General features: G+C 43.6%; 3 protein-coding genes and 1 pseudogene across 4 annotated transcripts; 1 reads left to right on the forward strand and 3 right to left on the reverse strand.

The window, feature by feature from the left end:
- Positions 1 to 56,508: 56,508 nt before the first annotated feature.
- On the forward strand, positions 56,509 to 58,386 carry LOC147629890 ((R)-mandelonitrile beta-glucosyltransferase-like). The gene is made up of 2 exons (XM_086810880.1): positions 56,509 to 57,153; positions 57,261 to 58,386. The coding sequence occupies exons 1-2, from the start codon at positions 56,637 to 56,639 to the stop codon at positions 58,247 to 58,249; spliced, it is 1,506 nt and encodes a 501-aa protein (XP_086667006.1). The 5' UTR covers positions 56,509 to 56,636; the 3' UTR covers positions 58,250 to 58,386.
- Positions 58,387 to 86,015: 27,629 nt separating this feature from the next.
- On the reverse strand, positions 86,016 to 204,806 carry LOC147629891 (protein CNGC15b-like). Its single transcript, XM_086811402.1, has 7 exons — positions 204,603 to 204,806; positions 163,309 to 163,855; positions 119,008 to 119,226; positions 118,115 to 118,425; positions 87,926 to 88,037; positions 87,602 to 87,838; positions 86,016 to 87,244 (listed from the first exon to the last, which is right to left on the reverse strand). The coding sequence occupies exons 1-7, from the start codon at positions 204,629 to 204,631 to the stop codon at positions 86,525 to 86,527; spliced, it is 2,175 nt and encodes a 724-aa protein (XP_086667528.1). The 5' UTR covers positions 204,632 to 204,806; the 3' UTR covers positions 86,016 to 86,524.
- On the reverse strand, positions 186,056 to 189,410 carry LOC147629892 (uncharacterized; annotated as a pseudogene). Its single transcript, XR_015267760.1, has 5 exons — positions 187,569 to 189,410; positions 187,084 to 187,429; positions 186,817 to 186,978; positions 186,361 to 186,718; positions 186,056 to 186,272 (listed from the first exon to the last, which is right to left on the reverse strand). The product of XR_015267760.1 is annotated as an uncharacterized LOC147629892 (transcript).
- A 48,318-nt stretch (positions 204,807 to 253,124) lies between the features above and the next one.
- Positions 253,125 to 264,542, reverse strand: LOC147629893 (uncharacterized). Its single transcript, XM_086811403.1, has 2 exons — positions 264,243 to 264,542; positions 253,125 to 253,862 (listed from the first exon to the last, which is right to left on the reverse strand). The coding sequence occupies exons 1-2, from the start codon at positions 264,438 to 264,440 to the stop codon at positions 253,434 to 253,436; spliced, it is 627 nt and encodes a 208-aa protein (XP_086667529.1). The 5' UTR covers positions 264,441 to 264,542; the 3' UTR covers positions 253,125 to 253,433.
- Between the last annotated feature and the right edge of the window lie 23,816 nt (positions 264,543 to 288,358).

The following is a 288,358-nucleotide window of genomic DNA, read 5'->3' on the forward strand; positions in this document are numbered from 1 at the left end:
ATAAGAATCTTGGACAAATTGCTCAGACTTCATCTGGACTATGCATATTCTATTAAGCCAACTAAACTTGCAGATGAGTGCATAGAAAAATACGAAGCCTTGCTCTCTCAAATGGGTTTCCATGGTGGGGAAGTGCATCTTAAAAAAGATCCTGTTCTTTCTGGAGGTACAGGTGATGTTCTGCAAGATGTTTCAATGGGAGGAGCAAAAGCGAGAAGATTTTTGAGCAACCATGACACCAAACAAGTCAACGCAATGTAGAACTGTTGGAAACAGCTATGTGTCATCACCACAAATGTCAAAAGTAGACCAGATGTAGCCAACAAACGTATGGAAATTTGGAAAAAACTCGACAATTTTTTCAAAGTCCTTAGACAACAAGTTGGTTCAAATACTTATGTAGATGATTTCAAAAAAGCAATAAAGCTTTTCATCAAAGCTATCACAGATGCCTGGGGAGAAAAAGACATAACTTATTACTTGGTGAGTATTCAGATTTATCAAAACAGTTAAAAATTGGTGAGTGTTCAGAATTATTACTTGGTGAGTGTTATTTCTTAAATGTACTAACAAAAATTGTCTTTGTAGCATATTCTTTACTTGCATGGACCATATTTTGCTACAGAAGGACCCCTTGCAACATGGAATACACAAGGAATGGAAAAGTCTCATTATCAAGCGAGAACTTCCTTTTTTAGATGTACCAGAAGAGGAGGAGGTGGTCAAAGAAGAAGCAATGCACTTAAAGAATTATTCAATTGGTTCTACAGGAGACAATTACAAAGGATGAGATCAAAGTCCCAGCAATCTGAAACTACACCAACACCTCAAGACAGAGACTAATGATTACTAACACATTTGTACCTCTAACAAAATATTTGCTGAAATATAATCGGTCCTTGCAAAATATTGTGTACATTAGTTTTTGATTCTCTTGGGACTACTTGGCATGTCACCTCTGTATCTCAAAAATTTTCTCCTTCTATAATGTTATATGTACATTATGTGTGCATATGCTAGGAGGCTAACCCACATTAGACTTGTGAGCATGGGAGCATGGGAACAAGGTCTAGTGGAGCATGGGTTAGGACTAACCTTAAGGGTTAAGGTTAGGGTCAGGCATCCAAGGGTCACACATGAGGAATGGAAAGTCAAGAGTCACTTGAGGGCCCTCCTATATAATAGGGGCATGGGGCACACTCAAGGGGGCTTGGAAGCTTGGAGGCTTGGAGGCTTATGCTATGGTCTCTTGTGTAGAGGTCCATATCTACTCACCTACCATTTCACACTATAGCTATATGCTATTGGATTGTGTTATACCTCTTGATGGTATGGGACATCAAGGTAGAGGTATGATGTATTTCATTTATGATTCATGTGTGCATCCCTTGGCCTCGGGGGTGGTTGGGTGGTTGAGTTTATGCCTGATTTATGCATGTTTATGCATAACAATTATCTAGAGAGATCTTAGGGTTTTAACAGTGGTATCAGAGCAATCTCTATTTAATTGTTGTTGATTTTTTTTTAGTAAATTTTAATATTTACTAATAAAATGTTATTTTTTTGTTGATTTGTGTTGATGAATTTCACGTGGATCATCGATTTGGTGATTGGAACGTGTGTAACTACAATTCAATGGATGAATCGACGTTGCGGGGAAATTCCGTGAGTTAATGCTATTTTTTCCTATTTTTTATGGTTAAATCGAGCATTAATGGAATTTTTTACAAAAATACAATAGAGTTTATGGTGGATATTTTTGTAGAATGGATTCCTTGAATTTCTAGAATTTTTAGAAATTTTTTCCTAATTTTTTAGGAATTTTTTGAGCATTTTTTAGATTTAAAATGTATTTTTATACATTTTTTGCAGGTTTTTTTCGCGGGAATGCGATCAAATTTCTGTCAATTTTCTACTGAAATTCAGTAGGGGACAACGTGTTGATGCATAAATTGCTCTCCCGTGTGCGTGGAATCCTCTTCGCCTCTCAAATCTGATATTTCCTTCATTTTTCCATGAAATTTCTCTTAAAAAGGAATTTTTTTTAAAATTAAACATTAATCATAATTAATGCTAATTATGATTAAGAGTTTAATTAAAAATCTTAATTAAGATTAAGTTAATCTCCCTGTGGTTAACAGAGGAGAGATTGGAGGAGGAAGATGGATTTGGAGAGGAAAGGGAGGAGAGAGGGGAGAAGAGAGAGTCCCTCTCTCTCTCACTCTCATTCGCGCAGGCGTCGGGAGGGGGGGGGGCTACGCAGCAGCCGCCGCCGCCGGCGAAAAATGCCCCCCCCATGAAAAAATCAAAAGCTTAATAGCTTAATTAAGCTTATTTTTTTTATTTTTTTTAAAAATAAGTTTTTAATTAAAAAAAGGCTTTTTGATAATATTTCAAAAAAAAAGCTTAGAAAAAGCCTGAAAAATTTCAGAAAAATTGGAATTTGAGGTTAAAAAATCTCTAAAAAATTCCTGGAAAATTCTTATTGAAAAATTTTGGCTTTTCATCTTCCGGAAAACCTTTGGCTTTCCGTTTTCCCGAAACCTTTTGGCTTTCCGAATTCCGGAAAAACTTTTGACCTTCCGTATTCCGGAAACCTTTGACCTTTCACATTCCGATTTTTTTTTGTCTTTTCATTTTCCCAAAACTTTTGGCTTTCCGTATTCCGGGAAAACCATTGGAATTCTGAAATTTTTTGACCGTTCGTATTCTAAATGCGTTCGGGGTAATTTAAAAATTCCAAAAAATTCCTGAAAATTAGTGGAAAATTAGACAAAGGTTATTTTAAATTTCGGGAAAATGTGGGGTTGGTGTTTGGCATGTGGTGTGTCCATTCGGGCGCTCATGACCATTCAAATTCCTTTAAAAATATATTTTTTGAACCAAAAAATTAGAAAAATCCATTAAAATTGAAAATTTTCATTGGATTTGAGAATTGTCGGGCGGAGTTGAAAATTTCGTGAACGATGGGATTCTCAAGGAAAATTAGGAATAATCTAGATATTATATTTAGAAATCCTAAAAATTGGTATTTTTTAAAATATCAATGATATTTTGGCAAATTTAATTGCTAAAATGTTTCTGGAAAAATAAAGGTTTGGAATGCCATGAGATAGGTTTCGTGGAATTCAAAATTATTATATTTTGAGGCCCTAGAAAACTAGAAAAAATTAGAAAAAAATCATGATAAATTCTTTTTCTCGAGAATTTAATATTTTCGAGGGTTATTTAATGTTGAAGTACGTTTTCTCGTGCTGACATTAGATAGATGCGGATTATTCGCATATTTTTAATACGATTATATCTCGTATTAATGGATATTTATGTTTGGATTAATTCTAAACGATGTATTTATGATTTTTTACCATGATTTAGCCATTCTTTTTGGACATGTTCCTTAATTTCTTTTGATGGCTATAATTTACGTTCAAAGTGTGTTTCACCTTTGACACTTTTCCATGATAATTTATTTTGCACTTTTTTAAGTGTGGTTTGTGCTTAATTTCCTAAGCCTCTATCATGGGTTAGTTGATCGGTCTATTTTGGTGGATTTTTATTGGATATTTTTCAAGTTTTATATGGACTCATCAGGTTCTGCCTAGATCACTTATGTCTAGGGTTTTCTTATTGAGTGCTACACACATGTGGTTCACTTTCTTACTTTGGAGTTTTATTTGAACAACACAATGTTCATATACTCCGGATTGATGAGTTGGCCACCAATTTTAATGCTTCTTTTGGCATGATTAATGTCCATTAGATGATATGCATTGATTTTTATGATCAACTATGGTTTTTATGGATTTAAGGAGCTTCTATGCTTTTATCCATGATGTTATAAGGATCCTTTGATCTTTTTGATAATTACATGTGCTTTGAAGGTAGCATTTGCCTTTGTTTTTTGCACATAATTTTGGAGTATATTTCTTGTACTCTTGTACATATTTCAACTCGGATACCTAGTTGCTTATATATCTAGGTGAGTTATTTTTCTACCCTAACTTTATTGTGTTTTGGGTAGTTATCATTAGAAAGGCGCCAATAATTCAATTTCTTTTCTAATGATGTACTCAGAAGGATTTATTCCTTGATGTAGTCTCAAGTATATAGAGACAGGTTTAGTATGTGAAAGTCTGGATAAGGCCATCTTATTCCTTTTACACAGGATTTTATTCATATTTTCCTAGACGGCATACTAGGGAGTTTCAAATTGTTAAGGTATGTATGGGTGGTATCATGGTGGTATGGGACGCTAGTGATCCCTCACATATATTATCTTATGGGATAATTTGGGCTCAAGATTGTTGCTTTGCTTACATCACTTAGCATGTTGACCTCAACATTCAAAGACAATCTTATTTTCTAAATTCACTAGAAGTTATAGTGTGGCGACACAGTCCTCTTCATCTGTCTGAGGTTTGTGTGGATTTGCTTTTGTTTTCTTGATGAATTTCTCAGACTCCATATTTTGTTGACATGTTTTGTTTGTGTCTCCAGATGTCTTATGAGGGATCTTCATGAATCAATGGCTGTGCAAGTGACCATTCTTGATCCCCTTGTTACACAGTGCCTTTTCAATAGGCAAGGGGATCTTGCAAGTTTTCTTAAAAACTTTGATATGCTTACCTGCAATTACATTGTATACCCTTATGTTGAAGTGTAAGACTCATACTCAATTATCTTTTGCCTATAATAGACATTACAATATTCATAACTAATTGCAGTATTCATATTATCACAGAGGCCATTGGAGTCTTATTATCTTCAATCTATTGGATAGAGATGTGATCTTTATGAACTCTTTGGCATCCATTCATGGGAGAAGTAAAATGTAAGAATCAACTTTTCCATGGTTTATGTTCCAGAACAATTTCTTGTATGTTTTCAATTATCTGGTTGACCCTCAATATTTTATGCTTGCAGTGCTGCCAAACTTATCTTGAGTTTTCTAGGTTCTACCTATGTAGACTACAAACTTGAAGATTTTAAGTACTACAATCAGGAAGTTCCTTTGCAGAAAGACTCAACATCTTGTGGATGGATGGTGCTTGCTAATGCTTGGAGATATCTTGAGTCAAGATTTAGAATGACAACACTTACTGTAAGTTCATGAATGAAAACCATTGATTGATTTAGTGAATACATTTAGTGACCTATTTTCTTACTTTCTTATTTTCTTTTGTCTTAGTTGCATGAGTATCCAGATTCTTGGGTAAGTTGGGTAAGGGAGAAGGCAGTGTCCATGGTTTTGAGCAGATCCATCAATCCATGTGATCCTGATTCTCCCTTTCCACCTTATAAAGGAGCCAAGGATACAACTTCAAAGAAAAGGAAAAGGGAGAAGAAGGAAAGCAATGTCAAGGATGACTCATCCAAAAAGGAAAAGACCTCTGCCAAAGAGAAGAAGAAGAGAAAGAAGAGCCCTACTAAGAGCAGATCTTCCAAGGGAAAAAAGAGTCATTCTAAAGAGAAGACCCATTCTAAAGGAAAGATCCCTCAGGCTACAGAGAAGAGCCCTACCCCTCCTGCTAAAGAGAAGAGCCCTAGCCCTCTTGCTAAAGAGAAGACCCCTAGCCCTCTTGCCAAAGAGATGAGCTCTTCACCAGCTCAAGGGAAGACTCCTATCAAAGAGAAGATCCCTAGTCCTCCTGCCAAAGAGAAGAGCTCTTCTCCAGCTCAAGAGAAGACACCTATCAAAGAGAAGACCCCTGTCAAAGAGAGGAGTGCTACTAAAGGTCTTCCGTTTCACTCACCAGTGAAATTTAAAATTCAGAAGCGTCGTTTATCCAACAAAGGTAGTAAGAGGGCAAATGTTGGCTCTCCATTAAATTTCTTTTTCATGTTCCCCAAGAAGACTGCCAAGTCTCCAAGGCCAACCTCCAAAGAACCTTCTCCAAAACCAGACCCCACTGCCAAATCTCCCTCGCCAACACCTGAAGGTCTCAGAGAGGAGCCCAACTTACCACCATTAGAGGAATTCACTCTAAAGTCTTCCTCTCCAACACCTCAAGAGCTGAAAACTCCAGAACTTGAACCTCAATCAGCAAAATTTGATCGAAGCAAACAGAAGAGAGAAAGATTCTCTAAAGATGCAGGGTTGCCAAAAGGAAAGTTGATTTTGTTGAGTGATTCCACATATTGGCTTTTGTTTTGTTCATTTTGTCCATATGAACACACCCTTTTTGGGACAATATTCTGTACTTAAATTCAGTATCAATAATTTGATATTCAACTGTTAAACCTTGTTTTGTGTTGCAAACAATATGTTAACCCCTTTTTGAAGAAGTCAAGACGAAATCTAGCAGAATATATTGATTACATTATTGGAGAAATCCTTTTCAACTATACAAACTTGCCCTTGCAAGTGGCTCAAATACAACTTTTTTTGGGGGGAGACATGTGATGCATGAGGTTACACTCTCCATCCTTGTACTGACAACAATATCATCTACTTTGAATCTATATTCAGGTGATATTTCGTCCAGAAACTCAAGCGACTCTCTAACATGTTGTAGTCGCCAGTTTGATGTTACTATGAGTTTCCTGGGATCTATGAATGGATGGACTACGATGTTAAATTCAAACTCTGGACAATTCTCTTCAGAATCCAAAGGGACCCAACTACCAAGCTTGCTTTTCCATCTCCTATAGTCATAGCCCAAAACTAGGGATTAGCGACACGGTTGGTATGAGATAGACAAAGAATTTGGGCTTACTCTACAACTGATATTGTCCCCCATATGAAAAGTTTCCTTGGTACTCCATCCTTCTCCAAGTACAGTGTCCAGATCAGTCAGAGATAGTCTTCTATTAAGCCACATCGTTCTTGTCCTCTCCAATTCCATTGTTTTGAAACATGCCACAAAGACATGTATAGGCAAGAACCATTGAATTTTTATCCTTCTTGAAATCCTTCCAGGAGACATAGCTTTAAGAATATCATCTTTGATTTTGGATTTGAAGCTTGTTATGGTATTTGGATCAGGAACTTCCCATTCTAGTGACATTAATGTGGGAATAGGTATGTCATATAATTCTCCATGAACACCTTCTCTTGACGGAACTCTGTATTCTGCAAAATACACAAATAAATCCACTGATTTGTAAAATGAAGGTGGTTTGTCTGCGTACATGACATCTGCAATCCCCTTGTAAATTGCTTTGAATGTGCCACTTAAGCTCTCAACAAGTTGCCACTCCACAGCTATTGACGGAAAGATAACTGAAATTAAACAAACAACAAATATATCAGAAAGAGAAATATTGTGTTGTATCAAATAGATAAAGTTTTGTTGAATTACAGTAAGAATGGAGAATTGGATGTTCATCCAAGTTCAACACCATGTCTTTGGCCATGTAGACATGTTGAACTTTTGCAAGCCAGCCATTGTCGGTCACTTTGAATGCAAGAACACGACCTTTCCAATGGGATTTCACTTCATTTCGCTTGGTTCTTTTCACCCTGTGGGCACCTTTGCAAGAGGGAAGCATTGTTACCCAATCATTCACACGAAAAGACGTGGGTTTTCAAACACCATCTTCTCTCGTGTTATGAAAATCACAAGAAGTTATATTATGAGAAGGACGACGTGAGGACGCCATAGAAGCTCACAGATGAGAGAAAAATAGCGAATCTTTTGAATAGTGAATCTTTTGAAAGTGCAAATAAGGAGAATAAACCATATGCCAAAATGAAGGGAAGGTGGAAAGTAGACGTTTGAAAAAATTTGGTGTTTTGTCATTAATAGCGTTGTTTTCAAGGCCTGAAAAGAGGATTTTGTATCTTCATGCTTGATTTTTTGAAATAAAAAATGGAACAAGATGTCACTATTTTGGACCCAAACTTTAATGTTAGCCATCGTAAACGTCTAAATTTAGCCGTTTTAGCCGTTCGCCACTAAAATAGAACCGTTAAGAAGACATTTAGAGGAGACAAGAATGCCATACTTTTGTATACGTGTCAATTCACAATTGGACAATTTCTTAATCCTTAGATTAACAAACAGCCCTTTTCTAGCCGTTTTTGGCCCTAATGGAAAAAGTGAGTCTTCTTTTTGGCTGGTTTCCTTCACCCGTGTCTGCTCCTTGCACCCATGTCTGCTCCTTGCACTTGGCTTTAGTGCTCTCTTGGAAGAGGCGACGACGACGAAGGATAGGAAAGCTAAGTTTGAAAATGGTTTTTTGGAGAAGGCGGTTTATTTTAGGTAAAGATAGGTGGTCGCGTGTATTTTCGCGTGTATAATAAAACAGCCGCGTTTATACACGCGATTTTAAGGATGTAGACGCGCGCTGATACACGCGATTTAAAACAGTGAGACGCATTACACGCAATTAACACAAGATACAGCCGTGTTTATACACGTGATTTTAAGGATATAGACGCGCTGTTACATGCGATTAACACAAGATATAGAAACTTTTTATACTTTCATTAAAAACTGATTATGATTATGTGTTTGCTCTTTTGTACATAGGATGTCATCAACCTCCTCAAGCAGTTCTGGTGAGGATGAGACAATGCGTCATCATAATCGCGATGTGTGGTTGGGACAAAGGATCAAGTGCATGTGTAATCGATGTCAAGGATGCATTGTACGAGCGCGCCGAATTACCTTGAATCACATCTCCATGTATGGAGAATGGAATCAAACAGGTTTAGAGGTGAGTAGATGTAAATTGATAGTATTCAAATGACTCATGGTATCCAAATTAAATTAATGGAGTTGTAATATATATACTCTAATTGAAGCAGGATGTAGTACCACACCCTAACATGGTGCCCTACACGTGGCGAGAGCACGCAAAGCGTCGACGAGATGATGCCGGAGCTTCGGGATCTATTGTGAGAGATGACTGGGAAAGGGATGACAATAGCCCTGCACCCCACGAAGTTGTGGAAGAGGAAGTGTTTGATGATATGGTGCGGTATCTTTTTAGGGATGATCCCAAAGGTATGGACGACGATGATATGGAACAAGAGCATCTTTACAAGGCGTCATCGACACCGATTTTTGAAGGGTGCACATTCTCTATTTTACGTGCTTCACTTGAACTACTCAATATACAAACAGTTTATGGATGGAGCAATGCAAGTCTTGACGCATTATTGAAGTAAGCATTCTAACTTGCAAATTTGAATTAGTGGTTTAGGGTTTAGGGTTTAGGGTTTAGGGCTAATTGATGATATTGGATGCAGGCTATTATCAAACAAAGGGGAATAGACTACCCACCTCAAGAGACATAGCAAGGCGCTATGTGACATCTCTTGGAGGATTAGATTATGATCGCATACATGCATGCATCAATGATTGCATTCTCTTTCGTGGGATGCATAAGGAGGCTCGACATTGTCCCACTTGTGGTGAAGCAAGGTATAGAACAGATGTGAAGAGTTTTGATATACCTCATAAAGTCTTGCGACACTTTCCTATAATTCCTCGCATCAAACACATGTTCAAGTGCAAATCCATAGCAGAGCTCATGTCATGGCATTCCTCACATCGATCGGATGATGGCATGTGGAGAATTCCCGTAGACACTCCTGCTTGGAAGCATATTGAAGATGAGTGGCCCAACTCATCTATAGTAGATATGCTCATCTATAGTAGATATGAAAAAACCATCCAAATGACAAACAATGCAAATTTGGTCCCCAAAGATATCTGCAAAAAATCGAGAACAACACAAACGGCCCCCAAAACGCACCCAAAATGAAAATCTAACCACAAAATAGTAGTACAAAATATTGAACACTTCACGGTCCTTGTTCTTCTCCCAAAAGGGATCCTTGATCCGATTCAAGAAGACAGGAGACTCAGGGTAAAAGGTAGGAAGCAATAAAGGGACGAGGAGCATATGCTCTAATACAAAATGTTGGAAATAGGTTGCAAGAATGCATACACACACACATAGTGGAGAAGCTCAAGAGAGCACATAATGAGATGATAGATAGAAAATAGATATGTGCTGTACAAAGATGATAAGTATACCCTAAGATAGGTGTATACTAGTATGGGGGAAAAAACCTCCTAAAGAGTGTAGGATCCCACTGCCCCCTCCGCACACCGGCGGATTCCTGGTAGGGTAGCGGAAGCAGCTCCCTCATGCGCGGGGCAGGGTTTCCCACTCAGGGCCCCACCCTCGAATGTCTGGGCACGAGACTAAGCTGGTGGTCATTCCGAAAACCAAAACTGGGAAAATTTCCCATGCTTGAAAAATGGGGACGATTCCACCATTTTGAATTTCTTAACGAATTTTTCTAACGAGGTCAAGATACTCAACTAACCTTCATCTGAATAAACCAGATAGAAGGGAAACTAAATTACAGACTTAACTTGAAGGGATCAATGCTTTTCACCTAATTGAATCAGGCACAGCCGTTGATCTATTCATTAGAGAAGTCTTCAGGCTTTTATTTAACTACTCGAGTTCTAAACGTATTCCTATTAATCAATTTTATTATTAAAACTCTACTGATTCCAGCCTATCTGGCCCATGGGTTAGCCACCGCCCAACCACTGGAATTGGTAGAACCAGACAAGTACTCACCCACCCATAATTGAATGCCTTTCTTAACTTTTGCTTTAGAATACAGATACGCACACACTCTTCTTTAAACTTTAACTTTTAAAACGATCCATTGACAAACAATTATTGATTTTACAGATGTCATAACTCAAAATTTCCATTCAATCCTTGTTTCTCACAAAATAGTATCACTCTAGACTCTCTGCCGCCGTTGAGACCAATAGGTCAGCAAAACGAGATCCAGTAAATAGATTACAATAATTTTCTCGTCTCATCATACATATATATATCTTCCATGACATATGCATGGGTGTTCTAAAGCACCCCGAGCTCGTGCATCACCTGGTCAGAACCCTCCAAGATCCTCCTTAGGTGTCCTGGCACTTCACTCAGGGACCACTTCGTCTCGGCCCTCGCCCATCGTACCCGAAAGCACATCATTTTTCACCATACCCAGGCTGGTCAAGACCTAGGTAAGTTTTTACCGCGTGAGCCGTCCTTTGAACACTCCCTGCCAGTTGCACTACAAGGGATCGGGCTCATACCCGCGCTCCTAGAGCTGCGAAAAATGACTTGTGGAAAAAGAGTAACGGGCCCGTGTATCATCGCGGCCAGAGACATGCGTGTAAAAATGCATGTATAGAAGCAATCAGATGCGCTGATACGAGGGCGTATATACGCGTTTTGTCAGTTTAGTTGCGCTTACTGATACGGGGGCATATACACACGTTTTGTCAATTTAGCTGTGCTTATACACGCGTATTTCACAGAGTATCCGTGTATATACACGCGATTTTTACAGAGTTGACGCGTCTGTACACGCGAACAGAGAGCAAAAAAAAATAAGTCCAGAGAGTGCTATTTGGTACCTGAATGCTGTTCCAGCATTCCAGCACCCAACAGCACTCTCTCGATTTTCTTTTGGGTGCACTGCACCATCCACGAGGAAGATTTAGTGCATTGTCATTACACGATTCAAGAACGACATGAATGCATACATTGTCAATACACGATTCAAGACAGACATGAATGTAATACTATCAATTCATGATTCAATATTACTATCAAAATTTTATGTGTACACATATATACAAGGGAGTCCATTTGTCGAAGTAGCCCATGGCTTCAGTTACAAAAATATATATACAACCACATCCTCAATATGGAATGTGATACTATAAGTCTGAGTACTACTCAGACCCAGATGATACCCGTTGCTCCCTCCATGATCAGATGAGCTCACATCGGTATACATGTCCGATGAGTAGTGCTCACGTCCAGCAGGAGCAGTGGCGGCGGGTGGATCATCAGTGGTAGGATCATCAGCAGGTGCAGCAGCAGCTTGTGCCTGTTCAAGTAATATATAGTATATAAGTATATATATATGCAATTCAATAAACCAAAATCATTCGTTTAGAGTTTTCAAGTACCTGTCGACCGTATGGTCTCATGGCCATCTCAAATTGCACGTCTGTAATACATCCCTCAGCTCTGAAGAGGGCCCACGTGTCACGTCTGCTATGTCAGCGAGGATACCCAGTATCGTGGGCTGTGGGCTTCCTCCCCACCATAACCCGTCGCTCTATCATAATCAATAAAATTTGTAAGATTAAAACAATCATAGAATCAATGAATTAAGTAAACAATCAAATAAAGTGGCAAGATACTTACGAACTCTGCCTCCCATGACTCGACGCTGCCAGATCCGAAATGCGAAGATCCAATGGTCTCCATCTGGATCCGTCGTGCCTCCACATGCTGCCTACAGGTTTCTCGGCAGGATAGCCACCCGCAGCTACATTTAGCCCATCATCGTACGTGAGTTTCTTAAGGTGAGATCTTTTATTACTTAAGATCTCCCTTATTCCCATCCTTCCCCATACATCCGAGAATGTCGCATGTGGGGGATTGGGGTACCGACTATGTACAGCATCTATCACCTCCCCAACTAATCGGCTATTTTGATCTTTAAATCTAATAAAACAATTTCTATACAAGTTTGAAACTACCCACGCATGTACTCCATTACCTCTTTCCCCCTCGCATCCATCACTACCCCGCCCCTATCCGTCACATCATAGCAGATCACTCCCTCCACCTCTCTCACCTCCTCCTCATCCTCACTGTCTCCTCTAACTCCTCCCTCTATCTCCTCTCTCACCGCGTGCCCTGCTGCCTCCCCCACCAAAGCACCAGCCGCATCCTCCACTCCCACTCTTCCTACTGCGGTGTTTGCTCTCCTCTGTACTCGGGTGGAGTCACAACTGGGGGATTGTCTACGTGACTGTGGCTGTGAGGGAGTACGTGATGGTGGCTGTGAGCCCTGACGTGGTGACGGTGCATGGGAGGGTGTGCATGAGTGTGTCTGGGATGGGGTATGTCTCCTCGGTGGACGTGGAAGAGGAGAAGGTGCATGCCGTCTCGCCGGACTCGCAGGCATAGACGGCAGTGGAGTGACATGGAACTCGGGGGCGGGGTATAGATACCAGGCAATCCAAGAGGGGGATGGGCATACATGTACTCTGTAAGCTCAACTGGACTAGGATGGCGCCCAAAATGATTTAGCATCTCCATCATCCAAGTGCCGTACGCAAATGGATCGGATGAAGAACCTGGATCCATGAAGAATCTGTAAAAATAAAAGTATATACATGATTTTATCAAAGCACAAATGCAAGCTAGCACATATGATTTTGTGAAGGTAAGCCATATGCAGATGGGATCATCTCTCTCTTGAGTTGGATCGCAAGCATGGGTGAAACACAGTCGCGTGTAAAAACCCGTCCAAAAATGCGTGTATATGCGCATGAACAGTCTGTGCAAACAGGGTACACGCAGACATACACGCGTTCCTACACGCGGCCTGTGCAAAATTTTTTTCGAAAACGACCGACCACCGACTAATCTTTCTTATTAAAAAAGCCCAGACTGTCACAATCGTTCACAAAAGTACTGAAGCAGGCATGACCAGAGAAGGACGGAGACAATCGCATAAGGAAAAGAGACAATCGCATAAACAAATAGAAGGAAAGAGACAGGATAAAGGACAAACTGACTCACCTATGAAAAAGTGAGTCTTCTTTTTGGCTGGTTTCCTTCACCCGTGTCTGCTCCTTGCACCCATGTCTACTCCTTGCACACTTGGCTTTAGTGCTCTGTTGGAAGAGGCGACGACGAAGGAGAGGAAAGCTGAGTTTGAAAATGGTTTTTTGGAGAAGGCGGCGGGTTATTTTAGGTAAAGACAGGTGGTCGCGTGTATAATAAAACAGCCGCGTTTATACACGCGATTTTGAGGATGTAGACGCGCTGATACACGCGATTTAAAATAGTGAGATGCGCTTTTACACGCAATTAACACAAGATACAGCCGCGTTTATACACGTGATTTTAAGGATATAGATGCGCTGTTACACGCGATTAACACAAGATATAGAAACTTTTTATACTTTCATTAAAAACTGATTATGATTATGTGTTTGCTCTTTTGTACATAGGATGTCATCAACCTCCTCAAGTAGTTCTGGTGACGATGAGACAATGCGTCATCGTAATCGCGATGTGTAGTTGGGACAAAGGATCAAGTGTATGTGTAATCGATGTCAAGGATGCATTGTACGAGCGCGTCGAATTACCTTGAATCACATCTCCATGTATGGAGAATGGAATCGAACAGGTTTAGAGGTGAGTAGATGTAAATTGATAGTATTCAAATGACTCATGGTATCCAAATTAAATTAAGGAAGATGCATACAAAAGTGCTTTTTTAGAATGCAGTCGGCCATTATGAGTTTTTTGTGATGCGTTTCAGTCTCACTAATTCTCCGGCCACATTTAATTGCATAATGAATTGCATCTTTCTTAAATATCAAAACTTTGTGTTCTCTTTGACAATATTCTTATGTTCAGTGATAGTATTACCAAGCATAAGAAACATCTAGAGATAGTATTTAATCTTTTGAAAGGAGAATCAAATTTATCTCAATGTAGAGAACAGATCCTTCTTCCATACAAAGATTGAATACTCATAGTTTCTATAAATGGTATTCAAGTAGACCCTAAGATGATTGAGACCATAGTAACTTGGCCTAGACATAAAGACATTAATGAGCTTCGATCATTTCTTGGTTTATGCAGTTACTATAGAAGGCCTTTAAAACATTTTCCATATCTTGCACATCATTTGACTTTTCTTCTTAAGAAAGTTAACAAGTATGAATGGAATTGGAAATAAGAAAAATATTTTAATTCTTTGAAGAAGAACTCATCACTAATGCACCAGTATTAGAACTCCTTGGTTTTGCTAGACTTTCTTTGTGGTGATTATTGATGCTAGTGGTCTAGGCATAGAAACTGTTTTAATTCAAGAGATAGACATCCCATAGCTTGTGGGGGCAGAAAAATTTCTGAAACTAAGTATAGCACATATGATAAAGAATTAATTGTTGTGGTACATGCATTAAAGGTTTTGAAACATTTTCTAATGTGTTCCAAAATTATCATTAATACTGATCTTAGCATAGTATTAGACATTTACTTTCTCAAACTCTTATATCTAATTGGCACATTAAATGGGATAATTTTATTCAAAGTTTTTAGCCTGCTATTCTCTACTAGCATGGAAAAGAGAATGTGGTTACTAATGAACTTAGTCATAGGCCCAATATTCATAATATTATAGTTCTGGAGGAAAACTTATCTTTTGGCTCCATGAGATACTCTTATGCCCAAGACCCAGACACTTGGACCAAAATGCAAGATACTAGTTGGACTCCACACTCATAATATTCTTATCACGCCGGATGTCTCTTTTTCTAGAAGAGATTATGTATACCATGACCTTTAGACAATCTATCATTGAAGAGTTACACCAACTCCCTTATGCTAGACATAGAGGAGTATCCTTTACAAACCATACTCTGAGATTGTGCATAGCATGACCTTTTAGACAGTATATCATGGAAGAGTTACACTAGCCCCCTTATGCTAGACATAGAGGAGTATCCTTTACTTTACAAACCATAGTCTGAGACTTTTTATTAGCCTATATACTAGAACTACCTTCTCATTGGAGAATTCACAAATTATTTTTATATTACTTTGCTAAGGCCATTAATTAGAGGACCAATCCATACTCATCCTATACATCAAGAGACTCCACTACTTGGGGGGTACACTATTAAGAAACCCTATGTATCACAAGCATTCTCAAGGAGTATTTACAAAACCCCTTACCTTTGAGTTTTTCATAAATGACACCTTTTTCTTTATGAACTTACGGGATTTTTTTTTGAAATTGATTAAAAACCCCTTTTGTAAATTTATTTATGTAAATTTACCTTAAATTTTAAATTAAAAAACCCCTTCATTTGAACTCACATGATATTCTTACATATTTGAACCCCCCGATCTCCTCTACTAGCTGACGATGAAGAATAATTAGAGCCAAACAAAATTGTAGATCATGATCACACCATACACGTACTAGAAACACATAGAATTCACAAATTCTTTTCATATTAGTTTTTCTAAGGCCATTAATCTGAGGACCAATCCCTACTCATCCTATACATCAAGAGGCTCCACTATAGTTGATGATGAAGAATAATTAGAGCCAGATAAAATTGTAGATCATGAGCACACCACTAGATGTACAAGAAATACATACACTCAATATCTTTTAGCTTTTAAAAACCATCCATACAAAGATGCTAGGTGGATGCCAAAGCAGTTTTTCTACAATTGTCCCAACATTATATCCACTAAAATGACCAGACATGCAGCTGAGGATAGTTGCCAAACTGAGCATCCCCCCAACAATGGCTCTAAGCCTAGTTAAGTTTGTTATATGAGTAACCAGTAGTCATAGCACCACCACTACAAAATATGTAGCTAAAGATAATAGTTTAACAAAAACAACTTGGACTGGCTTCTCAAAATCCATCTAATAGGAAATGAAGGATAAATGAAGGCTACCAAATTGTTTGTTAATGTACACATGTACCCAAGGAGAGAGTAACATTGGTGTTTCATTTTCTGTCAAGGACATACCACCAGTGACTGTCCAATTTAAAGAGCTCGTTACAATGGTAGTTGTAGCTTTTGTGGGCCCTATGGTCCCAAAGCTTGAGATTGCCAAACATGCCTATAGGCTATTGCCAACACAACGAGACCAAAACTAGAATTGTCGACATCACAACAAATGCTAGCCCTGGTCTTGTAGCAAATCAAGCAATGGTTGAGAATTCAATGCAACAATTCCTATCAAAGGGCATGCACCATACACCCAATGTGCCATTACCTCCACCAATCTTCGGACCGCAACCACCTCCACCAAGGGTGACACCTCTTAATCAAGTAAGCCGAGGAGCCTACTAATTACCAAGAATAAGACGTGGATGTCGAACCCACCCCACACCTCTTTGAGGACCCCATGGAGATTCATCCCAACTATTATGTAGTGGGGATATGTAGTGGGGATGGGAGAGGGGAAGTTAAGCCAGTTTACCAACTTCTATGATGGAAAGGGTGACATTAATGCAACAAGAAGGATAATTCCTCTTCAATGTTACCACTGCAAGGTCCCCATCGAGTTTTGGAATGCCCCATAAAGTATCCTCAACTTAACCAAGATATGCCCTCAAGCATGCCACTTGTAACCATTGTCGCATCATAGATCATTGGATTAAGGACTACAACCACCTCCACCAATCTTGGAACCACAACCACCTACACCAAGTGGGATGACACCTCTTAATTAAGTAAGTTTCGAGGAGCCTACTAATTACCAAGAATATGAGGTGGATGTTGAACCCACCCCACACCTCTTTGAGGATCCCATGGAGATTCATCTCGACATTATGTAGTGGGGATGGGAGAGGGGGAGTTAAGCCAGTTTACCAACTTCCATGATGGGAAGGGTTTGGGGCATTAATGCAACAAGAAGGCAAATTCCTCTTCAATGTTACCACTTTCAAGCTCCCCATCAAGTTTTGGAATTCCCTATAAAGTATCCTCAACTTGACCAAGCTATGCCCTCAAACATGCCACTTGTAGCTATTGTCACATAGATCATTGGATTAAGGACTACCCCAACAAGATTGTGGTGACAAGTCCATGAAAAGATGCAAGGGAGAAGAGAGCTTGAGCTCTTGCAAGCACATACACACTCACACAAACCCTACAAGAGAACACACAAGGTGAGAGGCTGAAAATTCTTCTTCTTCTTCACACAACAAAAGAGGTCTACAAAGAAGATAATGTGACTAACACACATAATAGAGTATATACAAATGGTCCATAATGTGAACACGCTAAGTGGAGTGGTTAGGTGAGGACTAGTCGATGTAGTCTAGATGTAGAATCTCTGGTGAAGATGCGTTGGTGCCAGCTACCAAACCTGCGAGTGATGTAAATGTCGAACGGTCATGGAGGCACCTCGTGAGTGTCAGATCATGTTAAGCTTGACATCTCAAAACTCCCCCTCAAGCTCAACTCTAGCTCATGAACTCCAAGCATATCTCAAAATCTATGAAGCTACTTAGCTCCCAATGCCTTAATGAAGATATCAAGGACTTGATCCTATGTGCTGATGTAGGCCAAGTCGATATCGCCTGCCAAGACTCTCTCCTTGATAAAGTGGTAATGCACCTCAATGTGTTTTGTTCGTGCATGGAAAATTGGGTTCCTGGCCAACTATATACTGCTAAGATTGTCACACAATATATAACAACCTTTCTCTCCACATGCAACCCCAAATTAGAGTAGCTTGCGTAACCAAGCTACCTCACATGTTGCCACCGTAGCTCCTCTGTACTCTACCTCTGTACTTGACAAGGCAGTTGTGGGATGCTTCTTGCTGCTCCATGTCACAACAGCACTCCCCAATGAAAACATAAATCCACTGGTAGATCTCATGTTTGAGATGCCACCTTCCGAATCTGCATCTGTGTACCCATATAACTCCAATGCTACACCTGCTACATAAAACAAATTCAACAAAGAATCATGATTTCTTAAAACCAAGTGAAAAGTTGTAGTTAATACTTCTTTTGGAGAGGCATATTCTAATAATTTGTTGGTAAAAAGGAAATGAGAGAAGTTATCTTTTTTCACATCATCCTTGGTACAAATAATCCTTCTCTCAGTGTGGCTTTTTAAAATCTGTGGACACAAAGTCAAAAATTACATGTCTTGCAAATTTCAGATGGGAAAACCATGCACACGACTCTTTGAAGTAAAATGTTTCAATCTATTTCTACCCAAGCTATAGCTAGAAGAGGGGGAGAGACATGAGGTAAAAGAACTTGGTGTGCCAAATGAAGAGTTGGGTTTCTTTCTAGAACAATATGAAGGGGATTCACTATTAATACAAGGGCTAAGAAGCGCATTTATGAGCTTTATCCCTTTAAATTGACCATAACTATTGAGAATGGTTCCTGGTTCTATTTCCTTGAGTTCAATTAGTACATCCAGCATTAGCTATCTAAATTGAAGAAAAGCAATATGGTTTGGTTGCCATCATCCTTATTGCAAGAACTCGAACCCAATCATTGAATGTGAGGAGCTGCAAGATGGATCCAAGAGGGAACATCTCAAGATTGATAGATGATAGAATCTTGTTCTGAGCCTCTTCATCCTATATTCATGCCAAGACATGCTGGCAAGCTTTTGAGGGGTATTTTCCATTGGAATCTCAACACCCCTTAGAAGTGGTAGGATTTAAAATTAAAAGAAAGTTATCAGAGTTTGAGATTAAGTATGAGATAGGGACTACCTTCAACCAACATACATAGAAAAATTACTATGAGCCCTGATCTCACCCCAAAAGTAAAGCCACCTACTATGAAACAAACCTATCAGCTCATTGAGCATAATGATAGTGAGGAGAGCTAGACTTAGAACTAAGGTCAATAATATCAAGCTAGAGGTTCCATATATCTCCCATTTTAAAGAGATATATACTGCAGTTATAGTGTGTGTTCTCAATCATCTACATCAGCAGTCAGAAAAAATACAAGAACCTTATCCAACTTGACCAGTAAAAATAATAGATTTGTATACAATAATTATGTTAAAAGTAAGTGGATCCAGTGACTCCATTAATTGGAAAGTTTCTTGGTGTAGGGGATAAACCCAAAAATATTTTGAGAGAATAGATCTTGTTACCTGCATCCATCCAAATAGATAAACAAAGAGTTAGCCCATGTGTGTCTTGCAGGTGTCATAGAACCTATCACGTGTTATAGATGTCACCCAAGAAAGCCTATGGTTTATGCAGTAATGGGATCAACTCCCTTGATATGTCTATGATATAGTATCATCCCAAAGTAAAGGGATAAATCAAAAATTGAAAGATAATTGACTACCTAGTGATTTCTATAAAGAGATCCAATATTGTTTCCTATTATATGAAAGACAACTAGCTTCTCACATTAATCCCAAAGAACCAACAGATATATCCTATCATAGCAGTAGAAGCTAAACAAATTGAGTTTATATGTTACAACTTATCAAGGTATAAGTACTCGGGTATCTCCAAAGATAATCCCTAGAAATACCATAACAATCCACATATGGTTCAGAGAATTGGTAGTTGTGTTAATACCGCATTAGGAGATCTTTTGCATAAATTTAGAAAGCAACCTAGATGTACAAAAAAATAATTGTCACTACATAGTAGTGACAATTATGAAAAAATAATTGTCACTACATAGTGTTATGAAAGGCATTATAATGGTGGCATCCAGGTGACCCTATTTCGACTGAATAAGAGAAGCTATAGATATTCTCATATGCACATGACATTCCCTCCTCTAATTAAACCGAGGGTTAAGTTCTAATTTTGGGAATTACATTGGCAAATTCTTTGGCCTATATCAAATGTAGTTGAGTCCTAAACAGTACAATTTCTAGAGTCAATGTTATGTGAGTTATGATATATCTGTTTATTGAATCAACATTAAGTACCACCAGCCATGCATGACCGGGTGTAAAAAAATGATATTATTTACATATAAGCCTATTAAAAACATGTACTGGGCATCGTAGATTAAAGGAAAACACAACCTTATCTTATTGGTTTTCTGTCAATCCTTGTGAATGAGAGATTGGGCAATAATTAGCTAAGGATAGATATCCATATTATTCACGGAAAACAGTTTCATGGGTGTACACCTTGCATGTTCATGGAAAACAGTTTCATGGGTTTACACCTTACAATTTCACGGAAAATAGTTTCACGGGTTTAGACCCTGTACTTTCACACACGGATAATTGTTTCACGGGTTTACATCTTGCACTTTCACGGTTTTAGCCCATCTCACGGTTTTAGCATGTCTCATGGAAAGACTGTTTCATGGCTTTAACCTATTTCACCAAAAATAGTTTCATGGGTTTCACACCCTGCACTTTCATGGTTTTAGCCCATCTCACAGAAAGACTATTTCACGACTTTAACCTATTTCACCAAAAACAGTTTCATGGGTTTCACACCCTGCACTTTCATGGTTTTAGCCCATCTCACAGAAAGACTATTTCACGACTTTAACCTATTTCACGAAAAATAGTCTCACGGTTTTCACATGCTGCACTTTCATGGTTTTAGCCCATCTCATGGGTTTCGTACCTTGTCATGTCTCATGGTACATAAACCTGCACTCTCACGATGTGCACCTTCTCGCCTATAAATTCGTACCTCCTTATTTGCTCGCACCACTAACACACTTCTCATCAAATATAACCTTACACACACTTCAAAGAAGAAGAAGAAGAAGAAGAAGAAAAAAAAACAACAAGGCATGTCACATGCTCTCACCAGTCACATCAGATTGACCTTCTTCTCAGTCTTACAGATGTCGACCCCAGCTAGCTTTGACCCGGAAGCTGAGGGAACTCCGGCCGTAACACAAGCCAATGCAACTAGATTACCAATTAGTAGAAAGAAAAGACCCACACGGGGCCCAAAATTGAGCTATTTGGGTCAATATGCACAGGCGTTCCATGGCTCCATCATAAGCAAGGAAGTCCAGACGGCTTATGGAAAGATAGCTCTGTAGTACCATAGCCCAGAGTGCTTGTAGATCTTGGTGGATGCAGAGAATTTAACAATAGCAGAAGCAACACACAGAGATGTAATCTTAAAAATCTTAAAAGCTATCGAGGAGCAGGAAGTGAGTTATCAAACACTCGAAAGTAATAATCTTGTTCTTAGCCAAACCTTGGTACAAAGAATTAAGGAAAATACAGACTTGAAAGCACAACTGGAGCAAGCAAAAGAACATATTCAAAGAGAAGTGGCACACAACAAGGAACAAGCAAGCATCTAGCTCAACAGCTCTAGAGGAGCTCCAAAACACATTCCAGGATAAGGAATAAGAACTACGGAGTAACTTGAAATCAATATCTGCAGCCCTTAAGGATGCTGATAAAAGAGTGCTCCAACTTCAACAAGAAAGAGAACAACTAAATAAAGCAAGTACAGAAAAAGTATGGGCATTAAATGAGACCATCAACATCAAAACCTTGGAGATGCAGAAGTTGAGGGACACACACAAAGAGGAAATGTTGCAGATTACTCAACAGCTCCAAGCTAGTTAAGCCTTAGCCTTTGAAAGACTTTAAAGATTGCAAAGGCTCAAAAAATGGAAGTTGTGGCCAGACGAGCACAGGAGGTAGCAACAAGACACTTTTAAGAATTGGATGCCGCAAGAATGGTGCAGAAAACCAGCATATCAGATCTTCTCACCACCAAGGATTCTTGAATAAGACAGGAATTGGAGCGCCAACTGGCAATCCAAGAACGCAGCCAAAGACAAGAGCCTACCAACGAGTTGTGAGACTACTTCTTGAGGGAGCCTCGAAAATAGGTTCGTTGCCTCGGGTCCCTCCCCAAACTTTGACTCTCTTTTTCTCTACACTAATACTCTCTTTACTACAATATGGAATCAATATGTCTGATGATTTGAGCCTAGGAGAATTAACACTTATTAAACAAAATAGAGAGCGTGATGCTGAACCTACTATAATCATGGGGATTTTCCAGGGGGACCTAGTACTGGTTGATCCAAAGTATATTTTCTTCTATCCATTACACCCCATTGTGCTCAACCTTCGTAGTTGGTGTTCGGTGTTACAAAACTCACACATCCTAGACAACAATGTCGACAAATTAGACCTGTTTGTTCCATATGATATTCTTGATACACCGACCAATTACAAGGTTGTAGCTCACAGTTACTAGTGGATCATAAATCATGGGTGGTTAGAAGTATATAATAGTCAGCAACATTTAAATCTCTGTGAGTCTACACTATATCATCCTTTGCATTCTTAAACTATATCAGAATATCCATAAACATCTAGAAGCCATGCTGACTATAGTACTTTATAATTTTGATAAAATACATATTGATAATTTTGATAAAATACATATTGAATATCCTAACATATCTCTAGAGGATATCATTGAGCTAGAAGAATTTATGAAGCTCAACAAACCCAAGCACCCACCCCCTAGTTTCGGAGAGGGTCAAGAGGAAGCATCAAGTTCATCACCTAATCCAACTTACAATGTATTTTCAAATGTCGCAAGTAAATTACTTAATCCATACCCAAGTACTCCTCCAACTTACAAATCTCAGGCTGATTATATATTTTCTAGACTTCTTGCTCAACCCTTAGATTTTCCCACTAACACTCTCGCCCTCGAGGAGTTGCTGGCACCCAACCCGTCTCCACCACAACCAACTCAAGAGGTTAGTCACACTCTACCCCAAGATACTCTTGAGCCATTTACTGATAATAGTATTCTTGAGTCTTTGTCTGCTACAAAATATGAGGGATTAATGCAGGATATTGTCTACTCAAGCTAAAGTTAATGTTCAATTTGTTAATGCAAATGACAAATTTTGAACCTACTCGGCGGATCCTACCAAAGGCATATTATGATGTTACTCCAATGAAGCAGCCTTATGTACCATGGGCCTCTCTGAGCACCAAAGCTAGAATTAGAAGAGTTATTGCCCTTAGTTGGAGAGGGCACATTATGGTCAAATGTGGCATGACATACAAAGCTGGAAAAATCGTACTTGGGAGATCTACTTGAAATCAAAATTGTTACATTCATGATTCTGCTTCCGCAGGTGGAAAAAGGCAAATCCAGTCCATACACGAGGGGGATATATAGCCATTGTCATAGATGAGGCCAACCCCAACTGGAAGATTTTGGTATACAGCCAGCATCATGGAGGAAGGAGTATTTGACTATTCCACAATATAGTCATCAATATATGTGTGCGCTACCCTTTGTATATGCCCGTGAAAAGAAGGTGGACACCATTGGAATTCCAAGAGGCAAAGCAACGTGATTCACATGTCTGCTACAACTTTCCTTTATTCTTGCCAGCAACATTTATAGATATAGGATAGCAAAGGAAGCAATTTCTGACTTGGATACATGCATGGCGCCACATCTCGGACCGTGCCATTATCGCCAGTGTCTGATTTTTGAAATTGATCGTGGTCCTCATAGATCAACCTAAAGAAAGATATGATGGATATGATACTGATCAGCTACAATCCGACATGCATTAAGGCCCTAGTGATAGAGGCATGATGTTATATTATCATCTCCTAAGGTGTTTACCCGCATACATGCATGTAACATTCGAAGATATGGTTAACATCATCGGGTTCTGGAGATCACACTCTACATTCAGAAGAACCGTGATCATGTCTGAACTTCTATCGTCTCACGAGTTTGGAGACCAGGTCTTTAGACCTCGGCAGATTTTGAGGACAGAACCTAAATCAAGTAGGGGGGATGTTAATACCATTTTGGATTAACAAATATGCTCCTCCATTTGAGAACATTAATAAGTGTCATGCAAAGGCACTATAAAAGTTATACATTATGAGATATTGGCCACCCAAGGCCTTAGTTAGTAAGTTTTGGACGCCCAAGTGTGAATAAGAGCCAATTGTATATAAGGCATTTTCTCATAATGAATTGACACAATCCCCCTTTGTGCTATGAGAGTTCTTGCTTTTTTCTTGAGAGAGAGAGAGAGTGAGAGAGAGTACTAAAGCACATGTGCCTTCTCTATACTTCTATGCTTGTATGTGTGGAGAAGTGAGAGAGAGTGGTTGCCTTGTGTGGTGGTGTAAGCGACTCTACGGTGACAGCATGGAGGTGGAGCTTGGAGGATTGGAGCTTCTCAAGTGAGCTTGGAGACCTCAAGGGACACGAGCTCAAAGCATTGCTAAGTTCCCTACTACGACAGTTGTGTTCTATTGCTTCTTCCAAAGGTGAATGCATAGAGTTCCATCTTGGAGGTGTGGTAGCCCATAACAAAAGAGTTAAAAAGAGATAGATAGATAGAGAGAGTGAGTTAGAGAAAGTTAATGAGAGTGAGCTAGAGAGGAGAGTTAGAGAGAGAGTGTTAGAGTGAGTTAGAGGAAGGTAAAGAGAGTTAGATAAGAGAGTGTTAGAGAGAGTTAAAGAGAGAAAGAGAGTTGGAGAGTAACATTGTGGGTGCTAGAGAGAGATAATGAAAGAGAGTGTGTTAGAGAGTATGAGAGAGAGTTAAGAGAGAGAGAGAGAGAGAGAGAGAGAGAGAGAGAGAGAGAGAGACTGAGGTAGAGAGAGTTACAAAGAGTGAGAGAGACATTAAGTGAGAGTGAGGTAGAGAGAGATATGAAGAGTTAAAGGGAGAGAGCGCTAGAGAGAGTTAGCATTAGAAAGAGCGTTAGAGAGTGAGTTTGAGAAAGGTAAAGAGAGTAGGTTAGAGAAAATGAGCGAGTGTTAGAGAGAAAAAGGATGAGAAAGAGAGAGAGTTAAAGAAAGGTAAAGAGAGTATGTTAGAGAGAAAAGTGAGGTTAGAGAGAACTAGAGAGAGTTGGGCAGTTCGGGTGAAATAAAAAGAGTTAGAGAGAGTAAGAGAGATTGAAATAGTTACGGAGAGACAAAAGAGAGATTGAGAGAGTTAAGGAGAGACAAAGATTGAGAATTAAAAATATATAATTAGAGAGAGAAAGTTAGAGATAAAGAGTAAATGTTAAACCGAGAGAGAGAGAGAGAGTTAGCCAGGTCAAGAGAAATAGAGATAGTTAGAGAGGGTAAGAGAGATTAAGAGAGTTATAGAGAGAGAGAGATGTAAGCGGAGAGAGAGAGTGTGTGTGTTATAGAGAGTTAGAGAGTGAGTTGGCTAGTTTGAGAGAAATAGAGTGAGGTAGAGAAAGTGTCACAAAGAGTGAGAGTGATGTAGAGAGAGAGCTACAAAGACTTAAAGAAGAGAGAGAGAATTAGAGAGTGATAAAGAGAGTAGGTTATAGAGAGAAAGAGTGAGAAAGAGAGAGAACTAGAGAGAGTTAGAGAGTGAGCTTGAGAATAGGTTAGAGATAATGAGTGAGTGTTAGAGAGAGAAAGAGTTAGAGGAAGTTAAAGAGAGTAGGTTAGAGAGAAAGAGTGAGTGTTAGAGAGAGAAACAGAGTGAAAGAGAGAGATTTAGAGAGAACTACAGAGAGTTGGGTAGTTCGAGGGAAATAGAGAGAGTTAGAGAGCACTAGAGAGAGAGAGAGAGAGAGAGAGAGAGAGAGAGAGAGAGAGAGAGAGAGAGAGAGTCAGGCAGTTCGAGTGAAATAGGGAGAGTTAGAAAGAGTGAGAGACATTGAGATAGTTTTTGAGAGACAATGATTTAGAGATATTTAGAAAGAGAGAGTTAGAGAGAGAAAGTTAGAGATAAAGAGTGGGTGTTAAAGTGAGTGAGAGAGAGAATGTGTGTGTGTGTTAGAGAGAGAGAGAGTTAGCCAAGTCGAGAGAAATAGAGATAGTTAGAAAGAGTAAGAGAGATTGAGAGAGTTAGAAAGAGAGAGAGAGAGAGAGAGAGAGAGAGAGAGAGAGAGAGATAGTTAGAGAGAGTTAGAGGAAGAGTGTGTGTTACAAAGAGTTAGAGAGTGAGTTAGCCATTCTAAAGAGAGACAAAGAGTGAGTGAGAGTGAGATAGAGAGAGAATTACATAAGAGTTCAAAATAGAGTTAGAATGATCACTTCGGAATGGTTATCCCCAAGAGAATATGCCCCTTATTTTACTTTAAAAAAATTTAAGAATATATTACCAGTCTTGTTGTAATATTACATCCATATATTCACACAATAATTTCATGCAATAAACATTCTCACATAAGAAAAATAACCTTTCTTCCTTCTCTTTATTTAGTCAAAAATTCCCTATAGCTAAATGCATCAAACGATCCTTTCTTAATCAAAAAATTCTAGGATTTGGTTCCACTTACACGCTCGCCGGGGGGGGGGGGGGGGGTCACTCATAAATGTGTAAGCGCAGCATGTGGGTTCAACAGAAGGGATTTTTAAAATCCCATTTTTACACATTTTTTACATACAGAAGGGTGCCATTTAAAGGGGGTATTCACAGGTAGAATAGAAAAAGGGTAGGTTTTATTCATGAAAAATTCACAGATAAGGGATTTTTAAAATAGGCATTGAACGCACGTGATACAGAGGGTTTACTTATAGTGAGCCCCCCCGAGCTTACACGATGAGGTGGAGGCCCAATAACCACGGTTGTGGGGAGGTGAGCCAGTCCTTCGCTTCCTAGGGAATGATTTAAGGGCTATCATCACTTGAGGTCCCATTGTCACCTCACCACATGATCATCCATTCTTGGATGACCCGTCTTGCCTCACTTCACACATCCACCACCCACGAGCCATCCTCTAAGGACAGAAACCAGAAACTTTCTTGTTTAGGCATGGATCTCCTCTTAAGGGTGATGCATCTTAGGTGGGAACCCTCTTGCTTCTAAGGAAAATACTCACCCACTAGGCTATGCATATTTTTGATATAGGAAACGAGAATCAAATTCTCCACTTTATCTGGTTTGGAAAATAAAATAAATTTGAAAAAAGAGCTTTAAGAAAAGCTATCCTACATGGATAGAGAGAGAGAAACCTATATGAGGGGGAGGGAGAGAGGAAGTGAGACGAAGAGAGAGAGAGAGAGAGAGAGAGAGAGAGAGGGAGCGAGAGAGCAGGTGAGGGAGAGGGAGCGAGCATGAGAGAGCTAGAGAGGGAGAGGAAGTGAGAGTTAGAGAGCTAGAGAGAGAGAGGGGGCACATTCATGAATGCCCATGAGTTCTATCTAGACTTCCATGAGGGGTTGGCGAGAGATTGAGTGAACGGGGAAGCTAGAAAGGAAGAGGGAGCACGTGACAAGTTGGTGAGAGATTGAGTGAACAAGGAAGTTGCAAAGGAAGAGGGAGCATGTGAGGAGTTGGCGAGAGAGAATGAGTGAACAAGAGGAGAGCTAGAGAGGGAACGATTGTGAGAGAGAGTGAAGAGGGGTCGCAAGAGGGGGGAAAGCCATAGAGAAGGGGGCTGAGTCTCCTATTGAGAGGAGAGGGGGTGGTTTAATAGGGGCAGGAGGGGGCCAAGGCAAGGAAAAAAATTGGGGCTAATCTTCGCCCATTGGCTATTTTTTAGGGTTTTTTCATAAAACATTCACCTAGCATTTTAAAACATTCGCCTAAATTTTGGCCATTTTGAAGGGTTTTAGAAAATATTCACCCAATTTCGGACATTTTAGGGATTTTTTGAAAACATTCTCCCCATTTTCTATAATTTTAGATTTATATAGGAGGAATAATCACCAACCCACCTACACTCATATATTCATGGAGGCATCTTCTTTTTTAACCTGGGCTGAGGTGTGTGTGAGGAGGGAGTTCATGGAGAAGTCAAGGGGAGGGGGGGAGGTCCAAGTGAGGGAGGGAGGGTAGTGGGGAAGGAGATGATAGAGAGAGAGAGAGTATAACTTGGGGGGATGGTTGATAGGGTATTGATCGGCTCCTCCCCGTTTTATTATATATATATATGTATATGTATGTATGTATGTATGTATGTATGACATTCAACACCTTCACATATCCTAGATGTTTGGGTGATGGTGCATCATAGGCTTCATATAGGATTCAATCTTTTAACTCTTTAATGTTTAGTGTGTACATCCTTAGTTGATAGAATAAGCATCCATTCATCGAATGCTATTTTTTTTAATTCACTTTCATGAGCAAGGGTTACGTGGCATAGACATTGTAACCATGAAGGACTTCCTACTCAATACATATACAATTACATTATCTTTGACCTGTCTATATTTGATTTCAAAATCAAATTCTTATAAGACCTCAATCCAACACCTTTACCTCATGTTAAGATCTAGATGGGTAAAAATCCACTTTAATCTCTTATGGTCCATGGTGGTAAGCATGAACTTTCTACCTAGTAGGTAGAAAGTTCTACCTAGTAGGTAGTGTCACTATAGCTTAAGGGCATGAATTAGAGCTAAAAGTTCTAGATTATGAGTAGCATAGTTTGTCTCAGAATCCTTGAGTTTCCTCAAAGTGTAAGCTACCGGTTTCCCTTCATCCTGAATCGAATAGACAAACTGAAGTAACAAATAGCACAATACTTTATTTGCTTACATCATATGTCTCATCTTAGCATGCATATAATAATTGTCCTCACACTAATACTAAGAAAGCACCATTTGAGATAGTCTATGTTAAGGCTATGCCTACTCCTACAACTAGACTTTATCATTCTATAGAGGCTGCATATTCTTTTGTTAAAGTCTTTAACCAAATTCATGAGTTAGTAAAATTGAACATTTAAAAAGCTCAAGTGAAATACCTGAAGTACGCAAACCATAAATGCACACATATCTGTCCACGGAACCCTTTAATCTTCTTGAAGAAATAGTTAAATACTCACAAAACACATCAAAAATTTAAAACAAAGACTTGAATTTAATTGAAAAATCAAATCACATAGCATAATATAAGACAAGAGAGAAATAATAACATCACCATCAAGACAAGATTGGGTGCAATCTCCCCCCCCCATGCCGTGTAGCTCCACTTCCACGACATGAGTATTTAGAGAATTTTATTTCATAAAAATAGCCCAAGGAGCTAAGAATAGGTGAGCGTACAAATTGGGCTTCCTTTTTCCACTTTTGGGGTATTGCTTTACACATTTTTAACCATCTAAAGTCTTCTAAGGTTTATACATATAAAAACCTTTGCCTAAATAAAATTGCTAGTGGGCCTTGTTACATAAAATGACTATGTGAACATTTACACCTATACATTAATCTTGTGCCCACTTTCACATTTCAGTGAGCTGAATCCTGCACAAATTAAATTAAACATATTTTGTACAATTATTAATTTATCACAAATACGATAAAATATATACCTATAAACAATTCTCCGGTTTGAGGATGCAATTATCCTCAATTGCATAAGAAAAATACCAAGAGAACAACATTGTTGATGTCATAACTTACAAGGTAAACTCAGAGGTCAGAACATGGCTCAGAGGCACAAAGGCATGGCTCAGGGATTCTCATGGACATGGAATACCAATCAAGAAAACTCGTGTGACACCAAAATTGGTGATCGTTGTGAGGTGAAAAAAAGAAAGAAATACCTGCCTCTATAGCTCCTCCACCTCCCAAACTTGGAAAAACTACCACGAACGGGGCACCACCAGCCACCGGCTGGAACACTCTCTCAACATTCGCCACCCACCCACACCATAAGACAGCTCAGAACCATGAAGGACAGATGATCATTCAGCAAAAAACATATACAACATCAACCATGTACAAATTCAGCAAAATACACCAAGACCAGGACTCTGGCCAGGATTTACTGCCAAGGGAATACACCCTTGCGTCTGACGACCAAGCCTCTGTCTCCCGATCTGTAATCTCCAGAGGGCGCCCACACCAGCAACCCTTCTTCAGTTTCTCTGTAGCCTGGCTACTCTCTGTCTCCAGCTGCAACCTGCCAATTGTCGTAGGCGAGCCCCACTGTCTCCAGCCCACACATCAGCACCACTTCTGCATCCAACACACACAAAAACCCAAGGCTCCCTCTCTGGTCAGCATCCACACACTGCCTGCAATCACCGCCCACACAAGACCAGCTACTCTCACCAGAAGGCGCCCACACCAGCTAACCTTCACTCAGCAGCTCCCACTCTCTGTATGTCGTGACCAGCAGTCTCACCAACCCCAGAGCCTCGCACAATCCTCAACACCACAACCCACTGCTCACCGGCAGCATACCAGATACCTAGCCCAAGCCACATCTCATGTACCCTTCCTCACAGCAGCCCTCTCTGCTGCTCCAATCAAAATGCCCATATTATCACGATCACCCAAGAGACCTGCAGTCTCTTCCTCTGTTCACCCGGCTGTATTCCAGCCCTTAAACTGTCCACCTTGCCATCTTTTACGTGCCCACCCAGTCGCCTCTGCTGTACTGTCCATCAACTAGGCGGCCTTCTCTGCAGCTCTCAAACCTGCCAACCTTGTATCAATAAGGCGGCCACTCGTCCTCTATCACTCCAGCGCTTCTCTACAGCAAGCACCTTTTACACTAGTTGGCTGCGCCAACCAAAGCAGCCTTTCTCTTTGTCTTCTGCAGTTTACTCTTTACTGCATCCGGCTCCCCTTTATTTCACGCGGTGCCACCTCGGCTCCTACACATCTCCAGCCCTCTACGCCTGTGGCACTTCACACACAAGGCAGCCGTTCGGTTCCACTCCAGCCTCGCCCACTGCCCATAGGCTTACCAGCCTTCACGACATTAGAGCTGCCCCAGCAGCCCTCTGACAGCACTTCCAGCTCTCCCTCCAGCAAACGCCCCAGTGGGTCCCCTCGTCTGCGCCTCTGGTTGCATACACTCCTCTCTACTGCACCCGGCTCTTCACTGTCAGCAAGGCGACGACCCCCCTGGCGTTGCAGCCCACTCGCAAGGCGACTCTCCCTTCTGCCTTCTGTTGAACACACTTCGCCTGAGAGCCTCTCTTACAACAAGGCGACGACCTCTTCTACCTTCTCTTCGGCGACTTTTTCCACCATCTTCTCGAAGTGTTGCTGGCCGCCAACCCAAGCTCTACGTGGCCTTCTAAATTGGCCATAGTTATATATTTTTTATTTTATTTTCCAAAAAGCCTTAAACCATAAGGTAATGGCCACACACCATCCTAAAAGGGCCTCCTTCTCCTTGCACTTCGGGCCATCACACCGCGCCATAATTTTCCAAAACAAGAGCTGCCTGCATTCTCGTCAGCTGCATCATTAACTTGCTAAACACGATGATCAAATTCCCAGTCGGTGCTCTGCTTAGTAACCATCTGCACACCACACAGTTGCCATAAAACTCCAGATCTCCAGCATTTTCTCTGGAAAAAACACGTGCATATACCAGCTCACAACAAAATCACTCGGCCTGTACACTTGCCAGGGCATTCAGAGCAAAGTTTATTCACACACCACACGCACCATATGTACATTGATCCAAAATACCTTTCAGATTTTCACCTGACATACTTTGGGAGATGTGTAGGAGCCGAGGTGGCGCCGCGTGAAATAAAGGGGAGCCGGATGCAGTAAAGAGTAAACTGCAGAAGACAAAGAGAAAGGCTGCTTTGGTTGGCGCAGCCAACTAGTGTAAAAGGTGCTTGCTGTAGAGAAGCGCTGGAGTGATAGAGGACGAGTGGCCGCCTTATTGATACAAGGTTGGCAGGTTTGAGAGCTGCAGAGAAGGCCGCCTAGTTGATGGACAGTACAGCAGAGGCGACTGGGTGGGCACGTAAAAGATGGCAAGGTGGACAGTTTAAGGGCTGGAATACAGCCGGGTGAACAGAGGAAGAGACTGCAGGTCTCTTGGGTGATCGTGATAATATGGGCATTTTGATTGGAGCAGCAGAGAGGGCTGCTGTGAGGAAGGGTACATGAGATGTGGCTTGGGCTAGGTATCTGGTATGCTGCGGTGAGCAGTGGGTTGTGGTGTTGAGGATTGTGCGAGGCTCTGGGGTTGGTGAGACTGCTGGTCACGACATACAGAGAGTGGGAGCTGCTGAGTGAAGGTTAGCTGGTGTGGGCGCCTTCTGGTGAGGAGTAGCTGGTCTTGTGTGGGTGGTGATTGCAGGCAGTGCGTGGATGCTGACCAGAGAGGGAGCCTTGGGTTTTTGTGTGTGTTGGATGCAGAAGTGGTGCTGATGTGTGGGCTGGAGACAGTGGGGCTCGCCTACGACAATTGGCAGGTTGCAGCTGGAGACAGAGAGTAGCCAGGCTACAGAGAAACTGAAGAAGGGTTGCTGGTGTGGGCGCCCTCTGGAGATTACAGATCGGGAGACAGAGGCTTGGTCGTCAGACGCAAGGGTGTATTCCCTTGGCAGTAAATCCTGGCCAGAGTCCTGGTCTTGGTGTATTTTGCTGAATTTGTACATGGTTGATGTTGTATATGTTTTTTGCTGAATGATCATCTGTCCTTCATGGTTCTGAGCTGTCTTATGGTGTGGGTGGGTGGCGAATGTTGAGAGAGTGTTCCAGCCGGTGGCTGGTGGTGCCCCGTTCGTGGTAGTTTTTCCAAGTTTGGGAGGTGGAGGAGCTATAGAGGCAGGTATTTCTTTCTTTTTTTCACCTCACAATCGTCACACTGATTATCAAATCAAGATAACATATACAAAAATTTTACTATAAAAGAAAAATGATCATCTTCACACGACCTCTCAATCCACCAGCCATACGACACCTCAATCGGTACCCTCGCACATCTCATGCAATGCGACACCTCAATCGGTATCCTCTCACTTCTCGTTGCTATACTCAGACAGTATCCACGTCGTCCAGAGATATAGACAACCCATAAATAATCAAATAACAACCATACACATGTTTGCCAAGCGCGTAAGTACCCAGGGAATCCCTCCATATACGAACCAACTGAAACAAATAGTGAAGGCAGCCACACACATGTTTGCTAGGTGTAAGTACCCAAGGAATCACCCCTCCATACGAACCAACTGAAACAAACAATGAGGGCACAAAAGCATGCCATATACGGGCGTCCCCAATATACGGTAGCATAAACGCATGAGAGGATGGCTTTACAATTGGTGTGGAAGACTAGATCTACACTAAATGCTTATGCAATGAACCAATCAAATAAATGTATGTAAGATGAGTCTATGTGTCCCATACCACATAGGCGTGTTGTACATACACACATTATAGGATGGTAGAAAGATAGAAGACATAAATGCATCTGGAGTAAGTATATGAAACCAATCTGATGTCCCATACTACCAGATTAATTTCATACATTACTTCCTTCAGAATAAAAGTTTGAGACGGAGTGGCCAGCTCTCTCTGAAACTTAAATTCCAATGTAATTTTTCTCTATCTAGAAATTTCATTTAAGTTATTGAACTTGAACTAATCCTAATGTGGAATGTAAGGTTCATTAATTAAGTTATTTGGTAGGAAAGAGATTATAGAAATACTTATGAAAAAGTTGTATAAAAGAAAGTGAATATATGTATATATATATATACATACCTCTATCGTTGGTGTCAGTGAAATTATCTATCAAAAGAATTTTGACACTCAAGGATACCTGAGATTATAAACCAAAAGTAGATGAAACAAGTCTGGATGATGAAAGGCTAGTTTACCTTTAAAGTTGAAATAAACTCAAATAATAAACACAAAACTCAAGCATAGAGAGTCGTACCTTTTTATATATTCGACTGTAATGATACTTTACATTGAGAAAAATGAGAAGAATACGAATGGATTAAAATATAATTATTATTACATACGTAACTACGGTTATATTTAATTATGACTTTATAAGAAATAAATTTTTGAAGTTTTAAGCATGATCACTATTGTAAGAATAGGGATGAGAAACTTACTTGGAATGTGTTTGAGTCACCGTTTGAAAGATAAAACTTATTTTGAAGAATTATTTACTAAGCTATGAAGGATAGGAACGTTCTTGCAAGTGTTGAACAACCTTGCTACAAAATACATCATTAAAAGGTCACAAATACTGCAAGTATATATGATATTTTAATTATGAAACTTTCTTGTGATGAGTGATGGAGCCATTCTAAAAAAAAGAAATGCTATATGGTACCAAACAATTTAAATGTAGTTCCAGGATTCATACATCTCGAATTAATTAGTGTCAATTCTAAACACATAAAGCAATTAATGAATGGGTTGAATATGTACTCACATGATGTTGGGGAATGGTAAAATGTTAGATAAACAAATATAGATATATCTGATGAAATTAATAATCACAAATAAGAAAAATTACCTCAAGGTGTGATGAGTTGAGAATAAACAATAAAAGTGGTGTTCAAATATCACAAAAATATGAAAACTCTTAAACTTTCGCACATTGTTGCGGCAGTTATCTTGGAAATATTGTAATCTTTGCATCACAAAAATAATCAGACTAGAACAAAGAATTTAGGGTCTCTTCGAAGCCTTGAAGGGAAGTCTTGGAGAAAGATTTTGGTCTCTATGATCTAAGCTCTTACTCCCAAAAGTTAAAGCTTTTTAGGGTTTTCTTGTTCTTTTTGCCTTAAAGTCACATGGTAGAAGTTTTTGCTAATCATTTCTCTAATCTCTTGGTTTATAAAAGGTTGATCTCTTGGTTTATAAAAGGTTTTAATTCGTGCTTTGGCAAAGGAAATAAGGGCATACCTATACATAAGCTCTCAAAATCCTTGCATACAATTTATGTTCAATGTTTTAGGCCATTTAAAGTTTTTGCTAATCATTTAAATTTAAAGTTTTTCTCTCAATTTTCTATTAGAGGCTGGGAAATAATAGAAGATAAGGTTATATATATATATATATATTAACAAAGCTTTATTTAAAGCTTAGATTAAAGCTTTTAACCACAGAGAATAGTGTGAACGGTCGACGGAAGGAGCAATTTAACAACGCTCCCGCCCTCCTGAAATTGCCTTGTTGTAGTCCGCCACCATTGTGGCAAGAAAAAGGTGGATATATATATATATATACGTCAAAGCTTTCATTTTAAATCATTTTAATAAACCTCTAAGGGCTTCAAATGTCTCAAAGGGCTGGGAAAAAAATAAAAGTTGTGCCGAGAGAAATATGGAAAAAAAAAATAAAGAAAATATACTCCCCACCATGGACTTTTGCGCGTGCTGCGGCCGGTTGGAGAAGAGAGGCATAAATAGGAGATATATATATATATATATATATAAAATTCGCGAAATTAGATTTAAGCTTTAATTAAAGCTTAACATAAGATCCTCCAGAAAACGGCCAACAGCGTCGAAAGACATCAGATTGTTGAGCTCCCCATCTGGCACTACTTCTAAAGCATGCCATTGTTAATCAAAATAACTGGAAGAGAGATTAACATCGCAATTAGTAGGAGCTCTTCTTTGTTTTGATTTCTCAGCAGCTCTACCGAATCGTTTTTAGTTTAAATATAGGATATGCAGCTCTTCTCTGGATTCGCAGCGTCGGCCGGAAGTTGGTAGAGGAGGAAATTAGATATATCTATATATATATATATATATATATATATATATATATTTTCGAGCTTGCCCACAAGCTTGGGTAAAAGAAAAATAAAATCCCAAAAAGTAATTTTGAAAAACAAATCCTCCTAACAATTCTCATTAGTCCATGATAAGTTGCAACAGTTTAACAATCTAGCTATGGCTCTCCAATGCGTATTCGATCCCTACTGACAGGTTATGAACAAGACTAGTGTTGAGAAAGGTAGTTTTGTGGTTTTGGAAAACCCACTAATGGTTTTCCACCTAGTTTCACCTTTTGGGTAATAGATTGATGGAGATTGGTTATCCAATGGTTAAAAACAACTCTTCCTTCAACCATTCATAAACATAATTCCAAAAATGTATTTTTTTTTCAATTTAAATTTAAAAAAAAACCAAAGTCACCTGTGTTTTTGTCTCTTTCACCTCTTTGTCTACAAGTTTTTGACCGCCTTCAAGAAGATTAAATTAAACCAAAGCTCTGATACCACTGTCATGAGACTCTTTAATCTTCTTGAAGAAATAATTAATACTTATAAAATACATCAAAAATTTAAAACAAAGACTTGAATTTAATTGAAAAATCAAATCACATAGCATAACAGAAGACAAGAGAGAAAGAATAACATCACCATCAAGACAAGATTGGGTGCAATCTCCCCCCCCCCATGCCGTGTAGCTCCACTTCCACGACATGAGTACTTAGAGAATTTTATTTCATAAAAATAGCCCAAGGAGCTAAGAATAGATAAGCGTACAAATTGGGCTTCCTTTTCCCATTTTTGGGATATTTACACATTTTTAACCATATGAAGTCTCCTAAGGTTTATACATATAAAAACCTTTGCCCAGATAAAATTGCTAGTGGGCCTTGTTACATAAAATGACTATGTGCACATTTACGCCTATACATTAATCTTGTGTCCACTTTCACATTTCATTGAGCTGAATCCTGCACAAATTAAATTAAACATATTCTTTATAATTATTAATTTCTCACAAATACGATAAAATATATACATGTAACAATTTCTGTAACGCCTCCGCTACGGCTGCGTCTTCCTCAAGCCGCCATAGCCTAGGCGTGGAGAAGAAGAGAGGGTGGAAGTCGGCTCACCTCCCAACCATATAATGACGAGTTAGGGTTTCTCGTTGGGTTTTATACCAAAACCCTGGCCTGTGTCCACACCTCCTAGCCCGGCCGCCCATCTTACTTAAGAGCCGTGCTAACTTAGATGTGTACACACATCGACCAAACCCTAACGCCCATTAACCCCTGAACCCCGCTAGCACTAATAATACTCTCGAGACTCCGAAAGCTATTAACTTATGCTAGGGTTCAACTTCCGTAGGACCATAGTCCTGACATTACTCCCCCCTTCGAAAAGAGTTTTCGTCCTCGAAAACAAAAGTGGGGAAACGTTTCCTCATCACACTAATGTTTTCCCAAGTGGAGCCTTCCTCTGGACGGTCCTTCCACTTGATAAGAGCTTGTTTCCGAACTTGGTGGCGAGTACGTAACATGTGATAATCCAATACTCTTTCTGGTTCATGAGGTAGTATTGGGGGTTCCACATATTCTACCAAGAAAGAATCATCCACCGGCCGTTCATGACCCATAAGGTGTTTCCTCAAACGGCTTACGTGAAAGATGGGATGAACCTTGGAATGTGCTGGTAACTCAAGTTTATAGGCTACTGGGCCCACCTTCTTGAGTATCTTAAACGGTCCACAAAATCGGGGCGACAATTTTGGTACGGGACCCGTTTTTAAACTGGTGGAGTTTTCTGGTACCTTCAGAAACACCCAATCACCTTCTTGAAAGTGAAGTGGCCTACGTTTCTGGTCCGCAAACTTCTTGTAACGATCTTGCGCTTGACGAACATTTAATCGTGCAAGGCGCAACATATCCATATGGTCTTGGATAAAATCCTTAACCTGACTGATTTTCTCATTCGCCAGTCCCACCGACACTGGTGAACGTGGCTGAAAACCATACATCAACATGAAAGGGCTAAAGCCTGTCGAGACATGCTTTGCACTATTGTAAGCAAACTCAAGAATAGGCAAATAAGACTCCCAATCAGATTGTTTTTTGCTGACATATGCCCGAAGCATATCTTCCAGCACTTGATTAACCCGTTCAGTCTGACCATCTGTCTGCGGATGATCAGTTGTACTAAGGTTCAACATAGTACCCAATTTACTAAATACTGCTCGCCAAAAATGGCTGTTAAACTTGCGATCGCGATCACTGACAATATTGGATGGTAAGCCATAAAGTCGGTAAACATTCTCCACGAAAAGGCGTCCCAATTCTGGAGTTGTAACTGTTTTCTTAGTAGGCACAAACTGACAAAGCTTGGTTAATCGATCCACGATTACCCAAATGGCATCATGTCCACGATTCGTTGTGGGCAAGCCCGTTATAAAATCCATAGAGATACTTTCCCACTTTCCGTCAGGAATCTCTAATGGATGCAGTAACCCGCCAGCTTTAAGACGTTCTGCTTTGTTCACTTGACACTTCTGACACTGCAGAACATAGTCAGTAACATCCTTGTGAAGTCCAGGCCAATAGAAATACTTTCTTACGAGAGCATACGTTTTGCGAATGCCCGCATGACCTGCACTTGGACTATCACGACACTCAAAAAGAATTTGGCGCCTAGTGTCTAAGTCCAATGGAACACAAACTCTCCCCTTGTGGAGTAAGTATCCATCATCGATGGAAAAGTTTTTCCATCGCTGTAGTTCATCTTGTGATAAAGAAGAACCATGTGTGGAAGAACTGGAAACACTACCGTTTGAGTGAGAGGGACCCCTCATTTGAACATGATTCCACACCTTTAAGTATGTTGAATCCTGCTTGCATTTGCCTCGTAAAGATTCTAACAGTTCGCTTTTCAACTCTGTGAATAGCAGCGAATTAATCACCGGCATACGACTCAAAGCATCAGCTACAATATTGTAACGTCCTTTGCGATAGTGTAGCTTGCAATCATACTCTTGAAGGATCTCAGCCCATCTGGCCTTTCGACCCTGCAAATTTGTTTGGTTCATAAACCACTTTATGCTTTCGTGATCAAAAACAAGCTCGAATTGCGCACCATATAAGTAATGTCGCCATTTTCGTAAGGCATATATGATGGCAAAGAGCTCACGCTCGTAAGCTGAGTAGTTTTGTTGAGCACGATTGAGCTTCTTGCTCTCATAGGCAACAGGATGACCATCTTGAATGAGAACCGCACCCACTGCCTTAGCACTGGCATCAGTTTCAATCACAAATGGTTTTTGAGGATCCACAATTGCCAAGATGGGAGCTGTAGCCAAAGCAACTTTAAGCTTATCAAAGCTACGTTGTTGCTCCTCACGCCATTGAAAGGTAATTGCCGCACCTTTCAATTGATCAGTCATGGGAGCGGCAATCTTTGCATAACCGTTCACATATTTGCGATAAAATCCTGCCATTCCCAAGAAGATTTGAAGTTCTTCCTTACTTCGAGGTGTTGGCCATCGCATAATAGCATCAACCTTACTAGCATCCATAGCAATTCCGTCTGCAGAAATTACATGACCTAGGTATTGTATGCTATCCTTGAGAAATTCGCACTTACTTTCTTTCGCGTAAAGTGCATTCTCGCGTAGTAACTGAAAAACTTTTCGTAAGTGTTCCAAATGCTCTTCTAAAGTCGAACTATAGACCAAAATGTCATCAAGAAAGACAATGACAAATTTGCCTAAGTACGGCCTTAGTACGCTATCCATAAGCGTCATAAACGTTGCCGGGGCATTAGTAAGCCCAAACAGCATAACCAAAAACTCATAGTGTCCAAATCGAGTCCGGAACGCAGTCTTGGTTATATCATCAGCGTTAATACGCACTTGATGGTATCCTGAACGTAAATCAATTTTAGAAAAATACTTCGCACCTTTGAGTTGATCAAACAACTCATCTATCTTAGGTAGCGGGTATTTGTTCTTAATGGTTACCGCATTCAAGGAGCGATAATCCACACACATGCGCATGGATCCATCCTTTTTCTTCACCAAAAGAATGGGCGATGTCCATGGTGAAGCACTATGGCGAATGAAGCCCTTACTAAGGTAATCAGCAAGCTGACGTTCCACCTCAGCTGCTTCAGTCGCACTAAGCCTGTACGACGGCTTACTAATTGGTTTGGTGCCTGGAACGACATCAATGCGATGAGGCAAAGCTCGTTCGGGTGGCAAACCCTCTGGTAAATCATTAGGAAAAATATCTTTAAATTCTTGTAACAGTTGTTGCAAAAACAAAGCATTAACTGGTTGCTTAAGATTATTTAAAGAGATTTTAGAAGAAGGTAAAGAGAAAGAAGGCATCGCTGAGGAAGATTCATTTGAAGAAGAAACATCATGCACATCAAACCCACTAGTTTGAGACACACAATAACAAAAATAGACTTCTTCTATTTGATTACTATGCTCCAAAAAAGAGAGTTCGGCATTACATATGAGTGGTGTTGGGGGCACATCACGTTCCCCAATAAGTAAAACATGCTTACCATTGGCCTCAAACGTAAACGTATTATGTTCATAACTCCTTTTGAGTGATGACCCTAACCCATACAACCACTCCCGTCCTAAGATGACATCCGCACGAGACATATTCATCACTTGGAAGTCAAGAACCATAGTGTGTTCTTGCACAAACATAGGCACTTGCTGTACTAGAGTATCCCACACATCGTGATCATCCCCCTGAATGGTGGACACCACATAACGATGAGAACTCTTTGTCTCCGGCAACTTTAATTTCTTAACTAATGCATAGTTCAAGAAATTGTGCGTGGCACCATCATCAATGAGAATACGTACTCGATGACCATAAATGGAGCCATGCATACGGACCAAATCATGTGGTCCAACTGTCTCTTGCCACATAGATGCAGTGAGATTACACTCATGCATCTCGGCAGTGTGCGAAACCTCTACCGCAGAATACTTAGGATCAGCATCCAAGGGAAGTGTTTGCACCATGTGTACAGCCTTCTCCTTGACCTTTTCCTTATCCTTATTCTTGCGAGGCAACTGTGGACAATTTTTCTTCTCATGATCACTACCTAAGCAATGATAACATAGTTTCTCCTTCTTGGCCCGTTCAAAGTCTTGTGGAGACAACGGACCACTTGACCCTTTAGACTTCTTTGTGTTTTCAGTAGAATTGCTGGCAAGTTTACGCTTATTAGCATTAAATTGCGAGCCATTGAATTTGGCCGGTCTATCCATGCCCTTCTTATCCATGGTGTCATCAAAGATAAGGGCACTTTGGATAGCCGCTTCCAAAGTTTTAGGATATTGGGTTTTAACCTTTGCCTGATATTCTTTATCAAGGCCTCTAACAAACCCACGAACCTTTTGAAAGTTGTCCAAACCGTCTAGCTTGAGAATGACTTCACGGTATTTGGACACATACTGATTAAGTGTAAGACCTTCCATCTTGCACTTGTCCCAGGCTGTCCAACTCCGATCTTTCTCGTTTTGCAGTAAGAACTCCTTTTTAAAAGCTGCCGCAAACTCCTCCCAAGTCTTAGGGCGAGTTTCAATAGGTAGACTCATCCACCACTTGTAGGCTTTACCTTCAAGTGTGAGACTCGTCTCAGTGACCATAACAGCAGCGGGAGTGCGGCGTAAGCGATGCAAGTCCGTCTACTTGTGTAAAAATGTATGGACCGCATCCTTGTTACGATCGCGCTCCTCTCCCTTAAACAAAGGCGGCTTCACGTTTTTCAACATAGCCCCTTCCTGTGTTGCAGATGGTGCAATAGATTCTACTGTAGGATTTGGAACAAGAGGAGGCATAACTATCGGAATAGGCCCTCCACTTGCCGCCGATCCACTTGCAAAACGTGCCATAAATTCAGTAAAAAGCGTGCTCATGTTTGTGAGATTGGTATTGACATTTGTTATAGTGCGCTCAAGTGCAACTACCCTTGAAGTGAGACGCCCAAACTCTACCGTGTCTACCAAACCATAATCATCTATTGGACTCGCACCCCCTTCGGCATCGGTCATGTTGTCATCCCGATCAGGCGCAACGGCCTGTCGCGAATCACCCACACCACCACCCAAAGGGTGTGCCTCACTAACATCATGCATATCATTCTCAAAATCGAAGTGAACATGAGACGGTTCCGCTGAGGCCATGGTATGCACGTGCTTACAAATAGAGAACGGATTACCTTCAAAAGCGAACTCCAATTGAAGCGTCGTAGAAGAATTCCTCTTGCATGCACGGAAATCGAGAAGAAATCACCACTCGAGTCGTCAATCAACACATGCATGCAAAAAAGTGTGTTGCATGTAGCATGTCGTTAAAGATCCGTCCACCAAAAACTTCCAAACTTGGAGCATAGAAAACTCCTCTCACAAATTGAAAGAAGGAAAGTTGAAGGTGAAAACGTCACTTTCCTTGTAGTTTGTGTTACTTGCCTTGTAGTTTGTGTCCTCCCTTGAAAGAATAAGTAGAGCTCTTTTGAAGAGAAGAACAACACAAGTGAAAAGGTGAAGTGGCTAGCACACTTGCCTTGGAGCTTGAGGTGGTGGGTTCAAAACCCCACTCCTTGGATGGTGAAGCCTCCCCCTTGTGCCACTCAAGTAAGGGAGAATTCTCGCGCGCTCGCCAATGGCGCGCCAACGATCGCTCACCGATCGCCTTCGAGGACTGCCGGTCTGCCTTGGTCACCGCCTTAGTCGCCCGCTGTGGTGGCCGTACGGACGACGGGTAGGCGGCGGCGGCGCTCGCTGTGGACTGTTCACGCAGGCGCGGTAGGTTACGGCTGCCCTCGTGTAGGTCACCGTACGGGCGGCGGCTGCGCTCGTTTCTTTTGCTGCGGCGTTGAGCTCTTTCTCGTGCAGGTCACGTCGGCCCCGCTGGCTCTGATACCAGTGTAACGCCTCCGCTACGGCTGCGTCTTCCTCAAGCCGCCATAGCCTAGGCGTGGAGAAGAAGAGAGGGTGGAAGTCGGTTCACCTCCCAACCATATAATGACGAGTTAGGGTTTCTCGTTGGGTTTTATACCAAAACCCTAGCACGCCTCCGCTACGGCTGCGTCTTCCTCAAGCCGCCATAGCCTAGGCGTGGAGAAGAAGAGAGGGTGGAAGTCGGTTCACCTCCCAACCATATAATGACGAGTTAGGGTTTCTCGTTGGGTTTTATACCAAAACCCTGGCCTGTGTCCACACCTCCTAGCCCGGCCGCCCATCTTACTTAAGAGCCGTGCTAACTTAGATGTGTACACACATCGACCAAACCGTAACGCCCATTAACCCCTGAACCCCGCTAGCACTAATAATACTCTCGAGACTCCGAAAGCTATTAACTTATGCTAGGGTTCAACTTCCGTAGGACCATAGTCCTGACAATTTCATTTTCAATGAAGGTGATAATTTTCTTCTTCATATTGAGAAAAGGAGACCTAAATTTGTAGAGACCAATCTTATAGTAAAGTTAGCTCCTAGATTATATGGACCTTTCAAGATAATAGCAAAGATCAACAAAGATCAACGATAACTCATATACGTTGGAGCTACCTTCTGATTGGCATATTCATAACTCTTTTTATATTAGTCTTTTGAGACCTTTTGGAGGACCTCTACCATCTCATCCTACATTAGAACAACCTCATGAGTGAGTGAGAGAGAGAGAGAGAGAGAGAGAGTGGAGAGGGTCAGAGGAGGGGGAGAAGCTATAGAGAAGGGGGGTGAGTCCCTTGCTCTACCGAGAGGAGAGGAGGTGGTTTCATAGGGGCAAAAAGGGGGCTGGGGTGTGTGTGAGAAAGAAGGAGGGAGTTCACAGAGAAGTCAAGGGGAGAGGGAGTTCACAGAGGAGTCAAGGGGAGAGGGAGCCAGTAGCACCACTGATATCTCTCTCTCATCTCTTTCCACACTCCCCTCCCTCCCTCACTTGGATCTTACTCCCACCTCCCTTGCCTCTTCTTTTTTAACATGGTATCAAAGTGAGGTTTAGCTAAGCCTAGATTGGGTGTGTTTATTTTTAGAATGTTGAATTATGTTATGGTTTGTGTATAGACAAAAAATTATGGCACACTCATTATCTTAGGGAGAGCAATTTATGTGAGATTAAGCCCTTTTTATGGTTTATTGGAAACTTGGAGGTCTCTTGAAGCTGTCATTATCAAGTTCATGGAGAGTACACCAAAAGGAGCTATTGCAAAGAAAGGACTCAACAAAGGCATTGTTGCAATTGCATTGTCCTGATATGGTTGAAAGTTTCATTTCAAATGTTTGGTTAAAAATGATGTTTTGGTGCTCATCTTGGTTGGGCACATGGCTCAAGGTGGTTGAGCATATATTTGGGTGCTTTCATGTGAAAGAGAGCACATTTTGGTGTTCATTAGAAGCTTGGACAACAAGTTTGAAAAGAGAGTGGACTCTCTCTATCCAGTAGTAGTGAAGGCCATGGCCATAGTGGTCTTAAGAGCCTTAGATTAAGCCAAGAATAAACTGTGAAGCCTCAAGGAAGGGTACAGTTTGGAAATTGCAAAGCAAGCTCAATGATGGAGCTTCATTAAGAGGGTGCAACCAAGAATCTTGATCTTGAAGTTGACTAGTGTGGCAAGAGCCATATTAACAAGGGTATATGATGGAGCTTCATTAAGAGGGTGCAACCAAGAATCTTGGTGTTGAAGTTGACTAGTGTGGAAAGAGCCATATTAACAAGGGTATGCATGAAGCTGAGGTATCAAGAGGGTAAAGAAGACACAGTGGGATAGACGGGCAAGGGCAACATACACTCAACGAAGATGGGCTCAAAGCTAGCTCAAGGAATGACTAATATCTGGACGGGTAGGTGGTGCCAAAAAAAAAAAAGCACAAAACAGAATAATTAAAACGACCAAACAGAGGCGACAAGAGGCAACTCGATTGCTGCAGTAGATCTAGAAACAAGTGGTGTAAATGGTGGTGTTGACTACGAGTGGAGTAAGTACTAGCTCAAAACATAACCGGGATACTATCAAAGCAGCTGACAGCGGACATATCACAAATACGAAAGGAAACTCCCGGTGGCGTTGAAAGAAAGAGAAGAGATAGAGATGGCTGTTTTTTCCTTTTTTTAGCACGTCGTGCTGCTGCTCAGATATCCCAAGGTGGGTGGTCATGTTGTAATAACTTGGAGGGTTCCTCTCATCTTCACCCAAAGCCCTTTCTCACATGCTTTAAAAGTATCATTGAAAACCAAGTCACACAACAAAAAAAAAAAAGTATTGTTAAATATATGGCCTTGAAAAAATTGCAAATATCTACTTTAAAAAAGCCGTGGATTTTTTTTTACCACATTGGATGGGTCTTTCACCCTTGCATTATGTATAAAAAGGATTGTATTTTCTCACCCAAAATTATGAGGGTACTCTGTCTGAGCCCCGGATGCTCAAAATGGATGTAATGTGGTGTGCATTGAGTTGTGCACGCATGGGTGTCACACTTTGTAGGTTAGTTCCTTCGCTCAGGTACATGGGTATCCAAAAAGCACTTGGGTGGACACACACTTGTTGAACACTCAAATTTGCATTGAGGAGAAGTGTTGAGATTAGCAATGCCAAATTGTTGGGGGTGAGAGGTGAGTTGGTCAAATTGGTTGGAGAGATGGTTAGTTCACACATCTAATTTTACATTAAAGAAGGGTGTTGAAATTGTTGGGGGTGAGAGGTGAGTTGGTCAAATTGGTTGGAGAGATGGTTAGTTCACACATCTAATTTTACATTAAAGAGGGGTGTTGAAATGTGCAATGTAAAATTACTGAGTTATTTGGTTGAGTGTGTGAATGCACCCTAGAGATGCAAGATATTGTGGAAAGATAAGAATGCCACATAAGATATTGTGGGAATGGTGAGAACCACATAGAAGAATGTGGAAAAGGAGTTACCACATGGCATGATGATATGTAAAGGAGATTGGGTCAATGGCTATCTATATTAGAAGCATTTCATTGTACTAGTAGTGAGACCTATCTCCGACAGGCTGAGCTAAGCACACTATTAAAAAAGATAACTTTGTAAGGCGACAACCCATCCCCCATTCTCTGGACATGAGAGGTTTGGATACCATAGAGTAGGCCCTAAATTTGAAGACAGTCATGGACATCTCTCTCTCTCTCTCTCTCTCTCTCATGTTTATACACGCACACAAAATCTCTTTGCATATACATACACACATACATGCATACTTTAGGAACTGGCACACATATATAACATATATACATATACACATACATCTACAATGTCTATCCATATATATTTACGTACACACACATATATGCCTACATACAGATACACATATTTATATTTTTTTTAAATATATATGTTCATATACATATATACATTATATATACACATTCATACCTATACATCCATATGTACCTATGCATAGAAGCAATCAAGTATACATACATGTATATGCATTTTTAACTTATCTTTATGTAAATGCATATATTTGTACATATATGTGTGCATGGTACTCACATAGACTACCTATACATATGTAAATGCATATATTTGTACATATATGTGTGCATGGTACTCACATAGACTACCTATACATATGAACAACATCTATCTATATCACATAGACCACCTATACATATGAACAACATCTATCTATATCACATAGACCACCTATACATATGAACAACATCTATCTATCTCTAGATATACATAAGTAAAAATATAGCATACATGTACCTATACACACACACACACTTACTTATTTACACTCACACACCTATATCCGTACCTAGTGGCTGACCTATCCCTAACGGGAAAGAGTATTCTTGCATGCATAAAAACAAAAGGCTCATCATAGGAAGTTAGTAGAGATAAGCCTTATATTTGAAGTCCATTTTGGGCCTCATGGTGCTCAACTAGCCAACCTATATATATACACACCATACTTGCCATATATATATCCATGTAGAAGCTCCTAAGGCACTTACATTTCTTTGAATATGCTTACAGACAACAAAGTGGAATATTCTTGAATGTCCAGTGCCTATGCACCAAAAATCTAACTCATTAGGCTTTCCATAGTCTACAAACATTCCATGTATATGAAGTTGATCTATAATCTTAGCTCCTAAATTCCAAGGAGCCCAAAACTATCGTTGTAAGTGTCTTGACCATACAAACCTAGCAATAATCTAGGTTCCAAAAAATAAAGGTATTCCTTGTTGCAAAAAAAAATCAATAATAATTTGTATCGACATAAAACACAAAAGCTAGTTTTCATACTGTAATACACATGTGCTCTCTAATAGTTTGATTATTAGAGATGTTTTTGCTTGTCCTTCCCAAAATGGCGGGTCTACAATTGAACCATGAAAATTAAATAGATTATGGTAAACAATGATGACTATATTATAGCGAACGTCAAGAAGGATACCTTCAATATCTTGTCCATCACCATAAATAAATGTAAATGATCTCATTTCCACATCCATGCTAAGCAATATACCTGTGATATCAAATCAAGATTTTGAGGTCAGTCTCTCTCTCTATCTCTCTCTCTCTCTCTCTCTCTCTCTCTCTCTCTCTCTCTCTCTCTCTCTCTCTCTCTCTATGGAACGTTCAGTATTTCAAAAGTAAAGGAAGAAAAATAAACAAAGCCACTCTTAATGGAAGCAAATCAAAAGCTAAACATTTTTTTATCCAAATGTTAAAAAAAACAAACATGAACTCTCCGAGCCCCTACAGCCATATCAACAATTTGAACCATCCCTTGAACAATAGATTGGTCACTCCATATTGTGGATCTGTATGGTGGCTTTACCTCATGTTAGCCATTTAATCCACACAATGTAAGTAGATTTGTATATATCAATTCAATATTACCAGCAAGGGTAGTGCTAGTGTGAGATAAATTGAAGGAAATTTACCATCCAACTCCTATTAAACTTCATGTCTTCACATCACAATAAAATAGTTATCATGATTCTAAAAGAAATATCAATCAACTTAAAAGCATGCACACTTATAAAAAGACAACATAAGATAGCACATGCCACATCTCTACTGCAAGCATTCTTCTTTTTTAAATGCTTACTTGATTAATACAGAGATATCTAAGAATGTAGTCTCTGCCATTTCTAGGCTACAATATCAATAGCTCACTCTCAACCTTTTGGCCATAGATTACATTTACATTCTTTTACATACCATTTGCAATACCTCTTTGTAGACAATATTGGCTGTATAGACTTTGTTTGAACCTTCTATGCTGCTTTCATGTTCCATAGTATCCTTTACACACACTTTCACTACATTAGATGATCTAACACGTGACATAGCAACATACGACTATCCATGTGTGAATACTTATGTGGCCAAATAAAGCCCCAACACACTCAATGTTTGTCCTTGGGACTTATTTGTTGACATACCAAAAGCAAGCCTCACAAGAGATACTGTCTCCTTCTCATGTCAAAAGGTAATTCAAGTATAGTTGGTATAAATGTTATCCTGGGAATAAAGACCCTATCTCCAATTTTCACATCCTTTGAGTGAAATTTCTTGAATATCAGCTTGGTACCATTGTAAAGATCCCACCTAGGGCCTAAATTGTAGAGCAACATGATAGGAGCATTCATCTTTAGAAGAAAATGGTGAGGTGGATACCCACCACCTAAATTCAAACTATTCAAAAAGCGGTGAGGTGGATATCCATCACCTAAATTCAAACTATTCAATTACTCAATTGGATACATTATTCTATCATTCTCAAATGAAACAATTGTGTCTGCACTGAGGTATTCTCTTTCAAGATCGGGTAATGCTCTCAAGGCTAGTTCATTGATCTCATCAACCTCTAGATTTTGTGGTGCAAGAATAGTACGGTCTTTGAAGAAGCATGCATAGTCCTCCACTCTTTGAACATCTTTGTATGCGCATTCAAGGAGTTTCCATGGATCAACATTCGTGGTGGAATTACCACTCTACCTTATTTGTTTGGATGCTCTAAAGAGCCATTTCAAATTTGTAAAGTCCATTTGACAAATTCTAGTTCTGTACAATCAAATGCACTCTGTCTGATCCGCACGTTTTGGGGGTGAGCTTTAAAACATTCACATATGTCCAAATATATGACGGGCATAATGTTGCATCGACAATATCCTCATGCGATCCCTTTGCCACAATTGGTAAGATTTGCCTGAAGTCACCAAAGAGCATAAATTTCCCACCAAACATAATATCACTTTGCATAATGTCTTTTAATGTCCTATCCAATGCTTCATAGGCATACCGATACATCATTGGAGCGTCATACCAAATGATCAACCTTGCAAGCTTCAACACCTCAGCCAATGGGCTATTACCTTTGATACCACATGTGTTAGAAGCATTGAGAACCAATGGGATTTTGAAACTTGAGTGTGTTGTACAACCATTTGAAAGTAACAATGCAGCAATCCCGGATGATGCACATGCCAAAGCAACTTGATTCTCTCCTGGACCATGCAATCGAGATAGAAAGGCATTATAAAGTTATGTTTTTCCTGATCCACTTGGTCTATCAAGAAAAAAACACCACCATTGTTCAAAGCAACAGCCTCAAGGGGATAGTATCAAATGCTCTTAATTGACAACTATTTAGACTCCTTTCCATGGATAAAAACAAATAAACCTATTGAATTGAATCAAACATCATCTCTTCCATCAGCAAACCATTGTTGAGAGTAGCAACACTTGATCTATTAGGAATAGGCAACCCTTCAAAATCATGTAGCCATTTTTCATACTGTTGTAAGAGCTCTTACATGTGCAACAGAGCTTGGTTCTTTGCTATAGAAAGACAAACACCAACATCAGCACACCCTCTCTACAAGCCATTAAAAAAATCATCTAAAAGTTCAGTGCAGAATTTTCTCCAAAGCTATCCAGGGGATATAGGCTCACAAAAAACCAATATAGTAACAAATAGTTGACGTAGTTGGAATCCTATTTTCTGCAATGCAGCTTCTTGAAGACACATACACCACTCTTCATTGCTCTCTATCATTCCTCTAGCTTCACATGTAGCCTTAAAACAGGGATAAGATTGTCCACTTATAGCTTGTACATCCTCAAAAGATTTATAGCCTTTACACACTGTGAGTAACATGCGTAGGTAGTATTGCTCACCTACACTCGGGCTAACATTATATATACGGCCAATCAAATTTTCCCTTCTTCTTTTAGTCCATGATCAAAGTGCTGAATTCCAAACCCACTTGCAAGGGAAATCAACATATAGCAAGCTATTTGTATCTATATGCAACTCATTGGCTCTGAACCATTCGGTGAGAGTAGTTCTTTCGTTTCTGTCACAACTAATTACATCACGCAAAATTATCATGGCCATTAAATATCACGTTATTTTACATCGGAAGATGAACATGAAACATTTGTATATCAGGCTTTTCACCATAAGCGCCAGCATGCCTCAGATGACGCAGACACGTATCGTGCATCCAAATATTGACTAATCTCATCAATAATCCCATGTGTATCTTGCGACTCTATAGTAGCTCTATCATGTCCTTTATATACATACTTATACAAATACTTCACTACTGTAATAGTAGAGCATACTTCTATGTTATTATGCGCTTTGTATGTCATAGAGAGAAAAGGATTATATGGAACAATCCATTGACTATCCACCCTATGATTCTTTACTTGGATGAAACTACCATCGTCTCGCCGCATGTATGTTGGATACCCATTATTATCAACAATAGTAGTCTCAAAAAACTTTCGAGGATATCTATGTTTACAACTCCCATCATTAACCATGCAAGGACACCGCATATTTAGTTCCCCACATGCTCCATGAATATTACAATGACTAATTATGTTGTGCAACTCAGGAAACATCAACTTATCTGGAAGTTCAACACATACTAGCATATCATAGTGAGCAATCTCAGTCGGTTTACATCCACTTTCCAATATCAATAATATATGTGCATGCGGCAAACCTCTTTTTTGAAATTCAATAACAGAAAGAAATCCTACCACCCTTTCAAATAATGCTTTTTTCACCAATAAGTGCATCATATCTTGTTATATGCACATTATGTGTGCATATACTAGGAGGCTAACCCACATTAGGCTTGTGAGCATGGGAGCATGGGAACAAGATATAGTGGAGCATAGGTTAGGACTAACCTTAAGGGTTAAGGTTAGGGTCAGGCATCCAAGGGTCACACATGGGAAATGGAGAGTCAAGAGTCACTTGAGTCCCTGCTATATAATAGGGGAATGGGGCACACTCAAGGGAGGCTTGGAGGCTTGGGGGCTTGGAGGCTTAGGCTATGGTCTCTTGTGTAGAGGTCCATATCTACTCACCTACTATTTCACACTATAGCTACATGCTATTGGATTGGAGTTATACCTCTTGATGGTATGGGACATCAAGGTACAGGTATGATGTATTTCATTTATAATTCATGTGTGCATCTCTTGGGCTCCTCGGGGGTGGTTGGGTGGTTGAGTTTATGTCCGATTTATGCATGTTTATGCATAACAATTATCTAGAGAGATCTTAGGGTTTTAACAGTGGTATCAGAGCAATCTCTAGTTAATTGTTGTTGATTTTTCTTTCTTATTGTAATTTTTAACTTTTTTTAAAAGTAAATTTAATATTTACTAAAAAAAATGTTATTTTGTTGATTTGTGGTGATGATTTGCACGTGGATCATCGATATGGCGATTGGGATGCATGTTACTACTATTCAATGGACGAATCGATGTTGCGAGGGAATTCCGTGAGTTTAATGCTATTTTTTTCTATTTTTATGGTTTAAAATAAGCATTAATGATACAAAAATACCACATATTTTACTGTGGATATTTTTGGTAGAACGGATTCCCTAAATTTTTAGGAATTTATTCCTGATTTTTTAGAAAACTTTTGAGCATTTTTATGGTTAAAAATGTATTTTTTATACATTTTTGAGGGTTTTTCCGCGAGTGTTACTTCGACGCTTATTCCAACGACGACTTTTTCAATGCATATTTTGACGTCTTTTTTCACACATATTTCGACGCCTATTTCGATGCACATATCGACGACGCAACTAGGCGTGGAAACTAAGTGTCGAAAAACAATGATTCTCTTGTAGTGCATGCATCACATATTAACTCCAAACTCACAAATAGATAGAGACAAAAGCGTAACAATAAAACTAACCTCAAGTTGAGGAGAGAATGGTATTTGAAACCACCAACTTTGATGCTATCATCCTTGTGCTTGCCTCTACACAATCACACACAAACACCAAAACAATTAACACTTATGGTCTCTCTATTTTTCTCACCTTGTCCTAGCTACGTTTCACACCAAATGCATAGAAAAAAAAAAGGCAAGAGTAACTATATGTAGACATCAATCAATAATCTTAAAGATTATTACATTCTCTTTACCAATTTCCTTAATAGAATGCACTTCAGTATTTTCCTAAAAATGAAGTACTTTCCTTGGAGCTCCTACATCTGCTACCCACAATGTAAAAACCATCTACTAATCCCAATGCCTCTTTGATGAAGAGGAGCTTGAGATTGTCATCTAGTCTATAGGGGTTTTAAGACTATATAAATATAGCATGAATTGGGATCATCCCATCCATCAAATCCAAGAACTTCCCATTTTGGGCTAGGTTAGTATCTAAAAAAACCCAATTGTGGCATCACCTCAAATAAGATTGTACCTGACAATTTATTATTGTCATAGATCAACTTTAAAATGTCTAATGCCATGTTTTGCATGAAAAATAATCAAACTACACATTAATAACAATCATGAAAAGAATGAGACAGACAAACATAATATTTTATTAAAAAAACCAAACCATTCAAATACCAAAAGCGACCTAGCACCAATGGACATAGAAGAAGAACACAACCATATTTATTTTCAAATAAAATTTTGCTTTGGGATACATTTAATAACTTGATCAAATACTTGTCATACTTGATCTCTATCACCAGAATTATAGTCTATTTCATAAAGATCAATCAAGCCTAGGCTTTCTTTAATATTCATTAGCGTAATATTTTCATCTAACTTTTGTAAATCTAAACATATAATAATTTTAAAAACATCGTTCCATCCGACATTATGAACCTCCCATGGTCCAAACCAGTTTGGACCATGAAAATAGAGATGCTAAAATTCTTTAGCCAACTTCACCCTTTCCTCAAAGGAAAGAGTACTCATGTGCTCAAAAAAATGCAAGTCACCTCCTCCATCTCTGTCAAACATACATGCATACATATAAGTAAGTTGATGTATGACTACTATGTGCAAGTGTATGAAGAATCATAATTGTAACTACTATATGCATGCATATGGGTGTAAGAATCATGATTATAACTGCTATATGCGTGTGCATGGGTGTAAACAACATAATTGTAACTACTATGTGTGTGTACATGTGTGTTTCAATTTGTACATTTGGGTGCTTTCCCTTTAGTGTGTGTACATGTGTGTTTGAATAAATACATTTAAGTCCTTATATTTTTATCGATGGATACGTGTGTGTGTGTGTGTGTGTGTGTGTGAGAGAGAGAGAGAGAGAGAGAGAATAGTTCTTCATTATTTACAACATGTGTGCTTGTCCTTTTTTATGGTGGGTGTTGGTGTGTGTGTGTGTGTGTGTGTGTGTGTGTGTGTGTGTGTGTGTGAGAGAGAGAGAGAGAGAGAGAGAGAGAGAGAGAGAGGCAACAAATCTGAAGTCATTATATTTACAACATCATAATTCATCAAATAAGATGGTAAACTGTGTCTCACTCCCCCTAGGTGTAAGTGTAACTTGGTTTCTTATAAACCTATCATAAAATAGTAAATGTGCCTCACTCCCCCTAGGTGTAAGTGCAACTTGGATTCTTATAAACCAACTATACAAAACATATGGGATAATGTATACTACAAACTTAACGCACATACAACATACATGAAATTAAAGTCACAACCCCACATAACCTTTAATCGCACTTTAAGCAACAATCATCCAAGGGCACACACACACACACATACACCTCGATGGGTGTATGTGTGTGTGTGTGTGTGTGTGTGTGTGTGTGTGTGTGTGTGTGTGTGTGTGAGAGAGAGAGAGAGAGAGAGAGAGAGAGAGAACACTTCTTCATTATTTACAACATCATAATTCATCGAATAAGATAGTAAAATATTTCTCACTCCCTCTAGGTGTAAGTGCAACTTGGATTCTTATAAATTTTACTATAAGATAGTAAAATGTGTCTCACTACAACATATGGCATAATGTATACTACAAAGTTTATAACCCACATACAAATCACAACTCCACATAACCTTTTATAGCACTTTAAAGGCAACAAAAATGCAAGGGAACACACACACACACACACACACACACACACGCATGCGCGAGTTGCCTACTACAATCATTTGAAGATTACATGATTTAGAAATAAATACAAAATACTTAAGTGATATTGAAGATCACCACCAAACAATAATATACAATGAAAAGTTCTACATTTTAAAATCATAAATAAATCAAGAAGAAAGCACTCACATGTTTAGCTCATTACCATCTTATCTAAGCTAAGTTCCTTTGCAATGACACATCCTTTTTTTCCTTGCAATGCACACCTGCCTAATATCTCATTGGTTCTACTAAGTCTTGGATTGAGATATATCACTACAACATATGGCATAATGTACACTACAAAGTTAACCCACATACAAATTACAACCCCAAATAACCTTTTATCATACTTTAAAGGCAACAAACATGCAAGGGCACACACACACATACACATGCCGCCTACTACAATCATTTGAAGATTACATGATTTTGAAATAAATAAATAATACTTAAGTGATATTGAAGATCACCACACGAAACAATATTATACAATGAAAAAGTTCTACATTTTAAAATCATAAATAAATCAAGAAGAAAGCACTTACATGTTTAGCTCATTACCATCTTATCTAAGCTAAGTTCCTTTGCAATGACACATCCTTTTATTCCTTGCAATGCACACTTGCCTAATATCTCATTGATTCTAGTAAGCCTTGGATTGATATATCAACACGTTTTATCCTTAGCAGAAAGAAACAACTTGAAACAACTACTTTTTTATAAGCCTTTTGGCTTATACATTCTACCTTTTTCCATGTCTTGAAGAAATTATGATCCCAAACCAAAAGACTCTCTCTCTCTTACACACACACACACACCCGCATAAAAGAAATCAATCTTTATCTTACACACACCCACGCAAATGAAATCTCTCTCTCTCTCTCTCTCTCTCTCTCTCTCTCACACACACACACACACACACACACACACACACCAAAAAAACTTATTGTTAAATATGGCCTTGAAAGAATTACAAATATCGACTTTAAAAAAGCCGTGGATTTTTTTAAACCACATTGGATGGGTCCTCTACCCTTGCATTATGCATAAAAAGGATTGTATTTTCTTACCCAAAATTATGAGGGTACTCTGCTCGAGCCCCGGATACTGGAAATGGATGTAATGTGGTGTGCATTGAGTTGTGCACGCATGGGCGTGACACTTTGTAGGTTGGTTCCCTCACTTAGGTACATGGGTGTCCAAAAAGCACTTGGGTGGCTCTGCTCGAGCAAAATGGTGCTTGAAACAGACTTGAGATGTCTAGGTTAGTTAGATACATGTACACACACTTGTTGAACACTCCAATTTGTATTGAGAAGAAGTGTTGAGGTTGGCAACACCAAATTGTTGGGGGTGAGAGGCGAGTTGGTCAAATTGGTTGGAGAGATGGTTAGTTCACACATCTAATTTTACATTGAAGAGGGGTGTTGAAAAATGTGTAATGTAAAATTAATGAGTTATTTGGTTGAGTGTTTGAATGCACCCTAGAGGTGCAAGATATTGTGGAAAGATAAGAATGCCACATAAGATATTGTCAGAATGGTGAGAACCACCGTAAAAGAATGTGGAAAAGGAGTTACCACATGGCATGATAATGTATAAAGGAGATCGGGTCAATGGCTATGTATATCAGAAGCCTTTCATTGTATAGTTGATAGACATATTGCAAATACAAGGTGTTGAGTGTGCCTATCTTGTCTTTTGCAATTAACATTATAGAGTTTCTTGATTACTATGAGCCTCCTTAAGCATATGGTTAATATGTGATTAGCACTAGGCTCAACAAGATTCTCTCTTTTTTAATAGTCCTCCTCCTCTTTTTTCTCTCCCAAATCTTATGAGTCTCCTTAAGCATATGGCTAATATGTGATTAGCACTAGACTTAGCAAGCTTCTCACTTTTTTAAGAGGCATCCCTCCCTCTTTTTTCTCTCCCAAAATCTTTTTCTCAAGAGGTACCACGTGGTAGCTCACAGCTGGAGGGAGAGCTGCCATGTGGCAATAGAGAGTGAAAAATGAAGAAGTAATATAGATAATAAAAGCTGAGAGAGACGCAATGGACTTTATTTACGTAAGGAGTCCCTGTATTTTGAAGGCGATTACTGTGTGGGGCAATGCTCGAGCCTAGAAGAAAAGCTATCCTGCTCTATCATTGATATATCTTCAAAGGCCGTAAAGTTTTAGCCTTCTTGGTCATTGGCGGGAGGAAGAGACAGAGAAAGAGAGAGAGTGTGAGAGTCATGGACCAAGAAAAGAAACCTCACGTAGTGATGTTTCCCTTCCCAATACAAGGCCACATCGTGCCCATGATGCATCTAGCTTCCAAGCTTCTTCATCATGGCTTCATGATCACCTTTGTCCACACAGAGTTCAACTTCTCTAACATCTTCCAATTAGACGCCTCTGGAAATTCCTCATCAGCCTCGGCCTTTCATCCCCTCCTCCGCTTCATCACCATCCCAGATGGGCTTCCTCCTTCCCATGGCCGCCAGGAGGAAGACCCTATGTTGTTCACTTCTTGTATAGACTCCCTCACACCCTCGTTTGAGCTTCTTATGGCGGAGATCGTATCCAGCACCCCTCCTCTCTACCCAGTCTCCTGCATCATCTCCGATGCTGTGTGCTCCTGGATGCAGGACGTTGCCAACAAGTTTGCCATTCCAAGGGTGGCTCTGTGGACCATACCAGTTCACGCCATTTTGATATACTACCATCAAACGCTCCTCCTTGCAAAGGACATCATTCCCTTCGGCAAAGGTAGACTGCAAATCTCGCATTTTGCAAACGCTTAATTATATACTTGACAGACTACGTCGTAAGATTGACGAAGTCTATAGCCGGGTTAATTTTTGCGTTTCTCGTAGGGAAGGAGGACGGCGGCGCTGCTGAGCGGCTAATCGATTGCGTCCCGGGCGTTACCCCATTTCGAGCTTCAGATTTGATTTCCTTTCTACAACTCAATTTAGAAGACATGTCGAAGCCTTTTGCTGATTGGATTCTCAAGCGAGCGCACCGCCGCTCCAACGAAGCGCTGTGGAACCTGGGCAACAACATCTATGAGCTGGAGAAAGATGCAGCAGACGCCTTCCACGCAGAGGTGGGGTCGTTTCTGCCAATAGGTCCGCTCTGCTTGCCTGATGGCCGTTTATTGGAACAAAATATGCCGGCTCTGCCCAAAAGCTTGTGGGCGGAGAACCGTACCGACTGTCTGAAGTGGCTGAACGCGCAGGACCCTTACTCGGTGGTGTACATTTCTCTGGGCAGTTTTGTGACGCTGTCTGAGGAGCAGCTGGAGGAGATAGCCCTGGGCATCGAGGCCAGCGGGCACCCCTTTCTGTGGGCGGTGAGGGAACGTGAACGGAAATCCGACAAACTGGCGGCCTTTGAAGAGCGCGTCATGATCAGGAGTAATGAGGAACTCGAGCTGGGTCGAAGAAAAGGGATGGTGGTGAGGTGGGCGCCGCAGTGGGAGGTCGTCTCGCATGCTGCCGTGGGGTCTTTCCTCACACACTGCGGTTGGAACTCTTTGATGGAGGGTTTGAGCGCGGGAGTGCCAATCCTAGCCATAGCGGGCGGCCTCGCGGAGCAGAGAATCAACCAGCACTATGTCGTCCACGTTTGGAAGGTGGGTGTGGAGTTGAAGGCAGGCAGGGCAGATGGCCTCGTTGAAAGGCACATCGTGGAGAGGGCTACTAGAGATTTGATGTGTAGCAACCCTCAAGCCTCAGCCTTGAGAGATGCTGTTGCCGAGGTTCAAAGCATGGCCATGCGTGCCCTTGAGCAAAATGGTGACTCGTGCACCAATCTACAAACCTTCGTGAAAGACATCGCACACAGAGCGCAAAGTATCTAAGGCTAATTTCCCACGGCCAAGCATTTAGTACATCTAATTTGCTGTCCTTAGTGTGAGGAGCCAATAGGAAAACCACATAGTACTAACTTCTATGTATGTTGTCAAGTTTTTCAACCTTATTAATAAAAACAACTACATCAATCTCTCTTTCTCTCTAGGATCCCAATCACGAAGGATCTCTCCTTTGCTCGTCACCATCTACGATTTCAACTATTGGTTTATATATATCGTATCTAAAACTAATTGCAACTCTAAGTGGTTTCTCTCTCTCTCTCTCTCTCTCTCTCTCTCTCTCAACTTGATGACCATATGACGCTTGACCCATCATGTGCACACATTTGCAATGGACTGGTCAGAACAATATTAAAACGCGTGAATATGGTTGTAGTAGCTTTGTAGTTGCAAACTTGTAAGGTAAGTTGGGTGCGTGATTCTATCCTATCTGCAATAGCAAGATTACTAGGCATACAAGCAGTAAATTCACTCTATACATCAATCTCACAAACAAACCCACACATGAGGCATATATGTCTACTATACCACCACAATCCTCATCACTAACTAGAGTTCCATAGCCTTCATTATTGGCCTTTGCCGCCGTGCCTTGTAGAGCTTTGCCATGGCCATGGGTTCTCCACACGGATCCCACAAAGGAAAACACACTTTTTCCTCATATAAGAATTTCTCATGGTTTTTAGAATGGCAAATTTATCATCACTCGTAGTTGTTTGGGAGTTATGAATTTTTGTAGGCATTAGTTATCATAGCTCAGCACGATGTAGTTCATGTTTTGAAAGGGTTCGGAGTTGAAGACATGCATGGAAGATGCACTCGTTGAAAGGCACATCGTGAAGTGGGTTATTATAGATTTGATGTGTAGCAACCCTCCCTCACTCCAAACCTCAGCCTTGAGAAATGCTACTATATTGAGGTTCAAAGCATGGCCATACACACCCCTTGAGCATGCTCTTGAGAAAATTGGTGAATCATATACCAATCTATAAACCTTTGGGAGGACATCACACACATGGTGCAAAGTATCTTAGCGTAATTTTTTGTGATCAAGCATTTTTTTCATCTAATATTGTCCTTAATATTTATGAAAAATGGACATTCATTAATCAGTGTGAGGTGCTAATAGTAAAACCTCATGGCGTTAAGTATATTATTAAGTATTTCAACCTTGTTACTAAAGGGTTTTCTAATTGTCATCTCATAATTACTTGGAGATTGCATGCATGGTCAACCAACTGCATTCTCTTAGGACACGATGGCATGTGCACACATTTGCAATAGAGACCATGACAATGTTAAAACATAATCATTAGGCTTACACTTTGAAGGTAAGTTGGGTGATTCATTCTTAACCATTGTATACACCAATATCACAAATAAACTCCACACATAAGGCCTATATGTCCACCACACCATAAGCCTTGCCAACTAGAGCTCTATAGCCTTCAATATTGGCTATTGTCATGCCTTGAAGAGCTCCCCCTTGGCCTCGAGTTGACTATGGAAGAGAGAAGTATGTTATGAATTTAAATTTTTGAAACAAGCTTATTTTAGAAAACATTCAAGAGTGTACTAAAGTAGGTAAGACTACTGCCAAGTATAGGTGAATTAAAGACACTCTAGGTACGTGGTGGATGTCATATTAAAGACATTATCCTCTAAATATAGGTAAAAGGGACATGCTCTAAATATAGGTAAAAGGGAGACATTTAATATAGATATTTGTCTTTACTATTAAATTAGTTAAATCACTTTGATTAAGAAGAGTTAATCCAATCCTTACATGGTCATTTTTGGGCCGAATGAAGCCTAACCCCATCTAATCCCATGAGTTAGCCACCTCAACCACGTAGGTAGAGAAGTTTAGTGTCATTTTTGTTTTATGTTTGGGGGTTTGTGCTCGAGTACAAGGGAGACTAATCCAGTCGGCACGGTTTACAAGGTTACATGCATATTGAAAACATACACATTGATGTGTAATATGTGAAGGTCGAGAAGTAGGTGTTAATAATTTCTCGACTTTCACATATTGTAGCTAATCACTTTTTCCCATGATCATCAACATCATGAATATAATCACTTCTAATAAAATAAAATGTGTATTACCATTATGCAATTCCCTTAGGTCTCTAGGACCAATTACTATAGGTCCTACAAAATGAGTTAGTTACCTTGGACTCTCTTTTCACACGGCTAGTGTTACTGGTCTCTCTCGAGGATTGCCTTGTCTAGTTTCTGATTTGAAGTGGAAAAATCAATGAGGAACAAGGACTAGTTTCATACGATTAAAATGACCATTCAAAGAGCATCTCACTCTATCCACCATTGTTAGGTGTGGCTCAAACCATCGACGACCGACCATTCAAAGAGCATCTCACTCTATCCACCATTGTTAGGTGTGGCTCAAACCATCGACGACCGACCATTCAAAGAGCGGCTCACTTTATCAAACATTTTTAGGTGAAGCTCACACCATCAATCCATATTTTCTAAACAAGAGTACAATTTTTTTTCAACTTCCAAACAACATTTCCACATTCACATCATCATTGACAGATTGTGTTGCCAATATAGAAATTTCCTTCGTCTTCCTAAAATCAAAAACTTGATCTCAATTTTCAACTTCATTGATGATGCCAAAATCTTTAGGGGAAACTTAGTTTTTGAGTTCTTTAGATGATTTTATTAGCTAAGGCATTAACTAGATTAACTAACTGAATTTGATTCCCTTGGTAATGTATTAAAACCTAAGAGAAGCACCAACCTGATTTTTAAGTGGTCGAAAGTTGGCCAAGACTTGTTGAGACTTGAAACTATCATGGGGTCTAATTATTCCATTGATTGCGATGTGAATGTGAATCTCTATTTAATCACACAAGAGGAACCACAGACCACTTCATTATTGCATTCAAAGAAATACTCCTTGATGTTAGATTCACAAGGAAGGGTGCCAGAGTTGTTCCAACTTAGGAAGAAGATAATAAATACTCGATATAAACAAGTTTGAAAATGCTAGACCCTATTATTTTTTATGTAAGAAATGCGCCTAAATCCAGTCCTTCATACCAAATTGGTCATATGGTAGGTGCAATGACCCACCACCCCTCAATTCCTATTGGTAGCCAAGGAATCCTATTATCTTTGATTTACCATTGCTAGGTTCAGTTATTGGGACGACTCAACACCGCCGGATGACAGAGATCAAGAGCCTGAGGTGCCTCTAGAGATTGAGTGGAGTGCACACGAGTTTGATGCATACCAGAGAGTCCTTCAAGAGAGACAGCTCAATGCATGCGAGTGTGTGGGTAGTGCTGGTCCTAGTGTCACCTCAGGTGATGGTGTTGGCAGTAGTGCTGCTTCTCATGAGAAGCGTGTCCTTACAGCAAAGGAACTTACATACGCAGAGTGGCAGGCACGTACCATTGCTGATTACAGATTTTGGGTTTACAGACAGATGTCTTGCAGTAGCATGACGTAGAGAGAGGGAGAGGGCTATAGCAGCTTATGAGACTCGTGAGCTCCGGAGTACACTAGCACTAACTCATGATCCTGCCTTTAAGGCAGACCTCCCCGCAAATATTCGACAACCCCTACAGCCAGCAGAGCCTCCTCGACGTGCACAGTAGCCTCGACGTGCACGCCGACCACCAGTCATCACAGATGACGATATTGATTGGGTTCCCGTGATAGTGACTAAACCCGGACTAGCTGGATTAGCTCACTTACATTGTACTTAGATCACTTACATTGTACTTAGATTTATTGGCAGTGACTAAACCTCAGACTAGCTAGGGTAGCTCATATTCATTATGCCTTGATCTTTTGAGTTGGTAGCTAAACCCAAAGTAGCTGGGTTAGCTCACATTCTGATGTACTTATTTGATGTTTATATCATTATGAGTTTTTTCATTATTGAGGATCATTACATTTTAGTTGATGTTCATGGTTTTTTTTATTTTTTAACACTTTGGCTATCATATTGTTTAATGAAAATCCCCATGCCATCATACCCAAACATGCTCCGATGGGGACCAAACTTTGCAAGCATGTGGGGGGGTATGGGGAAGAGCAAGATTTTCCATGGCCTCTTAAGCACCAAGAGACTTGAAAAATCCACACTGGGTGCTAATTACTAACCCAAACATGCTCCGATGGGGACCAAACTTTGCAAGCATGTGGGGGGGACCCACCCCCACAGGCTTGAAAAGTTTGGTCACCATTCGGAGTATATTTGGGTTAGTAATTAGCACCCAGTGTGGATTTTTCAAGTCTCTTGGTGCTTAAGAGGCCATGGAAAATATTGCTCTTCCCCATACCATCGTACCTAAACATGCTCCGATGGGGACCAAACTTTGTAAGCATGCAAGGGGGGGACCCACCCCCACATGCTTTGCAAAGTTTGGTCCCTACCATCGGAGCATGTTTGGGTTATTATTTAGCGTCTAGTGTAGATTTTTCAAGTCTCTTCGTGCTTAAGAGGCCATGGAAAATCGGGGTCTTCTCCATACCATCCTACAACCCAAACCTTCTGTGCGATGGGGACCAAACCTTGCAAGCATATGGGGGCACCCACCCCCACACGCTTGCAAAGTTTGCCACCATCCGAGCATATTTGGGTTAGTAATTAGCGCCCAGGTGCGGATTTTGTAAGTCTCTTGGTGCTTAAGAGGCCATGGAAAATCCAGGTCTTCCCCAAACATGCTCCGATTGGGACCCACCCCCACATGCTTGCAAAGCTTAGTCCCCATCGGAGCATGTTTGGGTTAGTTCTTAGCGTCCACTACGGATTTTTCAGATCTCTTGGTGCTTAAGAGACCATGGAAAATCCTAGGTTTCCCCATACCTTTGTACCCAAACATGCTCTGTTGGGTGATTAAACTTTGCAAGAATGTGGAGGGGACCTATACATGCTTGCAAATTTTAGTCCCCACTATTGGATCATGTTTGGGTTAGCTCTTAGCGCCCAATGTGGAGTTTTCAAGTCTCTTTGTGCTTAAGAAACCATGAAAAATCCGGGTCTTCCCCATACCATCATACCCAAACATGCTCTGATGGGGACCAAACTTTGCAAGCATGTGGAGGGGACCTACCCTCACATGCTTGCAAAGTTTGGTCCCCATCAGATCATGTTTGGGTTAGTTCTTAGCGCCTAGTGCAGATTTTTCAAGTCTCTTGGTGCTTAAGAGGCCATGGAAAATCAGGGTCTTCCCTATATCATCGTACCCAAACATGGTCTGATGTGGGGACCAAACTTTGCAAGCATGTGGAGGGGAGACCCACCCCCACATGCGTGAAAAGGTTGGTCCCGATCGGAGCATGTTTGGGTTAGTTTTTAGCGCCTAGTACGGATTTTTCAAGTCTCTTGGTGCTTAAGAGGCCATGTAAAATCTGGGTCTTCCCCATCCCATTGTACCCAAATATGCTCCGATGGGGACCAAAATTTACAAGGATGTGGGGGAGACCCACCCCCACATGCTTGCAAATTTTGGTCACCATCAGAGCATATTTAGGTTAGTAATTAGCGCCCAGTGTGGATTTTTCAAGTCTTTTGGTGCTCTTGAGGCCATGGAAAATCCCGCTCTTCCCCATACCATCATACCCAAAAATGCTCCAATGGGTCCCAAACTTTTCAAGCATGTGGAGGGGACCCACCCTTACATGCTTGCAAAGTTTGGTCCCCATCGGAGCATATTTGGGTTGAAATTAGTGCCCAGTGTGGATTTTTCAAGTCTCTTGGTGCTTAAGAAGCCAAGGAAAATCCCGCTCTTCCCCATACCATCGTACCCAAACATGCTCCGATGGAGACTAAACTTTGCAAGCATGTGGGGGGGACTATGTGCCACATTCTTGCACATTTTGGTCCCCATCCAAACATGTTTGGGTTAGTTCTTAGTGCCTAGCGCGGATTTAGGCCATGTAAAAGCTAGGTCTTCCCCATACCATTGTACCCAAACATGCTTTGATGGGGACAAAACTTTGCAAGAATGTGGGGGGGAACCTCGCCCACATGCTTGCAAATTTTGGTCACCATCATCGGAGCATATTTGGGTTAGTAATTAGTGCCCAGTGCAGATTTTTCAAGTCTCTTGGTACTTAAGAGGCCATGGAAAATCCCGCTCTTCCCCATACCATCGTATCCAAACATGCTCGATGGGGACCAAACTTTGCAATAATGTGGGAGGGACCCACCCCCACATGTTTGCAAAGTTTGGTCCCCATCTCATCATGTTTGGGTTAGTTCTTAGTACCCAGTGCGGATTTCTCAACTCTCTTGGTGCTTAAGAGGCCATGGAAAATCAGGGTCTTCCCCTTACCATCGTACCCAAACATGCTCCGATGGGGACCAAACTTTTCAAGCATGTGTGGGGGACCCACCCCCACATTCTTGAAAAGTTTGGTCTCCATCAAAGCATGTTTGGGTTCGGAGCATATTTGGGTTAATAATTAGCACCCAACCAGTGCGAATTTTTCAAGTCTCTTGGTGCTTAAGAGGCCATGGAAAATCTTGCTCTTGCACATACCATCGTACCCAAACATGCTCCGATGGGGACCAAACTTTGCAAGCATGTGGGGGGGGGAACAACCCCCACATGCTTGGAAAGTTTGGTCCCCATCGAAGCATGTTTGGATTAGTTCTTAGCGCGTAGTGCGGATTTAGGCCATGTAAAATCCGGGTCTTCCCCATGCCATTGTACCCAAACATGTACCGATGGGAACAAAACTTTGCAAGCATGTGGGGGGGGGGGACCTTCTCCCACATGCTTGCGAAGTTTGGTCACCATTAGAGCATATTTGGGTTAGTAATTAGCACACGGTGTGGAGTTTTCAAGTCTCTTGGTGCTTAAGAGGCTATGGAAAATCCGCGTCTTCTCCATACCATCATCCCCAAACATGCTCGGATTGGGACCAAACTTCTCCAATGAGTTTAGTGATTTCTTGAAAAAGTAAGGAATCAAGAGGCAATTCACATGCAGGAACACTCCACAACAGAATGGTGTTGCAAAAAGTAAAAAAAAATAGGCACATTATAGAAGTTGCTTATGCTTGGATGTCTCAGAAGAATGTGCTAGATTATTTTTGTTCTGAAGAAGTAGAAACTATTGTTTACATTATGAATAGAACCATGATGTTTGAATAAAAGTTTACAAGTATACAACCAGACGTGTCTCACTTGGTGGACAAGGTGTTTTCTTTCATGAGATACACCAGTGAAGGCAATTAAAGATGCAAATGTAAGAAGTAATGATTCTATCCCACATGTAGAGTAGTAATCACAAGTGCTTAGTGGACCTGGAGAGTCTTCCAGCATAGTGAATCCAGTGCTAGTGTGCTAGTCCATGGTGCAGGTTGAGGACAGATGCAAAAGAATGTAGATGCATCATCTGGTGGTAGTGTAGGTGTTAGTACAAATGTATCACACAAAGGGAAGGAAAAGGTAGATCAACCTGTTGTGCCTGATCTATCGACAGATCGTTCTTATGTGGATATGGTGACTCTAGTGGCACTGAGCACAGCCATGATGAGAACTTGGCATTTTGTTATCAGTTACTCCTGGTGCACGGAGAACTAAGGTTGTTTTAAGGACACCCGATAGTGATCCAGGTACATGCATTCCTACTCAGGTTAGATACCCTATTGACAAGTTAACATATGATGGATATATATTCCATCACTATGCTTACATAGTTAAAACAATACAAGAGATAGAGTCCACTTATTTTGAGTAGGCACTTGGAAACTATTTCACCGCCATTGAAATAAAACACTAAGCTTCTCACAGATACAGGAAAGATTTTGGAGGACCCTACTATGTACAAGCGCATGGTGGGTTCGCATGGTAGGTAGTATTCAGGAATGATGCCAAATGCCTAGCCATGGAATTAGGTACCATTTCTTTTGTTTCAAGCAATAGTAATGCTAAGAAGTTATCTAATGTTCTTTATATGCCAGTTATCAAGGAGAATCTATTGTCTGATGTGGCCATAACTGACCATAACTCGAAGGTTCCTTTCGATGAGGCTAGTGGGTGAAGTCATCATAGATGCCATCAATAATATCGTTAGGGGGAGGAATCTAGTGCAACTACCTGTATCACCTCTTTTCTTTTACAATCCAAGTCGATGTCGAGATAAGCAAGCTTTGGCATGAAAGGTTTGGGCACCTAAGCTTTTTAGTCTTAACAGATATGCAAAAGGGACTGGGATTATGTCACATCTACTAGCATTTTTAGAGATGTCAAATGTGTGTGAAGCTTGTATATGATCAACATGCAGCATTTGCATGCATTTTCACAAAAAAGTAAGAATCGTGTAAAGGCTTCTCTAAAGAAGTTTCAAATAGATCGACGAGGAGAATTCACATCATTTAATGCCTACTATAAGTACCATGGGATCAAGAGAGTTTTAACAATTGCTCATACTCCACAAACAAATGGTGTGAATGCAAGAATCTCACAATTGTGAAGATGGCATGAAGTATACTTAGTGGCAAAAGGAATCTAGAATTCTTTGTGGACTAGGGTAGTTAACATTGTAGTGCATATTGAGTTACACAAAGGGAGTGAAGAACATGACACATCAAGAAACTTATTCTACTAAAAAACCTTCATTTGAATATTCCTCAGCCAATCTTGCCACGCGAGACGTCCTTCTTTGACTCTCCATAAGCTGTTGCAACATTTCTACTTAGGTCCCCGACCTCATTCCATAAGATAGTCACTAGTCCTCTTCAACAACCCCGCTTTCAATTGCATTTTTTCATTCTTGATTATCTGCTAAACGGATGCGTTTTTGAGGATTGTGCCCACTAGACCTACTGGAATCATCGTGGTCTACAACTTTGCAGAAGAAAGTTTTCACAAATTCCTCACCGTTTTTGAGTTATTCTTCGCAGAATTTCTGCTTGCGTTTTTTGCAGAAGCACTTACATGCTTGATTATCTGCTAAACGGATGCGTTTTTGAGGATTGTGCCCATGAGACCTACTGGAATCATCGTGGTCTACAACTTTGCAGAAGAAAATTTTCACAAATTCCTCACCGTTTTTGAGTTATTCTTCGCAGATTCCTCACCTTTTTTGAGTTATTCTTCGCAAACTGCAGAATTTCTCCTTGCGTTTTTTGCAGAAGCCCTTACTCATCATCCTTGCACTCATTCAATGATGCAAGAGGCTTCAAACCAGCCCCTTATCATCCTCTACAAGTGTGTTTTTAAAGCACTTCAATTTGAGTCCTACAACTCTACTTGCGGTGAAAACATTGCCAACTAGTTTTCCTTACATGCGGTAGCGTTTTTTTTTGGAGGCTTCTTGTGGAGAGATTTCTTGGCTGCGTTTTCATCATCAACTTCAGCCCTCTTCATGGTGTTTTGAGGCACATATTCATCCTCTTTTCTACACCTTTCTACCGGCTGAAAATTCCACTTTGCTACACACTTTGTGTTTGCGTTTTTGTGGACAATCAACTCTTCCATACTCCTTCTACCTAAGGCTACATTCTCAGCCCTATTTTGGTGGTTTCTACGGAGTCTATTGGTTCATATATCGGCTGCGTTTTGTGGCTGCGTTTTTACACTATCTTTGTGCATATTTTGGAGATACTTCCTAGGTGGACAGCCCATCTATTGGCTGCGTTTTTTGGAGGTACGACACTTCTTCCCTTGTGTTTTCTCACCCTCCACTCCCTATGGGATCTCGGAAGTCCTCTACTCCAAAAGACAAAGGCAAACTTGAAGATACTATGGATCCTACATCTCCTACGACGGTTGGACCGGCAACTACTACAACGGAAGTTGGTACAATTCCTTCTTCGGTAGGTGCTTCTACTTTCTCTTTTCCGTCGTATCCATTACATTCTACGGATCCATACACTCTTTCTTCTTTGTCCTTTATGCCTTCCTATCCACATACTTCTATGCCCTCTATGGTATATCCTCCTACATCATCTATGCCTTTTATGGCAACTACATCTACTATGATTCCTTCTTCTACTACTTCCACTACTACTCCTCTCCCCACTCAATCATATCATTCCTTTAACCCATTCACTCAATCTTTGAGCCTTCCAAGTCTTTCTGATTCACAAAAGCTTACCCCAAACAACTACTACACTTGGTCCTTGTTTATACAACTTCTTTTGGAAAGCGTCGGGGTGTGGTCTATAATCACTTCTCCTCATATGGTGCCTTCTCAATATCAAATCTATATGGATGCACGGGCCAAAGCTTTACTTGTGCATGGCATGTCTACATCGGTTGTGTCTCAATTTCTCTCTACAAGGAGTACGGCTCCACAATTATGGCATGCTATACAAATGCAATATGAAAGACTTTCAACGGTTAAGATGGCTAAGTTGGAAGAAGATTTGGATAAGCTTTCTATCTCCGAATCCGACAACATAGTGGAGAAGCTTGGAGAATTCAATCGAATCAAGCGGCAACTTGAAGAGTTTGGTACATTGGTAAGCAATCCGGTCCACAAGCTACTTGGAAAATTGCCTTCTTCTTTTGAATCGTTCAAAGATAACATCTTTCTTCGAGTTCCTTTCCCTTCCTTTGAAGAGACTATGGGTCTTCTTCATGATAAGTGCCTTACTCGTCGACGCAAGCAAAACAAAAAGGACTCGGCTTTTGTAAGCCAAGGCAAGGGCAAAGGCAAAGGCAAGGGGAATGATCAACGCAAAGGCTCTAATTCCAATGCTAAAGATTCTTCAACCAAAGGCGACAAGGACAAATCAAAGGATTCTTCCAAGGAGTGCACTTTCTGTGGTCGTAGTGGCCATACGGAGGATTGTTGTTTTGCTAAGAAGGCGGCATCCAAGAAGGTAAAAGCTAAACTTGAATCCAAATCTAAGGGTTCTTCTACATCAACATCTTCTCACGACAAAAACAAAGACAAGAAGGAAGACGGTAACACCAAGATTACATATGTTGCTATGTCTTCAACTTCTTCATGTGACACATCACTTGTGGTGATCAAAGATCTTGATACGCATACTGCGGATGAGTGGATTGCCGATAGTGGTGCTACCTCTCACGTGTCTTACGTACACGTCCTTCAGTAAATATTGCCTTGATGTCTCATATTGGTGATGTGTTTGAGCCTGAAACGGTTAAGGAAGCTCTTTCCTTACCACATTGGTGTGAAGCAATGCAAGCAGAGATTTCTTCTATTGAATCTAATAACACATGGCAGTTAGTTCCACGACCTTCACATAAAAAGGTCATTGGTGTTAAGTGGATTTTCAAAGTCAAGTTTCATTCTGATGGTACTCTTGATAAGTACAAGGCACGCCTTGTTGCTAAAGGTTATGCTCAAAAAGACTTTGATGAAACTTTTGCTCCTACTGCCAGATATTCTACTATTCGTGTTGTTTTTGCTCTTGCTTCTCACTATGCCTGGCCTATACATCAAATGGATGTTAAATCTGCCTTCTTGAATGGAGATCTAGAGGAGGAAGTTTATGTGGAACAACCTGAAGGTTTTATTGCACAGGGTCATGAACATGATGTGTATTTATTACAGAAAGCTCTTTGTGGTCTTAAGCAAGCTCCTCGAGCTTGGTATCAGAAGATTGACAGTTTTCTCCTTTCTCTACATTTTGAGAGGACTCATGCAGATCCTAATCTTTATGTGCTTATTGTGGATGATGATATATGCATTCTTGTGCTTTATGTGGATGTTTTGACACTCACTGGCTCTAATTTGGATCTACTCAAATGGGTTCAAACTCAACTCACAACATCATTTGCCATGACTGATCTTGGACTACTCCACTATTTTCTTGGTTTAGAAGTGTGGCAATTTGCTTCTAGCATCTTTCTTTGTCAAAAGAAGTATACTTTAAGGTTGCTTGAGAAATATGGCATGCGTGATTGTGCATCACTCACTTGTCCCATGGATCCTAATTCAAAATTATCCAAAGATGATGATTCTCCTGAGGTTGATTCTACAGAGTATCGCCAACTTATTGGTTCTCTACTTTATTTGGTTAACACTCGGCCAGATCTCTCCTATGCTATGAGTATTCTCAGCCAATTCTCTTCACAGCCTCGTCGATCTCATTGGCAGGCAGCTTTGAGGGTTCTTCGATATCTTCATGGAACTCTTGAGTATGGCATTTCTTATGCAGGTGGAGATACACTTATTGGTTACTCAGATTCTAATTGGGCAGGGTGTATTGATACTAGGCATTCCATGTCAGGCTATTGTTTTATGCTTGGTAAAGGACTTATTTCTTGGAAATGTCAAAAGCAACGAATTACTTCTTCTTCATCGACCGAAGCAGAGTACAAGTCATATCTTGATGCCACTTCTGAAGCACTTTGGCTTCAGCAAATTCTGAATCACCTTGGATGTTCATCTACTCCGACACTCATCTACTTAGATTCACAGAGTGCTATTGCTTTAGCCAAAAATCCAGTTATTCGAGGACGATCCAAACACATTGATGTTCATTTTCATTTTATTCGTGATTGGATTTCTGAAGGTCGCATTCAGCTTGAGTATTGTCCTACCAAAGATAATGTTGCTGATTTGTTTACTAAGCCTCTTCCTCGACCTACCTTGGATTATCTTCTTCAACGCGTTGGCGTTGGTCCTCCCATCTAGACCTGAAGAGGTGGATAGGTGTCATCTCGAGATGGTGTCATGCTAGTGGCACACTCTTTAGCCTCTAGGCATTTTGGGATTTATAGCATTCATTTCCATTTTTTCCTATTTACACACATTTTTGGGTGGAGGAAAGGGTGGAGGAACTTTTCTATATATATGAGGCATTGTAGTTCATTTCTATTGAAGTTCGCTAGTGGTTCATTGATGAGTTCTTGAGTACATTGTCTCTTCTCTCATCTCTTCTTTCTCACAGGAAATCCCTCTTTTAGCATAAAATACTTATGCACACCAACTAATCCATTTTTTTATCTAAATAAATTATATTCATAATCATTTTCATAATTCTCATAAATTGAATGAATGTAGAAAATTTGCGCATAATCTTCTTTATTTTTCTAACAAATGAATAATGCTAAAAACTCCACTCTTAGCATAAAATCTATTATGCATAAATTCATTCTCTAATGATATAAATTTTGCCATATTTTCTCCACATTTTCTATGAAATGATAATGCTTAAAATTCCACTTTTAGAATAAAATTTATTATACATAAACCTTCATTTTCTAATGATAAAATTTTGCCATAACTTTCTCACATTTTCTATGAATTGAGAATACTCAAAGTTACACTTTTAGAATAAAATTTATTATACATAAACCTTCATTTTCTAATGATAAAATTTTGCCATAACTTTCTCACATTTTCTATGAATTGAGAATACTCAAAGTTACACTTTTAGAATAAAATTTATTATGCATAAACCTTCATTTTCTAATGATAAAATTTTACCATAACTTCCCCACATTTTGTATGAATTGAGAATGCTTAAAATTTCACTTTTAATAAGAAGATTAGTTTATGCATAAACCTAAGCTTAAACATAAACATTAATTCATCATAAATCAAGGAAAGCACGATTTTAAGAGGAAACCCATAAAATAAAATGCTTCCCAAGCATAAGGGAGATTGTAATTGTGTTAAAACTCGTACGAATTGATATTCAGAATGGAAATTCATAAATTGAAAATTGGATTTTTAAATGAAAGTAGCACAATTGTGTGGAATCCCCGACTTGCTTGAGGCCTAGATATGATGCCATTTGCCTTATACACCAAGGGTCGTAACCACCTGCATATATCGTGGGTATAACTGCAGGTCTATACTGACAATATATACGAGTGAATCAAAAGACCTTGGAGTTATGAGCAAAAATGCTATCTTAGATGATGATTTTGAATGCTGGTTGAAATGATTTTAGAATTCTGTTGAAAATTGATGAATTGATTTGGATTCCAATTGAAGGATGATGATTTTTTTTGAATTTCAGTTCAAAGTAGATGAGTTGAAAGTAGATGAGTTGAATAAGTCATGATGATGATAAATTGAGAGAATTCCAATGACGATGTTAGTAGTTTGGTAGACGATCAAGACTTTCAGTAGATCACTATGAGATTAGTGGATCGTGCCGACAGATTGTTCTCAACTTGACCTTTGGTCCAGCGGACTCAATTGTGGAATAACAAATCGAGAACCTGTATAGTTGAAATTCCCATGGGGAATGTTAAGATGTTAATTGAAAATTACTGGTTTGATGGACCATTATTGTGTTAAGGATATGAATGATCTATTTTCTGATAATGAGTTCTGTATGTTTCTTCTTATAGAAGGGATCTTTATCCCAAGATTCTGAGAGTGTTGACCAAACTTTAAGGAACCCCAGAATCAGTTGGATCTAAAGTTTAACTTCTTTTGGATTTAAATTATAAATAAAGTGGTCTTTTCACCAGAGTGTCTTGGTTAAGTTGGAAAAAGGTACTTGACAAATAATTTTCGTATTGATAGGATCATGGATCGAGGTCGTCGTGGTAGAAATGTTAACCCCCAACTCGATGAGGAAGAGCTCGACCCAGATGTTCGCAAAGCTCTTCATAGATCTTAGCCTGGACCTTTCAAAGGTGAAGGGGGGCACTTGGGTGAAACAGTAGAGAAGTGGATCAAAGCTATGGAGGAGTACTTTGATGTCACAGCTTACAACGAGAAGAGTAAGGTGGTTCTTACCAGGCTAAAGATTGTAGAAACAACCACAGTAGCGTGGAGGAACCACTGTGAGACAAACCGCTTGGATCGGAACACCCAGACGTGGGATGATCTCAAAGCATACCTCAGAAAGAGATTCTATCCTCCAGGCTTCTTGAAAACAAAGATGAATGAGTTTCTTGAGCTTAACCAGGGAAGCCGATCTATGGAGGAATATCACCAGGCATTCGCTCTCCTCCTCAAATATTTGCCACCGCTGGATGAAGAACAGCTAATGGCATGAGAAAGTTATGGTAAAATCTTTATCATTAGAAAATGAAATTTATGCATAAATAATTTTTATATTAAAAGAGAAATTTTGAGTATTATCATGTTATAGAAAATGTGGAGAAGCTATGAAAAATTTTAAATCATTAGAGAATGAATTTATGCATAATAGATTTTATGCTAAAAGTAAAGTTTTGAGCATTATTCATTTACCTGAAAAATAAAGAAGATTATGTATAAATTTTCTAGATTCATTCAATTTATGAGAATTATGAAAATGGTTATGAATATAATTTATTTAGATAAAAATGAATTAGTTTGGGTGTATAAGTATTTTATGCTAAAAGAAGGATTTTCATGATATTTTATTTTGAAAAAATAGAGAAAAGAATGTGAAAATATTCATAGGGGTATATCGAGAAAACATGGATAAATTTTAACCAGAAAGAGGAATCACGAACATATTTGACTTTTGGAATACGTCTAGATTCTTGAAAAATAAAATCTTGAGTACATTCTGAACGGAAAAAAAAATTTCCAGAAAAAGACCAGAAACATGCGTAGTTGGATGAACGTAAATAATTGTGATTGACTTATTCTTAGATTACCTAGGAAAGGAATCTAGAATTCTTGAAAGGATCGAGGATCCAAAAGTGAACGAAAATCTTGACTTAATTGAATTGAGTCAAGAAAAAGTTACCTTTAACTGAGCCAAGTAATGGCCGAGACTTAGAAGTTCTGTCAATGTGAAAAGTAGAGTAACTGTACTCTTAACTTGGTTAATTGTGGAACAAAAATTCTGATAAACTAGATCAAGGAAAGTTGATAATCAAAGCTCAAAGCGAAAAAAGAGACCATCTTGTTTGTAGGAATTAGATTGAGGTGTACAATGATGATGTGGATTGATGTAGTGATGTGGGGTGATGTGTAGTGATGTGTGGAATGATGTGGGTAATGTGTGGAATTATGTGGAGTGATGAGAAGTGATGTGTGGGATGTGTGGAATGATGTGGAGTGATGAGAAGTGATGTGTGGATTGATGAAATTGATCTGGATTGATGTGGATCAATGTGAATTGATGTGAATTGATGTGTATTGATGTGTTGAATGATGTGAATGAATGTGAAAATGATGTGGGATGATGTGAATGAATGGATTGATGTGTTGAATGATGTGAATGAATGTGAAAATGATGTGGGATGATGTGAATGAATGTGGGAATGATGTGAATGAATGTAAAAATGATGTGGGATGATGTGAATGAATGTGGGAATGATGTGGGATGATGTGAGTTGATGTAGAATGATGTGATGTGAATTGATGTGAAAAAATATAAAATAATAATAAATGATGTGGAATGATATGAAATGATGAGAAATGAAGTGGAATGATGTGGAAAGATGGGAATTTTACTTGGAAACTGTATTTGTATGTGAAACCTATTTTTTTAAGATTGTTTTACATCAAGAATGTTGGGAGAAGCATTTTGACTATCTTATGGAATGAGGTCATGGTGGGGACCTAAGTAAAAAATGTTACAACAGCTGACGGAGATTCAAAGGATGTCTCGACCAGCCTCAATTCGGTTAAAATGGTGAGCTTCCGGTACGCTGGATAAGAGGCCAAGGAAGCGGCCTATGAGTGAAGCGCTAGGTCACCTGCAAAAGGAGCCTAGAGGGTGCTGACCATACGGTGCTCGAGCTCTGGGTCGCCCAAGATATCCACGCGTGCATCGAGGAAGAAAATGAGTTGGAGTTGTTTTCTGAACACGGACATGGATCTGGTTGATTGGCCTTGCTGGTCTTCAACGGATGAGTTCATGGCTCTTTAAATGTATCTTGTTGGTTGATCTAGCTGCTCTTCAACGGAGAGTCCATATGGATTTTATGTGATTATATTCCTAGGTTCTATGGGCTAGGAACTATTGAAAAGGCCCTTGAGTGAGTAGGTGGTGAGCGTTTTGGTTGCCAAAGATGCCATAGGTACGCTGAGGAAGGAATGAATGGAATATGGATTTTATGTGATTATATTCCTAAGTACTATGGGCTAGGAACTATTGAAAAGGTCCCCGAGTGAGCAAGTGGTGAGCGTTTTGGTTGCCAATGATGCCATGGGTACGCTGAGGAAGGAATGAATGGAATATGGATTTTACGAGATTATATTCTTGGGTACTATGGACTAGGACCTATTGAAAAGGCCCCTGAGTGAGCAGGTGGTGAGCGTTCTGGTTGCCAATGATGCAATAGGTATGCCGAGGAAGGAATGATTGGAGATTGGACTTGGAAATGGAATATTGAGAATTATGATGGAAACACTGTGGTTTTATTGCAATGTTGTCTTGGGAATAGTTGAATCTTAGAAAAGGTAATTTCATATCGGGTGCGTTAGTGGTGTGTCTATTTAAATTTTGCATGAGCAGGTACTCGGGACAAAACATAACCAAATTTTTATAATGGATCCTATCAATAAAGTGGTTGGGCGGTTGGCTAACCCATGGGATGGGGTTAGGCTGGATTGATGGATTCCTTTAATAAAATTCAATTCTGTTCAAGTTACGATAGTTGAAGTAAGTCATAGGATAATCCTTGTTCTATGGAAAAGAATCAACGACTGTGCCTCTTTTTATGGGAAAAAAAGCGTGGGTCTCTATGAACCAAGTGCAAGTTCCTCCTTTGATTCGGCCATGTAACCCGCGGGCTCGTTCGGAATACAAAGGATAGTTAAGGCTCTTGACTACGTTAGAAGATTTTCCTGGAGGAATCGCCTATGTTTTCTGGGCGAGGGAAGTTTTTTTCCGTATCAGAGCTAGGCTCCATTCCATCACCATGCTTCACCTTCTCTCTTTCTGCGTTTTTAGGGTTTGTGTTTTTTAAGGTTTTTGCATTTTTAGGGTTTCTATGTTTTCAGCCTTCTATGAGCATCTACGTGTTTTTCTCTTCACGAGTCACCTCCTTCATATGCTGCATTTTTTAATCCCTTCACATGCTACAGTTTTAGAACCTATTACCCGCCATATTTTGTCCTACATATTGCATTTTAGCTTCTCTCTACTTGCCATGTAGCACCCCTTTCTATGTGTGTTTTTTTTCATATGCTATAACAAACCTATAACCAGCATTCCTTCCTCATGCAATAGTCATTCAGTCGTGTGTTTTTCACACATGGATGCCTTCTAAAGTCATCCTCAACAAGGGACCCCTACACTAATCTACAGCATGAAGACATACAAAGACAACATGTGTGTTTTCATGAGCAATTTCTTCATCTACTTCATCAACATGTGTGTTAACTACTATCAGATGATTCTTTGGTAACATGTTTACTAAATCAATCTTTCTTTCGGCGTTTTGAGGGCATGGGTTGCACCAATAGGTGCTTCAACCTATGATGTTGAGACCACCACAAGATCTAGATCCTATGCTTCTTTCATGGAGCTATCGGATCTTTCAACATTGATGCATGTCTCAAGGCATGTGTGTTCGATATCGACATTGTACACATCCACTTCTGGGTGCTACACTCTCGCATATGAGCCTAAAGGATGACCCAAGCATCCATTGCTTGGAAACGATGCTTCAACACCGGCATCAAGGGGGGGATCTTAATCTCTTAATCAAGCATCCATTGCTTGGAAACAATGTTGTAAAAAGAATCTTCATCGGCATCAAGAAGGATCTTAATCTCTCCATAATTATCTATTTCCTATTCTATGTTAAGTCAAGGGTTCTCTACCCATGTTGTCCCCTACAATCTAAATATTTTAGATGTCCTTTTGGAGTTGTTGAAATGCCTTGCTGCTATAATAGGCAAACATGTATTCTTATCCTAGTTAGGAGTCGCAATGGGAGGACAGGGGAGGGGTTTGTGTGACTAAGCAATAATCTCAACCTCAGTCGTAAGCTGATTGAGAGAATAGCATGGCTAGTTCGTCGCTCTTACTGTGATGTGATGGAGTTGGAGGTTGGTTGCTTCTTTTGCATTCAGGTCTCACCACCTTTGTTCCAAGGAGGGTATTGGAATAATCAGAGTCTTAGTAGTGTGAAAAGTTATTAAGTCTTGGTGTGAACCACCTCTTATTAAGAGATTAAAGATAAGGACACCATAGTGCCTATAAAAGAAAGGTCTTGGGTTGTATTTCTTTCTTGCCAAAGTAATGAGTATCACTTGAGTTCTTACAATCTTGCTTCGTTGTGTCTACTGCATCTCTCTCTCTCTCTCTCTCTCTCTCTCTCTCCCCTATATCCATGTCTATGCTTCCACACACTATAGCTTGATCTCTCCATCTCTCCTTCCATTGTCACTCACTCCCTCCTAGACCTGGCCATGTTTCCAACACGTGAGCTTATCATGGATGGAGAGGTGGAGCTTGTCTACTTTCCACAGATATTTTCACAAAGGCTCTTGGAAGAGATTTGCAAGAGCACCATTTTCATCGTGAATCGACATTGGACCGAAGAGAGTTCACCTATTGGTTGATTTGCTCAATGCTTCACCCTCGTGTTATTCCTGCAGGTGACAGATGTACTCTCTTTTGTAAGGGTGACAGATGTACTCTCTTTTGTAAGGGCCGCCTATATGAGAAGGATTACAAATAGATGTGAAGTGAGCATTTCTAAATGATGGCCATCTCAAGGAGACCACCAAGGTTTGAAATGCTGAGTTCAAAAAACAAAGTGTGCAAACTCCAAAAGGCATTGTACAGGCTTATAACATGCCCCTCCAGCATGATACCGATAGATAGATGGACTGAGGAGGTAGTTCACCTACGAGTGGACATTGAGGGGAGGTGGTGGAAAATCATTTGCTCAGTGCTTCACTCTCATGTTGTTACTATGGGGGATGGATGTACTCTATTTTGTAAGGCCCCCTATATTAGAAGTCATCGTTGTGGTGAGCACACAAGCACCGAGCAATTTCTAGTTTAGACACTAGATGGTGGCCAAGTGTGGCTAGATGGTTAAGAGATGGCTTATGTAGAGTAGGACACATGTTTGTTGGGTTATGTAACCGCATTTGTGAGTGCTGGACAGCAAACCACGCACACTTTCTCGGGTTGTGGGGCCCGTTAAGGGGATCCAGATGGTCTCAAATGGTCGTGGGAGCTCCGCTTAGTCTCTATGAGACTGGATTGTATTCTAATACGATCCTAATTAAATGATATGGTCGATTAGTCATTTTGGACCAAGTTGTGGGTCAGCCAACGTGGCCAACATATGTCTATGCCAACCCTAAGAATTATCTATAGACTAGTTTGGCACCCTTTGTTCACCATCGAGTTCATTGTGCTCAAACACCCTTGTAAGCAAGACATCCTCCTTCCAACGTCTAAGTAGATCAACATCAAAGCTGCTTACCCAAAGCACACGGATGCATGGATAGCCATCAGTTTGTAATCAAAGTTTGCAAGCAAGAATAATATTTACTCTCCACTTCTTTCTACAATTCAATGATTTGTATTATGTTCATCTTGCTTTCGCTATTACGCTTTCTTACATGCTTATCATAAAATGACTGTGGAGTACATGCATCAAATAATGTTAGTGATGGAGGTAGTTCCATGCCAATAGCTTACAAAAAAATATGGAAGAGCAGGAAATTTGAGAGAAATCGAAGCAAGGTGTTGATCCTCTATCCAATGAGGTGATAGCCCAAGTCCAAGATTTTGGAATCATGTAGACTCTCACCAATCCTACGAGTTGCAGACCATGGACAAGTTAGCTGAGGATTATACTTCCTGGTTTTTAGAAGTAAATCTCTAAGTTTGAGGTGGTTGTGTGTTGTATCTTCAAGATTCACGAAGACAAAGAACACATACAACACCGGATGGGGAGTTTTTACTTGGCCCAAAAGGTAGACTAATAGTTGAAACTTTTATTAGTCTTGTAAGTCAATAAAAATATTTTGTGTTTCTTAATGTTGTAGTTCAAAGTCAGTTGAGTCTAGGGGGGACTCGTGTGAGAACCATTTGATAGAACCTCTTTTGTTCTAAACAATGTGAAACTTGTATCTTTGGATGGTTGAGATTGCTAGGACATTTGGTAGCTTTTTTAAAAGGTAGCCTTCAATGATTGGCCTAAGTTGGTTGGATGAAAGAGTAGTTGGACCAAACTTGTCATAGTTGTTGGTTCTTGATAGGCTATTGGGATTCACAGAGCATATTGTATCCACGAGCGCTTATTGCCTTCTCACTAGATAGCTCACGAAGTCAAGTAATTTTAGGCCAAGTCTTGAAGGTGACTTGGGAAAACAATTCATTCTCTAGGAACAAGTTTCTTCACTTCATGATCTTTAACAAGCAAGAAGCTCAGTGACTGAAAGACAATCTAGTGGATTTGGACAACCTTTCTATTGACATCTATAAGAGACTTCCAAGAAGTCAGAATTCTGAGAGTACTTTGATGGAAGTTAGGATGGAAGCTACAGTCTTTACCACATTAAAAGCAATTGTTGGATTCAATCTTAAGTGAGGATTGGACAAAGGCAAGATCTTATGGTTGAACACAAGTAGGCAACGTACAATTTTGGACACGGGAGATTTTGGGTTTGGTATATTGTGCCTTGAATACATGGACGTACTCAATGGTACGTACTCAGATGCTTCTCTCACATGAACAATCGTTTTACATGCATGGACAGGCATGAGGTGGGAGAGTTCATACAACTTGCTACCTGAGCACGAGTTTGGACTTGTGAAGGCAATAATGACATGGAGCTTATTTGCACTAAGTGGACTAGTGTTTAATTGACAACCATTATAGGATGTTATTTGGTATGACACTTGAGTTGTGTTGTGAATATGTGCTACGGTTGTTCTAGTAGAACTTGTTGCACTTTGTGACTGAGTTGGACTAGTATTTAACCGACAACCAATACATCATGTTACTTGGTATGACACTTGATTTATGTTGTGGATCTGTGCTACGGTTGTTCTAGTAGAACTTGTTGCACTTCGTGACTAAGCGTCCTACCTCCACTCTTGGATTACTCTAAATTGGGGCAGGTATTTCAACTCTTGGATTGGAGTTGGATTAGAGTGACCTTTCAACTCTTCAAGGAGAGCTAGACTATGTTGGCAATAAAGAGTTTTATCTCTGTAGTGAGATCTAACGGAGGATTTAGAGTTTTATCTTTGTAGTGAGATCTATAAGAGGATTTTCATAGCCAAGAGACTTGAGTAGATGCTACGAGTGATTGTCAAGATCTAAGGAATCACTTACATGGGCATATCTCCTTAGGGATTCACGAGGATGTTGATGTGTCGGGAGAGACCTGCCTCTAAAGCTCATATGAACACACCAACACAACACCAAATCAAGATACCAATCCACTCAATTGATGTCCTCTGTCCTCCAGCTGACACAGTTGAACACCCGAACACTCTCCAAACCTCTCAAACTGATCCAGTTGAATCCTCCAAATGTTCTCCCAAGTCAGTCCTGACCTCCAATAGCTTTGATCTTCACTTAAAACCCCTCAGTTGATCTTAGAAAGCTTCCTCAAGGTTCCTCTAGCCTCAGCTATCTTCATCAAAAACTTGCTTCAAAACCTCACAGAACCCGCCAACACGCCCTTGCTGACTCCCTATTGAGACTGAGATCTAACTTATCTACCTCAGCTGACTCAGTTCTGAGTCAGATCTCAACACCCTAGTGTCCACTGACACCTCCAATCCCTCAAATACCTCAAATCCCACCAAGACTCCACTCCACAGCCTTAATGCTAACAGCAACTGAAACCTTTCTGACCTAAGACAGCCCTCAGCTGACACCTAGACCACAATCTAGCCCACCGCCTATCAAACTATGTTTCAACTATACTCAGATTGTCAGACCAGACTCCACAGGCTTCAAACAAGTCAAGATCCACCTTTCAATAGCATCATCTTACTAACCCAAACACACAGCTGACACCAACTAACTGTGTCAGGCCCTACTTACTCCAAATTAAAGATTTCTGACACAGACCTGACTTAGCAATCCTCAGATCTTAACTCACACATGAGTTCTCTTAGCAATCTCGAACCAAACAACATATACTAGAGCATAGACAACTCATCAATCAAAAACCATAAAAAAACCCTTCTGCATATAGATGATAAAAGAGCCTGTCTCAACAACCCTGAGACCTAGGGATTAAACAGAAAAGAAAGATCATCAAGAAACCAAGGGATCCTTCACGAGATTATTCCCAACAAAAACCCTTTCAAATTTGTATCTTCAACTCCACCAAAAACCAGTAACAATAAAAGAACTACAGCTACACCTTGCAGGCTTCCACCATCAAACATAGCAAAGAATTATTGAGCAAAACTTTGGATTGGTCCAAGTTCCAACAGAGATGCAGCTTCAAAGATCCTAGGGCACCAACCTCCTACAAGATCCTCTGCTTCCCCTTGCACCCTCTACTTTGGACAGACCCAAACCTCCTCAAGCAAAATCCCGCGTCTTCTTCTTCCCAAACAAAACAATCACAACCCACCAAGCTTCCACAGAGCTGCTACACAACAAGACACCTCGGTTCTCACACACCACTTCTCTCAAACTATGCTCTCCCCAATGCAAAGACCTGCTTGGTATCCATATCAACACATACAAAATCCATCAAAGCATCATCCAAGATTGCATCAAGCTCAGCATCACTCCCATCATCAACCCTTTGCATTGGGTCTACCACATTTTTATCACACATAATCCTGTCCATCTCCTCTCCAACTTTCTCACATGACTCATGGTGACCACTCCGTGATGAGCAATCTGACATCACTTGGCTTTCCATCTCCTTGGGAATCACTTCCTGCAGACAAATGTAAGGCTTCTCTGACCCGACCTCTGCACATAGCTGCATAGACAAACCCAAAAGGTCTAGATCTAGCTCCAGCATGTGGACCTCTTTCCCATCATCTTTTCTGAGCTGACTTCCTCTATTTTTGAATCCTCTTGGCCCATTCCCTGGCTACTGCTGAGCCTCTGTGGAACCTGCTAATTTGGCATCTCCTCTTCCCTCCTGACATCCTGCTTGTCTTCCCTCCTAGGTGCCAAAAGATAAGCATCACCTCCCATCCTCCTGGGGTGAGGACACTGAGGAGATATATGACCCCTCTCCATACAGTTGAAACACTGAACATTCATGTTGGGTCCTCCTCTTCCGCTACCTCTCGAACCATCCCCGTCTCCTACCCTGGGGGCATTCCGACCTCCTTGCAAAAGGTTCAAGTTCAGATTCTCCATCTGCTGAGTCAAATGATCGAATCCCAGCATGAGCTGATCAGTAACCACTCGGACTACTGGAGCAACTCCTCCTGCTCTTCTCTCCCCAGGCATGGCTGGCCTTCCTTTACACTGTACTTCCCTTTACTTTTGAGCCATCCTCTGTAGCTTCCACTCCTCTCTGGCAATTCTCAAGGCTTCTTCAAAAGTTCCTAGCCTCTTCAGCTCCACTTTCTCCCTCAGATCTGCATGAAGGGACTGGATAAATATGTCGTTCTTAAGAAGAACAAGTGGGTGCTCTATTCCCAAGGAAGTGTCCCATCTTCCCCACAGGTCTTCAAAATGATCCACAAATCTGTCAAAAACATCAGATAGATTAGGCTTTAAATTCTGAATCTCCTGCCACCCATAGAGCATCCGGGGATTCACTATGCATATAGTGCTACACCAAAGCCACTTTAATGTCCTCATATGTCTGACCCTGATTTGGCCGGGCTCCCCATGCCTGCAACCACCTTTTAGCATCTCCTTTCAGTAGCACAGTCAACAAAGTCAATTTATCCTCATCCCTATCCTTACCAAAGATGAAGACTGCCAATTCCATCCCTGCCAAAAACTCCTCTAGACCTTCACCAGCATGACCACTTTAATGTCCTCATATGTCTGACCCCGATTTGGCTGGGCTCTCCATGCCTGCAACTACCTTTTAGCATCGCCTTTCAGCAGCATAGTCAGCAAAGTCAATTTATCCTCATCCCTATCCTTACCAAAGGTGGACTGCCAGTTCCATCCCTGCCAAAAACTCCTCTGGATCTTCACTAGCATGACCATGAAACACAAGATAGGTCATCATGGAAGCCATCTCCATGGCTAAAAACTTCTCAGCCCTGCAAACAAACTGAAGGGTGCTTCAAAGCCCTCCTCAGTGGGGGCACCAAAACAATGATGTGTCGGGGGAGATCTACCTCTATAGCTCGTCCAAACACGCCACCATAGGGAGGGCTCTATAAACTAGCACCACAACAGCAGCACAACACCAAATCAAGACACCAATCCACTCAACTGATGTCCTCTGTCCTCGAGCTGACACAATCGAATACATGAACACTCTCCAAACCTCTCAAACTAATCCAACTCAGTCCTCCAACTGTCCTCCCAAGTCATTCCTGACCTCCAATAGCTCTAATCTTCACTTAAAACCCCTCAGCTGACCTTAGTTGACCACCAACTGTGACTAGCTGACACAAACTGATCAAATGCTGACTAAAAACTAAATCAGACAACTGCTTGCTGACCCCATTCAGAATTATGTCCGCCAAGCTTCCTCGAGGTTCCTCTAGCCTCATCTATCTTCAAAAACTTGCTTCAAAACTTCACAAAACCCGCCAACACACCCCTACTGACTCCCTACTAGCTGAGATCTGACTTATCTACCTCAACCGACTCAGTTCTGAGTCAGATCTCAACACCCCAATGTCCGCTGGCACCTCCAATCCCTCAAATACCTCAAATCCCACCAAGACTCCACTCCTCAGCCTTAAGGCTAACAACAACAGACACCTTTCTGACCTGAGACATCCCTCAACTGGCACCTCCAATCCCTCAAATACCTCAAATCCCACCAAGACTCCACTCCACAGCCTTAAGGCTAACAACAACAGACACCTTTCTGACCTGAGACATCCCTCAACTGACACCTAGACCACAATCCAACCCACCACCTATCAAACTGTGTTCCGACTATACTCAGATTGCCAGACCAAACTCCACAAGCTTCAAACAAGTCAAGATCCACCTTTCAATAGCATCATCTAACTAACCCAAACACACAGCTGACACCAACTAACTGTGTCAGACCCTGCTGACTCCAAATTAAAACTTTCTGACACAGACCTGACTTAGCAATCCTCAGATTTTAACTCGCACATGAGTTCTCTTAGCAATCTCAAACCAAACAACATATACCAGAGCATAGACAACTCATAGATCAAAAACCATAAAAAAACCCTTCTGCATATAGATGATAAAAGAGCTTGTCTCAACAACCGTGAGACCTAGGGATTAAACAAAAAAGAAAGATCATCAAGAACCAAAGGATCTTTCACGAGATTATCCCCAAAAAAAACCCTTTCAAATTTGTATCATCTAACTCCACAGAAAACCAGTAACAATAAAACAACTACAGCTACACTTTGCAGGCTTCCACCATCAAACATAGCAGAGAATTGTTGAGCAAAGCTTTGGACTAGTCCAAGTTCCAACAGAGATGCAGCTTCAAAGATCCTAGGGCACCATCCTCCTACAAGATCCTCTGCTTCCCCTTGCACCCTCTACTTTGGACAGACCCAAACCTCCTCAAGCAAAATCCCGCATCTTCTTCTTCCCAAACAAAACGATCACAACCCACCAAGCTTCCACAGAGCTGCTACACAACAAGACCCCTTGGTTCTCACACACCACTTCTCTCAAACTATGCTCTCCCCAATGCAACTCTTCTCACAATTCTTCCCCGCAACTATGCGCTTCCTTGTCGGCTATTCTCATTCCCCACACATGCAACAGTTCTCTCTCCAATTAACTGGCACAACATCAATTAGTTCTATTTTAGCAGGTGGCCATGCAACAACCACTATTTCCCTAAGGTTCTACACATACTCTACGATTCATTTCAATTTCTAGGGCTTTGCGTGAACACATCTATTGGGCTCAAAGGTTTGGACACAAAAAAACCTATCAACGTGAATCTAATCAAGATAAAGTCTAGATTGGCCGTGGGTCAATAAATAATAGAAAGGGGCTAGTTATTGCTAAAAGTATATAAATAATGCAAGGACCAACACTAGCTTGGTTATTGCTACAAAAGTGACCTTGGGGGCACTTATGATTAGAGGTATCCATGCCACGGACAAGAGAGCTACCAAGGGCGTGCACGACCTCAAGGCCATGGAGGTGGCTCAGATTGGTGGTTGGGATGCCAATTTGGGGTCATCTAGGCTCGGCAAGCTTGCAATAATCAGACCTCATGCTCAGGGGTGGTTCAAGACACTGAACCTATGGTTGGGTGGTGAGTCGCTCCACAATCCATCACCATCATGCAATCCGTACGACGGGTCTATGAAACCTCGTGTACGATTTCCTTGTATGTGGATCTAAGCCAAATCCTATGTGGTTCTATGTCATAATCCTTGGTTAGGTCATGTGTGGACCTTACAGACCCCTTGAGCCCCTAACAACCACAATGACCAACAATGGGAGATTATGAGTAGCATCGCAACCTGGCACATCTGGCATGCACACTGAATTGACGCTATCGAGGGTACTAACACTGCTCCAAAAGTGTTCATTTTCTGCATTGGTCGAACATTATCCACACCCTCCGTGGACTTGGGATCAATTGGCATGAGACTCATACTGCATGCAATGTCGCCACGTGGCCTTCCTAAATGTACTTGGAGCAATGGCCCCTTCCTCACCAGCAGGGATGGAGACTACAGCCCCCATGGTGGTTTTTCCCCTCCCCCCACAGGATGTAGGCTCCCTGCGAGAGCGGCCAGCCATGGAGGGAGCACTCTCTTCTTTTCTTTACAGCCATGTATGTGTGTTGGGCAGGGAGATAATTCACACATGGGCAATTGAAATAATAATTAATTAAAATAGTTAAGCAATCACACTACACAACAAGAAGCCTGACAAAGTTGGCATAAACAACCTAGATAGCAGTCCGTGAACATGTCTCTTACTCGTATCCATAGAGCCTACAATGCAAATCAGCTGTTGTTTTGGGATTCAAACAAGAGCTATTTTACAAGATTCATGAAATGCCTTACACAAATGACAAACTCTCCAGCTTCGCATCTGACCATCTAAAAGAGGTGTTGGTATGAACCCCTCACAGAAAGGCCACCTTTGTGCCAGCAGATTTCATGAGATGTGAAAGCATTGCAGGGCTTCGCGTGAGATGATATCAGTAGCATCTGTTGTCTTATTGGTGCACCATAATAGCTACTCATTAGAGGGTGCACTCCAAATGAAGGGTACCTGAAAGAACAGGAAATTCAGAGTGCAATATGATTTCTCCATCCAAAGAGAGCAGCCCAAGTCAGCAACAAACATTCCACATTCTCATGTGTCTGGCCGCCTTAAATTTGGTCCTGTGCTTCTTCCGGATCCACACCAAAATCTGGCTCTTCCGGCTTCGGAACCTTGAGGAGTTGACTGTGTGTGGTGCTGCTGCTGACTTCTCTCAATTTGTGAACTCCACGCATGGCGTTTTTTGCAAAACGCGAGGCGAAAATGGTAGCACCCAAACTCGGATTGAGATCCTCATTCAAGTCATTTAATGGATTGAAGAGATTTGTCTGTTCCATACCATACAATTCAGCAAGAGATTTCCTCTTCTTGTAGCGTTTCCATGCAGTCTGTATGAAGCAAGCTGCCCATGTCCGCCATTGGTGAGAATAGAACCTAAATGTTTGTTGAAGCTTCTTGCTATGGAGGCGCCGGAACTGTTTTGCCACGAACTTCAAGTCCTCTGCTGTCAATGCAAAGGCCTCCACTTCCCCTTCTGCCTGTACCGTCCGTGTGGACGTTGGCAAATTTATACTGGGCTTTGGATTTAATACCCATGTAAGAAGCTCCTCCCCACAAAAGTGGCCTGGACCGAGTTTGGTTTGATTGAAGAAGCCTGTGCGGCCCCCGTTTGTTGTTATGCTGTCCAGAACACCTCGTATTATAAAGAGCATTTCATTCACCGGATCACCTTCCCTCATTATCACCGTGTGTTTTGTGCATAACACAGGTTTCAACCGTTCACAGATGGCATCCAGCAGCCTATCATCCATTTCATTGAACAACGGGACCTGTTTGTTGACATCATCTTTGATGGTAAGAGGTTTACATAACTGGGTGCAAAACATTTCCTTGAGAAAGCCATTGTAACTTACAACATGCATTGCTACTCACATGCACACACTCCCACCCACGTGTTCATAAAGCACAACCCAAGTACACACACGAGCGCCCCACACACAAACGCATGCGCCCATCCATCCATCCACCCACAAAGCACATAGTACATGCACACGTGCGCGCGCACAGCTGTGTATGCACGCATGCATGTGTGCAAACATGCGCATAAGCGAAGCACAAACATAGACAAATGTACTTAAGATAGCAAACAGATAGACAGTGCCTGAAGCTTAAGTTGAGAATAAAACCTGTTTGACAAGATCCAAACATAGATGCCGCTTTATGTCACGATGCAGATCGGGAGGAAGGCTATGTAATATACCCTCTTCATCGACTCCTCTTGTTGCCACCCACTTATACTGGTTGAAACGACGAACTCGTTCACGTAAATCTTGTGGGAGCTGGCGGTGCCGCATCCATTCTTCAGTATCACCCTGCTTAACTCTCCATTCCTCTAACCGAACCCCCAAAGATTGTAGGTATGTCTACAAACATGATGGATCCATATCATATACAGAACCTTTGAGGAAGCTTTAAAAATATGAATAGAATAGACTCTTGATGGCCCCTACCTGCATATTGCCAATAAGAAGGGCAAATAGCACTAAGCCGAGAATGGCAATAAATATAGCAAATACAATCTCGCCAATAAATGTGCTTGTTATAAGATTTTGCCCCAAAGAACTGCAAAAGCATCCACCCAAGATGAGCCCAATATCTGTCTTTTTAAAAACCACTTAATAGTTGCTTAAGCCCAGTTTAGAAGGAAATGAAAGCATTTTTTAAAATTTAAAAAAAGAGCACTCTCATTAGGCCTGCTATTAATTTTTTTAAGCATTAAAGGGAATAAAAATTAACTAGCATTACCTCAATTCAGAAAAGGGAATTAAAATTAAATAGGTGCTTGATATTTTGGAGAGTGGTATACCATCTACTCGGAGCTGATGCTGCTCTCATGTTTCTATGTTCTTAGTATTTCCATGATGAGTTTCCATGGACAGTTCTGTATCACCCAAGTGAGATAGCTATGTTTATGTTTTCTTTCTGTTTTATTTTCCATTACATGATGAGATATATGCTATGGACATTATTGTATCACTTTGGTCTCATAGGCCCATTGGGTCTTTAGTAGACGCTTAATATATCTTTCTTTATTTCTCTCTCTATCTTTAGTAGACGCTTAATATCTCTCTCTCTCTCTCTCTCTCTCTCTCTCTCTCTCTCTCTCTCTCGTGCACACCTTCCAACACTGTGATGTGGACACATCCTTACCATTTAGCCACTTTCAAGGGCATGTTCATGGCCGAGTCTTGGTCAATTTTGGGGCTTTTCAGCCATTTCATTGTATTTGGCCTAGGCGCCCAATGAGCAGGCAAGTGTCAACAGTTCTATTATATTTGGACATATTATTGATAAGTTAGGGTTGGCAGCCCCGGATAGTCAGTAGCGCAACCTGCTCTCCTCCCCCCCCCCCTCCCTTTCTTTCTTTCGTTCTCTTTTCCTTTTCTTTTCTTCTTCTTCTTCTTCTTTTCTTTTCCTTTCTGTGCCCTCCGCCCCTCCCTTTCCTCTCTTCTCCGCCATCTCTAGCCCATCCTTGTTCCTCCGGCAGCGCCCTCAAGTTGTGGGTATTTCCTCATTGTCTCGGCAAGTTTCGGCCTCTTCTGGTCGTCGCCCCCAGGAGGACTTCATGGAAGCCACTCCGTCTCCCCCGACCGAGGCCATCATTACTTGCCGTTCGTTTTCCGAAGCGGACCTGCAACTTCTCGCTACGATTGTCGCATCCCTAAAGGCCTCCACTCTGGTATGCAAGATTGTCAGTAGCCACCCCGTGCGTGGCCAACTCAGAGATCTTCTTCAGGGTCGCCTCCTAGGTGCGCCAGCAAAGATCGCAGATATTCATCCTTTGGGACGCAGCTACTACCAGGTTGAGTTCCACTCACCAGCGGCGTCTGATCTTGTCATGCAGCCGAGCCCCATTGCACTGCATACGGCCCAGGCCTTCTTTGCACGGTGGCAGCATGGCTTCAACCTGGCATCTGACCCAAGGCTTTCCCGTGACAGTCTGCTTTCCAGGCCTCAAGAAGGAATACCTTTCTCTTCTCCCAGTGATTGGTGGTGCCATCAGGAGAGTGATGAAATCCCCCCCACCCCCCCCTCCCCCCCCACCATTGCCTCGGCCCTCACACGAGCAACGGAGATTCCATCCCTCCGCATTTGTATTGCCTCGCCGAATTCTGTGCCTCACATGATATCTATTCCCAGTCTTCGAGGCGATCCCATTATGCAGCGAGTGGAGTATTCCGGCCTTCCAGGCCAATGCTTTATTTGCAAACAGATGGGTCATCTGGCCAGAGTTTTCCCTCAGCGTCAGACTAGGCGACCGCCCCTGGTGGTTCCCCCTCCTACTTCCCACTCAGATCCTCATTCGGGGGCCGAGGGAGGAGCACATTCCCAGGCCGCGGAGCATAGGTTCTGACCATGGATGACCCATCAGACGGTTGGCCCCCGCCCCGGTCACCAGCCGAGCACCAGAGCTAAGCGTCACCACTGTGCCCACCAGGCTGTCAACATGCAGGAGGATTCGGTTCTGTCAAAGAACCATTTCGAGCACTTATCACAGCACCCGCCCACAAACGGCGGGCCCACTCCAGTCACGGAGAGGGTCCCCCCCCCCCCCCCCCCCCGAGGTGGCACCGATTCCTCGTCGCGACTTCTCCTTTGGCCTTCAGTGCCCACTGGGGCAGGTTGACCCCACCCTCGCTTCGTCGAGCCTTCCCCAGCAACCTTCCTCTCAGATGGATACCTCTCAGCAGCATCCCTCTCCAGCCTCTCTGCCTTCCCACTCCCCCTCACCTCCTCCCCCACCACCTCCCCCCCCACCCCCACCCTCGCCTCCGACTCTTCCCGCAGTCGCCCCATTTGCCCCTTCCTCTTTCTCCATGCCTACGATCCCCCCCCCCCCCCCCCCCCTTCTCCAAAGCATTCCCGTCGGCCCCCTGCAGCCCCTGACCCAAAGAGGAGACAACCGGCGAGTACCGTTTACCGCCTAATTCATCGTTTCTCAGAGCCGGTGGAGATGACCATTGCGGCCTCACCAGTGAGGGCTCTCCCACCTGAGGCTCCAGGCGGGGGCCCCCCAAGATATTGGGGCAGCCTGTGGATTATAGTTTCTTCCGATGTCTTCGGACGGAAGGGACAGACAGGTTCGAGGAGACCATAGCCCCTATTCGGGTATGTGTGGTCTTCCACCACTCCAGACCCTCTACACCAAAGAATGGCACAATGATCTTCTCTTTCCCCTTGAGCGCAGCCCCGGAGACTGAGTGGGATCCAGAGTCGGTGGCCACTACCATACAGGATCAGGTAGTTGAGCTATCACATCATCTGCAAGATCTCCGGATCACAAATGTTCTTACTCATCTATGGCCTTTGGTCAAGATGGAGCTTGGTGGATCAGCACACAAAGACCAGGGAGGGGAGATGGTGACCTCCAGCTTGGAGGTGCTGCTTTTTGTGTTCATGCATACTCTCTTGCAGTACCTCTCCCCCCTTCTTACAAATACCTCCATTGTGATCGATGGAGCACAGAGTATGCATACTCTCACGCTCGGGCAGACTGGCAGTAATGGAGGGCAGGATCCACGCCCACTTGGCGCGACTCTGCACCGGGACAGATTGTGACTATTCCCCGTCTAAGCCCGCACCCAAGACTCTTCAAGTGGAGGGCAGTTCCAGTAGTTCCCACTCACACAGAGATTGATATGAGGATTGTCTCATGGAACATTCAGGGCTTAGGGGGGCCTCAGTGCTTTCAAAGATGAGGCGTCCTTAGAGGAGAGCTACATCAAGTCTGTTCCTGCAGGAGGACTGAACAATTGCGCTCGTTGAAGCTTCTGCTCCCCCCCTGCTCGCGCTACAGTCTGCACGCTCACCCGTCTGCCCTCGCGTCTCCCCCGCCTCTGCTCTTTAGCGCTCTTTTGCCGCCGCCTCTGCCCTCTCGCCCCCCCCCCCTCCCCCCCCCCGGCCTCTGCTCATTCGCGCCCCCCCCCCCCCCCCCCCCCCCCCCCCCCGGCGCCTGTGCTCATTCGCGCTAGCCTCCCCCGCCACTGCTCCTTCGCGTTAGCCCCCCCCTGCTCCGTTTTTTTCTTTTTCTTCCGCCCCCCCTGCCTTTTTGTCGCCTCTGTGTTTTAATCCCCTCCCCTCATTTTCTCCCCCTCCTCTGCCGTCTTCCGTCCTTTCCCCCTCCGCCCATCCCCGCTCCGCCTTTGTGCAGCTCAGTTCCTGCAGGGTTTTCCGTTTTCGCTTCGCCTTCGACAAAGCTTCGGACACTGATGGAGGCTCCTCCCGCCCCACCTCAAAGGGACTCTTCCGCAGCCCCCTCGCCCACCCCTGAGGATACCCCCATCAGGCTTTCTCTTTCGCCAGAAGAGGAAGCGAGCCTCGCCGCAGAGGTGGAACGCCTCCAGGCCCATTCCACCATCTGCCGTATAGTCGGCACTCGCCCCAGTAGAGGGGAGATCCGGGATCTTCTCCAGGCCCGCCTTCTTGCAGATGTGGGCAAGATCCTAGACGTTCAGCTACTGGGCCGTGGACACTACCAAGTTGAGTTCGAGACAGGCCAGAGCATGGCCCAGGTCCTAGCCATGAGTCCCCTTGACATCAGGGGCGCTCGGGCCTTCTTCAGACCTTGGCACCATGGCTTCGACCCAGCAGCGGCCGAGCAGGGGGAGCACCTATTTCATGTCACAGTTTGCTTCCCTAGACTCCGCCGCGAGTACCTTCCGCTCCTTTCTAGGATAGGAGCATTGGTGGGCTCAGTGCTTGAGACTGGCCCCACAGCAACTTCAGCGGTGGCTAGAGCAGCTGGCCTGCCTTCAGTCAGAGTTTTGGTTCCTGACATCTCCTCTCTTCCGAAGGTCATTCAGCTACCTAGGATAGGGGGGGGGATGGATTGATCAGAGAGTGGAGTTCTCGGGGCTCCCGAACTAGTGTTCTATATGCAGACAAGTCCGCCACCTGGCAAAGGCCTGCCCTCGCAGGAGACCCTGACCTTCACCACAGCAGCAGCAGGTCCCCGATGGCCCGCCCACAGATGCGGCTCGGCAGGTACCCTCCGGGACACCTGCTCAGCCCACGAAGACCTCGGATTGGCAGCCTCGACAGGGGCGCCCTAGAGGGAGACAGCCACAGCAGCAGGCCCAGAGGCCGATGCAGCAGCAGTCACAGTCTCAGCATCACTGGGTTCCAGTGAGGAACCGCTTTGCTCCCCTCCAGGAGGAGACCCCAGCGCAGACTGAGGATCTGGAGATGCCAGCACCCCCTCCTTCGCCCCCACCCCCCCTCCCCCTCCCCCGTCCCCCCCCCCTCCCCGCCTTCGCCCCCCCCCTCTCTCGCTCCCGTTTTGTCTACGGCTCCTTCCCCACCTCCTTCTCCCCCCCCCCTCCTCCCCACTCGCCTCAGCTCCTCGGGAGGCCCTGGCAGTACCCTGGCGCTCACTTGCTGTTCGGCCGGCACTGAGCACCGACCTTGCTCGAGCACCGCAGAGGAGACCTACCATGCCGATTCGGGCTTCACGGATATCCTCTATCTGCAGTCGGCTGAGTAGGCTCGACACTAGACAGCGCTCGGAGGCTTTTGACTACTCCTTCACTCGGCTTATTGGAGCGGAGGGCCCCCATGAGCCAGCACCCATCAGAGTGCATGTGGTGATACCTCCGGCCCGAGGGGAGGAGGCACTTGATTCAGCGGTGGCCTTCTTCTTCCCTCTTTGTGGCACTAGTGACCGGGAGTGGACTCTAGATCTCGCTCTTAGCATACTGAAGACTCAGGCAGTTGAGTTTTCTCACCATACGAGCGATCTGGAGGTGACAGACGTGATAGGCCGACTCTGGGAGCTGGCTCACTTCTTTGATTCCGGGAGTGCGGATGCCTCCGGAGTTCGCCACTTGGTGGTTCGCATAGTGGCAGACCTAGCACGCGACCCTGGATATGTATGTATACACGAGGTTGCTCTCTCTAAGCGCGAGGCCGTCGCCATGGGACACAGCCACCACTAGCGCCTGATCCGAGATTCTTGCAGCACACCGGGTGGGCAGATTCGTAGCCGCTCGGATGAGGACTATTCTCCATCCAAGCCGCTTGCGAAGGCCCGCCGTATGGCTGAGACAGCCTCCACCTCAGCAGGTCATCCATGAGGATCATCTCATGGAATGTACAGGGCCTTGGCAGCGCACACTATGTACGCTATCGTGGATGCTTGAGGCAGGAGCTTCAGAGATGCCTGGTTGGGGGCAGTATTGATATTCTGATGATGCAGGAGCACCACTTGAGTGAGAGCAGGATTCGGAGATATGGTTCCGTGATGCCTGACAGATGGGACACATTTTGGTCTGCAAGTTTTGGCCCTTGGGTGGGCAGGGAGGAGTATGTATGGTCATTGCGGATGCATGGCGGCAGGCCATTGTGGATCGCGGGGTCATTGTGCCTGGTAGAGCATAGTATGTTATTCTGAGGATGCATGATGAGCCCTTTGGCGTGCTCAATGTCTATGCGCCTAACCATGCTAGTGCCAGAGCAGAGTTTTGGACTCTTGTTACAGATGCATTGCCCAAGGCCGCACATTGGTGTGTCGGAGGAGACTTCAACATGCTTGAGGACCCGGCTGACAGGGTGGGAGGCAGTCATGTTACAGTGCACGGCACGGAGCTTGCAGCTTGGGAGCGATTTTGCATGACACTGCGGATCACTGATGCATGGCAGCATGAGGCTTTCTCCCGCTCTCAGGACAATCTTAGTTTTTCTCGGTCGGATCGCCGGCAGGGAAGGACTAATCTATCACGGATTGATCGCTTCTATGTGGGCGACAGGTTCGGGGAGCGTGGGGGCTCCGTTGGCATTCTCGCTGGCACTTCTTTTTCAGACCATGCGCCAGTTATTTTGACACTTGAGGAGGGGACACGGGAAACCAGCTTACAGTTGAGGATCCCAAAGAGGATACTTACATATTCCAGTCTTTCTGAGGACATTGAGAGGATATGGCATGATAGCCAGAGCTCTGACCTGGATGCAGCAGGCCAGTGTGCCCAGGGACTCATCGAGCTCAGCTCTTTTTTGCACGTTGTAGCCTTGACATGGCTGGGAGAGACACGAGAGCGGGAGCGCCGCTTGAGGCGTAGCCTTGCTTCGCTCCAGCACCTTCAGGAGCAGCAGCCTACATGTGAGTGGGTGGCGTCCCAGCTGAGCCAGGCACGCCAGGAGGGTAGAGAGGCAGAGGAGCAGAGACATGAGATCTACTATCATCGCCAGGTCTCACAGTGGACGCAGCTTGGTGATAGAGTGACTGGGGAGTTCTTTGAGATTACCGGACCCCGCCATGCTCGAGCAGGTGTACGCCAGCTCAAGAGACAGGATGGTTCATTAGCCACTGAGCCCGGGGAGATTAGAGCCGTTGCCACTGAGTTCTATAGAGACCTGCTCTTAGCGGAGCCAGCCACGGAGGCACGTGATGCTTGCAGACAGACTGTGTGGGCCCATGTACAGAGGAGGGTCACAGATCGTATCTACAGTGATTAATGAAACAGAGGGTCATTAATCAGCTAATTACTCTCTCGACTTTTACAATTGGTCTAATTCCTTTTACATGGAGTTAGTAGACATCATTGCTAAGCTAATGAATGCCTGGTCTCTCAATTTGGACAAGAATCAAAGGAATTAGAGCACTTTTACTACTGGTTTTACAGGTTTTTCTCAAAACAGAGAAGGGGATTTGATATTTTTGGTATGTATGCACCTTGGTTGGTGTTGATATACAACATTGAGCTTGTTTAGGTGTCAATGCAAGCTATCCACACTTTATTGAACCACTACATTGCAATTTGAAGCCTTGGAAAGTGCGACAAAAGAGGGTACTTTGGACTATGTATGCCAGTTCAATTTGAATGCAATCAGAGTGAATTTGTACATCAACAGTGAAGTTCGTTGAGTACTTTGGAGTATCTGGAACACTTATTAGAGTGTGGTTGAGCTGAGGAAGGCTCATTGATAGAATTGGACGTGTATGGAAGGTGCATTTGCATTGAGCAAATATGTCAGACAACCCAGTACAGATTGTGGGTGAGAAGTGGGATAGAAAGAACTTCCAGGCATGGAAGTACAGGATTAAAAGCTTTCTGAAGGGAAAAGGATTTTGGAACCTTGTTACAGGTTTTGAGCCAGAGCCGGAACTACCCCGACAACCTACACAACAACAGGTTGTAGCTCATTAAGCAATGGTCAGAGAGAGCATACAAAGTTTTGCATTACTTGTCTATATGTATCTCGGATGCTATACTCATACATATACATGATGCTGAGAATCCCAAGGATGCATGGGATACATTGGTAAAGCTGTTTGATACAGATACTAGTGCTCGTAAGTCTCAGTTGTTGAGATAATAGATTCATAATGTGAAGCAGAAAGTAAGGAGTATCCAAATAGAGGTGTGTGTGATGTGAGAGAGGGGGTCTACATCTTCTTGTGATGATCCTTCTATTAGTAGATATAAAGAAAAAAACCAATTGTTCGGGTGAATACAACACTGTTAAAAAGTAGTCCATCCCTCCTCAGCTGGTCACTACAACACATCGGAAGCACAATAGCAATTTTTTGTAGCGTTTTTGCAACGTTTTTAGAAGGAAAATATCAGGGGTTTTCACCATGTTGAGTAGCGATTTATCGCTACTCTGTATCGTTTTCTGCAGCTGCGCAGCACTTTTTGCAAACGAAATTTCGCTGCCCAAAGCAGCATGTACAAAAGCAAAAAAATGCTACTACATTGTAAACATATCTCCCTTTTTTTGTAGCTTCTTTTGCCGCCACATAGTTTTATCTTTTGAATACAATAAAATTGTACTATGAGTTTTTTATAGGTTTATGCCTTATCTATCACTTCTATCTCTCCTACCCTATCCTCCTCAAGCTCAAGCAAGGTATGTCTACCCTTTTAATTTATTTCCTATGCAAAGGGCTTGATCTTTCTTATCCCCAAGGGGGAGGGAGTGTCTGATGATATTCGACAGTGCAGACCTATTATGATCCTCAATACTGTCTACAAGGTTCTGGCCAAGGCCTTGAGTTTGAGGATCCAGCCCTTCCTTGGGGAGTTGATTCATGCTACCCAGACAGGATTCGTTAAGGAGCGCAATATCCTTGACAACATTTTCACCTTTTGGGAGGCGACGGCCCGAGCTAGATTTCTTGGCGGCGAGGACCTGGTCGTTATGCTTCTTGATTTTGAGAAGGCATACGATAGAGTCGATTGGGGTTTCCTAGAGGGCACTATGCTTCGCCTGGGTTTTGAGCCAGTCTGGATTCGAGGGGGGTGGCGGCTCTATATTCCACAGCTCACAGCCAGGTGCTGATGGCAGGAGGACGGGGGCCAAGTTTTGAGTTGACCATATCAGTCCGTCAGGGGTGCCCTCTCACCCCGTTTCTTTTTCTCTTCTTTGCTGAGGCTATGAGCATGTATCTGACAGCAGAGGAGGTTGGTTTGAGAGGACTCCAGCTCCCAGTCCGGGGAGAGGACCTGCTCGATTCTGAGTTTGCTGATGACACGGGTTTATTTTTGAATGACCAGGAGGCCAATCTTTAGAGGGCAGAGCAGTCGCTACAGGTTTTTGGTGCAGCTTCGGGAGCACTGATCAATTGGCGCAAGACAGTGGCCTTTTGGATCAGTAGCGCTCCCACTTCGGCATGGAGCCCAAACCCGGGTTTTAGATGGATCCCCCCTGGCACAGCAGTGCAGTATTTGGGATGCCAGATTGGACTTGATTTGTCACCTGAGCAGCAGATCGCCCCGCTTCTTCTGAGCATTCGGAAGAAGCTTATGTATTGGAGTACCGCTCGGCTATCCTTGGCTGGGAGGGTGGTGGTGACAAATCAGGTGCTTTTAGCGACCATGTGGTACATCACGTCTTGCTGGATCTTCTCGAGCTCTTGCATCAGCCAGGTACAGAGGCTGATCAGGAACTTTCTTTGGTCTGGGCGGGACGGTCAGCCAGCCCGGGCTAAGGTTGCTTGGGCAGTTATTACTCTTCCGCTGGCGCAGGGGGGGCTTGGGCATTATAGATCCAGTTGATCACAATAGAGCCTTATTGGGGAAGCTTATTGTTCGGGGGCTGCTTCCAGGCGCTGAGCCTTGGAAGGAGCTTCTTTTTCAACGACTGCAGGCTAGGGCTCCTCCAGCAAGGGGCACCTGGGCAACAGAGATACGATGGATCTTCATAGAGATGAGGAGGACAGGCCTCAGTAGAGGATGGGAGGACAGATTTGCCTTGAGTATCCAGCGAGCTTGGGAGCTTCTGAGACCGGGGCTTTCTCAGAGACCTCCTACTTGTGATGAGGAGCGGGCCAGACAGCCGCTCATCTGGAGCCCCGCGGTACGCACTGAGCAGGGTCATATGCTGGGTTCTCGGCCTCGTCTAGCCTGGGCACCATTGGCGACAGGCCCAGCACACAGTTTTGGAGACTGGCAGGCCTTCTGCAGTCTCCCAGAGGAGGTCCAGGTGGAGAGGCTGAGTCACTTCAGAGGGGGGCTGATTATGAGGGATGACATTCAGGAGGCGCTCACTGAGGAGTGGTTCACGCCTTTCGAGCCAGCGGCCCCACGGTGGATGGGAGCCTTTACACAGATGGAGATCCTGATTGCTGTCATAGCTTGCACTGAGGATGGTAGATGCCTCTACTATGAGATCCAGGATGAGGGCAGACTTCAGAGAGTGGAGGCGGAGTCGCCTTTGGTTGCAGAGTGCATCTTTCAGAGGATACGGGTAGTGGCCGCCACTTCCTGGAAGTGGCATATTGATCCAGACCCTGCAGATGTGGACCTGATTGGCGCATTTGGGCATATGCTGCGCACCCCTTGGCCCGGCTCCAGTGGGACCCTGGCGAGTACGAGTGGCATGATCCTTTTGCGTCCCCCAAGGCGACAGAGATTACCTTTTTCCAGTACACTGTTCGGTTGGGGAGGCATATTTTGACTGCGAGGAGGATGGCCTCTCCAGCGGCGGCGGCGGAGCATTGGAGGCTACAGGGACTCTCACAGGAGTTCCTGGAGGATTTCTGGGCCAGGCTCTGGGCTAGTCGACAGGCACGCAGGATCTCGACTTTTCAGTGGCTGGTTGCCCACAGGGGCTCTGCAGTTGGCACCTGGCTTATCTACAGTGGTCTTCCGACGGCCTGTGTCCGATGCGGCCACCCTTAGGAGACACAGAGATACTGCCTATGGGACTGTCCACAGGCGAAGCAAATTTGGCTGAGGATACTGCGCATTTTGGCCCCCCTCTCCCTAGAGGGCATGTATACGTGGGGGGCCGCTGCTTGGTCGACATCGTCAGGGCCTGCTTTGGGATACGAGACGGAGCAGGACAGCCAGGCCATCAGATTCATTAGGGGCCAGCCTCGCCTTGTTCCTTCACTGGATTTCTCGTCCGCCGTCTGGACACAGGAGAGGGATTTACGATGGGAGCTCCTCAGCAGCCTCACCATCTGGTTCACCTGGAGAGCCCGGTGTTTCAGGGCCTTTGAGGGGAGACTGGAGCCACCAGCAGAGACTGTTCGGGGGATTTGGCAGGAGCTGATCCACACCCTGCGCGGACAGTATGACCGCATCAGGGGCAACTCGGATGCGGTGATCTTGCGGCGCCAGGCCTTCCACACCACTTGGCGCAGCGGCCCCTTCTATACGCTAAACGCGGGAACCCCCCGCTGGCATTACAGGCACCTGTTGGCTTTTTCCCCCTCCTATTGTATGATGTAGCTCTCAGTTATTTGTACTGATCTTTGTACCTTTTGCACCTAGGGAGAGTCTCCCTAGCTGCCTTGATTGGATCTCCGCTATGCTTTCTTATGAGCAAGAGAATTTATTGTACTGATCTTTGTACCTTTTACACCTAGGGAGAGTCTCCCTAGCTGCCTTGATTGGATCTCCGCTATGCTTTCTTATGAGCAAGAGAATTTATTGTAGCCCAGTGGGCGTTTTTTTTAAACTAATGAAAGGATCTTTTCTCAGGAAAAAAAAAAGAGGAGAGCTACATCGAGCTATGGTGGGGGGATCTATCGACATTCTTTTCCTTCAGGAGCACCATCTTACTGAGGGGCGTACTTGCCGCTGCGGGAAGATTCTACCAAGCAGGAGTCCTACTTTTTGGTCTCCATCCTTCGGCCCTTCAGGGACGCGGGGAGGAGAGTGTCTCTCTGTCAGTGAGCAGCTTCCATCGTCTGTGACAGGATCAGGAGTCATAGTTCCAAGACGTGCTCAGTGGGTTACCATTTTGATTGGAGAGGATAGCGTTGGCTTCCTCAACATTTATGCCCCAAATACGGCTGCAAATAGAGCTATCTTTTGGAGCACTGCACGACAGGCCCTTCCCCAGGCTGATTTTTGGTGCACGGGCGGTGACTTCAACATGATAGAGGCAACAGAGGACAGACTTGGAGGTGGCACGGCCATTGTCTCAAGGGTGGAGTACTTTGCATGACAAGAGATGATACTAATTCTTAGGGGGCAGGATGCTTGGCATCTTCCAGAGTTTGGGCACAGCCCTGGGAGTCTTAGCTTTTCTCGATCGGATAGGCGGAGCACTGGCCCCAACTTCTCTCGGCTAGAAAGGTTTTATGTTGACGAGTGGGCTTGCAGCCGTGGAGGCATGGTTGGTATTCTGGCAGGCACTACATTTTTCAGATCATGCCCTAGTTATTGTGTCCCTAGAGGACCCATGAAGGCATGACAGACATGCAAGCTCCAGGATTCCACACAGCCTCATTCAGGACCCCAAGATTTGTAGCCCGATTGAGCAGATATGAGCGGGTTTGGACTTTTCCTCAGGATCTACAGCATGCACTTTGGATGAAGGCCTTGGGGAGGTCAATATTTTCTTACAGGAGGCAGCCCAGAGGAGATTGGAGGGATTTCGGGAGCAAGAGAGGAGTCTGAGGAGGGGCCTAGCCTCTTTACAGCATCTTCAGGAGAGTTCCCCGGACAGCCCGTGGATTGAGAGTCAGATCGCTGTTGCCCGCATGGAGATTCTGCCCATTGAGGAGAGGAGGGTGGAGTATAGATACCATGCCAGGGCCTCATTTTGGACTCAGGCTGGTGACAGAGTTACTTGAGACTTCTTTCAGATAGCCGGCCCTCACAGGAGGAGAGATGGTATTCACGGGCTACATGGCCAGGATGGAGTCGTTGTTTCCGATCCCCCGCAAGTGAGAGCCATCGCCACGGATTTCTTCCGGTCTCTTCTCACTGGTGCCCCATTATCCCCCCAGGTGATGGATGCGCACGAGAGAGTCTGGAGACACACGAGAGAGGTGGTTCCCCCCTCCCTTCCGTCTTTCTTATTGATCCCTTTCACTGCAGAGGAGCTGGTGGAGGCAGTGAAGGCATTACCCAAGGGCAAATGCCCAAGGACGGATGGGCTTCTTGCTTCTTTCGTTCTTCGCCATTGGGACCTCATGGAAGGTGGCCTTCGTGCTCACTTCAAATGAGATTATGCTCACAGGTGCCATGCCAGAGAGGCTCACAGAGGGCTTGATACATTTGATTCCCAAGGAGGGTGGTGATAGATTGGAGATCCGGCACTGGAGACCCATCACCCTTCTAGGGACGGCCTACAAGATTTTGGCCAAGGCCATCAGCAGGCGACTTCAGCCTTCCCTCCCAGACTTGATCCATGACACTCAAACTGGTTTTCTTATTCTGGACAACATCTTTACCTTTTGGGAGGCAACAGCTTCGGCTAGGATGCGACAGTAGGACCTCATTGTGCTACTCCTGGACTTTGAGAAAGCTCATGATAGGGTGGATTGGAGCTTTCTAGAGGGCACTATGAGCCGGATGGGATTCCCCATGGAGTGGATTCGCGGAGCCTCAGGACTTTATTCAGCATCTCACAGCCATGTTCTCATTCAGGGAGCCCAAGGCGACGGATTCCCCCTTTCCCACTCGGTTCGACAGGGCTGTCCTCTGGCACCGTACCTCTTTCTATTTGTCACCGAGGCCATGAGTAGTGTAGGCATATGCTCACTTATGGTAGTGCTATGTGTGAACAGGGCTTAACCAAGGGCACTTTTTCCCATGTGGTTTTTCCCCTTGGATATCAAGTGTGAAAGGACACTCTATCCATATAATATTTTGTACTTCTATATTATATGGATGTGACACACATGCAAGGGTTGACATGCATTTTGTGGCTACCACACATTTGGCTCTCTCTCTCTCTCTCTCTCTCTCTCTCTCTCTCTCTCTCTCTCTCTCATTTCTGTGTGAGCTTCTTCTTCCTGCACCTAACCCTAATATGAAGGATTCTGTGTGTGTGAGTCCAACACCAACAATTGGTATCAGAGCATGGGCAGCTGCCGGTGGAATTCCGTCGCTAAAATCTTTCAACAGCAGCCAATCCGTCACCCAGTCCGTCATATCAGGTCTGTCACTGCAGTTCTGTCGACCAAGGGACAGAAACGCCGCTACCGCCTGTTCCCGCCTTCTTCGCCGGCGGCACTAGTGGACAGAGGACTGCCGCCGCCCGTTCCGCCCAACCTGTTCGGCGGCGGTGCTGTGCAGCTCTCAGCCACCTCCGCTTCCAGCGGAGCCAATGCTTCGAGCGCCACCGCCTCCTCGCCGCCGCCTGCCCAATCGTTCCATCCCGCCGCCGGCCTCCACCCCGTCTGCAGTACACTGTGCACTGCACGTCTGACGGCTGACATCTTTGCCTGACAGGGCACCACCTCCTCGTCCAGTTCCTACCACCGTCCGTACCTGCCCGTCTGAAGCCGTCGTCCGTAGCTGCTCGTGCAGTTCCCGCCAGTCTGCAGCCTGTCCCCGCCGTCGATACCTCCCTGCCTCTACTTGCCATCTGACCCCCGCCACGTGGCCTGCTTCAGAGTCCCAACCCCCGGTCATCTCAAGTACTTTTATTTCAGAGAATTAAAAAAATTAAAAAATTTAAAAACTTTGCAAGCATTCTAGTGCAAGTTCAGCAACTTTTGGGGGTTTGGCCTAAAATTCCACCTTTGCATGGAAAATTGCAGGAGGCAGAATTGCATGGAAATTATTTGCTGCAGAATTACCCATGCTATTTTGGTTGGATTTTGGGGGTTTTTCAAATTAAGCTCATAATCAGCAAATTAAGCCTCCCCTGGTTGCAAAAATTTGGGGCTTTTGTGAAAATTGGGCAATTGCCTGCACATTGAAGCAATTGCAATTTGCAGTGCTGGGGATTACAACGGTGATTTGTCACATATGTATGCACGTTGTGTGTAATTGGACAATTTGGTGCAGGTTTATACTTGCTTCAGGTTGCAGGCAAAAATTTGCACAGGACATTTGGTTGCCTAGCAGTGCACATTGGTGCTTGGTTTGCTTGCAGGTGTATTTTGTCGACATGGCTCAAAATGCTACGATGTATTTGGTGTGCTCACCCACGAGGACAAGTTGGATGGATCAAACTACTCCCTTTGGAGTTTCATGATCCGTAATTTGCTGGTAGCCAAAGGGCTTTGGGGCATCGTGTGTGGTGATGACATACGCCCACTTACCATATAGCCAGCAACGCCTCAAAGGGCAGGTGCTCAAAGAGCTCCTGAGGTAGAACCTGCTCCCACACAAGAGCAGAAGAGACGGGACTCTAGGGATACACAGGCCATGTCCTTGATAGCCCTTTCAGTGAAAAGGATTATTATTCCACACATTCGGTCTTGCAAGACATCGAAGCTTGCATGGGACACATTGGAAGCATGTATCACGTACGCAACGAGGCAAGAGTTGCCTACTTGAAGAGGCAATTGGATCTTCTTTCTATGGAGGGTGACTCCATGTCAGATCATCTCACCAAAGTGAAAGATTTGCAGGAACAATTGCTCAACATTCATGAGGTTATCCCAAACAGACAGCTGGTCACCAACACTCTTCATTCTTTACCGACTTTCTACTTGGGCTTTCACACCTCTCTCAACCTCTCTATGAGAGGAGGTGGTGATCCTGTCACCTCTGAAGAGCTGGTGGGTTTACTCTTGCAGGAAGAGCAAACAAGAGCAAACCTATCTAGCAACCGTGGTGGAGACAAGGCATTTACAGCCAAGGATAAGGGTAAAGCAAAGAGCTTTAGGCATGGGGAACAACAGTCTAGTAAGGCTGGTCATGGACAGCCCTCTTCTGGTGGTGTCTGACAAAGGGGATGCAAACGAGCCTCAAAAGAAGGGCAAATGTCACTACTACCATAAGCCTAGCCACTACATCAATGAATGTAGAAAGCGGATTGCAAAAGAGAAAAAGAAAGATACAGGCAATGCAGTAGCATACTCTTCTGCTGACAAAGCACAGCAATCAGCTAATGTAATTCAAGAAGAGTACACTTTTTTGGTCACATGCACTAGTGACACACCAAGTGCTTCAGATAATGATATGTCTTGCATTGCATCTGACAAATAGAATGTATCATGGTATTTTGATAGTAGTGCTTTGAGCCACATCTGTCACCAGCCTCGACATTTTCCAGTATGAAAGAAGTCTGGTGGACTCCAGGATGTCTAAATATTTGGAAAGTACAAGCTTTGAATGGGGGATTATCCTAGAATACAAAGGACCACACTCCTAAAATTTAGGAGAGTTGCTATTTTTGGCCTGACTCCAATGGAAATTCTGTTCGCGTCATTACATCTGGAATTGAGGAGATACCAACAGTTGGCAAAGTGCCTATGGCAGAATGTCTACCAGTTGGGATATTTTTAGAGGTAAAGATTATGGAAGAACCCATCTCTTAGATTGGGACATGTGGCAAGAAAGTGGACCAAAGTGAGACAGGTGGCCTGACACTTGTTATAAAGTGGATCAAAGTGAGACAAGTGGCCTCACACTTGTCACTTCAGCTATTGTGTGGCTCTCCACTTGTCATTGTAGCATTCTCTTGCCATTTTAGCTCATGGGAGGCCCAAATCTATAAATTGGAGTCCTCTCTCTTCATTAAAAGAGGCTCTCTTGCTGCATACTAGCCTCTACCACTGTTACAGGCTACCCTAATGATGGCTACTCTCTTTCTCTCTCTCTTGAAGGCTGCCCATGAAGAATACCGGCTGCTGGGGACTGTTTTGGAGGCTTCCATCACGAAGAAATACTGAAGGCAAGGATATTCAATCATTTATTATGATTTCTAGCCATTGTACTTGTTGTACCAGCATTTGCACTTGCTATACCTGCTGTACCAACCATTGTACCTGCTATACTAGTCATTGTACATGCTGTACCAGCATTTGTACTTGCCAAGGCCCTAGTCTCCTGGGCACCACCACCGCGAGTTACATTGGTATCAGAGCATAGGCTTTCTTGGAAGCAGAGGCTTCTTTCTATCAATAAGGAAGAGAAAAGATCTCAAGTGGGGACCACACTTACCATCATTGCTATTAAGCATAGCCAGCCACTTCAGAGCCTATGAAAAGCAAGAGCATGAGCAATAGACAGCTTGGTCTAAGGATTTATGAATTCACAAAATTTATCTTGGAAGTATGGAGTTGGCTTTATGTGCACACGTTTAGCACTCTTTCCATATGGATATTGTGGATTATATTATCAAGCTTACAGGTAAGCTATATGGAGATATATCTTAGGATATCTTAAGGATATGGTGACAAGATATTTCTTCTGGCTTCATGACCAACCTGGCAAAGAAAAGCTAAGTATACATTGAGTTTGCAAAGTTACTGCTTTTGCTATGAAGTGTTTTTGATGTTCACTAACCCTTGTATAGCTATGCAAGGAGAAAGGTGTTGTTGTTTGCCTTGAGATGGTTTCAAGGAAACATTGTTTATGGCTCCCTTTAATGGGATGAATTCTTTTCATGGCTCCCTTTATTGGGATGGATTATATCTATGGAGATTTCTTTCTTGGACGAGATTTATATAGATATTGGGCTTCACAAGCAATTTCTATGGACAAATCTATCCGAGTTTATAGAGAAGAAATCTTTGGATATCTCATGGATATGATGCTTTTATGAATAAAGTCCACCTCTACTCCAAGGTGTGTGGTTAGCACGGAGTATGTGGTAAGAGTTATGGTATACAAGGATTATGGTATCCAGGTCTATGGATTCGTGGACTTCTTTTCTAGGGATTTGGATCCATCCTCAAGTTTATGGATTATTCTTTTTGGCTCCCTTTATTTGGGATGCATTGGACTTATGAAACTCATGGTTCACATACCCTGTGCAGTGTTCTCTTGTCCTACGTGCTCTCCTGAAGATTGTTTCTACCATGTGAGGGTGGAACAATAGAGAGTAGATGGAAGGGAACAAGGACACTTCAAAGGGTAGTGACAAGCACAACATACCCTGTGTAGTGTTCTCCTGTCCTACGTGCTCTCTTGAAGATTGTTTCTGCCATGTGTGGGTGGAACAACAGAGAGCAGATGGAAAGGAACATGGGCACTTAAGAGGGTAGAGTGAGTTGGTGGCCGAAATGCCTATAAACTATGTGCAGCAGAAATGTTTATGGAACACCAGGCTATTTATGCCTGCGAGTGATTGTTTTATCTTGTTACTTGAGCCCACCTCTCATCCAAGGTGTGTGGTCAGAGTACAAACACAGAGTGCAAGTGGTAAAGTGGACATGATACCTGGTTGGCAAGGGACTTATGTGTACGCCAAGGGTCATGTGGATTGGCACATGTTTGTGTGCTTTGAGCTTGGATTATGATATCTAGACTTATGGGACTTTTTTGTCTCGCCCATTTATTTGGGACATGGATTTATTTACCTTTATGCCATATTAGAATCACTATCTCCCCATACAGAGGCCAAGAGGTTCATTGTTCATCTCACCATGCATGTGGATTCATGTTGGGATTGTGAGAGGGAAATTCAATGAACACTCCACCATACACATGGATTCGTGTTGCAATTGTGGAGTGAGTGTTTCATTGTTTCCACACCATGCTTGTTGATCAGAGTTGGGATTGTATGGGAGAACATGGGAACTCTTGGGATTGGGAGAAAGAATTGCCAGAACTATGGAGAACCAACTTTTCTGTCACCATGGTTTGTGCTCTTGAATGGCACTACTTTGTGTGCATAGCACATGTTTCTGTGTGAGGCACTAGTTTCTTGTGCATGGTACTTATTTAAGTGTCTTAGCACCTGGTTGGTGATTTTCATTGGCATATGATTATCTCATTGGTATTGGTGATTGAGACACAATTGGCTCTTGTGCCTGTGTCTAGCATATCTTCCATGCAATTCTCGCCCATTTATTTTGGAACATGATTTCCATATTGGTATTATGGAGATTTATTTAGTCTCACCCATTTCTTTGGGACATGGATTCTTCAGTTATATTGGATTTTTGAGACTGTCTTGTCTAGCCCACTTATGGGACATGATCATATCTTGGATATATGGCTTCAAGCTTAAAGTTGCGGACAACTTTTAAGAAGTTGGAGAGGATGTCACCAGCCTGGACATTTTCCAGTATGAAAGAAGTCTGGTGGACTCCAGGATGTCTAAATATTTGGAAAGTACAAGCTTTGGGAATGGGGGATTATCCTAGAATACAAAGGACCACACTCCTAAAATTTAGGAGAGTTGCTATTTTTGGCCTGATGGAAATTCTGTTCGCGTAATTACATCTGGAATTGAGCAGATACCAATAGTTGGCAAAGTGCCTATGATAGAATGTCTACGCGTTATTTTTAGAGGTAAAGATTATGGAAGGATCCATCTCTTAGATTGGGACATGTGGCAAGAAAGTGAACCAAAGTGAGACAAGTGGCCTGACACTTGTTATAAAGTGGATCAAAGTGAGACAAGTGGCCTCACACTTGTCACTTCAGCTGTTGTGTGACTCTCCACTTGTCATTGTAGCCTTCTCTTGCCATTTTAGCTGATGGGAGGCCCAAATCTATAAATTGGAGCCCTCTCTCTTCATTAATGGAGGCTCTGTTTTGCTGCACACTAGCCTCTACCACCGTTACAGGCTGCCCTAATGATGGCTACTCTCTTTCTCTCTCTCTCGAAGGCTGCCCATGAAGAATACCGGCTGTTGGGGACTGTTTTGGAGGCTTCCATCGCGAAGAAATACTGAAGGCAAGGGTATTCAATCATTTATTATGATTTCTAGCCATTGTACTTGTTGTACCAACATTTGTACTTGTTGTACCTGCTGTACCAACCACTGTACTTGTTGTACCAGCCATTGTACCTGCTGTACTAGTCATTGTACATGCTGTACCAACATTTGTACTGCTGTACTTGCTGTACCAAGCACCGTACCGACTGTACCAACCACTGTACCTACTGTACCAGCCACTGTACCGACTGTACCAACCATTGTACCTGCTGTACCGACGGAATGGAGAGTTGTACTTGCTATACCAGCTCTATTGCATGAAGACCCGTGGTTTTTAGGAAAGAATCAGTACCCACACGGAGGTATATGGATTATATTATTGGCTCGGCATTTCTATAGCCTATGTTCTGGCTTGGTTGCCTCGTGTTGGGCTGTGTTATGGCATTTGTATATGGATAATCCGGGATCTCCCGTGGGGAGAGTAAGGCCCTCAAAGCTTGTACATGATATTATTCTCCTTGGGTAAAAAAATACTCCAAGGGGGGGGGGGGGGGGGGGGGGGATCGGCCCATTCCGGCCTCTATGCGGTGTCACTCGTGCAAGCTCCATTTTCAGCATTTGTGGATGTTTTGTCCAGCTTTATGTTTTATGCAAAGTGATGATGGATATGTGTTAAGGCTGTGGCCATGTTTAAATGTTTTAATATGCATTGATGGTATCAACAAGTGTGTCAAAGGCCCTAGTCCCCCGGGCACCACCGCCGTGAGTTACAACATCACTTCATGCAAAGATGTATTTCAGCACTTGGTTTATGCTTCAAATGGCCGCACTATATCATGTGCAAATCATACCACATATCCAGTAAAGGGAATTGACAATGTCATACTTGTTGCAGCCAATGGTGCCAATATATGTATGAAAAATGTGTTGTATGTTCCAAGGATAGAGAAAAATCTGCTCTCTGTCTCAGCCATAAATGACCAAGGTTTTAAAGATTGAATTTGAAGATGGGAAGTGTTTGGTAAAAGACCCATCAAAGGGTTATGAAATAGTCACTTCTGGAACACGATACAAAGGCTTGTATAAGCTGGACAGCTATGACAAGCGTACTTATGATGCAAATACAGTGGCTGCCCACACTCCGGCTATGCATGATGCAGACTATGGCATGCTCGTTTTGGGCATGTAAATTTTCGGAGTTTGATGCTTTTGCAGAAGCATCATATGGTTGATAATATGCCGCCTCTTGAGTCTCCAACAAGACATGTATGTGAGGGGTGTATTTTGGGAAAGATGCAACGAAAACCATTCCCCAAGGATGGAGCTATTAGAACTGAAAGTAAATTACAGCTCATACACAGTGATGTATGTGGTCCAATGTGGACACCATCCATAGGGGGGCATCTTTATTTCGTCACATTCATTGATGATTACTCCAGGTTTGCTTGGGTTTACCCCTTGAAAGCAAAAGCAGAGGTGTTTACATGCTTTCGACACTTTGTAGCAATGGCTGAAAATATGTGTGGATGTAAAGTCCAACACTCTTGCTCAGATAGAGGTGGAGAATACATGTCAAATGCATTCAAGGATTATATGCTTCAAAAGGGCATCAAACACCAATGTACTGTGCCTTATACACCGTAGCAGAATGGTGTAGTTGAGAGGAAAAACAGATCTCTCATGGAGATGGCAAGATGCATGGTGAAAGCACAAAAGTTGCCTCACAATTTTTGGATGGAAGCTATAATGTGTGCAACTCATGTCTTGAATAAGTGTCCAACAAAAGCTTTAAAAACCATAACACCATTTGAGGCTTGGTATAGCCGAAAGCCAAAAGTGGATTATATGCGTACATTTGGGTGTTTGGCATATGCACATGTGCCAGAACAACTCCGAACAAAGCTAGATGATAAAGCAATGAAATGCATTTCTGTGGGCTACAGCAATGAGAGCAAAGGACACCGTCTTTATATTCCAACAACACGCAGGATTTTTGTCAGTAGAGATGTGGTATTTGCTGAAAATTCAGTACAGCCCATGTACAGCTTGTATAAAAGTAATGATACAGGCATACAGGACATGTTTGATGGACTATTACCCATTGCAATTAGGGGGGATTCAGATCAGCCAGCGAAGAAGTAGAAGATCTTGTCAGGGAAGAGCAAGCAGCCATAGACACAGCCAAGTCGGTGCCAAGATGGTTGCTGAAAACTTTGCAAGAAAGCAAACTTGCAGCTCCACTCACAGATAGAACAAGGGCTAGTTCTTTGATATGTCAGATTTGGGGCCTTTACACTACTATCTCGGCATACAGTTTATGCATACAGATGATGGCATTGTTATGCAGCAAACTAAGTACATAAAAAGTTTGCTAAAAAGGTTTCACATGGATGAATGTAAGCCCATTTCTACTCTAGTACAACCAGGTGTACGGCTTACTATGCATGATATTGGAGAGCCTTTTGAGGACGGCATTTATGGCCAAGCAGTGGGATGCCTCATTTACTTGTGTAACACGAGGCCTGACATATCTTTTGGGGTGTCTTTGTTGAGAAAATTTATGCATAGCCCAGGCACAAAGCATTGGCAAGCAATCAAATGCATTTTTTGTTATCTTCAAGATACCCTGGATCTTGGTTTGTTCTATCCCACGGGGGGCAGCTTGCAGCTTTATGCATACAATGATTCAGATTGGGCTGGTGATTATGATACCAGGCAATCCATCAATGGGAATAGTTTTTTTCTTGGCAGTTCATGCATATCTTGGCTGAGCAAAAAGCAACCCACTGTTGCCACATCTACTTGCGAGGCTGAGTACAAGGCGGTCTTCACAGCTACAGTAGATTGTGTAAGGTTGACGAGATTATTGGCTCATCTTCGTGAGTGTCAGCAGACACCCACCACCATTCTCACTGATAACCAGAGTGCTATGGCCGTGGCACGAAATCCTGTATTTCATGCACATACCAAGCACATTGAGATTCATTATCACTATGTCAGAGAGAGGTTACATGCAGGGGAGATCAGTTTATTTTACTGCCCTACACAGGATAATGTTGCAGATCTATTCACAAAGGCTTTACCTCAAGAAAAGTTTGAAGCTTTCCATAAAGCTTTGGGCTTACTCTCATGCAGAGAGTGATCTGCTACCTTGTACAGGTTCACACTTTCACTACAGGGGGGATTTGTAGTCATATGCTCACTTATGGTAGTGCTATGTGTGAACAGGGCTTAACCACCAAGGGCACTTTTTCCCATGTGGTTTTTCCCCTTGGATATCAAGTGTGAAAGGACACTCTATCCATATAATATTTTGTACTTCTATACTATATGGATGTGACACAAATGCAAGGGTTGACTTGCATTTTGTGGCTACCACACATTTGGCTCTCGCATTTCTGTGTCAGCTTCTTCTTCCTGCACCTAACCCTAATATGCAGGATTCTATGTGTGTTGAGTGTGTGAGTCCAACACCAACAAGTAGTTCTCTCTCCACCCAGGAGACTGGACTTCAAGGATTGCGCCTTCCCCTCCGCACGCAGGAGGAGCTACTAGACTCAGAGTTTGCACACGACACAGCAGCCTACCTTGTTGGAGATGTTGGGAATCTCCAAAGATTCGCGGAGGCGATAAAAATTTTCTACCATGCATCAGGAGCATAGATCAACTTGCACAAGTCGTGTGGTTTTTGGGTAGGCTCAACACCCACCCCAACTTGGCGACCAGTTGAGGCTTTCCAGTGGATCTCAAGGGGCACTCCAATCCAATACCTCAGCTGCCAAGTTGGCATTGATATCTCTCCCGAGCAGCAGCTCGCTTCGCTTCTTCTAAGTATTCGGAAGAAGCTTCTATACTGGAGCTCGGCGAGACTATCCCTAGTAGGCAGAGTCTTGCCACCATGTGGTACATCACCTCGTATTGGGCCTTTTCTGGGGCTTGTATTGGCCAGGTACAGCGTTTGATCCGGAACTTCTTGTGGGCCGGAAAAGATGGGAGGCCAGCCAAGGCCAAGGTGGCATGGAGAGTGATAATTTAGCCACGTAGCAGAGGAGGGCTAGGTCTCATTGATCCAGCTATACAAAGTCGTGCCCTGTTGGGCAGGTTGATTGTCAAAGGACTCCAACCCAGTGGTGAGCCTTGGAAGGATTTCCTCTTGGCCGGGATTTAAACCCGCACTCTGAGCCTTGGAGGCCTGTGGCCGCAGAGTACTAGATGGATCTTCACAAAGATGCGAGCCCGTGGTTTTAGTCCTGCCTTTGAGGACGAATTCACAGCCAGTCTACTTTGTGCTTGGGATCATCTCAGGCCAGCCCTCAGACAGATTGTTCCAGTGGCCTCAAAGGAGCAGCTTCGGCAGCTTTTGATCTGAAACCCCCTGATCCGTTTACCTAGTGGCCACATGCAAGGGGCCCGACCGCACATATCCTGGGGCGCCTTGAGCATGGGACCAGCCAGGTCTCTTGGAGATTGGGTTGCACACAAGCAGTTACCTCAGAAGGAGCAGGAGAGAGGCCTAACAGGGATCCGGGGTAGAGACAGCCTCAACATCGACATTGACTCGGCTATTCCTCCAGAGTGGCTGACTCCTATTCCAGACCCGACCTACCGATATGGCTAGGCGTGTTCACCAGACACGATATTCTCGTGGCGGTCTATTGAGCAAATGAGGACAGTTGTCTGCTCACTTTTTCTATTGAGGCTAGAGTGGTTAGGACTTACGAGGAGCATGGGGAAGGCCATGCCCTTCAAGTCTCCCACCATCATATTGCAGTAGTACCAGTGAGGCTAGAGTGGTTAGGACTTACCAGGAGGATGGGGGAGGCCATGCCCTTCAAGTCTCCCACCATCATATTGCAGTAGTACCAGTCACAGCCCCACCTGCAGGTGTTTGGCATCCAGGCTCATGCCAGCGCTGGGAGATTTGCAGTAACATAGCAACCTGGCACATCTGGCGTGCTAGATGTAGCGAGGCCATTGAGGGTACCCACACTCCGCCGACTGAAACCATCAGGAGCATATGGCTCGACATCATTCACACCCTCCGCGGTTAGTGGGGGAAGCTGCAGGGAGGTTCTGACCGCATGCGGAAGCGGCGGGAAGCCTTGTTGACACTTTGGAGGCCTGGCCCTTTCCTTACAGATAGAGGCAGTGACCCCGTTTGGGACTACAGACCACCTGTGTGGTTGTTTCTCTCTCTCTCTCCCACCCCCCCCCCCCACCCCCTGTATGAGATAGCCTTCTCCTCATAGAGCGGCCAGCCAGAGGAGAAGCATCTCTCCCCCTTATGATCACTTGTTTCCCACCCTTATATGAGGTGAGTTTGTATTTAGCCCTTCATGGTTGTACTTAGCCCTCTGTGGCTGTTTTCTCTTTAACTAATTGAAGGATCTTTTTCCCGAAAAAAAAAAGTTAGGGTTGGCAGCAAGTTCAATGTTCTCAGCTTGGGTGTGTGACAATACCAATAGCAAAGCCTTAGCCTGCTGGACTTCCCCCCGTTGCACATCAACTACCATCGCCATCCCTCTGTCCCTCCATCGCCTTCGCCAGCTCTTCTGCCTCACCTCACCCTTATCTCCCAGATCCCCCATCCTTCGCGCTGTTGTTGCCCACCTACACCAGTCCCCGACTTCCCCTTCCGCTTCGCCACCCTCCTTCACCTCAGCCCCCCGCCATTGCTCCACCTCTGTCCCTTCCTCTCCGCTGCCCTCACCCTCACCCTCACCCTCCCCCCCTCCCCTCCCCCCCTGCGCAGCCCGCCAATTGTGTGCCGTCCCTCAGTGCCCACCACTGCACCTCCTGTCCCTTTTTTTCCTCTTTCTTCTCCTCCCAGGCGCTGCCCAGCCCCCCCTTACATTCCACATTTCTGCCTCTCCACCTTTCGCTCCCCTTCTGCCCCTCCCAATCCTCTTCTTCGTCTCCCAGGCCAGGCGCTCACAGCTTTTGGTATTAGGCAAGATTCCGTATCTTCTGGTTTTCGAACCTCCACGAGGACTCCATGGCAGTCGCTCTGTCATCCCCGACCAAGGCTGCCGTCCCTTGCCTTTCTTTGTCTAAAGCAGACCTCCCAACTCCTCCCTTCAACAGTTTCATCTTTGGAGGCCTCCACCTTGGTCTGCAAGATTGTGGGTAGCTGCCAGAGTGCGGACAGCTCAGGGATCTATTACAGTCAACCCTTCTTGGCGAGCCTGGAAAGATCATTGATATTCATCCCTTGGGGCATGGTTACTACCAAGTTGAGTTTGATTTGCCTGCAGCATCAGACAGAGTCATGCAACTAAGCCCCGTCGCACTACATACGGGCCATACCTTCTTTGCGAGGTGGCAGCCCGGCTTCGACCCAATGTCCAATCCTCTGGCTGGCGTCTCAAGCTTTACCGTGACAGTTTGCTTTCCTGGTCTTAGGAAGGAATACCTTCCTCTCCTTCCGGTGATAGGTGGGGGAAAGATGGAATCTCCCCCCACCACTACTTCAGTTCTAGCTCGGACGGCCGGGATTCCATCCCTTCATATCTGCATAGCCTCTCCGGAGTCAGTCCCTCATGCCATATCGCTTCCTTGCCTCCGGGGAGATCATATTCTACAGAGAGTTGAGTACTGCGGTCTCCCAAGCCAATGCTTCATTTGCTGGCAGATGGGAAACCTTGCTAGAGCTTGTCCTCATCGTCAGTCTAGGGGGGCAACTCCAGTAGGCCCCTCCTCATTAGGGGGGTGGGGCGGCCCCTAGGCATCAGAACATCAGGGCCCAGCCTTGGTGCAGGAGAGCGGTAGACCGCTGACTCGAGGCAAAACCACCAACTGACTTCCAGAGCAGAGCAGCGCCATCACGTGTGCTGAGCTAGCAGGCTGCAGGACACAGGAGGATACAATTTTGTCAGAGAACTACTACAAGCATTTATCTCAACAGCCCCCCCCCCCCCCTCCTCTCTCTCTCTCTGGAGACCGTTGCCTCGTCGTGATCCCACTCCACACATTCAAATTCCTGCGAAGCTCTCTAACCCTTCAGCGGGCCCGTCCTCGCAGCCCCAACTCCATCCCTCCCTCAAAGGTGAACCCTTCCTCCCCCCACCCCCCCTTTCTTCCGCCTCACCAGAGCACTCCCACCACCCTCTGGCCGCACCTGACCCGAAGCAAAGGCAGCACGCTAGTTCAGTCCGCCATTTGATCCACTATTTCACAGAGCCGGTAGAGATAACTATCACTGTGTCTCCCGTGCGGGTTCTCCCTCCCAACACCCCCCTCCCACACCCCGGAGTGTTGGGGCAGCCTGTCGACTACAGCTTCCGATTCCTTCCATTGAAGGAGCCAGCATTTTCAAGGCGACGGTGGCTTCCATTCGCATATGTGTGGTCTTACATCACCCCAAGCCTTCCACCCCAGAGAATGGTGCGATGATCTTCTCCTCCCCCTTGAGTGCAACACTAGGAATGGATTGGAGCACGAAGTCGGTGTCTACTTCTATTCACGGGCAGGCCATATAGCTCTGCATGATCTGCGCATCACCGACGTGCTCACTCACTTCTAGCCACTGGTATGGATGGAGTTGGGTGGCTCTGGCCACAGAGATCCAAAAGGGGAGATGGTGTCCTCCAGCCTGGAGGTGCTCCTTTTTGTGTTTCTTCATGTTTTAGTGGTAGTACCCCTTTCTCCCTTCTACAGATACTTGCACTCTGACAAGTGGAGCCCAGAGTATGCATATTCCAGGGCTCCGACAGAGTGGCTCCACATGGAGGGCAGGATTCATGTCCATCTTGCGCGGCTTCGCCCCAAGACAGACAGTGACTACTCTCCAACGAAACCCACACCCAAGACTCTTCAAGTGGAGGGAAGTTCCGACAATTCTGCCTCCCACAAATCTTAGTTATGCAGATTGTTTCATGGAGCACTCAGGGTTTGGGAGGGCCGCAATGCTATCAGAAGCGCGGGGTCCTTAGAGAGGAGCTTAACAGAGCAGTACTCGATGGGCCCATCCACATTCTCTTCCTCTAGGTTCAAAGGGGCGTACCCGCCGCTGCGGGAAGCTCGTGCTAGACAGGAGTCACACCTTCTGGTCCTCCAAGACACAGGGTGGAGTATGTATTTCTATCAGCGAGCAGCTATTGCCTACAAGGGTGGACTCACGCACCATTGTCACTGGGAGAGCTCATTGGGTCACCATCAGGATTGGAGAGTGTAAGCCCAACAGAGCGTGCAGTGACAAATTCAACCACGTGTCCAAGAGATATAGATAGAGAGAGGGAGAGAGAGATGGGTATAGGGGTTTTACACAGTACACCACGCTGAACGCGGAACAACCCTTTTCAAGAATTTATTTCAGGAACAATCCACGGGCTCTTCCAAGCCAGGACCAATACAACAAATGAATACAATGTCAAACAAGAGTGCCAATGTCGAGGTCAGTTGGGGCCGGGACAAAAGATCTCTGATGCCGAGCTCACCACGAGGATGACCCATAAGTATCTCGCACCAGGCTAGTACCAATGTCTAATATCTGAATCAAGTTTAATGCTCTCAGATTCCCACAAGTGTCTCTACACCATAACCGGACAAAGAGAATCTCAAAAGGTACACTCCAAAATGGTAGATGTAGGGCTGGACATGAATTACCTCAGGGCCGCAACTCTTCCCTTAAGTCGGCCGCCGGCGCAGAGGTGGCAATAGGAGGCAAAGTAGAGGCTGAGTTTAGCTGATAGCGGAGTGGCTACTCACATAGAGATATAGAGGCGGCAGTAGGAGGTGGAGCAAATAGCCCAAGGCAGCACAGCAAGCACTGCAAAGGCGACAGACTGGCGGCACTCTAAGGAGGAGGCGGCAACGGCGGAAACAGATAAACAAGCGGCGGAGGCGCCAGCGGAGCTGAGCTCTAGGCGGCGGCGGCGTCACTAGTGGTTCAACCGACAAAGGCAAGGCAGAGGCTGAGGGTGGAGAGGGAGATTTTAATGATGAAGATGATGATCAAGCCTTCAAAGATGGGTCTCCCAAGATGGCTGTCCAAAATTTGATGATTCTCCAAGAGGGTGCAAGCTTCTTTATATACTTGAAAAGGGGTCCTTGCATTTGCCTTGCTTTGCTTTCGCTTTATCTACTTGATTTTTCTTTTTCTCATTTAAATATTCATAATAGCCAAAGTTCTTGATTTGTGCTTTTATAGCTTCAGGGCCTTGCTTTTTGGCCCAGGAGCTACTTTTTGGAAAAGTGGCTTTTAGCTTTTTGATCCAGTTCAATGTCCTCTTTCCAATGGTGCCCTCAGCTTTTGGTCAACATAGTTTGACTTTTTTCTTTTTCCTACTTTTTGACCAATACTGGTGCTTTGTCCAATGCCAACTTTAGGAACCCTATTCCCATGTATCCATCAATCTGTCAGTGTCCGGGCATGAGTTCCATCATGTGAGAAGAGCTCGGAGGGCACTGCACAAGACTTGGGCCCACACGCACCTATACCCCTCCCTCGGAACCATCCCTCCCCAGCAACACGTTCCCTACCAAGAGCAGATGGAAATTTCGATAGGGGATCCCCCTCTTCTGGTTCGCTACCGTTTTATTATGCTGATGTTTAATAGAGAGGATCCGCACTAAAGCTGACACTAGCCCACGCCGCCCTACACACACACTACACACACACACCACACACCCCCCCGCCCCCCCCCAAATCCACTTCCGAAGTTGGGAGGTAGGTTGTATGTTCTACTTTTGTATTAGCACTGTAGCCTTCCTCCAAGAACATCCAGCCATGGAGAAAGCGTATGTTTTGTTTCTTTTATTATTGTTGCAGTGTTTTGCACTCTGCCTTCTAAGCATAGTTCATATCATACTCGTATGATTGGTGAAGCAGACGTTTGCTAATGTATGCTAAAACGGCGTATGTAACTGGCCTATCATTCTTGCTCTCTTTTTAAATTACAAATTTTTGCTGAAAGTGACACCATGGCTGGTCTGCACCCTCTAGGTACTAGGCTCGGGCTGGGGCCTCAAGTTGCGTAGTGGGCATTATACTATGAAAAAGTCCTAGGCTATACCAATGTATTGCACATACTTATTAGTACATATAGTATGTACTATGTACTATGTACTATGTACAATCAAGTTTTCAGCCTTCAACTTTCAAGTTTCAAGTTTCAAGTTTCAGCTTTCAGCCAGTTTCAACTTTCAAGTGTCAAATTGTCAATATTTTTAAGTTCCAACTCCCACGTGCATATATAGCCCCAAATTCAAGGCCACGTATGAAACTCCACCAGGAGCTCAATCATACTTTATCATACCTATCATTCGCCCTGATGTATGGCAGTATGAAACCTATGATATGGGTTCCAAAATCCCCAAAAAAAACAATCACACCAAAGTTTTTTTGGATTTTGTAACCGTTTTGAAAGGCAATTTACCTCCTTGGAATAAAAACTATGGAGAGACAATTGGCCTTCTTAATGCAATGATTTACAACAAGACAATTGTACACTTTAATTTGAAAGATGTTAAATTTGAATAAATTCAAAATGCATTGTAATTAACAATAATAATTATCTAATGATAAATATTTGTGTTAATAAAAATGAAGAGGAAAATGTCAACTAAGTTTCAATAAAAATTTGCAAAGCAAGTATGACATACTACTAAGACCTGCCTTTTTACAAAAGCACGCCAAAAACATAGATTTTTGTGAACACGCCGCTGTGCGTACCTCAACTGCTGCAGACCAAACCACAGACAATACAAGTACTTCTTCATAAACTTGGAGGTAGGGATGTTTTTGTCGAAGGCGACCTCATAGATTCCGAAATCAAAAATCGACGGGTCATTGTTGCAATTTGTAAAGACGAGCGTGCTCTCAGACCAAGTTTGCCTTTGAGTATTATTTTGCCAAGCATCACAATAAAGGTAGTCATAAATGCAGCTTATGTTTCCTGACATGGCATTAGGATTCCTACACTGATCACGCCAACACGCATCTTTGCGTTCTATTGCAAGCAAATACCACCAGGCTCCGATAAACTGTTCAAAGTAAAAATGTTAACAGAGATCAGAAATAGTCTCTTCAAAAGAGACACACGAGCACACATGCGCATGCAAACGCTTGTATCAGCTTCAGCTCTAGAGCAAGGCCGTGTCACCTCTCATATCTCTTTACACCCCCCCCCCCCAAACACCACACATGGGCTTGAGACAATCTACTGTCCACTGTTAGGATGATGGTAGCCGACTAGAACTTCAGCTTAAGCAACAGCAGGTATTCAACACATTTAGATCACCCTTAACCCATAGCAGAAACAACAAGCCAATTTGTGCTGATCACCTTCGTAAACCCCTCAAACGCATTAGGTGCAGTGAGACCATTGAGAGTGCCCATATCTTGCTAGATGAAATGATGAGCAGAATTCAGACCGACTTCATTCACCCACATCACACATGCATGGCTCATCCATGCCTCCCCCTCCCCCTTTTTGTTTTTCCTACTTTGGGAAACTTTCACATGCTTGGCAATCTATGCAAAAGCTTGCAATTTAGATAGTACGGTTGTCCTTTGTAAAAACCATTGAGATGAACCATCCATGACACAAATATAAGAAAACTTACATGGCTAGCAAGAATGTAAAGGACCAAATTGTATGCGGCACCTGCCCAAGCCGTTTCTGTGACCACACCCGTTGTCTTCACAATTTGTGACGTTAATGGAAAGATTAAGTACAGCCTTGGAATATACTGGAGAAATACTATAAAACGAAGGGCATTCTTGGTATGATATGTGATTAATCGATGACTTGTAGTAGATGGAACGATTATCCAAATAACCACCTACAACACCATCAAACAACCAATTAACAAACTTTGTGAACAGAAACCATAATTCCTTATAATTCTTTATTTAGTGGTGGTGGGGCCTATGTGTGTGTGAGGTTAGTGGTTTTTTGTCCGGGGGAGGGGCGGGGTTTGAGGGAGGAGGAGGGGGAGGGGGGTGGGGGGTGTGTTGGTTGTTGGTTCTCTTATACCACTTTTATTCTTTGATTCTACAAACAAGAGAATAAGAAGACAACCTTTAAATGCATGTCTACCATGAAACTTGTTACTAAGGTCAATCAACAAGAGCTTCACATGGCTGCATAGTCGTAAAATTGGCCCCTTCCACGTAGAAAATATGTTGAAAAGTTTGGGGACACAACCCCCATTTGACAGGTAAACGCATAGCATAGAATTACAACACACTGGTTTCAGACATTGCAGAAGGCAGGATGACAGCCTCCATCTAAAGTGTGGACTGTCACCAGTGGGGACACTACGTGACATTGCCTGTCATTTGATTCCATGAGGAGACACTACGGTGTTGAATGTCTAATATAACAAGTCCTATTGTCTTCGTTGTCTCATCTAGCAATATGCCTCCAAATGAGCAATTGAATACAATGCTTTGTAAGATGGAAGATCTTTGTTTGTGCATGTGAGAGCTCTAATTGTGGTTGAAGGCATAGTGTGAGAACATGAATTGATTCCTATGCATGGACATTCCATGGGATTTAATGCCTGTAAATTACTTATGAAGCCCAAAGAAAGGAACTACACATCCTCAGCACCCGGCATTTATAAATGCAAATTTTTATCTCCTGAGCTTTATCTCTTTCTCTACAGTCGTCATCTTCCTCTCCCTCTCATTTTTCTCAACAACCAAAATGCAGTTTTACTGGGATCATTGTCTCCACCTCTGTGACTCGCGGCGGGTGCCCAGGGGACTAGGGCCTTTGACACACTTGTCGATACCATCAAAGCATATTAAAACATTTAAACATAGCCACAGCCTTAACAAATATCCATCATCACTTTGCATAAGACATAAAAGCTGGACAAAACATCCACAAATGCTGAAAATGGATCTTGCACATGTGACACCACATAGAGGCCGGAATGGGCCGACCCCCCCCCTTGGAATATTTTATTACCCAAGGAGAATAATATCATGTACAAGCTTTGAGAGCCTTACTCTCCCCACGGGAGATGCCGGATTATCCATATACAAATGCCATAACACAGCCCAACACAAGGCAACTGAGCCGGAACATAGGCTGTAGAAATGCCGAGCCAACAACATAATCCATATACATCCGTGTGGGTACTGATTCTTCCCCAAAAACCACGGGTCTTCATGCAATAGAGCTGGTACAGCAAGTACAACTCTCCATTCAGCCGGTACAGTAGCTACAATGGCTGGTACAGCCAGTGTGGCTGGTACAACAAGTACAGCAAGTACAAATGTTGGTACAACAAGTACAATGGTTGGTACAGCAAGTACAAAAGCTGGTACAATCGGTACAATGGGTGGTACAGCAAGTACAAAAGCTGGTACAACCGGTACAAGGACTGGTACAACAAGTACAATGGCTAGAAATCATAATAAATGATTAAATACCCTTGCCTTCAGTATTTCTTCGCGATGGAAGCCTCCAAAACAGTCCCCAACTGTCACGTGCATCCCGCACTTGGATGCCACGTAGACATTCTGTACAGAAGGTGCAGGACCTGGGATGGTGAACTGGTCCCATGTGAGCCCAGTCCGGGACGAGTCAGCCAGGGATCCATCTCAGTCGTCCGAGGTCAGGTGTGCATTGTCCTGCACATGAGTCCAAGGTCAGGTGTGCAATGTCCTGCACAAGAAGCAGTGCCAGTCCGCGCTGTGAGTCTCCCTCTGGAATGATGTCAGATGTGCTGAGTATCTGGTTTGCAACTGGATGCCAGGCCTCTGTAGGCATGTAGGTTGCATGTAGAGATGGGGCCACCCCATAGGGCTACCCCAGTGTAGGTGTTTGCATTGGCATAATTAGTATGGGCATGGGGGAGGCATAGAACCACCCCCAAGGGGCCAGGAGGGCCCAAGACTTTGCCCACCAGCCAAGGCAAGGGCTGGAGGGGCAGTCGGCCAGCTCCAGACCCTCTGGACAGGCAGCCGACAGAGGGTAGAACCCCTAACAGTAGGCGGCCAGGTGTGGGGGGGCAGCCCTACACCTCTACGCATGGTGCCCAGCAGCAGGCTGCTGTCCCAGATCATGCGCAGGCTGGACAGGCTCCAAACCAGTGTGAAAACACTTTATTGAGTGTGAAAGCATTTAATATTTTTATTCAGTCGTGGGCTGTCCTGAAACCAGCCGACTGGATGTGTTGGGAAGTATAAAAGCCCAGCCCATAGTTTCATTAGAAGCATCTCACAATTCACCAAGAGCCTCAAGCATTCAAGGGCCAGGACAGCCAAGGGTTTGCTCAAGCTAAGGGGTGAAGGACTGAAGGTCAAGGGCAGGTTTTCCAGCCAAGAACAGGTCAAGTACTTTGTATTTGTTTCAGTTTTACATCATTCTAATAAAGCAAATACACCATCCGTGGTGGGGGCCCTACAGAGGGTAATTGGGACCCAATACTGTGTCCTTCTCCATCTCCCCCTTCTCTCTCTATTTTCAGCACATTGTCTTTCAGTTTGTGCGTTAATTCCGTCGCGAAAAGACTGCTGTTTTCTGAGTTTTGAAGTACCGATTCCTTCTCCGAAGCTTCCGCATATTACAGTGGTATCAGAGCCTACTTCAAGGACGAAGATTCAGCAAAGAAAACCAGAAAATTTTTCGCTCGTGTGGTTGGTTTTTAGACGCCGGTGGACTACCCCTTTCGGAGTGACTCCTGTCCCTCGAAGGACGGTTGGTTTTTAGCCTCCGGAAGCCTCCGGAAGTCTCCCACACAGACAGTGGATGGTCAGATTGCGTTCCGGAAAGGAATTGTAGATTCCCGCTATGGCGAGCCTTGGCGACGAGAGAGAACCAGAACCATGGGACCAGAGTGCACCAGGCAGCCCAGCTAGGGCACCCGGCTTGAGTGTACAAGACATGTTCCAGCAGATGATGCGAGCAATCGCAGACCAGACAACCAAGTTGGACGAGCAGAAGGCGCGGATTTTGGCTCTGGAGGAGCGTTCTCGCTCTCCAGCGTCGCGTTTTCCATCTCCTCCTCCCTCTCCTTCCGTACCCCAGATACCAGATCCTCGTCACCGGGACCCTCTCGAGGGGTCACAGCCGCAGTCAAGCTCCTTGCTTGAGATGCAGATACGGGCATTGGAGATTCGACAACGAGAAGACGAAGCCATGAGACGAGTAGAACACGAGCGTTACCTCCGAGCTTTGGACGCCAGATTGACACCGGTGGCGCCCTCGAATCATTTTCCCGAGAAAATGAACTTCAGTAAGTATAATGGTAAACTCGATCCCACTACTCTGTATTCATGGTTACATCAATTTGAAGCTTACTTTGCCGCAGTTAGGAAAACAGATATTGACAAAGTGATCTTAGCCAGTTGGTATTTGGAAGGTGAGGCCATTCCTTGGTGGACTCAGTGGGCTCATGCCCACACCAGATCAGGTATGGCAGCTTATGGGTGGGACGAGTTCGTCCGTGACCTTAAGCAGCGGTTTTTACCGCCCCACTACCTTGAGCGACTCGAAGACGAGTTCAGGGGAGCGCGTCAGAACGCGCAACCAGTCCTTCAGTTTGCCAATAGAATTTCGACCTTGTGTCTACAATTAGGCTTATCTGATGCGGACAAGAAAGGGCAGTTTTTGTATGGCCTGGACACGCAAATCCAATGGGAGGTGCGTATGTTTAGACCAGCCACCTTTGAGGACGCACTCTCGCTTGCGCAGAGTGCAGAAATGAAACACAATGGTGGCAAGCCCAAGACTTCCCAGCCCGCTTCTCCCAAGGCTAACACCTCGGGGGGCAAAAGCCAGAACCAGACGGGGTCTTCCCCAGGACAGAGCCCGGGAGCCTCTGGCTCCAAGAACTCGAACAATGCGTCTAAGCTTACTCCAGACCAGAAAGCGGAGGCAGGCAAGACAGGTGGCAAGTTGAGTGCTGAGGAGCTTTCTCAGTACAGGAAGGAGGGTAGATGTTACTTTTGTCACACAAAAGGACATACTTCTCGGGATTGTCCGAAGAAGCCTCCAAAGGCCGCCGCCGCCTCCACAGCTTCCGTGGTGAGCACAGCTCCGCCACAGATCCCAGCGGCTACCCCTAGTTCTTCAACCCCCGGTGCTTCAGTTGGAGCAATTATTAGCCGGGAGCTCGAAGATAAGCAGAAGGGCGCCCATGACCAGGAGTATGAGCGCAACGAATTGCTCAAGTGCTTTGGCTACATAGGTGGCCAGAGAGTCGTTGTCTTGTTTGACAGCGGCAGCACGGAGGATGTGATCACGGAAGAGGCCGCTAGGCGTGCCCGCTTCGAGCTCACTCCGGTGGACAAACAAGTTGAGGGATTTAGCACAGGTATGACTACGAGCGTCAAGTATGAAGCTCTAGGTGCTAAATTAGTCATTCAGGGCATAGAGTTTGTGCGTGATTTTATGGTTGCCCCTCTTGTAGGAGCAGACATAATTTTGGGTATCCAGTGGTTTCACAAGTTCCTTCCTGATGTCAAGTGGGACAAGCACACGTTCCAGATTGATCGGAATGTGTCAAACACCCCTGTGACCATTAAGTGTGAGCCAGGTATTCCAAACTTTCCGCTCATAAGCCACTTGCAGGCTAAGCGAGCAGTCAGGAAAGGCGCACAGTGTGCGATGATTTACATCCAGACAGCCCAGACGGTGGCCAGTGCTTCCGAGAAATACTCGGTTCTCCATGAAAAGTTCCAGAAGATTTTTCTTCGGGACAGTCTCCCTCCCCAGCTTCCCCCGTCCAGACCGGAGGATCACAAGATTGACCTCCTCCCAGGCTCGGAACCCCCGAGCAAGTTTCCGTATCGCCTTTCTAAGGCAATGGAATCGGAGTTGGACCGCCAACTCCAAGAATTGTTGCAAGCTGGCTTCATCCGCCCCAGCGTGTCGCCGTTTGCAGCACCGATCTTATTTGTCAAGAAGAAAGATGGGTCTTCTCGGTTGTGTGTCGATTATCGTGCACTCAACAAGCTGACTATCAAGAGCAGATTCCCGATGCCTCGAATTGACTATATTCTGGAGAGGCTGAATGGAGCTAAGGTGTTCTCTAAATTGGATTTAAAGAGTGGGTACCACCAGGTTCGGATTGTTGAGGGGGACATCCCCAAGACAGCTTTCCGCACAGAACGGGCCCACTATGAATTTGTGGTCATGCCATTTGGTTTGACGAACGCCCCAGCTACATTTAACCGCATGATGATGCGTATTTTCCGGGAGTTGATTGGAGTGTGTGTGTTCATATTTTTGGACGACATACTCATATTTTCAGCTACAGTTGAGCAGCATGACATTGATGTGGAGAAAGTCCTTAAGTTGCTGGAAAGCAACGAGCTCTATATCAATGAAAAGAAGTCAGAATTTTATCTGTTCCAGGTACATTACTTGGGATATATAATTAGTGCCGAAGGCATTCGACTAGATCCGGCTAAAGTGGCCGAGATTGTGAACTGGGAAGTACCTCAGACTGCTTATGACATTAGATCATTTGTGGGTATATGCCAGGCATATTCCACCCACATTGACAGGTTTTCTGATCTCTCGGCAGACCTCACCGATCTGCTAAAGGGAGTGAAAACAAGGAGGCAAAAGATTCGAATGACTCCACGAGCGTTGGAGGCATTCCAGAACCTCAAGGTGGCTTTGTCAGAAGCGCCTTGTTTAGCCCTTGCCTCGTGGGACGAACCATTTCAGGTGATCACCGATGCGAGTAACATCGCAATTGGCGGTGTATTGCAACAGAATGGTCATCCAGTAGCTTACATGTCTCGTAAGTTACTGCCCGCCGAAAAAAATTACTCAGTCTACGATCGTGAACTCCTAGCAGTCATTCAGGCCTTGAAACATTGGAAACATTTCCTGTATGGCCGTGACTTTGAGGTTCGCACTGACCATCAGGCATTGCGCTGGATTCAGACGATGCCCAGTGCACAGTGGAGTGATCGACAGCACCGGTGGAGTCAGATATTCCAGCAGTTTGGTGGCATGATTGAGTACCTTCCAGGAAAGGCCAATCCAGTGGCCGATGCTTTGAGCAGGAAGGGACAAGTAGCTGCGATTCAGACCACTAGACTAGACCTTGTTGGTACAGGACTAGAAGACATGAAGCACACGTACGCGGATTCCGAGGAATTCGGTACACAGTGGGAACAGGCATTGGATGCCACAGGACCATGCCATTTTCTGATACGCGATGGTTGGCTTTACTACAAAGGCCGACTGTGTGTCATGAAAACATTCCGGGCAGCTCTTCTCCATGATGCCCATGACGCCATTACAGGTGGTCATAGGGGCATGAATTCGACTCTGGAGAAGTTAGAACGGCAATACTATTGGCCAAAGATGAGGCGTGATGTGTTTACTTATGTACAACGCTGTGACATTTGTCAAAAGGTGAAAGCTCCTCGTGGAAAGAAGATAGGGTTGTTACAGCCTTTGCCAATTCCTGAGGGTCCTTTCCAAGACATTTCGATGGACTTTGTCACAAATCTGCCTCCCAGTCCGAGTAAGCGTAATACACAGTGTTTGACTATTGTTGACAGGTTCAGCAAATTTGTGATGCTTATTCCTTGCAGGGCCAATGTGACCGCCGAGGATGTTGCCCAGCTTTTCATTCGGCATTGGTACCCGATTGGTGGGATTCCTAGAACCATAGTGTCAGACCGAGATGCCAAGTTTACCAGTCATTTTTGGAGGGCATTGTTTGATAATTTTGGTACTAAGTTGAATTTTTCCAGTGCATTCCACCCACAGACAGATGGCCAGACAGAGATATACAACCAGTTGGCCTTTGATGTGCTGAAGTGTTATGTCCACGATCAGCAAGGTAAGTGGGAATCGTTTTTGCCTTTAGTTCAAGCTGTTCTGAATGACTCTTTTTCTTCAGCTATTGGCAGGACTCCATATGAGGCAGCGTTTGGAAGGCCTTTCCAATCGTTGTTAACCAGGACGTCGTCTTCAGTACCGGAGGCGAACAGAGTGACGGAGTCTTACCAGGAGATCCTAGAGTCCGTCAAAGACAGGTTGGCTAAAGCGCAAGAGGCCTACACTCGACAGGCCAATAAAGACCGAAGGGACATGAAGTTTTCGGAAGGAGATTGGGTATATCTTCGGATTATGAAGCAAAGATTAAAGCAGGTGGGCAAGCGATGCCCAAAGTTGTCTTTCAGGAGCTTCGGACCATTCCCCATCCGGAAAAAGATTAATGAGGTGTCTATGCAGTTAAAGCTACCTCCGAGTTGGACTATGCACGATGTATTTCATGTCAGTTGGTTGAAGCCATATGCAGGTCCACCCCCTTCAGAGGTCAAAGACGAAGCGGAACCAGACATCATTGATGAAGCCGAAGTAATGGTTCCAGAACAGATCCTTCTGCACCGTTTCAAGCATGGCTCAGGCCGAAGACTACGACAGTTCCTCACGAAGTTTCAAGACCGAGGAACTCATGAAGCGGTATGGCTCGACAAAGAATTTTTCGAAGATTATCCGGCTTTATTGACGGATTATTTGGAGGCTATGCAGCTTCCGTCAAGTTAAGCAGAAGGGGATGTCACGTGCATCCCGCACTTGGATGCCACGTAGACATTCTGTACAGAAGGTGCAGGACCTGGGATGGTGAACTGGTCCCATGTGAGCCCAGTCCGGGACGAGTCAGCCAGGGATCCATCTCAGTCGTCCGAGGTCAGGTGTGCATTGTCCTGCACATGAGTCCAAGGTCAGGTGTGCAATGTCCTGCACAAGAAGCAGTGCCAGTCCGCGCTGTGAGTCTCCCTCTGGAATGATGTCAGATGTGCTGAGTATCTGGTTTGCAACTGGATGCCAGGCCTCTGTAGGCATGTAGGTTGCATGTAGAGATGGGGCCAGCCCATAGGGCTACCCCAGTGTAGGTGTTTGCATTGGCATAATTAGTATGGGCATGGGGGAGGCATAGAACCACCCCCAAGGGGCCAGGAGGGCCCAAGACTTTGCCCACCAGCCAAGGCAAGGGCTGGAGGGGCAGTCGGCCAGCTCCAGACCCTCTGGACAGGCAGCCGACAGAGGGTAGAACCCCTAACAGTAGGCGGCCAGGTGTGGGGGGGCAGCCCTACACCTCTACGCATGGTGCCCAGCAGCAGGCTGCTGTCCCAGATCATGCGCAGGCTGGACAGGCTCCAAACCAGTGTGAAAACACTTTATTGAGTGTGAAAGCATTTAATATTTTTATTCAGTCGTGGGCTGTCCTGAAACCAGCCGACTGGATGTGTTGGGAAGTATAAAAGCCCAGCCCATAGTTTCATTAGAAGCATCTCACAATTCACCAAGAGCCTCAAGCATTCAAGGGCCAGGACAGCCAAGGGTTTGCTCAAGCTAAGGGGTGAAGGACTGAAGGTCAAGGGCAGGTTTTCCAGCCAAGAACAGGTCAAGTACTTTGTATTTGTTTCAGTTTTACATCATTCTAATAAAGCAAATACACCATCCGTGGTGGGGGCCCTACAGAGGGTAATTGGGACCCAATACTGTGTCCTTCTCCATCTCCCCCTTCTCTCTCTATTTTCAGCACATTGTCTTTCAGTTTGTGCGTTAATTCCGTCGCGAAAAGACTGCTGTTTTCTGAGTTTTGAAGTACCGATTCCTTCTCCGAAGCTTCCGCATATTACACCAACAGCCGGTATTCTTCATGGGCAGCCTTCAAGAGAGAGAGAAAGAGAGTAGCCATCATTAGGGCAGCCTGTAACGGTGGTAGAGGCTAGTGTGCAGCAACAGAGCCTCCATTAATGAAGAGAGAGGGCTCCAATTTATAGATTTGGGCCTCCCATCAGCTAAAATGGCAAGAGAAGGCTACAATGACAAGTGGAGAGCCACACAATAGCTGAAGTGACAAGTGTGAGGCCACTTGTCTCACTTTGATCCACTTTCTAACAAGTGTGAGGCCACTTGTCTCACTTTGGTCCACTTTCTTGCCACATGTCCCAATCTAAGAGATGGGTCCTTCCATAAACTTTATCTCTAAAAATATCCCGACTGGTAGACATTCTGTCATAGGCACTTTGCCAACTCTTGGTATCTGCTCAATTCCAGATGTAATGACGCGAACTGAATTTCCATCGAAGTCGGGCCAAAAATAGCAACTCTCCAAAATTTTAGGAGTGTGGTCCTTTGTATTCTAGGATAATCCCCCATTCCCAAAGCTTGTACTTTCCAAATATTTAGACATCCTGGAGTACACCAGACTCCTTTCATACTGGGAAATGTCCAAGCTCGTGACATCCTCCCCAACTTCTTAAAAGTTGTCCGCAACTTTAAGCTTCAAGCCATATATTCAAGATATAATCATGTCCCATTAAGTGGGCGAGACGAGACAGTCTCAAAAATCCAATATAACTGAAGAATCCATGTCCCAAAGAAATGGTTGAGACTAAATAAGTCTCCATAATAGCAATATCATGTCCCAAAATAAATGGGCGAGACAAATCAGTCCCATAAGTCCAGATATCATAATCCATGTCCCAAGTAAATGGGAGAGACAAAATAAGTCTCCTACCAACACCACATGAACTTGGATAAGACGTGGGCTCAAGTAACAAGATAAGACAATCACTCACAGGCATAGAAGGCCTAGTGTTCCATAAGCATTTCTGCTACACATAGTTTATAGGCATTTCGGCCACCAATAGTTTGTAGGCATTTCGGACACCAACTCACACTACCCTCTCAAGTGCCCATGTTCCCTTCCATCTTCTCTCTATTGTTCCACCCATATATGGTAGAAACAATCTTCAAGAGAGCATGTAGGACAAGAGAACACTACACACGGTATGTTGTGCTCGACACTACCCTCTGAAGTGCCCATGTTCCCTTCCATCTGCTCTCTATTGTTCCACCCACACATGGTAGAAACAATCTTTAAGAGAGCACGTAGGACAAGCGAACACTACACAAGGTATGTGAACCATGAGTTTCATAAGACCAATGCATCCCAAATAAAGAGAGCTATAAAGAATAATCCATCCTAGGAAAAGAAAGTCATAAACATAAAACATAAACCTGAGGATAGATCCAAATTCCTAGAAAAGAAGTCCAGGAATCGATAGATACTCGGTGCTAACTACACACCTTGGAGTAGAGGTGGACTTTATCCATAAAAGCATCATATCCATGAGATATCCAAAGATTTCTTCTCTATAAACTCGGACAGATTCGTCCATAGAAATCGCTTGTGAAGCCCAATATTTATATAAATCTCGTCCAAGAAAGAAATCTCCATAGATATAATCCATCCAATAAAGAGAGCCATAGACAATGTTTCCCTGAAACCATCTCTAAGCAAACAAACCCACCTTTCTCCTTGCATGGCTTGAGATCTTTTCTCTTCCTTATTGATAGAAGGAAGCCTCCACTTCCAAGAAAGCCTATGCTCTAATACCAATGTGACTCGCGGCGGGTGCCTGGGGGACTAGGACCTTTGACACACTTGTCGATACCATCAAAGCATATTAAAACATTTAAACATAGCCACAGCCTTAACACACATCCATCATCACTTTGCATAAAACATAAAAGATCGACAAAACATCCACAAATGCTGAAAATGGATCTTGCACATGTGACACCACATAGAGGCCGGAATGGGACGACCCCCCCCTTGGAGTATTTTATTACCCAAGGAGAATAATATCATGTACAAGCTTTGAGGGCCTTCACGGGAGATGCCGGATTATCCATATACAAATGCCATAACACAACCCAACACAAGGCAACTGACTGTAGAAATGCCGAGCCAACAACATAATCCATATACCTCCGTGTGGGTACTGAAAAACCACGGGTCTTCATGCAATAGAGCTAGTACAGCAAGTACAACTCTCCATTCAGCCAGTATAGCAGGTACAATGGCTAGTATAACCGGTATAGTGACTGGTACAACAGGTACGGTGGCTTGTACAGCAGGTACGGTGGCTAGTACAGCAAGTACAAATGCTGGTACAGCATGTACAGTGACAAGAACAGCAGGTACAGTGGCTGGTACAGCAAGTACAGAAGCTGGTACAACCGGCACAAGGGCTGGTACAACAAGTACAATGGCTAGAAATCATAATAAATGATTAAATACCCTTGCCTTCAGTATTTCTTCGCAATGGAAGCCTCCAAAACAGTCCCCAACAGCCGGTATTCTTCATGGGCAGCCTTCAAGAGAGAGAGAAAGAGAGTAGCCATCATTAGGGCAGCCTGTAACGGTGGTAGAGGCTAGTGTGCAGCAAGAGAGCCTCCATTAATGAAGAGAGAGGGCTCCAATTTATAGATTTGGACCTCCCATGAGCTAAAATGGCAAAAGAAGGCTACAATGACAAGTGGAGAGCCACACAATAGCTGAAGTGACAAGTGTGAGGCCACTTGTCTCACTTTGATCCACTTTCTAACAAGTGTCAGGCCACTTGTCTCACTTTGGTCCACTTTCTTGCCACATGTCCCAATCTAAGAGATGGGTCCTTCCATAAACTTTATCTCTAAAAATATCCCAACTGGTAGACATTCTGTCGTAGGCACTTTGCCAATTCTTGGTATCTCCTCAATTCCAGATGTAATGACGCGAACTGAATTTCCATCGAAGTCGGGCCAAAAATAGCAACTCTCCTAAATTTTAGGAGTGTGGTCCTTTGTATTCTAGGATAATCCCCCATTCCCAAAGCTTGTACTTTCCAAATATTTAGACATCCTGGAGTCCACTTGACTCCTTTCATACTGGGAAATGTCCACGCTGGTGACATCTTGATACCAATGTGACTCGCGGCAAGTGCCCGGGGGACTAGGACCTTTGACACACTTGTGGATACGATCAAAGCATATTAACACATTTAAACATAGCCACAGCCTTAACACATATCCATCATCACTTTGCATAAAACATAAAAGCTGGACAAACATCCACAAATGCTGAAAATGGATCTTGCACATGTGACACCACATAGAGGCCGGAATGGGCCGACCCCCCCCTTAGAGTATTTTATTACCCAAGGAGAATAATATCATGTACAATCTTTGAAGGCCTTACTCTCCCCACGGGAGATGCCGGATTATCCATATACAAATGCCATAACACAGCCCAACACAAGGCGACTGACTGTAGAAATGCCGAGCCAACAACATAATCCATATACCTCCGTGTGGTACTGATTCTTCACCAAAAACCACAGGTACAGCAAGTACAACTCTCCATTCAGTCGGTATAGCAGGCACAATGGCTGGTACAGCCGGTACAGTGGCTGGTACAGCCGGTACAATGACTGGTACAGCCGTTACGGTGGCTGGTACATCAAGTGCAAATGCTGGTACAGCATGTACAGTGACTAGTACAACAGGTACAGTGGTTGGTATAGCAAGTACAGAAGCTGGTACAACCGGTACAAGGGCTGGTACAACAAGTACAATGGCTAGAAATCATAATAAATGATTAAATACCCTTGCCTTCAGTATTTCTTCGCAATGGAAGCCTCCAAAACAGTCCCCAACAGCCGGTATTCTTCATGGGCAGCCTTCAAGAGAGAGAGAAAGAGAGTAGCCATCATTAGGGCAGCCTGTAACGGTGGTAGAGGCTAGTGTGCAGCAAGAGAGCCTCCATTAATGAAGAGAGAGGGCTCCAATTTATAGATTTGGGCCTCCCATGAGCTAAAATGGAAGGAGAAGGCTACAATGACAAGTGGAGAGCCACACAATAGCTGAAGTGACAAGTGTGAGGCCACTTGTCTCACTTTGATCCACTTTCTAACAAGTGTCAGGCCACTTGTCTCACTTTGGTCCACTTTCTTGCCACATGTCCCAATCTAAGAGATGGCTCCTTCCATAAACTTTATCTCTAAAAATATCCCAACAGGTAGACATTCTGTCATAGGCACTTTGCCAACTCTTGGTATCTGCTCAATTCCAGATGTGATGACGCGAACTGAATTTCCATCGTAGTCGGGCCAAAAATAGCAACTCTCCTAAATTTTAGGAGTGTGGTCCTTTGTATTCTAGGATAATCCCCCATTCCCAAAGCTTGTACTTTCCAAATATTTAGACATCCTGGACTCCACCATACTCCTTTCATACTGGGAAATGTCCAGGCTCGTGACATCTCGATACCAATGTGACTCGCGGCGGGTGCCCGGGGGACTAGGGCCTTTGACACACTTGTCGATACCATCAAAGCATATTAAATCATTTAAACATAGCAACAGCCTTAACACATATCCATCATCACTTTGCATAAAACATAAAAGCTGGACAAAACATCCACAAATGCTGAAAATGGATCTTTCACATGTGACACCACATAGAGGCCGGAATGGACCTACCCCCTCCTTGGAGTATTTTATTACCCAAGGAGAATAATATCATGTACAAGCTCTGAGGGCCTTACCCTCCCCACGGGAGATGCCGAATTATCCATATACAAATGCCATAACACAGCCCAACACAAGGCAACTGAGCCGAGACAGTCTGTAGAAATGCCGAGCCAACAACATAATCCATATATCTCCGTGTGGGTACTACTTCTTCCCCAAAAACCATGGGTCTTCATGCAATAGAGCTGGTACAGCAAGTACAACTCTCCATTCAGCCGGTACAGCAGGTACAATGGCACGTACATACAACCGGTACAGTGGCTGATACAGCCGGCACAGTGGCTGGTACAGCAAGTACAAATGCTGGTACAGCATGTACAGTGGCTGGTAAAGCAAGTACAGTAGCTGGTTTAACCGGTACAATGGATGGTACAGCAAGTATAGAAGCTGGTACAGTCGGTACAAGGGCTGGTACAACAAGTACAATGGCTAGAAATCATAATAAATGATTAAATACCCTTACCTTCCGTATTTCTTCGCGATGGAAGCCTCAAAAACAGTCCCCAACAGCCGGTATTCTTCATGGGCAGCCTTCAAGAGAGAGAGAAAGAGAGTAGCCATCATTAGGGCAGCCTGTAACAGTGGTAAAGGCTAGTGTGCAGCAAGAGAGCCTCCATTAATGAAGAGAGAGGGCTCCAATTTATAGATTTGGGCCTCCCATCAGCTAAAATGGCAAGAGAAGGCTACAATGACAAGTGGAGAGCCACACAATAGCTGAAGTGACAAGTGTGAGGCCACTTGTCTCACTTTGATCCACTTTCTAACAAGTGTCAGGCCACTTGTCTCACTTTGATCCACTTTTTAACAAGTGTCAGGCCACTTGTCTCACTTTGGTCCACTTTCTTGCCACATGTCCTAATCTAAGAGATGGGTCCTTCCATAAACTTTCTCTTTCAAAAAATACCAACTGGTAGACAATCTGTCATAGGCACTTTGCCAACTCTTGGTATCTCCTCAATTCCAGATGTAACGACGCGAACAGTATTTCCATCGGAGTCGGGCCAAAAATAGCAACTCTCCTAATTTTTAGGAGAGTGGTCCTTTGTATTCTAGGATAATCCCCATTCCCAAAGCTTGTACTTTCCAAATATTTAGACATCCTGGAGTAGGGCCTTTGACACACTTGTCGATACCATCAAAGCATATTAAAACATTTAAACATAGCCACAGCCTTAACACATATCCCTCATCACTTTGCATAAAACATAAAAGCTGGACAAAACATCCACAATTGCTGAAAATGGATCTTGCACATGTGACACCACATAGAGGCCGGAATGGGCCAACCCCCCCCCCTTGGAGTATTTTGTTACCCAAGGAGAATAACATCATGTACAAGCTTTGAGGGCCTTACTCTCCCCACGGGAGATGCCGGATTATCCATATACAAATGCCATAACACAACCCAACACAAGGCAACCGAGCCGAAACATAGACTGTAGAAATGCCGAGCCAACAACATAATCCATATATCTCCGTGTGGGTACTGATTCTTCCCCAAAAACCACGGGTCTTCATGCAATAGAGCTGGTACAGCAAGTACAACTCTCCATTCAGCCGGTACAACAGGTACAATGGCTGGTACAACCGGTACAGTGGCTGGTACAGCCAATACGGTGGCTGGTACAGCAAGTACAAATGTTGATACAACATGTACAGTGACTAGTACAACAGGTACAGTGGCTGGTACAACAAGTACAGAAGCTGGTACAGCCGATACAATGGGTGGTACAGCAAGTACAGAACCTGGTACAGCCGATGCAATGGGTGGTACAGCAAGTACAAAAGCTGGTACAGCCGATACAAGGGCTGGTAAAACAAGTACAATGGCTAGAAATCATAATAAATGATTAAATACCCTTGCCTTCAGTATTTCTTCGCGATGGAAGCCTCCAAAACAGTCCCCAACAACCGGTATTCTTCATGGGCAGCCTTCACGAGAGAGAGAAAGAGAGTAGCCATCATTAGGGCAGCCTGTAACGGTGGTAGAGGCTAGTGTGCAACAAGGGCCTCCATTAATGAAGAGAGGGCTCCAATTTATAGATTTGGGCCCCCCATCAGCTAAAATGGCAAGAGAAGGCCCCCCATCAGCTAAAATCCCCCATTCCCAAAGCTTGTACTTTCCAAATATTTAGACATCCTGGAGTCCACCAGACTTCTTTTATACTGGGAAATGTCCAAGCTGTAAACATCCTCCCCAACTTCTTAAAAGTTGTCCGCAACTTTAAGCTTCAAGCCATATATTCAAGATATAATCATGTCCCATTAAGTGGGCGAGACGAGACAGTCTCAAAAATCCAATATAACTGAAGAATCCATGTCCCAAAGAAATGGGTGAGACTAAATAAGTCTCCATAATAGCAATATCATGTCCCAAAATAAATGGGTGAGACAAATCAGTTGTAGGAAAAATGGGGGAGAGACAAAGCTGAAACTGAAACTGAAATGAGAGCAAGACTAGAAGGAGACACAAAGCATAGAGATACCTTGAGATGAGTGTAGACAAGACACAAGATTGATTATTTCATTGATGTGACGCCCACAATATATAGGTGAGAAGTACAAGATAGAGTAGACTCACTGACTTATGGGACAATTATAGAGGTGCCACATGGCACTAGACTAGACTAGACTAGGAGAAGTACACCTAGTGTGCACTTATCTCCAACACCCTCCTTAAGTGGACACTAGAAGGAAGACAGAAAGACAAGACTATGACATGACAAAAGATAAGACCAATACAGATAGACTAGAGAAGGACTGAGAGACAAGCCAGAAGATAAGATAGACAAGATCCTGAGACACCCCTCCTCAAGTGATATCCTCATATGGGTCCACAAGGGTAGGGACAAGAGTGGATCATAGACAGACAGAGCACAGCCAGTAGAGTGGTCCCACAGAGAGAGAGACTGTCAGGGAGTTGTGCAGCCATGAAGTGAGTGGACAAGTTGCTGGAATTGAGGCAACAAAAATCTGAATGTATGCGGGCTGCTTCATGAAGAAAGGGAGCAGCAAATGAAAGCGATGACAGGCTGACTGAAATCGCCTTGAGGATGCCATGAGATGAGGCCCAAAACTGACGGCAAGCTGATGTAGAATGACGCGGAGCTGAAGCTTGAAAGCCACGAGCTAAAGATGAGCTGTCATGAGGAATTGCCCCACACTTTGAAGCTGAATATGAGCTGCCATGAACTGAAGATAGTTGTCGGGGTGAAGTAGAGTAACCACGAGCTAAGAAACGTTGAGGATGAGTTGAAGAGAGCTGAAGTAGAAGCAGAGAGCTGAGGCGAGTTGAATCGGGTTGAAGTGAACTGAAGCTTGAGGCAAGGATGAGGGGAGCCAGGATAAACCTGCTCTGATACCATGTAGGAAAAATGGGGGAGAGACAAAGCTGAAACTGAAACTGAAATGAGAGCAAGACTAGAAGGAGACACAAAGCATAGAGATACCTTGAGATGAGTGTAGACAAGACACAAGATTGATTATTTCATTGATGTGACGCCCACAATATATAGGTGAGAAGTACAAGATAGAGTAGACTCACTGACTTATGGGACAATTATAGAGGTGCCACATGGCACTAGACTAGACTAGACTAGGAGAAGTACACCTAGTGTGCACTTATCTCCAACATCAGTCCCATAAGTCCAGATATCATAATCCATGTCCCAAGTAAATGGGCGAGACAAAATAAGTCTCCTGCCTGTTGGGGTAAAGGCACTATGCCCACCCTTATAGTGTGTACAAGCCTCTCAACTGGTATCAGAGCTTAGGTAGCTGTCTTGATCCTCTCCCTCTTGGCGCTGATTTTTCTCTACTGGTTTAAAAGCCATTTCTGGTCGTACCCTGATTTCTCTACTGATCTGCACTGGAGGTGTGTGAAGCGAAGGCTACAGAGGTGACTGGCTTGGGTGTTGCAGGTGTCAGCAGCTGCCATGACAGGCAGCGCACCATAGCAACGCACACCACAGGGCAGCAGCGCTCGCAGCAATCGCAGGCAGGTGAGCGGAAAGAGAAGGTGGCGGGTGCCCATACTCAGGTGATGAACCAGTCGCAGGTAGTCAGGCGGACACGTAAGCAGGTGTACGCGTGTGTGCGCTTGCAGCTTGCAGTTCCCTCCGTCGGCGTCCCCGGTGCTTTCACGCCTACTTGCAGCTTAAAGCAAAAAGCGATCAGCGCTCGCAGCAATAAGCGTCTATAGCGAAAACGCCTCAACAAGCGATCAGCGCTCGCACCACCGTGGTGTAGAGTCGCAAGCAGGCACACAGCAAACGTGTGCAGTGTGAGGTTTGCGAGGCTGGCAGGCAGGCGACTGGCCAGTAGCGTGTGTCACGGTGCCGCATCTATAGTGTATGCAGTGCCGCCTTGTGTGTGTAACCGACGTCATTGGAGCCTTGTTGAAGCACAGGTAGCCAACAGCCAGGTAGCTGAGCAGGTTGCCCAGCAACACCAAGCGCAGCCAGCGCTTGCAAAGCAGCAGCAAAAGCATCAGCATCAGCATCAGCATCAGACGTGCCCCCCCCTTTTCCTGCAACAACAAAATTCAGTCTGCAAATCTCAGAGAAATTCCAAAATTAAGAGGTATTTGCTTCAATTCTTTGGGAATTTCTTATCAATTCAATCAATTGAGCAGGTACAGGTGCCAAATTGCTCAAATTTTGAGCGAAATTGGCAAAATTGGGTGACATTGGTCACAATCAGGATCAATTTGCAGGAAATTGGATGTCAAAATTTGGGGCTTTTGATGTATTTGTGCAATTGGGCATTCATACATGCTGTATGATGTGAGAAATCGCACATTCGGGCAAAATTGCAGCAAATTGCAGTGCAAATCAAGGGGCTTTTGTGCCGATTGGATTGATTTGCATGCAGGCATTCGCATTTGATGCTTTGGGCAACGTGTTGTACCTGTCAAGCACTCAATGTGCCTGTAAATCAAGGGGCTTTCATGTATTGGATGTATATGTGGCCAGGGGGAAGCATCGTGAAGACTCTGGATGCCTTCATGTGCGTTAATGTACCATGTATGATCAGAAATTGATCTTAAATCAAGGGGCTTTTCAAGATTTTATGCTTGTTGAGCTTGGCAAAGCAGCAGGCAAGACTTTTATGCCTTGAATCCTCAGAAATCAGCTTGCAGTCAAGGGGCTTTTGCCCAATTTCTGTCAGGGACTGTTGTATGCAGTGTTCGGGACTGTAAAAGTCTGATTTTCACTCATTTGGACAGCCAGGAGAGCATTTATTGCTACTATACCTGCTGGTACAGATTTGGTACAGCTTTGTACAAGTTTTGGCATGGCTGCACATTGATTTGAGTGAGCAAAAGGTTCAATTTCAGCTGCTGTACTTGCCGGTACAGATTTGGTACATCATTGGTGAGCACTTAGTACTGCTGAACAGTACTTTGGAAGGGCAACAGAGCACATTTAAGGTGCTGTCCTAAATCTGCAGCAACCAGATTTTGGTGATTTCATCACATACAGTGGGAGTAGAGTTGCATTTGTGCTTCCGCAGTGGGAGATAAAGCTTGGGAGAACATCTGTGAGCACTTTGCGTGCTTTTTGGTGCAGTGTTTGCACATTTTGCAGGGAGTCGGGCATTGACAGGTTGCATATTGCTATGGCAACCACAGGTGAGAGCTCTTCATTGCTTCACATCAAGAAGCTTGAAGGCTCACATAACTATGATATTTGGCAAACCCAATGCTATAATGTGTTGCTCCAGAACAAGCAGCACAAGCCTATCAAAGAAAGGGGTGTAATGCCAGCTTCTCTTACTGCTGAAGAGTGGGAAGATATGGATGAGCTGGCAAGATCTACTATCGTGTTGTCTGTGTCAGACTCTTTACTTTTCAGCATTCGTGAAGAGAAGACAGCTTGGGGAATGTGGCAAAGATTGCAGGACTTGTATGCCCAGCAAAGTGCCTCAAGCAAAGTGTATTGGTTGAAGAAACTCATAGGTCTTCAGATGAAGGAAGGGGCGTCTATGACAGCCCATCTAAATGAGTTTAATGGTATTGTCAGCCAGGTCATTAATCAAAAGTTGGCAATGGATGATGAGTTCAAAGCCACTTTTCTCTTATGCACTTTGCCAGAGAGTTGGGACACATTCAGGACAGCCACTAGCAATTCGAATGCTATGCTGTCATATGCAGATGTTGAGGGTGCTCTTCTTCAAGAAGAGATGAACAGGAAGAACAATTCCGTTGGAAAGTCCAATGCAATGAATGCACGTGGGAGATCCCAGCAAAGGGGGAAAAGCCAAGAACGGGGAAGGAGCAAGTCCCGCTTCAAAAAGGACTTGGAATGCCATTATTGTGGCAAGAAGGGACACATCAAAAAGCAATGCTACAAATGGAAAAATGATCAAAAGGAAAAGGGCAAAGGAAAGGACAAAGACAAAGATGAAGCCAAAGATGTAAAGCCAAAGGGCAAAAGTGGAGTCAAAATTGAAGAAGTCAATGTGTCACATGCAGGTGACAGTGAGGATGAAGTCCTATTCACGTCTTCACTTGATGCCCATTCACTTCTTACAGGAGATGGTCATGGTATGCACTCATGGATCATTGATTCAGGTGCCTCCTTTCATGTCACAGGTTGCAGAGACTTGTTTGTCAGGTATACTGTTGGCAATGAAGGAGTGGTTTATTTGGGTGACAACCATGCATGCAAGATTCTTGGCAGAGGTGATGTGAGGCTTGTGTTTTCAGATGGCTCGCAGCTTATGCTCCATGATGTCAGGCATGTGCCTGAGATCAAGAAGAACCTTCTTTCTACTGGACAGCTTGATGATGCTGATTATGTTACCACATTTGGTCGTGGAAAGTGGAAGATTAGTAAAGGCTCACTGGTTGTTGCCAGAGGCTCTAAGGTGGACACTCTTTACTTCATGCATGCAGGTATTTGTCACCATGCTAATGTAAATGCAACCGAGCTGCCGGAAATCTCTATGTGGCATAGCCGGTTGGGACACATGAGTGTCAAAGGAATGGAGCAATTGTCTCGTTTTGGTTACTTGCCTTCTCTAAAGTTCTCAAGTTTTCAGTTTTGTGAGCATTGTATATATGGTAGGCAACTACAGTGCCCCCACAAGAAAGCTCTTGGACAGAAAGATGCTCAGTTAGAGCTTGTGCATACAAATGTATGTGAGATGCCTCAGTTTTCTTTGGGAGGGGCAAAATATTTTGTGTCTTTTATAGATGATGCCACACGCAAGGTGTGGGTTTATCCTCTTCGTTTGAAGAGTGATACATTCTCAGTGTTTCAGAAGTTTGTTGCTCATGTTGAGAATCAAACTGGCAAAACACTGAAGCCTTTGCGTTCCGACAATGGTGGAGAGTATATGTCCAAACAGTTTCAGGACTTTTGTGATGCTAAAGGCATCAAGAGGGAGCTCTCTACTCCTTATGATCCTCCACAAAATGGGACAGCAGAGAGGATGAATAGGACCATTCAGGAGAAGGTCCGTTCTATGTTGTCACATGCTGCATTACCTCATGGTTTTTGGGCTGAAGCTGTTATGACAGCCGTTCACCTTATAAACAGGTCACCTAACACGAGGCTTGGTGGGAAAGTGCCAGAGGAAGTATGGACAGGGAACCCTCCGTCATACAAGCACTTGAGAGTGTTTGGTTGCGTTGCGTACGTGCACATACGCAGGGAAATGCGCACCAAACTTGATCCTAAGTCTCACAAATGCATATTCCTAGGATATGGTGACAGAGGTGAAATGGGGTATAGACTTTGGGATCCCATGAATAGAAAGATTATACGCAGCAATGATGTCATTTTTGATGAAACATGCATGTATAAGGAGCCTACAAGGCAACAGTAGCCTGGCAGAGTCATCTTTGATGATGATGGACATCATGGACAACAACCAAGGGCTGTAAATCAGCCATTAGAGCAGCAAAACCAGCCCTTAAATGGTGCTGAAAATGGTCCAAATGGACAGCCAGAGATGGCAGAAGATATCCCTATGCATATACCACAGTTAGAGGAGATACCGGGCATGATTTTTCAGCCTTATGGCATGGAACAGGAGCCACCAATAGGTGATATGCAGGCTGGACAGCAACCTGCAAATGATGGTCATTGGGTACGGAGGTCCACAAGACCCTCCAGAGCCCCTGACAGGTTTGTTCCAAGGGTTGACTACTTGATGCTTACTGACTGTGGGGAGCCCTCATGTTATAAGGTGGCTCAAACAGGCACCAAGGGAATGGTATCACCAAGAAAGCTTTGGACGGCAGTCTATTGATCCTCATCTTGTATGTTGATGATATGTTGATTGCCGGGAAATCTCGTAAAGAGATGGATGCCTTGAAGAAGAGGCTCCATCAAACCTTTGATTTGAAGGATTTGGGTGATGCAAATCACATTTTGGGTATGCGGATACTTCGGGACAGAAATCAGCATGTGTTGTATTTGTCTCAGAAGGAATACATTGGCAAAGTTTTGCAGAGGTTCAATATGGACGGGGGGAAGAAGACTAGTACTCCTTTGCGTCCATATGTGAAACTCAGTGCTATGGACAGCCCACAGTCAGATAGTGGCAGGGCTGAGATGGCCAAGATTCCGTATGCTTCAGCTTGTGGCAGTCTCATGTATGCCATGGTTGCTACCAGGCCGGACATTGCATTTGCAGTGGGAGTGGTTTCTAGATACATGGCCAACCCTGGCAAGAAGCATTGGGAAGCAGTGAAAGGTGTCATGAGATACCTGAAGGGCACACAGGATATGTGCATTTGTTTTGGCAAACAGGATGCATTAGTGCATGGTTACACGGATTCGGATTATGCCGGTCATCCAGATAACCGGAAGTCTACTATCGGTTATGTGTTTACATTCACAGGAGGTGCTGTGTCATGGATATCCAGGATGCAGAAGTGCACAGCCTTATCTACTACAGAGGCTGAGTATATTGCAGCCACAGAGGCTTGCAAGGAGGCATTATGGCTATCTCGGTTAGTGGTTGATTTGGGTTATACAGGGGATATTCCATTGTTGCATTGTGACAGTCAGAGTGCCATCCAGTTGGCAAAGAATCCTGTCTTTCATGCAAAGACGAAGCATGTGGATGTGAAGTATCACTTCATCAGAGAGGTAATAGAGAACAAGCAAACCCGGCTGATCTGTTGACAAAGAGTTTGCCTCCGGAGCGGTTTGCTCATCGCAGACACTTGATGGGCATTGGATGAGGCCAGTTTCAGCCTTGATATGGCCTTGTATATTATCATGTACATGCCGATTTTTCTTTTCCTTCATTTAAGGGCACTTTGCCTTTAAGTGGGAGGTTGTTGGGGTAAAGGCACTATCCCACCGTTATAGTGTGTACAAGCCCATAAGTTATAGTACATAGTACACTTAGTACTTTTAATGTACTAAGTGCACTATGTGTACTAGTGCAATATACATCTGTGATAGGGGAGTCACACACTCATGCCATTGAGTTGACTTATCCCCACAACTCTCTCTCTCTCCCTTCTTCTCTCTGTGTATGTCTCCCACATGAAACCCTAATTCTTTCTCCCATTCACTGCCAACAAGGCATCGGTCCACATGAACTTGGATGAGAGGTGAGCTCAACTAACAAGACAAAACAATCACTCGCAGGCATAGATGGCCTAATGTTCCATAAGCATTTCTGCTACACAGTTTATAGGCATTTCGGCCACCAATAGTTTGTAGGCATTTCGGACACCAACTCACACTACCCTCTCAAGTGCCCATGTTCCCTTCCATCTTCTCTCTATTGTTCCACCAAACACTACACACGGTATGTTGTGCTCGACACTACCCTCTGAAGTGCCCATGTTCCCTTCCATCTGGTCTCTATTGTTCCACCCACACATGTTAGAAACAATCTTTAAGAGAGCACGTAGGACAAGAGAACACTACACAGGGTATGTGAACCATGAGTTTCATAAGTCCAACGCCAAATAAAGGGAGCTATAAAGAATAATCCATCCCGGAGAAATAAACATAATCCATAAACCTGAGGATAGATCCAAATTCCTAGAAAAGAAGTCCAGGAATCCATAGACCTGTATACCATAACTCTTACCACATACTTCGTGCTAACTACACACCTTGGAGTAGAGGTGGACTTTATCCATAAAAGCATCATATACATGAGATATCCAAAGATTTCTTCTCTATAAACTCGGACAGATTCGTCCATAGAAATCGCTTGTGAAGCCCAATATTTATATAAATCTCGTCCAAGAAAGAAATCTCCATAGATATAATCCATCCCAATAAAGGGAGCCATAAACAATGTTTCCCTGAAACCATCTCTAGGCAAACAACGCCATCTTTCTCCTTGCATGGCTTGAGATCTTTTCTCTTCCTTATTTATAGAAGGAAGCCTCCACTTCCAAGAAAGCCTATGCTCTGATACCAATGTGACTCGCGACGGGTGCCTAGGGGACTAGGACCTTTGAGTCTTGACACACTTGTCGATACCATCAAAGCATATTAAAACATTTAAACATAGCACGTATCCATCATCACTTTGCATAAAACATAAAAGATGGACAAAACATCCACAAATGCTGAAAATGGATCTTGCACATGTGACACCACATAGAGGTCGGAATGGGCCGCCCCCCCCCTTGGAGTATTTTATTACCCAAGGAGAATAATATCATGTACAAGCTTTGAGGGCCTTACTCTCCCCACGGGAGATACCGGATTATCCATATACAAATGCCATAACACAACCCAACACAAGGCAACTGACTGTAGAAATACCGAGCCAACAACATAATCCATATACCTCCGTGTGGGTACTGATTCTTCCCCAAAAACCACAGGTCTTCATGCAATAGAGCTGGTACAGCAAGTACAACTCTCCATTCAACTGGTACAGCAAGTACAATGGCAGTGGCTGGTGCAACAGGTACGATGCCTGGTACAGCAAGTACGAATGCTGGTACAGCATGTACAGTGACTAGTACAGCAGGTATAGTGGCTGGTATAGCAAGTACAGAAGCTAGTACAGCCGGTACAAGGACTGGTACAACAAGTGCAATGGCTAGAAATCATAATAAATGATTAAATACCCTTGCCTTCAGTATTTCTTCGCGATGGAAGCCTCCAAAACAGTCCCCAACAGCCGGTATTCTTCATGGGCAGCCTTCAAGAGAGAGAGAAAGAGAGTAGCCATCATTAGGGCAGCCTATAACGGTGGTAGAGGCTAGTGTGCAGCAAGAGAGCCTCCATTAATGAAGAGAGAGGGCTCCAATTTATAGATTTGGACCTCCCATGAGCTAAAATGGCAAAAGAAGGCTACAATGACAAGTGGAGAGCCACACAATAGCTAAAGGGACAAGTGTGAGGCCACTTGTCTCACTTTGATCCACTTTCTAACAAGTGTCAGGCCACTTGTCTCACTTTGGTCCACTTTCTTGCCACATGTCCCAATCTAAGAGATGGGTCCTTCCATAAACTTTATCTCTAAAAATATCCCAACTGGTAGACATTCTGTCGTAGGCACTTTGCCAATTCTTGGTATCTCCTCAATTCCAGAAGTAATGACACGAACTGAATTTCCATCGGAGTCGGGCCAAAAATAGCAACTCTCATAAGTTTTAGGAGTGTGGTCCTTTGTATTCTAGGATAATCCCCCATTCCCAAAGCTTGTACTTTCCAAATATTTAGACATCCTGGAGTCCACCAGACTCCTTTCATACTGGGAAATGTCACGCTGGTGACATCTTGATACCAATGTGACTCGCGGCGGGTGCCCGGGGGACTAGGACCTTTGACACACTCGTCGATAGCATCAAAGCATATTAAAACATTTAAACATAGCCACAGCCTTAACACATATCCATCATCACTTTGCATAAAACATAAAAGCTGGACAAACATCCACAAATGCTGAAAATGGATCTTGCACATGTGACACCACATAGAGGCCAGAATGGGCCGACCCCCCCCCCCCCTTGGAGTATTTTATTACCCAAGGAGAATAATATCATGTACAAGCTTTGAAGGACTTACTCTTCCCACGGGAGATGCCGGATTATCCATATACAAATGCCATAACACAGCCCAACACAAGGCAACTGACTGTAGAAATGCCGAGCCAACAACATAATCCATATACCTCCGTGTGGGTACTGGTTCTTTCCCAAAAACCACGGGTACAGCAAGTACAACTCTCCATTCAGCCGGTACAGCAGGTACAATGGTTGGTACAGCTGGTACAGTGGCTGGTACAGCAGGTACAGTGGCTGGTACATCAAGTACAAATGCTGGTACAGCATGTACAGTGACTAGTACAGCAAGTACAGTGGCTGGAATAGCAAGTACAAAAGCTGGTACAGCCGGTACAAGGGCTGGTACAACAAGTACAATGGCAGAAATCATAATAAATGATTAAATGCCCTTGCCTTCAGTATTTCTTCGCGATGGAAGCCTCCAAAACAGTCCCCAACAGCCGGTATTCTTCATGGGCAGCCTTCAAGAGAGAGAGAAGAGAGTAGCCATCATTAGGGCAACCTGTAACGGTGGTAGAGGCTAGTGTGCAGCAAGAGAGCCTCCATTAATGAAGAGAGAGAGCTCCAATTTATAGATTTGGGCCTCCCATGAGCTAAAATGGCAAGAGAAGGCTACAATGACAAGTGGAGAGCCACACAATAGCTGAAGTGACAAGTGTGAGGCCAGTTGTCTCACTTTGATCCACTTTCTAACAAGTGTCAGGCCACTTGTCTCACTTTGGTCCACTTTCTTGCCACATGTCCCAATCTAAGAGATGGCTCCTTCCAAAAACTTTATCTCTAAAAATATCCCAACTGGTAGACATTCTGTCATAGGCACTTTGCCAACTCTTGGTATCTGCTCAATTCCAGATGCAATAAGGTGAGGAACTGGGTTGAACCAAACCTTTCTCTAAAAGCTCATTTACCTGCTTCGTGATCTCTTCTTGTTGTACGGCACTCACACGGTATGCGGGTTTGTTAGGGGGAGAATTACCTGGCACAAGATCTATGCGATGATCTTCGGGCCTTTGGGTAGGTAATTCACCTGGCAATGCATCAACAAAACAGTCGTTGAATGCATGTGAAACCGATCCTGTCAAGTGGAAAGACTCCGTTGGACACCCACACACGTAATAGCACAACTTTAAAACCACAGTTTGAAATGGACAACTGAATACAACTTGAAATTGAAATGAAATGAAATGGAAAGATGGACACCAGCACTGGGGCCGGAACGGGCCGACCCCCCCTCCCCCTCAATATATGATATATTTATTGGGAGAATTTAACAAATACAATGCTCCATGGGTTCCAAGAACCAGATGATGTCCATGTACGTATGAAAACAATAACAAACAAATAGGCTCGAAGTCGACGTTCGAAGCAGATACTCGAAGCAGAACGACCACTAGCGAGGTCCAGTCTCTACGGTCCTGTGTTTTCACTAGACTCGGTGGAGAGCGCCTCACTGGTGTTCCGAGACCACGCACAAACAGGCGCTCTTGTACTAACGCCTGGCTCTCCCGATCTCAGCACCTTTGGACCGAGGTTCTCCAATAGAGCTTGGACTACCCGGCATCGAACGGGTGATGGCCGTATAGGGAGTCGGGAATCCTTTTCAGATTTAACACAAAATACTTTTACTTAAATCTGAAATTCACTTACTTGTGGATGGCAGATAGAGGACCAATACCCGTGGTATTTGTGTAGAAGATGTAGCCACCCAGGAGATGTGAAGTCCTCTTGTAGTCGCCAGTGGAGAAGACGTGCAACCTTGTTGAGATGGCACAGCCGTCTCGTAGAGAACTTAGCGCAGCCACCAAGATAAGTACAACCGCAAAGACCACAGCCGCCTGCTGTGAGAGGAGGAGTACTCTCTTGCAAGGGAGAAGATGCCTGGCTGCAGCGTGGAGGAACCGGCTGATTTGAAGAGGCAGCCGCCTGTAGATAGTGGGCAGTCCTGTTGGAAGACAAGCGCTGCACGTAAGGTTTGCAGCCGCCAGTAGATGGTGGGCAGCCGCTTATAGATGGTGGGAAGCCTTACTGAAGACAGGTGCAGCACGTGAGCACACAGGCGCCTACAAGAGCAGCACCATCTGGCGGCAGCCTGCTGAGGATATAACGCAGCCTGCTGGGATTATAACGCAGCCTGCTAAGAAAGGAGACGACTGGCTGTAGAAGTGCACACAGCCGCCTGTATGAAGAGGCAGGCGCAGCAGTTCTTGAAGTGGAGGAGGAGGCGCACCCAAAGTGGCTACTGTAGACAGGCGCAGCTTGATGTGCAGCCGCCTGAGAGCATTAGCGCAGTCTTCAGCAGAGATGGAGCGCAGCAGTACCAAAAGTGATGTAGGCGCACCAAATTCGTGTACGTGCGCAGCCTGAAGAGATGGTCGCCGGTTGTCTTACATAAGAAGGTGGAAGCGGATCGCCGGGTTGTTCTACGCTGGAGGTAAAAGCTTTTTTTTATAAAAAATAAGGTGGAGTTAACACATGGTACTTGGCTGGCTCCCCACGATTGCATGTGGGTGGCCAGTTCCAAGGTGGGTTGGGTAGGTGCCCATGCACCCACCCCCACACACACTTAAGTGGGGCTCCCCACCTTGGCCCCTAAGTGGGTGCCCAAAGGGGGTGCCCACTTTTAAGTGAATGTGAACATTTAACCTTATAAAACAAAGGGTTAGAATATAAAATATTAAAACAACATGTGCAATATAGTTACTACTTGTTCACATGCACAAAAACTCGTCAGAAGACAGAGCAGACTTCACGACTCACTGGCAGGCGTCCCCGCTCAGTAAGTAACACGTCAAGCAGGCAAACACAAAAATACATGTCATGCGAAAACAGTTTCAAACATGCAAAACATGCATGCATGTGCAAATAGTAACATGGACATATCTCCCGTTCATGGAACAAGTACAAAATACTTGTCGGCACAAAAATGGCACGACGTAAAACATAAAAACCTGGTCTTCCTATGGAGTGACAGTCCCATAGGTAAGACACAGTTCCAGGCACGAGTCTCCCTATGGAGTGACAGTCCCATAGGCAAAACATGGCACGAATACTGGCTCTTCCATGGCGTGACAGTCCCATGGGTCGAACACAGTCCAGGTCATACACGGGTGGCACCAGTCTGGCTCCCGTCCGTACGACACCATCCTGCTAACACACGGGTGGCACCAGTCTGGCTCCTGTCCATGTCAGCAAAATACTGGCCTCTTCACATGAGACACCATCCTGGCCTCAAGTGAACGAGACGCAAAATCTGGAGATGGACCAAATGGTCGGCCAATTGGTGACAGCATGAGTCATAGCATCCACATTTTGATGACTTGGTACAATGCTATCACGAACAAAAACCAAGTACGCAGAAAGACTCTTTTTCATTGCTTTATTAATTTGGATGTGAGATACAAGTGGGATGGAATCCCCTTCTTTGCCAGCATCAATGAAATGCATGCGGCCTTTATGCATAAAAGAAATCATATTGGTCTTGTACTCTTTGCGGGGCTCAAGCCTATGATGTCATGGCTTGCCCAACAATACATCACATCCATTTAGTGGAGCAACTAAGAAATGTTGCTCCGGGGTCAAGCCGAATTTGTTCTTCTTTGGACCTTGATCTTTAGATAAGGTATTTTCAGCTCTACCTCCCTTGTGGGTCTCCCGGAAGTTCTTTTTAGGTGGCTGTCCACCTTTTTGCAGATTTGGGACACCCTTGTCTTTCCCCTTTGAACCGCCTTGATCCTGCTTAATTTTGAGCACCAATTGCTCCGTAGCAAGAGCAGAAGCTGTGAGCTGTTGCAAAGTATGTTTCCAGTGCAATTCAATGCCCGAATGATAAGCTGGTTGCAATCCGGAGCGACACACTTTCATTATCTCTTTGCTCAAGTCTATCCCACTTTTGAGTGAGAGTTTGCTCTGCATTTGGTGGCAAAAACTGAGCATAGAATCTGTCCTTAAACTCCTTCCAGGTGCAAATGGGGTCCTGGGTGATCTTTTCGGTGATCCACCAATGAGCAGCGGTCCCTTTCAAAAACATGCTAGCATGGCGTACTTTAGACTTCTCAGTGAAGTCCTCATCACTAAAAGCAATGTCGAACTGTGCCACAAATGCTAACACTTTGGAAGCATCATGCTCTCCATGAAAAACATCAAACTTAACAAACTTGTCACCTGCTTTAAATTGCTTGAGCTTTCTGGCATGAGGCTCGGTCTTCTCTTTTTCTTTTCCCCTTATCCAGTGGGGCAGCCCTATCTGTATGGGCTCCATGGGCCATCATGGAAGTTTCATGAAGCACGGTGGCATGTGCTCCACGAACTTGAGAATCAGATGCATGTGACTTTCCTGCATAAGGCAATGTCTCTCCATGAGACAACTCAGAAGGCAAAACTCTTCTAATAGCAGACCTGTCACCCCTACCATGGAATACATGTCTTGAATGCATGTGACTTTCATGCCCTCCATGAGCACTAGCATACATATACCTGTCAGGCTTTGTGTCTTGTGGAGAAGATGCATGACGAGAGGTGACTGTCACCTCTTCCTTTTGCATAAAAGACCTCAACCTTTGAGATGCGGGATCTCCATGCTTCAAGCGAGGTGGATTTCTGAATTTCAGCTCTCCGTCGTCCCCCTCTTTGATGTCACCTTTGCGGAGGAAGTAGGCAAGTGCCAACTCCCTTGGCTTCTTGCCCACTTCCCGCCCTCCCCCCTTCCCGCCCACGCGTCCCCCCCCCCCCCCCCGCCTGGTTGCGCCCCCCGCCCCAGCGCTGTAGCGCCCACCCCCTGCTCCTCTCCATCGCGCCCCCCTCCCTTCTTCAGCGCTCCGCCAGTCTCCGCCCTCTCACCCTTTCGCGTTGCTTCCGCCCCCCCCCCCCCCCCCCCCCCCGCCCCCGGCCCCCCGGGGGTTTTTCTCTTTGCCGCCGCCTTACCCCCCCCCCCTCTCCTTCTTTCTATTTTTTTTCCCGTCCCCTGGGGTTTTTTTTGCCTTCCGCCTTCCCCCTCCACCATTTGTGTGCAGCTCGGCTCTTGCAGGACTATCCGCATTCGCTCCGCCTTCGACATAGCTTCAGACTCTGATGGAGGCTCCTCCCGCCCCACCTCAGAGGGACTCTTCCGCAGCCCCCTCGCCCGCCCCTGAGGATACCCCCATCAGGCTTTCTCTTTCGCCAGAAGAGGAAGCAAGCCTCGTCGCAGAGGTGGAACGCCTCCAACCACATTCCACCATATGCCGTATAGTCGGCACTCGCCCCAGCAGAGGGGAGATCCGAGATCTTCTTCAGGCCCGCCTTCTTGCAGATGTGGGCAAGATCCTGGATGTTCAGCTACTGGGTCGTGGACACTACCAGATTGAGTTCGAGACAGCCCAGAGTGTGGCCCAGGTCCTAGCCATGAGTCCCCTTGACATCAGGAGCGCTCGGGCATTCTTCAGACCTTGGCAGCATGGCCTTGACCCAGCAGCGGCCGAGCAAGGAGAGCGCCTTTTCCATTTTACAGTTTGCTTCCCCGGACTCCGCCGTGAGTACCTTCCGCTCCTTTCTAGGCTAGGAGCATTGGTGGGCTCGGTGCTTGAGACTGGCCCCATAGCAGCTTCAGTGGTGGCTAGAGCAACTGGGGCTACCTTCAGTCAGAGTTTTGGTTCCTGACATCTCCTCCCTTCCGAAGGTCATTCAGCTACCTAGGATAGGGGGGGGGGATGGATTGATCAGAGAGTGGAGTTTCCGGGGCTCCCGAACCAGTGCTTTATCTGCAGGCAGGTCGGCCACATGGCCAAGGCCTGCCCTCGCAGGAGACCCCGACCTTCACCGCAGCAGCAGGCCCCCGATGGCCCGCCCACACAGATGCGGCTCGACAGGCAGCCTCCGGGACACCTGCTCAGCCCACAGAGACCTCGAAGTGGCAGCCTGGACAGGGGCGCCGTCGAGGGAGACAGCCACAGCAACACGCCCAGAGACCGATGCAGCAGCAGCCACAGTCTCAGCATCACTGGGTTCCCGTGAGGAACAGCTTTGCTCCCCTCCAGGAGGAGACCCTAGCGCCGACTGAGGACCAGGAGATGCCATCACCCCCTCCTTCACCCCCACCCCCCCCTCCACCGTCCCCCCCTCCCGCCTCGCTTCCACCTTCGCCTCCTCCCGTTCCCGCTCCGGTTTTGGCAGCGGCTCCTTCTCCCCCCCCTCCTCCCCCCCCCCCCCCCCCCCCCCCCCCCCCCCGCTCACCTCATCTCCCCGGGAGGCCCTGGCAGTTCCCTGGCGCTCACCTGCAGTCCGATGGACACTGAGCACCGACCTTGCTCGAGCACCGCAGAGGAGACCTACCATGCCGATTCGGGCTTCACGGATATCCTCTATTCGCAGTCGGCTGAGTCGTCTCGACACTAGACAGCGCTCGGAGGCTTTTGATTACTCCGTCACACGGCTTTTTGGAGCGGAGGGCCCCCATGAGCCAGCACCCATCAGAGTTCATGTAGTGATACCTCCGGCCCAAGGGGAGGAGGCACTTGATTCAGCGGTGGCCTTCTCATTCCCTTTCTGTGGCCCTAGCGACCGGGAGTGGACTCTGGATCGCGCTCTTAGCATTTTGAAGACTCAGGCAGTTGAGTTTTCTCACCATGTGAGCGATCTAGAGGTGACAGACGTGATAGGCCGACTATGGGAGTTGGCTCATTTTTTCTTTGATACCGGGAGTGTGGATGCCTCCGGGATTCGACATCTGGTGGTTCGCATAGTGGCAAACTTAGCACGCGACCCTAGATATGTATGCATACACGAGGTTGCTCTATCTGAGCGGGAGGCAGTCGCCATGGGACACACCACTTGCGCCTGATCCGAGATTCTTGCAGCACACTAGGTGGGCAGATTCGTAGCCGCTCGGATGGGGACTATTCTCCATCCAAGCCGCTTGCGAAGACAGCCTCCACCTCAGCAAGTCATCCATGAGGATCATCTCATGGAATGTACAGGGCCTTGGCGGCGCACACTATATACGTTATCGTGGTTGCTTGAGGCAGGAGCTTCAGAGATGCCTGGTTGGAGGCAGTATCGATATTCTAATGATGCAGGAGCACCATTTGGGTGAGAGCAGGATCCGGAGATACGGTTCGGTCATGCCTGGTAGATGGGACACCTTTTGGTCTGCAGGGTTTGGCCCCTTCGGTGGGCAGGGAGGAGTATGTATGGTCATTGCGGATGTATGGCGGCAAGCCATTGTGGATCGCGGGATCATTGTGCCTGGTAGAGCACAGTATGTCATTCTGAGGATGCATGATGAGCTCTTTGGCGTGCTCAATGTCTATGCGCCCAACCATGCTAGTGCCAGAGCAGAGTTCTGGACCCAGGTTACGGATACATTGCCAGAGGCCGCACATTGGTGTGTCGGGGGAGACTTCAACATGTTTGAGGACCCGGCCGATAGGGTGGGAGGCAGTCATGTTACAGTGCACGGCACGGAGCTTGCAGCGTGGGAGCGATTTTGCATGACACTGAGGATCACTGATGCATGGCAGCATGAGGCTTTCTCCCGCTCTCAGGACAGTCTTAGTTTCTCTCGGTCGGATCGCCGGCAGGGAGGGACTAATCTATCACGGTTGATCGCTTCTATGTGGGCGACAGGTTAGGGGAGCGAGGGGGCTCCGTCGGCATTCTCGCTGGCACCTCTTTTTCAGACCATGCGCCAATTATTTTGACACTTGAGGAGAGGACACGGGAGACCAGCTTGCAGTTGAGGATCCCAGAGAGGGTACTTACAGATCCTAGTCGCGCTGAGGACATTGAGAGGATTTGGCATGACAGCCAGAGCTCAGACCAAGATGCAGCAGGCCAGTGTGCCCAGGGACTCATCGAGCTCAGCTCTTTTTTGCACGCTGCAGCCTTGACACGGCTGGGAGAGACTCGCGAACGGAAGCGTCGGTTGAGACGTAGCCTTGCTTCGCTTCAGCGCCTTCAGGAGCAGCAGCCTACATGTGAGTGGGTGGCGTCCCAGCTGAGCCAGGCACGCCAGGAGGTCAGAGAGGCAGAGGAGCAGAGACATGAGTTCTACTATTGTCGCCAAGCCTCCCAGTGGACGCAGCTGGGTGATAGAGTGACTGGGGAGTTTTTTGAGATTATTGGACCCCGCCATGCTCGAGCAGGAGTCCGCCAGCTCAGGAGGCAGGACGAATCGGTAGCCACTGAGCTCGGGGAGATCAGAGCCATTGCCACTGAGTTCTATAGAGACCTGCTTTCAGCAGAGCCAGCCACTGAGGCTCGGGATGCTTGTTTCTGAGGCCTTGAGGGTCCTTCCGCGCCATAGTTGCCCTGGGGAGGACAGATTTGCCTCGAGTTCCCTGCGAGCTTGGGAGTTGCTGAGACCGAGACTCTCTCAGAGACCTCCTCCTTGTGATGAGGAGCAGGCCAGACAGCCGCTCATCTGGAGCCCAGCGGTACGCACAGAGCAGGGTCATATGCTGGGTTCTCGGCCTCGTCTAGCCTGGGGACCATTGGCGGCAGGCCCAGCACGTAGTTTTGGAGACTGGCAGGCCTTTTGCAGTCTCCCAGAGGAGATCCAGGTGGAGAGGCTGAGTCACTTCAGAGGGGGGCTGATTATGAGGGATGACATTCAGGAGGCACTCACAGAGGAGTGGTTCACGCCTCTCGAGCCAGTGGCCCCACGGTGGAGCTGAAAATGGATCTTGCACATGTGACACCACATAGAGGCCGGAATGGGCCGACCCCCCCCCCCCCTTGGAGTACTTTATTACCCAAGGAGAATAATATCATGTACAAGCTTTGAGGGCCTTACTCTCCCCACGGGAGATGCCAGATTTTCCATATACAAATGCCATAACACAGCCCAACACAAGGCAACTGAGCCGAAACATAGACTGTAGAAATGCCGAGCCAACAACATGATCCATATACCTCCGTGTGGGTACTGATTCTTCTCCAAAAAACACGGGGCTTCATGCAATAGAGCTAGTACAGCAAGTACAACTCTCCATTCAGCCGGTACAGTAGGTACAATGGCTGGTACAGTCGGTACAGTGGCTCGTACAGCAAGTACAGTGGCTGGTACAGTTGGTACAGTGGTTGATACAGCAAGTACAAATGTTGGTACAGCATGTACAGTGACTAGTATAGCAAGTATAGTGGGTGGTACAGCAAGTACAGAAGCTGGTACAGCCGGTACAATGGGTGGTACAAGTACAAAAATTGGTACAACCGGTACAAGGACTGGTACAACAAGTATAATGGCTAGAAATCATAATAAATGATTAAATACCCTTGCCTTCAGTATTTCTTCGCGATGGAAGCGTCCAAAACAGTCCCCAACAGCCGGTATTCTTCATGGGCAGCCTTCAAGAGAGAGAGAAAGAGAGTAGCCATCATTAGGGCAGCCTGTAACGGTGGTAGAGGCTGGTGTGCAGCAAGAGAGCCTCCATTAATGAAGAGAGAGGGCTCCAATTTATAGATTTGGGCCTCCCATAAGCTAAAATGAGAAGAGAAGGCTACAATGACAAGTGGAGAGCCACACAATAGCTAAAGTGACAAGTGTGAGGCCACTAGTCTCACTTTGATCCACTTTCGAAAACAAGTGTTAGGCCACTTGTCTCACTTTGGTCCACTTTCTTGCCACATGTCGCAATCTAAGAGATGGGTCCTTCCATAAACTTTATCTCTAAAAATATCCCAACTGGTAGACATTCTGTCATAGGCACTTTGCCAACTCTTGGTATCTGCTCAATTCCAAATGTAATGACGCGAACAGAATTTCCATCGAAGTCGGGCCAAAAATAGCAACTCTCCTAATTTTTAGGAGTGTGGTCCTTTGTATCCTAGGATAATCCCCCATTCCCAAAGCTTGTACTTTCCAAATATTTAGACATCCTGGAGTCCACCAGACTCCTTTCATACTGGGAAATGTCCAGGCTGGTGACATCCTGATACCAATGTGACTTGCGGCGGGTGCCCGGGGGACTAGGGCCTTTGACACACTTGTTGATACCATCAAAGCATATTAAAACATTTAAACATAGCCACAGCCTTAACACATATTCATCATCACTTTGCATAAAACATAAAAGCTGGACAAAACATCCACAAATGCTAAAAATGGATCTTGCACATGTGACACCACATAGAGGCCCGAATGGGCCGACCCCCCCCTTGGAGTATTTTATTACCCAAGGAGAATAATATCATGTACAAGCTTTGAGGGCCTTACTCTCCCCACGGGAGATGCCAGATTATCCATATACAATGCCATAACACAGCCCAACACAAGGCAACTGAGCCGAAACATAGGCTGTAGAAATGCCGAGCCAACAACATAATTCATATACCTCCGTGTGGGTACTGATTCTTCTCCAAAAACCACGGGTCTTTATGCAATAGAGTTGGTACAACATGTACAACTCTCCATTCAGCCGGTACAGTAGGTACAATGGCTGGTACAGTAGGTACAGTAGCTGGTACAGCAAGTGCAAATGGTGGTACAGTAGATACAACAAGTACAAATGTTGGTACAGCATGTACAATGACTAGTACAGCCGGTACAATGGTTGGTACAGTAAGTACAGAAGCTGGTACAGCGGGTACAAGGACTGGTACAACAAGTATAATGGCTAGAAATCATAATAAATGATTAAATACCCTTGCCTTCACTATTTCTTCGCGGTGGAAGCCTCCAAAACAATCCCCAACAGCCGGTATTCTTCATGGGCAGCCTTCAAGAGAGAGAGAAAGAGAGTGGGCAGCCTGTAACGGTGGTAGAGGCTAGTGTGCAGCAAGAGAGCTTCCATTAATGAAGAGAGAGGGCTCCAATTTATAGATTTGGGCCTCCCATGAGCTAAAATGGCAAGAGAAGGCTACAATGACAAGTGGAGAGCCACACAATAGCTGAAGTGACAAGTGTGAGGCCACTTGTCTCGCTTTGATCCACTTTCTAACAAGTGTCAGGCCACTTGTCTCACATTGGTCCACTTTTTTGCCACATGTCCCAATCTAAGAGATGGGTCCTTCCATAAACTTTATCTCTAAAAATATCCCAACTGGTAGACATTCTGTCATAGGCACTTTGCCAATTCTTGGTATCTGCTCAATTTCAGATGTAATGACGCGAACTGAATTTCCATCGGAGTCGGGCCAAAAATAGCAACTCTCCTAAATTTTAGGAGTGTGGTCCTTTGTATTCTAGGATAATCCCCCATTCCCAAAGCTTGTACTTTCCAAATATTTAGACATCCTGGAGTCCACCAGACTCCTTTCATACTGGGAACTGTCCATGCTGGTGACAACCTCTCAGAGGATGCCTTCATCCAAAAACCCCAATACGTGCTCAGACATATGCCACATGCAATGAGGATAGCTTTTTCCTGGCAAAACAATCCTCCTCTTCATGGTTAGTTTTTCCACATAAGTTACAAAACTTTTTAGGAAACTCTTTCTTTGAAATGATCCTTTGAAGGATGCCTTTCCTCCATGTTTCTTATAGTCCCTTGGTTAAATTAAGCTTCCTCCTTGTAACAGTGACCTTGCCTCTGCGTTTGATCTTCTTTTCCTCTTCAAGTAGAGAAGCCTCTACATCAATTAGTGTTGAAGAGGATAGGTTCATAAGTGTGGTAACAATGTTATCATACTCATCTTATGTTAGGCTCTTTAGAAGCACTGCAGTAACCTCATCATCTTCAATGTGTTTGTTAATTCTTGCAAGTTGAATTAAAATGCTCTTCATATAGTTTAGGTCAGTGGGAAGAGAATCTCCCACATTCATTTTCAATTCAAAGAAATTTATAAGAAGAGAGATTTTGGAGTTTTTGGCTTGTGCCCCAAACAATACATCAAGGGTTTCACAAGCTTCATTTGAGGTGTCCTTCCGATCGCTGTGATGGATCAAATTATCACTTAAACTTAAGGTTATAATGGCAAGTGCTTTTTTATCTTTGGCTAGCCATGTAGCTTCTACATCCCTTATACTTGGTTTCTTGTCTTTGCCATTTGCAACATTCCGCAATCCTGTCTTCATTAAAGTAAATTTACTTTTAGTTTGCCATGTGTGGAAATTTTGACCTTCAAACTTATCGACCTTCATTAAATAAGCCATTTAGGGAAGGCCTTACCTTTGGGATGAATACCCAAAAGCAATGTCTAGTCCCTCTACAAATTTATGGCAAAACAAAAAAACTAGAATTCACCTTCTCCATACATATGCATGTTACTCCTTAAAAATTTACTTAAACCCATAGCCCTTGCATAAGCATAGTAGTGTGACTTCTTTTCTATCTTTGTAATCTTCTTTTTAATGTAATTCCTGTTAGATGACTCACTTGAGCTTGGCATTTTGAGGATGCAATGAAAGAACAATGTGAATGAGCTACCAAATTAAACAGCAAATGCAATGTGAGCTAATAGGAGATTGTAACAACTCCCTAATGGCATGAATGACCCACCAATGTCCCCAATGAGATGAGATTAGGCTATGTTTAGCCTTGATTAGTGATGGTTAAACCTCTGTTATAAACCAAAAAACAAAGCCACTTTGGAGGATCCAAATGATGGATTGGAGGGAGCTGAAATGCTTCTAGGGCATCGAGAAGCCATGAGCTAACCTTGGTTTGAGCCCATTAAACAAGACATTAAGCAATTGCATCATGGATTAAAGTGATTTTCACCAAAACTTCTCCCTGAATGTGCAGAGCATTTGGTGATGTTTTTTCTGAAATATCACCACACAAGCTTGTTCTCCGTATGCCAAGACACCCCGGGCTAGCTTGAATTAGAAAAAAACATATTGTAGCCTCCAATTTTAGGGTTTTCCCTAAATCTGCAAGATGCTAACGCAGAGCTTTCCGCCGGCAATGCGCCACATTTTTCATCAATTCCTTTGGTCTGCTTGCGCGCCTCTAAGTCAAGAACAAGATGAGACAAGTGATGTCTCCAATGGTGGTGTGTAGAAGGAGTGATCAAGCCTCCACTAAAAGTCGGTATGGCAGAGAGAGGAAAAATGGCAAAAACTTGATTAAGCTAATGATGTGATTAATTATGTGAATGATATGACTGATGCAAGTAAGATTCATGATCCTAATGGCTCTGATACCAATTGATAACATCATGAAGGCTCATAGTGATCAAGGAGCAACATGATTAAGCATAATGATGAGCTTAAGCTAGAGAGATTAAAACATGGATTAATTTAATCACAAGAATGATTGGCATAATCATGCACTAATTGTATTAACCAGTTTGCCTCTTAAATAGACTTGAAGTGTACATTGATTCATCAAGAAAACCCATGGGCATGATCTGAGGAAGCATCTCCTACACCTTCTCCTAAACCTCCTCCATAAAGCCTAGAATCTCTCCACCTCTCCATAACTCAAGGGCTTTAACATTTCACTCATCCTACTGGTGCATTTACATGGATAAAACAATTTTGAACCTTAGCCCCCTGTCCCCTAATGGCATACATAGTTGTCAGGTACGATACCGTACGGAAAAATACCGTATGATATTAAAAAATTTCTTATCGTATGATAAAATATGGTGTTTTAAAAAAATACGTATAAACTTGGGTATTTCCAATTCGAGATATGGAGTATCTTAAAAAGGAGGGAAGCATCATAGTACAGAGGAAGCTCAAATAGCCATAGACAAGCAAAAACAAGACCATTACCCCCCAAAAAAAAATAGTTCTTTTTGGGAAAAAAAAATCTGGAAAAATCTATACAAGTCCATACCATACGGTATTCTGTACGATATGGTGTTGTACGCCGTACGGAAACAACTATGATCGTATATAGGATGTTTTGATGTATTTAATCCAACATGCTTATGCTCTCTTGTGAGAGCACTCTTTCTTGTGGCAGTTGTTCTTGCCACAATGCTTGCAAGGCTTCTTTGCAAAGCAAGCTTTGTCAGTGTGGTTATTTCTGCCACCAATGGAACACTTTTAACCTTTGACTGTCTTCTTCGTGAAGGAGTTGTCTCCTCCTACTACCTTGTTCTTGTGTTTCTTCTCTTCTTTCTTGAAGGAGTTAATGACTCCTAGGGTGAGGGTAGGAAGATTTTTAAGTGTGGTAATGAGGTTTCCATAGAATTCATCTGGCATTTACTTGGTAAGTCCTGCTACGGCCACATCTTCTTCCACATTTTCTTTAAGAGCAACAAGCTGGTTCATTAGGGACTACATCATATTGAGCGTTGAAGCTCTCATGAGGTTGCATGATGAGTCTATTGAACTCTATCGGTAGTGATACTTTAGAGTTTTTGCCCTGGGCTCCGAAAAGCTTGTCAAGCTTTTCATAGGCTTCCTTGGAAGTCGGGAGGTCAATCACATGCTATATAAAGTTATCACAAAGTCCGAGGGCTATAAAGCCAAAGGCTCTTTGATCACTGATCTTCCAAGCCCTTTGAGGTTCTCCCTCAGCTTCTAGCATTTTGTCCTCCCCCAAAGGCCAGAGGACTTCATGCATCAAGCTGAATTTCAGCTTGGTTTGCCAAGTATGAAAGTTGTTCCCATCTAATTTTTCAATAAAAAGATGGGAAGCCATGATGAGAGGTTTTAGGGGATCTTAGCTCTTATAATGATTTGAGCTAGTGTCTTGCCCTTTTACAACATTAAGCACAGTGAAAGAGATGTATGTATGGAAGGATGATGAACATAAAAAAAGATTTACAGAGATTCTCTTAGAAAGAAAAAGAGGAGGGAACTAAAAGTGGAAGCGGCGGCACCACCGATAGACTGGGCGAAGCTGGGCACTCCACAAGCGGAGGTGGCAGAACTGGGCGGAGATGCAAAATCGAAAAAATTGAGTTGGCCAATCTCTAATTGGATGCCTTGCGAGCTGTTTTGTGTAGGCGGTTTGGTGGAGCACAGCTAGGAAGAGGTGGCAAGGGAGGCGGAGATGGTTGACTGCTCAGCGCTAAGTAGCTAGTTAGCCTAAGCAAGGCAAGCTTAGGCTTTGCTTAGCCTAGCTTTAGCTTGTGCAATGCAGGGCTAAGGCTTACACAAAAATATGGGTGTTAAATACTAACAGTGATTAATGTGGGAATAAACAAGTGCTAGGTGGTTGAGTAAACTAGCACTAAAGGTAGACCTTAAATAAAGCAGTTCCAATGTGTCTGAACAATTGCTAGTATGTATTAGTCTCTTGTGTGGAAACAACCTCTTAAAAGGCATATGTGGTGGCATCATATTGTGGAATCATATTTAGCATATGCATGGAGGCGGTTCACTTGACACTTCTGTCACATCTCCTAACCCATAGCTAGTGTTACTGCTTGAACTTGCATCATAAGGCCCACTAGCCCTTAACTCATTCTCAGGCCCAACTTCTGCCATGTCACTGGCATGTCCAGCATCTAATTCACATCCAATTGGCTGTTGTTCAACTCATCAAAGACTACAGCTCTGTTGGTGTAAAACTATCTAATAGATGGATTGTAGCACCTATAGACCTTGCTTTCTGTTGAGTATCCTATGAAGATACACTTCTCTGCTTTAGGGTCTCACTTTCTCCTCACATCATCTGGGATGTGTACATAACAAATACAGCCAAAAACTTTCCAATGTGCAATGTCTGGCTTATTCCCACTATATGCCTGCTATGGGGTCACATTATGCACTGCACTTGTAGGTGTCCTGTTCATGATGTATACTGCTATAGCACATTCTTCAACTCAATAAAACAATGTCATACTGTTCTCATTCATCATGGCTCTACCAATCTTAGCTATGTACCTATTTCTTTTTTCAGCCACCCCATTCTGCTTAGGTGTGTACCTGCATATGACTTGCCTTGTGAAAACTTGCTTCCTGAGGTATCCCTTGCCTCTTGAGCTTTGTTGGCCCTAGTACTGGCCACTTTGTTGACCCTGTCCTTGTCCACCTTGACTACTATTTTGCTGATTTGACCAGCCAGTTTGCTGCTGGTTATACCTTCCAAAACCTCTGCCTCTTTGGCCTCCTCTAGACCTGCCACCTCTTCCTCTATTGCCCATAGCAAAAGCTTGTTCTCCATATGCTTTGGGCTGACTATTCTCTATCAACCTCATCTCCTCACGTTCACATGTAGCACTATATATAAGCATACGCCTTCAACCTGGTGGCATAAGATGAAGTCCATGAAGCAGAAGCATCCTTAGCAGTAGAACATGCAGCCACCACTATCATAGATAATCTTTCTCTAAAAGAGGAAGATTATGATTGGGCTTTCTAAAAGCCAATATGTATGGGTCATGGGTACTCTGCTCCGGTGGTCCCCCAAAAAGAAATATTGTGTGTGTGTCAGTCTTTCCTTCTATGTGTGTGTTCCATCTTTGTAATAAGCCTTGAATCTTAAAAAAGGCTCCATTTTTTTCTGCATACGCTGTTTAGATCTAGGGGGGGGGGGGGATGATTGTCTTGATAGACTTATATAAGCTATCGTTTGTGGTCAAACTCTTATATCAGGTCTGACATGAGAGTTCGGGTGTTGGTGCCATTGTGTCTCCGTTGAGCACATGGTGTAGTTTAGAGTCCAAACCATGATGACTATTGAAGAATTTCAAGCATCTCCACCTTCCTCCGAATGGGGGTTTGTTAGGATTCAGGGCTCAGCGTGTGTGAACACCCTCTTAAGATATGAAACCCTCTATTCAGAAGATAGGATAAGTGTACCACGTGTCATTAGTCTGTGTGTGTGTATGTGTGTGCATGCACGCTTTCTATAAGTCAAAAGATAAGGCTACCAGCCTACAAAAGTATGTACTTATGAAGGGTTTTAATCATCAATCAAAAACCATCATTGAGTTGTGCAAATATTTTTCTCTTGAGCTTTGACATCACTCTCTTTCTCTACAGTCGCCAGCTTTCTATCTCCCTCTCTCTCTCTCTCTCTCTCTCATGTATCTGCCTCACTCACTTCCTGCACAGTCCGTGACCACCATGTACTGCGAACAGGATAGCGCTATGCTTGTTGTCATGGTTGTCAAAACTTTGCCTTGGCAAGGTTCCGACCCTATTCTCACATTTTTCTTGGAGGAGCCATTGTGAACCCCATTGAGATGTTAGCCACGGCCCACACCTTTCCAACACTATTGACAGCAAAGCTCGTTGTTGGCAAATCATGAAAAGCCACATTGCCGCATCACATTACGCTTGTCCTTGGGAAAATGATCTTCCACCTAGTCGTCCATGAAGAGTTGTAAGCAGCACCATTAAGCACTCCTATGCAATTGCCATTACGATGTGCCTTCAACCAACTCTTCCTCTTGTTGTAACCTTGTGCATTATTAACTTAATTTTATGTTGCTGAACGGGCCATGGACCGAGGAGGATCTCATGGCATCCTAGCTATTACAACTTACTCCCGCTATATTCCGATGGTGTTTTAATAAACAATGGCAACGAAACAGCCATGTAGACTCATGACAATAGCTATTACAACTTACTCCCACTGTCTTCCAATGGTGCTGATTTAATAAACAATGGCCAGGCAACAGCCATGTAGAATCATGACTAACAAATTTATGTAGCTTATCAGCCTTATGCACCTGGACCAAGACTATCTACATCTTTTTAAAAGAAAGATTAAAAAAGACCCAACCTTTCCAAGCCGCTCTATCTCCCGACCAAGATTAGAGCAAGTGTTTCTGTTACCGACTCACCTCCAATCCAAGATCATTGGTAAACATGGATTGACATAAATATATGGAACTTGAGCTTTCCATAGCCCATATTGACCAAAATGATCGAGACTTTACAATCATTTCCATCAAGCATTGGATTGAGTTAACACCAATCCTTCGATAAAAGATGGCACCCTTTGTCCTCTCCTTAAAACCTTGACTTTAAACAAGTGGGTGATTGCTGAAGATGGTCATAAGGTCCATGTGAAAAGCTTGGATCTCTAGAATTCATCTCTCCTCGTGTGTAAGAATTTATTTATCTTGCGCACAATGTCTTCTTGTTTATGTACAGATGAGTCCATGCTGTTACATGTCCTTATGTATGGGATTCCCCTAAGGGCGGATGAGTAATCAGAGAATCTAGAGGACCAAGACAGTGCTCAAGGAGGCCAATGTGAAGAGGGAACGCCTACATGACGCCCAATAGTGCCTTGGGTGAAAGAGGTCCCATCTCAAAGCCAATTCTTCTCATTTCTGTAAGGACGAATCCATCCTGTTACATGTCATTATGTACAGGATTCCCTAAAAGAAGATGTGTAATTAAGGAATTTAGAAGGCCATGCCAGTGGTGGCCAATGTGAAGAGGAAAGGCCTAGGGCACTAATTTGGCGCCTTGGGCACCTTCCCTCTTCACATTGAGTGACCACCTTGACCTGGTCCTCTAGATTCCTCTGCCTAGCGAGCACCCAATTGACTTTCATCTTCACATTGGCCACCTTGAGCACTAGCCTGGCCCTGTACATTGAGCAGTTCCTAATTGTGCATCCCTTCCCCGTAAATGCAGGACATGTAGTACCATTTGCTATGCCAGATGAAGCTAAAACCAAAAAATTATTGGCTTAAAAACAAAGCACTAATTCAATACAGCTATCTAGAGTTGGGCTATAAATGGGCATCATCAGCTCACAAACCGCTGGAACAATACCTGTGGAATGGGGAGAACTGCAATGAGATCCAGCCAAAAATCTCTCAATAAGTAGCGCTTTGCAATCAACTTAGGATCAACAACAAGCACTCCTCTGCCAAACACTCGAGATGATGGGGCCACATAAGCAGTTCGAAACTGGAGAGCCATATGAAAAAGGTAAAAGGTATCTGTTATGGTACGGAGAACTGTTACCACCACTTCCAATGGCCTCTGTATTTTTATGCAGTTGTCATTACTCATAGCAGGTAAGAACAGGAATAGAGGATCCAGAAACAAGGCCACTAAGCATGAGACCAGAAACACTTTGTTCCATTGCTGCACAAAATTGCTGTTCGGATCCAATACTATCTTTTTAGTGGCCTTGTGGTCCTCTGCAAAGACCTTGGACACCCCCGTCCGTAGTGATTTCCCGATGCTTCGGAGGCCTTCGGATCCCCTTCTCACGGAGTCTGATAATGAGTAGGTCCTTTCAGAAGCGAATCCATTCTGTAGCTGATTGTACGCAGTTGTTGTCTCATGGTCTGTGCGCAGGCCATCTCTATACCTGGTGACGAAACCAAAATGCAACCACAATGATTAATCCCGATTACAGCAGCTTCAAAACAAGCATTATGCACACAGAAAAATATCCAGTATCCTACCAGCAGCTTCAGAAAGGCCAAGCATGGTTGGTGCCTAGGTGCATAACAATCACCATTAGAAAAGTGTTTCAACCTTACTAATCCCATCAGCCAACTACCCCCTCAAAACATTTTTTTTTTTTTACTTACCTGAATGGCCAGAAATCATCACTCATGAGCCTGATGCATTGTACAATCGGAAACCTGTTCAGCCTTCTTGCCCACATTGATCCCTCTTTACATTGTCAGAGTCAAAAGAAACCCTCAATTGTCAGTCTTTTCCTTTGACAGTCAAGTCCATCAAGAAGTCGCCACAGCAACCCTCCCCCCCCCCCCCAAAAAAAAGGGTGGTATGATAATGATGATGGCAAAGAACTCCATCGGAAGAGAAATGACAAGCTGTGCCATCATCACCCTCAAGCCAGCCAAACTGAGAGGGAATCTCGTCTTATCAGACTTCTTCTAGAAAACGAGTTCTTTGCAAAAATAAGCAAGGACTGCTCAGCATTTTGTACAGTAGCAACTCCAAATAATTTTGGCTCTGCTTCTTAGGGAAGAAATCAACCAGCCCACTCAAGCCCATTCACTTGATGAGCATACACAAAGGATTTTCAAAGTAGTCAGCCAGTCCCCCCATCAACACCACAAATTTGTCTCAGCCAACCACCACTACCCTCTTACAATAGAGTCAACTACCAGGGTTATTCACAGATTACAGAAAGGCAAGGGGCTACAAAAGACTACAATTGTGATTATATATTCGCCCTTTAAAGTGATAACTAAGAACAAAAATTTCATTTCTGCTTTGTGGACCTCTGCAAAGCATTTAACATTGCCCGACGAGAAAGGCTGTGATTAGCAAGCTGAGACAGTTAAGGTGGAGATTAAAGCTGTATGGACCACAATAGCCCCATATGAGCAGCTAGTCCAGTTCGCACATGAACAAGAACTATCATCAACAACACTATTAGAGTGAGCCAATGGTGCCCACTTTCTCCCACGCCCTTTGGTCTGTACATAGCTGAGCTTGCCGACATGGTTGACAGATTACAAGAACAGGGCTCTACCTCACAGAGAATGGTCTAGATATTCTTTTACAAAACTGACCTTGTACTAACATTCTTTTTCCAATATGGGGGACAACAAAAAATGTCCTTAAAAGGAGGATGACATCATGGAGATGGTGAAAGCTTCCACTTGGGAAAGGTTGTTTGAGGCCCAAAATTCCAATGAAACGCGCAGTAGCATCCGAATCAGCAAGAACATATGCATCATTAGCACGGCTAGAGAGACAATTCTTTCAGTCAACCTTTCATCAAGTGCAGACAAAACCCTCCTCTTTGACTCACTCGTTAGACTAGCAGCCATAATCACTAGAAACAAGAAACGGCAACAGAAACATTCGAGGAATGGAGACAGGGAAACGAGTTTTTAGGGGGGGAAATGGCTGTTTCCTGTGACAATATCACTTGGGAAACGAGAAACGGCCATGGAAACGGATGGGGTCCTCAAACGGAGAAACGCGTTTCAAGGGACTGAAACAGCCGTTTCCTGTGACTATGCTAGCAGCAATGTAATGTGGAAGCCGACTCTCTTAGTCAAATGGCAATGGTAAATGAATAAGTTTCACTCAATTTCACGATAAATTCTTAATTTCCATTAAGGATGGATGTGAGCATGATGCCCTCTGCCATGAGGTTTGGAAGGCAATTACAAAAGGATCCCCATTAGTAGAAGTAGCAAATGATTATCTAGAGAGTGCAAAGGCTAGCAAAGGTTCGAAGATTAAAAGCCAAGAATCTAAGGTTTTCACATTCTTCGTGCAGGGAGGAGGTTGGAGGACTCTCCGCTACGGATACTCAAGAGTGGATTCTAGACAGTGGTGCTTCCAGGCACACGACTCCTTCCTGCATGGATTTACAGGATCTCTGCAGGTATTCTAGTCACATTCTTACTGGGGATACATCCACTATCCCGGTTCATAGTGAGGGCAGGTTGGAGATAGTTCCCGATGGCAGAGGGGGGAAGCATTCCTCCCAGGTGTTGTATGTTCCATCACTTGGTTTTCATCTGTTGTCAGTGCATCAGGTTTGCAAGACTGGCATATGGGTGGAGTTGTTCTACATGTACCACGGATTTCCAAAAATCTATTTTCAGTATACAAAGCTTCTCAGAAGGGACTTGGTGTGTACTTTGATGATGAGGTCATCGAAGTAATCGACAAGAAGACTCTCTCGATTGTTGCCAATGGCGTCTCTACAAGATCACCAATTTTTCTTCCCAAATCCCTCACACTAATTCCCATATTCATCAGCTTTTCACCCCCTTGTTGGTTTTGGTTTCTGAGGCAAATACTTCTCTGTGGCATTCTCGCTTCGGTCATGTACCCATTCCTGCCTTACAGAAGTTCCATTCTAAGCAGGTTGTCAATGGACTACCTCAACTCAGGTCTCTCTCACACACCCGCTCATCTTGCATGATGGGCAAGCATCATCGCGATGCATTTCCAGAGGAGGCCACTCATCGAGCAACCCGAAGACTGGAGCTTATACATGCAGATTTTGCAGGACCTATGGAGGTTGAGTCTCTTGGAGGGGCTCGATATTTTCTTCTTCTTGTGGATGATTTCAATCGCAAAGTCTGGCTATGTTTTCTGGCTCGCAAGTCAGATGCTTTCGGCAATTTCAGGACTTGGATTGCGATGGTGGAAAATCAGTCTGGGGGTAGAGTTTCATTCCTCCGGACTAATAATGGTGGCGAGTTTGTACCATTTGATGACTTCCTTGCTTCGAAGGGCATTCACCGACAGACTATTGTTCCTTACACTCCTCAGCATAATGGAGTTGTGGAACGAAAGAACCGGACTATCAAAGAGATGGTCCGTGCTTTGTTGCATCATACAGGTCTCCCTCCTGCTTTCTGGGGTGAAGCTGTGGCTACCTCACTTTATCTCATTAACCACTCTCACAAAAGCAATTGAGGGGATGACTCCGAAGGAGGCTTTTACAGGACACAAGCATTCTATTTCTCATCTTCGTGTTTTCGGTTGTGTTGCTTATGTGCTCATTAACCACTCTCTCACAAGAGCGGTTGAGGGGATGACTCTGAAGGAGGCTTTTACACGACACAAGCATTCTGTTTCTCATCTTCGTGTTTTCGGTTGTGTTGCTTATGTGCATGTCCCAGATAAGAAAAGGACCACACTCACACCAAAGTCAGAGGATGATCTTCACAGGGTACAGTCTGAGATCCAAAGGGTACCGCTTTTGGGATCCGAAGGTTTGATGACATCATCATTTCCCGTGATGCTTGGTTTGATGAGAGTAGATTTCTCTCCACCTGATGCATCTTATCCGTTCCCGACAGATGCTAGTGATCCTATACCTCTTCCACGTCCAGCTCCTCCTCCTCCTCCCCCTGCTGCAACCCCAATACCAACTACTAACTTACAAAGATAAATTGTATAACTTCTTGGGTGGACCAATTTCATCATACCGACCCAGATTTTCAATGATGAATCTTTACGGTGTTACATCAACTTCTGCAGCTCCCAGTCCCTCTACGAGTCTTGCTTTGACTCTCCGGGATTACCCTCACCAGTGCTTACTTCATCACCACTTCCAACAGCATCAAATGAGTCCTCTACTGCAGCTAGATCTTCTTCTTCACGCTTTGAGAGGAAGGCTGGCCTACCTCGGTGGGTTCAACAACTCTTTAGAGATTCTCGTCTCACTGATGCAGAGCTCCATAACCAGATCTCTATCACCACCCCTGGACCTCGCCGTTCATCTCGGGCTTCCACATCTCATCACACAGTGAATTATACTCTCATGAGTTCTCTCCAGGAGATCGATGAGCCTAAGAGTCCAGAGGAGGCTCTTTCACAGCCACAATGGCAGCAAGCCATGAAAGCAGAGATGGCCTCCATTGAGAGGAATAACACTTGGTCTTTGGTACCACGGCCTTTACATCGTCGTGTTATTGGTGTGAAATGGATTTTTGAAGTCAATTTTCATGTAGATGGTACTTTGGACAAGTACAAAGCCCGCCTTGTTGCTCGAGGATATGCTCAGAAGGCAGGTGAAGACTTTGATGAGACATTTTCTCCTACAACCAGGTATACCACCATCAAGATTGTTTTGGCTCTAGCCGCACACTTCAGATGGCCCGTGTTCCAGATGAATGTCAAATCTGCTTTTCTGAATGGAGATTTAGAGGAGGAAGTTTATGTTGAGCAGCCTCCTAGTTTTGTGATTCAGGGACAAGACACCCATGTGTATCTTCTGCAGAAGGCTCTTTATGGTCTCAAACAGGCACCCCATGCCTAGTATCAGAAGATTGATGCCATCTTGTCATCTCTTGTCTTTGAGAAGGCATACGCTGACAGCAATCTCTATGTGCTTCTTTCTAATGGAGATATTTGTGTCATAGTTTTTTATGTCGATGACCTCATTCTTTCTGACTCAAATACTGGGTTGGTCACACAAGTTCAATCCAAGCTTTCAGAGACATTTGAGATGACTAATCTTGGCCTTCTACATTATTTTCTTGGGCTGGAGCCTGGAGGTTTGCCAGAAAGATAATTGTATCTTCATTTCTTAGAAGAAGTATGTGAAGAAGCTGCTCACTTTATGGGTTGTTAGATTGTACACATCTCTTGTCCCATGGATCCCAATGCCAAGTTATCCAAGGAGGATGATACACCCTTGGTGGATTCCACAAAGTACCAGCAGATTGTTGGCTCATTGCTTTACCTTGCCAACACTCGTCCAGTCTCCTATGCTATGAGTGTCCTCAACCAGTTCTCATCAGCCGCTCAAAGGTCTCATTGGTAGGCAACTTTGAGAGTTCTTCGTTATCTTCGAGGTACTTCAAATTATGGCATCACCTACTCCAGTGGTGCTGATTTGGTTGGCTTCACAGATTCTGATTGGGTAGGCTGCATTGATACTCAGAGGTTTGCATCTGGATATTGCTTCATGCTTGGTACTAGCTTGGTTTCTTGGAAGTCTAAAAAGTAGAGGACTGTTTCTGCTTCTTCCACCAAGGCTGAGTATAAATCCTACCTTCTCTCCTCCACTGAGGCACTTTGGATTCATCAGATTCTGGAGCATTTGTGTTGTACCGACACTTCCCCAGTTACTATCTTCTCGGATTCTTAGAGTGCTATTGCTCTAGCTCAGAATCATGTGATACGGGGACGATCGAAGCATTTTGAAGTGCATTATCAATTTGTACGTGACTGGATCGAGTTGGGACTTCTTCGGCTAGCCTATTGTTCTACCAAGGACAATGTGGCTGATCTCTTCACCAAACCACTTCCGAGAGCTGCTATGGAGGTGTTACTTCAGCGTGTTGATATTGGACCACCCCTCTGGCGCTGAAGAGGAGGTGTTGGTGTTAGATATCATCCCCTACTTGCTGGCTTCCTATTTGGTGTCCTATTTTAGCCTCTAGGGCTGACCATGTTAGTCAGAGGGGCTGGTCACCCCTCACTCATATTTTACCCATATTTATTCCCCATTTATTGTCCTGGCTATTTTCCCAATCGTGGAGGTCTTTTGCTCCAGTCGGCTGCCTGCATGTAGTAGTATATATAGCCGGCATGCCTCCCTCATATTTCATTGCTTAGCATTGCTTGCCTAGCTTGTCTAGCTGGAGTCCCTCACTTACGAGATTCTCCCCTCTTGCTCGGGACATGTATTCCTTTTGGTGATGATATTGAGAGCAGGTTCTCACCTGTGTTTCCTCTCCCGACACCGGCAGAGACTACAACAGAGGATCAGGACCATACTAGCACGGCATGGGAGATGTCCAGTCAGAGTACTCACCATGGAGGACATTGAGGATATCCGCCATCGACCGATGAGAGACATCTTTGGATAGTGATGTATATGATGCTTACCTTTGTTGCTGGAGTTTTCCTTCCCAGATGTTATCCATTAGGAGCTCCTAGTACCTTACTTTTCCTCATAGTTGTTGTTTCAGTTTCAGTTAGTTGTTTAGTTGTTTTAGCTTTTCTTACACAACCATTGTATCAGATCCAATTTTTGTCTCATAGGTCATTTTGGCCTTTTGAGGACGTTAATATATCATTTCATTTCATTTCTCTCTCTCTCTCTCTCTTGTGTTTCCACTTTCCCTTCCTCCGCTTCACATTCTATCATGGTATCAGAGCGCCGGTGATTTTCAGCGTTGGATGCTCCCTCCTCTACCACTTCAGTTCTGCGTTTTTCTGCCCATGGATAGATCTGCGTTTTGTTCATGCGTTGAAGCTTGCGTTTCTTCAAGGGCTGATTGATCCCCATCCAATGGGCTGCAGTTTCCTCTCTTCAGGACGTCAGTTTGCAACTTCTTGGCAGCCTGACAAGGATGTTTTTCTGGACAGCATTGTCCTTCTTGGTGGCACCTTCCAGGGGTTTCTCAAGCGTTTTTTTTTTTCAGGACTGGACAGCAACATAGCTGTCCCAAGCAGGCTGCGTTTTTTGGCCTGTTTGGGCTTGCTTTCCCAGCCCTGATCTTGGAGTTCTATGGGCTCCCTTTTGCCTGCCCTTTCTGGTTATCTTGTGCCATCCCTACCACCCCCGGATTGTTCTCTGTAGCAGTTCTTGATCTGAGGCTTCAACGTTTCCATATTCAGCCTATTCTACAGCCCCTTTTACCTCTACGTTTTCAGATTTGCAGGCATGGTTGCTGCGTTTTTCTGAACCATTCTTGCTGGTAGCTCTACCTTCACTTGGGCTTCATCTGTTGGACCCGAAAATACCTTCTCTTCAGTATTTTTTTCCTCATAGGAGGTGTGGACATTGGTTGACTTGAATTTTCAGGTTTGTAGCCCTTGTTTGGCTGTGTTTTCGTCTCCGATCACTTGCAGAGGGGGTTTCTTGATTGGATTGTGGCTTTGGAGGCAGTTTGGTACTTGAGAAGGATTCTGAATTTCAGATTTCAGTCAGCATTTTGCTGATTTTGGAGCATCTATACCTGAGTTTTGTTCCTGGCGTACATGGTTTCCCGGTTTCTACATGTTTTTTGCCTTCTGTTGGCGGTGGAGTGCTTTTTTTTGCTGGATAGCAGCGTTTTGGCTGCATTTTGCTTCCCATAGGAGTTTGCTTCTCCCAGGATTGATTATATATAGGATTTGATCTTGGTTGGTTACAGGTTTTTCATACCTTCTCCAGGCTGGATACACGACATTCGACTTCAGGGAGTGTTCTTACACTTAGGTTTGGAACCATTATTTGGAGCAGCACGTCGCAGCCTATATGGTTGTTTTCTTCCAGAGAAGCGGTGTACCTGGCAACTTGTTCTGTTGCTTTTGTAGCTGAGTTGCTGAGGAGATTGCTTGTGGAGCTTTCTTGGTACCTGTTTCTGCAGTCTTTCATCTTTGATCGAGGACGGCGTCTCTGGCTTCTTGGAGTTTGCTCAACATCTAGTGTTAGATATCATCCCCTACTTGCTGGCTTCCTATTTGGTGTCCTATTTTAGCCTCTAGGACTGACCATGTTAGTCAGAGGGGCTGGTCACCCCTCACTCATATTTACCCATATTTATTCCCCATTTATTGTCCTAGCTATTTTTCCTAGTCGTGGAGGTCTTTTGCTCCAGTCGGCTGCCTACATGTAGTAGTATATATAGCCGGCATGCCTCCCTCATATTTCACTGCTTAGCATTGCTTGCCTAGCTTGTCTAGCTGCAGTCCCTCACTTACGAGGTTCTCCCCTCTTGCTCGTGAAAGAGTGCGCAGAGCAGAAGCAGAGTGGCACTAGAATGTGCTCAACAGAGAGTGCAAGAGAGAGAGAGATACGGAGCAAACTATTCTTAATATACAGAACCAAAACAGTCCCAAGCAAGAGACACTGTTAGTCTCATAAGTGAGGGAGCAAAATCTGTACAAGACTGAATGAGAAATGAGAGGCCAGCACCCACTATTTATAGTGGGGAAGTGCTGGCTGACTGGAGCTCATAAACAGGCCGACTGGAGAGCTGTTGGACATGGCCGACTGGAAAAATGCCAGAATGGCTGGGAAACATCCCAGAAAAATAGTAAAAAGGGGTGGCCAGCCCACAAGCAAGGGCCATACAAAAGGGAACCAAATGGGCACCATATGTAATATGCGGAAGCTTCGGAGAAGGATCGGTACTTCAAAACTCAGAAATCAGCACTCTTTTCGCGACGGAATTAACGCACAAACTGAAAGGAGATGTGCAGAAAATAGAGAGAGAAGGGGGAGATGGAGAGGACACAATATTGGGTCCCAATTACCCTCTGTAGGGCCCCCACCACGGATGGTGTATTTGCTTTATTAGAATGATGTAAATCTGAAAACAAATAAAGAAACTTGACCTTTTCTTGGCTGGAGAATCCTGCCCTTGACCTTCAGTCCTTCACCCCTTTGCGTTAGCAACTTCTTGGCTGTCCTGGCCCTTCTTTGCTTGAGCACTTGGTGAATTATGAGATGACTTCATTGATTATTGGCTGGAGTATTTATACTCCCCCTTTCATCCAGTCGGCCAGCTTTATAAAAGCCCCACGACTAGGTCTTTAGAACTAAAATGTTTTCACATTATGCAATATGGTGCTTTCACACTAGGCAGCCTGCTGGCCACTCTGCGCATGCCTGCAGGGACAGTGTCAGGCTGCTGGGCACTCTGCGCATGGGTGTGGGACTGCCCCCTACACCTGGCCGACCTGCTGGGTAGGGTTTCTAACCCTGTCGGCTGCCTGTCCAACAGCACTAAAGCTGGCCGACAGCCCTTCCAGCCCATGCCATGGCTGGCGGGCACAGCCTGGGCCCTCCTGGCCCCTTGGGGGTGGTTCTACAACTCCCCCATGCCCACACTAAGAGTGCAAGTGCAAATCCTCGCACTGGGGTAGCCCTATGGGCTAGCCCCATCTCTACATGCAAACCTACATGCCCACAGAGGTCTGGCATCCGGTTGCAAACTAGATACACAGAACATCTGTCATCATTCCAGAGGGAGACTCACAGCACGGACTGGCACTGCTTCATGTGTAGGACAGTGCACACCCGACCTTGGACTCATGTGCAGGACAATGCACACCTGACCTCGGACGACTGAGATGGATCCCTGGCCGACTCGTCCCGGACTGGGCTCACATGGGACCAGTTCACCATCCCAGGTCCTGCACCTTCTGTACAGAAATGTCTACGTGGCATCCAAGTGCGGGATGCACGTGACATCCCCTTCTGCTTAACTTGACGGAAGCTGCATAGCCTCCAAATAATCCGTCAATAATGCCGGATAGTCTTCGAAAAATTCTTTGTCGAGCCATACCGCTTCATGAGTTCCTCGGTCCTGAAACTTCGTGAGAAACTGTCGTAGTCTTCGGCCTGAGCCATGCTTGAAACGGTGCAGAAGGATCTGTTCCGGAACCATTACTTCTGCTTCATCAATAATGTCTGGTTCCGCTTCGTCTTTGACCTCTGAAGGGGATGGACCTGCATATGGCTTTAACCAACTGACATGAAATACATCGTGCATAGTCCAACTCGGAGGTAGCTTTAACTGCATAGACACCTCATTAATCTTTTTCCGGATGGGAAATGGTCCGAAGCTCCTGAAAGACAACTTTGGGCATCGCTTGCCCACCTGCTTCAATCTTTGCTTCATAATCCGAAGATACACCCAATCCCCTTCCGAAAACTTCATGTCCCTTCGGTCTTTATTGGCCTGTCGAGTGTAGGCCTCTTGCGCTTTAGCCAATCTGTCTTTAACGGACTCTAGGATCTCCTGGTAAGACTCTGTCACTCTGTTCGCCTCCGGTACTGAAGACGAAGTCCTGGTTAACAACGACTGGAAAGGCCTTCCAAACGCTGCCTCATATGGAGTCCTGCCAATAGCTGAAGAAAAAGAGTCATTCAAAACAGCTTGAACTAAAGGCAAAAACGATTCCCACTTACCTTGCTGATCGTGGACATAACACTTCAGCACATCAAAGGCCAACTGGTTGTATATCTCTGTCTGGCCATCTGTCTGTGGGTGGAATGCACTGGAGAAATTCAACTTAGTACCAAAATTATCAAACAATGCCCTCCAAAAATGACTGGTAAACTTGGCATCTCGGTCTGACACTATGGTCCTAGGAATCCCGCCAATCGGATACCAATGCCGAATGAAAAGCTGGGCAACATCCTCGGCGGTCACATTGGCCCTGCAAGGAATAAGCATAACAAATTTGCTGAACCTATCAACAATAGTTAAACACTGCGTATTACGCTTACTCGGACTGGGAGGCAGATTTGTGACAAAGTCCATCGAAATGTCCTGGAAAGGACCCTCAGGAATTGGCAAAGGCTGTAACAACCCTATCTTCTTTCCACGAGGAGCTTTCACCTTTTGACAAATGTCACAGCGTTGTACATATGTAAACACATCACGCCTCATCTTTGGCCAATTGTATGCCGTTCTAATTTCTCCAGAGTCGAATTCATGCCCCTATGACCACCTGTAATGGCGTCATGGGCATATTGGAGAAGAGCTGCCCGGAATGATTTCATGACACATAGTCGGCCTTTGTAGAAAAGCCAACCATCGCGTATCAGAAAATGGCATGGTCCTGTGGCATCCAATGCCTATTCCCACTGTGTACCGAATTCCTCGGAATCCGCGTACGTGTGCTTCATGTCTTCTAGTCCTGTACCAACAAGGTCAAGTCTAGTGGTCCGAATCGCAGATACTTGTCCCTTCCTGCTCAAAGCATCGGCCACTGGATTGGCCTTTCCTGGAAGGTACTCAATCATGCCACCGAACTGCTGGAATATCTGACTCCAGCGGTGTTGTCGATCACTCCACTGGGCACTTGGCATCGTCTGAATCCAGCGCAATGCCTGATGGTCAGTGCGAACCTCGAAGTCACGGCCATACAGGAAATGTTTCCAATGTTTCAAGGCCTGTATAACTGCTAGGAGTTCACGATCATAGACTGAGTAGTTCTTTTCGGCGGGCAGTAACTTACGAGACATGTAAGCTACCGGATGACCATTCTGCTGCAATACACCTCCAATTGCGATGTTACTCGCATCGGTGATCACTTAAAATGGTTCGTCACACAAGGCAAGGGCTAAACAAGGCGCTTCTGACAAAGCCACCTTGAGGTTCTGGAATGCCTCCAACGCTCGTGGAGTCATTCGAATCTTTTGCCTTCTTGTTTTCACTCCCTTTAGCAGATCGGTGAGGTCTGCCGAGAGATCAAAAAATTGTCAATGTGGGTGGAATATGCCTGGCATATACCCACAAATGATCTAATGTCATAAGCAGTCTGAGGTACTTCCCAGTTAACAATCTCGGCCACTTTAGTCGGATCAAGTCGAATGCCTTCGGCACTAATTATATATTCCAAGTAATGTACCTGGAACAGATAAAATTCTGACTTCTTTTCATTGACATAGAGCTCGTTGCTTTCCAGTAACTTAAGGACTTTCTCCACATCAATGTCATGCTGCTCAACTGTAGCTAAAAATATGAGTATGTCGTCCAGAAATATGAACACACACTCTCCAATCAACTCCCGGAACATACGCATCATCATGAGGTTAAATGTAGCTGGGACGTTCGTCAATCCAAATGGCATGACCACAAATTCATAGTGGGCCCGTTCTGTACGGAAGGCTGTCTTGGGGATGTCCCCCTCAACAATCCGTACCTGGTGGTACCCACTCTTTAAATCCAGTTTTGAGAACACCTTTGCTCCATTCAGCCTCTCGAGAATATAGTCAATTCGAGGCATCGGGAATCTGCTCTTGATAGTCAGCTTGTTGAGTGCACGATAATCGACACACAACCGAGAAGACCCATCTTTCTTCTTGACAAACAAGATCGGTGCTGCAAATGGCGACACGCTGGGGCGGATGAAGCCAGCTTGCAACAATTCTTGGAGTTGGCGGTCCAACTCCAATTCCATTGCCTTAGAAAGGCGATACGGAAACTTGCTCGGGGGTTCCGAGCCTGGGAGGAGGTCAATCTTGTGATCCTCCGGTCTGGACGGGGGGAGCTGGGGAGGGAGACTGTCCCGAAGAAAAATCTTCTGGAACTTTTCATGGAGAACCGAGTACTTCTCGGAAGCATGGCCACCGTCTGGGCTGTCCGGATGTAAATCATCGCACACTGTGCGCCTTTCCTGACTGCTCGCTTAGCCTGCAAGTGGCTTATGAGCGGAAAGTTTGGAATACCTGGCTCACACTTAATGGTCACCGGGGTGTTTGACACATTCCGATCGATCTGGAACGTGTGCTTGTCCCACTTGACATAAGGAAGAAACTTGTGAAACCACTGGATACCCAAAATAATGTATGCTCCTACAAGAGGGGCAACAATAAAGTCACGCACAAACTCTATGCCCTGAATCACTAACTTAGCACCTAGAGCTTCATACTTGACGCTCGTTGTCATACCTGTGCTAAAACCCTCAACTTGTTTGTCCACCGGAGTCGGCTCGAAACGGGCACGCCTAGCGGCCTGTTCCGTGATCACATCCTCCGTGCTGCCCCGCTGTCAAACAAGACAACGACTCTCTGGCCACCTATGTAGCCAAAGGACTTGAGCAATTCGTTGCGCTCATACTCCTGGTCATGGGCGCCCTTCTGCTTATCTTCGAGCTCCCAGCTAATAATTGCTCCAACTGAAGCACCGGGGGTTGAAGAACTAGGGGTAGCCGCTGGGGTCTGTGTGGGAGCTGTGCTCACCACGGAAGCTGTGGAGGCGGCGGCGGCCTTTGGAGGCTTCTTCGGACAATCCCGAGAAGTATGTCCTTTTGTGTGACAAAAGAAACACCTACCCTCCTTCCTGTACTGAGAAAGCTCCTCAGCACTCAACTTGCCACCTGTCTTGCCTGCCTCCGCTTTCTGGTCTGGAGTAAGCTTAGACGCATTGTTCGAGTTCTTGGAGCCAGAGGCTCCCGGGCTCTGTCCTGGGGAAGACCCCGTCTGGTTCTCGCTTTTGCCCCCCGAGGCGTTAGCCTTGGGAGAAGCCGGCTGGGAAGTCTTGGGCTTGCCACCATTGTGTTTCATTTCTGCACTCTGCGCAAGCGAGAGTGCGTCCTCAAAGGTGGCTGCCTAAACATATGCACCTCCCATTGGATTTGCGTGTCCAGGCCATACAAAAACTGCGCTTTCTTGTCCGTATCAGATAAGCCTAATTGCAGACACAAGGTCGAAATTTTATTGGCAAACTGAAGGACTGGTTGCGCGTTCTGACGCGCTCCCCTGAACTCGTCTTCGAGTCGCTCAAGGTAGTGGGGCGGTAGAAACCGCTGCTTAAGGTCACGGACGAACTCGTCCCACACATAGGCTGCCATACCTGCTCTGGTGTGGGCATGAGCCCACTGAGTCCACCAAGGAATGGCCTCACCTTCCAAGTACCAACTGGCTAAGATCACTTTGTCAATATCTGTTTTCCTAACTGCGGCAAAGTAAGCTTCAAATTGATGTAACCATGAATAAAGAGTGTGGGATCGAGTTTACTATTATACTTATTGAAATTCATTTTCTCGGAAAAATGATTCGAGGGCGCCGCCGGTGTCAATCTGGCGTCCAAAGCTCTGAGGTAACGCTCGTGTTCCACTCGTCGCATGGCGTCGTCTTCTCGTTGTCGAATCTCCAATGCACGCATCTGCATCTCAAGCAAGGAGCTTGGCTGCGGCTGTGACCCCGCGAGAGGGTCCCTGTGACGAGGATCTGGTGTCTGGGATACGGAAGGAGAGGGAGGAGGAGATGGAAAACGCGACGCTGGAGAGCGAGAACGCTCCTCCAGAGCCAAAATCCGCGCCTTCTGCTCATCCAACTTGGTTGTCTGGTCTGCGATTGCTCGCATCATATGCTGGAACATGTCTGTGACACTCAAGCCGGGTGCCCTAGCTGGGCTGCATGGTGCACTCTGGTCCCATGGTTCTGGTTCTCTCTCGTCGCCGAAACTCGCCATAGCGGGAAAATGCAATTCCTTTCCGGAACGCAATCTGACCATCCACTATCTGTGTGGGAGACTTCCGGAGGCTTCCGGAGGCTAAAAACCAACCGTCCTTCGAGGGACAGGAGTCACTCCGAAAGGGGTAGTCCACCGGCGTCTAAGAACCAACCACACGAGCGAAAAAATTTTCTGGTTTTCTTTGCTGAATCTTTGTCCTTGAAGTGAGCTCTGATACCACTGTAATATGCGGAAGCTTCGGAGAAGGATCGGTACTTCAAAACTCAGAAATCAGCACTCTTTTCGCGACGGAATTAACGCACAAACTGAAAGGAGATGTGCAGAAAATAGAGAGAGAAGGGGGAGATGGAGAGGACACAGTATTGGGTCCCAATTAACCTCTGTAGGGCCCCCACCACGGATGGTGTATTTGCTTTATTAGAATGATGTAAATCTGAAAACAAATAAAGAAACTTGACCTTTTCTTGGCTGGAGAATCCTGCCCTTGACCTTCAGTCCTTCACCCCTTTGCGTTAGCAACTTCTTGGCTGTCCTGGCCCTTTTTTGCTTGAGCACTTGGTGAATTATGAGATGACTTCATTGATTATTGGCTGGAGTATTTATACTCCCCCTTTCATCCAGTCGGCCAGCTTTATAAAAGCCCCACGACTAGGTCTTTAGAACTAAAATGTTTTCACATTATGCAATATGGTGCTTTCACACTAGGCAGCCTGCTGGCCACTCTGCGCATGCCTGCAGGGACAGTGTCAGGCTGCTGGCCACTCTGCGCATGGGTGTGGGACTGCCCCCTACACCTGGCCGACCTGCTGGGTAGGGTTTCTAACCCTGTCGGCTGCCTGTCCAGCAGCACTAAAGCTGGCCGACAGCCCTTCCAGCCCATGCCATGGCTGGTGGGCACAGCCTGGGCCCTCCTGGCCCCTTGGGGGTGGTTCTACAACTCCCCCATGCCCACACTAAGAGTGCAAGTGCAAATCCTCGCACTGGGGTAGCCCTATGGGCTGGCCCCATCTCTACATGCAAACCTACATGCCCACAGAGGTCTGGCATCCGGTTGCAAACTAGATAAGCAGAACATCTGTCATCATTCCAGAGGGAGACTCACAGCGCGGACTGGCACTGCTTCATGTGTAGGACAGTGCACACCCGACCTTGGACTCATGTGCAGGACAATGCGCACCTGACCTCGGACGACTGAGATGGATCCCTGGCCGACTCGTCCCGGACTGGGCTCACATGGGACCAGTTCACCATCCCAGGTCTTGCACCTTCTGTACAGAAATGTCTACGTGGCATCCAAGTGCGGGATGCACGTGACATCATAAAAGAGCAGAAACTGGGGATGAAAGTGCTAACACCCCCTCTTAGCACCAGATGCTGAACAAACTCCAAGAATCCGAAGATGAGGAGCCAAGGAAGCCTGAGAAACCGGCTTGGTGAACAAATCTGCAACATTCTCCGCGGAAGGACAATACTCCAAACGCAAATCTCCAGCAAGAACCCGTTCACGAACATAGTGATACTGAATCTCAATGTGTTTCGTACGAGCATGAAACACAGGGTTCTTGGCGATGGCGATGCAACTCTAATTGTCACACCAAAGAAGAGTAGATCCGGTAGGAGGACAGCCGAGCTCCTCCAATAATCTCCGCAACCATATCGCCTCACATGCAGCATAACAAACTGCACGGTAACTGCTCCAAGAAATGGCTCCAGACCCAAGTGAAAAAACACAGCCAGTGGTCGAACGCCGTGTATCTGGATCTCCACCCCATTTTGAGTTAGACCATCCAACAAGAGTGCGTCCTTGGCCATAAAAGATGCCAAAATCCAGAGTGCCACGCAAGCACCGAAGAACTCTGAGAGCACACCGCCAATGCTGCGGACGGGGTTTGGATGAGAAGGAACTCAATAAACTGACTGCGAAGCATATGTCCAATCGGGAGTAGGTCAACCATACCAAACAACCGACGAGAACCCGATATTGTCCCTGATCAGTAGAAAGCTTCTCACCAATATCCATAGGAGAAGATACTGATTTGCACCCAGTCATCTGAAATCTATCGAGAATCTCCCAAGTGTACTTCTGCTAAGAGAAGAAAATGCCCTTCGAGGTCTGCCAAATCTCAAAGCCAAGAAAATAATGCACGAGGCCAAGATCCGTCATCTCAAACTCTGTCTCCAAAGCATCCATAACAGAACGGATCTGCACAGAATAAGAACCTGTAAAGATGAGGTCATCAACATAGACCACAATGATAACAATCAACCCCCTCTCAAGGAGGATATAAAGGTTCGAATCTTGCATGAGAACGGCGCAGGCCGAGCTTCTGAAAGAACTCATCAATCTGCTGATACCAAGCCCGCAGAGCCTGCTTTAGACCATATAAAGCCTTCTTCAGCCGGTACACATGATCCGCGGTACTCATAGGACCACATAAGTCTGCATGAATGAGAGCAAGTGATGTCGAAGATCTGTGTGTCGCCTCCTTCGGGAAGGCGGCTCGGTGTTGCTTCCCCTGTAAACAAGAGGAACAAGCAGAAGACGGAGCCTTGATGGTCGGTAATCCATCAACCAACCCACCGTTCGAAGCTCGCTGCTGCAGAAGCTAATAGCTCAAATGGCCAAACCGAGCATGCCAAAGAGCAGAAGAAGCACCAGAAGAAAGCAAAGCGGTCAATTTGTAGAGGCCACTATCTTGGGCTTCCTGAGCCAAGATGCTACCAGTTGCCTTATCACGAATGGTAATCTCATAACGAGAAAAGATCACCTCCGCACCCTGAGCTGTAAGAGCACTCACTGACAAAAGGTTAAAAGCCAAATCTGGAATATACAGAACGTCAGAGAAGTACCTCTTGTCCTCGTCAGAACGGAAGATGGGGATAGTGCCATGACCATGCACTGGCACAGAAGAAGAATCACCCAAAGTGATCTCGCTTGATCTGGCAGTGAAGTCCTCGAACCAATCTCAACGAGGTGTCATATGAGCAGTAGCACCGCTATCAACAATCCAAGACCGTGACTGAGAAGTCACAAGAGCAAGTATACGCCGAGTACCTGCTAAGAGAAGAATTCCATCATCCTTCTTGGGTTGAGACACCGCTGTTGAGGAAGAGTTCTTTGCTGCTTCATTACACTTCTTCTTGTGACATTGGGGTGACTTGTGACCCTTCTTGCCACAATAATGACATTCAATGTCCTTATTCTTTGAAGATTTGTTGTCTTTATCCTTATCGGAATCCTTGGAGTTCTTGTCAGAACCCCCTTTTCCTTTCTTTTGTTGAGTCTTCCCTTTATCTCGTGCTGCCAAAGCTCCATCAGGGCCACTGGAGGTGCCAGTCCACTCCTCAAAGCGAGACCCAATCTGCATAACGGAGGGGAGAACTTCCTCCCAAGTAACTAGAACAAGATGAGGAGAAGAAACCAGAGACTGAAAGTATGCATCAAATCTCTCTGGAAGTTTGGAGAGCAGCCGAATAGCCATATCCTCTGTGGAGATGTCCTTGCCACAAACAGCAAGCTCGTCCCGGAGATCTTTCATCTTCGAGATGAAAGCAGATAAAGATGAAAACGCAGAAACTGATAAGTTCATAAGTTGCTTTTCCAATGCCAAAATCCGACCCAGAGACTTAATCTCATAGAGATCTGCAAAAGCCTTCCAAACTTCATGTGCAGCATCTGCTGTACGCACATGAGAGAGAACAGCATCCTGACAGTTCAACATCAGGAAAGAGAAAACACGTCGATCATTCGACTGCCAAATATCGATCTGTGCCTGAGTCGCACCACCGGAAGCAAGGGTGGGAGGGGTGGCATTGGCTGGTGTAACAAGCCAATCCCAGAGATCCACGCCGCGCAAGGCCGATTTCACCTTCACCTTCCATAGGGTGTAGTTGGAACCATCCAACTTGGCAGACTCAGCAAACATACGAAGAGAAGTGGGAGCAGCCATCACAAAAGCTTGGGTTCAATCTCAAGAAATGCACAAACTCTGAAGAAAAGGTGTCCTCCACAAGTACCAAGAGTGCCACCAAAGCCTGCAACACCACAAGCCCCCTCTGCAAAGGGAAAGGGCCACTCGAGAGGAAAACGCAGCAGTGAACAAGTGCTGTCCTGTAGAAAACAGGCCGCCTGCAGTCCAATCTCCAAGTGGGCAATGAAACGCTGATCAACAAGAGCCAAATGGCTGAATTGGTGAAGCCAATCTGAAGGAAAAGCGACCAGCAGGGTGCTGTCCAGAAAACGCAGCAGCAAAAGCTATGAATCTGGAAGAAAACGCAGAGGAGTAGGTGCTGAAAACAGGGCTGAATCTGGGGCAACAGAAAGGTTGCTAAACCGGGAGCGATGATACCATGAAAGAGTGCACAGAGCGGAAGCAGAGTGGCACTAGAATGTGCTGAACAGAGAGTGCAAGAGAGAGAGAGAGAGATATGGAGCAAACTATGCTGAATATACTGAACCAAAACAGTCCCAAGCAAGAGACACTGTTAGTCTCATAAGTGGGGGAGCAAAATATGTACAAGACTGAATGCGAAATGAGAGGCCAGCACCCACTATTTATAGTGGGGAAGTGCTGGCCGACTGGAGCTCATAAACAGGCCGACTGGAGCTGTTGGACACGGTCGACTGGAAAAATGCCAGAATGGCTCGGAAAAATCCCAGAAAAATAGTAAAAAGGGGTGGCCAGCCCACAAGCAAGGGCCATACAAAAGCGGACCAAATGGGCACCATAAAAGAGCAGAAACTGGGGATGAAAGTGCTAACAGCTCGGGACATGTATTCCTTTTGGTGATGATATTGAGAGCAGGTTCTCACCTGTGTTTCCTCTCCATCTCTCTCTCTCACTCTCTCTCCTGTGTTTCTACTTTCCCTTCTTCCGCTTCACATTCTATCAATTGGATTATATATCATCTCCAGAGGGTCTACTGCATCATTTTCATGCTTGTACTGGCCATTTATGAGGCCCTGCATGTGCATATTTATTTAGGTATTTTTTCCTTTTTTTTTTTTCTTTTATAGCATTTTTATGCTATTGTGGAGCTTTCGGCTTGCTACAACTGGCCGACCAGCTCTCCTAGGGAGTATATAAGGGATGTCCCCCTTTCCCCCATTTCATCTCATTCTTTTGCATGCACTTGAGGTCATTAGCAGCTACTTCTGCTTCTTATCATTGTACAACACCTACGGGCTTCCCTCGTGCTTAGTTTTCAGCAATAAACATCAATTTCCAACATTTACAAGTCTTGTACCTGTGCCTACATCTATGTTTTCTATTTGCTTCACTTTCTTTCACAACCAGCATGGGGCCTAGGCAATGGGCAGCCAAGCACTTGAATGAAGGGCATCATGTGTGGACAGCATTGAAGTTAAACGAAGCATTTTAGGGAGTATTTCCTTAATATCTTGTCCAAGAGCAAGCCAAGAGCATTCAAGACTAGCCAACTAGCTTCCTTCCACATATATATAAGCAAAAGAATCATTCATCATTTCACATCAGCTCATTCATTCATTCATCAACCTAGAAGTCAGTAGAAGTCATAAACTTGACACCAACTATCTCTCTGTTCTTCTCTCTCCTCTATCTTAATCATATTTAAATCAACATCTTATTCCTAATCATGCTTAGGGCTGTGGATCAGTATAGCAAAGGCTTCCGGGCATGCAACATTGCTATCAGAGCATTCAGGCTCAACCCCACTAAGCATAAGTCCCAAGGAGTTGCATAGATCCAGCAGAAGAATGCATCAAGGTAGCAAATGGAGTGGTATACAACAGGCGAAGCTAGAGGAAAGCATTCCCTGAGGGTATGTAGTGAGAAACAATACATCATTAAGCTCTCAGATCAGTTCCAAAGGCCTAGTAACAGGCATGATCAATTCTGCATAGGTGACCTGAAAGAAAGTGAAGCAAATATAAAACACAAATGTAGGCCAAGGTACAAGACCTGTAAATGCTGAAAACTAATGTTTATTGCTGAAATCTGAGCACATGAGGGAAGCCCGTAGGTGCTATACAATGATGAGAAGCAGTAGCAGCTGCTAATGACCTCAACTGAATGCTGAAAAATGAGATGGACTGAGGGAAAGGGAGCCAGCACTTATATACTACCTCAGGATGCAAGTCGGCCAACTATAGCAGGCCGACAGCATGGCTGTAACATAAAATGCCTAGAAATACCAAAAAATGGTTTAAAAAATGCTGAATAATCTCTGCTAAGATATGCCAATGCAAGGCCTCATAAATGGCCAATACAAGCATGAAAAAGATGATGTAGACCCTCTGGAGATGATATAATCCAACATGACCCACCATTGTGTTAAGCGTAAGCGATAGCAAGCATGGGGATAGCACTAGAACAGATGCTCAGTTTTTCAGCAAGACTTGGAACTGGAGATCAGAAGTGGAAGGTGCTCAGACAAAAACATCAAAGTCAGTGTCAAAGTCAGAAGTAGAAGTTTAAGGTCAGTAGTCTAGGGAGGAAGCATGACAGAGTGTCCACCCCGTCATCAAGTTTAGCAGGAGGGGATGTCACGTGCACACCCGTGCCATGGCAAATCCTTAGCATAAACAAGAGAATCCTTGAGTAAGTCAGCTTTAGAGCATCATTAGTAGCATCATCATCTTCATTACCATCAGTGTTAGCATCAGTATTATCTGAAGTAGCATCAGCATCAAAATCAATCCCGTCATCATCATCATCACCATCACCATCATCAACATGGGAAGGCATGGGACCCTGTCTGTGATATTGAGCGGAAGTTTTTGTATTGGAAAATCCTGTCACACAAATGCTCACACCGTCTTCTGTATCCTGAGTTTCGTGAGTTCAGCAATCCACTTCAATACTTCAAACTTTAAAGAGATATGAGAGAGAGATATGAGAACTGTTCACCAAATTGGGTCCCAAATTACCCATTGAAGGGCCCCCTATCCCGATGACGAGATAGTATATATTTGCTTTATTACTTTAGAGAGAATGACAGTGGACTGTAGATAAGCCAAACGCAAGATCTCGGAGGATCGGAAGTCTGGCTGAACTGTACACGGCTGTAGAACACCTCAATGAACTGATCTCGAGCCTATGCACTCTTCCCAAGAGCATGAGGAAGGGCTGCACACCTGAGGCTGAGAAAAGAAGGCGGTGGACTGTTCTAAGCTATGTTAGAATGCTGTAAATGCTTATCAATGCTGTGTTACCTTCACCATATGGCTGGGGCAGATGTGGATGATGATTAGAAGGCTGAGAACTGCTATAGACTGAAACGCAGATCTGTAGGGGTACTGTGCACCCGCCGGCTGCTGGGTATGCAGAAAACGCAGGTGTACTTGCTGGATATGCAGAAAACGTAGGTGTACTTGCTGGTTATGGCCTGTGTATGACTGTATGGCTGCGTTGAAGAACTGTGGGCTGCTGTACTGCTGCGTTGAAGAACTGTGGGCTGCTGTACTGCTGCGCTGAAGACTGTGGATGGCTGAAGGCAAAACGCAGATGCTCAGAGGGCTGGAGAAGCAAAACTCAAGTACTCCAAGGCTGGATGAGACTAGTCTAGTGCTGAAGGCAAGGGTACTCCTAGGGCTGAGGAGGAAAGCTCTTAGCACACTGAAGACTGAATGGGAAACTAAGCCCTATGCAAGCCTATTTATACTAGATAGGGGCTGGTCAAGTTGGCTGGTCATTTATTTAATAAAGTTTATGTTTGTAAATGACATTACATGCTAAATAAATACCATAAAATATGGGAAAATTACCAGATAAATCCTAGTAAATTCCCTAAGGTTTCTGGGATGTTCTAAATGATGCACAGGCATATGAATGCATATTATGCAGGATACATAGTGCTTTCTGATGCAAACCCTAAGGCTTCTACTGACTCTACATGCATGAATGATTCTCTCCAAGTGGGTTAAGGGACTTGACTGACTGACCAAGGTGGAAAGGTACGTAGTGTACGGCACGCTATCAGTACGTACGGAACGTACTTCTGTACGAAACAAATTTTAAGGTACGTAAACAGTACGTACCATTTGTAAACAGTCCTAGAAACCTGAATATTTTGTAGACATAGCAACCAAAATACTTAAAATAAAGACTGAACCTCATTACTTAAAGTTTAAATCAATTATCAGTTACCAAGCCCATTACACAATACCCCATGTCAACAGTCATAGTGATATAAGCAAGAACCATGAAAGTCATAGATGATAAAAGAGAGTACAAATATCATGTCTACAGCACATGTCCTGGTCCACAAGTGCAAAAAGCAAAACAATGAAACACTACAGTTGTCTAGACTCTAGAGTCTAGACGCAAGAGTCTCAAATCTCATCATCAGATGAAGATGATGAGTCTTCTGAAGAGAGCATGCCTCCATCATTGATACCATTGCCCTCTTCATCGAACTCTGGCTCAGCAACAACAAGCTCCAGTGCATCCTCGTCATGTGCCTCGGGAATCTGAGTGTGAAGAGAGCATGCCTCCATCATTGATACCATTGCCCTCTTCATCGAACTCTGGCTCAGCAACAACAAGCTCCAGTGCATCCTCGTCATGTGCCTCGGGAATCTGAGTGTGAATGAGTTCGACAGCCTCATTTGCACGCCTCTGCTGAGTGCGACGAACTGGAAGCTTTCCCCTGCGAATGCTCTCTCGTCTCGCAGAGCCTGGATCTGGAGCTGCCTCGCATAGAGGAATGCTGAGAGATCGTGCACGTGAGCGGGTCACACAACGATCCACGCTCTCAAGCTCTCTATGTAAAGCTCTCAAAATCTCATCTTGCTCATCTCTAATCTGCCGATCCACAAGCTCCGGGCGGGGTTCATCTACCAATTTGAGTAGTGTTGGATCAACCTGTTTAAACATGCCACAAATTGCATATTGGATATTCATTGAACTAGAAAAAAATTTCTACTTCTAAGTTCTTCTTGAGTCCAAATTCCAATTTATACCTGCTTCGGTGACCCCAAAGCATGGTAGCTTCGCACGAGCCTCATGTTAGCTCTGCAGTACACCAACTTCTCTAATTGAGAAGTACTAAGGCGATTCCGAATCTTGGTGTGTATAAGAGAGTATGAGCTCCAGTTCCGCTCACATGCTCCAGCTGAGCAATCCTGTGCAAAAATGAGTGCAATGCGAGCAAATTTGTAAATCTTTTAATGCTAAAACATCAAGCTTCACTTCCGAAGACTATACTTTAGAGATTAATTACAAGTTACCTGAGATAGAACACGAAGAGCAAAGCGTGAAAGGTTTGGAAGACCAACCCTTCCATAAGAGTGCCACCATGTCAAAGAGAATTTCATGGCTTCCTTCCTCAATGACACAGGTCTCGCAAATGAAGCACCAATACCACTCATGTACGTGGTGAACTCTCTATCGATCTGAAGTTGCTCCTCCTCTGAGAACATCCTTCCAACATACTCTGACTACTTCATGCTCAAAGCAGTATTATTCCATAGCTCTAGCGACCTGTAGAGAGGATGGAGCATGGCAGCCATCGCATGGATGGGACGGCTCATGAATGTCCACCGTTTGTCTACAATGTCCAAGATCTCACCTCGGCTGAAAATGAGAGATTGAAAATACATGTCTTAGGTTATAGTGCTAAGTGTACACATGTCAGTCCTGACATGTCATGAGAATCGGAATCGAGAAGTCATAAAAATCAAAGAAAGAGGAAGAAATTAGAACTATTGCTTACCGTTGAGCAGTCATCATGGAGCACTGAGCAACATGGTCTTTCATTTGCATAAACAAATGAAAGACCAGCCCCAAAGTTGAGCCCTCCATGTCTGTAAGTCGGAGAAGGACATACACGGGCTTAAGTGCAACTGAAAGGCTATGAACTTGCTGCCAAAAATCATCATCCAGGATCCGCCTCTGCAAGTCTTTTGTACGCTCATCCTCTGAATGATGCATCTGTCACCACCTTGGATCCACAACTGTTGATGATAGTGAATCTCTTATCTTGTAGAGCCTATCCAAGACCAAGAATATGTAGGCAAACCTGGTCTTGGAGGGTCTCACCATATCCAAAGGGCTATGGCTCCGAAAGATGGCAAGAGCCTGATGCTTCTTGCGGAAGAAGGTGGTGATCTTTACAGCATCTGCAACAATGGGCTGCACCCAAACAAGCTTCCCAATGTCTTCCATAAGTAAATCAAGACAATGGGCAGCACATGGAGTCCACACTATATGTGGAAACTCTGCCTCGACCATTTGACCCATTGCCTTGCAGTTAGAGGCGTTGTCGGTCACCACCTGCACAACATTGTCCTCCCCAACCTCAAGGATAGCCTGTCGAATGTGGCCATAAATGAACTCCCCTGTGATCCTATCTCCTGCTCTCCCTGCATCCACGGCACGCAAGAAATAGGTGCCCAAGCAAGATGACACAAGGATATTGATTATGTGCCTCTTGAGAATGTCTACCCACCCATCTGAAATAATAGTGCATCCAAACTCCTGCCAACCTTCTTTCACAGGAGTGAGCGCCTTGTCTATCAAGGCCTTCTACTCATCCAACATGGATGTACGCATCTTCGTATACTCAAGACCTGTCCACGTCTCAGTAGGCCCTACCTGCGCAATTGCTTTCACCATTCTTTTCCATTGGTCTGTCCTTAACACATTGAAGGATATATTACACTCAATAAGAGTACGACAAATCTCCATTTCCGCCACCCTTTGCCGCTCCTTTACCCAAGCTTGTGATGAGATACAAGAACGCAGAGTGGATTGCTTTGATGCCTCCACTGTACCTCTCGCATCTTGTGGCAGGAGGTCCTCATCATCGGCAATACGTGCCCTCTTCCTGCCTGTGGTGGATTGGGCTGAAGCCAAAAGACTTTCACCCTCATCTAGTGTACCTGAACCTGTAACATCTCCAATAAAAGCATCATGGAGAGCATCTTGCGTACTTTCACCACCTCTAACACTGCTTGCACCACCCATTGCAGGACAATTCTCCGCACTCAATTGGTCCCTCAAAGCTTGTGGTATTTTATCACATGGACCACATTGATTGGTGCACCCGATACCTGTCATGTGCTTGATGACGCGAGTTATGGTGCTAGTGTACTGCTCCCCGCAATACTTGCATGCCCATAGCCGAGTACCTGACCCTTGCTGAGAAGGGGTGTTAACAACCCTCAGGACATTGGTGTGGATTGCCCAGTTCGGGTTAGTCTTGCGCGGCATGATGAAGTCTGGGCAGGAGAGAGAGCGAGGAAATTTGCTCTGCAAAGTTTTGCAGATACACACAGGACACTCAATTTTGCAAGTACACACAAAATGCCCAAATTTTGGTCGCTTATCTACAATCGCCTGATCGCCACACACGCGCCTTGCCACACGCCACATATTTTTATTTTTTTTAAATGATTCCGCATGGATCCGTAAAGTACGGTACCATACCGTATGGCTGTACCGTGCTGTACGGATCCGTACGTGCATACGGCAGCAACCTTGTGACTGACTGACCCGCTAAGGCTGAGGAATGATCTACGCAGCTCGTGCCTGACGTATCCTGGACTGAGGATGTACAATGGGGTCACGACGTACGACAAATATCATCCTACTGGGTTCTAATACTGTACAAATGTTGCACTACTGATGATGAGCCAGTTTGTCACCATGCACTGAGTGCAGAGTGCATGTGACATTCCCTTATGCTTAGCTTGGCGGCAGGTTCATGGCTTCCAAGTAGTCCGCCAACAACTGGGGGTACTCCTGGAAGAACTCCTCGTCGAGCCATACGGCTTCGTGGGTACCTCGATCTCGGAATGTCGTATAGAACTGACCTATCCGTCGACCGGAACCATGCTTCCATTGATGAAGAAGAATCTGCTCGGGCTCAATAACTTCTGCTTCGTCTACCACGTCTGGCTGCTGTTCATCTGAAACATCAAACACTTCTGGACCAACATATGGTTTTAGCCAAGAAACATGGAAAACATCATGCATTGTCCAACTGGTAGGCAACTTTAACTTCATGGAGACATCACTTAGCTTCTTAACTATTGGAAAAGGGCCAAAACTACGGAATGAAAGCTTGGGACAACGTTTGTCCACTTGTTTCATTCTCTGTTTCATGATACGTAAATAGACCCAATCCCCTTCCTTGAAGTGGACATCTCGTCTACACTTATTTCCCTGTCTGCTATATGCTTCCTGAGCTTTGGTCAAGCGGTCCTTGACTGACTCAATGATCTCGGAAAATGCTTCCGTGGTTTTATTAGCCTCTAAAGATGGAGACACCATTCTCGTCAAAAGAGAAGAAAAACAGCGACCAAAGGCGGCTTCATATGTAGTCCGTCCGACACTGGATGAATGAGTGTCGTTCAAGATAGCTTGGACCAATGGAAGATAATGTTCTCATGGACTGCTGGTCATGACAGTATGACTTGAGAACATCAAAGGCCAACTGATTATAAATTTCTGTTTGGCCATCTGTCTGCGGATGGAATGCACTAGACAACAGCAACTTAGTTCCGAAGTTTTCAAATAATGCCTTCCATAAATGCGAGGTAAACTTGGAATCTCTATCTGATGTTATGGTGCTAGGCAAACCACAAACTAGATACCAATGCTTGAGAAATAGACGGGCTACGTCCTCGGCTGTGGCCGTATACTTGCATGGGATGAGCATGCAGAATTTACTAAAGCGATCCACAATGGTAAAACACTGAGTGTTACGGGATCCGGTGGATGCTGGTAGAGGCCCTACAAAGTCCATAGATATGTCGATGAAAGGTCCGTCGGGGATAGGTAAAGGTTGAAGTAAACCTGCCTTCTTTGTATGGGGAACCTTGACTTTTGACAAATCTTACAAACTTGTGCATGTGCATAGACATCACGCCTCATCTTTGGCTAATAAAAGGACCGTTCTAATTTCTCGAGGGTACTGTTGATACCCTTATGTCCTCCAACTAAGGAGTCATGGACATCGTGGAGAAGAGCGGAACGCTTTTCCCGAGTAACACGGAGACGGTTCTTGTAGAACAACCAACCGTTCTGTACTGAATAGTGGCCAGGCTCAGAATTGAGAGCCAAACTGTACTGAGTACCAAACTTAGGGGAGTCGACATATTGGTCTTTCATACCATCTAAGTCCTTCCCCGTGATTTCGAGAATGGTAGATTCTTGGACTACCTGGATGCTAGACTTTCGACTAAGAGCATCTGCTACTGGGTTATGCGCTTACCAGGGATGTATTCAATCATACCTCCAAACTGTTGGAAGATTTGACTCCACCTGGCCTGCCGATCACTCCACTGGACACTTGGCATAGTCTGAAGCCACTTAAGTGCTTGGTGGTCTGTTTTCACTGTGAAAGCCTGTCCATAAAGAAAAGGCTTCCAATGCTTGAGCGCTGTGATCACACCCAAAAGCTCTTTGTCATATACCGAATAATTATTTTCGGCAACATCCAACTTTCTAGTGTAATATGCCACGGGTCTATTGTCCTGCTGGAGGACTTCACCTATGGCTACATTGCTGGCATCGGTGATAACCTCAAAAGGTTCGTCCCATGATGCTAACTTTAATACAGCTGCTTCTGAGGCAGCTTTCTAAAGTGCACGGAATGCATCAATCGCCTTGCCTGTAACTGAGACTTTCTGCTTGCGAGTCTTCACCCCCTTGAGCAAGTCGGTAAGAGGTGCTGCAAGGTTGGAAAACTGATGGACATGGGTACTAAAAGGCCTAACAAAGACCTACGAATGAACGGATTTCTTGGGCGGTCTTTGGAATGTCCCAATCTAAGATCTCCTGAACCTTTGATGGATCCAGTCTAATCCCATCGGAACCGATGATGTAGCCCAAATACTGAACTTCCTTAACACCAAAGACAGACTTTGGAATGTCCCGATCTAAGATCTCCTGAACCTTTGATGGATCCAGTCTAATCCCATCGGAACCGATGATGTAGCCCAAATACTGAACTTCCTTAACACCGAAGACAGACTTTTTGGCATTTATGTAGAGCTGATTATCTCGCAAAAGTTACAAGACTTTCTCCACATCTTTCTCATGCTGCTCCGCAGTGGCTGAGAAGACTAGTATGTCATCAAGGAATATGAAAACACACTTCCCAATGTGGACTGCGAAAATCCTAGACATCATCTTATTGAAGGTTGCGGGTGCATTTGTAAGCCCAAAAGACATGACTACGAACTCGTAGTGACCACGCTCTGTCCGAAAAACTGTTTTTGGAATATCAGCTTCAAAAATGCGGACCTGATGGTAACCACTCTTGAGGTCGATCTTAGTGAAAAACTTAGCACCATCTAAACGCTCCAAAATGTACTCTATCCTTGGCATAGGAAACTTATTCTTGATAGTGAGTTTGTTTAATGCCCTGTAGTCTACACAAAGGCGTGCAGACTTGTCCTTCTTTTGGACAAATAGGATAGGTGCAGCAAATGGGGAGGAAGAAGGCCGAATGAATCCGCGGCTCGGAGAAGCTCAGATAACTGCTTTTCTAACTCGCCCTCTGAAGTCTTGGAAAGACGATAGAGAAACCTGCTAGGAGGATCTGATCCAAGGACCAAATCAATGTGATAGTCCTTAGGGCGAGAGGGTGGGAGACTGGGCGGGAGATCGTCCCTAAGCATAATGTCCTGATGTCTGGATAGAAGGTCTGCTAACTGAGGGACTGAAGATGTAAGGGATGCTACTAATGAGGGAGGGGCTGTTTGAGCACGAACATAAAGGAGTGCTCCTTCTGCTCCCTTGCGGATAGCTCGTCTGGCCTGGAGATGCGAAATCAATGGGATACCAAGAATGCTTCTATCCCCTCGAATCATGACAAGCTCAGGAAAACCTTTACAAATAGTAAAAGTGTCCTGCCCCCAAACGGGAATAGGCTCATACTGACGGAATCACCGAATTCCTAAGATCATGTCACACCCCAACAAAGGTGAGACGATGAAATCTCGTTGAAATGAGTCCTTCTGAACTTCAAAGGCAAATTGTTGTGCCTTCTGGGAAATGTGGGTGCGAAGACCAGGCGTAAACCCGTCCACATCCAGATGATATGGGACTAATGTGCAGTTCAATTTATTAGCCAACTGGGGAGAGATGGCGTCTTCAAAACTACCCATATCGAAAAGGACTACAAACTGTCGGCCCTGGGCAGAGCCATAAGCTCGGATGAGGCTCTTCTGAGCAACATCGCTCTCACCCTCCTGCTTAGCATCAAATACCACGGATGGCATAGGATGCATAGAAGGTAAAAGTTGAACTGCATTTGAGGTAGTAGGCGGGGCTGGAGGAGCTGGGGAGGCTGTGGCAACTGTGGCAGAAGGAGCGTTGGCGGCTTGTGTCGCTTGCCATTTGTGGCAATCCTTCTTTTTACCATGCCCTATAATATGATAGAAAAAACATCTATTTTCTAACTGGTACTTCCTTTGCTCCTCTGGAGGAAGATAACCTCCAGTAATGCCTGCTTTAGCCTTTTCATCAAGGGTTTTCTTGGGTTTAGATTCTTTATCTTTCCTACCCCCTGAACTGGAGCTATTACTGCCGTCCTTCTTAGCATCTTTAGAAGAAGCGTTACCTTTCCCTGTCTTTGCAGCTGATTGCTGTTGCTGGGGTTTGGTACTGGATGGAGATGATTTCTTGGGCTTGCCGTCGTTCAGCTTCATTTCTTCATTCTGAGCGAGAATCAGAGCCCGGTCATATGTACTTCGTTCAAAGTTACGAACTGTGAACCAAATGTTAGTCCAATCCACGATGAATTGCTCCATCTTCGCCTGCGCAGATATCCCTAACTGCTGTGCTAAAGTAATAACCTTACCGGAAAACTGAAGCACTGGGGATCCGTTCTGTCTAAGTCCATAGAACTCATCTTTCAGACCGGTCATGTACTGGGGCGGGAGAAATCTCGTCTTCTGGTCATGGAAAAAGATGTCCCAGTCAAAGGCAGTGACACCTGTGGCTTGGTCTGTATGAATACTAGACCAATGCTGCCACCAAGTAACTGCCTCACCAGTGAGATGGGAAGCTGCTAAGTGGACTTTATCTTGAGGGTCTGTGATCCTAGCTAATGGAAAATGAGCATTAAACTGATGAATAAATTGATTAACTGATGAATGATCACACTTACCATCATACTTACTGAAGTTTGGTTGACTGCGAATGACGGTGGTTGATGCTGCTGCGGACTGCTGGCTGGTGACACCTATGACTGGGGAGACTGAAGAGAGCTATTGATACCTCAAGTGTATGGCCTCTTTTTCCCGTTGGTGCTCGAGTAACATATGTTCTCGATCAAGCTCACGTTGGTGTTCCCGAGCGGCGAGTTCAGCCTGACGCCGGTCTTCGTCGATCCTGCGTTGGGCTTCCTCATAGTCCCGTCTTTCTGCTTTTTCTTCTTTCCTTCGGGCCTCATCCTCTCTCCTTTGTTGTTCCATCTGAAAGAAGAGGGAGATGTAGTCGGGTGTTGCTGGAGGTGGAGAAGGACGTGCAGCTGCTCCCTCCAAGAGTTGGAGACGCTCCATGAGCAGCTGGTTCTGAGCTCTAAGAAGAGCTATAGTGTCTACTGTAGGCGGAAGAACATGGTCTCCTTCAGGGGAGACGTCTTCCCGCTGAAAAGTACTCTCTTTTGTAGACATGATGCTGAAGTCGGTGGTCGCCGGAACGCAATCTAACCATCCAAGGATGCCCCCATGCTAGGATACGGTGTGTGTGGACAATCTGAATCTGATACCAATGTGATATGCAGCGGAAGTCTTTGTATTGGAAGATCCTGTCACACAAATGCTCACACCGTCTTCTGTATCCTGAGTTTCGTGAGTTTAGCAATCCACTTCAATACTTCAAACTTTAAAGAGATATGAGAGAGAGATATAAGAACTGTACACCAGATTGGGTCCCAAATTACCCACTGAAGGGCCCCCTATCCCGATAACGAGATAGTATATATTTGCTTTATTACTTTAGAGAGAATGACTGTGGACTGTAGATAAGCCAAACGCAATATCTCGAAGGATCGGAAGTCTGGCTGAACTGTACACGGCTGTAGAAACACCTCAGTGAACTGATCTCGAGCCTATGCACTCTTCCCAAGGGCATGAGGAAGGGCTGCACACCTGAGGCTGAGAAAAGAAGGCGGTGGACTGTTCTAAGCTATGTTAGAATGCTGTAAATGCTTATCAATGCTGTGTTACCTTCACCAAATGGCTGGGGCAGATGTGGATGATGATTAGAAGGCTGAGAACTGCTGTAGACTGAAACGCAGATTTGTAGGGGTACTGTGCACAGGCCGGCTGCTGGGTATGCAGAAAACGCAGGTGTACTTGCTGGATATGCAGAAGAAAACGCAGGTGTACTTGCTGGTTATGGCCTATGTATGACTGTATGGCTGCGTTGAAGAACTGTGGGCTGCTGTACTGCTGCGTTGAAGAACTGTGGGCTGCTGTACTGCTGCGCTGAAGACTGTGGATGGCTGAAGGCAAAACGCAGATGCTCAAAGGGCTGGAGAAGCAAAACTCAAGTACTCCAAGGCTGGATGAGACTAGTCTAGTGCTGAAGGCAAGGGTACTCCTAGGGCTGAGGAGGAAAGCTCTTAGCACACTGAAGACTGACTAGGAAACTAAGCCCTATGCAAGCCTATTTATACTAGATAGGGGCTGGTCAAGTTGGCTGGTCATTTATTTAATGAAGTTTATGTTTATAAATGACATTACATGCTAAATAAATACCATAAAATATGGGAAAAATACCAGATAAATCCTAGTAAATTCCCTAAGGTTTCTGGGATGTTCTAAATGATGCACAGGCATATGAATGCATATTATGTAGGATACAGAGTGCTTTCTGATGCAAACCCTAAGGCTTCTACTGACTCTACATGCATGAATGATTCTCTCCAAGTGGGTTAAGGGACTTGACTGACTGACTGACCCGCTAAGACTGAGGAATGACCTACGTAGCTCGTGCCTGACGTATCCTGGATTGAGGATGTACAATGGGGTCACGGCACACGACAAATATCATCCTTTTGGGTTCTAATACTGTACAAATGTTGCACTGATGATGATAAGCCAGTTTGTCACCATGCACTGAGTGCAGAGTGCATGTGACACTGTCGGCACTCGGCAACCAGCATGGGGTCCTAGACTCCTAGGCAACAGGCAGCCAAGCGCCAGAATGAAGGGCATCAAGTGTGGGCAGCATTGGAGTTAAGCGCAGCATTTTAGGGAGTATTTCCTTAATATCTTGTCTAGCAGCAGACCAACAGCATTCAGGACTGGCCAACCAACTTCCTTCCACATATATATAAGCAAAAGCATCATTCATCACTTCACATCAGTTCATTCATTCATTCATCAACCTAGTAGTCATGTAACCCCTATGGGGCTGACCAAGGGCCTAACCATGTACAGTCATAAAGTCACCTTTTTGTACCATATGAAACACAAGAAAACCTGACACCAACTCTCTCTTCTTCTCTCTCCTCTATCTTAATCATATTTAAATCAGCATCTTGTTCTTAATCAAGCTTAGGGCCGTGGATCAATACAGCAAAGGCTTCCACATATGCAACACCAACAAAGTGTCGATCCACACGACCCTTGGTGTAGACATAAGTCCCCTGCCAACAAGGTGTCAAGTCCACTCTTACCACTTGCACTCCGTGTCGGTACTCTGACCAAACCCCTTTGCGGAGAGGTGAGCTCAAGTGTGTAACATAAGATAAGAATCACTCACAGACATAGATATCCTGGTGCTCCATAAACATTTCTGCTACACATAATTTATAGGCATTTCGTCCACCAATAGTTTTATAGGCATTTCGACCGCCAATAGAAGTCCATAGAAAAATCCTTCATGTGCTGCATGAATCCCTTACATCCCAGTGAAGGGAACCATATATCCAGATGATAATCATGTATACCATAGATACCAAGCTTTTCAACCATTGAAAATGTTTCCCTAAAACAACTCAAGGCAAACAATTCACCCTTCTCCTTGTATACACATACAAGGGTAAGCACTTGTCCAGAATGCATATTTACTAAACACAAAACAAAAAGGACTAATCTCTTGGTTGTCAAGTTCATCGTGAGTCCAGAAGAAATTTCTATGGGCTTTGATAGAATAAGCTAAATACCAATAAACTGGTCAGGCACAAAAGCACAGTCTATGCTTCCAAAGTTGATTACACGAACTCATATATCCATAAGCCAAACATTCTTCTACTCATGATGCATGTCTACTTCCATAAGTGGATAGGCTCTTAATGTTTAACTACACTAATCGCCAATGTTTATACCCCAATAGGATCGTCCTCACACAAGAGTGAAAGAGCCAAAGCTCTGAGACCAATGTAACTCAGAATTACGGCAGAAGAGGTTTCACCAAACACTTGACCATTAATGCATTTAAACACTTAAATTGGCCACAACCTTAAACATAAACGACTTAGTTCCACATCTCTCTTTCACATTTTTGTGGAATTAAGTGCATATATTTAAGGTTGTGGCCAGTAAGTGTTTAATTGCATTAATGGTCAAATGTTTGGTAAAACCCTTTTGCCTCAACTCCGAGTTACAATTATACTAGTTCTACCCATGTCCAATAGAGAAATTGGTGCAATTTCGCATTACAATTACCCTGATATAGTGTTTGAGAGGAACGTAAATTTTTTTGGACACTTCAGTAAGTCAGTTAGCGATAGACTCGAATTCATGCTTGTGATGATTGACCTCAATATGTCACGCAGCAAAGAAGATATATCGGATTTTGGTGGAATGTTGTATGCATTCGGCTACAAGATTTTTGTCACGTGCATCCCGCACTTGGATGCCACGTAGACATATCTGAACAAGAAGGTGCAAGACCTAGGGTGGAAAACTGGTCCCATGTGAGCCTAGTCCGGGACGAGTCAGCCAGGGTTCCACTCATCCGAGGTCAGGTGTGCATTGTCCTACACATGCGTCCAAGGTCACGTGTGCATTGTCCTACACATGAAGCAGTGCCAGTCCGCGCTGTGAGTCTCCCTCTAGAATGATGTCAGTTGCTTTGTGTTTGGTTTGCGACCAGATGGCAGACAACTGTGTAGAACTTAGGTTTGCGTTAAGTATGGACATGGGGAAGGCTATGAGCCACCCCAAGGGGGCCAGGAAGTCCCCAAGCCTTGCCCACCAGCCCTAGTGTGGACTGGGCAGGCTGTCGGCCAACCCAAGGGGCCTGGCAAGGCAGCCGACAGGGCCCATGGGCCAGCCCAGCCAAGCGGCCAGGCCAAAGGGCTGCCCAGCAGCCAGTCGGCCAGTGCCCAGGGGCTAGCCAACAACCTGCGCAGGCCTGGACAGCAGCCCACAGGGTGGCTAGACCAGATCAAAGGGCCAACATGTAGTTATAGTGTGAAACGACCATATTAAGGGGCAATAAATGCCTTTTTTTCAAGTCGTGGAGAGAAATAGTAACCAGCCGACCAAGCATAGAAGGGGTATAAATACCCAAGGCATAAATTTAGTCATTCTATCTCATAATTCACAAGGTGCTGCAACTACTCAAGGGCCAGGACAGCCAAGGGAGAAGCTAAAGCAAGGGGGAAGGATTGAAGGTCAAGGGCAGAGATCTACCTCAGCCAAGAAGGTTCAGGTTCAGTCTTTTATTTCAGATTTTGCATCATTCTAATAAAAGCAAATACACCATTTGTGGTGGGGGCCCTACAAAGGGTATTCGGGACCCAATACTGTGTCCTCTTCTCCCTCTCTATCTCTCTCTCTCTATTTTCTGTACATCTATTTTCAATTTTTTTGCGTTATTCTCATCGTGAAACGTGTGCTGATTTCTGAGCATTGAAGTTACCGATCTCCCCCGAAGCTTCCGCATGTTACAATGATATCAAAGCCTACTTCAAGTGTAAAGATTCAGCAAGAAACCAAAATTTTTTTCTCGCTTGTGTGGTTGGTTTTCAAACTCCGATGGACCACCCCTTTAGGAGTGACTCCTGCCCCTCGAAGGGCGGTTGGTTTCAGCCTCCAGAAGTCTCCCACAGACAGTGTGGATGGTCATATTGCGCTCCAGAAAGGTACTCCATTTTCCTGCTATGGCGAGCTACGACGACGAGAGAGAACAAGAACCTTGGGACCGAAGTGCACCAGGCAGTCCATCTAGGGCATCAGGCATGAGTGTACAAGAGATGTTCCAAAAGATGATGCAAGCAATCGCAGACTAGAGTACCAAGTTGGAAGAGCAGAAGGCGCAGATACTGGCTTTGGAAGAGCGCACCCGTTCTCCAGCTACACGTTTTCCATCTCCTCCTCCCTCTCCTTCCATTTCCCAGATTCCAGATCCTCTAACAAGGACCCTTTCGAAGGGTCACGACCACAGCCGAGTTCAATGCTTGAGTTGCAAATGCGTGCAATGGAGATTCGACAACGTGGGGACGACGCCATGCGACGCGTGGAACATGAGCGGCACAACTCTTTATTCATGGTTGCATCAATTTGAAGCTTACTTTGCCGCAATTCAAAAAAGTGATACTGACAGGGTGATCTTAGCTAGTTGGTACTTGGAAGGTGAGGCCATTCCTTGGTGGACCCAGTGGGCTCATGCCCACACCAAATTAGGTATGGCAGCTTATGTTTGGGACGAGTTTGTCCGCGACCTTAAGTAGCGGTTTCTACTACCCCGTTATCTTGAGCAACTCGAAGAAGACGAGTTTAGGGCAACGCGTCAGAACATGCAACCAATCCTTCAATTTGCCAATAAAATTTTAAACTTATGTTTGCAATTGGGCTTATCTGATACAGACAATAAAGGGCAATTCTTGTATGGCCTTGACATGCAAATCCAGTGGGAGGTGCGTATGTTTAGGCCAGCCACCTTCGAAGACGCACTCTCACTTGCGCAGAGTGCTGAAATGAAGCACAATGTCAGAAAGCCCAAGACTTCCCAGCCGGCTACTCCCAAGGCTAACACCTCGGGGGGAAAAGGCCAAAACCAGACGGGGTCTTCCCCAAGAAAGAGCGCGGGAGCCTTTGGCTCCAAGAACTCGACCAATGCGCCCAAGCTTACTCCAAACCAAAAAGCGGAGACACTTGGATGCCACGTAGACATATTTGAACAAGGTGCAGGACCTGGGATGGAAAGCTGGTCCCATGTGAGCCCAGTCCGGGACGAGTCAGCTAGGGTTCCACTCCATTCGTCCAAGGTCAGGTGTGCATTGTCCTACACATGAAGCAGTGCCAGTCTGCGCTGTGAGTCTCCCTCTGGAATGATGTCAATTGCTCTGTGTGTTTGGTATGTGACCAGATGTCAGACAACTGTGTAGAACTTAGTTTGCGTTAAGTATGGGCATGGGGAAGGCTATGAGCCACCCCAAGGGGGCCAAGGACCCAAGCCTTGCCCACCAGCCCTAGTGTGGGCTGGGCAAGCTGTCGGCCAGCCCAAGGGGCCTCTGGCCAGGTAGCTGACAAGGCCTATGGGCCAGCCCACCCAGGCAACCAGGCCAAAGGGCTGCCCAGCAGCTAGTCGGCCAGTGCCCAGGGGCTGCCCAGCAACCTGCGTAGCCGGCTACTCCCAAGGCTAACACCTCGGGGGGGAAAGGCCAAAACCAGACGGGGTCTTCCCCAGGAAAGAGCGCGGGAGCCTTTGGCTCCAAGAACTCGACCAATGCGCCCAAGCTTACTCCAAACCAAAAAGCGGAGACACTTGGATGCCACGTAGACATATTTGAACAAGGTGCAGGACCTGGGATGGAAAGCTGGTCCCATGTGAGCCCAGTCCGGGACAAGTCAGCTAGGGTTCCACTCCATTCGTTCAAGGTCAGGTGTGCATTGTCCTACACATGAAGCAGTGCCAGTCTGCGCTGTGAGTCTCCCTCTGGAATGATGTCAATTGCTCTGTGTGTTTGGTATGTGACCAGATGTCAGACAACTGTGTAGAACTTAGTTTGCGTTAAGTATGGGCATGGGGAAGACTATGAGCCACCCCAAGGGGGCCAAGGACCCAAGCCTTGCCCACCAGCCCTAGTGTGGGCTGGGCAAGCTGTCGGCCAGCCCAAGGGGCCTCTGGCCAGGTAGCTGACAAGGCCTATGGGCCAGCCCACCCAGGCAACCAGGCCAAAGGGCTGGGCAGCTAGTCGGCCAGTGCCCAGGGGCTGCCCAGCAACCTGCGCAGCCGGCTACTCCCAAGGCTAACACCTCGGGGGAAAAGGCCAAAACCAGACGGGGTCTTCCCCAGGAAAGAGCGCGGGAGCCTTTGGCTCCAAGAACTCGACCAATGCGCCCAAGCTTACTCCAAACCAAAAAGCGGAGACACTTGGATGCCACGTAGACATATTTGAACAAGGTGCAGGACCTGGGATGGAAAGATGGTCCCATGTGAGCCCAGTCGGGGACGAGTCAGCTAGGGTTCCACTCCATTCGTCCAAGGTCAGGTGTGCATTGTCCTACACATGAAGCAGTGCCAGTCTGCGCTGTGAGTCTCCCTCTGGAATGATGTCAATTGCTCTGTGTGTTTGGTATGTGACCAGATGTCAGACAACTGTGTAGAACTTAGGTTTGCGTTAAGTATGGGCATGGGGAAGGCTATGAGCCACCCCAAGGGGGCCAAGAAGGACCCAAGCCTTGCCCACCAGCCCTAGTGTGGGCTGGGCAAGCTGTCGGCCAGCCCAAGGGGCCTCTGGCCAGGTAGCTGACAAGGCCTATGGGCCAGCCCACCCGGGCAGCCAGGCCAAAGGGCTGCCCAGCAGCTAGTCGGCCAGTGCCCAGGGGCTGCCCAGCAACCTGCGCAGGCCTGGGCAGCGGCCCACAGGGCAGCCAGACCAGATCAGAAGGGCCAGCATGTAGTTTTAGTGTGAAACGACCATATTAAGGGGCAATACATGCCTTTTTATCAAGTCATGGAGAGAAATAACAACCAGCTGACCAGGCCTAGAAGGGGTATATACCCAAGGCATAAATTCAGTCATTCTATCTCATAATTCACGAGGTGCTGCAACTACTCAAGGGCCAGGACAACCAACCGAGAAGCTAAGGCAAGGGTGAAGGATTGAAGGTCAAGGGCAGAGATCTACCTCAGCCAAAAAGGTTCAGGTTCAGTCTTTTATTTCAGATTTTGCATCATTCTAATAAAAGCAAATACACCATTCGTGGTGGGGGCCCTACAGAGGGTATTCGGGACCCAATACTGTGTCCTCTTCTCCCTCTCTCTCTCTCTCTCTCTCTCTCTCTCTCTCTATTTTCTGCACATCTATTTTCAAATTTTCGTGCGTTATTCTCGTCGTGAAACGTGTGCTGATTTCTAAGCATTGAAGTTACCGATCTCCCTCGAAGCTTCAGCATGTTACAATTTTGGTGGAATGTTGTATGCATTCAGTACCAGGAGATCGTTTGATTGGTCAGATTTGCCTATGATTATGCTGAGCATATGACTCCTGGCGACAAATAGGTAATGTTTAATATGGGTCCTAGTAGCCCCGATTGTCCCGAGACTTTAGAACTTGAAGGTATGACTCTAGGAGCAATCAGCCCTGGAAAGGGGCTGATGATTTGTTGCATAGTTGTTACATGGATGGTCACATTAGTATCGTGTTCAAAGCATAACACCACTGATAAAACATATCAGGTATGTGTTCCAACTAGAACACCATTGATAAAACATATCAAGCATGTGTGTTCAAACCAGAACACCACTGATAAAAACCTCCAGTGCGAGCCAATATTTGTCAGTGCTGCATTCTCTCATATTACTCATGATGAGAGTGCTAAGGTACTTGATAGTTAAATGATTCTTGGATTGGGAGGTATTTGCTGATCATGATAATCCTCAGTATGATGGGCAAACAGACAAGGTGCATCGGAGGATATGCTTTGTGCATACGTCTTCAAAGGACCATATGGTTGGGGGGAAAGGTACATTCCAGTGGTCGAGTTTACTTACACCAGTACTAAGCATTCAACGACCGGTTACACTTCATTTGTGTTATGTACAAATGAAAGATCCCTGGTAACGATGGGAATTTAGGGTATTCAGTTTTATGCAGTTTGTGATTTCCTATGGGATATGCAAGAGATGCCAATCACTGCAAGATTCTATAAGCAGTGCTCAAGATAGAGCACAGTTTTAGTATGATAGGAAGCGTTCGCCGAGGAAGTTTTCCAAGGGAATGCTTGTGTATGAGCACGAGGGAAGGTAGGCTACAATTCCTATGTCAATTTACATATCTAAGAGGTACAAATTGTAAATGGCAGAGGACCTCCCCACTCAACAGCTGAAACAAAAGACCACCAGACTAGAAAGCTAGGAAAATAAGAATGGAAAATGCGCAGTCTACCAAGAAGGAATAGCCATTATCTGAGATTTTCGGAAGCAAGCATCTGTCAATGAGTCCTCCGACGGGTCATACTAGCTGGTTAGTAAGCTTTCTTCTCTCCTTTTTTTCTTCTCTTGCATGTTCACCTTCTCAACCCAATGGACTCTCACTCCTTAACTGATATTTTGAATTGTAATGGATGTCTTTGCTTGTACGGGTCCCATAGGCCATTTGTTGGCCTCCAGCGGACATTAAAACCAATTTCCACAACATAAAAGAGCAAGATCTTTTCTCGAAAAAAAAAAAATTTCTCGAAAAAAAAAAAGAGCAAGATCTTAGTACAAGCCCACTCATATCTTGTGAACACTATTGCACATAAATTTCCTCACCTCCATGGTGTCAATCTACAAAATCCCATTTAATGTAAACTCATGCTGAATATAGATTTCTATAAGCTACTCTGTAAAAAAGCCTTTATACCGGGAGCAAAGCTGATGCAAATATTTTCAACAAACAGTGCACTTCTGCACTTGCAGTTCCTCCTCAATTGCCAATAAATTTTCTACAAAGATCTTCTCATCTAGCTAGGAAATCCTGTCAGATGTCTGCCAGTCCCAGCCTTGGTACCTTGGAAACCTTTTGTCAAAAAGGCTTCCACCTGATGGACCTTCTTCAGCCACGCAGAGGTGCCTGTTGTGAATTAACACTGCCTGCATATTTTTCCACCTTGGCCATCAGAGTGTCCTGGCTGCCTCCTTTGACTTTGGCCTTAGCACACTTGGATGTGTCAAGTCAAGGATATGTGGAAACTGTGGTTGTTTTGCTATTGTGTATCATTTCTGATTAGAACCTGGATTGTTGCTACAGTGCAGAGGCACTCCTAGTTTGTTAGTGTATGATATAATGTGGGGAGGTGTTCCCTCTAGGCCCGAACTAGCAAGAGGCCATTGTGAACCAGTGGTTGCAGGCCCGTCCATGATGGAGAAAATAAACCTACACTGTTGGTTTGGTGTGTAGCTAACCCTGAATTGTCTCTGATTGATGCTTGCCCTAGGTTTTTTTTATCCAACTTAAGCACTGCGAGGATAGCCCAAAGGTTTGTTTTTTCTACCATAGATTATGATAACTCTAGAATTTCACACGTGGGAGCAGAGCTAACCCTAGATTGTCACACGTGTGACCAGAGCTACAAAATTGTCACACGTAGAGATAATCCTATGACTGATTTCTGTCTGATTTGATTGAAAAGCCTGGATTATTTCTGTGATGCAGGGGCAACCCTTAAACAGTTAACTAACCCTAGATAAATTCTTGATCTGGCTTTGGATAAGCTCAATCCAAATGATTGGATTAACTTAATCGAAAGGGCGATCCTCACTTGTGAGCAGAATTGCATCCCCAAAAAAGAAAAATTCATTTCCTTACCAGTTGACTTTTTGCAAACAGGCAAGAGAAGGGTACCTGACAGTCTTTCTGTTGAAATACTCCATTTTGGCATGAAGCTCTTTGCAGAGAGTCTTCTTTCAACTACGGGATCATCTGGAGACCAGAGCGCTTCATTCAAAGAGGACCAGCAGCGGCTGCTTCTCGGGTCGTGTACTTTTACATGACCAAGTCGCTCACACACGTATACAAGTAGTATTGGAAAAAACCTTTTTTTTTCTAAAACAAGTCTAACCGGCTTTTCCTTTCTTTCTTTTTTTTTTCCCTTTTTTTGATCTTGGCTTGAAAGTAGAAAGTGCACATTTATCACAACCACACACACAAGTGCCAAGGGAGATTAGAACTTACTACCTGGGGTTTTTTCCAATCTTAGCCTTGAAAAATACAATAAAGGATGGTTTTTTTAAGCATCTAGCATTGGAATTCATGATGTTCAATCGTAAGCACTTAGTTGTGTGAATTGCCTCACGTACTATCGTTTGAAACTATTTTTTAATCATTGCATATGTAGGGGATGAGTTGTGTGAACTGCCCCACGTACTATCGTGTGAGAAACCATTTTTTAATCATTGCATGCATGGGGATGCCCTTTGTTGACATCGAACCGTGTTTACACAAAGGTGCATCATTTTTTAAATGAATGGATGCTCAAAAAGCTTGGACTCGCAATACTACTTTCACTTGACATTTGAATATGTGAAAAGGGTTATTTTCACACTCAACTCCTACCACTTGCCCTGCAATGGGGGTTTGCTGACATTTGAACGAGTAGGTGCAAGGGATGGTTCAAATTTACACAAACTTTAGTGGTGAGTTGGCCCTTTGGCACAACCTACATGCCTAGCAACAGCACGCCCTTTTTGTTTTGTTTTTACCTACATTACTTTTGGCCTTTGGCCACTTGTGGCCATCCACATTGTTCCGTGAGAACATGCCAAAGCCCCTCAAACCTTTTACAGATCTAGAGCTAGTGGATACTATAACTCGACATGGATGAGCTAATATGCCTTACATAATCTCGTCCATGGCTATGGTATTTCACAATTGTGCACTGACCCTTTCATGAGATCGTTGTACGTTTGGATGCTTGCACGAAGGTGTGTAAACACTATTGTCTAACCAAGCATATTGTTCTTTCAAATGGTTACAAGGTGTGTAGTATCCTACAAATATGTTTCATTGTCATATGATCACAAACTGTATTACATTCAACCAATATGTGGCCCATGTAAGGGATAGGTCCCAATAACTAGCACCCAACAGCTTGATGCAAGAAAATATGATCCCTCTGTATGTTGTACATAGTGTACATATGCCTTTTTTTCCAGGTAAACACATGTCAAGGACAAGAATGGACATAGAGTTTACTGAATAAATACAAGGGTCTTTTCCCATTAGACTAGTATGGATTGTAAGGTAGGTTTTACATATGAAGTTCTTTAAGTTTCCACCACATGTTTACCAAAGATCAAAGCAAACAGGAGATCATAACAATTCAAGAAAATCAAAACAAATACAATTCAAAGGATAGTTTTTCAGGTTTACATCAAAACATGAATCAGATTTATCAAATGGATATAAGACATCATGGGAAACACTTCTGCAAAGTTTCGTAAGGTTTGGACTCCATCTTGGTCACATCAAAAGGCCAAATTAGGGTTTTAGGACATGATAGTTAACAATTCCAGAATTCAGTTCACTCAGAGGTTTCAACTGAATTCAGGGTGTGGATCTTCACCATCATTATCAAACTAAGCTACACACAAGATTTAGTTCAGTGAAAATGAAAGGAAAATGTTTCCATGCATTTAAAAAAATCAGATGTTTTGCTGACTAGCAGGTGAGCCTTAAATGTTGGGTTGAGTTGGCATATGTTGTACGCATAGGATATGAGCTGTCCAAGCAAGAATCCAGATCAGATGCCAAGTGGATGCCACGTAGACTTACAACTAGAATCATGGAGATAGTTTTAGCAAGAAGGAGAGATATTAGGAGGCATTTCTTTCTTGCCCTTTTGGGAGTCTTTTTGAGAGGAGGAATAGCTCAAGATAAGTTATAAAAGAGGAGGAACACGAGTTCAGACATACATGACATGTGTACAACACCCATGTGCAGGTAGCAAGTTGTCACGTAGGCAGTAACGCCTGTGACCGACGGCAGACCGGATGGCCATGTCCGGGGTTCAGTGGGAGAGGACGCCCATGCGGAGTCATGGGCGGCCAGGCTAGTGTGGACGGCAGGCCACACACTATATAGCCTGGGGGATGAGGGGCAATCCTCATTCTTCCTCTATGGCTGGGATATGTAACACTGGTATCAGAGCGTGGTTCGATGGGATCGTGAGAGTCCGCGCGTGACCGGGGGACCGGAGCCCACTCGATGGTTTTCGACCATTCGTCTCCTTATCCTTATCTCGAATGGAGGGTGTGGAGGGAGGCGGCCATGGAAGAATGGAGGGGAAGAACTCTCTCTCTCTCTCTCTCTCTCTCTCTATCTCTCCTCGACACACACAGCAAGCAATGGAAGTAAGCGAAATTCGTTTTGTTTTTTTTTCTATGCGATTGAAATTTTCTACGTTGAATTCGTTTCATAGACTGTGTGTGGGGGAGGTGGGGGGGGCGCAGACCAGCCCCACAATGACTGCTGAAACCCACAACTGTGTGTGGGAGTGGGGGGCGAAGACCAGCCCACGAAAGATTGCGCTGAATGGGGGGGGCGACTTGCGCTGACTGGGGAACCCGCCTTGAAGGGGCGAAGAGACCATGCGGGGCATGCAGTGCCGTCAAGCCCACAACCCGACAGCGACGACACCTTCACCCTGCACCCGAATAGCCAAGTCGGTAGACATCGTCGGAGGAGACGAACTGGTGGTCAGCCTGGGAGCGACGGGCGGGCACGTGGAGGTGAACGTATTGCTGCTGCTGCTCGATACCATAAGCCATGGGCCAGCCAGGCGGCGCCCGGCCCAGGCGGCCTAGGCGGCCAGCCAGGCTAGCTAGCCAGCCAGCGGGGGCGGCGGCGGCCAGCCAGCCAGCTAGCCAGGGGCGGCGGCGGCCAAAGCAGCCCAACCACCAGCGCTGCAGGCGACGAGAAAAGAAAAAAAGGGTTAAAAAAACCATTTATTTTTTTAATATATTTTCATTATTTATTTTTATGAATAATGAAAATAACGGGCGGCCAGTCCTTGATGCCATCACATATGGGCCTGCCCAGCGCACAGCTGGCAACGGGCGACCAGCCAGAATCGTGTGGACACTCCCCATGGGCGGGCGGCCACGCCCGAAGCGGCGGGGGCCGGCCCGGCCCGTTAAAAAAAACACAAAACAACAGTACACCCCACGAAACAAACCCAACACAGCCGTCGCACCGTGTGGTCGTAGTGCAAGTTTTCCACAAAAGAGACCCACCGCACATGGCCGTAGCGCCGCGTGCTAAGAGAGAGACAAATCCCACGGCCGTAGTGCCGAGTCCTTCGAGAGAGAGCCGTTCTATGGCTGTTTGTGAAGAGTGAACACGTCAATGGCCGTGGCGCCTCGAGGGTAACACATGTGGTGATCACACATTTGGTTCAGAGAGACTAAATTTAAGCTGAGCATAGACTTAGTGTTAACCATCAAAGTCACGTAGTTTGGCTATAGAACTGCGGTGTGTTTTATTGGGCTAAGAGAACCGGCAATGGCGTCAGTTGTGCCCAATTAGACGAAGTGCTTATCACGAAAAATCAAGGTAAGCCTAATTGAGCCGTAGTGCTCATAACCCTTCACAATCTTTTAACAATTGCTAGAAGATTGTGATAAACTTTGGCAAATGAGAACCATGTACAAGCGTAGTCTTGATGTGGTTATGCCTTGTGTCCAAACAAGTTGCTTACTGTTTGTAGCAACAAGAGAGCTTTGGCCCGTAGAGGCAAGCTGGCCCTTGTTGGTAGTAACAAAATAGTGTCACTACTTGGGCCTAGAGAGTAGTGACTAGTTTGATTTAGTCATGTGATTGCCTGGTAAAAGTAATCCCTAAGGTGTGTATTACTTGGGATAAAGGGCCTAGCAGTGCTGCTAACAGTACTCAATTGAATGGTTTATCTAGGAGTACTAATCTGAAGGATTAGCATACGCCTAGATAATAATAGCAGATTTAGGATTGATTTGTAGAAATCAAAGGTAAATCTGAAGGGGTATAGTCTTGAGATGTAATGCTCAATGCCCTTATACAAGTTGATCGAAGAGAACTGTTCTTAAACTTACTAGCATGGTTTTCTCTTCTTTTTATTTGCCATGCGTCGACATCCCACTGCTCGAGAGTTTGTGGTGACCTTTCGAGGGGGGAAAGAGCCTTTTTATATGTCACATCAATTGGTTTGGTGGTAATTTGATGGTATGGGACATCAAATTCTCATGGAATCGATTGTAGTCTTGGTGGAATGGGACGCCAAGGCTTGTGCATGTAACTTGACTCTTTGGCAGGTCTGTATGTACACTTGTCTGTAGTGATAAAGTGTGCAAGATAAAATTTGAACTTTGAAAATTACCAAATATAGCCATAAGTTGGGATAAAACCCAGTAGAGTTCGGAGAAGCTCTAGGTAGCAAGACCATGATGGTATGCTAGTGCTAACAGAGTGATTTAGTTCCGGAGTGATCTAAATCTAGAGGTTAGCAGTAAGACTAGTTTGGTTGGACAGTTTCATGCATGGGGGACGCCCTATAGCATTTTGCAAGCGTAGTCTTGCCTATGTTCAACATAAGTGTGCGATTGCGAGCACATTTTAGTTGCTACCATATGAATTTGGGAAATATATTACTTTCCTACATAAGCAATTGTAATATTGCATGACAGGCTATTTTGCTTACAAAGTTCATGTGCGTGTAAACCCTATGAGTCGTATGACCCCTTGGGAATGAGTGGAGCATTTCTAAGATTTAATAAGGTTTTACATGGCAACAGTGAGTAGTATCTCACTCCAGATGAGCCTGGTTGTTGTTAGTATCGGATCCGACATATGTAGTGTACATAAAATCGGGCTGAGTTAGGATAGGAGGCTAAGCCGGAGAGCTTAGCGGTAAATCCTACTGTATCTGGTGAGGTTTGACTTAACCGGAGTGTTAAGAAGTAAACTCAAAGTCTGGGGCTGAACTGGAGTGTTCGGAGGCAGACATATCTTTTGTTAAATCGGAGAATTCAGCAACAGATGAGCTTGGGGTGAACCATGGTACCCAGGAAAAAAGCTCTTCACACTAAAATAGTGCACAATAATTTTAGGGTGATAAAAATCCATCGCAGGAATGTTTTACAACTTTCCATAGATGATAGATGAAGACCATGTACTTTACGGAGTTAAAGTACATAGGTGGTGACTTCGGCGCCACATTTTTTTGTAGGAAGTCACCAGTGGTGTGGTTAGGTCGGCCGAGACTCCACAAGACCTATGCACTAGTTTTTAAGTTGACCTCTATGATAAGGACGTCCAAAAATTCATGTTGTAATACCAGAAATTGTACTACAATGTGCAATGGAGGGGTCAATTTGTGTAGTCACTTCTTAGCACAAGTGACTTAAGCATCTTGTTATAGATGGTTGTATATGGTACTCCCACTCGGGGGAGGTACGCCATTGGGTACGGAGTTACTCATAGACTAGTATGTCAACTTGTGTAGTCACTTCTTAGCAGCAAGTGACTTAAGCATCTTGTTATAGATGGTTGTATATGGTACTTCCACTCGGGGGAGGCACGCCATTGGGTACGGAGTTACTCACAGACTAGTATGGAGCTACTAGTGTGATGATAGTGGGTACGTAGTTACTCACTACTAATACATAGCTGCTAATAAAATTAAGATCTTCGAGTGAAAGATACTCTAGATCACATTTTAAATTACCGAACCATAATCCATGAGTATCGAGGTACTCATAAATATGTTGACGTTGCTCAAATCGAGGGACCGATTTGTTCGATGGTATGGAATAAGAAAGGAGAGTGGAGTAACTTAAAAGTTACACATCACTAGTCCTAGTGAGTTGTCGAGATCATCCGTAGTTTGATGATCCCATCTACCTATCAGATAACATTCAATTTTGCAAGCCCTGGCATTTAATCCGTAGTGATTTGAGTTTGGTGTGAGATATGGTTATGAGGTTCTTACAAGAGTACTCGTTTATTTGCTTGTCATTGGTTATAGCTTGGTAGAGATTGCCACCTGTGAGATGGGTAGGTAGCTTTGCCGCTATAATGAGGAGGCAGCAAATAATGTTCTCATAGTTATACTTCATACCAACACCAAACAGGGATAGGATAAAATTCCTAAGTTCATCATCACGAAGTACTGTGATGTTTGCATTTATATTGAATGTATGATGTAATGAGACATTGGGCTTGTGTAATTACCATCAATTATCTAGCAACCTATGGCTTCGCAGCAAGCTCAGTCATTATCTGTGGATTGATAATGTGGTTATTAGTGGTTTGGAATTTTTCTTGATAGATGGTACAACCCACCCAAATGATTCATAAGTGTGTAACCGCTTATGAAGGGTAATAATATGCAACAATGAAGCACTTTGTTACAAGTGTGAAACCACTGATCTATTGCAAAACAGTTTATCAATAGTACCACCATATGTGCGTAGACACTATACCACATCTTCGGTGCAAGATGTTTAAAAGTTTCTTGGAAGGACTCAAGAATAAAAATATATTAAACACGGTCTAGATTTGTTCTTGGACCTATGACACTAGCGCGTAGTCCGCTTGAGAGTAGAGTTTTTGAGGACAAAAACCTTTCTTGAAGGAAAGGAGGGATATCCTCAAATATCACATAAACTCGAATAGTTGTGTGAGTCCAGACAATACTTGAAGGGATGTGTTTGGTAATAGCAACAAAGAGTTGTAAGTGATTGGATGTAACTCCAGACACCCGTAGTGGTGCAAGAATCTTTATCAAACATCTCCACATACTATATGATCTGCTCGCAGCAGATATAGATGGATTTCATTACCGGTTTACCCAAGACGAGTCGAGGAAAATGGCAAAGTTTATTGCCACAAAAAACTGTTAAAACGCCAGAGTTGGCAAAACTCTTTATTGAACATCTCTACAAGCTATATGGCCTGCCCGCAGATATAGTGTCGAATAGAGATAGAAAGTTCAACAGTCATTTTTGGAGGGAAATCTTCAAAAAAGTTGGATACTACTCTGAGTATGAGTACGGCAGATCATCCGGAGTCTGATGGTCAAACTGAAAGAGTTAACCAAATTCTAGAGGATATGTTGCGTTCTTATGTTATTAAGAAGCAATCTAATTGGGAAGAGTACTTGCCCTTATTGGATTTTGCCTATAACAGCTCCAAACACTCAGCGACTGGATTTACACCATTTATGTTAATGTATGGATTCTAGCCGAGATCTCCGATGGCTGTAGGCCTAGAAAAGGAGAAGATTCAATCTGTCAAGGATTTCCTTGAAGATATGAATGATATGCTCAGAGCCGCACGAGAGAGCATTCGTAGCGCTCAGGATCGCGCTAAAACGTATGCGGATAAAGGACGAAGAAAGGTGACCTTTGCAGAAGGTGATTTTGTATTCCTCAAGGTTCCTGCGCAGAAACCATGAAAACGGGAAAGTGTGATAAACTTTCTCCGAGATATTGTGGTCCTTTTAAAATCCTTAAGAAGATTGGGGACGTAGCCTACAAACTTGAGTTACCGGAGAGTTCTCAAGTTCAACCTGTCTTCCATGTTAGTAAACTGAAGAAATCAGTTCACGGGTTAGAGAACGTAGTTTCTCTAGATATTTTGGTTGAATTTATCACTCCACCAAAGATACCACATGAACCGGAAAGGATTCTTGGGTATCAAGACAGACATACCCGACATAAAGCGTACCAGAAGGTACTTGTTAAATGGACAAATAGGGATGAGGAGGTAGCTACCTGGGAACGCCGTAGTGCAATTTCCAAAAGGTTTCCCCAGTTTGTTTTCGAGGACGAAAACTCTTCTTAAGGGGGGGTAATGTCACGTAGGCTGTAACACCTGTGACCGACAGCAGACCGGATGGCCATGTCCGGGGTTCAGTGCGAGAGGACGCCCATGCGAAGTCATGGGCGGCCAAGCTAGTGTGGACGGCAAGCCACACACTATATAGCCTGGGGGATGAGGGGCAATCCTCATTCTTCCTCTATGGCTGGGTGGTGAGCCAGAGGCCGTCCCCTCCTGTGGTAATGCCCGTAGCGGCGTTACGGATATGTAACACAAGTTCTAGAAGATAAGAATGCATGCTCTTGCAATTCCAATATAGCAATTCATTGAAGGAAACTGTATTATCATCATGGATACCACAATTTAAATACAATGGTACCTCTCAAGGAAGAGGCCTTCTCTCTACTTTCTGTTACCTAAATCTAAAGCTGATCCATGAAGTGGTAGATATGCAATCTCTCCCTAAATTTTCTTGGTCGGGAGAAAGCTACTTAGCTTACGGTATGCTGAGAACATATGATATGTGAGACTACGCAACAATTCAAAAGATTTCAAGTTTTTGGATCAAAATTTACACATTTGGTCCAAGAAGTTGGAGAGTTCTTCTTGAGGATAGAGATTCCTTTGAGTTTTTTTCATGAGTCTGAAGTCTCAAGATTGTAAATCAAATCATATATGCATATCATCTTTCTAAAGTTATGGATTTCTCTTTGCAAGTGTCTGAATTAGTTTCTAAAGAATTCATTTGGTTCATTTGAAGCGTGAATGTGGAGGATGTTCTTACATATCCTCATGAGCTTGGTTTATCTCCTATACATCTACTTGATCAATTCTTTTTATGTGATATTTCTTGGTCTTTAAAAGTGGTGAAGACGGAGGAGCAGCATTGGATAGGACTTAGTTTCCCTTTTTTGAAAAGGGTTTTTATATTTGTTTTGATCCAAGTCACCTTGTGCACCTCCTACGCGGATCTCTTACTAACACTTTGATAGCTATCACCATGAGTTAAAGACGTCTTGCCTTGCTTGTGGTTTGAGAGGCTTGGGTAACTAGGAGATTGATGCCTAGGGAGGTGTTGGGATTGAGGCTTAGGTTGCTAGTAGCTTAGTTAGTTGATGGTTGTGGTTTCCTAGGGGTGTAGAGGCCATCTCTAGAAAAACTCAGTCATTAGTTTGGTGCCCCCACACTAATAAGGACAGACTTCATATCTTTCTCCAAGGTTGTTTGTGATCTTATATTTGTTGCAAGGGGAGAACAATGGGATCTTTACCAATCTTTCATAGAGGATCAAGTGAGAGTGTACATGACTTTTTGGATGACTTGGAGAGTTTCTACTCTCAGTCAAGAAGAGACATTGTCGAGTAGAAACTAAGGACTATACACTTATTTCTAAAGGATGAAGCCAAAGTATGGTTCAGAGCCTTGTGAGCTGCTTGAAATAGTTGGCCTCTATTTTTGGAAGCTTTTATGACAAAATATGGGAGAGGAAAAACTTCATAAGCTATTTGGACTCATCTCCCCAACAACTCAAACAAAGGACTGTAGAGGGAATATTACACATATGAACCTCAGGTTCAGGACCTATGGGGGAAGTGGAAAGTATCACTACAAGGAGTTGCACTGGATTTTTTGTTGAAAAAAGGCAGATAAGGACTACATCTTATTTTGAAAAAGTAAAGTACAAGGTAAATTTCCTCAGAATTTTGATGAAGCTATTACTGTAGCCAGGCAAAAAGAGAGGAAGATTAGATTTGAATAGGAAATGACTAGCGGTAGGGATAGAGAGGATCAAATTTTTGAAGAGGATCAGGGAGCTATTGATCAGAAAAACCAGGGATGTGCTACAAATTCTCATTTGCTTCATAGGATTACTCAACAATTGGAAAATCTGAATTTGCATATGATGCAAGGTTTGCGAGACAAAGACAGACTATTCCAAGGGAACAAAATAGACCAATTAGGAGACAACAACACAGGAATATGTATGCTACAATTGTAATGAAAGAGGTCATGGAATGGACAACTGTCCATGCCCTACAAGAGACCCGGATATAGTACTTCCTATCCAAATCAAAATAGCCATATTATAGAGATTGGAACAATTAGGAAGGGTGTTTAATCAAGAGGGTGGGCTACCCCACCACCTGTGTAAGAAAGAATACTTGTGGAAGTAGGAGGACCATGCCCAGTAACTCGATCTGTAGGGAGGTGACAGAAACATCAACATCATAGAGGTTGAGGAAGCTGAATTGGAAGATGATGAGAAAACAAATGAAGAGGGTGATCTCATGCCAATGTAAAAGGGGAAACTCAGATCAAATCAAAAAGAAGGAGAAAGAATTGAAACTTCTGAAGATTATGTAAGAAGGAAAAGAGGAAAGGATGACAAAGGCAAAGATGTGGATATGCAAAAGGAACTGGAAACAAGTAAGAAGAAGAAGAGGATCAGAAGGAAGGGAACCCTTGTTGATTTTCCATTAAGACATGGTAAGAGACCCTACAACATTTTGGAAGACTTAAACATAGGAAAAGGGCCAGGCATCACATGGACTCAGCTTTTGGAGTTAGTGCACCAAAGATGAGGAGGCAATGGAGTAGGGCTGTTTTTAGCATCAGATTACCCAAGAAGAAAGGAATTGTTCATTTGAGCCTGATTTGACTCAAGCCACAGGCTGATGTGGAACCCACTTTTGGATGCTTGGATAAAAGGACATAGGATTTCAAAGGTCTACATAGACAATGGAGCACATGTTAGTATATTAAGGATACCATGCATAAACTTGGTTTGAAGGCACACTCATCCTCTCCATTCAAAGTCAAGTTGGCCAATAACTCTAGGGTAAAGTGTGTTGAAGTTATACAAGCTTTGAAAATTACAACATGTGGTATAGAATCTGAAGTGGATATGCATGTGATGCCAACAAAGGGAGATGGCCATCCCATTATACTTGGAAGGCCATGGTGGATAGCTATGAGGGTTGTCCAAAAATGGGAAATAGGTTTGCTTGTAAGTCAAAGATGGAAGGAAAAACAAAGGAATACCAGTCATCTATGATATGAAATAGGAAAAATAGGTTAAGATGAACTATGAGACTATAGTGGATGAAGAAAGTATAATTGAAGACATCACCACTAATGAGGAAGGATCTACCATTTCATTTGAAGAGGATTCTAATGTTGAACTATATGGTATAACTCTATGTAATGAGGAGGAAAGAGGACCCCCAACTCTAGAAAAAATTCAAGAAAATCAGAATTCAATAAATTCAGAAAGCCTAGCTTGCTATAGGAAAGCTTGCTTTGTAGGCACCCTTGCACCCGTGCACCTTTGTGTAGGTGGCAAGGGAAGACATGCTGCTTTGTAGGCACCCTTGCGCCCTTGTGTAGGCACCCTTGCACCCTTGTGCTTTGTAGGCACCCTTGTAACCTTGCACCCTTTGTAGACGTATGAGAGCTTACATCGACGTGGCCCTACAAGATGAGAGCGATTGGATGGAGCGTGGCCATATTTGTTGCCAGAGAGGATAGTGACGATGACAGTATGCTTGGAGGAGAGCCACGTGCCTGGCAAGCTAGAGCCTTGCTTTCTCGTTCACATGCCTTTTCATCAATCAACAAGTGAGGGTTTTTGTAGCAAGCTTTATCTCTTGGCCACTTTAGTGGGGAAGGTTCAGGAAGAGGACGTGGTGATGGCTGAGCGAAGGTATGGAGTCTCGCCTACACAACCAACATGCATTTCTTAGGTCAATCTTAGCTCCACGTTCTTTGTCTATCTGCTATAACCCCTCACGATCACTCAGCGAGGAAGTCCACAACAACCGACAGCATCACTTGTGGAGGGGGAGGCAGATGGCCCATTGCACTTCTCTCTTGCTTTGGCTGGCTGCCGCTATGTTTGCCTTTGGGCCAGGCTGCCGTGCACCTTGTGTCTGAATGTTTATGCCTTGCCAAGGGCCATGGTTTCTTCATCAATTGTAATGCTTTCATCAGAGTATCTTGGAGGCTCCTGCTATGGGAGCAAGCAGAGAGAAAAACAATAAGCACAACCAAGGCAAGAAGTGCACAACAAGAGCTATGGAGGGGGAGGCAGTCGGCAACAACACCCTTGTGCTTAGCGGTGTCGGCAGCATTGCTTGTGGAGGGGGAGGCAGTCGTCGGCAACAACCCTTGTGTAGAGCAACGACGGCGAACAATGGCAACAACAACCCCTCATCAATGGAACCTCCACCAATTCGATTAGGCAATTTAAAGACCCTAAAAATCATTTTATTTTTACCAAAGAGCAAGGATACCTTCATATACGATGCTCTATATTATAGTTAATTGGATCCTTTACAATTGTGTGAACAAATCAATGATTGAGTAATAGAGTATCGAAGTAGAGGAGTTGAAGTGGAACAATAAGACACTTGTTGATTAGGTCATGTGGAACAGTAGCTAAGGAGCCATGGACGCAGGCTTATGGGGTAACAGACTGGTTGGAGGCTTTACAGTAATGGATTGGGTTAAACTGAGTTGTGCCTCCATAGACGTCATCTGGTACTCCAAGGTAGCCAATTTCTCCTTATAATCATAGAGCTTCCGCTTTGTTGCCGCATCTGGTCGTGCAAAAAAGGTTAGTGATAAACATAAAATAATCGTGAGCGCAAGAACGATTAAAGAACTAGTTCTTTAATCATCAAGAAGTGTAGCAAGGTTTACTGAATAAGTGCATGAAGTTGTAGAGGCTATCGATGTTGAAGAACTTGACGTTCTGCATGCCCATAATCTCCTCGTTGAAGTTCCCTCTGCCAAACATCATGTAATAAGATGGTCCTCTTCATGCTGTCCCACGTAGCAGTGCACATGCCGCCACCTCCTCCAGCATCGCTTGCTCTACTAGCGATGCACTAAGCTTGTTAGCTTTCAAAGCTGTCAGTAGTGACCCTAATGACAGCCTCACTTTTGGTGGTAGCTGACCCTTGGTAGCTAGATCTTCATTTTGAAGGTCGAAGCGCGGCGAATAGAGATGAACAACGGCGAACACAAGAGGTTGATGGAGGCACAAAGCGCCACAAAAGGCACACCTATTTGTGGAAAGAGTAAACGTTTTGTAGCAAATTGGATGTTCAACATTCAAATTGCTACAAAACACACACACACACACACACACAACAAAAGTAAGACACCACACACATACACACACACACCCACCCCTCCCCCACATGCATACCTGCCCCCTACACACACAACTAAAATTTACTAGTGTCTCCCTCCCAAAAAATCATTCATTGGCAAAAGGAGGGAGTGAGACTCATGGGTGTTTTTGACGATGAGTCTTGGGTCACTTGTGGATTAATGATTGTGTTGATGTTGAGGCTTTTGAGCTTGCAGCTTTCTCCTTTGGTGAGGTTGGTTAATGAGGTATTGTTAAGGTTAAGGCTTTTCCTTTGAGTTCTTGGATAGATGGTTGCGCTTGGGGAACTTCATCAGAGGAATAGCTATTAATTTGCGAGGTTGTGGTATTGGACTTTGTTGGTGAGGATGGAGTTGAAGGGGTAGATGCTTTATCATAGTCGGTCATTGATGTAGATGGTAGGTCATTGTGTAAAGGCCGAGGAAGAGGCTCAGAGTTTCTCGCATTCAACGTCATAGAAATCCATTAGGGTTGGATCCTCTTCGGTGTAATATGGTATTGTCAACTTTGTGTCGCTGACCATCATGATAGCCCTATCACTAGGAAAGCACAGTGGTGCTTGAGCAGTAATAGTCAATTTATGCCCCAAGATAAAATCTGCTTCCAACACATACTCAACCACAAAAAACTTACATGTAAGGGGGTTAGATTCTATATATATTGTTTATTCAAAGTACCCCAAACATAGCATGTTCAAGTCTTATGTGAGTGAAATTCTTTTAGGATGAGACGTCGGAAATTCTGGACCACGGAATCACCTGCCTCTATAGCTGTCCATCTAACAACCTTGGAAACACCGCGAGCCTGGGGCACCACCAGCACACTGGCTGGAACACTTCTCACACGGTTCACCACACCACCCACACCAGAAAAATAGTACAATTACCCTCTTCTAACCACAATAGCCTGTGGATCTTTTACGGAAGAGGGAAACACCTGGACGCATATGAGATCACACTCACACTCCTCTCGAACCCTTGGAGTCAACACTAGGCCTGGCACACAGCACCGGCTACCCACTACTCCACTAGGATCTTTTATGAAGAGAAGGTTGCTATGTTTACACGCTTCTGTTCTCTAACTCCCGACCTGGAGATCTTTTATAGAGAACAATAAAGGTGGTACCACACTGGGAACCGTATTGGGAACACCCTGTGCCCACATAAACTCACACTTCCAACACTTTCACAAACACCCAACCACTCAAGTTTCGCTCAGGTACCTGCTTGCAAGCTTCAATCCTGGTTTCATGCCTTCAACTGGTCTCGGACGCTGGCCCTTGAAGAGGTGACTGCTCAATACCCACACACACATGGCAGCTCTTGTTCGGCTTAACCAAACACATGCACACACTCTTAAAAAAACGGGGAAACTTCACTAGTAACCCACACATTCCATACACAATTGTCGGGGAGGAAGCCCTTCGCATGATAGATACCTGCCTCTTGATATATCAAAAAAGTAGTGCCACTATCTCCGGCACACACAATAAGTACATAACTGCTGCTGGTTACTCTCTACCCAGTCCCGAACAGAGGTTTGCTTTCCCTCATTTACAAGGGCCTATGCACAACTGTACATAGCTTGCAATACCACTACAGCATACCTTATAGTCCCGCTCTGGATTTGTTTTCCTTGATTGGTGGCCACTAGCACTTGACGGCTTTTGAAAATAGCACCGCATTTGACATACTTGTCATACATGTGCAGGAACTCCTCCTTGCAAAGCCGTCACAGATTTGTTTCCCATGTGTACTTTCAATTGAGGCTTATGCTTTCAAGATGTATGCGTAGGCTACTGCATATGGTGGGATACCCTCACACTACATCTTCTCAAAGCAGCTCACCCTTCTTGTACATAGCCTGCAATCAGTGCTTTCCAAGGAACAACAACCCTAGCACTTCTTGTGCCTTTTGAAACAGCACCACTTCAAGCATACATGGCCACGAGAGTACCACCCCGCACAATATCATACTCTATCAGCCCCTACCTTGATATCTCATCATGGACTAAATTCTCCTTGTCTGCGGCTACATCCTGCTGATCACGAGAGAGAGAGAGGAAAGCAGCATGTATGTGTGTGTAACAAGCTTCCTCCTCACCAGGCCCTTGATACAGCACCACACTTGGCATACACAATCACTAAGAGCAGCACCCTGCAAAACTTCTCCTCTCTCTCTGCGATTCCATGCTTTGATGATCGTGCACGCTCGTCCTTTTACCAGTCGGCCCGAGCAACCACGTGCTTCCTAAACATGGCCAACACCCACATACACATGGCACCAGAGAACGACATCCAGAATCAGCCCAGGATCAGCCCAGGATCAACCAACCTTCATGCCAATTGTCCAGTTCCTATATACTTCCATGTGGAGGCATTACCAAGAGCTCTTAAAAGAGCATGAAACCACCCTGTCCAACATACATGCATCAAAGCCCAAAGGCTGCCAACATCAAAGGCCTTTCGCAAGATTTCCACACATTGGAGACCAATCTTCCCCAAGGCCATACACACAGCTATAATTAAAAAAAAAACTTCAAACCTCAAGCACTTGCTCCCAGAAAAAAACCATGCATGCACTAGCCTACTACAAAACTATCCACTCTGTACACCTGCCAGGGCATTCAGGGCAAAGCTTTTTTGCATGCCATGCATCCCATATGTACACAAGCCCAAAACACTTTTACAAAATTTTGCCTGACAACGTGAATGTTGGTTGACCTAACAAATCCCATAACTCGAGGGTCATGAGATTGTGCTCTTGTTATGGATAAAGCTATGCTTAGATTGTGGTGATTTTATTGGAAGGTTCGAATCCGACCATAATTCTTAGTATATTCTGAGTAAGATATGGTGGAAGTTGCAGCTCCTCCAAGGTCTTTTCCACCCATAATAGCAATTTCACAATGCCTGCAGGAGTGTTGAAGGTGACTGTTTGCATGGATTCATCAATTGAATACAACGAGTCATGTATCCAAGTTCCACTAAGGATGACATCATACTCAAGGGAATCTGGGGTATAGCATGGAATCTAAATTCCACATTTCCATCGATTGTTTGAGTAGCATAGCTAAAGCATCCTCGAACTTCAATGTTTTGTCCATTGGAACCTCTTGCAAGACCATTATCTTTAGGGATGATTTTAGGTTGTCCCAATGGCATCCAAATGTCTGGGTCAAAGCATGCATAGGTGGTACCACTTTTCTCCTTTTTGGAAGGCTTGCACAAGTAGTTCTTTAGGGTGTAAAAGAGGCATTTTGAAAGGAGAAAAATGTTGAGTTCAAAAAACTTCATAATTAAATGTTGTGGTGGTGGTGGGACATGTGCCACTCCACTCTCTCACGGTGTCATGCCACTCCACTCTCTCACTATGTCTGGTGCTTTACTTTAGTTGAACTCTTCTTCTTCTTCTTCTTCTTCTTCTTCTAGCACGGCATGGGAGACTACAACAGAGGATCAGGACCATACTAGCACGGCATGGGAGACGTCCAGTCAGAGTACTCACCATGGAGGACATTGAGGATATCCGCCATCGACCGATGAGAGACATCTTTGGATAGTGATGTGTATGATGCTTACCTTTGTTGCTGGAGTTTTCCTCCCACATGTTATCCATTAGGAGCTCCTGGTACCGTACTTTTCCTCATAGTTGTTTCAGTTTCAGTTAGTTGTTTAATTGTTTTTAGCTTTCCTTACACAGACATTGTATCAGATCCACCAATTGTTGTAACCTTTTTGGTCTCATAGGTCATTTTGGCCTTTTGAAGACGTTAATATATCATTTCATTTCATTTCATTTCTCTCTCTCTCTCTCTCTCTCTCTCTCTCTCTCTCTCTCTCTCTCTCTCTCTGTGCGCCACCTACTCAGGAAGCTTGAAGAATAGAGATATCCTTCCCGACAGCGATGGCGATTACAGTTGTAATGTGCAGAGGCCTATCACCATTTCCATCCCTATACCTTGAGCTCCTCCTGGCCCCTTGCACCCTTCTCTACCCATCGCGCTGACAGATAAAAGGTCCTTGCTCGAACAGCCTTAGTAAGACTCTGCAATTGTATCGACCCAACCAGAAGAGTGTTGGTGGCATCCTCAACACGTAGCTCTCTCTCTCTCTCTCTCTCTCTCTCTCTCTCTCTCTCTCTCTCTCTCTCTCTTATGCAAAGTCATCAGAGAACTAGTAGGCTGCTAGGTCTAACCATGTAACATGCCTCTTTTCCCTTAATTATTTGTGCAGAATGAAAACTCCTCCAAGAAAGTGTGCTAACAAAAACCTTCCACAACCCCCTGATGAGGTTGGAACATGAAAGTTGGCTAGAAAAGGAAAGTCATCATCCAAAGCTCCTTCCCAAGGTAAGGTGTCTCTATTAATAATATTTTAAATGGCTTATTCTTTCATGGTTTCTGCATGATTCCAATTGAGGCAATCAGACCTGATTCTTCATCATGTTCTATGGTTTTCTATGCAGGGTGCGGTAAGTGATCCTCTAACTTTAAATATCCTCGCCTCACATGATTTTCTATATAGCCGAGGAGTTGAACGTTGAGTATGGACTTAGCTTAATAGGTAAGCTGCCAATACATCTCAGTGACAAGGATATTCCAGAGAGTTAGTGGTTGACGGTCTTCAATGCCAGCCACCAAAAGGGTAGCAAGATTTTTTGAGCATGGTTCACCCAGAGTTTTTGCATGAGTGCCGGCTACTTTACCAGAAGGTATACCAGGGGATTCCTCCGAACAATGAAATCACAACAACCTTTGCAAAGTGCTTCACATTGCAAAGCAGCCAAAAATGATACAGAGGGCCAAAAAATTGCATGGGTCCTTTTTGGCGAGAATGTAGATTGTGTAGGGCCAAATGGGTGGCCTAAATAGGAAGTTGGACAATTGGAGGAAAGACAATGGGCCATTGAGAGATTATTCCACTTCTAGGAGCTCAATGTTAGAGTAGTCAGAAGGCAAGCCTTCTCCATGGAGGAAGTTAAAGAGAAGAAGCTCAAAGCAACTTCTGTGAAACATATAGGGCTGGCAGAGGCAATGCTTGCCAAGGTGAAATTCAGGTTGGTTGAAAAGGAAGAAGCATCGAGGACAGCAAAAGTAGAGTATGAAAGTAAGAGAGATGCTTTGCTTTGGCTAGAAGGTGCTTCCAGTAAAGCTACAATGTTCATGTCAGAGCTGGAAAGTTGAAAAAACAGAAGGCTATAATACAAGCAGCCCCGGATCCGACTTGGTGGAGTCCAAAAATCTAGAAGTGCAAATCCAACTGTGTGAGAAGGGTCTGAGCTTTTACGGGATTGACCTATAGAGCCTTTTGCTAGTGAAAGAAAGTTTGGAGTCATTAGGGGTAACAACACTAGGATTTTAGTAAATCTTATTATTAAAAGTATTTTTGACTAATTTAAATATGCTTTTAAAAGCACTGAAAATCACTCCAAAGTGTTGGAAAGCACACTTAGTGCCAAAAAAAACTTAAAAGAGCTTACATGCACTTGAAAGTCGTTCCAGCCACTTGAAAGTGCTTCCAAGAAAATGTATGGGATTTCAAGAACTTCAAAGTGCTTTGAAGCACACTTGAAAGTGCTTTCTAGCACTTTATAGCACTAGAAAGTGCTTTCCCTTAAATGTATGGGATTTCAAGCACTTCAAAGTGCTTGAAAGCACACTTGAAAGTGCTTTCTAGTGCTATAAAGTGCTTTCCTTTGAAGCACACTTGAAAGTGCTTTCTAGCACTTTATAGCACTTGAAAGTGGTTCCAAGAAAATGTATGGGATTTCATACACTTGAGAGTGCTTTCAAGCACCTAAAAGTGCTTTTTCTCCAATGAACTTTATTGCACTTGAAAGCACTCCAATGTGCTGGAAAAGCACTTTTAAGTGCTAAAAGAACTTGAAAGTGCTTCTAGACACTTGAAAGTACTTCTAGTCACCTGAAAGTGCTTTTCTTTAATGTACTTTATAGCACTTGAGAGCACTCCAATGTACTTTATAGCACTTGAGAGCACTCCAATGTGCTGGAAAAGCACTTTTAAGTGCTTAAAAGAACTTGAAAGTGCTTCTAGTCACCTAAAAGTGCTTTTGAAGCACTTGAAAGTGCTTTTTCTTTAATGTAATTAATAGCACTTGAAAGCACTCCAATGTGCTGGAAAAGCACTTTTAAGTGCTTCTAGTCACCTGAAAGTGCTTTTTCTTCAATGTACTTTATTGCACTTGAAAGCACTCCAATGTGCTAGAAAAGCACTATTAAGTGCTTAAAAGAACTTGAAAGTGCTTCTAGGCACTTGAAAATGCTTCTGATCACCTGAAAGTGCTTTTCAATACCTAAAAGTGCTTTTTCTTTAATGTACTTTATAGCACTTGAAAGCACACCAATGTGCTGGAAAGCACTCTTAAGTGCTTAAAAGAACTTGAAAGTACTTCTAGGCACTTTGAAAGTGCTTCCAGGCTCCTGAAAAAGCTTTCAAGTACCTGAAAGTGCTTTCAAATACCTAAAAATGCTCTAAGATGTTTCCAAGCACTTAAAAGTGCTATCCCAGTGCTTGAAAGCAAAGTATTTTGAAAGCACTGCAAAGCACTTTGCAGTGTTTTGAAGTGCTTCAAACCACTTAAAAGAACTCTGTAGGTCTCACCAGCACTATGCTTGATCTTCTCTCTAGTGTGTAGATAGTGAAACTCATCCTCTCTTTTAAGTGTTTCTTCTCTCCTATCATGGTTTCTATTTAATATGCCCATGCAGAAAAAACATGAAGTTGCTATGTCTAAAGTTGCACATGCGGAGAGCCAATGCCGATTTACAGAGGCATTACTTCAACAACTAAAGCTTGGTGAGATATTCAACATTGTCCCCACACCCCACGATCCTGAGCTCTTTGGATTCGCCACCATTTCGATCGATGGGGAATGTGTTGCTTGTGGTCTAGCGTTGGAGGGTGAGGATGTGGTTGGTGTAGACACATGTAGACACAAATACCACCCTCTGTGCTTTGCTAGTGCAAGTAGAGGCAGATCTACTTGTGTGAAGCCTAGATGCAGATAGAGAATCCTAGAGCTTGCAAGGTAATGGGTGATCCGTGTTCGGTAAGTATGCTTGTTTGTACTATACTCTACACTCCATATGTATACCTTTACTAGAAGCACATCTGTTTCTTGCTTTTGAATGTAGGGCATAATGCAAGTGCTACCAAGAAACGTTTCATACATGCTTTAGACGAGGATGGCTTGAAATCTGGTGGAGACAAGGCTACAGGGGAGTCTGGCTTTGATATATGAGAAGAGAGTGCACAATGTTCTACTGAGACAGAAGAGAAGACAGAGAAGGTTGCTGAGGAGGTGCCTACACATCTGGAGTAGGGTGCACATCTGGACGACACAGCATCAGCCGATGTGGAGGTTGCTTTGAAACTACATTCTGATGGCAATGCAACCCTTGAGGATACCCTTCAGCAAATAGCATCCAAGTTATCAAAGAAGAGAGTAGGCAAAGGAAAGCAAAACGATAGTGAAGCTGTTATATCATGTTATGTTGTCTAGAAACATTGTAAATATATGTGTAAGGAGTTCAATGATCTTTTGTTTTTATGCAGGTAGGCAACATAAGAAAGTAAAAGTAGCACACACGGATGCAACGGAGCAAGGAGGTGACCCGCAGAGGCAGGAGCAAGGAGTTACGGTCAAAAGTATTGCACCCACACCACCTATAGCACACCCTCCTAAGCCAAGAGCATGTAAAAAGCTATAGAACTACACTAGATTCTTCAATGTTGAGAAGGAATGAGATGGCTTGAGTACTACACCCACACCACCTATAGCACACCCTCCTAAGCCAAGAGCACGTAAAAAGCTATAGAACTGCACTAGATCCTTCAATGTTGAGAAGGAATGAGATGGCTTGAGTACTACACCCACACCACCTATAGCACACCCTCCTAAGCCAAGAGCATGTAAAAAGCTATAGAACTGCACGAGATCCTCTAATGTATCCTCAGCCGCTTGCATTAGGCAATGAACTTTCCACCTTTGTCATCCCCACTATTGGAATGAAATTTTTGTGTGTCTTTGTGCATCATGTTGTGCTATCTCTTTTTGTAATAAAAGTGTAGTTCTTTTTTTAATAAATGCACATTATTAAGCATGTGTATTTTCTAATATGGTACATTTGTATAGGGCTAAGGCGCACAAAAAAAAAAGCACAAGTCCAAGCCCTAGAAATTGAAGAGAGAGATTGAGAGCGTGCTGCCCCCACACTACGTGACGCCTTCAAAGTTTAGAGAGGATGACTGGAAGGGAAAGCCAGCTCTTATCATTGACATGAGCAATGTGTTGATGATGACTTTTGACCCTAGGAGGAGTGATCCTCGAGATTTTAGCATTGATGATGTAGAGATTATCGAAGAACATATGGTGAAGTACTTTATGCACAAGGATGCACAGCTATTTTTAGCTGTAGCAAGTACGTACGCCAATGTGTTTATCTGGAGAATTGGAATGCTTACCAATGTAGAACGTAAGATGAGAAAATGCTTTCCAAGAGCTATAGGTTTGTTGTCTAGTTGGATGATGCAAGAAACTTGCTTGGTTGCAGATTTCACATTTCCAATAGGAAAACCTATCCAAGAGCTATAGGTTTGTTGTCTAGTTGGATGATGCAAGAAACTTGCTTGGTTGCAGATTTCACATTTCCAATAGGAAAACCTATCTTTTTTAAGCACCTTAGGTAGTTTTGGTAGTTGTGCCCGTAGTTCAACGAGTCCAACACTCTATTGTTGGATGACTCTCAATATAAGTGCAGCTGAAATAGTCCTGGCATGTATGTGATAGTACCAAAGATGGAGGATCAATCTGAAGCACAGTAGAAAAGTTTCATGATGAAAGAGCTTGGGCCATGGTTGTATAAGTGGCTATTATTAGTTGATCATGTGGAATGGGCATCAATGAACCCCTTTAATGTGCAGGGTACGGTTGAAGAAGAGTTTGTACAGGAGTCTCTACTCAAAGGAGGAAAGATTGTGCCTTATGAAGAACGGTGCAACATGGAACAGGCTAGTCAGAGAAGAAAGAGAAGGAGGTGAAGAGAAATTTATGTACCCCTCCTTATACCTTATGTAAATATGTTCTGTTGACCATGTAAATACTTATAATGTAATTTGTTGTAGTTTTTTTGTATCAATACAAGAAGTTGGTGGTGTTAATGTACTTTAATGTGTAATTTCTTGGTGTCAATGTTTTTTCATGCGTAATTTGGTGTTATCAATATAAGTACTGCAAATGTACTTTAATGTGTAAACTAATGTGAAATTCTTAAAATGCAGTGGTAAAAAGTGGAAAGTGTTGTACAGTTTATTAAGTCAAGTGCTATAAGGGTACTACACACAATAAGATTTTGTAAGTTTGGAAGTTCTTTTTTCAGTGTGAAGACTAGCTAGATCTAGAGAGCCCAAGTTTCTTATACAGACTTGCCCATATCTAGAGTGTAACCAGTTAATTCACATGTTAACCATTCATAGAACATGAGAAACATAAGGTATCATATACCCAAAACCAATCACCGCAACTCACTTATCCACTGATATATCCCAAAATCATACATGTTTTTGGACACCTGTCAAAATATTCAAACCTTCACAAACTCAGAATAGTTGGACATTCATTCTATCCAATGTTAAAGACACATCATGCTGCAGCTGTAATTGTGGAACTTCTAATCTATGATGTTGCAAAATTGAAGAAGTTTTATCCTGCTAGAAAATAGTTGTACATATTTGCACTTAGCTAGTTGGATGAAAGGCATGCTAATATATATATTTTCTTCAACCTCAGGTGATAGCCTGAATAGATTTTCCTCTCCTAGTATGGTCTCCATATGAAAGTTGATGGCCCACACCAGGTGTGCGTACATGAGAATAGGAGGTTTGACAAGCAGCTCACACACATCATCATGGACTCTCTCATAGTAGTATCCCATAACTACTAGCGATCTGGCAGCAAGAATGTTGCCCCAATTGTCTGGCATCGCCCTGAGTATTCTTTCCTTTTCCACATAGCACTTAATAATGTAAAAGTCTTCTTCTTGCTTCCCATTTCTTGATACATTAACAACAAAGTTGTCTCCCACACATAATGCATCACTCAGGGCATCTGGGTGACCAGCATACATGGGGGTATCAACACCCTCTTCATCACTGGAGATGTCATCTAAACCTTCACCATCACCCATGGGAACAATAGTACAATACTCCCAACTGTCTACGTATGCTTTATTCTTGCATCTTCTCTATTTTCCCTGCTCTGCAGACATGGATCACAAAAGCAAGAGAGCCTCCTACATCTCAAGGCACATTTATTTGTAGCTAAATATCCGTTAGCGGAATGCATAGAGCACGAACCTCCCACATGCTTGCATTCTCACTTATTATCTCTTTGTACTTCATCCTCTTTGATTTCTTGATTTCCCAAAAGACTCTGTTCACCTCACTGCCACAAAGCCTAGCCCTTAGAAAATGCACGACATTAGCTGCCCACTTTAAATTACATCCATTTGGTTTTAGTTGTTCACGTGTAAGCTCTCTCTTAATGATAACTCTAGCTCCATTGTGTTCTCCTTTCCCATGGCCTGAAGCTAGAAAGCACCATAACATTTCTATACCAGTTAGGTTAAAGTTCCTAGCAACAAAGTAGAAAGGGTGCTTGGCTTTGAACTGGGCTGCACATCCGTCTCGGCGGACCACACCCAATGACGTTTTAGTGCAAGACCCTAATGTTTAAGCCACTGGTCATGTAAGAGATAGCAATATTGCACAAACAAGGTGTCATGTGTCTTGTCATCTAAAATATAGAAATGGAGAGATTTCTAACATCACCTGAATCAATGCGCACATATGTTATGTGCACTAAGATGGTATTATAGTACTAGTGCATGCTCTTTAAAAAGGAATAATTCTCAGCAAAGTCAATTACTAAGACCACAACATCATTTGGAAAGTTCTCAATACAATCTCTGTATTGTTGAGCAGCCTGCCACCTGCTGCAAATGAAGCTGTGCTAAATGAAACTCTTGATTTGCTATGTAAACAAGGATAAAAACTCAATGCATTTCATTTGTTGCACCACAAGATCCTTTCTCTTTTTCTTTCCACCATCTTCATCAAGTTTTCATGCCTCTATATCTTGAAAGATCTTCATAGGGAGGAGCAAGTTATTATCTGTTGTCTCGTAAGGACATAGCACCATTTGTCTTGTGCCACATTCACCACACAGCCCCATTATACATTTATAACTGTGGAAAAATGAGTCTACTAGCTTTGGGCATAGAAAGGATTCCCAAAGAGTTGTGACACTGTTGTAACCAGACTGCGTAGCTTCACACATAAAATTGCTTGTGCCCTGAACACAAACATAGTAGGCACATGTGCATGTTGTCCCATGAAGCTCGAACTATTTTTGCCGCATTATGTAATTGAATAATTTCTTCAAAAACATCATTTTCACGTATGAAATACAACAGCAAGTATCGATCCTTCAACTTGCACACAAAAAAGGGATTGAGGTCCTCAAAGCATCTTTATTCGAGGGATGAACGAGCCATTGGACACTGTAGTGAAAATTGCCAAACTAGTCTCAGAGGTAGAAGCTGCCAGAATGGCAAAGGAGAAGAAATTTTTATGCATAAATAGATGCATAAAGAAATTCTTTTTATTTTAAAAGTGTTATTCTTATTAAATTTGATTTTATGCATAAATGGATGCATAAAAGGATTTTTTTTATAAAAAATATAAAAGTGTTATTTATTCCCATTGAAGTTGATTTTTATCCATAAATAGATGCATAAAGAATTTTTATATCAAAATTAGAATTCTCTTAAATTCTATGCTTAAATTCTATAAGTATTTGATAAATGAATAATTAAATACTCTAAGAGAGAAATCTCTATCGTTTTATATTCACATGGATTATAAAAAGAAAATTCAGGAAATCTATCGAGATCGAAATATTCAGAGAAATGATTAATTTATTCCTCATTGGAATTCATAACTAATTTAGAAATCAGTTAAGTGAATATTCAAAGAAAGAAACTTAGTAAAATAGTAACTGAATTATTAAACCTTTTCGAGAATGATAGTTCAAGAAAAATCTTATCTGACTCGAACCTTGAATCAGACTATGACCAAGACTAAACTCTTTTGTTAGTTTCAAGGAAAGAAGGTGTGACCAGTTTAGAAAAATACTCTCAAAACTCTCGCCAAATCTGAAACTAAGTTTGAGACCCTTCGAATTGATCTGTGGATCAAGGTTATAGAATTTGAGGAATTCTGGTATGAAATTCAGAATTCCGATCAAGAAGTTTTGGGGATACTGATTCAAGAAATACTCCTTGTATTCAAAAGAAAATCAAACTGAAAACTTGCATAGAAACCCTGTTTTCTTAAAGGATTGTCTTACGCCAGAATGCTGGAGGGAACATTTGGTATATGTTTTTCTAAGGGAAGTTCAGTTGCAACATCTGGCGGGGAGTGTTCAACGGACGGCTAATGCACCAAAGCCTGCCCAGGTCTTGACCAGCCTCGGTATGGTTGAAAAATGGTGTGCTTCCAGTACGATGGGTGAGGGTCGACGAAGCGGTCCCTGAGTGAAGTGCCAAGACACCTAAGGAGGATCCTGGAGGGTTCTGATCAGGCGATGTATGGGCTCACGGTGCCTAGGACACCCATGCGTATGTCATGGAAGATATGTATGATGGACGAAATGATTATTGTAATCTGTTATTGGATCTCATTGTGCTGACCAGTGAGTCTCAACGAAGAGTCCAAGAGTAATACTGTTTTTTTGAGAAACAAGGAACTGGATGGAAATTTTTAGTTTTGATATCTATAACCAATAACTGTTTGTCAATGGATTATTTTATATGTTAAAGTTTTAAAGAGAAGTGTGTGCATATCTATATTCGAAAGCAAAAGTTAAGAAAGGCATTCAATTATGGGTGGGTGAGTAACTGTCTGGTTCTACCAATTCTAGTGGTTGGGTGTGGTGGCTAACCCATGGAATCAGTGGAGTTTTAATAATTAAATTGAAATAATAGGAATACGCTTAGAATTTGAGTAGTTAACCCTGAAGAATTTCTCAAATGAGTAGATCAACGGTTGTGCCTGATTTCGGTTAAGAAAAAAGCGTTGATTTCCTCAGATGATTAGATCAACGGTTGTGCACAATTTCGATTAGGAAAAAGCATTGATTTCTTTAAATTAAGTCAGTGATAGTTTTCCTTCTATCTCGTTTAATCAGGTGAAGGATAGTTTAATCTCTTGAACCTGTTAGAAAATTCGTTAAGAAAATCAAAAAGGTGGAATCGTCCCCGTTTTTTGGGCAAGGGAAGTTTTCTCGGCTTTGGTTTCAGAATGAGCACCACTTTAGTCTCGTGTCCGGACATTCTACGGCTAGGCCCCGAGTGGGAAACCCTGCCCCCCCCTATGCATGAGGAAGCTACTTTCGCTGCTAGTAACCAGGAATCCATTGCGCGGAGGGGGGGCAGAGGGGTCTGGGATTCTTCAACAATAGCAAACTTAGACGCTATTATGGCCCTTTAACTAAAAATGTCTTGAAGTTCATTCACCAAAAAAAGAGGAAAAAATAAAAGAGACTATAATGAATAAAGAGGCCCAGCATGAAGCAAAGGCTAGGCAAGATAAGTTGTGCAACGGCCACATTTCCATTAACATGGCCCAAGTCATTGATCTAGAAGAGGAAGACTAGGAGATGAAGCCTTCCACTTTGGTTGGGCATGCCTACAAAAACTAGTCTAGAATAAAATCTAGCACTTATTGACATGGGTGCATCCCATGAGAATTGGTGTGTGCTATGACAACCATCATTGACACCCATAAAAGCACAAGTGGAAGGAGTAAACACGTAAAACATCACATGTACAGGATCATTCACTGCCATGTTTCACATTGAAAATAACCCCTTGGAAGGGAAGTTCTATGTCATGCCTTCAAGTATTATGAGCAAAAAGGTGTTTCTTGGATGATAATGGATAGGGCCCAATCGATTCAAATAGACTAGGACTCACAAACTACTACCTTACAATTAGCCTTAGGATAGGTAATTGTTTTAATGATAGACGAGGAGACCATGTCTTGCAAAAAATCAACACCAAAGAACCATTCTCCAATCAAAGAAGTATTAGAACCAATTGAGCTTCTAAAGACAATCCATACTTGGACCATGCCGCGCTCAAAAATAGGCTTATCCTTTACTTGGCTATAGGGATAAGTAACCAAGTTTCATCAAAAGCCTCACCTAATCAGGAACAACCTTCACTGTCGACGAGTACCCCCCGCATAAGTAGCCTCTCTAAGCCAAGTTCCATAATAAGCCTCACCTAAGTAGGAACAACCTTCACCATCGAGTACCTCCCCCCCACACACACAAGTAGCCTCTCTAAGAACTAACCCTACTAAAACCCATGCCACTAACATTTTTAACCTTGCAAAGTTTTTCAAGTTTAATCACAGGTGTCCAAATCCACCAATCCCCAATTACACCAATGTTTCCATGATGGGATTGATAAATGATACTGGTATGGGCACAAGGTTACTATGAAGGGCAAAAGAAAACATGGGTACCAAAGAGAAAGGTCCAGCATAAGCCAGTGAACAGTCGTGCTCCCAAAAGGATCGTATTGCAAGGCAATGAAACCTGACCCCAAACTGAAAATATGGTTGGTCAAAAAAGAGTTGTTGGATGCCCAACGATACTATATGCAGGTCAAAAACAACTCTGGCTACCAAACCAACACAATCAAAACTATCCGATCAAAGAAGGCACCGACGAAGAAGCACTACCCAAAGATGGTGGGTATCTGACACTCCTCTAATCGCCTGAGGGTATTATGAAGGTAACAAAAGCATTTGGGTACCTAAAGACGCGCTGACATTACCCCTAACTTCTTCAATGAGACAACAAAAAGTGCCAAGGTAAGATGGCAGTGGAAACCTAAGGCTCTGCCAACGCTATTGCAAACCCACACACAACCCTAGCAAAGGGTAAGAAAAAGATTGAAGAATTCATGGAGCCCCCGTGACCATCGCCAACCACACCATAAAAAAGATATACCGTCCACATCAAACTAAGAAGCCTATGATGTTGCAAGTTAAGAACCATGAATCTGGCATCACTCTCAAGCCTCACCAAATGGGCCAAAAAACAAGTATCTCACCCTGGCCAAATAAAAAGGGATACCCATTAGAAAAACCAATAAAAATGTTGAAGAAAGCAGTGAAAAGAGTCAAGAAAAGAAGTTGAGAGGGAGCAAAGAAGGAAGAAAAGGTCGAAGAAAGTAGAGGTGATGGAGGCTTGTGAAGTTGATTGCACAAGGAAGTCAATACAAATTCTATAAGTGGTTCTCTAATCACTAGCTTTCTGGTTACATCTAAGACGGGGGGGAATATTGGTGGGCGAAAACTTGGTCCATGGTATAGCCTATCACCGGGATCACTAATGATTAGAATACCACTAATTATGACACCCATATAGGCACGGCCCGACATCACGAGGCAAATAACAAGGAAAAAGATGATGATGATGTATCAGGGGAGGACCACCCAAAAAAACCCTCAACATCAGCTCTCCTTCTTGCTGCCTCCACCTTGCCACCTATTGCCACTCCTCCTGAGATTGCATCCCCTACTTCTCAAATGTCCATCACCCCTTTTATCTCCCAAACCACCCCCACCACCTACATCTTTAGGGGACGTCCTAAATGGACTCACCAAGACCTCAAATTTGCAAGCCGATCACCCCCCCTCCAGCAATAGATGAACCTCTATGACGCCCATTTAACTAGCATGATCCTCTTGATGGAATTGACCTTCATAGAGCCATCAAGATCTTGGAACAAAGGCAACACCTAGAACCCACCCCAAATACCAACAAGGTCACTAACCATTGCCTTGACATATGGATGAGAAATTCAACCCAGTGGTTAGAGCTCATCTCGCAAGAGGCAGCATCCAAGTCCCTCCCCAAATACCAACAAGATTATTGATCATTGCCTTGTCAAAGTTTATCTAGAAGAGAAGTTCAACCAGTGGGTCAGAGCTCATCGCAAGAGGGACTAATGGGGATACAAGTGACCACAAGCTAGGGCTGCCACAATCACACATGAATTCATGGGTGAACAACCTATGTGGCAGCGACCCTACCTTTGCCAGGTCATATTGGAAAGAGTACTACTACACTCCTAGGTACCTCAGAGTTAGTCCCATCTATTTTCCAATTGAACAAAGATGGGTCTAAGACCTATTCAAGAAAGAGCTAGAGAAGAACCCAAAGCTGTAGTTCAACTTTCCTTGGATACCTCCATCTTGACCACCCCCTCGTTCTCCACAAAGCCTGGATGCTTTGCATAATGTGCAAGTTTATCTAGGATTATGATGAAGTGCTTAACCTCAACATGGTCATTACTATTCTTATTTTTGGGCTCATCATTGTCCTCTTGGTGGAATTTCTATAACGGCATGCATTTGATGAAGGTCTCTAGGTCATGGCCTTGACATCAATAGCAAGGGTCCCACTCTTTGCCAAATACTCAACTATTACAATTGAGTATAATGGATGTAAGGTTGGATAATGCTCATATTTGAATATATATATTTGAAATAGCCTTCTAGACATCCTACAAGGCCTTCCACTGAACCACCCAGTACATGAAGTCTCACTTTGACTTCTACTAGAACTTTACCAGCTTCTACTACTAGCCTCATGTTGAGCTTCATCATTGCCTATTTTGAGGAAGGAATCATGATTAGAAAGAGGGTATGTTAACGACATTGGCTAACGACATTGGCTTTAACATTACTCCAAATGCATGGTAACACCTTCAAGCCATATTTTTTATACTACACAATGTGCCTCATTTAAATTGATTATGGGAAATCTCCAAGCTTATGACGTGTAATGCTAGAAGATAGTCAAAACCAAGCTTACGACTTATGTAATGCTAGAAATGTATACTTAGACTAGGAAGTTAGCCTAATCTAGCTTTTGGGCCCCCAGACGTTATTTGGACGGCTGGGCAATGTATATATGAGTCTTGTTTATAAGACAGTTTGACTAGTGAGAAAGGACATAATCCAATTCTCCCAATTGAGTTGAATTTTCTTAATATTGTGATTGAAGTTTTCTTGTATTCTTTCTTGTCTTTGTTGCATGCATGTGCTAAGGATTGTATGGGTGAGTGATGGTGTGTTGATGCAAGTTCTCTTCTCCCTCTCTCCTTCTCTCCCATAATTGAGGTATTGAAGTAGAGGTTGAGCTTCCCATAGTTCTATCTCTCTTTGATCCCGACCCATTTTTCTAAGCTCCCTTGTAGTGACAACAAGCAAGGCAAGGTTGAGGACCCTAGATCCCCACAAGAGAGGGTTGCTCTACTAAGAGGTGCAAGCTGATAAGATCCTTTCATGCTTCATCTTCTTCTCCCTATCTTAGGCTCAAGTATTCTCAAATCGGTGAACATGTTTATAACCTTTGCAGGTTCACACTCATTAAAATTTGAGTGGACACTTTATTAAAGTGCACAAGTCCCAAATCCTATGGGAAACCTATTTGGCCAAGATATGTGCGCTAGACACCCCATAAGTGAGAGGTGATCACCCATGTGATCGACGGTTGGTGTGGATACGTAAAATCCCATGCATGATTCATTTCTCTCTCTCTCTCTCTCTCTCTCTCTCTCTCTCTCTCTCTCTCTCTCTCTCTCTCTCTCTCTCTCTCTCTTTGCGGGCTTCATCGTCAATTTTCATGCACACAAGCTATCTATCATTTTTGCTCATATACAGGATCCTACACTCATCCATTTGCAAAACCAATATGATCCTCATTAGAAGGACACTCTGCTACACTTCTCCACATGCATGTTTTCTAGCTACTTCGTGAGGGTAACCTATACGGTTTACCATGTCATTGGTGCCTATACTGCCTCCTTATGTTGCCCCTAAATCAGGCCATGTTGTCATGCCTCCTTATGCTACCCTTGATCAGGCCACCTAGCATTCTTGTCACCACCATGAGGCTTCATTCCAGGTACTAGTATGGGCACACTAGCAGACACATGTGGACCTAGAACACTAATTTCAAGATTGTTTCACTCTAGTGAGAGGTGGGGAGTTGCTATAAAAGCTCTAAACTGACAAAATTCTTTTTCAACAATAAACTTGTTTGGTACATGTATTCATTACTTTTGCTCATGGGAAATCTAGCTTAAAAGCCTATGAAAAATTGTGAAAATTTGTGCAAAAGAAAATACTTAATAATATATTTGGTATTGAGGGGGGGTTGACCCATTGTGGTGTCTTTGTGCAAAGTTTCATTTTTTAGCATTGTCTTTGTCTTGTATTTTACCTTCATAAGTGCTAATTATTTATGAGACAGTGCCAAAAGGTGCTCCCTCGAGTGGGTGAATGACTTACTAGATGTGGTGCGCAAATAGTGCTCCACTCGAGTGGGTGAATTATTAACGATAGATGGTGCTCCAAATAGTGTGCTCACACTTGATTGGGTGAATTACACCTAGTGCATCAAGCCTATGCATCTTTTATCCATAGATTTGTTATTTTTTTTGTCCACACATTTAAAGAGTGCTTATTATTACTATGCCTAGTGGCATAATACTACATATACATCATGGAGTTCTTATAATTTAAAAAGTATTATTCTGATTAGAACTATGTGTGGTAGAGATTAGTATCTTGTCAAATGGGTAACAATATCTTTCATCCATAGAAAATTAATGGTATCTTCATCCATATATTTTTTAATCTTTTTTATCTACACATTAAAAGATGTTTGTGGGATAATTACACTATGCATAGTGTATCAAGCTGCATCATGGTATTTGTTAATAACCACTTAACATGGTTTTACCCACCCTCGTCCTACCATAAGGTGCTTTTCCATCTTACCTGCTTAAATAGGCACCTATCTTTTGTAAGATGGCTTTGTGAGATGTTGCAAGAACATGCAAAGTGGCCTTAGATGAGCTAGATGTTAAATAGGGAAATTCTAAGGACAATGTGTACATACTTGCTTAAGACTAATAATTGTGGGCAAGACCATTTTTAAGGTTTGTTGGTCAGCCTAGTGTGAAAACTAGTCACTTGTATATAAATGAAAACTAGTCACTTGTTTTGGTCGGCCTAGTGTGAAAACTAGTCACTTATATATAAGTCAATTTGATAATAAGCAAGACATATCATTCCCTTGTAATAGAGTACTTGCGAGCCCTTCTCTTCTCTACTCTTGCTTGCTTGTATCCTATTAGATGCTAGATGGTGGATTTCTTGCTTGTTTCTCACCTCTATCAAAGCAAAGAGAGCTCTTCCTTTACCTCCATAGCCATAGAGCATTCTGGTGTGAAAATGGAGTGAGGATGACAACCAGATGAGCTAGCATACTCACATTTGGAAATCACATTTTACAACTCAAAAGAAAGACCCAAACAACGACACTTGATTTGGTAAGGCTAAGGTAAGAACTTGACTTGATTTTTTTTTTTTGCACTAATAGGCTTAGCTCCATTCTTCCATCCATTCCAAGCTATTGGAATTGAGCATATTTTTTGCATTGATAAGACTATCTTAGGGCTTAGCTCCATTCTTCCATCCATTCCAAGCTATTGGGATCACCCAATATTGTGTGGTGTTGATCAAGAGGTTACATTCCAAAAAACATATAGTTTTAGAGATTTTTATGTGCTAGTTTTGTTGTTTTCAATTTTGTTTTGAAGTTTGTTAATATCAAGAAATTCTACTAACATCTTTGCTCTCTTCTTGAAGTTTGTTAACATCAGGGCATCTTAGCTCCATTCCAAGCTATTGGTATCACCCAGTATTGGTGGTGTTGATTAGGAGGTCACATTCCAAAAATTATACACTTTTGGAGATTTGTAGATTTGTTTGTGGTAGATTTGTTGTTTTAATTTTGTTTTGAAGCTTGTTTACACAGGGCATTCTATTTTCATATCTTGGAAGGAAAAAACCACGATTTCTTGATGATTTGCATGATTTTAAATCCCATAAGTCTTATATTTCATTGCACGAAATCAAGAAATAGCTTAGCATTTATGATTATAGGAGTGATTCAATTTCATTGCATTGAATCAAGAAATAGCTTTGCAATTATTTTCAGAGTACAATTCACTCTGAAAACATAAGCTTTAAGTTCCATTAGGTGTGGATTAGAGTGGCAAAGTTACTTTTTGTTTATGCATTTTATAATTTACATGCATTGTTAGAATTGGTAGCTTAGAAGCATGCAAAATCAACCAAAAACACTTAATCACTTACATAACCACCATTAATTAAGATCAATAATCTTAAGTATCCCCCATCAAGTCCAAAAAACTTAAAATATCCTAAATTTAGGCCAAACCATCACTCGACTTGGGAGATGTCATGAGCCCACAGTCCCACAAAAAACATACATAAGTGTGACAAGCCTACAAACGTGAGCATACAGACATGTCTATATATGTGAGCATATAGACATAAGTCTATAGATGTGAGCCTAGCAAAAAAGGGTTCAAAAAACCCAAAAAACTCAAGTCAAAAAGGGGTTTAACAAAAGAGAAAAAAATATGTGTTTGAGAATTGCTTTAGGAAGCATTATAGAGCTTTCATAGACCGTGTCCCCAAGGTGAAACCCTTTAATATGAACTCAATCCGTACTAATTGTCAGAGATGCTAATACAATCGATTGTAGTCCATCAAACCACACCTCCTCAAAACCATACCGAGCCTTTGATCCCAACAAAATATCAGCACAGAGAGTGCTTCCCTTAAAAAAGGCATCACTCCTTCATATCTACCTCAAGCAAGGAGTTTTATGAAGAAATAGCTAGTTAAACATAGACATGATGAGAGGAATAATGAAATCCCTAGAAATGGGATCGGCCATGATTCTCAAAGTCTAAATTCACTATCGCTCTGTAAAGAGCACCATCAACTTTGTGAAAAGGATATTAAACCACCCTATCTTTGGGTGAAGCTCTGGTGAAGGACCAAGAACCTTCCAAACTCTGGCCATGGCAAGTAGCCCAATGACCACAGTTAAAGGCAAATTGGGACATGTATCTTTTTTCATACCATCAAGAATAAGAATTTCACAAAACACTCCAGCAATCACATATAGTGCAAGCAGGAGTCCCACCTCTCAAAATGAGTTCATAGAAGCTTCTTCACCATGGAACCAAGTTCTACTTCCTCTTTGTTTAGATGCCGTTTAGATGATAATGAATTGGGAACACAGGGAAGGGTAAAGAGCTAATGACTACTAGGACTACCTCAAACCCAAGAGATCTACAAAAGCAATCATATAATGTGTCCTTAGTTTCCATTTACAACCTCAAAGCCAGGTAGGAATAGGACAAGTGTCTTTGGAAACCCTACAACTCAACCCCATGAGACAAGAAACACCAACACTTCAGATAGAGGGTTTTGCATAACCATTCCCTTAACTACCGCGTGAATATGTAGAAGATACACGACATTTGAAATGGAAAGGGGGGTTGCCACAAACATAGCACCTAAAGTCTTAGAATTGGGTAAATTAAAGCCAATTCACATCTCAAGGATGATGGCCAAATTTGATGGAACTGGAGATTCCATTCACTACCTAGAAAAATTTGATCAATTTTATGAAGCCATGGAAAAGATTGATAATCCACCCAAGACCTTGTTCATTTGGACTTTTCCTTTAGATAGGAAGGAACCATTCATATATTTAGCCCTAGTAAAATATCTAACCACTATGGTTAGCCAGTGGTCTAGGATGCTAAACCCACTTAGAAAGGAAAATTATGAGGTCTTTAGACACACCTTCATTGTGGATTATCACCCAACTGGAGCCAAATGGAGCCCCATTACATAGATTCACAACCTCAAGCTAAGAAGATGGAGAGACCATCGAGGATTAGATCCAAGTATCTCCATATGATATGAAGCTCTCAAAAGTTTGAATGATTTATTTCTCATCTATTGGTTTATGATGGATCTCAAGAGTAAGAGGCTAGGCTTCACAAGTATCTCTACAGGTCTAGACGCTACATCTTTGATGAGTGCTGCAATTAGGCAATAGATATAGTAGACAATCTTCAAGACACGGATGTATAAATCATCCTAGAGATAGAGGATGCATCATCCAAAGCCTCTGTGGCCACCAACCAACAAAAGAAAGTTGGCCGCTGTGAAAATCTTCCCAACATAAAATATTTTAATAGTGGCAGGGCCATCGCCAAGGGCAAGTCCCTATTTCCACAAAGAGACATCATTTGGTGTGTAATTTTTTTTGCCAAAATCATACAAGCAAGGAGTTTCAGTTAGATAACAACAATATTTCCAGTGCCAGGATAACAATGATACGAACGACGATATAGCCAATTATTGGTACCAAGGAAACCAAATAGATTTTCCTTGGTACCAACAATACTATGCTCATTGCTAGTGCCACAAGAACCATGATACAACCCATTGTAGGGTTTCCTTAGTACCAAAAATATTGTTCTCATTGCATGTGCCATGGGAACCACAATATAACCCATCATAGGGTTTCCTTGTTGGTACCAACAATATTGTGCTCATCGCATGTGCCACGGGAACCACAATACAACCCGTTGTTGGTACCACAATACAACCCATTGTTGGTACCACAAGGAAACCCACTAAAGTGGATTTTGGCACCATAACCCATGCCATGTAGTGCCAAAGAAACCACTAGCTCTATCGACCATACCAAATGATCCTTGATTGGCACATAATTCTCATTTATCAAAACCCCTTTCCAATAGGTATGTACAGATTTCCACCAATGTCATACCTGCCTCCAATATCACCACCTAGCAAGTTCCTCTTGGAATTGCACCAGTACAATAGTATTGGTGCGATAGTCAAATTTTTGACTTAGCCAACAAACTTTGAGAGTCCAAAACAAGAGAGCTACTATGATTCATATGAGAGATATAATTCATACAAACATCTAGAACAACCTCTCACCATTGAATATGTGAGACATGGTGCAACAAAGAGCAAGAGACTTCAATAGCATGTCACACAAGCCACCTCTCATGTTTCCATTGTAAGGGCCTGCACTTTGTCGTCTCAAGTGTCCTCATAGAGCCATTGGACCAAGTACCCTAGCTTCATTCTTGAATCTAGTGCCAAATCCCAATGTTATTCCTTATGAAGGCACATGTTATAAGTGTGGAATTGAATATCCCTTTAAGGATTATCCCAACAGAGTGACAATCCCCCTAGTGGCAAGAAAATTAGCCACTTATATGAGCCTTAACGTGTTAATTGTACAAGGAGTACTTATCCATACAATCCCCTTTAATGCCATCACAATAAGTCTCCAAACCAAGATGAGGGCAAGAGCTAAGGAAACATTCAAGGTAGCAAAGAAGTAGAAAGCTCAAGCTTCAACTTCAAAGCCAGCAACCAAAGAGCTTAAGGCACAAGACCCAAGGCTATGTTAGCTCCCTAAAAATCCAAAGGAAAAGCACTAGAGGTCTAAAAGAAGAAGACATCAAAGAGTACATGAAAATGTAAAACATGATTTGTTGTCAATTATAAAGTCATCACATGACTATTGAAAGTGGATGAACCAGCCTCCCTTGCAAAGATAGCAAGTGATCTCCCACTCAAGTTCACTCTTCCCAAATAAAAGAATCCCATTTATTATATGAACCTTCTTAAGAAATAGAGATACCCAACCCCGTGTTGGAGTATATGCAGGAGAAAGAGAGATGAAACAAACCCAATAGCTTGTAAGGGGAAGGTGCACACACTGAATTAGAGTACAAACCATTGACCCAGCACTGTTGAGCATATCCCTACTATTCCATAACCAATCAATAGAATCTGTGAGTGAGCCTTAGAGCCTTTAAAAAACATTGATTGCCATTATCAAGAGGTCTTGGTCAAATTTATGACCATTTCAAGGCTCTACAAAACGAGCCAGTTCTTGAGCCTTTACCTTAATAACCAATTCACCACCTAGACCCCGCATTGCTAAATGTCGTTAAGGAGAACTCATTGGGAGGTAAAATTTCTTCCATGGGTCATCATAGTCATTACAAAATTATCTCTGAGGTGTGATTAGAAATGACTTTATATCCCTTTAGTGTCCCCTTCAGATAAGGGGTCACCTTTGAAGGGACAAGGAAGTTTCAATGTACATCCCTTACATGTTGGCACATCCGAGCCCACCTCGGAGAGTAAGTACAAACCAAGCAAGTGCAAATATCATAGTGCACATCCCATACACATTGGCATGTCCAAGCCCACCTCTGAGTGAGTATGAACCAACTAAGTGCAAATATTGCCTGTGCGAGACATAGCAAGCTGATAAGTTTGAGTCCTAGGAATAAGTTCTTTATTACAAGGAAATTCTCAACTTTGGGGAGACTTATATGAGTAGATGAATGGGAACCTAAGAGCCCATGCAAATGAAAATAAAACCCCATGCAGATGAACCTAAACTTAAAGCAGAGAAGGATGAGGCATGCCACATTAAGAGCACTCTCCCTCCATACCTAAAACCAAAGGACAACCAAAAGTACCCATAAACAAAATGGGACACTACTTTGAAAGCATAAAAAATAAATGCCATGTTACATATCGTTATAAAGGAATGGTTTTCTCTACAATTTTGGATGGTGGTGCTAATGTCATCATAATCATCAAGGATAGTTGGGAGAGGCATGGGTACCACTCGTAGGCACAAGCCTATGATTGGTCAAGGTTGCCAATGGAAACATAGCTAAACCCTTGGGCGTCCTAAAAGATGCAATATTTAAGACCTTCAGACTAAGATTCCACCATGCATTGGTGGTGATGGACCTTTAAAGAAGGAGGTCATACACTATGATCCTAGGAAGGATTTATGTGAGAGATGTGAGGCTGTTGACGATTGGAATACTAATTACATTTACATCCACAAAGGCAACCAACCTTGAAGATATACTTGAAAACAAGGAAGGCTTTATGTGAGAGATGTGAGGGTGGTTCATGATTGGAAAACCAATTACATTTACATCCACAAAGGCAACCAACCTTGAAGATAGAGTTGAAAACAATGAAGACTCATCCCATGGGTCGATGCATCCTTGTCAATGAGTCTTAACACAACTGTTTGAACCGCTTCAACCAACATGTGTAAATGTTGACAAGTTGTTGGATAGTGAAGTTGAGAACTAGGACTATGAGCCAGCTTGGCAACTCTGAGGATTTTATTTATGTCTTGAAAACCAAGGACACTTCTCCACAAAAGCTTGCACAAAAGCTTAGCATAAGGTTTAAAAATAACCTCCATGTTCATGCTTAATACATTGTCCTTTTTGGGAGAAAACAATGACTTTGAGCTAGGAGTAGCTAGTGATTCATCTAGCAAAAGGACTCCTCCATGGAAGGATCAACTTCCATGTTGCCCATAATCACTTAGCCAAGAAGGAGAAAACATCATAGAAACCCTAATTATCTTTTTCCCATAGAGAGGGATATTTATTGGCTTTTATAAGTTGAGGTCATGGATTCACATGGATGAGACTTGCTCTTATTAGACAATGGAGTGAATCAAGGAGAAATCAGTGGGATTAGATACTTGGATGTAAACTCTATAAATTGAGGCATTGTCCTAATGAGAATTTGTTGATTTTTGATTATCCATGCTTACATTAAGCTATTTGTTAATTACTCACTAATCACATCTTAATTATTTACTAATCACTTTGTTAATGATGTTGATTCTAGTATTTGACCCACCATAGCTCATCACATTGCTCTAATTTCAACATGGTATCAGAGCCATGCCTAGAATCCATCAATTTGTGAGCTCATTATCTTGCTAATCATTTTGCTAATTAGGATTAGTAGAAAATTATAATTTTTTCTTTTTTTTCAACTAATCTCTGCACCCCCAGCCAGTGGAGGAGCTCCCTCTCCTTGCAAACATCAAATTAGCCCAAACCCTTCTAGCCCAACATAGCTATCTCATTGCTACTCAAGCTCATCAAATCAGCGCAGCAAACCGTCGACGGGTTCAAGAGAAATCACATTTTTTCCAGGTGCCTGTTTTCTGAGTGAAAAATGAGATCTTCTCTTCCACAAATCAAATGGGTCTAATTCCTCTTAGCCCCGGGGGTTTTCAACCATGCTCTACAAGCTGGTGAAGATAAAATTCAATTTGATCAAGTCTACAGTGAGATCCAAGCTCTTTATCAAATCTGTAGGTGAATTTGGTAAAACAAAGATAAAGCATTCAATATTTGGTCAAATCTTGTGTTTATTGGCTTAATCCTCTAGTAGACTCATTGCTATTGATGGCTTTGAAAGCATTTGAACTCATTTGAAGTCTAAGGCCTCAAATCTGGACTCCCCGCATACTCTGTTTTCTGCACACAAAAGCATTAAGTAACAACTGGCAGCTATTGGCAAAAGGTAGAAGATGATGAGGCACTAGCTATAATTCTGAAGAGTGTGGACAAAGGTGAATATGAAAATATTGTAGCAACTCTAAAGAATGTACCTGAATTGAAGCTACACGAGATAGAAGGAGCTCTACTAGAGCAAGAGAGCAGAGGCAAAGAGAAGAAATGGCTCGACTCAACAGCAGGAGAAGAAAAAGCATTCTTCACCCGAGGAGGATTCTCTCGAGGACGAGGACGAGGAAGAGGCAGAGTAGGAGGAAGGACCTTCACTTCCCACAACTGTGGAAAGCCAGGACACATGGCAAGAGACTGCTTCTACAGCAAACCCAGTGGAGAAGGAACGACATCGGCAAACTTCATGGAGGCTCCAAAGGAAGTGGAGTCAGATCATCTTTTCTGTGAGAGAGAGAGAGAGAGAGAGAGAGAGAGAGAGAGAGAGAGAGAGAGAGAGAGAGAGAGAGAGAGAGAGAGAGAGAGAGAGAGAGAGAGAGAGAGAGAGAGAAACCCCACAACCCAATGTAACCTGCCCTAACAAAGTAAAACCACCTCTGAGCCACCGATGATGTAGGCCACATGGTAGATGTATGTGAGAGTACTTTAGTCTAGGTCGCGGGCACTTGTAGTAGCCTTGGACACATAGAGAGAGAGAGTGTTAAGGACTATGAGTTTAGGGACTTGAGGCACTGGTCGCGGGCTATCAAGTAAGAGAGAAAATTGGTATAGGGTCTAGGTGTTGTAGGAGTATTCACTTGAGGAGAGGTGTTGAAATATACAAGTGAATAGGGTGTGTGCGGGAACAAGCCCTTGGTTAGAGGCTGTAAAAGAGAATCTGTAAATGTGAAAGAACCTGTGAAAAGGTCAGAAGAATCTACTGGGAGAGAATAAAGGGTAGCATGAGAAGATTTAGGAAGTGTGGAGATATTCTGGGAGATATTCTGGGAAAAGTGAAGAGGCGGAGAGAATCAAGCAAAAGAGGTGGAGATATTCTAGGAGGTGGAGTGAATCAAGGAGAAATCAGTGGGATTAGATGCTTGGATGTAAACTCTATAAATTGAGGCATTGGCCTAATGAGAATTTGCTGGTTTTTCATTATCCATGCCTACATTAAGCTATTTGTTAATTACTCACTAATCACATCTTAATTATTTGCTAATCACTTTGTTAATGATGTTGATTCTAGCATTTGATCCACCATAGCTCATCACATTGCTCTAATTTCAACATACAATTCGTAAGACTAACTTCCCAACTAAAATTAGGATTTAGAGAGACAAAGAGAAAGAAGGATAGAAACAAAGTAGAATTTAGAGAGAGATAGAAAAAGATATGGAGAGAGAAAGAACTTTTTTATTTTTTTTAAAAAAAAGCAAGACGTAAGTAAAAATTAGGTTAAGAGAGATAGTGAAAGGTATATAAAAAAATAGAATTTAGAGAGAGAGAGAGAGAAGAGAGAGAGAGAGAGAGAGAGAGAGAGAGAGAGAGAGAGAGAGAGAGAGAGAGAGAGAGAGAGAGAGAGAGAGAGAGAGAGAGAGAGAGTAGAAATAAAATAGAGAAAGTAGTAGGAAAAATAAGGAATAAGAAAGAGGAAAATAGATTGTACATAGAAAAAGATATTTTAAAAAAAGAACAATAGGGTGAAAGAGAGGAAAGAAAATATAAAATAGCCATTAAGGAAAAATAATTTAGAATATTATAGAAATACAAAAAAAAATTAGAAAAAAAGAGAGATTAAGAGATAAAAGTTAAATATTATACAAAGTTTTAGAAGAAAAAGCAAAAGTGAGGAAATTAGAAAAAATAAGAAGATTTTTAGGGAAAAAAACCAAGGAAGATACAAAAAAAAGTCATGTGAGGAAGGTAAAGATAGTACGAGGTGGGGATTTTTATATCGGGTGGGGTTTTTAATGCAAGTGAGGATTTTTAACGGGTGTTCTTTGTAAAGAGGGCCCTTTCTTTTCTAAGGAAGGGAGGAGGTATTTAACTATAATCATTCTCAAGTATATGTATCTATATAATTAAAAGAGGTTGCTACCATACAAACCATCATCACGTATATCATCCTACATCACATTAGTACCAATGATATGGTCATTTAAATGATGTGGCTTCATTTTCTACCATCACATACATTATTCTCATCATAGAGAACATCAAACCCTTGAGTGATTTTTATCTCTCCATCCTTGATGATCATCCAATCAATCTGCATGCCACTTTCCTTTAACACTTTGAGAGGTCGAAGGCGAATCTCCAAAAACTTGTTCCTTGGTCAATGTGGGTGCCTCATATCTTGTGGATCATCCTATAAAATGGAAGGTTATTGGCACCATAAGTGGGTTTGAAAGGCCAAGTACCAGTCTGATGGTACATTGGATAAGTATAAGGCTCATGGGCAAAGGGTTTTACATAGGTCGAAGGGTTCAACTTTCAGGAGACATTCGCCTCCACATCTAGATTGACTATTCACACTAAGCTCATCATCCTCATAGTTTGATTCTATCATATATGACTCCTCTAGTGTACAAGGCAACGGGATAAGTGCATCCTCACTATGATATGGCATGGGTACTATAGGCAAGTGAGATAAATAGCTAACACTAGCTAAGTTGTCTAGGAAATGACCCACCATGCTCCAGAGCAACAAGGAGTCGGCAACCTTATTTTATAGAATGATGGTGTAAGTGCATAAGCTCTTGTCCTCCTCCCCTCCTCTATAAGCACTTCTTGTGCATTTCCTTCTTAATAAAGTCCTCCCACTGGCTAAAGTACACTCACATCATCATGTCATTGTGGTGTCTCTCCTACTATGGATTACAAAATCTTGTCTCATAGCACCTAAAATAAGTTGTACAATTTCAGCATAAGTAGGACGTGGTGGCAGCTTCTCTTCTCGTGTCCATGTCTTCCTTCAATGCTTCCTCTAGATCTTCTTGGTGTGGATCTTCCTCTTGGAAAGAGATCTTCTCTTTTCATTGCTGGGGCCATGAGCTTGTCTGTCAGGTCTTCTTGCTCCATGTGAGCAACATGTTTAAATGTTAAAGACATTTCTTTTGGGATTTTGATGTTTATCTTGTATCATTATGCAATGCAAACCCAAATCTATGCGGGAGGTCTTACCTCTTGCCTTATTTTGGACAAGGGCAGTGTCTGATCCCATTTTTACACTGATGTAATGTGCCCAATACATGATGCGTATAGCATTCATTCTTACGCACATTTCCAAATGCAACTCTGGCTGTGAATAATCTTGAATTTGAGTGTGATTTGCAGGCATTAACCAAGGGTTAAATGCAAAATGATGATTACCACAAATTTATCAGCATAATTTTACCAGAAATTACATTAAATCAAGGGTAACCAATTTGTACGGAATGGTTGGAGTATCAAACCAACTCCGAATTGCAATCTGAAGTTAAAGGGATCTGTATCAAATACCTAATGGTTAATTTGAACCCTTAATTGTACCAAAATACAGTGATTAGCATTGATTAATCATTGATTAGCAAATTAATTCTCTGTTTTGTGTGCAGAAAATAAAATATGCGAGGAGCCCAGATCTGAGGCCTTAGCTCAAATGCTTTCAAGGCCATCAATAGCAATTAGTCTATAGAGGATTAAGCCAAGAAACACAAGATTTGACCAAACATTGCTTAATCTATGTTTTACCAAAGTCACCTGTAGATTTGATGAAGAGCTTGGATCTCACTGTAGACTTGATCAAATCAAATTCTGACTTCACCAGCTTGAAAACCCCTGGAGCTATGAGGAATTAGACCAATTTGATTTCATGAAGTAGAAATCATTGATTTTCTCCAAAAAAAAACGCGCCTGCAAATCGTGCTGCCCCGCCGACGTTCTTGCGCGAGTTGCTTCAATCCCTTTCGGCTGTGTGTAGGCCCTTGAGTCTACTATGAGTACCTAAAAGGGCTTGGGCAATGGTTGAGCCTACAAGGAGAGGCCTCCACTGGCTGGGGGTGCAGAGGTTAGTTAAAAAAGAGGTGAAAAATATTAAAATATTAGTTGAAAAAGAGGTTAGTTGAAAAAGAGCCTACAAGGAGAGGGAGCTCCTCCACTGGCTGGGGGTGCAGAGGTTAGTTGAAAAAGAGGTGAAAATATTAATTTTTTACTAATCCTAATTAGCAAAGTGATTAGCAAGATAATGGGCTCACAAATTGATGGATTCTAGGCTTGGCTCTGATGCCATGTTAAAATTACAGCAATGTGATGAGCTATGGTGGATCAAATACTAGAATCAACATCATTAACAAAGTCATTAGATGATAATTAAGATGTGATTAGTGAGTAATTAACAAATAGCTTAATGTAGGCATGGATAATCAAAAACCAGCAAGTTCTCATTAGGCCAATGCCTCAATTTATAGAGTTTACATCCAAGCATCTAATCCCACTGATTTCTCCTTGATTCACTCCACCTCTTTTGCTTGATTCTCTCCACCTCTCCCAGAATATCTCCACACTTCCTAAATCTTCTCATGCTACCCTTTATTCTCTCCCAGTAGATTCTTCTCACCTTTTCACAGGTTCTCTCACATTTACACATTCTCTTTTACAGCCTCTAACCAAGGACTTGTTCCCGCACACACACACACACACGTTATTCGTTTATTCTTTACTTTCTTGCAATAAAATCATTACTATAGTGGTATTTTTATTATATTATGAATCCTAATATATGCTATTCCTTCCCTACAATATTGCCTCTACATAGGTGGTAGTTAACATTGCTTCTACATAGGTGGTAGTCTACAGAACTGGCATGTGTAAGATTCAAAGAAAGTAGACAAATAAGTGTCAAAGAAAGTAGTGTGTTGGAGTTCTCACCGGACAAAGCTTCTACATAGGCCCACTTTTTGCCCAATGCCCACGCACGTCACCTTTTATATATCCATGGGACCTGCATGTAATAGACACATAGGAATTGTTCTTTCACAAACTTGCGTTGAACCTCATCATCACCAAACAACTATTGAGATACATTCCTGGATATGGGGACCATGCCAGGTGCAAGCCTAGCCCATGGTATGACCCATTGCTTGGACCTTCCTTACAAATAGCAAGATCCTTCTGTGGCCTCACCTTGGACCACACCACCCATTGCTCCATCCTGCCTCTATCCCCCCAATGCTCGACAATGCCAAGTCCATCGAGTCCCAGAGACCACCCACTAGCTCCTTTGAACCTCCATGCCTCCAACAATCTTAATTCTCCAAGAAAAGGGATGTCAAGTATATGACAAAGAAAATAGCAAAGATTTGAAGAAAGTTATTGAGTTGAACAAGTGTACACACATAAGCACACCTTCTGCCCATTACCCATGCACGTCACCTGCATATTTCATTACGAGCATCGTAATATTTTTTAACTTCTTGCATCTCACATGGCACACACATACACATGCACCTGCAACTAACCGTATGAATGTCAACCCTCCTTGTTGACATCTCTAGATGGGGTGACCATGGCGGGCACAAGTGTGGCCCATGGTAGGACCCATCACATGGAGAACCCTTGACCTTGTAGGTACCTCCAAAGCACTTTAATGCATATAACCTCTACTTTAACTCTAACTCAATATCGACAACACCTCGCCCTAGTCAACGTTCTCACCACAAAGAAGCCCAATGCCTAAGCATTAGGCTATGAGATCCGAACATAATACCTTGTCGTGCCAAGAAGTCTTGGACCGCCATCCACCTATGCAAATAATTACATGGTGATCTTGGTGCTCATTCCACCAATCACACGGGGTATGGATCACTTTTACCAACTACCTAATGTTAAAGAGTCCAAGTCATTTCTCTAACCCACGGAGGCTTAGCATCTACATCACCTATCACTTTCCATGCCACCTCAACAAGCTGCCTACCATCAAGGCTACCCAAAGCTTTCTATCACCTTATCCTATATTTGGTTGTGGATCTATCCCGAACTATACCATTTAACATCAGCCGCCAACTACATGGCATACCCTGGACCCCTCAGCCCCTCCCTCTCTCTCCCTCCCTCCCTCCCTCTACTCGTAGAATGAGCCCTTTGAGGCTTTTTATAGAGAATTGTGAGACCTTAAATAGAAAGGATATGGGTGAATGCATGCAAATAGAAAGGACAAGGAGGGTCATCATTGCATTGACTTTTTCAAGCATTAATCATTACATACTAAAATGAAACCTTTAAAAAAACACTCTTATTCTTAAAAAACTCTAATAATGTATTTAATGGAAATGTAAAATAATATTTTGGTGACCTATTAGGTTAGAAAGGCTATTGCATTTACACATGGAAATAAACATCCGAACGCTTCTCCCCCAATTTTATGTGGAAAAATCATGAGTCGATGGACCAATGCCTTTTCTCTTCACATTGTCCATCTACCCATCAGCACAATCTAGTCACCACAATATATGGAAAAGTTGAAAAGTTGACCAGTAAGAACATGTTGAACACTAGGCATAGGTGGGCTACTTCATAAGAAACTGACCCACTAATCATGTGGGCAACTCTCACTACTTGTCTTTTATATTTCAAAAACAAAATAAAATCTAAGTTCATGTAGTGCTAATGAAAAAGGTAGCATATGCTTTCATTGCTTAAACATTTTTTGTGTGGATGTGTGCCCATGCATGTAGTGTGGGTTGAATCCGACCTAAAGAGGAAACCACCAATGAAGAGATCAACAACTCAACCACACACCTCTCCCCCACAACGCCCCCCTCTCTCGCTACAAAACCCACCCACTAATTTTGAATGAGTAGCTTAGAAGAAACTTAAAAGCAAGACCAAAAAAGGGGGGGAAATATTTTTAGCTATTAATGTGACTGTTAAAGTCAAGAGCTTATCTTAGCCTTGCCGAAGCATGTGTCATTGGGTCTTGCCTTCGAGCCGTGAATACAATTTGTCATTAGTGGTGCACTACCTCGTCCCTCGCATCCTCAATCCGTTGTCACACTGGAATGCTCCTTACCAAAGGGGTGAAGGGAGAACTCTCAATGCCTAGATGAAGGCAAGAAGAGATGGTCCTTCACAATGGTTCTCTCTCACAAAAAGCACAGGAAGAAGAAGCTAACCAAAGACCATCAAACCTATTCAAACATGAATCCATCTAGCAAGCATGAATTCAAAGCATATAAGCAAGCAAGAAGAGGAAAGAAAGAGAAATCACAAGAAAACTATTGCAAAGACATGATTGTGTATTGCTTATTGTCAAAAATGACTTATATACAAGTGACTAGTTTTCACACTAGGCCAACCAACCTTGAAAATAGCCCAGCCTCTATTACTAGTCTTAAGCAATTGTACACTAAGTCCGTAGTCTTTCCCTAGTTGACATTAAACATAGGGTAAAGTTGATTTATATGTTCCAGCGCCATCTTACAAAGGTTAGGTGCCCATTTAGGCGGGTAAAACTTTATAAAAGTGAGACGAGAAAACCATGTTAAACTACAAAGTGGTTAACATGCCCTCCTTCCTAACTAACCACTCACCCTCCCTCCTAACGATAACATCATCTCACATGATCCAAGTGGGTGGTGAAGCTATTGTTAGGAAGAGACTAAGGTTCTATCAAGTTTTAACCTAATATAGTAAAGGGCCACGCAGGTAGGTATAGTATATTGTTGTGGTATGCAGGTGACGCACTCGAAACGCAAGGCGAGAAGAAGGCCAAGGCCCCTCCTTCATCAATGGCTCCAAGAGATACTACTGCACAATACCCACACTCTCTCTCCTTTCCCTGCTTCCTTCCTTCTCCCAAATTTCCCGTCATAGATGCAGGTTGGATACGCCCCCCAAAGCTCCACCCTATAGTTAGTACTGCTCTCTCTCTAACTCTATCTCTCTGTCTCGCTCTCTCAGTACCATACTGGATTTGAGTACTCTCTCTAGCAACACCGCTTCTCTCTCAATCTCTCAATAACATGTTTGATTCGAGGACTGCGCACCCACCCCTCTCTCTCTCCCGTTCTCCCAAAAAAAACAAGTGCAGCACCGTGCCTCCCTTAAGTTCTGCATTTTATTTCTCATCACTTCATCACGCAAATATAATGTTTTAACAGTACTGCATTTTTGTTTTTTCCTTTAGCTGTACATTACTGAATTCTCTTTCATCTCATTGCAGATACATGTGTCTTTTTGGCCAAGTGTCTTATCCCATTAAGCTGTGTCCGTTGCAATATTACAAGTTGAACTGTGATGTCATGGAAGTGGTGGGTTGCTGCTTGATGGGCTGCTTTGCTTGAGCTGAGGCTGAGGAGTGCAAGGACTTGGGTGGATAGGCAACCACAAGCTGATGGGTGCCAGTTGAACAGTGAGCAGTGTGGATTGCTTAGTGTGATGAACTCTCTCCTGGTAGATGATAATATAGAAGAAGATTGCACAGTTGTGAAGGTGGCCTTTTTCCTCTCACACAAAATAAAGTTAAGATAATGATGTTCGTGAGAAGAGCATGCGGTGAAGAGTAGTAAGCTCTGAGAAGGGAAATTGAAGTACACAGGTTGAGACCACTATAAGAGTCCAATTACACAAATCAAACTCATCATCTTTGTACAAGGACAAAAGTATTCATCCAAAGGACACACAAAAGTATTCATCCGAAGGACACTTTCCTTGGGTCTTTAATACTTTGGACACTTTCCTTGGTTCTTTGTAATTTTTGGAAAGCAAGTGTATCAACTCTCCACCCACAATCAAAGTGTAGTTATATTATACCTATGTTACATATATATACACACATGTATACACGTTAATATTAATATAAATTATATTATGAATGTATATATTTATACATGTACATATTAATTTTGTGTTTACAAAAAAGTGTATGCACTTTTATTACCAATCAATGAAATCTACATATTACAAAGCTCTGAAATCAATTTGTTGAAACAAACAACACTTGCAGATTACAAAGAATGAGATTACAAATTCGGTGATTGCACATTCTTGTTTGTTTTAGAGTCATATATTATAAATAGGTGTCAAAGGTTTGAACATGGCTCTCTCCCGGGCAAGATGGTGCCATAGGCAAATGCTCTATGTACTTTAACTTTATAAAGACGTCAAGAAAAAGTCACAAATCTTAAGTGACATGCATATATTGCTACATGATTAGTCTTCGATACTAAGATGACTTTATTTTAGGTAGGTAGAAGGCTTTGAAGAGATGTAAGCAGCATGCTTGCACCATGACAGATGAAGGCTAGAACACAAGTGCCAACTTGGATCAATCAGACTTTTGTAAGGTAGACACAAATTTGGAGGCCGCAAAAGCTGCAGAACCCCCAAAAATGGCCAGAAGGGCGACCACAAGCTGCAGCACAACCTGCCATGTTGCATCCTCTGGTACAAAATAGACAAATGCTGGACCAGCCAGCAGTAGGACCACAGAGAGAGTTAAAAGAGATCGAGGAGTTCTGGGATCAGTTGCTGCAGACAGAACACCAAACTCTTCGGCTTTCGAAAGAAGACCCAGCTTCTCTATTGTGGACAGTGAGAGTCCTGCATTTTCAGCTGCTGAAAGAAGGCCTGCCTTCTCAGCCTTGGTCAACAACCTTAGCTGCTGAATCCTTGTCAGCAACTTTACAGGAACAGGCTCACCTGTCACTTTGTCACGCAGATTCGCAGACTTGTCTCCTTCTTGCAAGACCTTCACCTGAAAAAGACAGACAAAGAGATTAAAGCAAGTTTGTATGCTGCATAAAAGCTGCCTGTAGTTGCCTAAGTTCCAACTTTCCACGCAGAGATAAAGATTAAACATTAGAAAGGCCTAGACAACCACATGCAGCTTTACATTCTGAGAGGGGCAAAAAAAGGTGGGTCAGAACCAACAAAGACGAGGGACAACACTCTTGGTAGAGTAACTCTCTCTTGTGGAGAGCTGGGGTCCTCAATCTTGCCTCCTTCATTGGGTGGGGAGCAAAGAGAGAGAGAGAGAGAGAGAGAGAGAGCTATGGAAAGCTCAACCTCTACTTCGATGCCACGGTGACTAAGGGCATGAAAGAATAGACGAGAAGGAGAGAGGAAGAAAAGAACATACACAAACACCATCAATCACTCACACAATCCCTAAGCATGCATACAACAAGAAGAAGAGAAAGCATTCAAGCTACTTCAACCACAAGGGCAAAAAGTCTCAAACTTAATTGTGAGAATTGTTAGCACTTTCATCCCCAGTTTCTGCTCTGTATGGTGCCCATTTGGTCCCCTTTTGCATGGCCCTTGTTTGTGGGCTGGCCACCCCTTTTTTAGTATTTTTCTGGGATTTTTCCCAGCCTTTCTGGCATTTTTCTAGGGAGCCATGTCCAACAGCTCCAGTCGGCCTGTTTCCATGCTCCAGTCGGCCAGCTCTTCCCCACTATAAATAGTGGGTGCTGGCCTCTCATTTTTATATAGAGTCTTGTAGTTATTTGCTCCCTCACTTATGAGACTATCACTGTCTCTTGCTTGGGACTGTTTTGGTTCAGTATATTCAGCATAGTTTGCTCCATATCTCTTTCTCTCTTGCACTCTCTGTTCAGCACATTCTAGTGCCACTCTGCTTCCGCTCTGTGCACTCTTTCATGGTATCATCGCTCTAGGTTTAGCAACCTTTCTGCTGCCCCAGATTCAGCCCTGTTTTCAGCACTTCTCCTCTGCGTTTTCTTCCAGATCCATAGCTTTTTGCTGCTGCGTTTTCTGGACAGCACTCTGCTGGTCGGTTCCTCTTCAGATTGGCTTCACCGATTCAGCCGTCTGGCTCTTGGAGATCAGCGTTTCTTTGCCCACTTGGAGATTGGACTGCAGGCGGCCTGTTTTCTACAGGACAGCACTTCTTCATTGCTGCGTTTTCCTCTCCAGTGGTTCTTTCCCTTTGCAGAGGGGGCTTGTGGTGTTGCAGGCTTTGGTGGCACACTTGGTACCTGTGGAGGACACCTTTTCTTCAGAGATTGTGCATTTCTTGAGATTGAGCCCAAGCTCTAGTGATGGCTGCTCCCACTTCTCTTCATATGTTTGCTGAGTCTGCCAAGTTGGATGGTTCCAACTACACCCTATGGAAGGTGAAGGTGAAATCAGCCTTGCGTGGCGTGGATCTCTGGGATTGGCTTGTTACACCAGCCAATGCCACCCCTCCCACCCTTGCTTCCGGTGGTGTGACTCAGGCACATATTGATATTTGGCAGTCGAATGATCGACGTGTTTTTTCCTTTCTGATGTTGAACTGTCAGGATGCTGTTCTCTCTCATGTGCGTACAGCTGATGCTGCACATGAAGTTTGGAAGGCTTTTGCAGATCTCTATGAGATTAAGTCTCCGGGTCGGATTTTGGCATTGGAAAAGCAACTTATGAACTTATCAGTTTCTGCGTTTCCATCTTTATCTGCTTTCATCTCGAAGATGAAAGATCTCCGGGACGAGCTTGCTGTTTGTGGCAAGGACATCTCCACAGAGGATATGGCTATTCGGCTGCTCTCCAAACTTCCAGAGAGGTTTGATGCATACTTTCAGTCTCTGGTTTCTTCTCCTCGTCCTGTTCCAGTTACTTGGGAGGAAGTTCTCCCCTCCATTATGCAGATAGAGTCTCGCTTTGAGGAGCGGACTGGCACCTCCGGTGGCCCTGATGGAGCTTTGGCAGCACGAGATAAAGGGAAGTCTCAACAAAAGAAAGGTAAAGGGGGTTCTGACAAGAACTCCAAGGATTCCGATAAGGATAAAGATAACAAATCTTCAAAGAATAAGGACATTGAATGTCATTATTGTGGCAAGAAGGGTCACAAGTCACCCCAATGTCACAAGAAGAAGCGTGATGAAGCAGCAAAGAACTCTTCCTCAACGGCGGTATCTCAACCCAAGAAGGATGATGGAATTCTTCTCTTAGCAGGTACTCGGCGTATACTTGCTCTTGTGACTTCTCAGTCACGGTCTTGGATTGTTGATAGCGGTGCTACTGCTCATATGACACCCCATCGAGATTGGTTCGAGGACTTCACTGCCAGATCAGGCGAGATCACTCTGGGTGATTCTTCTTCTGTGCCAGTGCATGGTCATGGCACTATCCCCATCTTCCGTTCTGAAGAGGACGAGGTACTTCTCTGATGTTCTGTATATTCCAGATTTGGCTTTTAACCTTTTGTCAGTGAGTGCTCTTACAGCTCAGGGTGCGGAGGTGATTTTTTCCCGTTATGAGATTACCATTCGTGATAAAGCGACTGGTAGCATCTTGGCTCAGGGAGTCCAAGATAGTGGTCTCTACAAACTGACCGCTCTGCTTTCCTCTGGTGCTTCTTCTGCTCTTTGGCATGCTCGGTTTGGCCATTTGAGCTATCAGCTTCTGCAGCGAGCTTCGAAGGATGGGTTGGTTGATGGATTACCAACCATCAAGGCTCCGTCTTCTCCTTGTTCCTCTTGTTTGCAGGGGAAGCAGCACCGAGCCGCCTTTCCGAAGGAGGCGACACACAGATCTTCGACATCACTTGCTCTCATTCATGCAGACTTGTGTGGTCCTATGAGTACCGCGTCTTTGAGTAAGGCGTTGTACATGCTCGTGATGGTGGATGATTTTACCAGATATACTTGGGTTTTCTTTCTGAAGACCAAGGATGAGACTTTTCATCACTTCTGTGATTGGAAAGCCGAGGTGGAAAAAGAGACCGGTCACTCGGTCAAGGCTCTCAGGACCGATGGAGGGGGTGAGTTTACATCCCAGGAGTTTAAGCAATATTGCAAGACACATGGCATTCGGAGACAGCTTACTACAGCATATACTCCATCTCAAAATGGAGTTGCCGAGAGGAAGAATAGGACCATTATGGAGATGGCCCGTGCTATGCTTGAGCATTCTTCATTACCTCGACGTTTCTGGGCTGAGGCGGCTTCCACTGCTGTCTACATTCAGAATAGGTCTCCTACTGCTGCTCTTCCCGACAAAACTCCATATGAGGCTTTCCATGGTGAGAAGCCCTCCGTTGTTCATTTCCGGATATTTGGATGTACGGCGTATGTTCATGTGCCTAAGGAGCACCGCTCCAAGTTGGACTCGAAGTCTCAGCGCATGACTTTTCTCGGATACAGCACTGTGTCCAAGGCATATCTTCGCAGTCAGTTTATTGAGTTCCTTCTCATCCAAACCCCGTCAGCAGCATTGGCGGTGTGCTCTCAGAGTTCTTCGGTACTTACGTGGCACTCTGGATTTTGGCATCTTTTATGGCCAAGGACGCACTCTTGTTGGATGGTCTGACTCAGACTGGGCTGGAGATCCAGATACACGGCGTTCGACCACTAGTTGTGTTTTTTTCACTTGGGTCTGGAGCCATTTCTTGGAGCAGTAAAAAGCAGCCTACTGTGGCGCTTTCTTCTACCGAGGCGGAGTACCGTGCAGTTTGCTATGCTGCATGTGAGGCGATATGGTTGCGGAGATTATTCGAGGAGCTTGGCTGTCCTCCTACCGGATCTACTCTTCTTTGGTGTGACAATCAGAGTTGCATCGCCATCGCCAAGAACCCTGTGTTTCATGCTCGTACGAAACACATTGAGATTCAGTATCACTATGTTCGTGAACGGGTTCTTGCTGGAGATTTGCGTTTGGAGTATTGTCCTTCCGCGGAGAATGCTGCAGATTTGTTCACCAAGCCGGTTTCTCAGGCTTCCTTGGCTCCTCATCTTCGGATTCTCGGAGTTTGTTCAGCATCTGGTGCTGAGAGGGGGTGTTAGCACTTTCATCCCCAGTTTCTGCTCTGTATGGTGCCCATTTGGTCCCCTTTTGCATGGCCCTTGTTTGTGGGCTGGCCACCCCTTTTTTTAGTATTTTTCTGGGATTTTTCCCAGCCTTTCTGGCATTTTTCTAGGGAGCCATGTCCAACAGCTCCAGTCGGCCTGTTTCCATGCTCCAGTCGGCCAGCTCTTCCCCACTATAAATAGTGGGTGCTGGCCTCTCATTTTTATATAGAGTCTTGTAGTTATTTGCTCCCTCACTTATGAGACTATCACTGTCTCTTGCTTGGGACTGTTTTGGTTCAGTATATTCAGCATAGTTTGCTCCATATCTCTTTCTCTCTTGCACTCTCTGTTCAGCACATTCTAGTGCCACTCTGCTTCCGCTCTGTGCACTCTTTCAAGAATGGGATTATGTCTTTTCTCATTAGTTATATACAAGACTCATTTGAACAATGCCCGGTCACCCAAATAATATCCGGGAGCCCAATAAGCTAGTCTAGGCTAGTTTCCTAGTCTAAATGTACATAACCGGCATTACACAAGTCATAAGCTCAATGTTTGAATATCTTGCAACATTACACAAGTCGCAAACTCAGAGATTTTCCATGATCGTTTTACATAAAACGCATTGCACGGTACAAAAATATGGCTTGAAGATGTTGCCACGCATTTTGGAATAATGTTAGCCAATGTGGTTAATATGCCTAGCATAAGGGATGTCATAATGGAGCCTAGAATTGAAGAGAAGCCAGTTATTACTCCATCATGGCACATCAAGTCTAAATCATCTACAAGCCTTCCTAGAATGTAGAGACAATCCTCTGCCCAAAAGAATCTACTAAGACAAGTTGACAATTAGACTCAAAAGTTCGCATCATTGAGATGCCTTTTAAAATCTAAGCCCTGGTTCATATTCTTACTTGGATCACTTGCAGCTTAGCATACTTCTGTACTTTACATAAGGGCTGTTAGCGTTCATGGTGCCAAGAAGCATGTGCAAAAGATAGGGACGAAGGATCAAACCATGACTATAGTGGATGGAGGATAGCCATGGTGAGGGTGTGTATGGAAGAAGAGAGAGAGAGAGAGAGAGAGAGACAGAGAGAGAAATGCAATAGCAAGCACAAGAGAAATATGTTGCGCAACTCAAATGATACTCTTGTAATAAGAGAACCTCCCGAGTACATGCTTTTATAGGCATCGAGCCTTATCTTCTAATCTAGACTTTAATAAGGGCTGTTCATATCCATAGAGAGCGTTCACATCAACTAACTCCGAAATACCCAATACCCCCCTTCGGAGCGATGGAGGTGATGGCTGGAAAACCTTCAATAGTCTATGTACTCCAACACTAGCAAAGAAACAAGGCATATTCCCCGCTACTGACTCAGAGGCTCATGTGCAATGCTTAGAGGCTCACATAGCATGGCTCAGTGCCAAGGATTCACATGTCAAGTCCTGCCTCGGGCAAACAAAGACAGCCTATATCAACATACCAAAACAAACCCCCCTTGCTTTGAGCAGGGTAAAGGAAGAATGATGAAGAATTACAAAAAGAAAGACAACATTCAGAATTTTTGGGGACTTCCCAGGCACAGAATCCATGACTACAAAATATTCAGATTTTGGGAGACGTTCTGGACAGAGAACCCATGACTCAAACATAATATTCTTCTTGATGATGTGTACTCTCCTCTGTAGACATTTTGCTGAAGCTGGTGATCGTGCCGAGCGAAGTTTGACCATCCAAGAATGCTCTCACGCTAAGATGCGGTGTGTGTAGAGAAGCTGAATCTGATACCAATGTAACATGGAGCGGAATTATGCATAGATGAAGGATCCTATCACACAAAGTCTCACACCGCCTTCTGTATCCTGAGTTTCGTGAGTCTTTAGCAATCCACTTTATCACTTCAAACTTTAAGAGATGAGAGAGAGAGATAGAGATCTATACACAGTATTGGGTCCCAATTACCCATTGAAGGGCCCCCTCCTATTGCTAGGAGTATTTGCTTTATTTCTTTGAAGAGAATGACTACATGATTGACTTTGAGACTGTAGATGAGCTAAGCACAAGACCTTCAAAAGACCAAGAGTAGGGCTGATTGCACACTGATGTAGAAGCACCAATGATGAACAATCTCGACGACAATGCACTCTTCCAAGGGGCTGTAGGAAGGCTGCAAACTGAGGCTGAGAGAAGGGGTTGATTGGAGACTGTTCTATGGCTGGGAAGTGCTGTATATGCATGCGTTTTCCTTCACCCAGGAGGATGGAGAAGAAAATGATGAGATGCTGAATATGCAGGCTGAGATGTGCTGCGTTTTCTGCAGAGATGTGTAGAGGGATGATGCGCTTCATCCTGGATGTTGATCGCTTGCTCAACTGATTGCTGAATACTTGAATGCTTGATCAATTATGATGGATGAGAGAATGAGGCAATCGTTAGGTATTTATATGCATGAATAGAGCTGGTCGGCTGGCTGAAGCAAGTCGGCTGGCTTCATAATGCTACACGACTTGAGTAAATGTGATGTATATGCTAAATATAATGTTTTAATGCTGGCCAACTCAACAGTATGCTGCCGAAGCTTGGATAATAGGGGCTAAGACTTATGCCATGGGTTAATGCTATGGCTAAAGGGTAGATATGCTAAGGGAAGGTTCAAATGCACATGAGATGAATTCTATGCAATGCAAACCATGACCTAATGCAAACCCGAAGACTTCTACTGACTTCTATATGCATGAATGATTCTCTTCAAGTGGGTTAAGGGACTTGAGTCATTGACTGACACTCTATGGCTAAGGAAAGACCTACGTAGATCGTGCCTGACATATCCTGGACTCGGGCTTACAATGGGGCCATGGCATATGACAAAATCATATCCTAAAGGGTCCTACTACTTACAATGATGCACTGATGATGAGCCATCTTGTCACCATGCACTGCAGTGCAAAGTGCATGTGACATTCCCTCCTGCTTAGCTTGGCGGCAAGTTCATGGCTTCCAAGTAGTCCGCCAACAACTGGGGATACTCCTGAGACTAGCCAAACTGCTTCATGGGTATCTCGATCTCGAAACTTCCTGTAGAACTAACAGAGTCTTTGACCGGAACCATGCTTCTAACGATGAAGACAGATCTCCTCAGGGTAAATGACTTCTGCTTTGTCAACCACGTCTGGATGCTGTTCATCTGAAACATCAAAAACTTCTGGTACAACATATGGTTTTAGCCAAGAAACATGGAAAACATCATGCATCGTCCAATTGTTAGGCAACTTTAACTTCAAGGATACATCATTGAGCTTCTTAACTATACCTTTTAGGAACGTGCATGTTATATACTCATGGTAGTCAACCCACAAGACTATATAACTATCAACTCCATTATGCATAGAATGGACTAGATACTACGACATCCCCACTAACGTCATCAGTGCCCAATAGTGGGTGTAGAACACTGTATCAAGATATGCTCTCACACACGCACTCCACACAAGCATGGATTTGGTGCTGACTGGTGGATGATAGAGAGGGGGGGGGGGGGGGGGGTTGAGGTTTCTTGAGGACGTATCCTTTGCTCCAAGCCTTTATAGAAGCCATACATACCTGCATCTGTTCCCCTTGTTGTGCTATGATGCGCATAAATTCCCGGAACATGGCGTTTGTGTCATCACTCATGACCTAGCTTCTGGAAGCAGTCGCTGTGTCGAAGAAACAAGTTTTGCTAAGATCATCCGCTATGTGTGTGGGAGACGTTTTCGATCGCTTCTAGAGACTAGAAACCAACTGTCCTTCGAGGGGCAAGAATCACATTGGAATGGTAGTGCAACTGGTGTTTGAAAACCAACCACACAAGCAAGGAAAATAAAAATCTTCTTTTTTCTTGGCTGAATCTCTTTACCAAAAGGCAAAGCTCTGATATCACTGTAACATGCGGAAGCTTACAGACAAGATTGTACTTTCGATAATGATTATTCAACACCTTGGTTCCTGACGATTGCACGATGTAGTGGAGATGAGTGTGCGAAAGTTAGGAGAGAGAGAGAGAGAGAGAGAGAGAGAGAGAGAGAGAGTAAAGACACGGTACACCCGATTGGGTCCCAAATACCCTCTTCAAGGCCCCACCAAGGATGGTGTATTTGCTTTATTGAATGATGAGAAAAAGACTGACTTTTGGAGATCTTCCTTGGCTGTAAACCTGCAGCCTGAAGATGACCTGGTTTTTGACCTTCAAGTTTACCGTTGCGTTAGGCTCCCTTTGGTTGTCCTAGTCCCTTGGAGTTCTTCAGCACTTTGTGAATTATGAGATGCTTTGATCTTTACTAAGCCCATGCTTATGTAGTCAAAAAGATGCTGGTCAGTGGGTTCTAGAAGGAGTTGGCCTGTTTATTTGCTGCCCACGACTTGTTTAATCATGCTATTAATAGGCACTTTTCCCATATAGACTGGCCGCCTTACTGCTGCTATCCAAGCTGCCTAGCTATGCTGGCCGACTGGCTGAGAAGCCCTCTTGGGCTGGCTGACAGCCAGTCCATGCCCACAAGGGGCTGGCCGACTGGCCCCTTGCCTCGTAGAGGCTGGCCAACAAGGCCTATGCCCTATAAGGGCTGGCTACACATGCTATAGGGCTTCATGGGCCAAAGCCATGGCTCATGGGCTGCCCCACATGGCCCAAAGTGTAGGGTACCACCCTACACTCCATGCAAACCTGCATGCACATTGCAACTACATGTTTTCTCAGGTGCCAGGCATCTGGCTACAAACCGAATTCCCGGAACACCTGTCATCGTTCCACACGGTGACTCAATAGTACGGACTAGCACTGTTTCATGTGCGGGACTTGCACACCTGACCAAGACCATGTACAACACTTGTACACCTCACCTTGGACGCTTAGAGCGGAACCCTGGCTGACTTGTCCCAGATTGGGGCTCACAAGAGACCAGTTTCCACCCCAGGTCCTTATTGTATAGATATGTCCACGTGGCATCCAAGTGCTGGATGCACGTGACACTAACTTTTCTAGAAGGTGAAAAAGCTAGGTCATGAGCGGTCTCTAGAAGCCCCTGGGCCTAAAAAGCTGTCATAGTGGCGGGTCCTATTAAGCGAGGAACCAGTGTTTGCTCACTATAAATTCCAAATCACATTTTCTGTCTAGAGTCGCATGATTGAATGGCATGGTGCTGCTGATGCGAGCATATACCATTCTCCAAAAACATTTCTATAGCTTAGACATCTGCCACAAGTCCCATCTTCACATGCCTGTCCCAAAACATTCCCTTTGAAATGCTAGCATAACCATTAATGTGAAATGCTAGCATAACCATTAATGGTGGAGAGACCACAGTCCCATTCCCAGCACTTCCCAGCAGCCATATGGACCAGGAGCATATAGTGACCTTTGGCTTGGCTCTGACATTGGAAGACTCATCATCATCACTTGTAGCCCCAATAGTTCACATCCCTTCATCACAGTGGATGTGGCAGGGCCAACCATCATTTTCAGACCTGGGAACATGGTATATGATTCAACACCAAGCATGGCTTTTAGATGGGTATATTCAGCAGCTGTTATTTCCTTATCTATAACTCTATAGGATGTGCCGTTTGAGGGCAAAAATCCAGGCAAAATGGCTTTGCACTTACACTGCTTTCAATCTTCCGAGATATAAAGCCCACTCTAGTCAACTTCCAGTATTCATAACACACATTTGACATGAAAATTTTGACTGACAAGCTCTGCCAGTCACTCGCATTCGGTGCAGAATCTAAAATGACAGACATCGAATTCCCGCCCAGCAGCATTAACCTCAGAATCTCTCACAATTGCTATCATGTCTGTGATTTTGGGAATAACCCCTGGGTTGGCCAGTTTTCCAGAAAAGGGCTTCTGGCATCACCAATAACCCCTCTCTAGAAAACCAACCTCCCAAGGACCAATCCCTTATTCGTCATGGACCCCAGTCGTGGGAGGCTCCATCCAGGCCGTACAATTGGGACCCATTCTTTTGCAGAATGTGGGCAGATCCGGCCAGCTCAACAGTGCAGAATCAATTCCTAGGACTGCTAATGTGTGAAATTTCTGAAGCATCTCCTCTTGCTTTTCTGTAGGAATGCTGATGATGTGAATTTCTGGAGCACCACACGGGGTGGAACATTCCACTTTCGCTCATGTGGTCAGCTTCGACAGCCCATCATGTCAGCAAATGCACGCACCGGTCCCAGGCTGCTAGTTTACAGCGAAGGGTTTCTGTTTTCTTCTAAAAGAGGCCGTATGTGGGTGAGAAAAATTGGCCACAATCACTGCATTTATGATAAAAGGATATCACAACTTTACCTTCTTGCCACCGATATAGCGAGTGCCACCGCTCCGCTCCGATCCACCAGACTGTGTAGCGCAAGAGACGAGGAGCCTAGTGTTGCCACTGGACTTGGCTACTTTGCTATTGTCGTGGCGCACGACTGCTTGGGTCTGCAGAGAGCGAAGGCCTGAGGAAGACAACACAGCTGGTACCCGCGCAACAGAGTCGGCCATGGCACTTAAACTGGGAAATCCTTGTCACTTCCTCCCTTGTCAGCAAAATAGCCACTTCATATGCCGCCCACACGTGACTCAGCTGTCTATCGCATTGCTACATAATTTTTTAACCAATAGAACGCTTAAATCTATCCGGTTTTTTGTTTCCAACAATCTTTACAATATCTCTCTTTAATAACTAAAATATCTTTTAAAAATCATTCTTTAAAAAAAATTAAAACAAGGGCTACTTTAAATCTTAACCTGTTTTCTTTTTATTCTGGCCGGTACAAATACACTGGAATGCCTTTTTTTCCTGAGCATTATACACCGGCCCAATAGTTGGTCTCTACACATGACCTTGATTATTGTGAGCCCACCCGCCTAGTGTCCCGCCAAGCTATGATTCACTAAAGCCCAATTATAGTAGTGGCACACTAGAGAACACATGCATATGGCTCCAACCTCCATTGGAAAGACAAAAAAAAAATATAGCGAACTAGAACGAAACACACACCCAACATCCACCAATGAAATAGACGCAATGTTCCTTTTTTTGAGGTGCCCGCATGCACATTCTAGGGATCCTATAAGGTTTGGCATAGAAACGTCCCTTAGGAAGTAGAAGGGCTTATAAATCAAATAAATAAAATTTGGGAGGTGGCTTGAGTGCAACCATGCTCCCTTTTGTTTAGCTTGGGCAAAAATAGTGACTTGAATGATTAAATAGAAGGTGTGCATGTAGGAGTCCAAAAATTACAAGATAAAAGATGGCCTAAATTTTTTATTGGGAAGGCCTATTCAAGAGGCACCAAGTCACATTAATCAAAGTTCCTCTATTGGATTCCCATTCCAATTCTGGCATACAATAGTACACTATCATTTTATTTTATACATTCATTTGAATTTAGTTAATATTATGAGACTAATAGGATACACTATAAGGTAATACTAGAAAAGATTATTTATATGTAAAAGGTTTGCATATAAATAAGGTTCAGGGGATTTCAAATTGGATATACCTAAAGGAATGGTTAATAGGCATTAAGGTCAATGTAAAAGGGATGTAAATGGTGCATAAGGGAAGCCCAAAGGCCACAAAAGTAAGCGGCCCCTTCTAGGGGGAGTTGAGGAGGCATTGAATAGTGAAAGGGCCATGCCTAGCCATTGAAAGGTCAAGGGGATGAAGTTGGAAGGTCATGCATCACCTAGGCCTATATAACCATGTGTTTAGGGTCTATTTGGGATATGGTTGGGTGGAGAATCAAAATTCTAGTCTTACAAGTCCTCAAGCTATTGATGCAAGGAGCATTACATTGGTATCAGAGCTAAGTTCTTTCTTTTCCATGTTTCCATTGAGCTACTCATTGCTAACTCTAATCTTTACTCCTTAATCTCTTCTCTATTTATTTCCATAATCCTCATATTTCTCAAATCTTCTCCATACAAATACTTATTGCTTAATAGATTGGACATATATCTTGCCTAATTGATTGAGCATACTTCTTGCCTAATAAATTGGGCACACTTTGGAGATTCTACATGAAACAAGTGGAGTACATAACAACCTTGAAGAATCATTAAAGGAAATATCAACAAGGAGGAATCAACGGAATTGTTCTTCACATGATTAGAGACAATTCACATTTACCTTACCAAGTAAGGTCGTTGTGTTGCATCTTTTTTGCTTTGTAAGAAACTTTCCCTTTTACTTATCATTAGAGTAAATGGATTCTCAAGGTGGGAAGGATGAAAATGGGGAGAAGGGAGAAAGCCCAATGTCCTCTTTCCACATGGAAGAGGATATTACAAAAACAAATGAAATAGATATGCAAGATTTAGATCTTAATGAGTATGAGGATATAGAAATGAAGGAAATGAAAGAAAAAATCTCTAATATAGAGAATAAACTTGAGAAAATGACGGGTCTTCTTAGCTCCTTATGGGAGGAGGGGAAGGATTGGGGGTAAAAGAAATATCTAAAAATAACATTAATGAGGGAAGGGAAAAAACTCTAGAAAAAGGATTGGGAGTAAAAGAAATATCTAAAAGAAATATCTAAAAATAACATTAATGAGGAAAGGGAAAAAAACTCTAGAAAAAGGATTGAATGAAACCATAGTTGAAGAGGGTCCCAAAACTAGAGACCAGGGTATGGTATTCAAAGATTAAAGGCACCCACTTTTAGTGGAGAAGAGAAGGAGAGAAATAAAGATACGGTCCATATTTTTCTACAAAAATGGCAAGATTTGCATCTTTTAAGAAATGTGTCTGATCATAACCGTCCCATTGAAGCTAGCCTATCCTTTATAAGGCAAAGCTTATCAGTGGTGGATGAGCTTAACAGAAGCTAGGCAAGTACCCAATTCTTGGGATTCATATAAGGAATTATTCTTAAAGGAATATCTTCTTAAAAATGAAGAAGACTGAAATTGGGAGGAGTGGGATAATTGTTCTATGAAATAAAAGAATTTAAATCTCACTCAATGTATAGCTTATTCCAGAGAAATTATCATAGCTATAGAGAAATTATCTTAAAGCTTAAGGGAATAAATAATTTTCAAAAAGTAAGAGGCTTCATTAGAGACCTAAACAGGGAGTACAAGAAGAAAGTTCGCTCCAAAGAGCCAAGAAACTTAGATAAGGCTATAAAATTTGCAAAAAGTTTTGACGATCCAATGGGTAATGGTAATCATAAAGAAAATGATAAACAATTTTCATATAAGCCTCGTAAAGAAAATTTTGGCTCTCAAAAAAGAAAGGGTTTTTTCTTTAAAAAGGAAGAACATCTTAAAAAACAAAAATCCAATCCTAGTAAGTTTCTAAAAAAGCAAGATTTTGAGAGAGCGGTTAAAGAAAAACTTTGTTTCTCTTGTCGTGAGCCAGGACATGATAAAAGGAATTATCCATAAGAACTTATTGGGAATGGTAATGATAAGCCTAAAGGAATACACACTTGAATAATTTTCATTGGGGAAAACACTTTTGAGAAGCTATTTACATAATACACTAACATTTGAGTGTAAAGGAAAATTTATTACATTGCAAGGAGAGCACAATGTACCATCTTGTCCTTTGATATGTAATATTGAGCTCCAAAAGCTTCATCAAGATAATGGAGTGGAACAAATGTTTTTCTGTTATGCAATGTCTCAGTTTAAAAACCATTGTGAAAATTTTGATTCAAGTATTTGTGAAGTAGTTAATTCTTCTTTAAACAATTTATTAGAAGAATTTACAGATGTTTTCCCTGAAACATTGCCAAAAGGTTTACCTCCGGATAGAGGGATAGATCATCCCGTGGAATTTTTAAAGGATTCAAAGCCAATTAGTAAGTCATCTTATAGAATAAGCTTGACAAAAACACAAGTTGAAAAGAAGTTGGTTGAATATTTAGAACAAAGCTTTATTAGGCCAAGTAAGTCTCTCTAGACTTCACCAATATTATTGGTGAAGAAAAAAGATGCATATATATGCGCTTGTGCATATATTATTGTGGATTAAATTCAATCACAATAAAAAATAAATTTCCTATTTCTAAGATAGATGAGTTGTTTGATCAATTCAAAGGTACTAAATGTTTAGTAAGATAGATTTAAAGTCTGGAGATCATCAAGTAAAAGTTAGAATTGAACATGTGCCAAAAATAGCATTTAAGACATATTTTGGGCACTTTGAGTTTTTAGTTATGCCTTTTGGTCTAGCTAATGCTCTCTCTACTTCTATATTTAGAAAAATATGTGGTGGTTTTTATTGATGATATATTAGTCTTTATTAAAATGACAAGAACATATTGAGCACCATAGAAAAGTATTTCAATTATAGAGGAAAAGCAAATTATTTACCCAATTTTTTTTGAATTATTTTAAAGTAAAAGTTAAACAAAGCTCAAAGTAATTATTCAACTTATGAAAAAGAACTATTTGAAATTGTGCATGCTTTTAAAAAGTGGAGTCATTATTCGTATAGTGCCAATTTGGAAGTATTGTCTGACCATGAAGTTCTTAAATGGTAAAGTACTCAAAAGGAGTTAAAAGATAGGAAGGCTAGATGGGCTGAAATCCTACAAGAGTTTGATTTTCATATCCGATATAGGAAAATAAAATTTAAGGTCGTGGGACAGATAACATAAGTCGAGTACCATGATAAATGAGTTGAGTTTTACTCAACTAGAAAGTGAGTTGCTGGGTCACTTAAAAGAAAAATGTGCTAATGGCCCTAGCTATCAAGTAGTTTTGATTAAAAGAGATAACTCTCAAATAGGAAAATGCAGTTGTTGCTGTTAGTGATAAAAGGGTATCACTTAAAGATAGTGTTTCAAAGGAATCACTTTTAAAGAAGGGTCAAAAGTGAAAAAGATCGTTAAAGCCTTGTAAATATAGTTAATTTCTGGTAAAATTGGCATGTCTATCTATAAATAAGAGTCTAAATCCTTGGAAAAGAGGAAAGACTATAAATTCTCATGGTGGTGATATAATAAAGTAATGTTTTGCTTTGGCCACATCGTAAAGGTATGAGTATGTGATTATAAAAGAAAGTAATGACATGTACTCATTTGTGAAAATAAAACTTGACCACATTAAAGAGAGGCATTATTACAAGTGGTTATGGATTCCATAATGGTAGACATAGTACAAGGAACCTTATAATTGTTTCTATATATGTATATAAAGTTATCAAGCAAATAAGTTGCTTGAAAAAGGTCTACAAATAAAAAGAAATGTCTATGTGGCTTACATGGACAGTATGTGTTTTTAAAAGAAAAAGATACTCTCTCGTAGAAAGGGAGTTTAAGAACACATGAACGAAGAAGTAATATTTCTCTACTAAACAAAGTGTTTCTATAATTGAAATACTTATAAAAGAGAATTTATTTCAAGTTGAGTGGCTACACTTAAGAAAAGGTTTCCTGAGTTTGTTTTTGAGGATGAAAACTTTTCTTTCAAGGAGGAGGAAATGTTATGAGACTGACAAGAAACACTATAAGGTAAGACTAGAAAAGATTATTTATATGTAAAAGGTTTGCATATAAATAAGGTTCAAGGGATTTCAAATTGGAAATACCTAAAGGAATGGTTAATAGGCATTAAGGTCAATGTAAAAGGGATGTAGATGGTGTATAAGGAAAGCCCAAAGGCCACAGAAGTAGGCACCGCCTTCTAGGGGGAGTTGAGGAGGCATTGGATAGTGAAAGGGTCATGCCTAGCCATTGAAAGGTTAAGGGGATGAAGTTGGAATGTCATGCATCACCTCCTATATAACCATGTGTTTAGGGTCAATTTGGGATATGGTTGGGTGGAGAATCAAAGTTCTAGTCTTACAAGTCCTCAAGCTATTGATGCAAGGAGCATTACAATTAAGCTTTTGATCCATCATGGGTGGATAGAAACAATGTGAGAATCCCCCCTCCATCAAGTTCTTAATTGTACCACTTGCTTTCTAGGGCTTTGGTCAAAAGGTTTGAGATGAGAAGAGGAGAAAAAGAAGATATGGAAGATGATCAAGTTGATTAAACAAGGTGAGAACAAGACGACCTTTAAATTTCAAAAGCAATACAAGCATCTTTGGGACGTGTAGGAATAATTTGCCTCAGTGTGTTTCTTGCAATGATAAAGAGGATATGGATGCCCTTCTACTATGTGTAAAGGGATCTGGTGTGTAATCAATATTGTTAAGAGCTTACTTTAGCCTTTGCTATCAAGATTTCTTTGGTACTTTACCATGGAGCCGCAAATGCAACTTCCCTTGTGGGTGCACTAGCTTATTCGCTCGTGGTCCTCACTTCGTTCCATGTCACAAACCTGCACCACTAGGCTACTTGCCCATTCGCATATGTAGCACCTAATTTACAGTAAAGGGTTTCTATTTTCTTCTAATAGATGCCATATGTGGATATGTTGTAGGAGTAAAAATGGCCACAATCACTGGATTTATGATAAGGGATGGAAAACACAACTTTGCCTTCTTGCCATTGGTATATAGTGAGTGCCACCACTCCAGTCTAATCCACCACACCGTGTAGCGCAAGAGAGACAAGGATCCTAGTGTTGCCATTGGGCTTGGCTACTTTGCTTGTGAGACCCCTACACTCTATTTATATAATATTCTAGCAACAAAAATGACACTAAGGGTAGAGTGGCTCACTCTCAAGACCTCATATCACAATATCCTGACGCTTGGTTGTTCCGTTAGCTTACCTTAGTCTACTGACTAGAACAATCCTTACGTAAGAAAAGGTGAATGATTTATCTAGGTGTTTTTCCTTCATAATTCTCGCAAGCACCATGTCAAGCGGGAGCAGCTCCTCGAGGCTCAACAAGATGTCTCGACTCCTCGGTTATGAAGATAATTCCTCTATCATGATTCGTGACTATCCTTCCCTAGTTTCTTATTCTAAAATACAATTTAATCTTGTATCTGCAAAATCTAGTCCACCCTACCGCGCACTTTCCAGTGTTTAATCCCTTTTCTACTTACATCATATCCATAGCCTCAACGTAGCCATGTCCAATCCCATGGGTCTAGCCTTTCACCCTACCATTGAGCTTATGGAGCTGGTGTGAAACTTACTCACCTGTAATTGAAATTACCACTTTACTCACACACACCCTTAAACAATTTCGTACATGCACTCCTTTGAAAATAGTCCTTTCATAAAAACATAACATTATACGATTCTTTTCACATATTATGCATAATTCCAAATGTTCAATCACATAACACAAGGTAACATATCAGAGGATTCTTACTAAGCTTGCTAATATCAAATCGGTTTCACATGAGTCTTATTTTGTCACTTCTTGTTACATCGTAATAGTCGCCACCATAGCCAAGGAGGGCTCTAAGATCTGGTCACTAGCCAACCATAGAGGAATGTGGAAAAGTGCCCACAGTATCAAGCTTATATAGTGGCATGCCTTCCCACACTAGCCCGCTGTCGTGCTGTGGCACGTCTATGCAGTGAAAGCATGTTCATGGAACAACTTATGTGGAATCTGGGCCCTGAGCAGCAAGGACAGATATGGAAGGTATCCACTCAGATACAGTGGCATGTGTTAGAGCAGTTAATATGTATGCATCTCCAAGGATAAGCGGGCACTCGAGGTTGCAATTAAAGTTGGTGGAGGGCATGGGCAGAAAAAGGTAAAAAGGGCCAAGGCTGCCTTTGCCTTGGTGTGAAAGGAACATGGTGGCCTTTTTCTTCAAAATAAATAAAATAAAAAAGGATAAATGTGGCCAGCTACGTGGAGCTTCACGCAGCTGCCAGCGCATCTTCTGGACGTTGCGAGAGAGTGCATGGAGTCGGCGCAGCTAAACAACGAAAAAAGGAGTGAGGTCGGGTTGTTGTTATGGAGAGAGGAGTGTTGCGTGTGCAGCTACGAGCTGGAGCGCAAGTGGTAGTTGGGCCTCTTTGGTGCTGCTCAGCCTTCTGTATGTTTGGGCTGCAAGCATGCAGATCAAGCATTCCTCTTAACAAGCTTCTTTACTCACAGCTGAACCGGGTGCCCTTGCTCAGCGATGTCGAATGACAAAAGCAATCATCCTCGCCTCCCTCAGAATCCAGAGATTACGCATACCAACTGTGGTGTCAACAGTCTAGTCGAAGTAAAGCTTTCAGTAAAAGCGCCAGCTGGAAACGTATACGCAAGGTGGCGGGTGGGCGGCTTGCGTGGTATGCGAAAGAATAATTTTTTGGAAATTCCCGGATATTATGCAGAAAATAAGCAGGCGCAGTATTTCAAATTGGAAAATGGCGATTTTTGGGCTGCAAAAGGTGAGGGAGCTCCGACTCTCTTGCGGGAAAAAGGAGAAATAACCAGAAAGCGGCACTTATCGTCAGAGTGTGTATATGCAGAAAACGGAGAGGAGTGTTGAAGAAAAATAAAAAACCAGAGAGTAGAGGAACCAGAGATTCAAAAAGGCTGAGAATTTCTTCTGTTCATGCCATGTAGGATTTCAAATTACAGAGGAAATTAAGCTGCGTTGAATGATATGCTTTCTGAAACTTTCGAAAAATGAAGGTGATGTGCTGCCAAATTCATGCAAGGACGACTGGCCAATAGTAAGCTGGTTTAATCCCTCTCTCGACTGGTTGCTCTCAGGCTGGTCGTACAACTGCGAGTTCTTTCTCTACTGGATGCTCTCCAAAACAGGTCATATAGCTGTGTTCTCTCTCTCAATACAATGAGCTCTCTTCTGGACTCTTTTGTATGGAACAAATCGTGCAGCAGAACTGTGTCACCTGTACTCTAGTCAGGTTGCTCTTTCTTTGGTGGAAGAGTGTTTCTTCTCTCCTACCCTCAAAACAGGATGTAAAAAAGCGGGCTACTATGGGGTATATTTGGGGTTGTTTATGGTTGTGTATGGGACTTTTATAGAGCTATTTTCTATGGACTGATTTGGCTCAGTGACATAGCTATCCTAGGGTTCAAATTCAAGACATGTGGTGGTACGACTATTTTTCATGGAGCAGATCTGGCATGAGCACATAGCAAAACACTTGGGCTTTTAGCTTTGTGAAGAAAACTTGCATATACTCTCATCTGTGCTTTGAGGAAAGCTTTCCAAGATATATGTGCATAAATACACTGCTGATTGCACCTGCACCGGCTTGAGAATCAGGGTTTTGAAGCTGTGATGCTGTGGTTTACCAGAGGAGGGGAACCCTTGAGAGTTTTCTTTTGTATTTTCTTTTGATGCTGATGCCCGTGTCTCAGGGCTGTTGAGACACTGTTATGTTTTGCCTATCTAAAGAATCTAGAGAGATTGGCTTGCAAGCTTCTGCAGGTGATGCCCCTTGAAGAGATATATCGAAACGACTCTCACAGCCAGAAGTCTCGCACTTTCCCAGCGATACCGCCCACGTCACGACATCTTTGGTGAACCCGACGTGAAACCGCTGGGGTGAGAGTACGTAGAGATGGCTAGCAAAATGGAGCATTTATATGCAGAGATGAAAGAGCTTGAAGAGCGGTTCAGGAAGATTGAAGAAGAAAAGCGAATTCAGGAAGCGGTGGAAATTGCGGTGCAATTGGTATATAACAGGGTCAATATATTTGATGGTTTTGATCCAGAAAGCTATCTAAGGTGTTACGAGACAGAGATGAAGAATCAAGGGGTTCCAGAAAACATGATGATTGCATCTTTTGCATACCTTATAAGTCCTGATTTAAAAGATGAAGTGCTGGAACTAGCAGAGTATCACTCCAAACGATGGGGTGATTTTGCAGATGCACTTATTTATGCGAGTTCCATGAACCTAAAGCAGGAGCAACTTACTTGGGAAAAGAAAAAGCAAAAGGGTGATGAAATGAGGTATAATGTGAGCTGTGATAGTGTTCCAGCAACGATCCGAGCCAATTTAGAAGCGGTTGTCGATGCATGTCTTATGGAGGATAATCAATTGCTATTCAAGGCTAATACAAAGATTGTGGAGGCTGTTTATGCTAAATTGGGACTGCAAAAAGCCATTAGTGAGCAACAAGGCCTTCACAGTGACAAAAGCGATGCTTTGCTACAGCCTCATAAATATGCAATGGGTGAACTGTGCAAGTATAATCTATCTTCTTTGTTTGAAGGTGCAGACATACAGGGTCCTATAATCATACCACATGATGTGTGTATGCCTATGCTTGAGGAGACACTTAATTCAGAGAGCTTCAAGACAGGTGCTCAAGACCCAGTACACGAGGAAGAGGACATCGCTAATAGTTTCCTCTTGGGCTGTGAAGCATGTAAGCTGTGTAAACTTGAGGATTCTCATGACGAAAGTGCTCATTTGAAGGGTATTCCTCAGGTGTCGTATCATATGTGTGAAGAACAGCAGGAACCAATGCTTCTTGCTGAAAGCATGATTGCAGAGTTTGAAGATCTAAGACAAGAAGAAGATGCTATCATTACTGCATTCTTATCTGGTTATGATGCTTATAAGCAGGATGATGTACATGAATATGCATGCGAGGAAAATAAAATATTACAAGATGGGCCACAAGTATGTGTGATTGATTTAGAGGGGGTGAGTGATATGGGTGATTCCAACAGTGATGTTGCTTCTGAAGCTGGGATGCCAAGGTTCTTTGGATTTGGGTTATCCTGGAATGCTAACTGGGTGTTCCAACAATAAACAGGGTGATGCTATGTCATCAGTGTCAGGGTTACCTTGCAACCACATTTGTGAGCAACAATCTCGAGCTTGGAAGCCTGTTTATGATAATGATTTGGAGAGGGAAATTGAATCTGTCTTTTTGGATCATACAGGGTTCAATGACATACAGATTCAAGGGTACTCGGGTGAGGGATCCATAATTCTAAGCCCATCTGCAGACAGGTATCAAGAAATACTGGGAGATAACATGCAGGATATGCAAAGTGTGGTCACAGAGCCTCATGAGGCTGCATATGAGCAACCAAATGGATATAGCTATGGGGGTATGAATGTTCATGATAATCAACATGTGGGATTGCAAGATGATAATGGCTTCAATGCGATTGATCTTGAATTGGATGCTATCCTAGATGATGCATTGGATGATTTCATGATATATAATAGATCCCCATCAGCTTTGGGCTCTTCTATGCTTGATGCTAGTCAACTGTTGGTTGCAAGTGAGGATGTGCAGGTGTTATGTAAGCCAAATGATTGTGATGAGATTGAAGGCTATTCTCGATGATGCCTTGTTGGACTTTGTATGTGTTGATGGTGTGGATGCTTTGCATACTTTGCAACGGCCTAAAGAAGAGGTATATAATAGCATAGAGGAAGCCAATGAAGACCATGCTTTTCCGTCTTTGGATGAGAAGAATGAATGTTTGTCAGTGGGTGAGCTGGATCCGGGCAAGGTAGATTTGGATGGGACATTACCAAGTGTGTGTTCCATGCTGTTAATGCAGTTGTTACTTGGTGTGGCCATACAATATGTGGTGCAAAGGCTTCAAACATGGCCTGAGGAAAATTTTGAAGGAAATTATTTTGAAGAGCATCCCACTTTGAATGATGAGGGTAATTATGCATATGCAGGGAATCTAAGTGAGGATAGGGCTTCATATGAGCAAAGGATATGGCACATATGCCAAAAGCGATTGGTATTTGATCCAGGTGGGAAAGCAGAACCATTCAGATGTGATTGCTAAGATATAAATATCTTGCAGGCTAGGGGGGTAGGTTAAGATGTCATGCTATGTTTCAACAAAGGATAACCCCTTGTGAGTGGCACTATGTATATTCTTCTACTGTTTCATGTTTACTAGGGTGATACCAACTGGGTCAGGTTTGACAGGGTTTAAGACGCCTAGTTGGATGCTTGTACATATACCAATGTTGGTGTGCAAATAATGCATGGACACTGAATTCCAGGACCTGTGTGGCACATACCAGAGGATGTGCAGGTTTAGAGGGGGTGGATGTCGTGCTGTGGCACGTCTATGTAGTGAAAGCATGTTCATGGAACAACTTATGTGGAATCTGGGCCCTGAGCAGCAAGGACAGATATGGAAGGTATCCACTCAGATACAGTGGCATGTGTTAGAGCAGTTAATATGTATGCGTCTCCAAGGATAAGTGGGCACTCGAGGTTGCAATTGAAGTTGGTGGAGGGCATGGGCAGAAAAAGGTAAAAAGGGCCAAGGCTGCCTTTGCCTTGGTGTGAAAGGAACATGGTGGCCTTTTTCTTCAAAATAAATAAAAGAAAAAAGGATAAATGTGGCCAGCTACGTGGAGCTTCACGCAGCTGCCAGCGCATCTTCTGGACGTTGCGAGAGAGTGCATGGAGTCGGCGCAGCTAAACAACGAAAAAAGGAGTGAGGTCGGGTTGTTGTTATGGAGAGAGGAGTGTTGCGTGTGCAGCTCTACGAGCTAGAGCGCAAGTGGTAGTTGGGCCTCTTTGGTGCTGCTCAGCCTTCCGTATGTTTGGGCTGCAAGCATGCAGATCAAGCATTCCTCTTAACAAGCTTCTTTACTCACAGCTGAACCGGGTGCCCTTGCTCAGCGATGCCAAATGACAAAAGCAATCATCCTCGCCTCCCTCAGAATCCAGAGATTACGCATACCAACTGTGGTGTCAACAGTCTAGTCGAAGTAAAGCTTTCAGTAAAAGCGCCAGCTGGAAACGTATACGCAAGGTGGCGGGTGGCGGCTTGCGTGGTATGCGAAAGAATAATTTTTTGGAAATTCCCGGATATTATGCAGAAAATAAGCAGGCGCAGTATTTCAAATTGGAAAATGGCGATTTTTGGGCTGCAAAAGGTGAGGGAGCTCCGACTCTCTTGCGGGAAAAGGAGAAATAACCAGAAAGCGGCACTTATCGTCAGAGTGTGTATATGCAGAAAACGGAGAGGAGTGTTGAAGAAAAATAAAAAACCAGAGAGTAGAGGAACCAGAGATTCAAAAAGGCTGAGAATTTCTTCTGTTCATGCCATGTAGGATTTCAAATTACAGAGGAAATTAAGCTGCGTTGAATGATATGCTTTCTGAAACTTTCGAAAAATGAAGGTGATGTGCTGCCGAATTCATGCAAGGACAACTGGCCAATAGTAAGCTGGTTTAATCCCTCTCTCGACTGGTTGCTCTCAGGCTGGTCGTACAACTGCGAGTTCTTTCTCTACTGGATGCTCTCCAAAACAGGTCATATAGCTGTGTTCTCTCTCTCAATACAATGAGCTCTCTTCTGGACTCTTTTGTATGGAACAAATCGTGCAGCAGAACTGTGTCACCTATACTCTAGTCAGGTTGCTCTTTCTTTGGTGGAAGAGTGTTTCTTCTCTCCTACCCTCAAAACAGGATGTAAAAAAGCAGGCTACTATGGGGTATATTTGGGGTTGTTTATGGTTGTGTATGGGACTTTTATAGAGCTATTTTCTATGGACTGATTTGGCTCAGTGACATAGCTATCCTAGGGTTCAAATTCAAGACATGTGGTGGTACGACTATTTTTCATGGAGCAGATCTGGCATGAGCACATAGCAAAACACTTGGGCTTTTAGCTTTGTGAAGAAAACTTGCATATACTCTCATCTGTGCTTTGAGGAAAGCTTTCCAAGATATATGTGGATAAATACACTGCTGATTGCACCTGCACATCGGCTTGAGAATCAGGGTTTTGAAGCTGTGATGCTGTGGTTTACCAGAGGAGGGGAACCCTTGAGAGTTTTCTTTTGTATTTTCTTTTGATGCTGATGCCCGTGTCTCAGGGCTGTTGAGACACTGTTATGTTTTGCCTATCTAAAGAATCTAGAGAGATTGGCTTGCAAGCTTCTGCAGGTGATGCCCCTTAAAGAGATATATCGAAACGACTCTCACAGCCAGAAGTCTCGCACTTTCCCAGCGATACCGCCCACGTCACGACACCGCGACCGCCCACGGTGGTCCAACTCACATCTGAACCCTAGACACACTTGCCACACACACTCCGTGTGTGGACTCTGTGTTTGGTTGAGCTCTGCCGCCCCCTATAGGCGACTCACGTATGCCGTTTATAGGCTACGTGATATTACCCCCCCTTCCTGAAGAGTTTTCGTCTGCGAAAACAAACTGGGGAAAATTGTTGGTAAGCATATATAGTTGTTCTCACTTGAGACCTTTTCTAGTTTATCCTTTCACTTAACTAGTGTCTATCGATACATAGTAAACCTTGTGTTCCGATATCTTAACTAGAACTTCAAGGCAAACTATGTGCCCTGGTTTTTGCATGCCACTAGCACAAAAGTTAGATGTACTTGAGATCTCTCTAGGACCTCAAGTTTGTAGACCACACTACCAACCATTTGTAGAGTACGCTACTAAATAGTTGTAGACTACACTACCAACCATTTGTAGAGTACGCTACTAAATATTTAGAGACTATGCTACCATGTTACGCTACCAACTTGTTGACTCTTTTTGCATACCTCTACGGCCATAGGAGATCTAAACGAGAGTCCATAAAACAATGTAAATGGAGCAAATTGTTAAGGTTCATCCTAACCCTCCTTGAAACACATCCAAAAAGATTACTTGGTGAACAGCAACTGTCTCGTGACGATCTTTCCAATGGCCGAGCTCGTAACCCTTGAGGTCTCTAAGCTCTACAACTCCTTGAGAGAAGCAATTCGACCGCACCTCCCACGAGCGTTGTCACACTGCCACATTGCACTACGGGTACTCGTCCCTCCTCTCACCTCACTTCACTCACACACACTCACTAGCATGCATTAGGGAGAGAGATTAGCAAGAGCAAGACTCAATTGCACAATGGGAGCATATGTTGTATTATGAGAGATATTCACTTAATCATAAGTGTTCACACTCACTTAATACATGGCCATAAGTGTTCACACTCACTTAAACTGTGGCCGACTGGGCACTTTAGGCTCATAAGAGGCCTAATACTATTATAATGACTAATCTCATAATATATCCATGAAGTACATCACTTAGGACTTCATCCTAACTTGCTACCACACGCTCTTGAAGTGGGAATCTCCATAAATACTCCGTTACACCATTACGAGCGCTTGTCCAAGTTATAGCTTTAGACACTATTGCTTCATATCTTGAATGTATGACCCTTTGGTGTATCTATCGTGACTCTTTGATGTAAGATAATGGTGGTAGCTCTTGTTAACCCTAGAATTGGGTTAACATCCCTCCCTCCCTGATGACGATCACGTTGAAGTCCTTTGTGTGGGGATAATGAATAAGCTTTGTCGATAGTTTTGATATTGAGTGACGTTCAATGGTCTTTGTTCCTCTGAAAGGAATTAGAAAAGCTAGTTAGTGAATGAAGAGGTTAGTAGTTTATTGGGAATTCCTAATGGGGTGGGGGGTTTTTTTCGAATGATTGCATTTTTATATTTGTGTGAGCTCTTTTTTTGGCTCACTTTGTTTTTGGCAATCATAAGCAAGGTTACATGTGATTGATTGCATTTTTATATTTGTGTGAGCTCTTTTTTTTTGGCTCACTTTGTTTTTGGCAATCATAAGAAAGGTTACATGTGATTTGTGTTAGTGGGGATACTTAGAGATGTTAATAATGGGAGAGAAGAGAAGGAAGGATCCTGAGGAACGTAGACTTAATCATCAGAACGAGATGGTGATCCTCAGTTCCTCATTTGATTCATTGAAGCGACATTCATTATTTGAAGAAATTAGCCTTTGATGATGTCCCTTTGTGTGGTAGGATTCTTGTCAAATGTTGTTGAGTAGGACCTATTCCTGCTTTCTTCTACCCATGTGTTTTTTAATGTTTTTATGTATATTTAAGTGCTCTTATGAAGCAGATATATATGAAGTACAAGAATTGAGTCATATAGACTCAATTCTTGTGTTTTTTTAATGTTTTTATGTATATTTAAGTGCTCTTATGAAGCAGATATATATGAAGTACAAGAATTGAGTCATATAGACTCTTATTGAACTACTCTATGTTGAAGTAGCCACTTGTTGGTGAGGATTGAAAGAATTACGTCGACTTACGAGGCTAATATAGATATCTTCACTAAGGATTGAAGATCATTGATTTGTGAAGATGATAGCGTTAGAGAGGTTTGTAATTTGAAGGAAAATTCTAGGCAATGGGTTGTACCATTGATCAGGCTTTTGCTCACCATGCCCCCCCCATCTAGAGATGTACCTAGAAGTTGGCGATGATGAGGCTTTGGTGCAAATGTTCTCTTATACATGAGTATGGATATGTACTCATGGAGCAGCTGCTACATTAATTCAGCCAAAAGAATAGTATAAGCAATAAGCTTAACAAATGTATAATGGCTATTGAAGATCGTTTGGAAAGTGTTAATGCGTGAGATGGCTTAATCTGTGGTGAAAGTGCAGGTTCTTAAGCCGTGGACTGTAATTTGTGAGAAACCTAAACTTGTGAGATTGCAGGTTTTTTGGCCATCAAGGGGTATTCCGTGAAACGGTCTAATCCCGTGAGATTGCAGGTTTTTGGCCGTGAAGGGATATTCCGTGAAATGGCCTAAACCCATGAAAATTAATCTCATGAAATGGTGTTTCCATGAAAGTGCAGACCGTGAACTGGAATTCCAAGAGAGGTAATTCCGTGAGAGAAGGAATTCCCGTGAAAGTGCAGGTCGTGAGCTGGAATCCTATGAGAGAGGTAATTCCGTGAGATGTAATTGCGTGAGATGGAATTTTGTGAGAGGTAATTGTGTGAGATGGAATTCTGTGAGAGGTAATTGCGTGAGATGGAATTCCGTGAAATTGCAGGTTTTTACCCCGTGAAGTTGCAGGTTTTGATCTCATGGTTTTTTTATTTTAATTAATTTTATGGGTCAGCTAGGTCATGACTTGTGAGCAATAGTTTCTTGTGCACTTATTTCTCACATCTATAGGGGTGACAAGAGCATTGTTATTTTGTTCTTGATGCGCCCATAAGTCTCTGTTGTTGCAAACGTGGGTATTGATTCTTGAATTTGTTGCTCAATTGTTGTCGAGGCAGTAGGTAAGACTGCTGGTTGTTTGCTTGAACACACAAGCTCTTGTGTATGTGCTGAATGCACGAGAGTGGTTGAGTGATTTGCTTGTTGTTGCTTGGGCCTCCATTGTTGTCGAACTTTAGGTGAAGCTATTGAGGTTGAAGTCGATGGTGAGGTTTTCTTCACATTGTTCGACTTTGGCAACCATATGATGGGATTACCATCATAGTATCCTTGTTGAAGTACATGCACAAGCACCCATATTTGATGAACATTATAAACTAGTAGGGGCTGATGTGCTTGGTGCTAAGGCTTTCTTCTTTGTGCAAGATTAGGGGACTTTGTGATGTGCTTGGGGACCCAAGCTTTGATATTTCTTTGGTAGTATCCTTGTGCCTGCAATAGTGTTTTTGGTACCCACACTTGTTGACTTGGTGGAGTTCTTTGAGGAACTCACATAGGCTTTTGTGGATGGTGTTGTGGAGTACCTTTCTTTTTCCTTGGCCTCCAAGTGCTGAGTTGAGGAAGAGGCTTTGACTGCTGTCGAGGCACCCAAATTTGATTGGCACCTTCATAGTAGCCTTGAGCTCCAAGTAGGTGCTTCTCCACCCACATCTTGATACTATTAAGGTACCTTGATTGTGATTGTCTTGGTGGAGTTTTCTTTTGGGTTGATGTGGAAGGTTTGGGGCCCTCCTTGACTTTGGTTGGCACGGAGGCTACAGGTTTGAGACTCATGGGCATTGTTGACGATAATGAGGCTAGAGTCTCTTGTGGAGTGACTGTCGATTGACGAGGCCTTCGAGCATGTGGTTGTCTCCTTTGGTGAGGTTTGTCGATGAAGTGGCATAGGCTCCGAGTCTTTTCCTTTGAGTTCCTTGCTAGAGATAGATGGTTGAGCTGTGGGAACTTCTTCAGGAATAGCTATTGATTGCAAGGTTTCGGCATTGAACTTCCTAGATGAGGATGGGGTCATTGACGCAGATGATAGGTCATTGTGTAGAGGAGCTTGTGTGGAAGAGGCTTGTAACCTTTTGCATTTAGCATCATAGAAATCCATTAAAGTTGACTCTATCATATCAGCAAAGCAGAGTGGTGCTTAGGTAACAATAGTCCATTTATGCCCCAAGATCAAATCTGCTTCCAACATATACTCAACCACAAGATCAAATCTGCTTCCAACATATACTCAACCACAAGAAACTTGCATGTAAGGTTAGTTTCAATATACATTATATGTTCAAAGTACCCTAAACATGGCAAGTTCAAGTTTGGTGTAAAGGAAATTCTTTCAGGATGTGTCGTGAGTGTTGGTTAACCTAATAAATTCCATAGCTCGAGGGTCATGAGATTGTGTTCTCATGTTGGATAAAGCTGTGCGAGCTATGGTGATTTTATTTGAAATTTCCAATCCAACCAGAATCCTAGGGATCTTTTCAGTAAGATATGTTGGAAGTTCTAGCTCCTCCAAGTTCTAGCTCCTCCAAGGTCTCTTCCTCCTGTAATAGCGATTGTACACTGCCTATGCAGAGCTGCCTCTGCAGGAGTGTTCAAGTGACTGTTTGCATGGATTCATCTATTGAATACAATAATTCACCTATCAAAGTTTCATCAAGGACGACATCATACTCAAGGGAATCTAGGGTAACATGGAATGTAAATTCCATATCTCCACTGATTGTTTGAGTAGTGTAGCTAAAGTAACCTGGAACTTTGATGTTTTGTAAATTGGCTTCTCTTGCAAGAGTATTGCTTGTAGGGATGAGTTTAGGTTGTCCCATGACACCCAAGTGTCTATTGTCATGATGTTATGACTAGCGCGAGGGCTAATCAATGTGCGTTTGTGCTTAACATCATTGCATGTAGGGAAATCCAACCATACCATGATAGAATCTTCCAAAGGAACCATGGATGTTTCAGTTTTTGTTTCGGCTTCAGATCCCATTTCTGTTTCATACTCCCATTCACTTTTTGGGCTTTTGTACAATGTGTCGCACATATGGATTTTGAGGTTTGTGTCGTGGTCTTTGAGGTGGATGCTTTTGCATCATGTATAACTTTTGGCTCTTTTGGATTTATGTCCACTTTTGGGTTTATGTTCTCTACAGGCTCCTTTTCCATGTCTTTAATTCAACCTTGGTTTTGATAGTTTGTAGTCCCTTATCTTTCTTGGGTTTAGAAGGTTTTGTTTTTTGCTTTGGGTTTTGCTTTAAAGTATGTTCATCTACCATGTTGAGGTGTTGTCTTTTACGTTCTTTGTGATCGTCTCTCGTGCCTTAGCTTGTAAGCGTGTAAGGACATTTAAGGGTATCGAGGCCAGTTACCCGTTTTATACGCTTAAGATGTTAAGAGTTGTATTTTGTGAGACAAGTCGCATTGAAGCAACTCGTCTTGGGAAATCTTGGAGCGTGTGATCAATGCCACATCGTTCACACATAGGTCGCAAGGTGTCAATGACTATGGGCATGGAAGTATTCCAAATTGTGTAGTCTGCCACACCTTGTGAGGTCCACGATAATAGAAACACTGAAATGTTCGATTAACTGCTTCCTGATGAGTAGTTTCTACCCTTTGGATTGTTTCTGTTTGGTGCACGGGAGATGGAGGTTTTGAGTCAATTGTGGATGAAGCCGAACACTTTTTAATATCATGGTCAAAGGTTTTACAATATATGTAGTATAGAAGAACAGGTGCCTTGTATGCACAATGGGGATTGGGATGGTCATAGTGATTGCACTCAACACAAGGCATTTCGTTCCTCACTTGTAGAGGCATTACAGATGTTTGGTTTTGAAGGAGTTCATCCTCTCTTAGAGATGTCGATTGAAAGGTTTTAAGTACGGCTGCATAGAATTCAGGGAATGTCAATTCCGAGATTGATCTTTATTTTGCCATTGCTTCACTTGGTCTAGATGAGGAACACCTCGTAGCATGATCATCTTCTAGCATGTTGTTATCTAAACTTATTGCTTCTCTACAACATTGATCGAATGTTTCTAGATTGGATCCAATGATCAAGTTGTGTAAGCTGTTATTCTTCAAGCCCATCATGAAACATCTCTTCAATTGAATATCATTTAATTTTTCCCATGACTCACATCGTGAGTCCAAGAGTTTTATTCGAAGGATAAAATCTTTAATGGATTCATTTGGTTGATACTGCTTAATTGAATAGAGTTTTGTTGCTACATTCCACTAATCACCTTGTCTGGAAAAGCCATGTATAAAGGCTGATTTTAAGGTTTTGAAGTTTGTCTTGATCGTTGTTATCAATGTGATGAACCATCGACTAGCTTTTCCCTCTACGCATAGGTTCAACGCATGTACCTTGGTGGGACAGTTGGGATTTCCAAAGGCTTCACATCTCTCTTCAAACATTTGAATGAATTGAACAGGGTTTGTTGTTCCGTCGTATTTGCCCATAATTTTAAAAATTTGTACGACCGTATTTCTATATGAGTCACTGAGGCCGTATGTGAGTGCTTTTGTTGGGAGAGACTGACTGAGTCCTTGGGCTACCCCCCTTCCTAGACTAGTCAGTATGTCCAGGGTGTGGGCATCCAGGAAAGGATTGGTACCTATAGGAATTGTGGGAATGTTAGGTAAGGGACCAAAGCTCGGTGGGATCGAAGTGATAGGGGGTGTAAAACCCGATGACACGCTTGTTATAGGCATAGCCGATGGTATCGGGAGGTGCATTTGCGGCATAGATCTCAATGGCTCGAAGATGTTACCCATTGGGTTCAGTGCTTGTGTGACCCTTCGCAATCCCTCTATCGTGGCCATGTCGGAGTGCCTAAATGCTCCTTAATGAGCAAACACAGTTTTTTTTTTTGGTATTCTCTCACAGCCCGTCACTCTCAAGAGGCCTGGCGTCCTCTTCGTTGGGTCAAACGGGTGTCCGTTCGTCCTAATTAGCTTAGGCGCTATACGCACGCGAACCTCTTAGAGATAATTTTTCAGAAAAAGTGTGTGCTAGTATCTTCCCAGATGGAAGAGGAGGTCCTAAAACCTATTTTCCATCATTGTCTTAAGACGAAAAATGTTTATGGGAATTTTTTCCCTGTTTTGCAGCACGTTTTTCCCTGAGTCCTCCGTGATTTTGTCATTTAGACCCTAAAAAAGTAGCCCGAATATGGTTTGTCATCATTTTCACGCTGTTTTGTGTATTTTTTTGTGGTTTTTGGACTGTTTTTTACCTTGAATTTCGGGTTGAATTTTGAGGCTGCTGGTCGGAGGCCAAAATGATCGATTTTGACTTTGGACGACTGAGTCCAAAGTCGAAGAGCTCGATGTTAGCTTTTCGATGAGCCCTAGAGCACCTTCATCGGATATACGGTTTAGGAGATACGGGCCTCCAAACAGGGGTGTTTTTTAGAGTGAATGAAGGGTCTCGCCGTGAACTCTTATCGGTTCACGCTGTGAACCGGACTTCATGGAAAAATTAAATTCATTTTTTTAAGTCGCATGAACGAAAGGTCTCACGCCGTGAACCGTTATCGGTTCACGCCGTCAACTGGACTTCACAAAAAAATTAAATTCGGTTTTTTTTTGGGTCTCATGAACGAAGGGTCTCACGTCGTGAATCCTTATCGGTTCACGCTCTGAACCGAACTTCACGAAAAAATTAAATTCATTTTTTTCGATCGCATGAACGAAGGGTCTCATGCCGTGAACCGGACTTCATGGAAAAATTAAATTCGTTTTTTTTTTGGCGTGGGTTCCGAGGGCGTGAACCCTTAGGCTGTGAAGTTGTAGAAAATGGTTCACGTGTAAACCACACTTCATGGAAAAATTAAATTTGATTTTTTTGGAGGCGGATTCCGAGGGCGTGAACCCTTAAGCAGTGAAATTGTAGAAAATGGTTCACGCATGAACCGAACTTCACGAAAAAATTAAATTCAATTTTTTTTGGTGTGGGTTCCGAGGGTGTGAATCCTTAGGCCGTGAAGTTGTAGAAAATGGTTCACCCATGAACCGGACTTCACGAAAAAATTAAATTTGATTTTTTTATGATGGGTGCGGGTTCCGAGGACGTGAAGTTATAGAAAATGGATCACGCGTGAACCGAACTTAACGAAAAAATTAAATTCGATTTTTTTTGGGCGTGGGTTCCGAGGGTAAGAACCCGTAGGCCGTGAAGTTGTAGAAAATGGTTCACGCGTGAACCAAACTTCACGGAAAAATTAAATTTGAATTTTTTTAGGTGTGGGTTCCAAGGGCGTGAACCCTTAGGCCGTGAAGTTGTAGAAAATGGTTTATGCACACAAAAAAATTAAATTTGATTTTTTTTGGGTGCGGGTTTCAAGGGCGTGAACCCTTAAGCCGTGAAGTTGCAAAAAATGGTTTACGAGTGAATTGAACTTCACAAAAAAATTAAATTCGATTTTTTTTGGGACACGGGTTCCAAGGGCATGAACCCTTAGGCAGTGAAGTTGTAGAAAATGGTTCACGCGAGCGTGAACCGGACTTCACGGATTTTCCTTTTTAGGGGGATATTTTTTGAATTTAAAATGAAAGAGATATGGACATTTTACTAAAAAAGGTAAGTGGGAATCAAAAAAGTCAACCTTTTTATGATACCCCTTACACCTTTCATAAATGACCCCCAAAATGGATATTTTGACAACTCATGAGCATCTATTCATTGAATGTTCATTAGTCTTAATGAGTTATGTAAAAAAGTGATTAAGAATTAATCCAAGATTAATTCTTTTACTAATTTTTCCTCTTTTACACTAATAAAGACTAATTAATCACTAATACCTAATTAATTCACACAATTAAGCACATCATTGGATAGAGCAAGGGAATGCTAATCTTTGTGCATCAACAAATGTGTAAGTTAATCTAAAATAGGAAATTAATTAGACTCTTAATTGTGGTCTCCTCTTTTAAAGTAAAATTAAGCAAAGAGAGTCAAAGTCCTCCAATTAATGAAAAAAATTATTGTAATTCGATGTTTTGATGCATCTAGATGCCCTCAAAACACTCAAAAACACCAATTTCAACCACTCATATGATCAATTTAGACCCCAATTAACACATTTTCTAAATTTTTTACCTCTTGAGCAAGATTAATCACCCTTAATGAAAAAAACCAGTCCATTAAGAGTCAAATTCAAGGGTTTTTTGATGGTTTTAAGAAAAAATTTAAAAGATTAAGCTACTCCTAATGCTTGCTAACACTCTAATACAAACAATTTCAACAACAAACACACAATTAAGCTAAAATTAATGATCTTAGTTCTATGTTTAACACTAAGAGAGCTAACATTCACTAAAAATTGCATTCTATTGCATTGTTTGATGCAATAGATGCAAACTAAGCCTAATACAAACTATGTGCAAGCCCTAAGAACATGAAAAACCACAACAACAACAACAATAACAAAAACAACAACAACAATAAAAACAACAAATCAAGCTAAAAATTAAGCAAAAGGCATTCTTTTCAAAACCAAAAAAGAGAGCTATTCTACACCAATTAACACACAAATCACCATCAAATCCACATCTTTTTCATGGAAAACCATTAATCAAGACAATGGGCAATGGGTAATGCGTAGATTAGAGGAAAATGATGGAAAAATCCAAGGGATGGCTCCCCGACAGTGCCGCCAAAAATGTTAAGGCTCACCCTAACCCTTCTTGAAACATATCCAAAAAGAGATTACCTGGTGAACTGCAACTGCCCGTGAGGATCTTTCCAATGGCCGAGCTCGTAACCCTTGAGGTCTCCAAGCTCTATAACTCCTTGAGAAGCAATTCCACCACTCCTCCCGCGAGTGTTGTCACACCGCCGCGTTGCACTACGGGTACTCATCCCTTCTCTCACCTCACTTCACTCACACACACTCACTAGCATGCATTAGGGAGAGAGATTAGCAAGAGCAAGACTTAATTTCACAATGGAAGAGTATGTTGTATTATGAGAGATATTCACTTATATACATGACCATAAGTGTTCACACTCACTTAAACTCTAGCCGACCGAGCACTTTAGGCTCATAAGAGGCCTAATGCTATTACAATGACTACTCTCATAATATATCCATGAAGTACACCACTTAGGACTTCATCCTAACTTGCTACCACACGCTCTTAAAGTGGGAATCTCCATAAATACTCCGTCACACCATTATGGGTGCTTGTCCAAGTTGTAGCTTTGGACACTATTGCTTCATATCTTGAATGTATGACCCTTTGGTGTATTTATCGTGACTCCTTGATGTAAGATAATGGTGGTAGCTCTTGTTAACCCTAGAATTGGGTTAACACAAATCTAGTCATGAACAACAAAAAACATATTTCAAAGGTGAGAGGTACTCCTCTCCACTAGATTATTCATCTATGCACAAGAATGTGCTTTAGAACCTCGTTGGGTTTCTAGTTTGACCACCATCAATCTATGGATGGTTGACCTCACTCTTACTTAGAGTGATATTTAACCTTTGAAAAGTTTCCTTTAAAGACAACTATCAAACTTTCTATGTCTACCAATACGATATATGCGGGCAGGCCGT

This window comes from Cibotium barometz, chromosome 17, assembly GCF_041138505.1.
Source record: "Cibotium barometz isolate CiBa-2024 chromosome 17, ASM4113850v1, whole genome shotgun sequence".
Lineage (NCBI taxonomy): Eukaryota > Viridiplantae > Streptophyta > Polypodiopsida > Cyatheales > Cibotiaceae > Cibotium > Cibotium barometz.

Bases quoted from the DNA above. Each gene is read 5' to 3' on its own strand.
- LOC147629890 (XM_086810880.1), top strand. From the start codon at position 56,637: ATGGACCAAGAAAAGAAACCTCACGTAGTGATGTTTCCCTTCCCAATA. The intron at 57,154-57,260 runs GTAGACTGCAAA...CGTTTCTCGTAG, and splicing joins CATCATTCCCTTCGGCAAAG to GGAAGGAGGACGGCGGCGCT.
- LOC147629891 (XM_086811402.1), bottom strand. From the start codon at position 204,631: ATGGAGTATTTCAACAGAAAGACTGTCAG. The intron at 118,426-119,007 runs GTAAGTTTTCTT...TACTTTGAACAG, and splicing joins TTTACATTCTTGCTAGCCAT to TTTATCGGAGCCTGGTGGTA. The intron at 87,839-87,925 runs GTAGGGGCCATC...TCATGTTTGTAG, and splicing joins TTCTTATTGGCAATATGCAG to ACATACCTACAATCTTTGGG.
- LOC147629893 (XM_086811403.1), bottom strand. From the start codon at position 264,440: ATGGCCGACTCTGTTGCGCGGGTACCAGCTGTGTTGTCTTCCTCAGGC. The intron at 253,863-264,242 runs GTAAAGTTGTGA...TGTCTTTTTCAG, and splicing joins GCTATATCGGTGGCAAGAAG to GTGAAGGTCTTGCAAGAAGG.